Source organism: Coregonus lavaretus (genome assembly GCF_964263955.1).
Source record: "Coregonus lavaretus genome assembly, chromosome: 13".
In the NCBI taxonomy this organism is placed as follows: Eukaryota; Metazoa; Chordata; class Actinopteri; order Salmoniformes; family Salmonidae; genus Coregonus; species Coregonus lavaretus.
In genome coordinates this window covers 27,682,232-27,926,739 of record NC_140000.1, presented here as the reverse complement: position 1 = coordinate 27,926,739, position 244,508 = coordinate 27,682,232, and the positions used below count along the sequence as shown (strand labels likewise).

At 44.4% G+C, this 244,508-nt stretch overlaps 4 protein-coding genes across 5 annotated transcripts; 1 reads left to right on the top strand and 3 right to left on the bottom strand.

Moving 5' to 3' along the window:
- Positions 1 to 40,429: 40,429 nt before the first annotated feature.
- Positions 40,430 to 74,897, bottom strand: LOC311140650 (mitogen-activated protein kinase kinase kinase 5-like). Of its 2 annotated transcripts, none has more exons than XM_084175795.1 (28): positions 74,435 to 74,897; positions 74,110 to 74,249; positions 72,317 to 72,504; positions 71,840 to 72,008; positions 69,746 to 69,852; positions 69,252 to 69,422; positions 68,696 to 68,808; positions 68,123 to 68,282; positions 60,415 to 60,565; positions 59,896 to 60,000; positions 59,469 to 59,521; positions 58,606 to 58,701; positions 57,910 to 57,994; positions 57,110 to 57,243; positions 56,324 to 56,451; positions 47,678 to 47,814; positions 47,245 to 47,350; positions 46,914 to 47,071; positions 46,490 to 46,682; positions 45,801 to 45,972; positions 45,315 to 45,486; positions 44,546 to 44,731; positions 43,962 to 44,067; positions 42,991 to 43,234; positions 42,562 to 42,674; positions 41,680 to 41,777; positions 41,317 to 41,393; positions 40,430 to 41,028 (listed from the first exon to the last, which is right to left on the bottom strand). In XM_084175795.1, the coding sequence occupies exons 1-28, from the start codon at positions 74,769 to 74,771 to the stop codon at positions 40,920 to 40,922; spliced, it is 4,008 nt and encodes a 1,335-aa protein (XP_084031921.1). In that variant the 5' UTR covers positions 74,772 to 74,897; the 3' UTR covers positions 40,430 to 40,919. The 2 variants fall into 2 exon arrangements, with proteins under 2 accessions (XP_084031921.1, XP_084031922.1); XM_084175796.1 differs by having other exon boundaries at positions 44,546 to 44,728.
- Positions 74,898 to 109,745: 34,848 nt separating this feature from the next.
- LOC311140862 (smad nuclear-interacting protein 1-like) lies at positions 109,746 to 117,060 on the bottom strand. Its single transcript, XM_084176135.1, has 4 exons — positions 116,761 to 117,060; positions 112,242 to 112,365; positions 111,470 to 112,086; positions 109,746 to 111,014 (listed from the first exon to the last, which is right to left on the bottom strand). The coding sequence occupies exons 1-4, from the start codon at positions 116,919 to 116,921 to the stop codon at positions 110,762 to 110,764; spliced, it is 1,155 nt and encodes a 384-aa protein (XP_084032261.1). The 5' UTR covers positions 116,922 to 117,060; the 3' UTR covers positions 109,746 to 110,761.
- A 365-nt stretch (positions 117,061 to 117,425) lies between these two features.
- On the top strand, positions 117,426 to 126,773 carry LOC311140008 (axonemal dynein light intermediate polypeptide 1; the record flags this gene model as incomplete). Its single annotated transcript, XM_084174982.1, has 6 exons — positions 117,426 to 117,506; positions 117,772 to 117,908; positions 118,053 to 118,222; positions 118,465 to 118,643; positions 119,161 to 119,325; positions 126,717 to 126,773. The coding sequence occupies 6 exons, from the start codon at positions 117,426 to 117,428 to the stop codon at positions 126,771 to 126,773; spliced, it is 789 nt and encodes a 262-aa protein (XP_084031108.1).
- Positions 126,774 to 126,832: 59 nt separating this feature from the next.
- On the bottom strand, positions 126,833 to 156,486 carry LOC311139871 (nucleolar GTP-binding protein 2-like). The gene is made up of 16 exons (XM_084174861.1): positions 156,260 to 156,486; positions 155,539 to 155,629; positions 155,177 to 155,271; positions 154,718 to 154,857; positions 147,961 to 148,145; positions 146,299 to 146,365; positions 144,696 to 144,854; positions 139,280 to 139,393; positions 138,384 to 138,512; positions 134,106 to 134,210; positions 133,188 to 133,346; positions 129,928 to 130,035; positions 128,989 to 129,491; positions 128,365 to 128,441; positions 127,712 to 127,794; positions 126,833 to 127,532 (listed from the first exon to the last, which is right to left on the bottom strand). Exons 1-16 carry the CDS (start codon positions 156,321 to 156,323, stop codon positions 127,389 to 127,391), a joined length of 2,223 nt encoding a protein of 740 aa, XP_084030987.1. The 5' UTR covers positions 156,324 to 156,486; the 3' UTR covers positions 126,833 to 127,388.
- Positions 156,487 to 244,508: the final 88,022 nt, after the last annotated feature.

The window sequence follows — 244,508 nt, the reverse complement described above, 5'->3', positions numbered from 1 at the left end:
CATGACTGACCCACCGCCAAACTGGTCATGCTGGAGGATGTTGCAGGCAGCAGAACGTTCTCCACGGCGTCTCCAGACTCTGTCACGTCTGTCACGTGCTCAGTGTGAACCTGCTTTCATCTGTGAAGAGCACAGGGCGCCAGTGGCGAATTTGCCAATCTTGGTGTTCTCTGGCAAATGCCAAACGTCCTGCACGGTGTTGGGCTGTAAGCACAACCCCCACCTGTGGACGTCGGGCCCTCATACCACCCTCATGGAGTCTGTTTCTGACCGTTTGAGCAGACACATGCACATTTGTGACCTGCTGGATGTCATTTTGCAGGGTTCTGGCAGTGCTCCTCCTCCTCCTCCTTGCACAAAGGCGGAGGTAGCAGTCCTGCTGCTGGGTTGTTGCCCTCCTACGGCCTCCTCCACGTCTCCAGATGTACTAGCCTGTCTCCTGGTAGCGCCTCCATGCTCTGGACACTACGCTGACAGACACAGCAAACCTTCTTGCCACAGCTCGCATTGATGTGCCATCCTGGATGAGCTGCACTACCTGAGCCACTTGTGTGGGTTGTAGACTCCGTCTCATGCTACCACTAGAGTGAAAGCACCGCCAGCATTCAAAAGTGACCAAAACATCAGCCAGGAAGCATAGGAACTGAGAAGTGGTCCGTGGTCACCACCTGCAAAACCAGTCCTTTATTGGGGGTGTCTTGCTAATTGCCTATAATTTCCACCTGTTGTCTATTCCATTTGCACAACAGCATGTGAAATGTATTGTCAATCAGTGTTGCTTCCTAAGTGGACAGTTTGATTTCACAGAAGTGTGATTGACTTGGAGTTACATTGTGTTGTTTAAGTGTTCCCTTTATTTTTTTGAGCAGTGTATTTTTGTTCAGTATATTTTGGCACACTTATTGTCCAGCTATTGACCATGAAATAAGTATAACCTAAAGTATAATTCACTCTCCCCAAGTGTTTAACTTGTATTATCTCTGGCCAGGGGCGCAACTTTGGTTTTAGAAGTGGGGTGGGGGGGGCATAATTATTATTAGTATTATTATTTTAAATCCAGTCAGATAAACACTCCAAACAGCCGACCTGACCGCTTGGAGACGTCCACATGGTCCTAAAGCACACTGTAGCCTCGTTTTGTATCACATTCCAATGATAAAACTTGGGGGGACAAAAATGCAATTTCTGAAAGTTGTCTCTGGCAGAAATGAAAATGAGACTGCTGACTAAATTCAGTTGTTACTTTATGTTGGCATTTCCAAAAGTCAGGCCAGGGTTTTGCCTTATGATTAATGCCTTAGTCTTAGTCTGCACAATTTCAAAACAACATCAACACACCACAGTGACCACACTCTCTGGGACTACACGTTTGTAGAAGTTTGTGAAAGCCCCCACCAGTTCAAGGCCATAATCAATGGAAACTGACCTTAGAAAATGCAACATAGTACCATGTGAGAATGATATTCTCTGAACACGTATTGTTCAAAACTTAAGCCCTATCCCTTCTGAGTGTGCATCTCAGGTAGGCCTAGACTGACCCTAGTCCCTAGGAATTAGGTCACCAACATGCACAACCTTTCACCCCTAAATCTCTTGACCTTTGACTCAGGAGTGGGATGTGCACTCACTTTTATTCGGATTGTCATCACAGTGTGTAAAAGATGCTGATTCAGTCGACCGTTCCAGTCTGAGGGATTAGAAATTAGCTGGGGATTTGGACAGTGAGGGCACATGCAGTGAAAACAAGAGGGTGCACAATGGCACAATTATTGGCACATGGTTTGGCAAGACACAATAGTTGGCATGAACATGTTTCTCCTTTATAGTAAAATAATGGAACATTTCAACAAATTATATGATAAAGTTATCCTGCATACATTGCTACGACATATAATGTTCTTTGTAGAGAGAAAACTCTACTCGGTGTTCTTGTGTATGAATCTGACCTTTTTGTTTTGCTGTGATGGATCTGATTTATATCAGGACTTGTTAAACAAGCCATGTTCCACCCAAGATAAGAGTTTTTACTGCAATGATTGTGCTCACAGAAACACCATGCCAATCTGTGCCAAAAGTATAACAAAATGAAGCCTCTTCACAATTCTTTAGTATGTTCTACTACAGTATTCCAATAATATATATTATGCAGTCTAATGGGCCTTATAAGGTAATTTAGAAAACGCCAACTGCATACCAAATAGAAGCAGAGCAGAAATCCGTGTTTAGATTTCTTAATTTCATTAGTTCATCATGCACTGAAAAAGATACAAAATGTACAAGCTTCTCCATTATGGATCTCTCCACTCGTTCCAACTGAAGCACGCTATCCCCCACCTGTGGATCTCAAGGAGCATCTGCCAAGGAGGGGGCTGCGATGGGGGGTAATCGGCACGCTTGAGAGGGACCCCCCCAAAGAAAAAAGACCCAGTGGGGCTCCTTTGTGCAGCTGTTCAGCCGTTTTAGCACAAACCCCCAAGAGCCACCTGTCACTGCAACTAGAAAGGAGAGAGGTGGGGGAGGGGGGTGTCTGTGTGTGTGCTGGGGAACAGGGGGATTGTGTGTGTGTGCGCGTGTGTGCACATGCATGATTGTTAGTTTGCATATTTGACACCTAATATTTTGAAGAGGGGAATTCAAATGAAAAGAGAGGAAACAGAGATATTCAGTTGGACTTGGCTTGGGATGAATCCAGAAACCTATTCAACAATCTTTCATTCGTTTTATGATTTGGTCCCAGTAGTATACCAATGAGCCTTTTATAAAGACAGGAGATGAAAAGGAGCAAAAAAAGCATTGTCTGTGGAGTTCTTTGCCACATACGAAATGAAGATAAAATGAAGACTAATGTGAAGTAAAAAACGTCTAATAAGATCGAGGGAAGAGCATGACGTTTCATTTTCAGGAGATGAAGAGGCAATTAAGAATTAATATCCTCCTGCCTTGCAGTCAGGCAAAGATTCATGTACAGTGGAGAGCAATAAGCTTATAAACATTTGAGATTATTATTTAAAAAAGGTGGAAATACTTTACATTTGGTGTTATCAATCTGATATAACATAAGAGCTCATGTTACATAGACTGGGTTGGATATGCTCATAGCTCAATGTTGCATAGTGCAATAACCTAACAACCGTGTTGGCAAAACAGGTTGACTTCGTACGTTCTCTTTCTGAATACTAGAATGTGCTATTGTGAGTGATGCAAACTGGAATCCTAGAACACCTTTCAGCATCACTTCCCTGCATGCAGGATTTGGAGTGATTTGGGGGTTTGGAGCAATGGTTTAAAAGGATTATTCACTACCTCCTGTCACGATCGTCTGACGGAGGAGACCAATGCGCAGCGTTGTGAGTGAACATGATGACTTTATTTATCAAAGCGACCACGAAAAAACAACAAAAGACGATACGTGAAGTTCTCTATGACACCGACTGAACATAGCACAAGGAAACAAAAACCCACCAACACAAGGAGAAAACACACAGAATATATATGGCTCCCAATCAGCAAAAACACAAACAAATGAAACTCACCCAACCCAACCCCACCAAATGAAATACACCCTGGCTCTAACACACAGTCCCGGAGCCAGAGTGTGACAGTACCCCCCCCCAAAGGCGCGGACTCCGACCGCGCCTAACCCAAAAATGGGGAGGGCTGGGTGGGTGTTACTCCACGGAGGCGGCTCTGGCGCTGGTCGTGATCCCCACCCCACCATAGTCATTACCCACTTAATTAGCCTCCTACACATTACCACCCCCCAACTACACCCCACTGGGTTAAGGGGCGGCACCGGACTAAGGGGCAGCACCGGACTACGGGGCAGTACCGGACTAAGGGGCAGTACCGGACTAAGGGGCAGTACCAGGCTAAGGGACAGCACCAGGATAAGGGACAGCACCAGGATAAGGAGCAACACCGAGCTAAGGGGCAGCACCGGACTAAGGGGCAGCACCGGGCTAAGGGACAGTACCTGACTAGCTGGCGGATCCTGGCTGGCTGGCTCAGGCGGATCCTGGCTGGACGGCTCTGGCGGATCCTGGCTGGCGGAAGGCTCTGGCTGATCCTGTCTGGCAGAAGGCTCTGGCTGATCCTGTCTGGCAGAAGGCTCTGGCTGATCCTGTCTGGCAGAAGGCTCTGGCTGATCCTGTCTGGCAGAAGGCTCTGGCTGATCCTGTCTGGCAGAAGGCTCTGGCTGATCCTGTCTGGCAGAAGGCTCTGGCTGATCCTGTCTGGCAGAAGGCTCTGGCTGATCCTGTCTGGCAGAGAGCTCTAGCGGCTCCGGTCTGGCGGACGGCTCTGAAGGCTCATGGCAGACGGGCGGCTTTGCAGGCTCAGTACCGACGGGCAGTTCCTGCGGCGCTTGGCAGACGGACAGTTCAGACGGCGTTGGGCAGACGGGCAGTTCAGGCGCCGTTGGGCAGACGGGCAGTTCAGACGGCGTTGGGCAGACGGACAGTTCAGGCCCCGTTGGGCAGACGGACAGTTCAGACGGCGTTGGGCAGACGGCAGACTCTGGCCGTCTGAGACGCACCGTAGGCCTGATGCGTGGTGCCGGAACTGGAGGTACCGGGCTGAGGACACGCATCTCAGGGCTAGTGCGGGAAGCAGCAACAGGGCATGCTTGGCCCTGGGGACGCACATAAGGGCTAGTGTGGAGAGCCGGAACAGGGCATGCTGGACCCTGGGGACTCACATTAAGCCTAGTGCGGAGAGAAGCAACAGGCCGGGCTGGGCTGGCGACGCGCACCGTCTCCCTGGTGCGGGTGGCCGGAACAGGCCGGGCCGGGCTGGCGAAGCGCACCGTATCCCTGGTGCGTGGAGCAGGAACAGGCCGGGCTGGGCTGGCGACGCGCACCGTATCCCTGGTGCGAGTGGCCGGAACAGGCCGGGCCGGGCTGGCGAAGCGCACCGTATCCCTGGTGCGTGGAGTAGGAACAGGCCGGGCTGGGCTGGCGACGCGCACCGTATCCCTGGTGCGAGTGGCCGGAACAGGCCGGGCCGGGCTGGCGAAGCGCACCGTATCCCTGGTGCGTGGAGTAGGAACAGGCCGGGCTGAGCTGGCGACGCGCACCGTATCCCTGGTGCGAGTGGCCGGAACAGGCCGGGCCGGGCTGGCGTAGCACACCGTGGACCTGGTGCTTGGAGTAGGAACAGGCCGGTCCGTACCGGGAACACACACCACTGGCCTCAACCGAGGATCAGGAACGGGCCGGACCGGACTGGCAACACACATCAGTCTTTCACGCCGTGCCACAAACACTTCCCTTCCTCTACTCGCCAATGGCTCCCGTACTCCGTTAGCCTTCTCTCCTTTTCTCCCTGTGGCAGCCTCCTGCTGCCCAGCCGCCCAAGCCATGTGCCCCCCCCAAAAAATTTATTGGGGTTGCCTCTCGTCCCTCCGACGAAAAACCTGCTGCCGCCGATGCTCCTCTCTCGCCAGGGCCTTGATCTTCCCCCAAGGTCCCTTGCCCCCGAGCATGTCCTCCCAGGACCACGATTTGCCCACCTGGGCCATCGCCAGCCTCTCGATCTCCTTACCCGGCGCCTCCACCCATGTCCAGTCTCTTTGCTCCTGGACACGCTGCTTGGTCTTCTTATGGTGGGTTTTTCTGTCACGATCGTCTGACGGAGGAGACCAATGCGCAGCGTTGTGAGTGAACATGATGACTTTATTTATCAAAGCGACCACGAAAAAACAACAAAAGACGATACGTGAAGTTCTCTATGACACCGACTGAACATAGCACAAGGAAACAAAAACCCACCAACACAAGGAGAAAACACACAGAATATATATGGCTCCCAATCAGCAAAAACACAAACAAATGAAACTCACCCAACCCAACCCCACCAAATGAAATACACCCTGGCTCTAACACACAGTCCCGGAGCCAGAGTGTGACACCTCCTTAGAGCTCCTTGCTTTGGCTTTGTCATTGTAATCCCAATTATTCTACCAATCTAGCAACTTTGCTGTTCTCGCACAGAACAGTAAAGAGCAACTTGCCATGGGCAATTTAATGAGGAACAATGCTTTTCTCAATTAGCCCTCTCCGTGATAAACTACTCTTCATACTTTGGACTGCGTTGTAACTACCCATGGCGAAACAGGGATGAAATGGCACGTGAATAATTCGATCAACAATACAAAAGCACTCCTTGCTTCTTTCATCCTGTTTATTCAACTTGAGAAACCATTTAACATCCTTGAATGTTTCACATGGACTGTAGCTGAACAAATGCAAACTTTTCAAAATTAAATCAAATTGTATTTGTCAAATGCTTCGTAAACAACAGGTGTAGACTAACAGTGAAATGGTTAATTATGGGCCCTTCCCAACAATGCAGAGAAGAATACAAGAGAATTAGTATGGAAAAAATGAGAAGATTAAAGGATCAGTGAAGTTTAGCACACAGAACAACATTGTGTTTATGCCATTTGAAATGTGTCAATCTTTGCACAGGAAGCAAAATAAATCTGGTCCCAGATCTGTTTGTGCTGTATAACCAACTCTTATGGTTGTTATCAAGGCTTAATATTTTGGAGAAATCTTTTGAAAAACACAAATTTGCTATAGCCTGAAGTGCCAGTGAACGTATTGCAACTGAATTATCTTGGTAGAGCCACTGCACACCCAGTGCATGATGCACAGTTCTCAATATGGGTATGACTGTTTCTCTTTGTGCTGAAGTAATGGTTGGTGATAAGGCCACACAATGGAGTCAGTGACACCTGTTATAGAGTTGGCCTCCAAAAATATATCAACAACAAGTGAATACAGAGTTGTCCTGTGCAAGATGATAAAACCGACACATTCCCAGCTGTGTGTGAAAAGCCAGATTCTTCTCTGAGGAAGAAACTTTTGATTAATTGGCACAAGTACAAATTATGACACCATCCCAAATCTATTAAGTGTCTTCCTTCAATGGCAATGCCCGAAGTCTCATTTCTCTTGGGGTAAAGAAGGCAAAACACTGTTTGAGAAGTTCCAACTACTGAACAGCGAAGCCACCTGATTGTTCCAGAACACCTATAAAACAAGAAACACAAGTAGGCCTATGAAAGAAGCTTTGAACAATGAATTAAAGCTAAATTACATTGTTGAATTACATTGAGTTCACTCAATTACATTGAGTTGACTCACCTTATTTTGGTGGATCACCCTCAATGTACTTTTAAAGGCAGTCTCATGCATGTTCCATTCTATACATCAGTATACTTCTGGCGTGCTCTCTCTTTATTTGCCTGAGCTGACAGCGTGATAAGAAAATGAAAGGGCCAGAAGAAAGCACACGTTTGGTGGAGTCAGGAGGCCTATGTTCTTTTAGAAAGCATTATCATGAGGTGGTAATGAGCCATTGGAAACAAGGCAGGGGCAGAGAGGAGAAAATGGCCTGGCATGGAGGGCTTCCATTAGCTATCTGCATGTAAAGGGATACACAGAATACGCACAGAGGTTCAACAGAGCGTAGCGCAGTGTTGCAATGTCTTTTTCGTCACAAGTTTTGAGAAGCATCTATGCAAACTGGTGAGACACACGAGAACCTTTACAACCCTTCGATGAGGTTGTATTCGGACAAACACGCAAAAGACAACAGCTGGAAGGAGATTATTTCCCCTTTCATCACACTTTTCACCTGCGTATTACATTGTTTTACTATTTTCCTAAATAAATATCAAAAAGGTCTGCAAATGTATTTATCTGGTTATTTACAGTTGTGGCATAATATATTATTACTGTTCTGAATTAGTCACTTTGTGGTCCTCTGTAGCTCAATTGGTAGAGCATGGCGCTTGTAACGCCAGGGTAGTGGGTTCGATCCCCAGGACCACCCATACGTAAAAATGTATGCACACATGACTGTAAGTCGCTTTGGATAAAAGTGTCTGCTAAATGGCTTATTATTATTAAACTTGTACTGCTTTGTACATGAGCTATTTAGATGAAGTTAATGTTTTGGGGGTCTAGCCTCATTGTTTACAGATGGACAGCCATTCTCACCGATGTACCATAGCGGGAAAGTCCTCATTGAAAGGCCACTACACAACACAAGGTTAGGTAAATGTCTTGAGGGTCTAGCCTCCAAAGAATATGACAAACTAAAACAACAAGGATGAAGTGACTGTCATTATGGTAGTCTTTATTGTGATTTGTAAAGTGTGAATAAGAAAAACAGCTAAACCAAGTATGTAGCTCACAACATGATATATAAACAGTCATCAACCAGAGGAAGAGAACATATGTGCCCACATGTTTTCCAAACCACATTCACTGTAGGGTGCCACGCGGGACAGCAGCATCCTGGAAATACACTTGACTAGCTGGTGTGAGGAAGTAGTCCTTGAGGTTGTTGCGCACGTCTATAGCAACTCTGGTTGCCCTGTATGCTGACATGTTTCTTGGGTCCAGGAAGCTGGTGTCCCCTTGTACCAGCTGTCTCCACTCTCCTGGAAGCAGGTCCCCAGTGGGTGTGGAGTGGTCAACAAGCATGGGGTGAATGTACCGTGTTGATGACTGTGTTGTCAGTGTCTGTAGTGCAAAGGTAATTATGGAGTGCCACGCAGGCCTTCACAATGGTCTCAGCTTTCTCTGGGGCAACCTCAAGGGATCCTCCATCTTGCAGCACGGATCCCAAAGCAGTTCTCTGAAAATGAGTGGTGGTAGTTGTAGATCTTCTTGGCGTTAAAGGCCAGAAGAACCTTTGAATAAAATAAGCATTTCCATTAGTATTGAACAGGAACATGAAGGCTATCAAATGTGTACTGTAACAACTGTGTAGCCTATGCTTTGGACATGTCAAGGGGTGCTGAAGGTGGGTGTGGTGCATGAATCAAGCGCAGGACGCAGAAGTTCAGTCCAAAAGACTTTAGTGCAATATTCACGTAGAAAATAAGCACCATAAGCCCGAAGGCGAAATAACGGCGCACACAGGCGTCAAACAAACGGCGCACTAACATGTGCGAAAAACCTCTCCAAAACACTGGAGGGAAGTACGTAGCTCCAACACAAAACAGAAGAGCAATCACACACAAAGACAAACACACACAACGAGAACTAAATAGGACACTAACGAGGACTAACAAGACACAGGTGTACAACATCAAGACAAAACCAAACGAACATGAAACATAGATCGGTGGCAGCTAGTACTCCGGGGACGACGACCGCCGAAGCCTGCCCGAACCAGGAGGAGGAGCAGCCTCGGCCGAAACCGTGACAGTACCCCCCCCCTTGACGCGCGGCTCCAGCCGTGCGCCGACCCCGGCCTCGGGGACGACCAGGAGGACGCGGAGCAGGGCGCGCGGGATGGTCCCGGTGGAACTCCGACAGGAGAGATGGGTCTAGGATGTCCCTCCGCGGCACCCAGCACCGCTCCTCCGGGCCGTACCCCTCCCACTCCACGAGATACTGGAGACAAGATGGACCGAACGGTGTACGCCGGAGCCCCCTCGATGTCCAGTGGGGGCGGAGGAGTCTCCCCTATCTCATTGTCCTGGAGTGGACCAGCTACCACCGGCCTGAGAAGAGACACATGGAACGAGGGGTTAATATTCTTATACTCAACAGGTAGATGTAACCTATAACACACCTCGTTCAATCTTCTCAGGACTTTAAAGGGCCCCACAAACCGCCGACCCAGCTTCCGGCAGGGCAGGCGGAGGGGTAGGTTTCTGGTAGAGAGCCAGACTCGATCTCCGGGTGCGTACACCGGCCCCTCACTGCGGTGGAGATCGGCGCTCGCCTTGTGACGAAGGACGGCCCGCTGCAGGTGGACGTGGGCAGCGTTCCACGTCTCTTCCGAGCGCCTCATCCAATCATCCACCGCAGGAGCCTCGATCTGGCTCTGCTGCCAAGGTGCCAGAACCGGCTGGTAACCTAACACACATAGGAAGGGGGTTAGGTTGGTAGAGGAGTGGCGGAGAGAGTTCTGGGCCATCTCGGCCCAGGGAATGTACCGTACCCACTCCTCCGGCCGGCCCTGGCAATACGACCTCAGAAACCTACCCACATCCTGGTTGACACGTTCTACCTGCCCGTTACTCTCCGGGTGGTACCCTGAGGTAAGGCTAACCGAGACCCCCAAACGCTCCATAAACGCTCTCCAAACACGGGAGGTAAACTGGGGGCCTCGATCAGACACTATATCCTCGGGTACCCCGTAATGCCGGAAGACGTGGGTAAATAAGGCCTCCGCGGTCTGTAGGGCAGTAGGAAGACATGACATAGGGAGAAGACGACAGGCCTTAGAGAACCGGTCCACAACGACCAGGATGGTGGTATTCCCCTGAGAGAGGGGAAGGTCTGTCACAAAATCCACCGAGAGGTGGGACCATGGTCGTTGTGGAACGGGCAGGGGTTGTAACTTACCCCTGGGCAGATGTCGGGGCGCCTTACACTGGGCGCACACCGAGCAGGAGGAGACATAAACCCTCACATCCCTAGCCAAAGTGGGCCACCAGTATTTAGTGCTAAGGCAATGCACTGTCCGGCCAATACCCGGATGTCCAGAGGAGGGTGACGTGTGAGCCCAGTAAATGAGTCGATCCCGAATCTCGAGCGGAACGTACTTCCGACCCTCAGGACACTGTGGAGGGCTGGGGTCGGTACGCAACGCTCGCTCGATTTCGGCATCGACCTCCCACACCACCGGTGCCACAAGGCAAGACTCCGGTAGTATGGGAGTAGGCTCAACGGACCTCTCCTCCGTGTCATACCGCCGGGACAGCGCATCTGCCTTACCATTCTGGGACCCAGGTGTCAGGGCGTGCTGTAGGTGCAATGGTGGAATCAAACGCAGGACTCAGAACGATATTCCAATCACTTGTATTACTGCCCATACATAGGCAAAAAGGACAACTAGGCCCGAAGGCGAAAATTACGCACAACGGCGAAAAGAAACAGCGCACAAACAGGTGCGACAAAATGTAACCGCGCACAAACAGGTGCGACAAAATGTAACCGCGCACAAACAGGTGCGATAATACTCCAGCGCAGTGGAGAGGAGCTCAACCGAGCAATACACACAACTGACGGAAAAATAATTACACACAACACTAGACAAACACAACGAGAAACTTATAGGACACTAATTACGCCAAATACAGAAACAGGTGTGGAAACAAACAGACAAAAGCAAACGAACATGAAACATACAGCGGTGGCAGCTAGAATTCCGGAGACGACGAACGCCGAAACCTGCCCGAACAAGGGAGAGAGGCAGCCTCGGCCGAAACCGTGACAGTACCCCCCCCTTGACGCGCGGCTCCAGACGTGCGCCGACTCCGGCCTCGGGGACGACCAGGAGGACGCGGAGCAGGGCGCGTCGGATGCCCCCGATGGAATTCCGTCAGGAGCGACGGGTCCAAAACGTCTCTCCTCGGCACCCAGCACCGCTCCTCCGGACCGTACCCCTCCCACTCCACTAGATACTGGAGACCCCCCATCCGACGTCTCGAATCCAAGATGGATCTCACGGAGTACGCCGGTGCCCCCTCGATGTCCAACGGGGGCGGAGGAGTCTCCAAGATCTCATTTTCTTGGAGTGGGCCCGCTACCACCGGCCTGAGAAGGGACACATGGAACGAGGGGTTAATACACTTATACTCCACAGGTAGCTGTAATCTATAACATACCTCGTTCAACCTTCTCAGGACTTTAAATGGCCCTACAAACCGCCGACCCAGTTTCCGACAGGGCAGGCGGAGGGGCAGGTTTCTGGTAGAGAGCCAGAATCGATCACCAGGTGCGTACACCGGTGCCTCACTGCGGTGGAGATCAGCGCTCGCCTTCTGACGTCGGAGGGCCCGCTGCAGGTGGACGTGTGCAGCGTTCCAAGTCTCCTCCGAGCGCCGCGCCCACTCATCCACCGCAGGAGCCTCGATCTGGCTCTGCTGCCAGGGTGCCAGAACCGGCTGGTAACCTAACACACATTGAAATGGAGTTAGGTTAGTGGAGGAATGGCGTAGGGAATTCTGGGCCATCTCGGCCCAGGGAACGTACCTTGACCACTCCTCCGGCCGGTCCTGGCAGTATGTTCTGAGAAACCTACCCACATCCTGGTTTACGCGTTCCACCTGCCCATTACTCTCCGGGTGGTAACCCGAGGTGAGGCTCACCGAGACCCCCAACCGCTCCATAAACGCTCTCCAGACTCTGGAGGTGAATTGGGGACCCCGATCAGCCACAATGTCCTCGGGTACCCCGTAGTGCCGGAACACATGGGTAAACAGTGCCTCGGCAGTTTGTAGGGCAGTAGGAAGACCCGGCATGGGGAGCAAACGACAGGCCTTAGAGAACCGGTCCACAACGACCAGGATGGTAGTATTCCCTTGGGAGAGGGGAAGGTCTGTTATAAAGTCCACTGAGAGGTGGGACCATGGTCGTTGTGGAACGGGCAGGGGTAGCAACTTACCCCTAGGTAGATGTCTAGGCGCCTTACACTGGGCGCACACCGAGCAGGAGGAAACATAAACCCTCACATCCCTTGCCAACGTGGGCCACCAGTACTTGGCACTAAGACAGTGCACTGTCCGGCCGATACCCGGATGTCCAGAGGAGGGTGACGTGTGAGCCCAATAGATCAATCGATCCCGAACCTCGAGCGGAACGTACTTCCGACCCTCCGGGCACTGTGGTGGACTAGGGTCGGTGCGTAACGCCCGCTCGAGTTCAGCATCGACCTCCCACACTACCGGTGCCACCAGACACGACTCAGGCAGTATGGGAGTGGGCTCCACGGACCTCTCCTCCGTGTCATACCGCCGAGACAGCGCATCTGCCTTGCCATTCTGTGACCCAGGGATGTACGTGATCTTAAAAGTAAACCTGGTCAAGAACATACTCCATCTTGCCTGGCGAGGGTTCAGCCTCCTCGCCGCCCGGATGTACTCCAGGTTACGGTGGTCCGTCAAAATGAGGAAAGGGTGTTGAGCCCCCTCAAGCCAGTGCCTCCACACCTTTAGAGCCTGTACCACGGCTAACAGCTCCCTGTCCCCTACGTCATAGTTCCGCTCCGCCGGACTGAGCTTCTTAGAATAAAAAGCACAGGGGCGGAGTTTAGGTGGCGCGCCAGACCGTTGTGAAAGCACGGCTCCTAAACCGGCCTCCGACGCGTCCACCTCTACCTGGAACGGCAAAGAGGGATCCGGATGCGCCAGCACCGGGGCCGAGGTAAACAGGTCCTTCAGCCTCCCAAACGCCCTGTCCGCCTCGGCCGACCACTGCAGACGCACCGGACCCCCCTTCAACAGAGACGTGATGGGAGCTGCCACCTGTCCAAAACCCCGGATAAACCTCCTGTAGTAATTTGCAAACCCCAAAAACTGCTGCACCTCCTTCACAGTGGTTGGTGTTTGCCAATTACGCACGGCCGACACCCGGTCTACCTCCATCTTCACCCCTGACGCAGACAACTGATAACCCAAAAAGGAGACTGACTCCTGGAAAAACAGACACTTCTCTGCCTTCACATACAGGTCGTGCTCCACCAGCCTCCGCAACACTCTACGCACCAGGGCCACATGCTCGACACGGGTAGGTGAGTACACGAGAATGTCATCAATGTACACCACCACCCCCTGCCCCTGCATGTCCCTGAAGATCTCATCCACAAATGATTGGAAAACTGACGGAGCGTTCATCAACCCGTATGGCATGACCAGATACTCGTAATGGCCCGAGGTGGTACTAAAGGCTGTTTTCCATTCATCACCCTCCCTGATGCGCACCAAGTTGTACGCGCTCCTGAGATCTAATTTCGTGAAGAAACGCGCCCCATGCAACGACTCAGTCATGGTCGCAATCAGCGGGAGTGGATAACTATACTTCACCGTAATCTGATTGAGACCACGGTAATCGATGCACAGGCGCAAACCACCATCCTTTTTCTTCACAAAAAAGAAACTCGAGGACGCAGGGGAAGTGGAAGGCCGTATGTATCCTTGTCTCAGCGATTCGTCTATGTAAATCTCCATAGCTTTCTTCTCCTCCTGAGACAGAGGATACACATGGCTCCGTGGGAGCGCAGCTCCTGCCTGGAGGTCTATCGCACAATCTCCCTGCCTATGGGGTGGCAACCGCGTCGCCCTCGCCTTACTAAACGCAATAGCCAAATCCCCATACTCAGGTGGAACGTGCAATGCGGGCACCTGGTTTGGACTCTCCACCGAGGTAGCCCCTACGGAAACGCCCAAACATCTACCCACACACTGAGCAGACCACTCCATCAGAGCCCTCTCCTGCCACGAAATAGCTGGGTTATGGGTACTCAACCAGGGCATGCCCAGCACCACCGGATACGCAGGAGAGTCAATCAGGAACAGCTGAATCATCTCCTGATGATCCCCCTGCGCACACATCCTAAGTGGCGCCGTGACCTCCCTGATTAAGCCCGTACCCAACGGACGACTATCTAGGGCGTGAACGGGAAAAGGAACATCAACAGGAATGAGGGGAATCCCTAACGCTAAACAAAACTTTTTATCAATAAAATTCCCAGCCGCGCCTGAATCTACCAGCGCCTTATGCTGGGAATGAGGTGCTACCTGTGGAAAACGTACAGGCATACAAAAATGGGCAACAGTGAGCTCTGGGTGAGTGGGGCGCCTACTCACCTGGAGGGAATCCCCAGTGCGGGACCTGTCGTCATCTCCCCTAGGAGGCCATCCCCAGCACCTAGCCGCGGTGTGTCCTCCCCGACCACAGTTGGTGCAGTGGATGGACCCCCTAGCCTGCCGACTCCTCCTCTCTCTAGCGCCAGCGCCCCCGAGCTCCATAGGACACGGCTCGGAGGCGCTGGAGGGTGAAATGGACGGACCCTCCGCAGGACGTCCGCGGGTAGCCAGTAGGTTATCCAGCCTGATGGACATGTCGACCAGCTGGTCGAAAGAGAGGCTGGTGTCCCTACAAGCCAGCTCCCGACGGACGTCCTCTCGTAGGCTACATCTGTATAGATCGATGAGGGCCCGATCATTCCACCCTGCATCTGCCGCTAGAGTACGGAATTCGAGCGCGAATTCCTGGGCACTTCTCCTCCCCTGCCGGAGGAAGACCAGACGCTCCCCCGCCGCTTTCCCCTCCGGGGGATGGTCAAACACCGCCCTGAAGCGGCGGGAGAACTCGTTGTAAGTAATCGTCGTGGCGTCGATCTTCCTCCACTCCGCGTTGGCCCACTCCAACGCTTTTTCCGGCCAGGCAGGAGATCAGGGCGGACACGCTCTCATGCCCTGAAGGTGCCGGGTGCACTGTGGCCAGGTATAGCTCCACCTGGAGTAGGAATCCCTGACACCCAGCTGCGGTTCCGTCGTAGGCCCTCGGGAGAGATAGTCGGACTCCTCGAGGTTCCGGCGCTGGAATGGGCGGGCTGGCCGATGGTGCTGGCAGGGCGGGAGGCGGTGGAGGCGTACCCCAGCCTCGGAGGGTGGAAATCACCTCCTGCAGGGTGGTCCCCATCTGCAGGAGCTGATCTTGTTGGTCCCGAACCTGGGCCTCCAGTCTCGTCTGGGCTGCTTCGGCTCCTGCTGATTCCATAGATGGTGTGTAATTCTGTCAGGGCGTGCTGTAGGTGCAATGGTGGAATCAAACGCAGGACTCAGAACGATATTCCAATCACTTGTATTACTGCCCATACATAGGCAAAAAGGACAACTAGGCCCGAAGGCGAAAATTACGCACAACGGTGAAAAGAAACAGCGCACAAACAGGTGCGACAAAATGTAACCGCGCACAAACAGGTGCGACAAAATGTAACCGCGCACAAACAGGTGCGATAATACTCCAGCGCAGTGGAGAGGAGCTCAACCGAGCAATACACACAACTGACGGAAAAATAATTACACACAACACTAGACAAACACAACGAGAAACTTATAGGACACTAATTACGCCAAAACAGAAACAGGTGTGGAAACAAACAGACAAAAGCAAACGAACATGAAACATACAGCGGTGGCAGCTAGAATTCCGGAGACGACGAACGCCGAAACCTGCCCGAACAAGGGAGAGAGGCAGCCTCGGCCGAAACCGTGACACCAGGGATGTACGTGATTTTAAATACGAACCTGGTGAGAAACATACTCCATCGATCCTGGCGAGGGTTCAGTCTCCTCGCTGCCCGGATGTACTCCAGGTTCCGATGGTCAGTCAAAATAAGGAAAGGGTGTTGAGCCCCCTCAAGCCAATGCCTTCACACCTTAAGGGCTTGAACTACAGCTAACAGCTCCCTGTCCCCAACGTCATAGTTACGCTCCGCCGGGCTGAGCTTTTTTGAGTAAAAAGCACAGGGGCGGAGTTTAGGTGGCGTGCCGGACCGTTGAGAGAGAACGGCCCCTATACCAGCCTCAGACGCGTCTACCTCAACCTGAAAGGGTAATGCGGGATCCGGATGTGCCAGCACCGGAGCCGACGTAAACAGGTCCTTCAGTCTCCTAAAGGCCCTGTCCGCATCAGCTGACCACTGCAGGCGCACCGGACCCCCTTTCAGAAGGGACGTGATGGGAGCTGCCACCTGTCCAAAACCCCGGATAAACCTCCGGTAGTAATTCGCAAAGCCCAAGAACTGCTGCACCTCCTTTACAGTGGTTGGAGTTTGCCAATTACGCACAGCGGACACACGATCCACCTCCATTCTCACCCCTGACGCGGACAACCGATAACCCAAAAAGGAGACCGACTCCTGGAAGAACAGACATTTCTCTGCCTTGACATATAGGTCGTGCTCCAACAGCCTCCTCAATACACGACGCACCAGGGTTATATGCTCGGCTCGGGTAGACGAGTACACCAGAATGTCATCAATGTACACGACCACCCCTTGTTCCTGCATATCCCGGAAAATGTCATCTACGAAGGATTGGAAGACTGATGGAGCATTCATCAACCCATATGGCATGACGAGATATTCGAAATGACCTGACGTGGTACTAAACGCTGTCTTCCATTCGTCGCCCTCCCTAATGCGCACCAAGTTATACGCGCTCCTGAGATCCAATTTTGTGAAAAACCGCGCTCCATGCAATGACTCTGTCATGGTCGCAATCAGAGGGAGTGGATAACTGTATTTCACAGTAATCTGATTGAGACCACGGTAATCAATGCACGGGCGCAACCCTCCATCTTTCTTCTTCACAAAAAAGAAACTCGAGGAGGCGGGAGAAGTGGAGGGCCGAATGTATCCCTGTCTCAAAGATTCGGCTATGTAAGTCTCCATAGCTTTTCTCTCCTCTTGAGACAAAGGATACACGTGGCTCCGTGGGAGCGCTGCTCCTGCCTGGAGATCAATCGCACAATCCCCCTGTCTATGAGGAGGCAACTGCGTCGCCCTAGTTTTACTAAACACGAGAGCTAAATCCCCATATTCAGGCGGAAGGTGCAGTGCGGGCACTTGGTTTGGACTTTCCACCGAAGTCGCCCCCACGGAAACACCCAGACATCGCCCCTCGCACTGAGCAGACCACCCATCGAGAGCCCTCTGTTGCCACGAAATAGCAGGGTTATGGGTGCTTAACCAGGGAATTCCCAGCACCACTGGGTACGCAGGAGAGTCGATCAGATACAGCTGTATAGTCTCTTCATGACCCCCCTGCGCACACATCCTAAGTGGTGCTGTGATCTCCCTAATCAACCCCGACCCCAACGGGCGGCTATCTAAGGCATGAATGGGAAAAGGTTTGTCAACAGGTAGGAGAGGGATCCCTAAATCTAAACAAAACTTCCGATCAACAAAATTCCCAGCTGCGCCTGAATCTACTAGCGCCTTATGCTGGGAATGAGGTGCAAACTGTGGAAAACACACAGGTATACAAAAGTGCGCAACAGAAAGCTCTGGGTAAGTGGGACGTCTACTCACCTGGGAGGCCCCCCCAGTGCGTGGCCTGTTGTCTTCTCCCCCGGAGAACCCTCCCCAGCACCTGGCCGCAGTGTGCCCTCCACGACCGCACTTGGTGCAGGAGACAGGCCCCCTCGGGCTCCTCCTCCTCCTTTCTCTAGCGCCGGCACCCCCGAGCTCCATAGGGCTCGGCTCGGAGGTGCCGGAGGGCGGAATGGACGGACCCCCCTCGGGACGTCCACGGGTGGCCAGCAGGGTGTCCAGATGGATGGACATATCGACCAACTAGTCGAAGGTGAGATGGGTATCCCTGCAGGCCAACTCACGTTGAACGTCCTCCCGTAGGCTACATCGAAAATGGTCGATGAGGGCCCGTTCATTCCACCCTGCGTCCGCCGCTAGAGTCCGGAATTCTAGAGCAAACGCCTGTGCGCTCCTCCTCCCCTGTCTCAGGTGGACGTGACGCTCCCCCGCCGCTTTGCCTTCAGGTGGATGGTCGAACACGGCCTTGAAGCGGCGGGAGAACTCGGCGTAGGAGATGGTGTTGGCGTCCATCTTCCTCCACTCGGCGGTAGCCCACTCCAACGCCTTGCCCGTGAGACAGGAGATGAGGGCGGAAACGCTCTCGTGTCCCGAGGGCACCGGGTGTACAGTGGCCAGGTAGAGCTCCACCTGCAAGAGGAACCCCTGACACCCGGCAGCTGTTCCGTCATACGCCCTCGGGAGCGAGAGCCGAATCCCCCTGGGTTCCGGACCTGGGACTGGTGGACCGGCCGATGGGGTTGGCAGGGTAGGTGGAGGTGTGGGTACCCCGCTGGCCTCCCATCGGTGCAGGGTGTTGATGACGTCCTGTAGAGCGGTCCCCAGTTGTCGTATCTGGTCATCTTGGCCGCGAACATGCTCCTCGAGCGACTCAGGCGTAACTGCAGATCCTGCTGATTCCATTTTGGTGTGTGATTCTGTCAAGGGGTGCTGAAGGTGGGTGTGGTGCATGAATCAAGCGCAGGACGCAGAAGTTCAGTCCAAAAGACTTTAGTGCAATATTCACGTAGAAAATAAGCACCATAAGCGCACCATAAGCCCGAAGGCGAAATAACGGCGCACACAGGCGTCAAACAAACGGCGCACTAACATGTGCGAAAAACCTCTCCAAAACACTGGAGGGAAGTACGTAGCTCCAACACAAAACAGAAGAGCAATCACACACAAAGACAAACACACACAACGAGAACTAAATAGGACACTAACGAGGACTAACAAGACACAGGTGTACAACATCAAGACAAAACCAAACGAACATGAAACATAGATCGGTGGCAGCTAGTACTCCGGGGACGACGACCGCCGAAGCCTGCCCGAACCAGGAGGAGGAGCAGCCTCGGCCGAAACCGTGACAGGACATAGGCCTTTATCCTCTTACTGGGATGCCAGATCACTTTTATGTGAGGCATATAATTACAACATCTATAATGGTATAATTTTCACATCATACTGTATGTATAGTCACATGTATTTAGCGTATCTTACCTGGATATGGTCGCATTAGGTTTACCATCAGAGGGAACGCTTCGTCTCCCACGAAGACATATGGGCTCAGTGTTCGGGTTCCCCGGCAAGCACTCTGGCCTTGGTAGTGGCAGCTGGCCGAACTTGCTCCCGACTATGCGCCCACGTCGATCATGGTGAAGCCCATTTTGCCATGGAGGAATAAGCAACAAAATCCTCCTTTAGGACATGCCATATGGCGTATCACGGCACACTTCTGTGACGATGGCACAAACTGTTGAGATTCCTAGCTTATAACTTACAGCAATACTTTGCTGTGTGCTGACAATCGGCAAAAGTCGAAGGGTCAGAGACGGCCTTCCTGCAGCAATTACGGGCAAGCTGTGAGTTCTCTCGCATACGCGATGTGAGGGGCAAGGCCCTGAAGCAAGTTGTCAAATCTGGCAACAGACATCCGAAAGTATTGAAAATGTCTTTCCTCGTCAATGCTTTGTATAGGTTGGACAAGAGCCGTGTATTCTCCATCGTTCCCTCTTGTAGGGTTCAGGTTTTTTTATTCTCCTCCTGAGTAGTAAGAGCAGTTCAAGCTCTTGCTGTTCAAACTTTAGCAGTTGCAATTCATAGAGAGACATGTTTGCTTCTGTGGCAAAAAAGTTGTGTCGTAAAGAATAGAACACCAGAGTAGCCTAGCTAGCTAGTATTTGTAAACAGGCATATAACACCAGGTCCGGAAGTTCAAATGTCGTTGCTAGCTAGAGTCAAAAAGAGTGCTTTGGCCCCTCTTGCTTGGTAAGCTAGTCTGGCTCCCCAAGCCCCCTAGTGGATATACACTACACAAGGCCGACTTCTTCTCTGGGTGTAATGCAATGAAAAGAGTCCGCTGCCCCCAAAAAACAACATAAACCATGTAGCCGCCTTTAGACTTCATTGCATTGCACACACTTCACTGCACACAGGAAGAGGGGTCCCACCCTCCCCACTTCACTGCACACAGGAAGAGGGGTCCCACCCTCCCGTCCCACCCTCCCCTCTCTCATCCCTCGCTTATTCACTCACTGCTCAAGAAAGGGCTTGATTTGAGAGGTGCAGCTGCACTCTCTTCACCCAAACACACACGAGAGAGGGAGAGGCCCTCAAACTCAGACACATTCATAATCACTAATAGCAACAAGTACACAAGCAAGCAGGCCAGTAAGCAAGCAGAAACACACATTTGCTCATTAAATTGCTACTGATTGCTTTGAGTGGTGCAGGCCTGAGACCCAGCAGTTCATTAAGGAAATTGGGGAATAAGGGGGTAAATAAATGGCATTGTGATTTTGAAACTATCACTAAGGAAACAAATGAACAACAAACAAACAATAACCTCCCGAGTGGCACAGTGGTCTAAGGCACTGCATCGGATAAGAGTGTCTGCTAAATGACAAAAATAAATAAATAGAATGGACAATAGAAAAGCAGAGGAAATACAGATGATAGCAGACAGATCACAGGTCTTGCCATGAAATTATGAGAGCCTTTGCAGGGAGACTGAAAAACGACTGATACCACATAGAATGAAAGAAAGCCACACAAGATAACTTATCTACAGACAGATAACACTTGAAACTCGCCTGATTATTTCTTTGTACAGTTCCCTTTTGAGCATTATACTCTTTGAACATATTGGCTATGGTTGTCCTTGATGGGTAAAGATATAGGCCACAAGCACGATTGGGTAGGTTACTTTCTAAATGTAATCTGTTACAGTTACTAGTTACCTGTCCAAAATTGTAATCAGTATCGGAACTTTTGGATTACGCAAACTCAATAACTTAATCTTTCTTTCAGTTACATTTGGATTACCTAGAAGAAGACAAAAAGGTTCCAACAAACGCATTTGGTGTGTCATCATAGTCGTCTCTGACTTGTGGTCAGACTCGCTCAGGTGGAACAAACTTCAACTTGCCCCTTTTTTCAATGCTGAATTGAATGTCATTGAGAAAAGAGAAAGGTGTCATAATGTATTTTTTCACAAACATCCTTTCTGAATTTAAAAGTAATCCAAAAAGTAATTCTAATTTTTCAAAAGAATCTATAGTCCGATTACAATATTTTTTACTGGTGGTAAAAAATAGTCAGATTAAATGTAACTGATTACATGTAATCAATTACTTCCCAACCCTGGCCGGAAGATTGTTAAAAAAATGCTGCCATTTTGTAAAAAAAAAAAAATCTGAGAGCTGTGTGTGTGTGTGTGTGTGTGTGTGTGTGTGTGTGTGTGTGTGTGTGTGTGTGTGTGTGTGACTGAGGTCATCTGTGGCCCCTTAATGAAATAACAATAGCAGGAATGTCCAGAATGTCCCAGGAGAGAGTACGTCCAGCTAGCTCGTATAGTCTACTGAACTTGCTATCTCTGCCTGTTGCCAATGCTTTCTGAGCTGCGTGGGTAGAGTAGCATCAGGGACGCTTGGTCAAGATGGTAGTTAGCTGTCGGCCTATATGCTGGATTTCATGGTGTCAGAATTTCTTTTCATGCTAACCTGAAAAGCATCAATTGCATAATTGCTGCTATACAAAACTATTGGTCAGAAATAAGTGTTTTGTTTAATAATTGTTTATTATGTGTTATAACCTGTAATACAAACCTGAAATTACTTACTAGCAACAGACACTGGTGTTTGAACAATGCCTTTGAAAATGATAAGTATAATTCCACAATAGCAGCACATTGAGCATGTTTAGACCTGACAGTTACATGCGAGCTGAGTCATCCGAACACATGAGTTTGCTTTTAAATGACAGGTCTGGACGTGCAAAAGACCCATTTTGTCCTGATATTGTTCAGATCTGGCTGCCCACCTCTGGAAGTGTTCCGGAACAATTAAGTGCAACGTGTCTCCAGTAATGTTTACTTTTATATGTTGTGAGAGGATAGCCAAAAAATCCTAGAATTCACATTCTATACTATGTGTAAGAGCATATAGTCACAGGGCTCCATACTAACATTTTCAGTTGGTGACAGGGCTAGCTTTCAGTAGCACAGGAAGTTGGCAAGCTGGCCCAGTGGAATGCGGAAGTACTGCGTGTATAGATGGCCCAGTGGAATCTGTCTGAAATACTTTAAGAAAATAGGAGATGCTAATCTGGTTAGCATCAGCCGTGACACCATTTAGAATGCTAACCATTTAATTTCAATTGGAGTCAATACCTTTTTCATAGGTCCACATGGGGAAGTAATGCTTTCAACGAAAATCACAGAATCGGGGTACGGGCCAATTTTTCCAATTGAAAGCAGTTCAGCCAAGCCTGAATTGAAGCAATATTGACACACCATAGTTACATTTTGGGGGGTATTATAACTGGATTATAACTCCCGTCAATGATATATATTCATGTCATAGTCACCAATATCATAGTCACCAGTCAACTCCAATACACTCAAAAGTTACTTCAACAAGTGGTCCTCTGTAGCTCAATTGGTAGAGCACGGCGCTTGTAACGCCAGGGTGGTGGGTTCGATCCCCGGGACCACCCATACGTAAAAATGTATGCACACATGACTGTAAGTTGCTTTGGATAAAAGCGTCTGCTAAATGGCATATTATTATTAACTTCAACCAGTGAATGCTAGCGAAGCTAATAGCACACCCTGCACAGGAAATTTATATTTTTATGGAGTATGCAGTCGCTTGGTAACGATATCGACCAAATTATGTTGTATCGGACATATCAAATAACATTCCCAGCTAATGAGAAAACAGTCATGAATGAGTAGGTGTGTCCAAACTTTTGACTGTTACTGTATGTAAGTCCTTCAAACGTGTTAACCCTTGCCGGCCTAGACGGCAACCTAGCTGCAGACCAGCTAGCTGTTGTGTTTTCAGACATAACTCAGGCCATTATCCCCACTTGTTTAACACACGGTAACCTGATCTAATTTGCATATTCATACTGAGTTCGCAGCAAACAGAATGTTCGGCACAAGTTTCCTAGAATTGTTTGCCAGAATTTTACAAGTTGCTGCAAATTTACTGCAACAGTTAGCCCAAAAACTAATTTGCATGTGAAAAAATTAGCTTGCCGTAAATTTGCTGCAAATTGGCTAAAGGTTTGCCACAACTGTTTGCCAGAAGCCAGTTTATTTTTGGTAAGGGTCTACCATACTAAGTAAATCATGTAAGTGGACAAAATTACTCCAGACCGCTTCACTACACATGGGCCTGCATGGCTCCACAGACTCAGTCCACCTTGCCTGCCCTCAGGGTCCTGTACCATACACCCTTTCTACCCCCTTCTTCCCTCCATCCTCCTTCTGCTTCAGCGCACTCTGTGTTTATATGACTGCATCGCTCCATTTCACCGGACTCCCCCCCCTTCACATGCACACAACCCCCCTCAGCAGCAGCTTAAAGAGCTTCCCTAGGTGCCTTCATTACCATGACAAACCCGAGAGAAAGGGAGAGAAAGAGGCAGAGAGAGGGAAAAGTAAATGAGAGAATGGCACCTCCTTCCCTTGACCTCTGGTTGCAGCTGAAAGTTTGGATTCTCCCTCCTCTTCTACTGGCCCTGACAGAGTATTCCTGAACCTCCATTTGTCAGCACATTTATGAATTGTTGTGTGCCAAGAAATGTAATTGCATGTACAAATCATTTTATTGGAGCGGGAGTAGATCTGTGCTTTTCATCAACAAGGATGACCAAGAGAGGGACAGATTCATGCTGTTAGGAAAGACAATTAAAAAAAAAAAAGGAATTAATTAATGTACATATTTTTCATCAAAAAAGAAAGAGACAAGGAAACGTGGTTTATAGACTGAGCTATTAGGTAGGAATGCTCACGTTTGCTTTGCTGTCTGCAGCCAACTGTTGGGCTAAGGTCACTGCTCTGTGAAAAAATGTATTAATTAGATGTCACATGGGCGGACAACTGTCAAAGTGTCACGCAGGCACAGCAGGTTGAGATAACTAAGGGGAAAGGTCAAAAGGTCAAGCCCTGGTGACTGTGACGCTCCATTTTCCATTACCATCACACACACACACACACACACACTCTATGGGTATATTTGGACAGCTGGCAGATGAACAGCTTTTCTTATGACAATGTCCGTTAAAGTAATGAATACTCTCTCATCACTGTCCATATATCATACTATTGCCACCAACATGGTCATTCAAAAGTCCCATTCCCTGTTAACTGGCCACCGCAAGACTCAGTCAACCAACTGAAATATAGGCCAAGGTCCATCACCCACAGGAGTAGTCAAAGTCTTATAATCAAAAGGGAATGATGACACTGTGAGGAGTGAGCTCACACACTGCCTGCCATGTGCTCTCGCTACACAGTTACAGCATACACACTGGGCTGTGTGTAGAACATGGTGTGCATATTAGGACAGCTTCCACCTTGGGATACGATCTCATTAGGAGTGAAAATAATGAGGACGATGTCCCTGACCTTGTGTGCACCAGAAAAACACAAGATCTCAGTAGAAGCAACACAGCATGTTAGTGAAAAATGTCTGTAGTTTGCAGTATGATTAGGCAGATGAGTTGGTTATTTACTAGCTGTGCCACTCAATATGACCCATTAGGGGTATCTACTCAAGAGGATGCAGTCATTCAAGTACAGAGTACAGAATACACTCTACTTTTATACTATCAGTCCAAACATGTTTACAAACAGTACACCATAATCATCGATTTTAGCTTAATCCCCCTGTGTCAGTCCCCAGTGGTTAGACCGGACCAGTGGGGTGTCTCAATGGCGATAGATAGGAGGAGGGTGAGCTCTAGAGAAGCAGTAATCCCCAGGGGAGGGGGAGGGACCCCAAGCACCATTACAATCCCCCTGACAGACAGAGATTCTCATTATTCACCTATCAATGGATTAGCCCCACCCTCCAGCCAGCACTGCAGAGGAGGCGGAGGGAAGAGGAGTGTTATAGCAATAGGTTATAAGCAATGAAAACAGAGCTAACCGTTGTCCTTAGTTCACCTTAGAAATGCAAACAGTACTGTCCTTGAACATCTTAATGGAATACATACTGTATCAAATATGTGAGCAAGAAGAACGCTGCAGGCCTAGTATTTAGTTTTCAGTAGATACAGACTGTCAATTGGGCCTGTCAAACAACCACTGGTGCGGTGTTGGCGGCTAAAATTAGTTTATAGAATGTTCTGTGACTCAGAGTAAATTAAAACCTTTGAAAAGGCCCCACTATCAACCAACCATCTTAAATTAAATTTCCTATCCGCTTTACTGTAAATTCATTTTCTGTCCCACATCAGATTGGACGCAATCATGTTACACAGAGAAACTCAACATATTACCAATACAATCCTACAGGAATTACTTCTGACGATAACAAACAGTTTTTATCACATTAGATGGACATGCTTAATACCACTGAGGTACAAAGCCTGTTACAGCAGCGACTCAAGGGGTTATTTTAACTTTGCATTCAATTATCCTATGAGGAATGACTTTGAGATGAGACAGTGCTGACTGTCATGGCATTATGCGATGGAACCATGGTAACACATCAGCCAAGACATAGAATGTGGAAGTGATCGCAAATCACAGGATCTACCTATCAATCTGTACCAAATGTACGTTTGGATGCCATGCTGACTTATACAGAGTTAAGTCCTATGATGCAAAATGACAGAGAGGCTGCTATTTAATCAAGATCATTCTAAGATGATAAGACACCTGCTCGTCGAACATCTCATTCCAAAATCATGGGCATTAATATGGAGTTGGTCCCCCCTTTGCTGCTATAACAGCCTCCACTCTTCTGGGAAGGCTTTCCACTAGATGTTGGAACATTGCTGGGGGGACTTTCTTCCATTCAACCACAAGAGCATTAGTGAGGTCGGGCACTGCTGTTAGGCCTGGCTCGCAGTCAGCGTTCCAATTCATCCCAAAGGTGTTCGATGGGGTTGAGAACAGGGCTCTGTGCAGGCCAGTCAAGTTCTTCCACACCGATCTCGACAAACCATTTCTGTATGGACCTCGCTTTGTGCACGGGGCATTGTCATTTTGAAACAGGAAAGGGCCATCCCCAAACTGTTGCCACAAAGTTGGAAGCACAGAATCGTCTAGATGTCATTGTATGCTGTAGCGTTAAGATTTCCCTTCACTGGAACTAAGGGCCCTAGCCCGAACCATGAAAAACAGCCCCAGACCATTATTCCTCCTCCACTATACTTTACAGTTGTCACTATGCATTCGAGCAGATAGCGTTCTCCTGGCATTCATCCGTCAGACTGCCAAATGGTGAAGCGAGATTAATCACTCCAGAGAACGTGTTTCCACTGCTCCAGAGTCCAATGGAAGCGAGCGTTACACCACTTCAGCGGCTGAGCCAATGTTTGTCTATGGAGATTGCATGGCTGTGTGCTCGATTTTATACACCTGTCAGCAACGGGTGTGGCTGAAATAGCTGAATCCACTAATTTGAAGCGTTGTATGTTAGGAATCCATCTAGTGTATGTTAGGAATCCAATGTGCTCACCATATACACTCAAACACCTTTGCCTGGATATATAAAAAGAAAGCAGACTGCTTGGTATGGCAACAACAAATATTCCAAGTCACAAGCCTCTTTGAGGATCAATGAGGCAACTGGTAGGCTCCAACGAAAGGAAAGAGATTCCAACCCTGGACTCTGACAACCTCTTCCTAGCTCTACAACTTGCCCCCACTGTGGCATAACTTGCCCCTCCAGGATTGGGCTCTTAATTCACCTCCTTATCATTTAGAAATGAGTTTTGATTTATTGCTAGTCCAATACGTCTGCCTGAATCCAACATGACCTTCAGCTGGCTCACTGCATTTGTGATGCACATTTGGATGTTTCGGTGCACTCATCCTGTTTGGGTTGAGCTGGCACATTGCTTCTGCCAGACAATCACGTTCACCATCCTGGCTGTTTTATGCTGGGGTGACACAATTAGTCTGGGAAACTGTGCAGTAATCCCAACATCCCTATAAGGACATGTACCATTTATGGAAAACAAGAGGTAAAACTTGCTGTATGTGATCGTTTATGGTGGCTAGAGATTGACTGTGAGATAGTGGTCTTTGTGCACAATGCTTGATCAGCTCCACCTCCTCTGCAACCCTTTTACTGTCCATCAAAGCCCAGGGATCATCTTCAAATGTATATGTGTGTGGAGTTGTGCTATGTCCCTCACAGCCAATGCTTCTTAGTCATAGTCTATGACCTAGCTACACTCTAACTAACCTCTAAGTAACCTGAGGTCACCCTCATAGGTTCTGTCACTCTCCACATCTCCTGCAGTCCGTAATCAATAGCAACCACTCACAGTTAATATCGGCAAAAGTATCATCCTACCTGACTTCCAAAGTAATATAAAGAAATATGTAGGATGTGACCTGCAGGACATTTTGCCACATCCAACATAAACAACTCCACCCGCAGGCCAATTAGGCGTTGGAAAGTATGTTTGTGACAGCCCTTTCACAGACTTTCCTTCACAATCAGATAATCCAACCATTCCACTACAGGAGTATCCCCAGCATCATTCAGGCTGGGATAACATTCCAGTTAGTCAATGGGTCTCTTTGGTATGCAAGATTCATCTGCTGACTGTGTATAGCGAACTGTAGAAATGAAAACGAATCACCCCACAGCCCCAATACCCTGCCTGTCATACAGAAAGGATATTACCCTTGTCGCTGCAGCATGCCCAGAATGACAAGTTAGCTGTGCAAGCTGGTCAGGCCCCAGAACTACAACCACCACTGGCTACTTTGTCTCCTCACCCTTTGAGGACGCACTCATGTCCTGGTCACTTCAAAGACTTTGAATCAACTTGCACACTTAATTTTAGTGGGGAAAAGAGTGCTGTACACTACTAGAGTAGCTGACTGTTGCATTACAGTTGCTTTCCTGTAACTTGGTTAAGCTGCTGTGTGCTTGTGTCATGAAAGGCTTATAATTATATTTTGTGGAATTGTCCATTGTTGATATGCTGTAAGTGTGTGAATGAGATTGAAACATGCACACATTGAAAAACGAGTTGGATTTGGCTATTCAAACACAACAGAGGCATGGCAGTGCCACCCATAGTCCTAGATATACCAAGAGATGCATGAAATATTTTTTAAGACAGAATAACACAATACAAAATGAACAAGGGCTACTTACATGCAGGCGAAGGTGTTGGAGTGTAATCACGATGGCAATATTGGATTCAGAATAAAATGTATTCACACCAACAGTCTTCATAGGCATGAGTGTTGTACACAATTCTGAAAAAATACAAAATTCATATTTACAGGTGATTTACCTGGCAGCCATATTGGACTTAATTGCAAGACTTGGGGCTAAAGATACAAAATCCTTTAAGGAACCTTTGACCCAAAACATTTAATTTCGATGTCTGAGGCCACTTGTTTTCCTTAGAGCCGATTACAAAGCCACGACAACATAAGAAAAAGTGTAACTGTATGCATTTTTGTCAGGCAGGACCATACAGCAATGAATGAGAGAGAGCACATTTGACTTGGAAAGTTGTCTATTGAACAGCTACCAAAAAGTGGAGTTCATCATAAATATTCATAGTTGATATTTCCACTATTGTATCTGTGTGTTTACAGATCTATATTTCCAAGATGCATGAAAATATCCTAATGCAGTTTGTTTGTGTATGTAGGGCATACAGCTGACTACCTGTATTCAAAATTTGAGCAATATCAGAGCTTGCAAAATTGGGTTGCATTATTCTGCTCTTTTGAGTTAAGGGGGTGTGTCACAATATTTATCAATTTAACCACTTTTGCAATAAAACATTTGTATACAACCATCCATTTCATATATGGGAGACCTTAGAGATACAGATGTTTTGTTGCGTGTTTTGTTATACCTCAGGTAGGGGTATCTCAACATTTTGGGGGCCTAAATGTGAACTAATTCCAGATAATCAAAGGAAATGTATGCCATTTCCTAAAGACACTACATTCTTCTTGATGCTGATCTTCCAAAGCTTTAGAAGAAAGGAGATTTTCTTGCCCTTCGTTTTTGTACCTGGTTTGGCTGCGGGTAGGCTGGGATCGGCAACGGCCTCAACCCTGGAACCACTGGGCTAGTCATAACCCTGGAACCGCTGTTCTAGTCATTTGGTTTGGGATCAGATTTCTTCTCCTGGTGAATATTTTTGAACTCAAGAACAAGGTTAGTGTAATTAACAGTTTCTTTAAAGCTCTCATTGATGGAAGAGAGGTATGATTCGACAGTCGGCCTGGCATCAGGAATCAGAAGCCCAGACATCTGAGACAGAGTGTCTATCACATTTTTCGCTATCACTTGCGTGAAGAGATTGACTACTCCTTGGCAGATTTTGGAGAGTGGCTTAGAACACCCTGAGCTGGCCTGTATGTGAACATGAAGCGGGTGTCAGACTCACAATGGGTCTGACAAAGGGAGAGCAGAAGGCCACGTCAGTATCTCCTGGTGGAAGCAGGAGGACTTGGAGCAATTGCTCTAGAAGGGACTTGAGAGACTGCTCTGTCAAGGCATAGACTACCTCCCAGTATCCCTCTGTTGAGAGCTCCCTCTGGATCTCACCTGTCTGCCTTCTGCTAGGCAGAGCATATTCAGACTTGGACCTGCAGGCCACTGAAGACAATGGGGTGCTGTTCTGCAGAAGGAAGCTGCAGATCTGCTCCACCAGGTGGTCTATGAATGGCCGGAGGATGGTCTGAAGGCTTCTCTCAGCTGAAGCTGCATCCTTCCCTGTAGCCAACATATTTGCCATGAGTTTGAATACTGCCGTGGTGGCCTTATCGAACGCCTCTGACTGGGAGACTGAGCTGGTTGTGCCACTTCCTTCCCTTTCCTCCAGTGCTTCAATGACCCTAAGGGTTCTATCCGTGAGTGAGGGGATTCCCTGAGTCTTACAGATGAGGAGGTGCTTTAGATAGCCTGGAGAAAGAGCTGAAAGCTGTCTCTACTCATTGTGTTGTCACAAAGTCTAACACTAGCTTTCTCTGGCTTAACGGTGAGGCTGCTACCTTCACTTTGAGAAGTGGCAATGGCCTTCATGGTACCATCAGAAGAGAAGATAGTAATGGTGTATGTTTGCTGGTCGTGTGGAATTATGGGCGTGGTGAAAGAGGTTGTACAAAAGAGGTTCTTCAACACTCTCCGAGCCCACTGTGTGATCAGACACACTTCTTGTCTCATCCAGACGTAATACAGGGGAGTTGTTCAGTGGTGCTCTGAAGTATTTCTCAACAGAGGCATCATTGTTGAACGCCTTTCCAACGCTGTAGAGCATGGAACCCAGACCACTGTTTGTGAGCAGGGAATGATCTGAATCCCTGCCTTTGTCTGAGGTCAACAGTGTTTTGATCACTTGCCTTTGTTGGAGGTGTTACTGTAGTTGCATCTCTATTGCATCTCTGCAGACTAGCAGCAGGTGCAACTACCTCCATTGAGTCAAAAGCTGAGGATTTAGGGGGACGGATGAACTTGTCCACCTTCACATTGCTATAAAATCTAGCAGCAGAGTGCAACCAGTCCTTGGGGAACTCAGGCCCAGTCTAGGGGTCAAAACATATTGAGCTCTTGGAAGGAATGAAAGTGGTCTCTGAGATCACAGCCTCACTCTGGTCTGCACTGACAGGTGAACGGACAGACTTCTTGAGCCTGCGCAGGCTGACTCCTCCCCATGCTGTATGGCCAGTGACGATGGTGCAGCTGACAGAGTATCACTCTCGTCACTAATAAAGAAATCAGAGTCTGTAGAAGAACTAAAGAGAATCTCGCTTACTGCTCTTACAGCTTTAGCCTGGAAGTTACAGTGATGCAAAAGCATAGGGAGACTACAAGAGGACCCAATTATATCACTAATAGGGATATCGCCAGAGTCCGTCTCCAATCTTACAGAGTATCAAGAAGGTGTACCAGAGGAGAAATGAATCCTCCATGTGGGACAACAAACTGTTCAGAAATATACTGACCTCAATGGAGGTTTCAGATTTTGTCGCTCCCAAAGATTCCTGTGTTGTATTCTCTGATAAGTAAGAGAGGACCATAGTACTAATAACCTTTTTGGTTCTCGTGTCTATATGGGCTTGGTATGCCTCCTGGGCATTGGCAGACAGGGAATGAGAACTCTTGCTGAGTTTCTCACAAGGGGCCCAATGCCTTTACCTGGGTCTCTGAAAGTTTCTCATTCTCCCTGGATGGAAGTATATAATTGATAGGAACAATGGCAATGGCAGCAAGGTTCAAGTCATCTTGAAGCTCCTCAGGTGTGGCTGTGGCTGTGTCTTCTTGAATTGGAAAAGGCATCTCTAAGTCCAAGTCTTTATCTACACTCAACATTTCCAACGCTTCTGCCGTCAGTCCTGGGAAACTAATGACAACGTTTGTAGGCTGTCATGGGGCACTGATCTTTTATTTATTTTATTTTTATTTAACCTTATTTAACTAGGCAAGTCAGTTAAGAACAAATTCTTATTTACAATGACAGCCTACTTAGATCTTGGTGGTGAGTAAGGCTTGTTGAGGATCAGACAAGGACCTCACTGACAGCACTAATGGCCCTGGTCAAGTCCTCCATTGATGCCTGTTGTGCAGCATGTTGGTCAACTTGTTTTCCTGTCTTACTTACCACATTCGCCTTACTGTGCCTTAAGGTGAAAATTATCACCATGAGACGGAGAAACTTGTTAAGCCGTGAAACTTGAATTGGCTTGCTTTCAGGCTGTCTCCTGTCCTGCTTTGACCATGGGACTATGTCCAGGGAGCTGGACAGTGCCTACTGCCACTAGCTGAGCAGCTATCTGGGCATTAGCCGTTGGGAGTTCTAGCCATGTTGCGCTAAGCCCACTAAGGTTGGCCAGGGTCTGCTGTCCGACATAAAAGCATTGATCTGCTTCACCACAAGTTTGACCACAGCTATGAGCTGTCTGATCTCCCGAAGCAGATCTGCTTCAGCTTGGAGAAGTGTTGTACTCACTATCCTGTCGTCTATATACTCACCGCCCTGTCCTCCACTCCTGCTCCGTGGCTTGACGACTCATTGCGAGCTCACAGAACAGGGCTCCGGAGGAAAACTAGACTCCCTGCCGACCTGTCATCATTTCACTCTCTCCTCTCTACATTTTCTTCCTCTGATTCTGCTGCTAAAGCCACTTTCTACCACTCTAAATTTCAAGCCTCTGCCTCTAACCCTAGGAAGCTCTTTGCCACCTTCTCCTCCCTGCTGAATCCTCCTCCTCCTCCCCCTCCCTCCTCCCTCTCTGTGGATAACTTTGTCAACCATTTTGAAAAGAAGGTTGACGACATCCGATCCTCATTTATTAAGTCAAATAACACCGCTGGTCCTGCTCACACTGCCCTACCCTATGCTTTGACTTCTTTCTCCCCTCTCTCTCCAGATGAAATCTTGCGACTTGTGACGGCCGGCCGCCCAACAACCTGCCCGCTTGACCCTATCCCCTCCTCTCTTCTCCAGACCATTTCCGGAGACCTTCTCCCTTACCTCACCTCGCTCATCAACTCATCCTTGACCACTGGCTATGTCCCTTCCATCTTCAAGAGAGCGAGAGTTGCACCCCTTCTCAAAAAACCTACACTCGATCCCTCCGATGTCAACAACTACAGACCAGTATCCCTTCTTTCTTTTCTCTCCAAAATTCTTGAGCGTGCCGTCTTTAGCCAACTCTCTTGCTATCTCTCTCAGAATGACCTTCTTGATCCAAACCAGTCAGGTTTCAAGACTGGTCATTCAACTGAGACTGCTCTTCTCTGTGTCACAGAGGATCTCCGCACTGCTAAAGATAACTCTCTCTCCTCTGCTCTCATCCTTCTAGACCTATCTGCTGCCTTTGATACTGTGAACCATCAGATCCTCCTCTCCACCCTCTCCAAGTTGGGCATCTCCGGCGCGGCTCACTCTTGGATTGCGTCCTACCTCACAGGACGCTCCTACCAGGTGGCGTGTCTCCGCACCACGTGCTCTCACCACTGGTGTCCCCCAGGGCTCAGTTCTAGGCCCTCTCCTATTCTCTCTATACACCAAGTCACTTGGCTCTGTCATATCCTCACATGGTCTCTCCTATCATTTCTACACAGACGACACACAATTAATCTTCTCCTTTCCCCATTCTGATAACCAGGTGGCGAATCGCATCTCTGTATGTTTGGCAGACATATCAGTGTGGATGATGGATCACCACTTCAAGCTGAACCTCGGCAAGACGGAGCTGCTCTTCCTCCCAGGGAAGGACTGCCCGCTCCATGATCTCGCCATCACGGTTGACAACTCTGTTGTGTCCTCCTCCCAGAGTGCAAAGAACCTTGGCGTGACCCTGGACAACACCCTGTCGTTCTCCGCTAACATCAAAGCGGTGACCCGATCCTGTAGGTTCATGCTCTACAACATTCGCAGAGTACGACCCTACCTTACACAGGAAGCGGCACAGGTCCTAATCCAGGCACTTGTCATCTCCCGTCTGTAAAATTTAAATGTAGTCCTCAGTGACTTCGAAAACCTTGTTCAATGGGTCGGTCAAAGCTGTGACGCAAATTGCTTTGCTCTCTGAGTTTCCAAAATCCTAATTGTGAGCCTGGTCTTCTTCTGTAAGTGGTCTGCAACAGACATTCAAAATCAATATCTTATTGTTATTGAATAGGTAGTTTAGACAGCACAAAGCTCACTACCACTTCCACACTCAATTCCCCCAGGGGGCAGCAGGAACTTTGTCTAGATGCTGAGCCTGGTTGATAAGCACAGCAGGTGCTGCCAATTAGGATGATTGTCAGTCAGTGTCCCAGCTTGCAAGCATTGAGGCTGCTGGTTCGTTTGGTGGCCATGAGGCCTTTCGTTTTGATTTTGAATCTTTAGTTTAAGCATACCTGTTTGTAGTTTTCTATGTTGGATATACTTGTTTCCATCACCATCTGAACATAATAGTCCACTTGGACTGGCCAACCAAGAGGTCAAGAGAGACAGAGCTGGCCCTGGACCAAGGTAAGGTTGCTGTCTCCCTGGGCACATGTACATTCAACATCTATTCACATACGCAGATATTTCACATAGATGCACATCTTACAGACCAGTTAACTAGTCCTAAGACCCTAGACATAACGAGTGCAGCAAAATCAGTAGGCTAGTTAATGTTTTTTGTAACAATATGCATACTTGTCAATAGAGTCCTCTGTTCAACCCAACCTGATGTTGGACCAGTTTATAAATTCAAAACAATTTACTTCTATCTATATATTTTAGTTAGGAAAAGAGAACAGTTGAACTAACCCAGAATTGAGGTTATTGAGTGCTGAACGGAGGAATGCTCTATCCTCTGTTAGGTATGGTGATGGGAAAGAGGATGAGGATGGAAGATCCTTCACATGGGAAGCCGTACAACAATCCATAATCAGGACATCTTTGGACTTTGGCTCCTCAAGCCTCTACTTAGAATTTGTATTCTGAGCTCCCATTGAGATACAATAGGACACTGCAAATGCAAGGGACACTATCTGTATAGAGAGCATGATTTATAGCTCTTACAGTGGTCATTGTCAGTCATTGACTGAGAACACTTTGTTTACTCAAAAAATGATATGTTGGTTTGTATTAGTAATATGGTTTTTCACCTGACTCAAAACTTGATGTGAACCCTAGCAATGAGTAACAAGTAGTGGGCGGATCCATAGTTCTCTTCAGAGACACTATTGACCTGGACCTATCAGAGAACAGAGGCACACATTTTACTTGTGCAATAACAACTTCTCAAATATACTCCTATACTCCTTATCTACAGAACACTATTGGGTGACATTGTACAAAAACTCAGTGCTTATTGGGTTTGAGAATAGCCTCATTAGATGTGTTTGCTGAAAGCAAGAACTATTGGAATCCAACATACTTAGTATTAGTTTTCCTCAGTCACCTGTAGCACCAAAACAGTAAAAGCTATCAATACCAAAACAACTTTAAAACATGAATAATGACACTCGAACTGTTGTTTGAAAAAAACGCACACCCCCAAGCACACATCAAAATCCACAAAGAAATGAATTGACCATAAAATCAACATTTTGCAATGGCCATTTCAGTCTCCAGGCTTGAAACCCATTGAAAAACTGTGGTTTGAATTGATGAGGGCATTCCATAAGTGCAGGCAAAGCATAACAGGGAGCTGGAAATATTCTGTATGGAGGAATGGTCTAAGATCCCTTCCAATGTGTTCTCCAATCTCATAAAACATTATAGAAAAAGGCTCAGTGCAGTTATCCTCACAAGGTGAGGTATTGAAAGCTATTGAAAACAGGGGTGCTAATAATTTTGACGCCAATCTTTTTGAGACAAATAATGTTACTTGTTAGAAAAATCTCTGATTAATTGTATTAGTATAAAATAATAAAAATGTCCAATTTGTAGAGCATACAATATAGCTCATTATTTGTATTATTAATTTCAAGTGTTTTTTGCTCATTTTATCAAGGGTGCCAAATATTCTGGACCTGATTGTACATATTTAGACATTGGGTCATATAATTGTTGTCCCACAAGCGCTCTGTGCAACAATCCCTGCGCCTTGTTTTCCAGTAATGATGAGTAATTCTATGTTCTTACTTAATTTCATGAGTAAGACTTAGGCTATCATGGGGTTTGCCACCTAATTGGGAGGGAAGCCTAGGGTTAGATGTTGACATCTGAATAACCTGGGGAACCCCAAGTTGTGCGCGGCGCACAATCCTAAACAATTCAGCACTATGGACTGTGACGTGACCATTTATCACTGATTCAGCGCCGTGGACAGTTCGGCCAAGAAGGCCCGCCTGTTTATTGACACTGCTTCCAGTTCCCATTCCCCTTCCACCTAAACTTAGGTTGTAAAATGGTGACACGCATCTCTGCGTGGCTGGCAGATATCTCAGATTGGATTTTGGCCCATCACCTCACGCTCAACCTCGTCAAGGCGGAGCTGCTCTTCCTCCCGGGGGAAGGCCTGCCCGCTCAAAGACCTCTCCATCACGGTTGCCAACTCCACAGTGTCGCCCTCCCAGAGTGCAAAGAACCGTGGTGTGACCCTGGACAACCTTCCCAAGTTCTCCCATGTCACCCCGCTCCTCCGCACACTCCACCAGCTGCCAATCGAAGCTCGCATCCACTACAAGACCATGGTGCTTGCCTACGGAGCAGCAAGAAGAACTGCCCCTCCCTACCTTCAGGCTATGCTCAAACCCTACACCCCAACCCGAGCACTCTGTTCTGCCACCTCAGGTCTCTTGGCCCTCCCACCCCTACGGGAGGGCAGCTCCCGCTCAGCCCAGTCCAAGCTCTTCTCGGTCCTGGCACCCCGATGGTGGAACCAGCTTCCCCCTGAAGCTAGGACAGCAGAGTCCCTGCCCATCTTCCAAAAGCACCTATAACCCTACCTCTTCAAAGAGAATCTTTAAATAATCACCCTCCTCACCTCAACCCCCCCAATGCTTGCATAATTACTTAATAGAGGAAAAATGTACCTACTATGCCTGTGATATGTGGTTGTCCCACTTAGCTATCTTAAGATGAACTGTAAGTCGCTCTGGATAAGAGCATCTGCTAAATGACTAAAATGTAAATGTACTATTTTTTTATTGTGAACTAATTTCTCTGGATGTATTTAATCATGTACCCATGTGCTACATGCAATAGCAATAGGGTAAAACACTCATAGAGAAGACTAGAAAGAAGAGGAAATAAACATTTATCTAAATCAAAAACAGACAATGTGGGTATTATTCAGACATTAAAGTGAACCAAGCCCAATCCCTAAATGATTTAATATCCCTTATGACGCAGTACTTGCGTAGACTTATACTTCACTAGCCCTCTAATATTTCCATCACTTATTGTAGTTATGAAAATAATTGACTTCATTGTCCCATCTCACCAATTGCATATAGGACCATAGAGAATACTGGGGAATAATGACACAACTAAATGGATGAAACACATACGCCTGTGCGCTCTCTCTCTCTCTCCGTGCACGCACGCACGCACGCACACACACGCACACACGCACACACACACACACACACACACACACAGTGTGTAGCCGTACGGCCTGGGATAGCAGGAAGGCCCAAACACTTGTCTCCAAGGTGATGTCAACAGTATGAAAACAGATGAGGAAGCATGTGTGGAATTTTACAGTATGGGCACCACTGCATCACTTCTTCCACCAGACTGTGTGTGTGGACGTGTTTAATTATACTTGTGGGGACCAGAAGTAACCAACTGGGGACATTTTGTTAGTCCCCACAAGGTCAAATGCTATTTCTAGGGGGTGTAGGGTTAAGGTTAGAATTAGGATTAGAATTAGGATCAGGAGCTAGGGTTAGGTTTAGGTTTAAGGTTAGGTTTTCAGGTTAAGGTTAGTGTTAGGATTATGGTTAGGGTACCGGTTAGGTTAAGGGTTAAGGAAAATAGAATTTTGAGGCAGCCTGCCACAGTGCTGACTGTCATGGCATTGTGTGATGGAACCATGGTAACACATCAGCCAAGACATAGGATGTGGAAGTGATCACACATCACAGGAGCTACCTATCAATCTACACTGAACAAATATATAAACGCAACATGTAAAGTGTTTGTCCCATGTTTCCTGAGCTGAAATAAAAGATCACAGAAATTGTCCATATGCACAAAAAACGTATTTCGCTCAAATTTTGCGCACAAATTTGTTTACATCCCTGTTAATGAACATTTCTCCTTTGCCAAGATAATCCATCCACCTGAATGTGCAGTTTTGTCACACAACACAATGCCACAGATGTCTCAAGTTGAGGGAGCGTGCAATTGGCATGCTGACTGCAGGAATGTCCACCAGAGCTGTTGCCAGCTAATTTAATGTTCATTTCTCTACCATAAGCTGCCTCAAACATAATTTTAGAGAATTTGGAAGTCCAACCGGCCTCACAACCGCAGACCACGTGTAACCACACCAGCCCAGGACCTCCACATCCGGCTTCTTCACCTGCAGGATCGTCTGAGACCAGCCACACGGACAGCTGATGAAACTGTGGGTTTAAAAATAAATGGGATACTGTCATTAACGGGGTTCTTCAATGATTATGCGTAACAGTTGTTTGATGCGAATTTTATGTCTAGCTGTTTAGTTACGAGGGGACATTATCGCGTTACATCATCTGATTCAGGAAAGGATTTTCTGAATGACAGTCAAGTGATAAAGAGCTCCTGTTATACCGCCTGCGATTGAACAATAGCCGAAATGCCAGGAATTAATGTTCTCGAGGAAGGACAAAACATTTGTGTCCATGTTAAGGCGGTCAAGATAATTAGCCTACTTCGTGGACAACAAGATTACGGTCAGTGTACGTTTTGATCGTTTGTTTTCCGAGTTAAAATGGAGCAATAAGGAATGTGAAAACGGCTAATTGTTTTTTTTTTAAAAATAAAATAAAAATAATAATAATGACTTGACATTTCGAATTTCACATGCGAGTGGTGTTAAATGTGGAATGCCTGTCATTGGTCAAGTGCACAGCTAACACTTCATGTCTTTTCAAAGTAGGCGTTCCCCCTTCCAACTCCATTCTATGAATCTATGATCTATTAATTAATCTCTTCAACTACACAGAACTGCCTGATTAGCCTGATATGGTGCCGTGGGTGTGTCCAGATTACACCTGTGCAAATCTGTTTGTCCAGCAATGGAATTAAACATCCAACCATGCCTCAAGTGTTGTGCTGAAGGTCCACCACAAACCGGAAGGGTTGTGTGGTCCGGTCCAGAAACAACCCCTACCCCCTAGAGACTTGTGGAGATCTGGGCAAAGAGTGTTGGGCCAGTAACCGAAAGGTTGCTGGTTTGAATCCCTGAGCCGATTAGGTGAAAAATCTGTAGATGTGGCTTTGAACAAGGAATTTAACCCTAATTGTGCCTGTAAGTCGCTCTGGATAGGTGTGTTTGCTAAATGACAAAAATTTACAAATGTAAATTTGAGAGGATTGGACAGGTGCAAGCAATATGGCCAAAATTCCACCAAGCCAATCAGAGGGTAAAGGTGGAGCTTTCACCATGCCACCACCCATCAATCCCTCTCAGATCTCCACAAGTGTCTAGACTCTGGAGGGAAGGGGCTAGGGGTTGTTTCTGGACAGGCCAAGGGTATTATGGTAGCTCCGTCATTGTCTAAATTTTTTTATATATCTGTCAAATACTTGCTTCCTCTGTCCTCGGGAGAATCTCAATTGCATTTCCTTGATTCGTCACATCCTCTGTCCTCGTCTCCTTCCCTCACCCCCCCCCCCCCCCCCAATGGGTTTTGAGGAGGCGAGAGGACGTGAGGATGCAATTGAGATTTTCCCTTGTTTCCTCCATTCCTCACCTCCCTTTCAAAGCACATAAGGGGAGATGAGTGAAGGTTCCTCCCTCGGGCTCCAATGCACTTTCAAAGAGAGGCAAGGAGTGGAGGAAACAAGGACAGAGGAAGCAAGCGTTTGACGGCTAGTTTTTCCAGACTCTGGCGCACGCACATACACAATGCTTGAAGAGTTTACTGATTATATAGATTTCATTATTATTATTAACGATTTTCTTGACAGAACCCATTGTATTATTTTATTATATCGTATTAAAAAAAGATAGAAGCTGTTTATCTTTTCCATTCTTCAGGAATGTTTTGCATGGCTATAAATTATAGAGAAGTTGACTAAAGCACAAACAGACCTGGCTACTAGGCATGACAAAGGAACATGCAGTGTCCATGTTTCTTGTGACATGTAGATGTTTTGTTGTTGCTAGGTGGCGTGGTGGTCTCATTATGCCTACCTAGACATTTATTCCTGTAACTACACATGTGAAACTGCAAGAAAATCATATTTAAACCTATATTACATTTTGTACAAGACACACATTGGCCCCTTTATTTGTAGAAAGACCCATATACACATATTACAGACACCACCAGTATGTACACCACTATTCCCACTTATTTGAATGACCAGTCACCAGTGCACATTCTCGCAATTTTTTTTATATTTATCATCAATAACATACCTTTTCTTCAAGTCTTGCTAAGATCTCAGATAGAGTGAACAGTAAAGAGGTACAATAGAAAGTAGTTATTTTGTTTTATTCTACACACCAAACTAACAATGGAATATAAAGTATCATGGAGTGTCTGTTGAGGTAAAAACATCACAGCTGTTGGCCCTAAATACACCCCCCCTCCCCTCCCCTCCCACTTCCATATGCAGTGCGGATATCAGGGAATTGTCAATGGTTTGGAACCCCATTTCAGCCAATCAGATGGCAGATTCCTCCGAACCGGTTTTATAAATACAGTTATTCACAATAAGAAATTACAGAAAAACACATCCTTTCCATCTATACTTCTGTAACCATTTCAGTTTCAATATAAACACTTTGGGGAAATACTAAGGTAGGTTCACTTTTTATGCCATGATTATCTTGTTCTCAGAAAACTACACACACCTGCATCTGAACTATTAGATACATTCACAGACTCAGTAAATCTGTAGCATGTTGTGCTTATAGGACCAGCCTATTAGTGGAACATGTGACATGATGGGGCCACGACCCATCAGAGAATGGTGTCCTCGCTCTCTTCAGAGTGTATACTGAGCTGAGATTTGAACTGTGACTTCCTCTGTGTTGTGATGGCCGCCCAGACACGACACAGCATCCCTCCTCTGTGGAGGAGAAACAGGAACAGTTACAGTAAAAAAACAACCATTACAGTACAGACCGTTTGTGTGTGTGTGTCCATGTGTGTGTGTCACATCCATACACCCTCAGACTGCACAGAACAGTGGTCACATCCACATGTATACACATTGACACATATCATCTCAGCGATTTACAGTACAATAACATAACCATCCAAACAGAAAACAGTGGGTTTTCCTCACTAGCGCAGATCAGTTGTTTCCTGTTTCTGCTTTAAGGATGTGTGAACATGATTGGAGGAGGCAGTTCACCTTATGGCACAGTACATCAAGTCATCCCTGCAGGCCATGGTGAGGAGACAGTCCAAGGTGAACTCGTGAGAGAGTAACTAGAAATAAAAGCACACAGTGTGAATTCTACTTACACAACATCAGTGAGAACAAGCCTCTAGCAAACACTGACAAACTGAAATACCTTATAAAGAGAATTTAGTCATAATGGATTACTTTTTTATATATTTTCCGTGGTATAGACTTTTGTGACTAAGGCTTACTCTTTTCACCAGTTAGATGGTTCATTCCAATCACGTAGTTACCTATCAATCAATAGTCACCCCATATTTTGGTAACCAATCCCACATCATTAAATCACAAAGTATTTTAGAAGTTCCTTACCTTGTCTATGGTGTCCTGATCTACTGGGATAGCCTTCAGCCAGAAAACCAAGGATTTGACTTCTGGGTTAGAACTTATCTGCAGGGACAACTCTGTATCTACAGGAGGATGAGAAGACAAGTTGGTATGGTCTGGTCACCAGTTTGCGCAATCATGCTACTAAGCTGAACATTCTGAGTATTTCAAATGCAGATTTTCAGTAATGGTTAAGGTGTTAGACTGACAGTCACAGGGACTGAGGTTGAGTCCCAGTCGGGGCTATTCGCAACAGTATACTTTAACATGGTTAAAGGAAGTAAACCTGACAGATGCAAAGCAAAAGCGTTAATTAGGGTCTTATAAACAAAAACAGTCCACCATTTTCCTATGCCAGTTTCTAATCATTATTATGACTGACACATCTGGTTCGAAGTCTCGAATCTCACCAGCAATGAGCTACACGCCTTAAACTCAAACCAGTAGAGCAGAAATCCACTGCCTGAGGGTGAGGTGTGGAGAGATTTAGAAACACAGGGTGTGAATCACAAGGCCTATAGAGCTACTGATTAATACCAAGTGTCTCAATGGCATTACATCTCTCCATTTTAGGAATATTACAGTAGGCAGGCTGTAACCTGTGGGGCCACTGTCATACCACAAGCTTCAACCTCAAGTGTCTACATGCATACACAAACACTCAACTCTTTTGTTGATATTCATAATTGTTTTGGCACTGAGTGTTCGGTCTTGCTACATGCTAAGGTGTGGCAGAGTGACACAGATTTTAGCTCACTAAGGTACTTCACCAGAACGTATAATGGTAACCAACACACCTGCCCTAAATGTGCAGACATTAGCAACAGTCAGACTGCTTTGGGAGGGAGTAGGAGGTGAAAACATTACCTGTGGGTTCTGATGTTTTCCTGGTAGTGTCGATCTGATCCTGTCTCCTCTGGACAGAGTTTCTCAGTAGCTCCTGGTATTCCCTCTCTTTCTCACTCAGCTGGGTCAGCAGTCTGAAACACACACTTAGTCATTATGGACCAGGTCTGAAGTAACAGTACATTTCACTATTTACACATATCATTTCACTGCCCATATTGTAACTGGTTGCAATGTAATCCTTGGTGGTGTGCTGGCATCGTTCACTGAATCTGTAGGAATTGCCTTCTTTTCTTTCCATTTTAAAGCCCATTATACTAGAGGTGAAATAAAAGGAAACCCCACATCAAATGTGGAATAAATAATAAAATGGCTATACAAATGCATTTTTGTCATACCAATAAAGCATTTGGAAATGTAATATAAACAGCTAAGTAAATGGTACTGAACCTGCGAGTCTCTAGCCGTAGATCTCTCAGTTTGTGACTGAGGGGACAGTTAGTGTTGTACTGGAGGCCATTGGGCAAGCAAGGGCTTTCTGGAACCTCCTCTATGGTCTCTGTGTCAGCTGGCGCCACCACCTGGTCATCTGACAAAACTGCAGGCAGAGTCTCTGCTAGCTCACTGGGCTGCTGCTCTCTCTCTGGGCTACTCTCCTCCTTCTCAAAGGAAGACTGCAGCTGGAGCTTGAGCTCTGAAAGTCATTGAGGTGTGTGTGAGCAGGAGTGTGTGTGTGGTGTGTGGGGATTTGGGAGGTGGTGAGATTCTTATATACAGTATTATTTTTAATTATTATAATTTTTTGTACTTTTACCCCTTTTTCTCCCCAATTTTTGTGATATCCAATTGGTAGTTACAGTCTTGTCCCATCGCTGCAACTCCCCTACGGACTTTGGTGAGGCGAAGGTTGAGAGCCATGCGTCCTCCGAAACACGACCCTGCCAAGCCGCACTGCTTCTTGACACACTGCTCGCTTAACCCGGAAGCCAGCCGCACCAATGTGTCGGAGGAAACACCGTCCAACTGGCGACCGAAGTCAGCTTACAGGTGCCCGGCCCGCCACAAGGAGTCGCTAGATCGCGATGGGACAAGGAAATCCCGGCCGGCCAAACCCTCCCCTAACCCGGACGACGCTGGGCCAATTGTGCGCCACCTCATGGGTCTCCCGGTCATGGCTGGCTGTGACACAGCCTGGGATCGAACCCAGGGCTGTAGTGACTCCTCAAGCACTGCAATGCAGTGCCTTAGACTGCTGTGCCACTCGGGAGGCAGAGGTAGTGAGGTTTTTGAATGGCGAGGATGAACTCAATTCCAAATTCCAGTCATATCATGAAATTGAACTGTTGTTCTATAAGGAATTTCCATGTCCAATTTAACTGATAGAAGTTGATAGAATTGGGCCCGACTCTGCTGGTTCTTACCTGGTAACAGTACAGTGATGGCGTCCTGCACGGCCTGCCTTAGCAGATTATCCAGAGCAAACATCCAGTGAGGTTTCACCTGCTGCTGCCTCAACACTTTTTTCACCTGCACACACGAGGGAGTGAGAAGAACGGGTTAGCACAACAGTATTGGGTGTGATGCAGAGCCTGTGGTCGAGTGGTAAAACTCCTGGCATACATTATTTTTTTATTTTTCATACGACTCCCAATGTTCAATCCCACGTCCACCCTTCCCACTGTTTCTCCATCCTTGCCTTGTGATCACTAACTATCTCATACCTGGGGAACCATGTGTGTGAAATATATGGCCAATCAATGACAGTACGTCATCTTTCACGTGCCAGGGAGAAATGGAAACTGGCAGGGCTACTGCCCTCAAGGACTGGCGTTGCAACTCCTGGGTAATGTTCATTATGTACCAAATGAAAAAGAACAGGGAGGGACTTCCTGGACTAGTCCAATAAGATGCACAATTTTTTAATTGCAAGATGTTTTATAATGTTTTCCGTTGCGTGCCCGAATGAACACAAACAACCCTGATCTCCAGTGACCTAGGGACCTACCGCGTCCTGGAAGCTGAAGAGCACTGCTTGTAGGTTGTTGAGGGGTACTGCAGTAGCAAGCAGTGTGGAGCGCAACTTCACCAGGCCCTTGGTCAGGTGCCTTCTGTCTGGAGAGCGGATGTTCTCCCGCAGGCAGCCAATCAGCTCAGAGATATGCTCTGAGGTCACGGACGCAACGTCTGTCTGCTTAGAGGCAAGGAGAGAGGAAACATTATAAAAGGATTATAGGCAAAGAAACCTACAAATGTCAAATGTAGACAAACACTCATTCTTTCACACCTAATGTACAGCAGACACCTAATAAGGGTATACTCAGTCTATGTGCCTTGTGGTCCTTTGTAGCTCAGTTGGTAGAGCATTGGCGCTTGTAACGCCAGGGTAGTGGGTTTGCTTTCCCGGGACCACCCATACGTAAAATGTATGCGCGCATGACTAAGTCTGCTTAATGGCATATATTATTATTATTATTATTATTTTACCATACATTGTCTTTAATTGCTCTGGATATATGCATGCTCCGATCGGTTGAGTGCATGCCCTCATAACAATCCTAAGCCATTGCATTTATCAGGAGTTGACTGCTTCTCAATAAGGGATAGATACTTCTCTGGGCCATATTCAAAAAGTGTCAAAGAGTAGAAGTACTGATCTAAGATCAGGTCCATCCTGTCTTATTTATTATGATCTAAAAGGCAAAACTGAGCCTCGAACAGCACTCCTACTCTGACACTCTTGATACATACAGCCCAAGATCTCTCTCTCTCTCTACCTGAGGTAATGTATTCTGGATGTTGTGCACCACATCGGTGATGTACTCAGTGAGGATCCTGTGCAGTGTGGCCCTCCTCTCGCTGTCCTTCCTCAGTAGGAACAGGCCCAGGTTCTCTCCTGACGTGGCTGGACTAGCCGTCATGTCCACAGTACTGGGCTCCTCTGACACCCTGGCCACCACAAGGGGGAGACAGAGAGACACCAATGTCACCGAGATAAAACATTCTGCCATACAAATATGGTCTTGGCAATATATAGCATGGGCTCTATCTCAATTGCTTGAAAATTTGACCTCTCCTCTACTCCTCCCTTCTATCTGCAGTGATTGGAAAATAAGACAATATGGTGGAAGCTGGATTTCTCTGACAATTTAGGTTATCTATTGCATTACATTTACAGTAAGGCAATGATCTACAATGAAGTTGTTTCACAAATCTGATGTAATTACATTGGGAACCAGAGGGTATAGGATGTTTTGACTCACGGCAGGACGCGTCTGGTGCTGGGTGGGCTCTCTGTAATGTAATTTCCTCTGAGGGGGGAGATAGTCCTCCGGAGGTCCCAGGAGCACGACAGGTCCATCCTGTCAGTGTCTCTGTCTGTATCTGTCACACGTATAGACACTGGGACAGACATACTCCGCTGGTAGATGTCACCTACAGGACACAAAGCAGGGCAGAGTCATTAGCACAGTAATGGTGACGGAAATGGCGATGATCATAGCGTTTCTGAATTAGGAAGACAATACACAGACAAGGGCAATAACCATTAATATTTCTGACAATTATGAAAATAATGAATAATAAGTCTGGCGATTGAAACTATAATGATGATTCTTTTTTTCCCTTTTTAAAAGGAGATCGAAATTCAGATCCCGTTTTGTATTTTATTTGTATTTTTAAAAGAAGCAGAGACGGATAGACAGATAGACAAATAGACAGATAGACATAGTAGACGGCACAGATAGGAGTGGCCAAGAAAGGGCGTGCGTTACCATCGTCGGGGGGTATGTGGTCCGGAGTAGGCAGTGCTACCACAAGACCAGACTCTGGCACAGATGATGATTGATGATGATAATGATGACTATAAAAATGATGATGACGATAACTATGATGATAATGGTGATTTAAATTAACATTATCTATAACTATAACATTGATGATGATGATTCACCAGCATCTGTAGGCAGTGTGTCAGGCTGGGGCTTGGCCTTCCTCCGGGAGGTGGACTTGAGGAAGGAGTCCTTGAGCAGCTCAGAGGCCGTGGCTCTGTTGTCTGGGTCCGGGGTGAAGCAGCTCATGATGCAGCCTTTGGCCTCACCTGACATACACTCCGGCACCTCCGGGTGGATCTTGAACATACCAACCTAGAGGGAGACGGGAACAGAGTACATACACTTCAGGGTTGTGTTCAGTAGGGCATGCAACGTAAAAAACGTTTTGCAAAGGAAACTGAGTTTCTTATTGGACAAGTTCAGGTAGACCCTATCTGTTTCAGTCGGTCTTCAGTTTGATATTCAGAGGTACTTACAAGGTATAGGCTACAATGTAATAACATACTAATTACCAAACCTTTTGGTTTCTAAGAGAAAGATTACCTTGAACATGGCTGCCTGTGGGCTGCCCAGCTCGTGGAAGGGTGGTTTCCCCGTGGCCATCTCTATGATGGTACAGCCCAAGGACCAGATGTCTGCAGGCTTCCCATAACCCCGCGGGCCCTGGTCGATGATCTCTGGAGCCATGTACTGCAGGGTCCCTACAACACCACAGAGACATTTAGACACCTGCCTACACAAACATGTAGGCAACACATGTAAATAATATTCATACCAACAAAGTCAAATACAATGTTCATATGCAAAAAGAATGGCCACATACCCAACCACACTCATACAAAAGCTTCAAACAAACACACGCACACCCACAAACCTGTAAAGGTCTCTGTGCAGGGGTTGATTCCAGCCAGTCGTTTCGAGGTGCCAAAGTCAGAGATCTTCAGAACACCACTGTAGGTGTTAATCAGCACGTTGTCACCCTGTGAGGAAATGACTAGTTTCTTACACTGGATACACTTTCTACACAAAAAACATGGTAACACATTAGTAGTTGAGTAAGCAACATACACCAGGGTCATGCTCAGTAGGGCACAACGTAGCAAAACAATTTGAAATGGAAAACAAAAAGGAGTGTTTCTTAAGTCCAGGAAGTCCCTCCCTGTTTCACTCCGTTTTCTGCCATTTGGTCCCTAATGAACACGACCCAGCTCTGACAGTGTGAATAAAAATCTGCTGTAGTATTGGTACTTTTTTGAACATTTATTTAGCAACAACAACAATAAATGGTATCCTTGCGGACACTTCACCTTGATGTCTCTGTGGACTATCTGGTTGTCATGGAGATACTTAAGCCCTTCCAGGATCTGCTTGGTGTAGAAAATGATGGTGGCCTCATTGTCTTTCAGGGGTCCCCATTTGGAACGCAGGAGAGAGGACAAGCTTCCTACATGGGAGAGATGACATTGGAATGGGTTACGGTTAGATATGCAAGGGATTCAATTTAGGATTTGCAACACCTCTGGGCCTCATTTCCCAGTTGCAATGTAACTTAAGCATTACGATGACGTACCAGATGCATCGTTATACAGTGGGGAGAACAAGTATTTGATACACTGCCGATTTTGCAGGTTTTCCTACTTACAAAGCATGTAGAGGTCTGGAATTTTTATCATAGGTACACTTCAACTGTGAGAGACAGAATCTAAAACAAAAATCCAGAAATTCACATTGTATGATTTTTAAATAATTAATTAGCATTTTATTGCATGACATAAGTATTTGATACATCAGAAAAGCAGAACTTAATATTTGGTACAGAAACCTTTGTTTGCAATTACAGAGATCATACGTTTCCTGTAGGTCTTGACCAGGTTTGCACACACTGCAGCAGGGATTTTGGCCCACTCCTCCATACAGACCTTCTCCAGATCCTTCAGGTTTCGGGGCTGTCGCTGGGCAATATGGACTTTCAGCTCCCTCCAAAGATTTTCTATTGGGTTCAGGTCTGGAGACTGGCTAGGCCACTCCAGGACCTTGAGATGCTTCTTACGGAGCCACTCCTTAGTTGCCCTGGCTGTGTGTTTCGGGTCATTGTCATGCTGGAAGACCCAGCCACGACCCATCTTCAATGCTCTTACTGAGGGAAGGAGGTTGTTGGCCAAGATCTCGCGATACATGGCCCCATCCATCCTCCCCTCAATACGGTGCAGTCGTCCTGTCCCCTTTGCAGAAAAGCATCCCCAAAGAATGATGTTTCCACCTCCATGCTTCACGGTTGGGATGGTGTTCTTGGGGTTGTACTCATCCTTCTTCTTCCTCCTCCAAACACTGCGAGTGGAGTTTAGACCAAAAAGCTATATTTTTGTCTCATCAGACCACATGACCTTCTCCCATTCCTCCTCTGGATCATCCAGATGGTCATTGGCAAACTTCAGACGAGCCTGGACATGTGCTGTCTTGAGCAGGGGGACCTTGCGTGCGCTGCAGGATTTTTATTCATGACGGCGTAGTGTGTTACTAATGGTTTTCTTTGAGACTGTGGTCCCAGCTCTCTTCAGGTCATTGACCAGGTCCTGCCGTGTAGTTCTGGGCTGATCCCTCACCTTCCTCATGATCATTGATGCCCCACGAGGTGAGATCTTGCATGGAGCCCCAGACCGAGGGTGATTGACTGTCATCTTGAACTTCTTCCATTTTCTAATAATTGCGCCAACAGTTGTTGCCTTCTCACCAAGCTGCTTGCCTATTGTCCTGTAGCCCATCCCAGCCTTGTGCAGGTCTACAATTTTATCCCTGATGTCCTTACACAGCTCTCTGGTCTTGGCCATTGTGGAGAGGTTGGAGTCTGTTTGATTGAGTGTGTGGACAGATGTCTTTTATACAGGTAACGAGTTCAAACAGGTGCAGTTAATACAGGTAATGAGTGGAGAACAGGAGGGCTTCTTAAAGAAAAACTAACAGGTCTGTGAGAGTCGGAATTCTTACTGGTTGGTAGGTGATCAAATACTTATGTCATGCAATAAAATGCAAATTAATTACTTAAAAATCATACAATGTGATTTCCTGGATTTTTGTTTTAGATTCCGTCTCTCACAGTTGAAGTGTACCTATGATAAAAAATTACAGACCTCTACATGCTTTGTAAGTAGGAAAACCTGCAAAATCGGCAGTGTATCAAATACTTGTTCTCCCCACTGTACATCATGAAACACTTTGAAGCAAAAATGACAGACAATATCCTAGTCGCAAAATAGAACTCAATTGATTTAACATGACATTGATTTCAATATGATTGAAATAGCCTATGTAGGCTATGTATATTTTAATGCAGTCATCTCGGTTTTCATTCGATGCATAATTTTATTCTTCACTTGTTTGTAACAATTGCAAATACTTTGGCAACTTTGTATTTGTAGTCAACTTGGTTCTGAAGATATCGGCAGTCCCAGTCAGACAGATAGCATAACCATCTTGATTCTATGTTTAGCAAAGATCTTCTGTGAATAAAGTGACACGAAAGGGCAAAAAAGCATCGAACGATGCACTTTGGCTGCTCTACGAGTGGTCTGGATCACTAGATGTGCCACATTACTAACGAAGGCTCTGGGAAACACCTCGGCTACTAAAGATACAAGGTAAGAAGGTTCTAACGATGATCTTAGCGCTACGAAGGCTCTGGGAAACAAGGCCCAGGATATTCACAATGATAAAATGTCTGAATTATTTTCACATTTTTTAACACTGGTATATCAGTGACTTCATTGCATTGTGAAATCCCTTTTTCTCAATTGCTGAGATAGTGGAAACACCCACACTTCCTGTGTGATATCCTGCCTGTAGCTATTGCACTGAATTAGACACACACACACACTGTCACGCCCTGACCTGGAGAGACTTATTATTTGGGTAATTTGGTCAGGGTGTGAAAATCTGTTTTGTAGTTCTATGTTTGACCAGGTGTGATTCCCAATCAGAGGCAGCTGTTGCTCATTGTCTCTGATTGGGGATCATACTTAGGCAGCCAGTTTGCCTGCCTGGGTTGTGGGATCTTGTTTGTGTTTCGGTGTGTTTGGCTTGTTAGTGTATAGCCTTCCGACGTCACGTTTTGTTGCCGTTTGTTGTTTTGTCAGTGTTTATCCTGTTTAATAAACATGTTCGCATACCACGCTGCACCTTGGTCTGACCCGTCTCTCAATGTTCGTGACACACAAACACCAAAAGACCTCCAGACACAGACTTAGTAGAAACTAAAATACGATCATTTCGTAACGTTCCGGTGGTTTTCACTAACCCTTCACAAGAGCATGTAGCTGAAATTGTAGGGTGTGATTTGTGCCATCCTTTTTATAATGATAACATGTGAATGCTATCCCCTCCTTTTTATTATCACTTATGTGATTGCTCCATACTGAGTCAGTGATGCTTCCCAACATGGGTGTAATGACAACGCCTCTTCCCCCTCAGGAGGCTGAAAATATTTGTCTTCTCTCTGCTACTGCACTGCAAGCGGTAACGGAGAACCAAGTCTGGGACCAAAAGGCTCCTGAACAGCTTCTACACCCAAGCCATAGGACTGCTGAACAGTTACTCAAATGGCTACCCGGACTATTTATAGTGCATTCGGAAAGTATTCAGACCCCTTGACGTTTTCCACATTTTGTTATGTTACAGCCTTATTCTAAAATTGATTAAATCGATTTTTCGTTATAAATCTACACACAATACCCCATAATGACAAAGCAAAAACAGGTTTTAGAAATGTTAGCAAATGTATTACAAATAAAAACGGAAATATTATATTTACATAAGTATTCAGACCCTTTACTCAGTACTTTGTTGAAGCACCTTTGGCAGCAATTACAGCCTCGAGTCTTCTTGGATACGTATGACGCTACAAGCTTGGCACACCTGTATTTGGGGAGTTTCTCCCATTCTTCTCTGCAGATCCTCTCAAGCTCTGGCAGGTTGGATGGGGAGCGTCGCTGCACAGCTATTTTCAGGTCTCTCCAGAGATGTTCAATCGGGTTCAAGTCCGGGCTCTTGCTGGGCCACTCAAGGATATTCAGAGACTTGTCCCGAAGCCACTCCTGCATTGTCTTGGCTGTGAGCTTAGGGTCGTTGTCCTGTTGGAAGGTGAAGCTTCACCCCAGTCTAAGGTCCTGAGTGCTCTGGAGCAGGTTTTCATCAAGGATCTCTCTGTACTTTGCTCCGTTCATCTTTCCCTCGATCCTGACTATTCTCCCAGTCCCTGCCGCTGAAAAACAGACGTGACGCTTGGCATTCAGGGCAAAGAGATCATTCTTGGTTTCATCAGACCAGAGAATCTTGTTTCTCATGGTCAGAGTCCTTTAGGTGCCTTTTGGCAAACTCCAAGCGGGCTGTCATGTGCATTTTACTGAGGAGTGGCTTCCGTCTGTCACACCCTGGCTCTGGGACTCATTATGTTGAGCCAGGGTGTGTGCATTCTATGTGTTCATGTTCTATGTTGGGTGTCTAGGTTGTCGATGTCTATGTTTGTATTGAGTGACTCCCAATCGGAGGTAACGAGTGTCAGCTGTCGGCTCGTTATCTCTGATTGGGAGCCATATTTAAACTGTGCGTCTTCACCTTGTGTTTGTGGGTTTTTGTTCCGTGACGGTATGTTTAACCGTGGACTTCACGAATCGTGTTTTGTTTATATTTAGGAACTTTAATTAAATAAAGTCATGTTTATTTCACACGCTGCGCCTTGGTCTACTACTCCTTACCCAGACGATCGTGACAGAAAAACCCACCATACCAGGACCAAGCAGCGTGTCCAGGAACAGGCAACCTGGACGTGGGAGCAGCGTCGGAGGGTCGAGAGGCAACCCCAAGAAATTTTTAGGGGGGGGCACACGGCATGGACGACGGAGGCAAAGATGGGGCGAATCCAGGAGGCCACCAGGCCAGGGGTACACCGCCCTGTACGTCCTGTGCGGATGCCTCACACAGAGTGTGTCAGGGTAGGCATTCAGCCAGGACGGGTGGTGGCCGCTGTTCACTCCAGGCCTCCTATCCGTCTCCACAGCCCGGTCCGGCCTGTTCCTGCCACCCGCACCAAGTCTACGGTGCGCGTCGCCAGCCCGGTCCGGCCTGTTCCTGCCACCCGCACCAAGTCTACGGTGCGCGTCGCCAGCCCGACCCGGCCTGTTCCTGCCACTCGCACCAAACCTACGGTGCGCGTCGCCAGCCCGGTCCGGCCTGTTCCTGCCACCCGCACCAAGTCTACGGTGCGCGTCGCCAGCCCGACCCGGCCTGTTCCTGCCACTCGCACCAAACCTACGGTGCGCGTCGCCAGCCCGGTCCGGCTTGTTCCTGCCACCCGCACCAAGTCTACGGTGCGCGTCGCCAGCCCGACCCGGCCTGTTCCTGCCACTCGCACCAAACCTACGGTGCGCGTCGCCAGCCCGGTCCGGCCTGTTCCTGCCACCCGCACCAAGTCTATGGTGCGCGTCGCCAGCCCGACCCGGCCTGTTCCTGCCACTCGCACCAAACCTACGGTGCGCGTCGCCAGCCCGACCCGGCCTGTTCCTGCCACTCGCACCAAACCTACGGTGCGCGTCGCCAGCCCGGTCCGGCCTGTTCCTGCCACTCGCACTAAGCCAGGGGTGCGAGAAGTCAGCCTGGTAAGGCCCGTTCCTCCTCCACGCACAAAGCCAGGGGTGCGAGTCGTCAGCCTGGTAAGGCCCGTTCCTCCTCCACGCACCAAGCCTACGGGGTGCGTCGTCAGCCCTGTCCGGCTCGTTCCTGCTCTCCGCACCAAGTCTGTGGTGCGCGTCGCCAGCCCATTCCGGTCCATTCCTGTTCCACGCACCAAGCCAGGGGCGCGTGTCGTCAGCCTGGTAAGGCCCGTTCCTCCTCCACGCACCAGGCCAGGGGTGCGAGTCGACAGACTGGACCAGGGGCGCATTGGGGGGTGTATTGTAGGGTGGTGGTCAAGGCCGGAGCCAGAACCGCCACCGAGGAGGTATGCCCGCCCAGCCCTCCCCTGTTTGGGGTTTTTGAGGCGCGGTCGCAGTCCGCGCCTTTAGGGGGGGGTACTGTCACACCCTGGCTCTGGGACTCATTATGTTGAGCCAGGGTGTGTGCATTCTATGTGTTCATGTTCTATGTTGGGTGTCTAGGTTGTCGATGTCTATGTTTGTATTGAGTGACTCCCAATCGGAGGTAACGAGTGTCAGCTGTCGGCTCGTTATCTCTGATTGGGAGCCATATTTAAACTGTGCGTCTTCACCTTGTGTTTGTGGGTTTTTGTTCCGTGACGGTATGTTTAACCGTGGACTTCACGAATCGTGTTTTGTTTATATTTAGGAACTTTAATTAAATAAAGTCATGTTTATTTCACACGCTGCGCCTTGGTCTACTACTCCTTACCCAGACGATCGTGACACCGTCTGGCCACTCTACCATAAAGGCCTGATTGGTGGAGTGCTGCAGAGATGGTTGTCCTCCTGGAAGGTTCTCCCATCTCCACAGAGGAACTCTGGAGCTCTGCCAGAGTGACCATCGGGTTCTTGGTCGCCTTCCTGACCAAGGTCCTTCTCCCCCAATTGCTCAGTTTGCCCGGGCGGCCAGCTCTAGGAAGAGTCTTGGTGGTTCCAAACTTCTTCCATTTAAGAATTATGGAGGCCACGGTGTTCTTGGGGACCTTCAATGCTGCAGACATTTTTTGCCTTCCCCAGATCTGTGCCTCAACACAATCCTGTCTCGGAGCTCTACGGACAATTCCTTCGACTTCATGGCTTGGTTTTTGCTCTGACATGCACTGTCAACTGTGGGACCTTATCTAGACAGGTGTGTGCCTTTCCAAATCATGTCCAATCAACTGACTTTACCACAGGTGGACTCCAATCCAGTTGTAGAAACATCTCAAGGATGATCAATGGAAACAGGATGCACCTGAGATCAATTTCGAGTGTCATAGCAAAGGGTCTGAATACCTATGTAAATAAGGTATTTCCGTTTTTATTTGTAATACATGTGCACAAAACAAAACATGTTTTCGCCTTTTCATTATGGGGTAGTGTGTGTAGATTGAGAATTATTTATTTTTTAAATCAATTTTAGAATAAGGCTGTAGCGTAACAAAATGTGGAAAAGTCAAGGGGTCTGAATACTTTCCGAATGCATTTTTTTGTACTGACATTCTTGCACTGGCTCTATGCACACTCACTGGACTCTACCCACAAACTCACGCATACTACACTGACACTCACACACACACACACACACACACACATATTGACGCCACACACACACACACACACGCTGCTGCTACTCTGTTTATTATCTATCCTGATTGCCTAGTCACTTTTATCCCTACCTACATGTACATATTACCTCAACTACCTCGTACCCCTGCACATTGGCTCAGTACTGGTACTTCTTGTATATAGCCTCGTTATTGTTATTTGTGTTACAATTTCCTTTTTTTGGCCATTTCCTTTTATTTTTTACTCTGCATTGTTAGGAAAAGGCTTGTACATTTCACATTTACATTTTAGTCATTTAGCAGACGCTCTTATCCTGAGCGACTTACAGTTAGTGAGTGCATACATTATTTTTTTATTTTTCATACTGGCCCCCCGTGGGAATTGAACCCACAACCCTGGCGTTGCAAACGCCATGCTCTACCAACTGAGCTACATCCCTGCCGGCCATTCCCTCCCCTACCCTGGACGACGCTGGGCTAATTGTGTGCCGCCCCATGGGTCTCCCGGTCTCGGCCGGCTACGACAGAGCCTGGATTCCAACCAGGATCTCTAGAGGCACAGCTAGCACTGCAATGCAGTGCCTTAGACCACTGCGCCACTCGGGAGGTTGTAAGTAAGCATTTCACAGTAAAGTCTACACCTATTGTATTTGGCACGTGACAAATAACATTTGATTTGAATGACAGTTTCATATTTAGGGGAGCAGAGAAAGATGAGCAATACTGAAAGTATTGATGAGAGAATGAGTGAATACAGTACCAGAGTGTGTGAGTGGTGGAGAGAGAATGAGTGAATACAGTACCAGAGTGTGTGAGTGGTGGAGAGAGAATGAGTGAATACAGTACCAGAGTGTGTGAGTGGTGGAGAGAGAATGAGTGAATACAGTACCAGAGTGTGTGAGTGGTGGAGAGAGAATGAGTGAATACAGTATCAGAGTGTGTGAGTGGTGAAGAGAGAATGAGTGAATACAGTACCAGAGTGTGTGAGTGGTGGAGAGAGAATGAGTGAATACAGTACCAGAGTGTGTGAGTGGTGGAGAGAGAATGAGTGAATACAGTACCAGAGTGTGTGAGTGGTGGAGAGAGAATGAGTGAATACAGTACCAGAGTGTGTGAGTGGTGGAGAGAGAATGAGTGAATACAGTACCAGAGTGTGTGAGTGGTGGAGAGAGAATGAGTGAATACAGTACCAGAGTGTGTGAGTGGTGGAGAGAGAATGAGTGAATACAGTACCAGAGTGTGTGAGTGGTGGAGAGAGAATGAGTGAATACAGTACCAGAGTGTGTGAGTGGTGGAGAGAGAATGAGTGAATACAGTACCAGAGTGTGTGAGTGGTGGAGAGAGAATGAGTGAATACAGTACCAGAGTGTGTGAGTGGTGGAGAGAGAATGAAAGAAGGCGAATGAGTAGTAGAGAGACACACAAACTGAGAACTGAATACTGAAACCCTTAGTTATATGGCAGTTTAAAAGTTAATACAGGGCAGTATAAGATTTGCAAAACTTCCGTTCGTGAGAGAATGAATGAATACTGTACATACTGAGTGAAGGAGTGATAGAGAGAAAGACTGAAAGACAGACAAATCATTTGTAGTAGAGAAAGTTGAAATTTGAACACTGAATAAACTGGTTCTGTGTGACCTGGTTTATGGGACAATAGAAACAGAATGAGATTTAATCTAGAATATATTTGAAATAGATTATATTTCTATGCTCTGTACCTCCAGGAACCTCCTCCATAAAGATCTTGATGAAGCCGTCCTGACTCAGAGAGCCCAGGTACTGAACGATGTTCCTGTGCTTCAGCCTCTTGTGCAGAGCCATCTCCTCATGCAGAGGCTGGGAGTAACTGAGATTCACAGAGATGGTGAGAAAACCAACCAGATTAGCATAGCATTACCAAATGGGACAGTGTACATCTGCCGTTATAACAACATTGCTACAAAACATAAATGATGTTAGCGCTAGCTGTGCTGTCATTGAAAAACAACATAAAAGTTACACACTCTAATCTTGCAGTTGTGCTGACATTGACATGGTGTAGCTGTGACCATACTGTATGAATTTGATGAGAGCTTTACAAGCACCCGTCATATGCTGCTTTGGTCTATGTGGCCATTAGTTCCATAGAGGAACTAAGTACTAACATTTCCTCGTAAACAAGGAATGGAAAAATCAAAATAGACATCCATCTCTTCAGGGAGTAGATTCCAGTGTAGAGCTATGGGGACACTGGACACATTTTTTTCCTCCACAGAGAACCATTACACATTTGGCATGCTGAGGAAAACATCTGTGCATTCATCACTTATCGTTTCACTCACAATTGTATAATATATTATACGTATTAGGCTAAAATAATAATTCGGATTTACGGTATAATGTGCGAAGAAATGTAGCCTGGTCACAGATCTGTTTGTGCTGTCGTGTCAACAACTATGGTCATTGTTTGACAATACAGCAAAAACAGATCTGGGACCAGTCAAAAACAAATGTGTTTTCCATACGTGCTGTCTTTCTCTGGGATCTCCTTAATGGCGATGCGGACTTGGTTGCTCAGGTCCCTCCCAGCATACACCACGCCATAGGTTCCTTTACCCAGAACCACCTTCTCTCCATTTTCGCTGGTCTCATAGATAAACTGCAGGAGATAAGGGAGAAGGTTTCATTCAACAGGAAGGTAGGTGTGAAACTAAATGTGTGTGTGTGTGTCATTGAAAATGTGTTTTAGAGAGTGTGTGGGTTAGAAATATTGCAAGGAATGTCACAAGCAACCACAACAGAAAAGGTTGAGTGAGAGCGCAAAGCGATGGAACAATGTTCATTTAGAGACCTTCTGCTGCTCTGAACTAAAGTGAACTGAAATACTATTTGAAGTTATTTCAAATAGTATTTGAACCCAGGTCTGCTGGAATGAGTCCAATGTTCTGTGAATACCAGGAACTTAACACACACAAAAATAAGGGGTCGGGAATACGGTAAACATAGCACTACTTGGCAACGGTTAAGGGAAACATTTCACCTTTTGACCCCATCATGACAGGGCTTGTTTGTGTACTGGTAGGGTAGAAGGGGGGTCAAAAATAGAAAAGCAGCCTCGAGAGGGAGGATTCTAGGATTCTACGGCCCTCTCTCAATTTGTCTCTCCGCAATTCCTTGAATCCTTTCTCCTCACCTCCTTTTCAACCATATTGGAGGAGAAGGTCCAATGTCTCTCCCCTCGAACCCTGCTTTCCAATGCGTTTTCAGAAGGAGGCAAGAAGAGAGGAAATCGAAGAAAGATGAATTGAGAAAGAGCCTAGCTGACCTCCAGTAATCCTCCAGTGAGCTCGCTGGGGTACTCCACTGGGGCTTCTGCCTGGCTTAGGAGAGAGTTGACCAGCTCACAGAACCTGATGGAGCAATAGCACACACAAGAAACTAAATCATATAGAAAAACTGTTCAAATACATGTGAGTCATATATTCATGGACGTCACAGGAAAATCAGAGATAAATCTGCTGAAACACACACAATCAAATTCAGTACACAGCACTGTTATCAATCTTATAGGTCATGACGTATTAAAGGTGACCTTTTGATTGCCAGTTATTTGCCTTTCACTGATTCCGCAAATACTACTATGAAAACCACTTCCTATTTCCTTCCTTCTCAGAAAGTCTTGGAATTGACTGTATCCCAATACACAACACCTACCTAATAATGTACTGTATTAGCACACAATGTAAAATACACACACCTATTAATCCTCACAGAAAGGGGAGAGTGAAGCAGGCTCTATTTTCACTACGCCAGAGTAAAATAAACATTAACAGAGTTGTCATGTCAACACAATCCAATAATGTGATAATGGTTGAATGAACAGGCCCAATCTGTATGTTTTATGTGAAGAATGTGGGGAATGAATCAATGGTTGATATGGTTGGTTGTTACACCCCTTCCTGCTAGACAGCTGGGCTAAAGGGTGTGTGTGTGTGTGTATGTGCAAGTGTGTGTGACTCACCCTTTACAGTGCAGCTCGCTGGGAAAGCAGAGTTGGAAGTCATCTGAGTTCTCCAGGACATACAGGAAGCAGCTACGCTCGTCAAACTTTGAAACACTGAACAGGTCAAAAGGTTAAAGAGGGGGATTAGGAACTACACAACACTTCAAAGCTGACAGCGGCACCACAATGAAATAACAACAAGTATACTCAAAATACCAATGCAGGCAAACAAAGTTAAGGGAATATGAATAAAGACAAGAAAAGCCCATAATAACACATTCAATATGGGGCTCTCCAATTCAGAGAAGAACGTTTTCTTTCTATCTCGTGTAGTATACGTTTGAAGCCACCAGGTGATAGTGTTGCAAATATAAACTGAAAGGAAAGAAATCTACCTATTGCCCTGGAGGCAGTTCGGTAGGCAAAACAAGGGTAAAGTACACAGTAATATTGATCCACAGCCAAATAGACACTGACACACACACACACATCCAGTCACAGTCTTTGAAAACAGCACAGACAAAAACGCCCTGATGGCCAGTGGCCAAGTCCACCAGACAGTTAAAGTGTATAGACTCAGTAGACCTCAAGCTGCATTCAAATACTATTTGAAATCCTTTCAAATCCTTTAGCTGGGCTTGATTGAGCTTGCCTGGCACAATGGAACCAATAGAGTAGTCGCAAACCTGCAAACTCCGCCCATCTGGAAGTCCAGGCAGGCTAAAGCAAACGCTGAAATATTTCAAATATTATTTGAACTTAGGTCTGTTAGACTAGCCCTGGTAATGTGTATGGGCTGCAGGCCTGAACACGACACGCACCACAGGGCCTGGAACTTAGCCTAGAAATGTTAGCACACTCTGTACTGTCTGTTACCGTACCTCACTCCCCGGATTTGCGAGGCTGGGAAAGTCCACTGGGCTTTCTGGCCTTTCTATGGAAGGGAAGACATGGCAGACTGTTCAAAATGCTCACTCAACAGTCTAAACACACACAAAGTATGCACGCGCCTGCACACACACGCGGGCGCACACGTACCCTCATCAGGCGATGAGGCATATCTTCTTTCACCTCACCGACGTGGTGCTGTTATGAAAACACTCCACGCCTATTCTGGTTAAATACACCATTCTGTCTCACACCATTCCTGTATAACCACTTTCAATGTCTTGATAGGTTGAAAACTGTAGACCTGTACAGTATAACTCAGTAGTTAAATATCTAGGGGGTCTGTTTAGCTGGTCCCAGATCTGCTTGTGCTGTATAGCCAACTCTTATGGTCATTGTCATGCCAAACATGGTCTGTACCTTTAGGGGTGTGATGTGGTTGAGCTGAACCGTGCAGCTGTCATCCTCCTCACTCACACACACTATGGTGGGCTGGAACACTTTGGTCGGCTCCAGGATCAGAACCTGAGGAACGGCAATGGTTAATGGTGATAACAGTTCTTGGCATTAAAAGGTTACTTTTCCAAATACTTTTGCTGCAGAAAGGTACTGTACATTGTTAATGTGACAAACTCTCCCGGCAGGGTGACGCCAAGTGCCAACTTCATTAGCAATTATCTAACCATGTAATGTAAAATAGGCCCCTGACGGTGGAGTTAAATCCATGTTAAAGCAAATGTTTTTTACTGCACTGCATTTGAATGCCCAGAACTGTTATATACTAGACAGAGAGAATCTATTGAGGTCTCACAAAGCAATGTGGGTTTGAGGAACTGGGAGTACTGGGAGTGGTGGAGTCTGACAGAGTGTCTTAGCAACATGCTGCTATGCTCTAACTAAATAAAGCTGAATGTACTGGGAGCTGTGGTGAGGTCTTACTGGGCAGCGGTCAGTGGAAACAGTGGGCTTGCAGGCTTGCAGCATCAGCTCCATCCAGAAGTCCACAGTCTCCTGTTTAGCAGGTTTCACCTCTGGGGGCTTGGTGAACTGACGGTACAAGATGAACGTCTCCATGATCGAGCCCACATACCTCAAAAGAAAGATGCAAATAAGTATTTGAATATCAAAATAAAAGTTCAAAACATTGACCTTAAAGAGGCCATACCAAACTTTTGCTTAGGGGAAAGGGGTCCTCTAAATGGACAGTATATTTAACATTAAAGGTCCTGCTTCCGTGACTTCCGTCTCGCTTCCGCATTGTCTCCGTGCTGCTGTGCTGTTTGTTGCTACTTGGCTACCTGCCAAACTATTCACGTTTTACTTTTAATAAACGTTTAATCAATCTCTGTGTTCAACAAATTTACCAACTTTTTAGTTTTGTCCTCACTCATCTTTTTTTCGTTAAACTTTTTCACCCCGGACGTTTATCCCGAGACAGAAGAGTCATTTTCCTGTGCGTTTTAGCTGCCAACTTTACGTTATTTTCCTTTTTTCCATCGCAACTTTTTTCCCTTATTCAACTTTTTCACTCCGGACGCTTTATCTGGACATGGTTCATCAACATCTTCAACAGCCGAAGCTAAGTAGTAACATTAACATGATGTCTTCTAATTGCAGTCGCTGTACTCATAATATACAGGAGAACGATCGCCTTACGGCGAGAATAGCTGTGCTACAAGCCCAGCTTCAGACGCAATCGTTAGGCAAGGGTAATCTCAGTGTAGGAAAGGAAGAAACAGCGTCTGTGCCACCAGTAAGTACAGACAGTAACGTTAGTATAAATCCCCCCGCACAGTCCCCGCAGCCGGACAACTTTCTCATGGCTTCTGGAGGGAAATACTGTTGGAATGCTCAACCGGTGTCGCTCATTCAGCCGACAGAAACCTTCAACCGGTTTTCCCCATTATGTAGCGAGTCGGAGTCTGAGTCTGAGTCTTCTCTAGTCTCTACTCCTCCCGTTACGGGGTCTGAGACGCCGAAGGCTCCCACCATTAGCTCTGACAAATTGAAAACCCTAGTCATTGGCGACTCCATTACCCGCAGTATTAGACTTAAAACGAATCACCCAGCGATCATACACTGTTTACCAGGGGGCAGGGCTACCGACGTTAAGGCTAATCTAAAGATGGTGCTGGCTAAAGCTAAAACTGGCGAGTGTAGAGAGTATAGAGATATTGTTATCCACGTCGGCACCAACGATGTTAGGATGAAACAGTCAGAGGTCACCAAGTGCAACATAGCTTCAGCGTGTAAATCAGCTAGAAAGATGTGTCGGCATCGAGTAATTGTCTCTGGCCCCCTCCCAGTTAGGGGAAGTGACGAGCTCTACAGCAGAGTCTCAGCACTTAATCGCTGGTTGAAAACTGTTTTCTGCCCCTCCCAAAATATAACATTTGTGGATAATTGGCCCTCTTTCTGGGACTCACCCACAAACAGGACCAAGCCTGACCTGCTGAGGAGTGACGGACTCCATCCTAGCTGGAGGGGTGCTCTCCTCTTATCTACCAACATAGATAGGGCTCTAACTCCTCTAGCCCCACAGTGAAATAGGGTGCAGGCCAGGCAGCAGGCTGTTAGCCAACCTGCCAGCTTAGTGGAGTCTGCCAATAGCACAGTCAGTGTAGTCAGCTCAGCCATACCCATTGAGACTGTGTCTGTGCCTCGACCTAGGTTGGGCAAAACTAAACATGGCGGTGTTCACCCTAGCAATCTTATTAGGATAAAGACCTCCTCCATTCCTGCCATTATTGAAAGAGATCGTGATACCTCACATCTCAAAATAGGGTTACTTAATGTTAGATCCCTCACTTCAAAGGCAGTCATAGTCAATGAACTAATCACTGATCATAATCTTGATGTGATTGGCCTGACTGAAACATGGCTTAAGCCTGATGAATTTGCTGTGTTAAATGAGGCCTCACCTCCTGGTTACACTAGTGACCATATTCCCCGTGCATCCCGCAAAGGCGGAGGTGTTGCTAACATTTACGATAGCAAATTTCAATTTACAAAAAAAAAAATGGCGTTTTCATCTTTTGAGCTTCTAGTCATGAAATCTATGCAGCCTACTCAATCACTTTTTATAGCTACTGTTTACAGGCCTCCTGGGCCATATACAGCGTTCCTCTCTGAGTTTCCTGAATTCCTATCAGACCTTGTAGTCATAGCAGATCATATTCTAATTTTTGGTGATTTTAATATTCACATGGAGAAGTCCACAGACCCACTCCAAAAGTATTTCGGAGCCATTATCGACTCAGTGGGTTTTGTCCAACATGTCTCTGGACCTACTCACTGCCACAGTCATACTCTGGACCTAGTTTTGTCCCATGGAATAAATGTTGTAGATCTTAATGTTTTTCCACAAAATCCTGGACTATCGGACCACCATTTTATTACATTTGCAATCGCAACAAATAATCTGCTCAGACCCCAACCAAGGAGCATCAAAAGTCGTGCTATAAATTCTCAAACAACACAAAAATTAATTGATGCCCTTCCAGACTCCTTCTGCCTACCCAAGGACGTCAGAGGACAAAAATCAGTTAACCACTTAACTGAGGAACTCAATTTAACCTTGCGCAATACCCTAGATGCAGTTGCACCCCTAAAAACGAAAAACATTTGTCATAAGAAACTAGCTCCCTGGTATACAGAAAATACCCGAGCTTTGAAGCAAGCTTCCAGGAAATTGGAACGGAAATGGCGCCACACCAAACTGGAAGTCTTCCGACTAGCTTGGAAAGACAGTACCGTGCAGTACCGAAGAGCCCTCACTGCTGCTCGATCATCCTACTTTTCCAACTTAATCGAGGAAAATAAGAACAATCCAAAATTTCTTTTTGATACTGTTGCAAAGCTAACTAAAAAGCAGCATTCCCCAAGAGAGGATGGCTTTCACTTCAGCAGTGATAAATTCATGAACTTCTTTGAGGAAAAGATCATGACCATTAGAAAGCAAATTACGGACTCCTCTTTGAATCTGCGTATTCCTCCAAGGCTTAGCTGTCCTGGATCTGCACAGCTCTGCGAGGGCCTGGGATCGGGAGAGACACTTAAGTGTTTTAGTACTATATCTCTTGACACAATGATGAAAATAATCATGGCCTCTAAACCTTCAAGCTGCATACTGGATCCTATTCCTACTAAACTGCTGAAGGAGCTGCTTCCTGTGCTTGGCCCTCCTATGTTGAACATAATAAACAGCTCTCTATCCACCGGATGTGTACCAAACTCACTAAAAGTGGCAGTGATAAAGCCTCTCTTGAAAAAGCCAAACCTTGACCCGGAAAATATAAAAAACTATCGGCCTATATCGAATCTTCCATTCCTCTCAAAAATTTTAGAAAAAGCTGTTGCGCAGCAACTCACTGCCTTTCTGAAGACAAACAATGTATACGAAATGCTTCAGTCTGGTTTTAGACCCCATCATAGCACTGAGACTGCACTTGTGAAGGTGGTAAATGACCTTTTAATGGCGTCAGACCGAGGCTCTGCATCTGTCCTCGTGCTACTAGACCTTAGTGCTGCCTTTGACACCATCGATCACCACATTCTTTTGGAGAGACTGGAAACCCAAATTGGTCTACACGGACAAGTTCTGGCCTGGTTTAGATCCTACCTGTCGGAAAGATATCAGTTTGTCTCTGTGAATGGTCTGTCCTCCGACAAATCAACTGTACATTTCGGTGTTCCTCAAGTTTCCGTTTTAGGACCACTATTGTTTTCACTATATATTTTACCTCTTGGGGATGTTATTCGAAAACATAATGTTAACTTTCACTGCTATGCGGATGACACACAGCTGTACATTTCAATGAAACATGGTGAAGCCCCAAAATTGCCCTCGCTAGAAGCCTGTGTTTCAGACATAAGGAAGTGGATGGCTGAAAACTTTTTACTTTTAAACTCGGACAAAACAGAGATGCTTGTTCTAGGTCCCAAGAAACAAAGAGATCTTCTGTTAAATCTGACAATTCATCTTGATGGTTGTAAAGTCGTCTCAAATACAACTGTGAAGGACCTCGGCGTTACTCTTGACCCTGATCTCTCTTTTGACGAACATATCAAGACTGTTTCAAGGACAGCTTTTTTCCATCTACGTAACATTGCAAAAATCAGAAATTTTCTGTCCAAAAATGATGCAGAAAAATTAATCCATGCATTTGTTACTTCTAGGTTAGACTACTGCAATGCTCTATTTTCCGGCTACCCGGATAAAGCACTAAATAAACTTCAGTTAGTGCTAAATACGGCTGCTAGAATCCTGACTAGAACCAAGAAATTTGATCATATTACTCCAGTGCTAGCTTCCCTACACTGGCTTCCTGTTAAGGCAAGGGCTGATTTCAAGGTTTTACTGTTAACCTATAAAGCGTTACATGGGCTTGCTCCTACCTATCTTTCCGAGTTGGTCCTGCCGTACATACCAATACGTACGCTACAGTCACAAGACGCAGGCCTCCTAATTGTCCCTAGAATTTCTAAGCAAACAGCGGGAGGCAGGGCTTTCTCCTATAGATCTCCATTTTTATGGAACAGTCTGCCTACCCATGTGAGAGACGCAGACTCGGTCTCAACCTTGAAGTCTTTACTGAAGACTTATCTCTTCAGTAGGTCATATGATTGAGTGTAGTCTGGCCCAGGAGTGTGAAGGTGAACGGAAAGGCTGGAGCAACGAACAGCCCTTGCTGTCTCTGCCAGGCCGGTTCCCCTCTCCACTGGGGTTCTCTGCCTCTAACCCTGTTGCAGGGGCTGAGTCACTGGCTTGCTGGTGCTCTTTCATGCCGTCCCTGGGAGGGGTGCGTCACTTGAGTGGGTTGAGTTACTGACGTGATCTTCCTGTCTGGGTTGGCGCCCCCCCCTTGGTTTGTGCTGTGGTGGAGACCTCTGTGGGCTATACTCGGCCTTGTCTCAGGATTGTAAGTTGGTGGTTGGGGATATCCCTCTAGTGGTGCGGGGGCTGTGCTTTGGCGGAGTGGGTGGGGTTATATCCTTCCTGTTTGGCCCTGTCCGGGGGTTTCTTCGGATGGGGCCACAGTGTCTCCGGACCGCTCCTGTCTCAGCCTCCAGTATTTATGCTGCAGTAGTTTATGTGTCGGGGGGCTGGGGTTAGTTGGTTATACCTGGAGTACTTCTCCTGTCTTATCCAGTGTCCTGTGTGAATTTAAGTATGCTCTCTCTAATTCTCTCGTTCTCTCTTTCTCTCTGAGAACCTGAGCCCTAGGACCATACGTCAGGACTACCGGGCATGATGACACCTTGCTGTCCCCAGTCCGCCTGGCCTTGCTGCTATTCCAGTTTCAACTGTTCTGCCTGCGGCTACGAAACCCCTACCTGTCCCAGACCTGCTGTTTTCAACTCTTAATGATCGGCTATGAAAAGCCAACTGAGAGACCTGAGCCCTAGGACCATACGTCGGGACTACCGGCCGTGGTGACTCCTTGCTGTCCCCAGTCCGCCTGGCCTTGCTGCTATTCCAGTTTCAACTGTTCTGCCTGCGGTTATGGAACCCCTACCTGTCCCAGACCTGCTGTTTTCAACTCTTAATGATCGGCTATGAAAAGCCAACTGAGATTTATTCCTGATTATTATTTGACCATGCTTGTCACTTATGAACATTTTTGAACATCTTGGCATGGTTCTGTTATAATCTCCACCCGGCACAGCCGGAAGAGGACTGGCCACCCCTCATAGCCTGGTTCCTCTCTAGGTTTCTTCCTAGGTTTTCGCCTTTCTAGGGAGTTTTTCCTAGCCACCGTGCTTCTACACCTGCATTACTAGCTGTTTGGGGTTTTAGGCTGGGTTTCTGTACAGCACTTCGAGATATTAGCTGATGTAAGAAGGGCTATATAAAATAAAATTGATTGAAAATTGATTGATAGTCAAAATCAAGTTTTTCATCAAATGGATGAAACCAGATCAAAGTAGGATGACCAAAGTATGAAAATGGCTGTTGCTGGTACATTGATCAAGTCTGATCATAAAGTTACTGGTCCCCTCCCCGTGTCAAAAACTTGAATTCAGATGGCGGGATTATTTAGGAACGTGTGACATCACATAAAGCCCTCATTTTAATACACCAATGGTAACGTCTTATTCTCTTACCTAATTTAAATAAGTACCGCCTCGTAACCATCAGCACAGAAGGTGTGTTCGCAGAGGGGTGTGGTTTACATAGCTAGCTAGTCTACTGTTGCCAAAATTCGACTGCAGGGTGACATCAAATAACAGGTTTCTCCTATCAATCAATCAATCAAATGTATTTATAAAGCCCTTTTTACATCAGCAGATGTCACAAAGTGCTATACAGAAACCCAGCCTAAAACCCCAAACAGCAAGCAATGCAGATGTAGAAGCACGGTGGCTAGGAAAAACTCCCTAGAAAGGCAGAAACCTAGGAAGAAACCTAGAGAGGAACCAGGCTCTGAGGGGTGGCCAGTCCCCTTCTGGCTGTGCCGGGTGGAGATTATAACAGTACATGGCCATTAAGGCCAGATTTTTCTCCAAGATGTTCCAACCGTTCATAGATGGCCAGCAGGGTCAAATAATAATCACAGTGGTTGTAGAGGTTAGGGTCAGTACATCAGGAGTAAATGTCACTTGGCTTTTCATAGCCGGGCAATTAGAGGTTGAAATAGCAGGTGCGGTAGAGAGAGAGAGTTGAAAACTGCAGGTCTGGGACAAGGTAGCACGACCGGTGAACAGGTCAGGGTTCCATAGCCGCAGGCAGAAGAGTTGAAACTGGAACAGCAGCACGACCAGGTGTACTGGGGACAGCAAGGAGTCATCAGGCCAGGTAGTCCTGAGGCAAGGTCCTAGGACTCAGGTCCTCCGGGAGGGGAGGGAGAGAGGAAGACATTCATCTATGGCAAAGATACTTATAAGTTTCCCCTTTCATCTGTGTCTGGTGTTCGCTAGTTACTGGCTAGCTAGTTCTTCAGCCAGCATGGAACAAAAGGGGGGGAAGGGTCGTTCAAAACTCAGACACAGTTGTCACATCAACATATCTGTCAGTGCTGCTGCAAACTGCAACAGAAGAGACATGCCAAATGGGAGATCTTGACATCATTGATAGTCATGGTTTATGAACATGGTCTGGCAGTCAACTTAAATATTTTATGAGGCGTACCCAGACCTCACCCTGTCCAGTTTCAACTGAAATTGTCCAAGATGAACTAGCTAGCTAACTTCATGATCTCACTGCACAATGGCTCATTATGTCCAAGTTGTTTGACAAAAGTATTTCAAAGAACTGTCAGTCAAGGTGAGCTCCCCGCCCACTCAGCCTGTCTTTTCAGCCTTACTGATAGTTAGACATGAGAGAAAATTCTCAAATTCTGAGCATTTCTAAATCGGTAAAAATATAAAAGTATATTTTACATGGTAATCTAGATGCCTGTGCAGGCCCTTTAACAGGATATTTTGAAATGTGCCCTCTCATCCTGGTTTCTAATCAGATCAATCTCAAAAACAAGGTTCATATAAACATCAGTGTTAATGAAGAATCTGTTAGAATAAGCTCATATATTTCACATCAAGAATGCCTGCTACTGTTAGCCTAGTCCCAGATCTGTTTGTGCCGTCTTGAATGTTTGTAGTGACAATGACCATAGGATTTGACAAGATGAACTGTGACTCCTCTCACCACATGGGTGCATTGAGCCGGTAGAGTTTTTCTGAAGCCTCGATGACCTTCCTGTGTTCGTTGGCCAGGATGCTGGCTCCCAGGTAGAAGCCTACGTCCCAGTAGGTCTGCATCTTCTCCAAGCTGCCCTTCCTCCCCAGCAGGCTGCTCAGGGTCACGCCTGGATACACACAACAAACACACACACAGATGGGCGCAGACAGACACAGGTTAGATAGCGAGAATATTATTATATTTATATTTTCAGGCTAACAGTATGGCATCGAAATGTAACAAAAGAAAAAGAGACATGGCATGGCACAGAAGCCCAAATAGAATAACAGTGGCTTGTATTGATAAATAATGTAGGGGTGTAATTATTTAGTGTCCTTATGCAGGCTGTTAGTAATGATAATAGTGGTTGGCAGGGAGTACAACTACACCAACGATTAGCCCACACTCACTGCGGTTGATCACAGGCATAGATAAAAACATAAGGCAATTGTAGTTTATTTAAGCAATTAAACAAACACAGCAGTTCCCTTTGACAGGCCACTGATTCAGGGCAGTGGAGTGTCGGTGAGAACAAGGTACCTATTTTGCGCAGCTCGATGGAGGTGTCAAATTTGTGGCCGGCAGCCATCAAGAGGACAACGTTGTTGATGCCGGAGTGAAGGGTTGGCTCTGTCTCGAAGGCTTTGCCGTACCTGGGGGAGAATCCATGAATGGAGATTAAAATGGATTAATTAATTAATACGTATCGCTGCCTAGTCAATGAGCTGACCTAAGCAATGATTTGTTTAATAACAGTGTATCATATAGTATCAGGTGTGTCAGTTGTCATAAGCCTGACACCAGGTGTCATGACTGTTTATGCCATCTGCTATGTCTTTATTCTAACAGTATTATGTAGCCTTTATGACAGAGGATTCAAGTAAATTGTAACTGAAAGGATGGAGGGAACTCAAAGGGATAACATAACATAGACTGATGTAGAGCCCTAGTAAGGAGGACTTGACTGGAGTGAGTGAAGGGATGCTGTGCGTACGGTGTGCATTTTAGGACGACTGACATGTCCGAGTGCCTTTTGCACCAACTCCTTGTGACTCTAAGGCTGTACTAATATGGACACCGGATTGGTGTGTCTCACCAGTAGCAGGCCTGGTCTCGACTGCGATGGTCTTTAAAGCCAGAGCTCATGAACATGTCTTTGTAGATACGGCCACAGAGGCAGTGCACGTCCGACGCCACCCTGCCACCTGACTCCACAATGGGCAGAATCACTTCCAGGGCCTTGGCACGGTCACCTGGACGATTCCTCCTGGAGGTCAAAGATTAGGAAACATTATGACAGATGGAATCCTGAGAATGAACAGCCTGTGTTGTGCTGCAAGTTAAAGTGTTGTGTGACAACTAGTACAATTCTTGAAGAAAATCTGTGTGCTTGCTTCAGCTGTCTAAAATAATAAAGATAGGGAAAAACAGTAGTGTGCTTTCAGCAAGCCCACTAATTAAGTGTTAAAATGGGGGTTGCTTTAACCCATTTAGTGTTGTATACACATTATTTCCTTCTATGATATAATGTGAAAGACTATTGGTCAAACAGAATATGTGCGCAATACACAAGTTGAGCAACAATGGTACCTGTTTAAAGCAAAAATGTAGTGAAATTTGATATTCTGCTGGGCTGCCACCAAGCACATGGGCAAGTTGTTCAGGGTCTCTACCAGTTTGATAATGGCATCGTAGTCCTGAAGTCAGAAAGAGGACTGGATTACAGAAAACCCTTCATCAACATTATAATAACATCTCTGATTTCAATGCATTATAAATTAGGCATGGCTGCACACACCTTTAACATTTTTTAATAGACATTCCCTCAAATTGATTTAATTTAACCCCTGCAGTACTTGTAATACATGCATGTAGGGTTGGGCGATGTCAACCTTTGTTCTATCGTGATTAAGTAGCCATTAAAAATTGTGATATAAAATTAATAACTCCCCTATTGGCCAACCCAAATATATATATATTTATTTTTTAAGTTTTTTATTTTTTATTAAGAATAATAAATTACATTCTAAAAAGGGTTATGGGTTATAAAAAGGGTTATGGGTTGTACGCAACTCTGCTGTCCCCAGAACTGGATAATTATTCAATGATTTGCATTTTTGCCTAATCTTCCTCTCTTATTAGGCCTAGGCTTCTATACATTGTAAGTAGGTTCTATACATTGCTAATAATAGGCTATTGAAATAGGCCTACTCTACACATTATTTATTTCATAAGCTTTGCTCAGCTGTAAGTTTCCTTTTGACTTCTCATTAGATTTTTCCATCAGAATATTGTTTGCTCAATTTCACTTCTTCTTGCCTGTAATATTTGCCATTGAAAATAAATCTGTTATAGAAAATCACCTATACACTGACTTTCACAATTGTTCCCATTTGAAAGCTGTAACTTTAGGACATTCAAACACTTTATTAGGATGGCCTACTTGGGAAATATTCTTTATAACTTTAACTTGTCTTAATGCTTTTGATAGGCTATTTTAATTAGTAGGATTTGGCCTTTGGCCATTTGGTTCGCAACGGCAAGTAGGAGGGATGAATCATTTACTTTAGACTAAGCTTTGCTCAACTGTAAGGTTTTTCAAACTACTCATTCTATTTCTCTATCTTGCTATTGTTTGTTCTACCTCTCATTATTACCTTAGGCCTATCTTGTTTTAAGGTTCTTCAAAAACAACTGTCTGAGAACTCCGTTAAATATATGTATTGTTTGATCATGAAGTAGTGCGGCGAGAGGAGGTGAGAGAAAGCCAGCATGCATAAAAATGAACTCATATTCTTATCAAATGGAGAGAAAATATTAAATTAGGCTTTTAAAATAATTAGACAATGGATTGTCCGCTATTTAAAAAATGTATAGGCTTCGGCTATATGTCCAGATCATCCGACATTGAGAGAGAAAAATATATATGTTTTCTGACAGGACATTTTGCGCTGCTTTGGTGAAAATCTTAGCTCTGTCTACATTGTTCTTTTGCATTCTGTAAATTGTTTATAACATATTTATTGAAATAGGCCACTTGGCATGGCCCTGCTGTGGGCTGCCCGGTCAGCTCTTACTGCGTAGTGCCAATCAAGTTGAAATAGGCTATACATTGTCCATCACATCACGATGTCATCACCATCGACGATGGCTGTCAATCACCTTCGATATCCGATACTATAGTAATATCTAAGTGAACTGCAGAGTTGGGCCAATTTTCACAACAATTAAAAGTATGAGGCACGAGGCTAAACTTCTCAGCTGTTTTGGTCCCGCAGCTATTACATTGCAGCAGTTACTCTGTATGAGTTAACTGTCTTGCATCACGCTTATCTGCAATATGTGTGATTCATTCTGCTGCATGTGGAAACGTCATATCGCCAATTCTCCGTTTAAAACAGGCACCACAGAAGCATTCCACAGTCATAAAAGTGAGCCCATGCTAAAAAGTCTACTGCCCAAACACAACAGCCAGCATAACATAAACAAGGGCAGTCTTGACCCTGGCAAACACAGTACCACTGAGCCCTGGGTTGTGTTCATTAGGCACCAAATGGTAGGGACTACCTGGACTTGTCCGATAAGATGCACTCGTTTTCATTTTCCATTACACAACACTTTGCTACAGTGTAACCTAATGAACATGACCCATGTCCCTTGTCTCCCTCCCATAGCTAAGCCCACCTGGACGTCCCGGTACGACAGCAGTAGGTTCATGATGATGTCTGGGCTGAGCAGCTCCACCGTGTCCAGGCGCTTCTGGATGCGGCCCAGCTCCTGACTCAACTCCTGGCCACTGAAGCGCTCCCGGGCTGTGCGGATCTCATGCCGGATGGACTCCCGGAAGTACTCACTAATTAAAAAGAGTCAGTTGTACCCTTAAGCAAGGCACTTAACCCCTGAAACTGCTCTTGATCCAGGGGCATATATTGTATATTGCACAAATCACTGATAATAGCTCATGTCTAACTGAAAGACATTTGCAGTTGGGCAGTCTAGGCATTTCCAAGCTTAACCTTGTAGTTTATTTGCTGCTATTTCTCCCACCCAACCAAGCTACCGAACCAAGCAATTTGGTAGAGTAAAACTAAGTGAAAGACACAATGAGGGAGTCATAATGGAATAATTAGACATGCAGCGTGGGTAGCATGACATGCTGACCTGGCGTGAACGTGCACATTGTCCAGCAGTTGGATGAGCCTCTCTACCAGTGGGGTGAGGAGGGGTTCCAGTTGGAAGCTTGGTTGCATCAGTTCTTTGATGCCGCTTAAGAGCGTTGCGTCGCAGGCAAACACCTTGCCCTGTGGCAACACTACATATGGGATGAACGTGTAGCTCCCACACTGCTCCTGAGGGAAGAGACACACATATGGGTATTAACATACAAGCTCTCACAAACAAGTGTTACTTACACTACCGTTCAAACGTTTGGGGTCACTTAGAAATGTCCTTGTTTTCAAAAGAAAAGCTATTTTTTTGTCCATTAAAATAACATCAAATTGATCAGAAATACTGTGGACATTGTTAATGTTGTAAATGGCTATTGTAGCTGGAAACGGCAGATTTTTTATGGAATATCTACATAGGCGTACAGAGGCCCATTATCAGCAACCAACAGTCCTGTGTTCTAATGGCACGTTGTGTTTGCTAATCCAAGTTTATCATTTTAAAAGGCTAACTGATCATTAGAAAACCCTTTTTCAATTATGTTAGCACAGCTGAAAAATGTTGTGCTGATTAAAGCAGCAATAAAACTGGCCTTCTTGAGACTAGTATCTGGAGCATCAGCAATTGTGGGTTCGATTACAGGCTCAAAATGGCCAGAAACAAATAACTTTCTTCTGAAACTCGTCGGTCTATTCTTGTTCTGAGAAATGAAGGCTATTCCATGCGAGAAATTGCCAAGAAACTGAAGATCTCGTACAACGCTGTGTACTACTCCCTTCACAGAACAGCCCATCTTAATCTTTAATTTTTATTGGGCAGTCTGAGATATGGCTTTTTCTTTGCAACTCTGTCTAGAAGGTCAGCATCCCGGAGTCGCCTTTTCACTGTTGACGTTGAGACTGGTGTTTTGCGGGTACTATTTAATGAAGCTGCCAGTTGAGGACATGTGAGGCGTCTGTTTCTTGAACTAGACACTAATGTATTTGACTTCTTGCTCAGTTGTGCACCGGTGCCTCCCACTCCTCTTTCTATTCTGGTTAGAGACAGTTTGCACTGTTCTGTGAAGGGAGTAGTACACAGCGTTGTACGAGATCTTCAGTTTCTTGGCAATTCTCGATTGGAATAGCCTTCATTTCTCAGAACAAGAATAGACTGACGAGTTTCAGAAGAAAGTTATTTGTTTCTGGCCATTTTGAGCCTGTAATCGAATGGTAGTGTATACGCAGCATACATAAACATATTATGACCAAACCCAAGCACATTATTAGCAAACAGAAACATACAATATTAACTTTGGTACCACTGTATTAACATTTGTTAAAATATTGTGAAATGTTTTTGCTTAATCACATCTCTGCAAAAGCTTTATAAATACAAATGAGGTTATGAGCACTGCTTAATAACGGCTCTGCTCTAAACACACATACCTACTAAACACACAGATCCACATGATAGGCCTAAAGAAATCCATTGACCTATAAACCCATAAAAGACTGCAATTCAACCTTTGTTCAACAATACAGAGAAAACAGCCCTAGGATCAACTCATATCAGAGAAATCAGGTCTAAAAATATAACACAAATACTTATTTAAAAAAGTACAGCAGTAGTTATTGGCAATATTATGCAAATGGTGGTGGGATTGTTGTGGCAATGGAGGGGACATCTTTATACCCTAAAATGAGTTTACAACCCAATTTTCCCCCAAAGTGAGCTGGCAAAGGGTCCACTTGGTCCCTTCATCAATAATATAATAATTGTAAGCTCTCATGATGCCCTGGGTGTACCTTGAGTGCTTGCAGGTCACTGTCCTGCTTGTAACAATATAGGATGATGTTATTGGTCATGCTGAAGCTCTCTCTCATGCCCAGGTGATAGAAGAGGGACTGCTGGCAGCAAGTGTCACTCATTTCCACCACTGCCACATCTGTCAAAAGAAAAGGCTCAAATTGTGTGTCGAAATTCGAAAACACCCATGCAGCGCAGGTACGCACTTAAAATAACTGTGTGTGCAGAACACACACACTAACTTTTTGGCCAACAACAATTTAGAAGAATAAGGTAGTGTGTTGTGGCCAATGCCTTGCTGACAGTCGACATGACTATACTTGCCTGCATTGTAGAAGATATCAAGAATGTCAGTAGTACCAAGCAATATCCTCTCGAAAGGAATGGTTTTGAACACCGCGTGTGTGTCCGCGCAGGCTTCTTTCAGACACTTCAGTGACAAGTTCTCTTCTGTCTGTGGCAGGGATGCATCTTCAATAACAATGTATGCAACAGCCACAGCCCTAGTCCGGCTCCGGGGTGAAATAATGTGCTTATTTGAGGTGCTGAGTTCAATAGCCAAAGGGTCCTGCCATAAACTTCCAGCTGATACCCAAACAGGATCCTTTCTCTTGACCTCGTGCAGGCGTAGGCTCATACGCCTGCGTTCTGTGGTATACATTTCCCCAAATATTCAAGAACGCATATTCCAGTGTTAAATACTTTTCATCGTCAGTGCAGCTCTGGAACTGTAAATTCCCCAAGTGCGTCTCGTCTCGCCCCAGTCTCCAGTTACATTCCGCGAACTGTTGCCTACACGCCTTTAACCCCTCCCATATTACCGGCTGCAATTCGCGATTTCGTTTTGCAAGGCCCGGTACCCCGGGTCAGCGCAGTATGTACATTTTAGACCATTCCATTGGCCCTTAACTGAAACCTCTACTCACCAAGGGCACCGGGCCATGCAAAACGAACTCGCCCAATGTCTAACCCAGATGAACTGTTGGATTTACAGAGGCTCTTCTACGACCTCTGCAGTCTACGCAGTGGCATCATAGCTAATGTTACGAACCCGCTTGTAGTCCATAACAAAGAGGGAGACAACGCGGAGATAAAGAAATACCAAACATATTTATTATATAAAGTAAACTATATCCAAGTAACTATGGTGTGTAGTCAGTAGTGTCAGTGAGTGGATGCGTGCATAGATGGTGATACTGAAGGGTGTTGAGAGGTGCAGCCCCAAAACGCCACAACCAAAAACAACAGTGTGTCTGAGTGGAGAGAGTCTCCTAGATATATGGGGGAAAGGTGTATTTATCCCGGGACACACCCGAGCCCAGGTGTGTCCAATTCACTGACGACCCTCCCAGCTCCTCCCACTGAGATCCTATTAAGGAAAACAAGAGCAGAGAGAAAGAAAAGGATAGACAGAGTGGGAGGGTCTTCGCACAAATCTCATGCTATTCTACACATTTTGCTAAGAGGCTGATAGAAAATGATGCTGTTTTAAAGCTAATTTCCTGTAATTCTACACATTTTGCCATGGGGCAGAGGAAGATGTGCAGTTTTATAAATAAAATAAAATACAATTGTATTTGTTACATGCGCCGAATACAACAGGTGTAGACCTTAGAGTGAAATGCTTACTTACAAGCCCTTAACCAACAATGCAGTTTTAAGAAAATAAGTGTTAAGTAAAAAAAATTGATAAGTAAAAAAATAAACATAAAAAATAATTAAAGAGCAGCAGTAAAATAACAGTAGGGAGGCTATATACAGGGTGTACCGGTACAGAGTCAATGTGCGGGGGCACAGGTTAGTTTAGGTAATTAAGGTAATATGTAAATGTAGGTAAAGTTAAAGTGACTATGCATAGATAATAAACAGAGAGTGGGGGGGGGGGGGGGGGGGACAATGCAAGTAGTCCTGGTAGCCATTTGATTAGCTGTTCAGTAGTCTTATGGCTTGGGGGTAGAAGCTGTTAAGAAGCCTTTTGGACCTAGACTTGGCGCTCCAGTACCTCTTGCCGGTGGTAGCAGAGAGAACAGTCTATGACTAGGGTGGCTGGAGTCTTTGACAATTTTTAGGGCCTTCCTCTGACACCGCCTGGTATAGAGGTCCTGGATGGCAGGAAGCTTGGCCCCAGTGATGTACTGGGCCGTACGCACTACCCTCTGTAGTGCCTTGCGGTCAGAGGCCGAGCAGTTGCCATACCAGGCAGTGATGCAACCAGTCAGGATGCTCTCGATGGTGCAGCTGTAGAACTTTTTGAGGACCTGAGGACCCATGCCAAATCTTTTCAGTCTCCTGAGTGGGAATAGGCTTTGTAGTGCCCTCTTCACGACTGTCTTGGTGTGTTTGGACCATGATAGTTTGTTGGTGATGTGGACACCAAGGAACTTAAAGCTCTCAACCTGCTCCACTACAGCCCTGTTGATGAGAATGGGGGTGTGCTCGATCCTCTTCTTTTTCCTGTAGTCCACAATCATTTCCTTTGTCTTGATGACGTTGAGGGAGAGGTTGTTATCCTTGCACCACATGGCCAGGTCTCTGACCTCCTCCCTATAGGCTGTCTCATCGTTGTCGGTGATCAAGCCGACCACTGCTGTGTCATCGGCAAACTTAATGATGGTGTTGGAGTCGTGCCTGGCCATCCAGTTATGGGTGAACAGGGAGTACAGGAGGGGACTGAGCACGCACCCCTGAGGGGCCCCCGTGTTGAGGATCAGCGTGGCAGATGTGTTGTTACCTACCCTTACCACCTGGGGGCGGCCCGTCAGGAAGTCCAGGATCCAATTGCAGAGGGAGGTGTTTAGTCCCAGGGTCCTTAGCTTAGTGATGAGCTTTGAGGGCACTATGGTGTTGAACACTGAGCTGTAGTCAATGAATAGAATTCTCACGTAGGTGTTGCTTTTGTCCAGGTGGGAAAGGGCAGTGTGGTTGCAACATCATCTGTGGATCTGTTGGGGCGGTATGCAAATTGGACTGGGTCTAGGGTTTCTGAGATAATGGTGTTGATGTGAGCCATGACCAGCCTTTCAAAGCACTTCATGGCTACAGATGTTAGTGCTACGGGTCGGTAGTCATTTAGGCAGGTTACCTTAGTGTTCTTGGGCACAGGGACTATGGTGGTCTGCTTGAAACATGTTGCTATTACAGACTCAGTCAGGGAGAGGTTGAAAATGTCAGTGAAGACACTTGCCAGTTGGTCAGCGCATGCTCGGAGTACACGTCCTGGTAATCCGTCTGGCCCTGCGGCCTTGTGAATGTTGACCTGTTTAAAGGTCTTACTCACATCGGCTACGGAGAGCGTGATCACACAGTCATCCGTAACAGCAAATGCTCTCATGCATGCTTCAGTGTTGTTTGCCTCGAAGCGAGCATAGAAGTAATTTAGCTCGTCTGGTAGGCTCATGTCACTGGGCAGCTCGCGGCTGTGCTTCCCTTTGTAGTCTGTAATAGTTTGCAAGCCCTGCCACATCCAACGAGCGTCGGAGCCGGTGTAGTACGATTCAATCTTAGTACTATATTGACGCTTTGCCTGTTTGATGGTTCGTCGGAGGGCATAGTGGGATTTCTTATAAGAGTCTGGGTTAGTCCCGCTCCTTGAAAGCGGCAGCTCTACTCTTTAGCTCAGTGCGGATGTTGCCTATAGCTATTCTACACATGTTAATCTACACATTTTTCCCATGAGGCTGAGAGAACAAAATTCAGTTTATGTTCCAAAAACATAAAATCTGACTAACCCAGTGCACTGCTTGCTATGAATTCTATCTGATGATGTTTGCATGTTTAGTTAAAATGACAAATAATGTCCCGTTTGGAACACTGACAAGTAAAGAGCAGTAAAAATGTGTTTTGCTCAATCTGATTGGGTGGGCCTGGCTCCCCAGTGGGTGGGGACAAACCAAGTCTTGAACCAAGTCTCTGGCCTTGGGAAGGAACATTTTAAAGGTCCGCTTCTTGGCATCTGTGAGGAAGCTGACTCAGTAGCTCTCGTCACGAACTTGCATGATTTAATTCCCCTTATAAATTGTTTAGCGCGTTTATGTTCCCCATATATGTAGTAATTAATTTATCCTAAATGTACTCTACCGGTCAAAAGTACAACTACTCATTCAAGAGTTTTTCTTTATTTTTACTATTTTCTACATTGTAGAATAATAGTGAAGACATCAAAACTGGTGGTCCTCTGTAGCTCAATTGGTAGAGCATGGCGCTTGTAACGCCAGGGTAGTGGGTTCGATCCCCGGGACCACCCATACGTAAAAATGTATACACGCATGACTGTAAGTCGCTTTGGATAAAAGCGTCTGCTAAATGGCATATTATTAAAACTAAGAAATAACCCAAAAAAGTGTTAAACAAATCAAAATATATTTTAGATTTTAGATTCTTCAAATAGCTACCCTTTGCCTTTGTCAGATGAACCGATGTGGATGTGGTGGAGGAGTCAGGCGCAGGACACAGAGGCTTCGTCCAACAGACTTTACTAGTCAAAAGTGCAAAAAATACAATACACGGCCTCGAAACAAACAGAGGCGAGTGAATACGTAAACCATGCGTAAACACTAAACAAACAAACAGAGCGTCAACACGCAGCTCCGAAATACAGGCAGACAACAACACACAATCTAACCAATACAAAACAGGGAACTTATAAGACACGTAATCAGAACACAAACAGACACAGGTGTACAAGACAGACCAAAGCAATCACACCACGAAACATTCAACGGTGGCAGCTAGTACTCCGGGGACGGCGAACGCCGAAGCCTGCCCGAACCAGGAGGAGGAGCAGTCTCGGCCGAAACCGTGACAGCCTTGATGACAGCTTTGCACACTCTTGGAATTATCTCAACCAGCTTCACCTGGAATTCTTTTCCAACAGTCTTGAAGGAGTTCCCACATATGCTGAGCACTTGTTGGCTGCTTTTCCTTCACTCTGCGGTCTGACTCATCCCAAACCATCTCAAAATGGTTGAGGTCGGGGGATTGTGGAGGCCAAGTCCTCTGATGCAGCACTCCATCACTCTCCTTCTTGGTAAAATAACCCTTACACAGCCTGGAGGTGTGTTGGATCATTGTCCTGTTGAAAAACAAATGATAGTCCCACTAAGCCCAAACCAGATGGGATGGCATATCGCTGCAGAATGCTGTGGTAGCCATGCTGGTTAAGTGTGCTTTGAATTCTAAATAAATCACAGACAGTGTCACCAGCAAAGCACCCCCACACCATAACACCTCCTCCTCCATGCTTTACAGTGGGAAATACACATGCAGAGATCATCCGTTCACCCACACCGCGTCACACAAAGACACGGCGGTTGGAACCAAAAATCTCCAATTTGGACTCCAGGCCAAAGGACACATTTCCACCGGTTTAACATCCATTGCTTGTGTTTCTTGGCCCAAGCAAGTCTCTTCTTCTTATTGGTGTCCTTTAGTAGTGGTTTCTTTGCAGCAATTCGACCATGAAGGCCTGATTCACACAGTCTCCTCTGAACAGTTGATGTTGAGATGTGTCTGTTACTTGAACTCTGTGAAGCATTTATTTGGGCTGCAATTTCTGAGGCTGGTAACTCTAATGGACTTATCCTCTGCAGTAGAGGTAACTCTGGGTCATCCATTCCTGTGGCGGTCCTCATGAGAGCCAGTTTCATCATAGCGCTTGATGGATTTTGCGACTGCACTTGAAGAAACTTTCAAAGTTCTTGACATTTTCCGTATTGACTGACCTTCATGTCTTAAAGTAATGATGGACTGTCATTTCTCTTCGCTTATTTGAGCTGTTCTTGCCATAATATGGACTTGGTCTTTTACCAAATAGGGCTATCTTCTGTATACACCCCTACCTTGTCACAACACAACTGATTGGCTCAAACGCATTAAGAAGGAAAGAAATTACACAAATGAACTTTTAAGAAGGCACACCTGTTAATTGAAATGCATTCCAGGTGATTACCTCATGAAGCTGGTTGAGAGAATGCCAAGAGTGTGCAAAGCTGTCATCAAGGCAAAGGGTGTGTCAAGGGTTCTGATGCGACGGTGTGGTGGAATCAAGTGCAGGACACAGGAGCTCAGTCAAACTTGACTTTACTGGCAAAGCACAAAAATACACGGGTAAACTAACCCGGAGATAAACAATACGCAACAGTGCGTAAAAAACAAAACCCGACTACGCACGAACACCAGTGCGACGGTAAACTAGCGTCTGTCCAAAACAGTCGAACCCCAACAGACAGGAAAACAATTACACACAACACATGACGTCCTCCGTAGCTCAGCTGGTAGAGCACGGCGCTTGTAACGCCAGGGTAGTGGGTTCGATCCCCGGGACCACCCATATGTAAAAATGTATGCGCACATGACTGTAAGTCGCTTTGGATAAAAGCGTCTGCTAAATGGCATATTATTATTATTATTATTATGACAGAAACAACGAGAACTTATAGGACACATAATCAACACTAAACAAGAACAGGGGCCTGTTGCACAAAACTAGGATAAGGGATTAAGCCAGGATATCTTGGTGATCCTCGCTCAATTGATCCGTAACCCGGTTGCACTAAAGATGGATAGGGGGCAGGAGGATATGTTATGGTATAAATTACCATGGAGATTTATTCTGTGGAGCTAGCCTGCTCCAGACCAGGCTAAATTCCAGGATCTATTTAATCTCATCCCTACTGTCAGTCAGCAGTCACCACAAATGGAAACCAATAGTTATTTCACTGCTCACTATACATTGTTATCACATATAACTAGACCCACTGTCATTATTTAAACGTTTGTGATCATTAATTTCAATGATTTTGGATAAAAAATGATTTTTAGATGATGTTGCTATCATTAGATAATTTACAGTTTCCCATAGACTATAAGGCTATATATAAAATGATAGAATATTAGGGCCACAGAGGGGAAAAAAACACAAGTCATAATATTGTAACCAGTTGTTTTAAAGGAGGACAGTTGTTAAAATGACAGATGTGGGGCATTTCGTGAAATTGTACTTCAGTATGGTTTCATAAACAAAGACATGCTGATGTGCCAGAATATGAAGTATCACATTGTCATAAGTATCAAAACTGTAAAAACAATATGTAGCTTTTCTGCAGAAAGAACCAGCCTCATAAATTTATGACTTTATCCTTTTTCTTCAGTGTGGCCCTAGTACTCTGTCATATAAACAAATACACATTCCATATGAATATAAAAACACAATGTGTAACATTATGTTCCTTTATTGAATAAGGACAAAACAAAGCAGGTAAACCATCAGCTCCTTTCGAAACTGAAGTCACAGTGACTCTACAAGATGGAAAGCACAGAATCCAAGCATATTATACAAAATGATACATACACATTCAAAGGTCTGTATATAACACACCCTGCATGTCTGCACACTAAAATAAATGCAGGACAAATCCATACACATCAACTGAACAGACAAATGAATGGATGCAGTAGCCTCCCTGCAGCCTTGTATTACACACAGTATACCGCACAAACATCATAAGAGGCCAAATTCGTAAAAAAACGAACCCAAAAAACCCCAAATTCCTCTGCCACCGCAGGACATATTTAACCAAAATTGAAAGCACACATACTAACTAAAATAATTCAACACATATTGGTCCCTCAGCAGCCGACCACTGTCGTCATCAGGGAAGATTGCCGGATTGTCCCAGTCCATGGCTGGTGGCACTCTGGGGGCCCTCTCCTTCCTCAGGCAGGCCACATTGTGGAGGACAGCACAAGCCACAGTAATATCACATGCCCTAACAGGGCTGACCCTTAATTTGTGAAGGCAGTGAAAGCGTGCCTTCAGGAGGCCAAAGGTCATTTCAACTCTGGCCCTGGTCCTGGCATGGGCATGGTTGTAGGCCTGCTGTGCTTCCTGGGGGTCTGTGAAAGGTGTCAGGAGAAAAGGCTGGCAGCCATACCCCCTGTCTCCCAGCAACACACCAGAGAATTCACCTGTCAACACAAAATCTCATCATTACTACCTCATAAACACAGTGATATTCTTGACACAGCCATGATGGTTATAAATAGGGGTTGTGTGGCTTACCTTGTGATAGGCACTGATAGATTTCAGAGGCCCGAAAGATTCTGGAGTCATGGACTGAGCCAGGCCATTTTGCCACAACATTGCTGATCACACAGTCAGCATTGCAGACCATCTGAAATCATAAGATGAGGAATATTACACCAATCAATGCACATCACTGGCAATGCAGAGTGTTCGTCAATGGACAATATCAAAAAGTTATGTTCACCTGAACATTAATGCTGTGAAAGGATTTCCTATTCACAAAATCGGCCTCATGGGCACCTGAGGGGGCTTTTATCCTTATGTGTGTGCAGTCCACTGCACCAATGACATTGGGGAAACCTGTCACACAAAGTAATGAGTATCCTACTATGTGTTAACAGTTGTCCTGTAATTTGTAGATCCTCTTACCTGCAATCCTATAGAACTCCTCTTTGATGTCACAGAGTCTTCTGTGGCCAGGGAAGGAGATGAAGACATCTGCTAATGCTTTGATAGCCAGACACACACTCCTTATTGTGCGGCAAATTGTGGCCTTGTTCAGCTGTTCTGCATCCCCCACTGAGTACAGGAAGGCTCCACTAGCAAAAAAGCGCAAGGCCACACAAACCATTTGCTCCACACTCAGTGCATGGCTCCGTGCAGTGCGGTGCTTAATCCTGGGACCCAGTAGTCTGCATAGATACCTGATGCCATCTGCAGAAAACCTGTATCTTTCATATAGATGGTCATCAGGGAAGGCCAGTGGGTCCAACCGGTCCCTGAAGACCCTTTCTCGCCTGAAGGCTCTCCTCAGCACAAGTGCTTCTTCATCCACCACATCTCGCACGAATGGGCATGCCATTGTCAGAGCAGAAAGGAACACACAATTTTGGGCCTTCATATAGGCTAGTGGCCACACCTGGTGCTGGGGGGGTGGGCAAAAGAGGGCGATGCCTTATAACGATGACTTGGTTGTACTGATTGCTGGGAAAATAAAAAAAACCTTAGAAAGATGCCACCGTCCTGTGTGCTCACAATAAGAGCTCATATGTCATGGCTCACTTGACTTTACGAGAATATACCTAATTTTTATTTTGAGCTGTGTCATCTTCTTGGAGCTGGGGGAGGAAAGAAAAATAATGATTAATACATTTGTGTTACAGTTAGCATACAGTGTACATTGAAGGCATATCTCACCTCCCTCTCAAGTTTTTTTATTTCAAGGTCCAGTTTCCTAATTGTCCTCTTTTTTATTTCGGACTCCAGTGCAAGATTTTCCATCTTTTTCTTCTTGTACTGAATGTCTATGTCTGCCAGTTCTATTTGGCGCCGGAGGTGGTTGCCATACAACTTTCTGATAGCTTGTGAGCTCTGTGAACACAATACAATTAGCGCAGCTGGAATTTGGCAGGATGTGGTGTCCTTTTATTAATACGCACTATGTTGCCAGGCTGGTTTTCCCACTGTATAGCATCTGGGTCCTGTAAAAGAAATTAGATTTTTTGATTTTGATGAGGACTCCTCACCATTGTAGAGTAAATAGTACTTTCACAGTCTTAACATGATACCTCATGCCTTCTGGAATCCAGAGAGATGGTCTCCTCCTCATCATCGTCTCCATCATGTGCTGTTGCTGCTGCACTGGGGCCTTCACCCTATCACATTTAATCGGATTCATATTGAAGCTAGTAGACAAGACATGCCAGGCCTACAGTATGCCTTTGATGGAGTACTCACTGGATCAGCATCGTCTGGTGCTTGTGCTGGTGGCTCTAACAGGAACACAGTGCTGCCAGACACTGCAAGGCAATAGGTAAACCAAAGTCAGACAGTCCAAATTGATTCAATATGAATGTGGTTGTATCCCATGTAGAGATGGAAGGACATACCTTGAATGAAGCGGGTGGCATCTTGGGAGGAACCTATGCTCGTCTCTTTCCCCCCAGGGATCCCCTCTAAGACGGGCCTGCCTTTATTTAGCTCCAAGGCCATGTCCTCTGCTGGGGTAAGGTCAGCCTTTGGTGACCCACCACCCGTGCCTTGTCTGTGGGTATTCTTTTTCACTGCTAAAACAGTACAGACAATGTGTGAGCAGGCACCTTCTGGGTACAATATATGCTTGTGCTTTGTTAAATATTAGTCAGGGACCATACCATTCTGCAGAATGTTCTTGTATTTGATTTTGACCTGCTGCCATGTCCGTTTTGGCCCGTTCATGTTTAATCTACACACACACACACACACACACACACACATTTAATGGAGTCACACTGCAAAAAATTACTTGGTATTTTTGTCTTGTTTTCAGTAAAAATATCAAAAAATTTATCATAGCTTTATACAGTGTGATGGAGTTACTTTACACAATTTCACTCATATCTGCAGTGCATTTCAATTAAAAATTTAACCGTTTCATAATTACAGTACAACTGCATTTTTGGAGATGTGAATTAAATATTTGAATTGTAATTGTGATGTTTCAGCGGAGCGGTGAGTGTGTAATTGTGCACTACTTACGCATTCAGGCGGTCTGCAATACTTTGCCACGCTTTTTCTCTTTGCTTTATCACTGTGGCGGTGTTGCCTTTCTTCTTAATTATATCTTTTACCTCCTCGTATGCCTCCATGAGGATTTGTGCTTCCGACGGGGAAAAGTACGCGGCTCTAGTTGCCATGGTAAATCAGTTAATCTGTGATCTGTGGCGGGGTCTATTTGAGTGAGCCGTGAGCGCGCACCTATCCAGGATTGGTTTCACCTGGCTTAATGAATCCGTGTCTGCTCATCCTGGCTTGGTCTTTGTGCAACCAATTAAGCCTGGACGCACATGTTTTGGCTTCATTGAGCTCAGCTGAGTCATTTATCCCGGATGTCTTAATTCTACTTTTGTGCAACAGGCCCCAGGTCTACTAAACAGACCAAACCAATCAAACAACGAAACAAAGAACGGTGGCAGCTAGTACTCCGGAAACGACGACCGCCGAAGCCTGCCCGAACAAGGAGGAGGAGCAGCCTCGGCCGAAACCGTGACAGTACTCCCCCCCCTTGACGCGTGGCTCCAGCCGTGCGCCGACCCCGGCCTCGAGGACGACCAGGAGGACGCGGAGCAGGGCGCGTGGGATGACCACGATGGAACTCAGTCAGAAGAGACGGGTCTAAGATGTCCCTCCTCGGCACCCAGCACCGCTCCTCCGGGCCGTACCCCTCCCACTCCACAAGATATTGGAGACCCCCCATCCGACGTCTCGAATCCAAGATGGATCGCACGGTGTACGCCGGTGCCCCCTCGATGTCTAATGGGGGCGGAGGAGTCTCTCTGATCTCATCTTCCTGGAGTGGACCAGCTACCACCGGCCTGAGAAGAGACACATGGAACGAGGGGTTAATATTCTTATACTCAATAGGCATTTGTAATCTGTAACACACCTCGTTCAATCTTCTCAGGACTTTAAACGGCCCCACAAACCTCCGACCCAGCTTCCGGCAGGGCAGGCGGAGGGGCAGGTTTCTGGTAGAGAGCCAGACTCGATCACCAGGTGCGTACACCGGCCCCTCACTGCGGTGGAGATCGGCGCTCGCCTTTTGACGACGGATGGCCCGCTGCAGATGGACGTGTGCAGCGTTCCACGTCTCCTCCGAGCGCCGCACCCACTCATCCACCGCAGGAGCCTCGATCTGGCTCTGCTGCCAAGGTGCCAGAACCGGCTGGTAACCTAACACACATTGGAAAGGGGTTAGGTTAGTTGAGGAGTGGCGTAGGGAATTCTGGGCCATTTCTGCCCAAGGAACATACCGTGCCCACTCCTCCGGCCGGTCCTGGCAGTATGATCTAAGAAACCTACCCACATCCTGGTTCACGCGTTCCACCTGCCCATTACTCTCAGGATGGTAACCCGAGGTAAGGCTCACAGAGACCCCCAAACGCTCCATAAATGCTCTCCAGACTCTGGAGGTGAACTGGGGACCTCGATCAGACACAATATCCTCGGGTACCCCGTAGTGCCGGAAAACGTGGGTGAATAGCGCTTCGGCGGTCTGTAGGGCAGTAGGAAGGCCCGGCATAGGGAGCAAACGACAGGCCTTAGAGAACCGATCCACAACGACCAGTATAGTGGTATTCCCCTGCGAAGGGGGAAGGTCAGTGATGAAGTCCACCGAGAGGTGAGACCATGGTCGTTGTGGAACGGGCAGGGGTTGTAACTTACCCCTAGGCAGATGTCTAGGCGCCTTACACTGGGCGCACACCGAGCAGGAGGAGACATAAACCCTCACATCCCTGGCTAACGTGGGCCACCAGTACTTAGCACTAAGACAGTGCACTGTCCGGCCAATACCAGGATGTCCAGAGGAGGGTGACGTGTGAGCCCAATAAATGAGTCGATCCCGAACCTCGAGCGGAACGTACGTCCGACCCACAGGACACTGTGGAGGGCTAGGGTCAGTACGCAACGCCCGCTCGATTTCAGAATCGACCTCCCACACAACCGGTGCCACTAGACAAGACTCCGGTAGTATGGAAGTGGGCTCAACGGACCTCTCCTCTGTATCATACCGCCGGGACAGGGCGTCTGCCTTACCGTTCTGGGACCCAGGGATGTACGTGATTTTAAATACGAACCTGGCTAGAAACATGTTCCACCGAGCCTGGCGAGGGTTCAGTCTCCTAGCTGCCCGGATGTACTCCAGGTTCCGATGGTCAGTCAAAATGAGGAAAGGGTGTTGAGCCCCCTTAAGCCAATGCCTCTACACCTTTAGGGCCTGTACCACTGCTAACAGCTCCCTGTCCCCTACGTCATAATTTCGCTCCGCCGGGCTGAGCTTTTTAGAGTAAAAAGCACAGGGGCGGAGTTTAGGTGGCGTGCCGGACCGTTGAGATAGAACAGCCCCTATACCGGCCTCAGACGCGTCCACCTCTACCTGAAATGGTAAGGCGGGATCCGGATGCGCCAGCACCGGAGCCGAAGTAAACAGACCCTTCAGTTTCTCAAAAGCCCTGTCCGCCTCAGCTGACCACTGACCCCCTTTCAGAAGGGACGTGATGGGAGCTGCTACCTGTCCAAAACCCCGGATAAACAGTGGTTGGGGTTTGCCAATTACGCACGGCTGACACACGGTCCACCTCCATCTTCACCCCTGACGCGGACAACCGATAACCCAAAAAGGAGACCGACTCCTGGAAAAACAGACATTTCTCTGCCTTGACATACAGGTCGTGCTCCAACAGCCTCCTCAACACTCGACGCACCAGGGCTACATGCTCGGCTCGGGTAGGAGAGTACACCAGAATGTCATTAATGTACACGACCACACCTTGCCCCTGCATGTCCCGGAAGATCTCATCCACGAATGATTGGAAAACCGAAGGAGCGTTCATCAACCCATATGGCATGACGAGATACTCGTAATGATCCGAGGTGGTACTAAAGGCTGTTTTCCATTCATCGCCCTCCCTAATGCGCACCAAGTTATACGCGCTCCTGAGATCCAGTTTTGTGAAGAAACGCGCTCCGTGCAATGACTCCGTCATAGTCGCAATCAGAGGGAGAGGATAACTGTATTTCACAGTAATCTGATTGAGACCACGGTAATCAATGCACGGGCGCAACCCTCCATCCTTTTTCTTCACAAAAAAGAAGCTTGAGGACGCAGGGGAAGTGGAGGGCCGTATGTATCCTTGTCTCAAAGATTCGGCTATGTAAGTCTCCATAGCCCTTTTCTCCTCTTGAGACAACGGATACACGTGGCTCCGCGGGAGCGCCGCTCCTGCCTGGAGGTCTATCGCACAATCTGTGGGGAGGCAACTGTGTCGCCCTCGATTTACTGAACACAAGTGCCAAATCCCCATATTCAGGGGGAATGTGCATTGCGGGCACTTGGTTTGGACTTTCCACCGAGGTCGCCCCCACGGAAACACCCAGACATCGCCCCTCACACTGAGCAGACCACTCCTTGAGAGCCTTCTGTTGCCACGAAATGGAAGGGTTATGGGTACTTAACCAGGGAATTCCCAGCACCACCGGGTACGCAGGAGAGTCGATCAGATATAGCTGAATATTCTCCTCATGACCCCCCTGCGTACACATCTTAAGTGGTGCTGTGACCTCCCTAATCATCCCCGAACCCAACGGGCGGCAGTCTAATGCATGAACGGGAAATGGAGCGTCAACCGGAAGGAGGGGAATCCCTAAATCTAAACAAAATTTCCGATCAATAAAATTCCCAGCTGCGCCTGAATCTACTAGCGCCTTATGCTGGGAATGAGGTGCAACCTGTGGAAAACTTACAGGTATACAAAAATATACAACAGAAAGCTCTGGGTAAGTGGGGCATCTACTCACCTGGAATGGCCCCCCAGTGCGTGGCCTGTTGTCCCCTCCCAATGGAGACCCTCCCCAGCACCTGGCCGCAGTGTGCCCTCCACGGCCACAAGTGGTGCAGGGGACAGCCTCCCGCGGGCTCCTTCTCCTCCTCTCCCTAGCACCAGCACCTCCGAGCTCCATAGGGCTCGGCTCGGAGGTGCTGGAGGATGGAATGGACGGACCCCACTCGGAACGTCCACGGGTGGCCAGCAGGGTGTCCAGACGGATGGACATGTCGACCAGCTGGTCGAACGTAAGGGTGGTGTCCCTGCAAGCCAACTCACGTTGGACGTCCTCCCGTAAACTACAACGAAAGTGATCGATGAGGGCCCGTTCATTCCACCCTGCATCTGCCGCTAGAGTCCGGAACTCCAGTGCGAACTCCTGGGCGCTCCTCCTCCCCTGTCGGAGGTAGAATAGACGCTCCCCCGCCGCTTTCCCCTCAGGGGGATGGTCGAACACGGCCCTGAAGCGACGGGAGAACTCCGCATAGGAGATGGTGGTGGCGTCTATCCTCCTCCATTCGGCGTTGGCCCATTCCAACGCCTTGCCGGTGAGACAGGAGATGAGGGCGGAAACGCTCTCGTGTCCCGAGGGCACCGGGTGTACAGTGGCCAGGTAGAGCTCCACCTGCAGGAGGAACCCCTGACACCTGGAAGCTGTGCCGTCATACGCCCTCGGGAGCGAGAGCCGAATCCCACTGGGTTCCGGAACATGGACGGCCGGACTGACCGATGGTGGTGGTGAGGTAGGTGGAGGTGTGGGTAACCCTCTGGACTCCCATCGGTGCAAGGTGTTAATGACGTCCTGCAGAGCGGTCCCCATTCGCTGGATCTGATCATCCTGGCTGCGGACGCGCTCCTCCAACGACTCAGGCGCTGCTGTCGCTCCTGCTGATTCCATAGATGGTGTGTAATTCTGTCAAGGGTTCTGATGCGACGGTGTGGTGGAATCAAGTGCAGGACACAGGAGCTCAGTCAAACTTGACTTTACTGGCAAAGCACAAAAATACACGGGTAAACTAACCCGGAGACAAACAATACGCAACAGTGCGTAAAATACAAAACCTGACTACGCACGAACACCAGTGCGACGGTAAACTAGCGTCTGTCCAAAACAGTCGAACACCAACAGACAGGAAAACAATTACACACAACACATGACAGAAACAACGAGAACTTATAGGACACATAATCAACACTAAACAAGAACAGGTGTACTAAACTGACCAAACCAATCAAACAACGAAACAAAGAACGGTGGCAGCTAGTACTCCGGAGACGACGACCGCCGAAGCCTGCCCGAACAAGGAGGAGGAGCAGCCTCGGCCGAAACCGTGACAGGGTGGCTATTTGAAGAATCTCAAATATAAAATATATTTTGATTTGTTTAATACTTTTTTGGTTACTACATGATTCCATACTGTATGTGTTATTTCATAGTTCTGATGTCTTCACTATTATTCTACAATGTAGAAAATAGTAAAAATAAAGAAAAACCCTTGAATGAGTAGGTGTTCTAAAACTTTTGACTGGTAGTGTAGAGTGAGGGAAAAAAGTATTTGATCCCCTGCTGATTTTGTACGTTTGCCCACTGACAAAGAAATGATCAGTCTATAATTTTAATGGTATGTTTATTTGAACAGTGAGAGACAGAATAAAAATAAAAAAATCCAGAAAAACGCATGTCAAAAATGTTATAAATTGATTTGCATTTTTATGAGGGAAATAAGTATTTGACCCCTCTGCAAAACATGACTTAGTACTTGTTGGCAAAACCCTTGTTGGCAATCACAGAGGTCAGACGTTTCTTGTAGTTGGCCACCAGGTTTGCACACATCTCAGGAGGGATTTTGTCCCACTCCTCTTTGCAGATATTCTCCAAGTCATTAAGGTTTCGAGGCTGACGTTTGGCAACTCGAACCTTCAGCTCCCTCCACAGATGTTCTAAGGCATTAAGGTCTGGAGACTGGCTAGGCCACTCCAGGACCTTAATGTGCTTCTTCTTGAGCCACTCCTTTGTTGCCTTGGCCGTGTGTTTTGGGTCATTGTCATGCTGGAATACCCATCCACGACCCATTTTCAATGCCCTGGCTGAGGGAAGGAGGTTCTCACCCAAGATTTGACGGTACATGGCCCCGTCCATCATCCCTTTGATGCGGTGAAGTTGTCCTGTCCCCTTAGCAGAAAAACACCCCCAAAGCATAATGTTTCCACCTCCATGTTTGACGGTGGGGATGGTGTTCTTGGGGTCATAGGCAGCATTCCTCCTCCTCCAAACACGGCGAGTTGAGTTGATGCCAAAGAGCTCAATTTTGGTCTCATCTGACCACAACACTTTCACCCAGTTCTCCTCTGAATCATTCAGATGTTCATTGGCAAACTTCAGACGGGCATGTACAGTGGGGAGAACAAGTATTTGATACACTGCCGATTTTGCAGGTTTTCCTACTTACAAAGCATGTAGAGGTCTGTAATTTTTATCATAGGTACACTTCAACTGTGAGAGACGGAATCTAAAACAAAAATCCAGAAAATCACATTGTATGATTTTTAAGTAATTAATTTGCATTTTATTGCATGACATAAGTATTTGATACATCAGAAAAGCAGAACTTAATATTTGGTACAGAAACCTTTGTTTGCAATTACAGAGATCATATGTTTCCTGTAGGTCTTGACCAGGTTTGCACACACTGCAGCAGGGATTTTGGCCCACTCCTCCATTCAGACCTTCTCCAGATCCTTCAGGTTTCGGGGCTGTCGCTGGGCAATACGGACTTTCAGCTCCCTCCAAATATTTTCTATTGGGTTCAGGTCTGGAGACTGGCTAGGCCACTCCAGGACCTTGAGATGCTTCTTACGGAGCCACTCCTTAGTTGCCCTGGCTGTGTGTTTCGGGTCGTTGTCATGCTGGAAGACCCAGCCACGACCCATCTTCAATGCTCTTACTGAGGGAAGGAGGTTGTTGGCCAAGATCTCGCGATACATGGCCCCATCCATCCTCCCCTCAATACGGTGCAGTCGTCCTGTCCCCTTTGCAGAAAAAAATCCCCAAAGAATGATGTTTCCACCTTCATGCTTCACGGTTGGGATGGTGTTCTTGGGTTTGTACTCATCCTTCTTCTTCCTCCAAACACGGCGAGTGGAGTTTAGACCAAAAAGCTATATTTTTGTCTCATCAGACCACATGACCTTCTCCCATTCCTCCTCTGGATCATCCAGATGGTCATTTGCAAACTTCAGACGGGTCTGGACATGCGCTGGCTTGAGCAGGGGGACCTTGCGTGCGCTGCAGGATTTTAATCCATGATGGCGTAGTGTGTTACTAATGGTTTTCTTTGAGACTGTGGTCCCAGCTCTCTTCGGTCATTGGCCAGGTCCTGCCGTGTAGTTCTGGGCTGATCCCTCACCTTCCTCATGATTATTGATGCCCCATGAGGTGAGATCTTGCATGGAGCCCCAGACTGAGGGTGATTGACCGTCATCTTGAACTTCTTCAATTTTCTAATAATTGCGCCAACAGTTGTTGCCTTCTCACCAAGCTGCTTGCCTATTGTCCTGTAGCCCATCCCAGCCTTGTGCAGGTCTACAATTGTATCCCTGATGTCCTTACACAGCTCTCTGGTCTTGGCCATTGTGGAGAGGTTGGAGTCTGTTTGATTGAGTGTGTGGACAGGTGTCTTTTATAATGGTAATGAGTTCAAACAGGTGCAGTTAATACAGGTAATGAGTGGAGAACAGGATGGCTTCTTAAAGAAAAACTAACAAGTCTGTGAGAGCCGGAATTCTTACTGGTTGGTAGGTGATCAAATACTTATGTCATGCAATAAAATGTAAATTAATTACTTAAAAATCATACAATGTGATTTTCTGGATTTTTGTTTTAGATTCCGTCTCTCACAGTTGAAGTGTACCTATGATAAAAATTATAGACCTCTACATGCTTTGTAAGTAGGAAAACCTGCAAAATCGGCAGTGTATCAAATACTTGTTCTCCCCACTTTCTTGAGCAGGGGGACATTGCGGGCGCTGTAGGATTTCAGTCCTTCACGGCGTAGTGTGTTACCAATTGTTTTCTTGGTGACTATGGTCCCAGCTGCTTTGAGATCATTGACAAGATCCTCCCGTGTAGTTCTGGGCTGATTCCTCACCGTTCTCATGATCATTGCAACTCCACAAGGTGAGATCTTGCATGGAGCCCCAGGCCGAGGGAGATTGACAGTTATTTTGTGTTTCTTCCATTTGCGAATAATCGCACCAACTTTTGTCACCTTCTCACCAAGCTACTTGGCGATGGTCTTGTAGCACATTCCAGCCTTGTGTAGGTCTACAATCTTGTCCCTGACATCCTTGGAGAGCTCTTAGGTCTTGGCCATGGTGGAGAGTTTGGAATCTGATTGATTAATTGCTTCTGTGGACAGGTGTCTTTTATACAGGTAACAAACTGAGATTAGGAGCACTCCCTTTAAGAGTGTGCTCCTAATCTCAGCTCGTTACCTGTATAAAAGACACCTGGGAGCCAGATTGAGAGGGGGTCAAATACTTATTTCCCTCATTAAAATGCAAATCAATTTATAACATTTTTGACATGCGTTTTTCTGGATTTTGTTGTTGTTATTCTGTCTCTCACTGATCAAATAAACCAACCATTAAAATTAAAGAATGATAATTTCTTTGTCAGTGGGCAAACGTACAAAATCAGCAGGGGAACAAATACTTTTTTCCCTCACTGTATATACTGTATATCCTCTTTTGCCAGTATCATGGGTATTTATTGTGCTCTAGGCTAATTATGTTTCAAGGAAATGTTTGGTCGAGTTGCATTGTGACGCATTTCAGTTTCATATTTAAATGCAGTAATTTACCATCTTGCAATCCTCCAAGAGGATGTAATGTTCAGGTGCATATGAACACTTGCTACACTGATGAGAAAGAAGTTTGTTTATTTCCATATTGTAATGTGTCCTGTGTTTGTAGTTTGCGTGTCTCAGAGCTCCATGTCTTGTCTGTAATGTCTGTGCGTAATGGGAGCGCGCGTGAGTGCGCAGCTCCATAAGTAATACTTTTGCCACCTATTGGCCTGCAGAACTATTGTTATGAAACATGTATTCATTAAACTGGTAGCGGGGAACTTCAGACAAGTCTTGAGGCTTGTGGGCCTCTTGAGCAAAACAACCGACATGTACTTGAGAGACTCAGTGTGTAGCCCAAACTTTTCGGATGCTACAGACAGAGGAGTCCTGTGAAGCTTGTGGGGGTCATAAAGCAAAACGGAGAACACCATCATGTTTGTGAGAGTCACATTTTTCCATAATAGTTTGTAGGCCAAACCATTCGGACACTTCTTCTTCTTCACCGCTCTAGCGCTGCCACCTTTCACCACAGATGCGGAAGGGCGATATCGGCGGAGGCGGTGGATTGAGACGCAGCCCATGCAGAAATATATCTGTTTAAGCTAGATATCTAGTTTTAACAGAAGGATTTTGATGGGGATTTGTTTATTATGTTAATTAGATTTAAGTCATACCACAGATTCTCAATTGGATTGAGGTCTGGGCTTTGACTAGGCCATTCCAAGACATTTAAATGTTTCCCCTTAAACCACTCAAGTGTGGCTTTAGCAGTATGCTTAGGGCCATTGTCCTGCTGGACCTCCGTCCCAGTCTCAAATCTCTGGAAGACTGAAACAGGTTTCCCTCAAGAATTTCCCTGTATTTAGCACCATCCATCATTCCTTCAATTCTGACCAGTTTCCCAGTCCCTGCCGATGAAAAACATCCCCACAGTATGATACTGCCACCACCATTCTTCACTGTGGGGATGGTGTTCTCGGGGTGATTAGAGGTGTTGGGTTTGCGCCAGACATAGCGTTTTCCTTGATGGCCACAAAGCTTAATTTTAGTCTCATCTGACCAGAGTACCTTCTTCCATGTTTGGGGAGTCTCCCACATGCCTTTTGGCGAACACCAAACGTGTTTGCTTATTTTTTTCTTTAAGCAATGGCATTTTTCTGGCCACTCTTCCGTAAAGCTCAGCTCAGCACCAATTTTGACTATTTTGTGTAAGTCCATTACATGAAATCCAAATAAAAATCAATTTAACTTACAGGTTGTAATGCAACAAAATAGGAAAAACGCTAAGGGGGATGAATACTTTTGCAAGGCACTGTACCTTCATGAATGTAGGTCCCTTATAGTCTTCTTCCCAAGAGATAAATAATACATGTTTTTCTTATGTCTCGTATTTACAGACAAAACTACAGCTGAGGCTTACTGTGAAGCTAGCTAGCTATCTGCCCAGTCATCTGTGCAGAAATCCACATGACCCCATGTTATCATACCTGGAGTGCACACAAACTGTAGCTCAGTTGCCATGCTCACTTTGAATTACACAGATGCAGTGCTAATCTGGCAGTTCTATATCGTGGAGCTCCGCCCCATAGGGGAGCTCTGCTCCTATTGGTTTACCCACTGCCCTAAGGCAGCATCAGCCTGAGACAAAATTATGCACACACCTGCAGCCAATAGGAGTACAGGTGTCCCTATAAGAGGGGATGCCTCCCCTCAATCAGCCTCCCTTTATCTTCAGCGACTGGACTAGACTGAAGAAGCCAAGAAGAGACGAAGAGAAGACTCAGGACGAAGAAAACGCCGTCGATTTTCCAGTCATCGACGTCATCCTAAAATGAGCACACCAGGAGATTTTCCACCCCCAAAAGCTATTTTCAGAGCTCAATGCAGATGCTCCTCCATGGCGGCCGGCGACTCCCACGACTTATGTTTCGTGTGTCTTGGGTCCCAGCATGCCAAAGAGGGTGTCTGCAGTCCCCCTAACTGCACCTCCTGCGCCCTCCTTTCTACAAAGGAGAGGAAGCAGCGTTGGGCGTTTTTTAGGGAGGATATCCCCCTAGAGGATGTGTTGTCAATACTAGCCTCTGCTTCAGAGGCGTCGTCTGATGGCGCAGACTCAGGGGATGATAGGGACTATGAGGAAGAGGCTGACATTCCTATGGAACAGTCAGACCCCGTCCCTCATACATTCAAGCCCCCCTTTCCTTTGGTTAGCGAGAGGGCTTGTAGTTCCTATGGCGATGACGACACGGGCTCTGAGAAATCAGAAGCCCTGTCCTTCGCCGCAGCGTCTCTGAGGACGGACTTTCCGGGTCTCATTGAGAGAGCTGCCAGACGGCTGGAGATACCGCTGCCCCCTGTTCCCTCTGCACCGGAGGTTGATTTAATGGAGGGCGGCCCATATTCCAGGCCAAGAAGAGCGGCAGAGCCACTGGCTCCTGCCATGCCTTCTTTGGCTAAATACGTCGAGGGCTCATGGGAGGCACCTTTAGCGGCGCGTTCGCCGGTTAAATCGTACCTCCCATTCACTAGAGTGGAGGGAAGGTTCCAGGCCCAAGTCAAGGGAATCCCCAGGTTAGAGAGCGCCATGGCGGCGTATCTCGTTCCGGGTTCGAGTCCCTGGCTCTCTTCCAGAAAAGCCACGTTGCCATCTCAGAAGGACCGTCTCACAGCACAGCTGTTAGAGAAGTCCTTCAATTTGGGAGCCCAAGCTGTAGCAGCAGCTAACAACATTGCCCTCTTGGCAGCCGCTCTGTCCCGTTTAACCACGGGTAAGACAGAGCTGGAGCCAGAGGAGGTGGAGGAGGCATTCAGGATTTCTGGCGCCATCCTACACCTAACACAGGCATCGGCCGTCTGCTCGGGGAGGTCCATGGCCACCTCGGTGGTCGCGGAGCGACACCTCTGGTTGTCGCTGACAACCATGAAGGAAGCAGACAGGACGTCCCTTTTGAACGCCCCCCTCTCTGACGACGGGCTCTTTGGAGTCGCCGTCAAAGAGGCGACTGAGAGGTTTTCGAAGCTGGACGAAGAAAAGAAGCAGTTGGCCAGACACCTGCCATTGGCAAGGAGGTTAGGCCCTGCACCGTCACCATTCACTTCCGCCCCCCAGAGTAGACAAGGGTCTACGGTGAGGCGGCGTATCCGGCGCCAATCGCCGGCCGCAGGAAGCAGGGGAGCGGGCCCAGCCCCCCCAGCAGCCACGGTGGCCACGTTGCAGCCGGCGAGGGAGGTGGTGAGGACGCCGACTTGGGCTCCTAAGGGAGGCCACAAGAGGAGGCGCACATGACGGGATGCGGGGGAGCGAATGGAGGACACGTCGTCTTCGAACGTGACCACTGTTCCCCCCCACCCTTCGGTTGAAGGGATGGGTGATGATGGTATTGCTTTTGTTGATGTGTTTAATAAAGAGTTGGCTCCACCTGACTTTGTCAAAAAAGAGCCCCTTTTCCATAATACGTCCGAGAGCGTTCAAATCTCACCCTCTCTACCCTACCACTCTAAGCGCCGTTCAGCCCACCAAGGGTGCGTTGCTGGACAGGCATTCAGAGTAGGTACACATAACACTTCAGGTATAAGAAGTGCTTCACATAGCAGACAGCAGTCTCGGTCAAACTCTGACATGATGACGCAGTCGCTATTTGGGGATGGCGCACTATCGCAGACTAAGGTCTCGGTTAGTGCGATTCAGACCCATGCTGCGTTCACGGAGGGCCCGATTACCACGGTCACGAAGGTGCCCAGTGTATCGGCGCCCCCGCTTCTTTCTGAATGCGCCAATGCTCACCACACTGAGTGTAGTTCAGCCCACCAGAGGTGCAGAGCTGAACGCACACAGGAGGTGAAAGGAGGAAAGAGACCAAGACGCCGTCTTGGTTTATCTCAAAGAGACCTCATTTTACAGACTCCTAGGAGTATTGTAGTGAGTGGCTCTAATAGCGGATTGCAGTCACCTACGATGACGTAATCGCTTGCTGGGGATGGTGCCCTGTCGCAGGCTGTGGTCTCGGTCAGTGCAATTCAGACCCGCGCTGCTTTCACAGAGGGCAGGAATACGACGGTTACGGGTTTAACTGACGTCTCTGCCCCTCCTTCTGGTTCAGAACGCACTAATGTTTCCTCTCCCTTTCATGGGAGGCCCGCCTTGGGCTGTTCCACCACCTCAGTGTTGGGGAACAGCGGCGGCAAGGGCCATAGAGGAATACAGGTCCTTCCTACTGAATGTACCACAGCTTCGTGCTCGGCCGCTTTCTCTGTATTGCTGGCAGTGGCAGCGAAGCTGCACCCTCTCACGCTGGCTACAACAGATGTTGCAGAAGGGTTATGCTCTCCAATTCCATCGGACTCCACCCCCATTCAGGGGAGTAGTGGAGACGGTGATGAAAACGCCCGAAAAAGTGGCCGCTCTGGTTTCAGAGATCACTGAACTTTTGGCAAAGGAGGCGGTCACAGTGGTTCCCCAGGAGCAAAGGAACAAGGGGCTATATTCGCCCTACTTCCTGGTGCCCAAAAAGACGGGGGGGATGAGGCCGATATTGGATTTACGCATTCTCAAGAAGAGTGTAACCAAACGGCCCTTTCGAATGCTAACGACAAAACGTCTGCTGGAATGACGGCGCTGTCGATCATGTCACTCTTGGGTCTCATGTCGTCAGCCCACTCTGTGGTTCCGCTGGGACTCCTGCACATGCGCAGGATGCAGCGATGGTTATTGGAGAAACCTGCGCGTTCTCACGCACGGAGTCCCGATAGGCAAAGTGTCCTCTTACATCCCAGTGTTCACAGATGCGTCTCTGACTGGATGGGGAGGGACATGTCAGACCCAAGCGATAGGAGGTGTGTGGCCTCTTTCGAGTCGCCACATCAACCTCTTGGAGTTGGAAATGGTTCGACTGGTTTTGACCCACTTCGCGTCTACCCTTTGGGGTCGCGATGTGTTGGTCTGGTCAGACAACCGGACCACAGTAGCCCACATAAATCGCCAGGGAGGAGTCAGGTCTCCTGCTCTCCATCGGGCGGCAGAGGAATTGTGGCTGTGGGCTCACGAGCACCTTCGCTCGTTGAGAGCAGCACACATTCCGGGCTACTTGAACGTAGGAGCAGACCTCATGTCAAGAGGGGGTCCTTGAGACGACGAGTGGTGTCTGCATCCGGACATTGTTCTCCAAATTCGGGAACAGTTTGGGAGAGCCGAGTTGGATCTATTCGCGTCACGTGTGAACGTGCAATGTCCCCTATGGTTCTCTCTGAGGGAACAGGAAGAACCGCCACTAGGAAGAGATGCCTTTGCGCACCACCCGTGGCCGAGAGTTCTTCTGTATGCATTCCCTCCGCTGTCCTGCATTCTCCCACTGTTAGCCAGGGTGAGGTCAGGAGGGCTGTCAGTGATACTGGTAGCCCCCGATCGCCCAGGGGCTCCTTGGTTTGCGGAGATGAGTCAGATGTTGATTGCGCCACCTTGGCCAATTCCACATCGACGGGACGCGTTGTCTCAGGCGGGGGGCACGATAGGGCAGTTGCCCATAATCGGCCAACCACTGAAGGCCTGGCTGCTGAGAGGGACAGGCTAGAGCGCTGTGGGTTATCTGATGCGGTGATCAGGACCATACAGGGTTCATGTGCCAGTTCCACTTCTAAGATGTATGCCAGTAGATGGAACGTGTTTTCACAATGGTGTGTCACACAAGGTGTAGACCCCATGAGCTGTCAGGTTGAGAGTATTCTCTCTTTCCTACAGCTTATGTTTGACGAGCAGAGATCGCCCCACACCATTAAGGTGTTTGCAGCGGCGATTTCAGCTTGTCACGAGGGGTTTGGCAGAGACAATGTATTTAGCCACCCTCTAGTGAAACGTTTCCTATTAGGAACGCGGCGGCTTAGGCCAACACCTAGAGCCACGCTTCCTCAGTGGGATTTGGCTTTGGTACTCAAAGCGCTATGTAAGTCGCCGTTCGAGCCATTGAATCAAATACCCCTCAAGATGCTGTCTTTGAAGACAGCACTGTTGCTCGCTTTGACTACGGCTAAGCGTGTTAGTGATTTGTGTGCTCTTTCGACGAGACCCGACTGCCTGGCCATTAATGGCGATCTGAGCAGAGCGGTGTTACGTCCTAACCCGGCATTTGTGCCGAAGGTTATTAGGAGTTCATATAGATCACAGACCGTGGAGCTATGGGCTTTTTCTCCTCCTCCTCATAGAGAGAGGAGTGAGGAAATGCTCCATCGCCTGTGCCCAGTACGCGCCTTGGCGTGTTACGTTGAGCGCACAGCAGCGATTAGGTCATCGTCTCAGCTGTTTGTTTGTCATGGTGCTGCTGCACTAGGTAGACCACTTTTGAAACAGCGTCTGTCTCATTGGCTCTGTGAGGGCATTGAGACAGCTTATGAGGCAGCGGGGCGACAATTGCCTCAGGGTATCAGAGCTCACTCCACTCGTGGAGTAGCAGCTTCTACTGTCCTTTTCAGAGGAACAGGGGTAGAGGATATATGTAGAGCGGCGTCATGGTCAACACCGTCTCCATTTATCCGTTTCTATCTCTTGGATATGCCTTCTAACTCTTTGGCTCAGTCTGTACTCAGCGTGGCTGAAGGGAGACTTTGAGCTAGGAGGAGAGGAATGCAGGACTGTGGAGACAGGTTCTCTATCAGGTCCGCTTCTGATAGAAGGACATATTTTTGGCATGACTCCTGACTGACAGGTTCAGTACAGTAGAGGGCATGTATTGATCTGCCCACCAGTGATTCACTGGAGTGAGGCGGGATGATGAGGGATAATAGGAGTAACCTGGGTCACGAAACTATTAGACCAGTCATGACAATTTGACGGAATGTGACGTCATCTATCTGCTTGTTCAGATTAGTATGAATCATGTTTTGGGATCTGCCCACTAATCTCTGGGGTTCCATTGATTGAGTGAGGCGGTCTACCGTGTACACAATGTAGAGTGACACTTTGTGTCATTCCATTAGTGGTAGGTAGTATTGTAACAGGATATTGAGGTACCATCTATCTGCTAGTACAGATTAGTATGGCCTGTATTTTGGTGATCTGCCCACTAGTCATTGGTGTTTCCATTGGACTAGGTGGGGCGGGTTTTTAACCGATGACGCAGTATATTGTGACACTTGTAGGGTGACAGTGGTTACAGTACTGCGGGAATTGGTTGCAGCCATTGCTAGGCCTGACCTTTTCATTTTGATGGGAAGTGTTGGGCTCGGCAGGGAGTACATTTTGGAGCGCTACGCTCCGCCTTAAACCAATAGGAGCAGAGCTCCCCTATGGGGCGGAGCTCCACGATATAGAACGATTAGTTACCGGAGTGTAACTCCAGTTCTATGAGTGGAGCGGAGCCCCATAGGGGAGCTCTGCTCCTAGTGGTTTACCCTCTGCCCTAAGGCAGCATCAGCCTGAGACAAAATGATGCACACACCTGCAGCCAATAGGAGTACAGGTGTCCCTATAAGAGGGGATGCCTCCCCTCAATCAGCCACCCGAGATATTTATCTTCAGCGAGACTAGAGAGGGTCGGCAGGGTCTTAAGTCCTATGGGGCTCCGCTTCACTCATAGAACTGGAGTTACACTCCGGTAACTAATTGTTCTATATCGTGGAGCTCCGCCCCATTGGGGAGCTCTGCTCCTAGTGGTTTAAGGCGGAGCGTAGCGCTCCAAAATGTACTCCCTGCCGAGCCTAACACTTCCCATTAAAAAATGAAAAGGTCAGGCCTAGCAATGGCTGCAACCAATTCCCGCAGTACTGCAACTAAGAACCCATACGGGCGTCACAATATACTGCGTCATCGGTTGAAGACCCGCCCCACCTAGTTCAATGGCAATGCCAATGACTAGTGGGCAGATCACCAGAATAAAAGCCATACTAGTCTGTACTAGCAGATAGATGTGCCTCAATATCCTGTGAAAACACTACCGACCACTAATGGAATGACACAAAGTGTCACTCTACATTGTGTACACGGTAGACCGCCTCACTCACTCAATGGAATCCCAGAGATTAGTGGGCAGGAACAAAACATGGGTCATACTAAACTGAACAAGCAGATAGATGACCTCACATTCTGTCAAATCAATACATGCCTCTACTGTACTGAACCTGTCAGTCAGGAGTCATGCCACAAGATATGCTTTCCTATCCAAAGCGGACCTGATGGAAACCTGTGTCCATAGTCCTGCTTTTTCCTCTCTTTCTAGCTCAAGATCTCCCTTCAGCTATGCTGAGTACAAATCGAGCCAAAGAGATAGAAAGCCTATCTATCAAAAAACATGTCTTCCTAACCAAAGCGGACCTGATGGAAACCTGTGTCCACAGTCCTGCTTTTACTCTCTTTCTTGCTCAAGATCTCCCTTCAGCCACGCTGAGTACAGATCGAGCCAAAGAGTTAGAAGACATATCTAAGAGATAGAAACTGATAAATGGAGACGGCGTCGACCATGATGCTGCTCTACAAATATCCTCTACCCCTGTTCCTCTGAAAAGGGCAGTAGAAGCTGCTACTCCACGAGTGCAGTGAGCTCTGATACCCTGAGGCAGTTGTCGCCCCGCTGCCTCATAAGCTGTCTCAATGCCTTCACAAAGCCAATGAGACAATCGCTGTTTTGACACAAACAGCTGAGGCGATGACCTAATCGCTGCTGTGCGCTCAACGTAACACGCCAAAGCGCGCACTGGGCACAAGCAATTAAGCTTTTCCTCACTCCTCTCCCTATGAGGAGGGGGAGAAAAAGCCCACAACTCCACGGTCTGTGATCTATATGAACTGCTAATAACCTTCGGCACAAACGCCGGGTTAGGACGTAACACCGCTCTGCTCAGATCGCCATTAGTGGCAAGGCAGTCGGGTCTCGTCGACAGAGCACATAAATCACTGACACGCTTACCGGTAGTCAAAGCGAGCAACAGTGCCGTCTTTATAGACAGCATCTTGAGGGGTATTTGATTCAATGGCTCGAACGGCGACTTACATAGCGCTTCGAGTACCAAAGCCAAATCCCACTGGGGCAGCGTGGCTCTAGGCATTGGCCTAAGCCGCCGCGTTCCCAATAAGAAACGTTTCACTAGAGGGTGGCTGAACACATTCGTTCCGCCAAACCCCTCATGACCAGCTGAAATCGCCGCTGCAAACACTCTAATGGTGGCGGGCGATTTCTGCTTATCAAACATAAACTGCAGGAAAGAGAGCACACTCTCAACCTGACAGTTCATGGGGTCCACACCTTGTGTGTCACACCATCGTGAAAAAACGTTCCATCTGCTGGTATACATCCTAGAAGTGGAACTGGCTCGTGCACCCTGTATGGTTCTGATCACTGCATCAGATAACCCACGGCGCCTCAACCTGTCCCATTCAGGAACCAAGCCTTCAGTGGTTGGCCGATTATGGGCAACTGCCCTATCGAGCCTCCCGCCTGGGTCAACGCGTCCCGTCGATGTGGAATTGTCCAAGGTGGCGCAATCAACATCTGAATCATCTCCGCAAACCACGGAGCCCCTGGTCGATCGGGGGCTATCAATACTATTGACAGCCCTCCTGATCTCACCCTGGCTAACAGTGGGAGAATGCAAGACAGCGGAGGGAATGCATACAGAAGAACTTTCGGCCACGGGTAGTGCGTGAATGCGTCTCTTCCCAGTGGTGGTTCGTCCTGTTCCCTCAGGGAGAACCAAAGGGGACATTGCGCGTTCACACGTGACGCGAATAGATCCAACTCGGCTCTCCCGAACTGTTCCCAAATTTGGAGAACAATGTCCGGATGCAGACACCACTCGTCGTCTCGAGGACCCCCTCTTGACATGAGGTCTGCGCCTACGTTCAAGTAGCCCGGAATGTGTGCTGCTCTCAACGAGCGAAGGTGCTTGTGAGCCCACAGCCACAATTCCTCTGCCGCCCAGTGGAGAACAGGAGACCTGACTCCTCCCTGGCGATTTATGTGAGCTACTGTGGTCCGGTTGTCTGACCAGACCAGCACATCGCGACCCCGAAGGGTAGACACGAAGTGGGTCAGAACCCCCCGTCTTTTTGGGCACTAGGAAATAAGGCGAATATAGCCCCTTGTTCCTTTGCTCCCAGGGAACTACTGTGACCACCTCCTTCGCCAAAAGTTCCGTAATCTCTGACATCAGAGCGGCCACTTTGTCTGGCGTTTTCATCACCGTCTCCACCACTCCCCTGAACGGGGGTGGGGTTAGATGGAATTGGAGGGCATAACCCTTCTGCAACGTCTGTTCTAGCCAGCGTGAGAGGGTACAGCTTCGCTGCCACTGCCAGCAACGCAGAGAAAGCGGGAGCGCGCGAAGCTGTGGTGCATTCAGTAGGAAGGACCTGTATTCCTCTATGGCCCTCGCCGCCGCTATTCCCCAGCACTGGGTTGGTGGAATAGCCCAGGGCGGGCCCCCCTCGAAAGGGAGAGGAAAAATCAGCACGTTCTGAGAGAATCGGAGGCCTTGATACGTCAGTTACGTCTGTAACTCTAGTATTCCGGCCCTCCGTGAACGTAGCACGGGTTTGAGCTACACTGGCTAAGGTATTAACCTGAGACAAAGCAGACACAGCCTTCCCCGGATAGCAATTGCGTCATCATGTCATTGTCTGACCGAGACTGCTGCTTGCCATGAGAGCCGTCCACTACAGTACTCATGAGAGTCTGGAAAGTGTGGTCTCTAACCACAAGGTGGCACCACAATACCTATTTTTCACTAGCCTCATGAGATTGCTCAACTGCACACTCTAGGTGTGGTGAACTATACTCAGAGTAGTGGGTATCATTACGTTCTGCATTAACCGGGGGCGCCAATACATTGGTTACACCTGTAACTCTAGTATTTCGGCCCTCCGTGAACGTCGCACGGGTCTGAACTGCGCTGACTGAGGCATTAGCCTGAGGCAAAGCGTCATTCCCAGCTAGCGGCTGCGTCTTCATGTCATACTTAGACTGAGACAGCTGCCTGCTATGTGAGACCTTTACTACAGTGCTCCTAAGAGTCTGTAGTGTAAGGTCTTTATTTAGTGAGCTAAGGCTACGCCTTGCTGCCCTTTTCTCCTTCCTCTCCTGTGTGTGTTCAACTACGCATCATCGGTGGGTTGAACTACACTCAGGATGGTGGGAGAAAATCATGGGGCGTGAAGTACTCTGAACGTTTTTCAACGTGTCATGGAATAGGGGCTCTTTTGTGACAATGTCAGTGGGAGCCAACTCTTTATTCAAACATGAACAATCATTTCCCTCCACGCCCTGAACAATGGGGTGGGGGGGAACAGTGGGCTCTGTTGCGTCCAGCGCCGAGCCGTCATCCGTTCTCTCCCCCTCGTCCCGTCATTGGCGCCGTCTCTTTTGGCTGACCTTCTGGTGCTGCCAGGACGGTTTCAAGACGACCTCCCTCGCCGGCGGAATCGTCGTAGCCACTGTCGTCGCTGGGGGGGCCGAGCCCGCTCGCCTGCTGTCAGTGGTCGACGCCTGTCGCCTGGCCCGTCGCCTGGCCCGTCGCCTCCCTGTAGACCTACTGGGGGCGTTAGAGGGTGGTGGGTTAGTTGGCGCCTGGCTAGACCTCCCTGCCAATGGCAGGTGTCTAGCCAGGTGCTTCTTATCCTCCTCAAGTTTGGCGAAACGCTCTTTTTTCTCCTTCACGGCGACCCCGAAAAGGCCTTCGCTAGAGAGGGGAGCGTTTAACAGCGAGGCTCTGTCTGTCTCCTTCATGGCCGTCATGGACAGCCAGAGGTGACGTTCCATGACCACCGAAGTGGCCATGGACCGGCCTGCGCATATCGCCGATGCCTGTGTCAGGTGGAGAATAGCGCCAGAAATCCTGGACGCCTCTTCCACCTCCTCGCTGGTCAACTCAGACCTTCCCGTCGTTAGACGAGATAGGGAGGCCGCGAGGAGAGCAATATTATTTGCTGCCGACACAGCTTGGGCTCCCAGCGTGAAAGACTTCTCAGCCAGCTGTGCTGTGAGTTTGTCCTTCTGCGCCGGCAAGGTGGCTTTCTTGGAGGCCGCCCAGAGACTCGAACCCGGCACTAGATACGCCGCCATGGCGCTCTCGAGCCTAGGGATTCCCTTAGCAGCCCACTCATTTCCAGCCACTCTCGTGAATGGGGAGTACACCCTGGCCGGCGAACGCGCCGCCAGGGGTGCTTCCCACGAGCCCTTGGCATACTTTCCAAGAGAAGGCATAGCAGGAGCCATTGGCTCAGCTGCCTTTCTTGGTCTAGAGTAAGGGCCGCCCTCCATCATATCAACCTCCCCGGGGGGGGAAGAGGGGGCATCTCTATCTCTAGTCGCCTAGCGGCTCTCTCAATGAGTCCAGGGAAGTCTGAACGCAAAGAAGCCGCTGCGAAGGACAGGGCTACTGATGTGTCAGAGCCCGTGTCGTCTTCGCACAAGGAGCCATAAGACCTCTCACTCCCCAAAGGGAAGGGGGTCTTGAAGGTCTGCGTCAGAGGGTCGGATTGTTCCATTGGAACATCCATCTCTGCGTCTCTCTCCTTGTCATCCTCTGAGTCCGCGCTGTCCGACGACGCCTCTGAAGCAGAGGCGAGAAGAGACAGCACATCCTCCAAAGGGATATCCTCCCTAAAAAACGCTCAGTGCTGCTTCCTCTCCTTCCTAGGAAGGAGGGCGCAGGAGGCGCAGTTAGGGGGATTGCCGGTCCCGTCCTTGGCATGCTGCGGCCCCAAACACACGAAACAAAGGTCGTGGGGGTCCGTAGACGCCATGGAGGTGCATCGGCACTGAGCCCTGAAAAGGGCTTTTGGGGGTGGAAAATCTCCTGGGGTGCTCATTTAGAAGACGTCGATGGCTGGCTCATCGACGGTGAGTTCTTCACGAGTCTTCGTCTCTTCTTGGCTTCTTCAGTCTAGTCCAGTCGCTGAAGATAAAGGGAGGCTGATTGAGGGGAGGCATCCCCTCTTATAGGGACACCTGTACTCCTATTGGCTGCAGGTGTGTGCATAATTTTGTCTCAGGCTGATGCTGCCTTAGGGCAGAGGGTAAACCACTAGGAGCAGAGCTCCCCTATGGGGCGGAGCTCCACGATATAGAACTAATCGGTTTAGACACTGCCATGCTTCACTGTGGGGATGGTGTTCTCGGGGTGATGAGAGGTGTTGCTTATATTTTTCTTTAAGCAATGGCTTTTTTCTGGCCATTCTTCCGTAAAGCCCAGCTCTGTGGAGTGTACAGCTTAAAGTGGTCCTATGGACAGATACTCCAATCTCCGCTGTGGAGCTTTGCAGCTCCTTCAGGGTTATCTTTGGTCTCTTTGTTGCCTCTCTGATTAATGCTCCTCCTTGCCTGGTCCGTGGGTTTTGGTGGGCGGCCCTCTCTTGGCAGGTTTGTTGTGGTGCCATATTCTTTCAATTTTTCAATAATGGATTTAATGGTGCACCTTGGGATGTTCAAAGTTTCGGATATGTTTTTATAACCCAACCCTGATGTGTACTTCTCCACATCTTTGTCCCTGACCTGTTTGGAGAGCTCATTGGTCTTCATGGTGCCGCTTGCTTGGTGGTGCCCCTTGCTTAGTGGTGTTGCAGACTCTGGGGCCTTTCAGAACAGGTGTATATATACTGAGATCATGTGACACTTAGATTGCACACAGGTGGACTTTATTTAACTAATTATGTGACTTCTGAAGGTAATTGTTGCACCATATCTTATTTAGGCTTCATAGCAAAGGGGGTGAATACATATGCACACACCACTTTTCCATTATAAATTTTTTAGCATTTTTTTAAACAAGTTATTTTTTTCATTTCACTTCACCAATTTGGACTATTTTGTGTATGTCCATTACATTAAATCCAAATAAAAATCCATTTAAATTACAGGTTGTAATGAAACCAAATAGGAAAAACGCTAAGGGGGATGAATACTTTTGCAAGGCACTGTACCTGTTTCACCTGTGAGCTGGAGTTAGGTTCTAGCTCTGGTATGTGAGCTGTGTGGGGAGGCTGTCCATAGCCTGGTATACCCCAACCTGCTATAGTTGGTTTGGCAGGGTAGGCCTGATTAAGGCTTAAGTTTTCGATTTAGGTTAAAATCTGTATTTTGAGTCTGTTATTGTAGATTATGTAAATATTCATTCATTGGATATCGTCATTCACCGGGAACCACCTTTCACTGTTAATAAACTGGACACTATTTTGCACCTGAACATGCTGCCTCCTGCTACTTACTGTCCATATGGCTGCTTCAACATCCGGTCTCTACGACAGCATCAGAGAGAAAATTGAGCATTCTTCAAGCTAATTTCCTGCAATTCTACACATTTTGTCATGGGGCAGAGAGACTTTTTGTTGTTGCAGCTTTTAAGCTAATATCCTGCAATTCTACACATTTTCCTATGAGGCAGAGAGAACAAAATTCAGTTTATGTTCCAAAAACATTTTAAGGGGAATACAAGAAGTATTGAGTTGAACATGTTTTAATTGATGGAGTACTATGGATACCAATATCGCTGTGAGCCTCCAAGCAATTCTGTGTGGACCTAATAAATTTTTTTGGGGAAAGAATATTGTGAAACACTATCATTCCACTATTATTGTGGATCTTAATAACATACATCGTAGATTAAAGGCGCTAGGCCATATGTAATATTTTTTCATTGTTATTTCTGAAAATGTTCTTAAGATCTACAGTAACAGTGGAATGATAGTGTTTCACAATATTCTTTCCCCAAAAAAGTGTATTAGGTCCACACAGAATTGCATTTAATGGTAGAGCCTTCTTATTGGTCAACAAAAGACGACCATCTCGTTGTCAAATTGACTGAGTTTCCTTTAGCTTCAATAGACAGGTTAGCTGACGTCACTTAAACGATGCGCACGCTTAGAAGGGGCAGAAGGCTGTGTGTTATTATGGTTCTGGATGGCCAGATAGCTAGCAACAATGACAAGAAACTGCCATGTGGTGAATCCTAAGTGGCTCCTCTGACCTTGTTCTTAATACCATGTCTTATTTGTAGGTGTTTTGACTGATGTCACAACTATGCTAATATGGCAAATAATGTGCTAGCTAGCTAACCAACAACTAACGATGTATTTGAGAAACAAGTAATAATAATAATAATAATATGCCATTTAGCAGACGCTTTTATCCAAAGCGACTTACATTGTGCAACTTTGTGTTTTCAATAAACATTGGAGATGGAATATGTTGACAAATGCTGTCAAATCTACGCCAATCCCATGTTTTGCCCCATAGTTGCACACTTATCGGGTTTGTTGCTAAACAACCCACCCCTTCTATAGCCCCAAAGTAAGATTCCACAGCAACAAATTCTAAATTGGCTACAAAAAAATAGGTTAGGGTTTAATTTAAGGTTAGGCATAAGGTTAGCATTGCAGTTGTTAGGGTTAGGTTTAAAATCAAATGTTAATTAGAGAAATTGTAGAAATGGGCGGGGTTTATGACTTTGTAGTTATAGAAACGAGTGACGACCAATTGACTGGGGCCAGCAAATCTAGTTGTCAAATTGACTGGGGCTGAGCGATTTCTACGTTTGAGGTTTGCTGGCCCCAGTCAATTTGACAAGAGATTTGCTGGCCCCAGTCAATTTGACAAGAGACTGGGGCCAGCAATAAGGCTGCACCATTAGAATGCAGTTGTGTGCACCCCCAATAACATTTTTGGGGGGAAATATTGTGAAACACTATCACAGGACATTTAAGAAATTACAATGCAAAAATATTACATCTAGCTCCTTTAATATTATTACATTATATTGCATTACACCCTATAAACTTATTTGACATATACCTTGGCTAAAATTTGTTTAATTTGTTGTGGTTAGTAATATTCATGTGGTTTTCTTTTAAATGCAATTCTTTATTTTTTTGATCTGGCAGTACCTGCAGTACCTCCGTAGACCCCACTTTGAGAACCGCCAGGGGAACTCAACTCTTACCCTGCGAGGTCCACAGCCTGCTGGTTTTCTGTTCTACCTGATAATTAATTGCACACACCTGGTGTCCCAGGTCTAAATCAGTCCCTGATTAGAGGGGAACAATGAAAAAATGCAGCGTAACTGGCTTCGAGGTCCAGAGTTGAGTTTGAGGGGACTACTCGATACTATTTCTGATGATATGACAGAAATGTATGAGAAAACAATAACTCCCACAAAGCAGCACGCCATAGGACTGCAGGCGAGGCTAATAAAACTGAAATAACTGTGGTTATCTGAGTTTTGGGTACATTAGTTTGTAGTGCTTGCACACTTACATCTGGTTTATCACTGTATGGTTAAGATGGTTTACTGTATGGTTAAGATGGTTTACTGTATGGATAAGATGGTTTACTGTATGGTTAAGATGGTTTACTTGAACATACAGTAAACCATCAAAGGAATGGCAGATTTAAACCTGAACTATGAACAAATATCAACAAAACTAATAGTCTTTCACAACTTTTATGTACAATACAAAACATCTAAAAAGGAACTACAATGTAGATGGTGTTCGAAAAAGTAAAAAACAAAATTGTCTTTATAGAGGGAATAGTCATGCTTTGCTGTACAGTGTGGTATGATCTTACTCCAAAAACCTCCATAGCCTACAGTCAACTCGGTGGTAAAGACTGGGTAAACGTGAATACACTGCGATACACTTTTTTCCTACATCACAAGCACACATTTAAAGCAGATACATATACACATATGCTTTGTTTACTCCTTGTTGCAACTTGCAACGCTCAAACCCAAATACAGTACACTATATGATGAATCCAGCGTTCACATTCAATACATCCAGTGTATTTACAGTGAAGGTCTGGACATAGGCTAGCCTTCAGCAATATACTTACTTTGTATTCAACATTCTATTCCAAAAATATAATAACAAAATCATTTTTTGTAAAGTAACTTATTTCTGGCATTGAGCACTTGTGTTGAACGTAAGCAGTCAGATATAGGGGGAAATATCAACCACACTACTGATCTTACGCTAATGTCCTGAGAATAGAGAGTATTGAGACTGGTTACTGCAGGTTAAAGCAGGTTTTTATGATCGCCAAATAGAGACCACACAGACTTCTCCTATCACTTTTTTTATTTGTTCTGTTAACCCCGAAAGCTGCTTAACCCAACACGCCATCTGTTCAGTTCATTGTTCCATTCGTGTTTTTAAGGAGATGATGGCCAACAGGTGGTAGGCATTAGTGAGAACATTATTTTCCCACAATACACTTGATGGGATAATCCATGGCCTTGTTAGAATACTTTAAAAAATGCAAATGTCCTTCCTTGTTTCCCTGAGGTAAGCACATATTTATAAGTGACTGAATAGGTTCAACTAAATAACATCATATTACTTTCAACAATCCAACCAATTAAGATATGTGATTACTTCAAAGGAAAGTAGGACGGAAGGACGCATAAATCAACTATTCGAAAAGGCTCCGAGGTCCTGTATTCACTCGTCCATGCCCTCGTCGTCTTCCTCCGCCCTGGCGTCCACCTCGGCTGTGTCGGAGAACTCGTGCAGCAGGACGTACTCGCGGCTGCTGAAGCCAAACTTGAGCACGTCCTTCTCCTTGAGCTCGTAGTAGCGCTGCGCCTCGATGCGCTGGTTGTTCAGGTAGGTGCCATTGCCCGAGCCTAGGTCAATGATGTAGGGCTTCACCCGCCGCCCACCAGTTCCGTCCGAACGCGTGAACTCCACCAGCCTGGAAATCAGCAGACACAGAAAGAACTACATTACCCAGAGGTTGAAAGTGTCCCAACTCAGAACTACATAACCAAGAGCAGGGCTGTCCAACCCTGTTCCTGGAGAGCTACCGTCCTGGAGGTTATCGCTCCAACCCTAATCATCTGATTCTAGTAATTAGCTGGTTGATAAGCTGAATAAGGTTAGTTACAACTGGGGTTGAAACAAAAACCTACAGGTGGGTAGCTCTCCAGGAACAGGGTTGGAGAGCCCTGACCTAGAGATTGAAATCACAAACAACTACATTAACCAGACGTTAAAAGTGTCAGACTTCAACAAAATGTTGTGAAATTATGTAAGTGGGAAAAAGGCATAATTTCAAAACATACACAGCTGATTTGCAAAGGCTTAGCAGCTAAACTAATGGCATCCCGAGGGCCTGATTTGAGCATCCAAGTGATTGTCAGATCTCACCTGTACTGGAACACTGCGTGCTGTTTGGAGCAGGAGGGGTGGTCGATTGGGATGTCAGCAATCTTCCTCTGCCGCCCCATCAGGTAGGCACTCTGCCTGTGGACGTACATGACCGGGAGCTGCTCATCGTTCTTGAAGGGGTACAGTCGCCACCTGCGCTTGGGGATGCGAGCCTCTGGGGGCTCGTTGTACTTGATCACTTCCCCCCTGAATGTGTTGGTATCTTCCGTGAGCGCTCCAGACAGTTCAAAGTTGGGCTTCTCTTTATCGACTGGGGGGCTGACTTCGCCCTCGCCCCCCTCTTGGGTACCTTGTCCAAAAGCTTGTCGCTCGTCGTCGTTCTCCTCAAACCGGTGCCGGTTGTCCCGTCGTCGATTGTCGTGCTGCTGTCTCTCGGCCTGCTGCTCCTGGAAAGAGCGGGAGTCCCTGTCTCTGGGCCTGCCCCCACCTCCACCCCTCTCCCTCTCTCCTCGTTCTCGCTCCCTGGGTCTGTCAGACTCTCTGGGTCCGTCAGCCTGCTCCCACCTGCTTCGCCGCACTGGTGGCTCCGAGGGCTCTGGCTTATCGTTGCGGTCACGCCTTCTCCGGTCATCGGCACCTCTGTGGTCATCCTGCTCCTGTAGGGGAGACAGTGGGACAGGAGAGTCAAGCACAGGGTCAAAATTAGTTGGTAAAGTGTTATCATTTACGGAATACATTTGCTGCATTAAAAGTTGTACATGTATGCATTTCCCCAATTGTTACATTTACTCATAAGTAATGACAGAATCACCCGCTTTATTTTGACTTCGGCACCATGGGTAGGGCTTCGGCTCCTGCCGGTGTTTTTGGGCGATCTGTCTCGTCTTCCCAACGCCCTTCTACCTGGCGAATGACCTTTTGTCCTTGGTGGCGATCTAGTCAATCAAATCAACAAGGAAAGGCTTTAAAACCAATAGTTTAGTAATTTAACACCAAGGCTAACTAGCTACTACGGACAGCTCCTACTGGATTCTTCTCTGAGCGACATCTGACAAATCATTTGTAATGCAGGGCTCGACATACAGGATGGCCACTGGCCTAGGGAGATTTTGGAAACCCTTCGGGCCAGTCAATCATCCACGTCAGTGCCCTGCTTAGGCCAGTGAAAATAATATTGTAATAATGCTATTTTCAATCTAGGATATATAATTGTTGAAAAACAGACAAATTCCCAAAGCTGTTACTTCGTTATGAACATGATTTATTACACGCACCGCACACATAGCTTTTGAGAGGAATATAATCTGTCGGGCAGCAAAAGCATGCAGCTCTCAACTGGTTGTCGCGTAGAGCAGCTCACAGAAGAAAGACAGCGGTAGGGAAGACGTTTCAACTTATGATAACTACCAGTAAAAGCTAAGGCAACAATGGGTATGCAAACCAGGTATTTAAAACGTTTGGTCCGAAGTCTTGGTTAAATCTTTGCGATGCGCAATTCAGTCATCATGCTCTGTTTGAATTAACATTTCTAAAGGCTTTCCTAAAAAAACCTTCCCAATTAAATTAGGACTGCTAAGTAGACCTACCTGGCAGAATGATATGCATCAATTGGGTCAGCATTTGTTTTGCAAACTCTGGCATCACATTTAGGCTACACTGTACGGTACAGAAACACCGCTAGCCAAACAACTGGCTCTTGCTAGGTGTGCATTTGAATTGAAGGGCAACTACACCCTCCCCCAACATGTATTTTTTTCCAGACCTCAAAAGTAGTCTCCTGATGTGGTTTAACCTCTTAAGGATCGGACCCTTTTTTTCAATTTTCGCCTAAAATGACATACCCAAATCTAACTGCCTGTAGCTCAGGACCTGAAACAAGGATATGCATATTCTTGATACCATTTGAAAGGAAACACTTTGAAGTTTGTTGTAATGTGAAATTAATGTAGGAGAATATAACACATTAGATCTGATAAAAGATAATACAAACAAAAAAACATGCGTTTTCTATTTTTTTTTTTGTTCCATCATTGAAATGCAAGAGAAAGGCCAGAATATAATATTGCAATTTAGGCAACATTTAGATTTTGGCCACTAGATGGCAGCAGCGTGTGCGCAAAGTTTCAGATTGATCCAATGAAGCATTGCAATACTGGACTATTTTGTATCAAGTCTGCGCAAATGTGCCGAATTGGTCAATTGATACATTTTCAAGTACATAACTATAGAGAACATACAAAAATGATATGGTAATACAAAATGTCAGTTTACACACTCCCAGGAATGTCATACATGATGGATCATTAGCTTATACACTAACTTTCACACATCTAGATGGCCGGGCAGGGTGGGTGTGGAGACAGAGACAGCAGGGGTTCAAACTGTAGAACCCAGTTCCTACATTTGAATATAAAAACAGATTTTATCAAACAAAACCGGATGACTGTGTGATATCGCTCTTCGTGGCCGATGTGAGCAAAATGTTTAAAACAGATTAACAAGCACAAGGCCTGAATACCAGGGCGCATTCCCAAAGCATGCACAGACCAGCTGGCAGTGTCTTCACAGACATTTTCAATATCTCCTTGTCCCAGTCTGTAACCCCAACATGTTTCAAGCGGACTACCATTGTCCCTGCTCCCAAGAGCTCCAAGGTAGCCTGCCTAAATGACTATCACCCTGTAGCAATCACATTTGTAATTATGAAGTGCTTTGAAATGCTGGTCATGACACACATCATCCCACACACCCTAGACCCACTCCAATTCGCATACCGCCGCAACATATCCACAGGTGACGCAATCTCAATTGCACTTCACACTGCCCTCTCCCACCTGGACAAGAGGGGAAATAACTATGCGAGAATGCTTTTCATAGACTACAGCTCAGCGTTCAACACCATAGTCCCTTCCAAGCTCATCAAGCTAGGGGACCCAGGGACTGAACCCCTACCTTTACAACTGGATCCCCAGGTGGTGAGGGTAGGCAACAACACCTCCGCCATGCTGACCCTCAACACGGAGGACCCCTAAGGGGTGTGTGCTTAGTCCCCTCCTGTACTGCCTGTTTACCCATGCAGCTGCGTGGCCGCTCACGTCTGCAACATCATCATCAAGTTTGCTTGAGGAAAACAACCTCAACGTCAGTGAGACCAAGGAGCAGATTGTGGACTATCGGAGAAAAAGGGGAGAGCATGCCCCCATCTACATTGACGAGGCTGTAGTTCCTTGGTGTTCGCATCACTAAGGACTTAACATGGTCCACACACACCCCCCAGTCGTGAAGAGGGCACGGCAGCACCTCTTCCCCCTCAGGAGGCTGAAAGGATTTGGCATGGGCCCTCGGATTCTCAAAAAGTTATACAGCTGCACAATCAAGAGCATCTTGATAGGCTGAATCACCGCTTGGTATGGCAAATGCACCGCCCTTGACCGCAAAGCACTTCAGAGGGTGGTGCGGACAGCCCAGTACATCACTGTCAGAGGAAAGCCCCAAAAATTGCCAAAGACTCCAGCCACCCAAGCCATAGACTATTCACTCTGCTACCGTCCGGAGCATCGGCTCTCAGACCAACAGGCTCTGAGACAGCTTCTACCCCCAAGCCATAAGACTGCTAAATAGGGAGTTAATGGTACCAGAACTATCTGCATTGACTATCTTGCACTGACCCTACACACACTCACTAGACTACATATACACACTCACTCATATACACTACACTGACACACCCACATATGCACACACACACACCGACAACACAAACACACATACACATTACACACACACGGACACACTTTTACACTCATCATTTGCTGCTGCTACTCTGTTCTTTATTTTACTCTTATAATTATCTATCCTGATAGCCTAGTGACTTTACCCTGCCTTCATGTGCATATCTACCTCATTTAGCTCGTACCTATGCACATTGACCTGGTACTCGCTGTATATACTGTCAAATCAAATCACGTCACATGCGCAGAATACAACAGGTGTAGACCTTACCGTGAAATGTTTCCTTACAAGCCCTTAACCAACAATGTAGTTAAGAAATTATTTACTAAATAAACTAAAGTAAAAATTTTTTTTTAAATACAATAAAATCAAATAACAATAATGAGGCTATATACAGGGGTCAATGTGTGGGGTACAGGTTACTGTAGCTCCATTCTTGTGGGCGGCAGGTAGCTTAGTGGTTAAGAGTGTTGTGCCAGTAACCGAATGGTCGCTGGTTCTAATCCCCGAGGCGACTAGGTGAAAAATCTGTCAATGTGCCCTTGAGCAAGGCACTTAACCCTAATTGCTCCTGTAAATCGCTCTGGATAAGAGCGTCTGCTAAATGACTAAAATGTATTCCTTGTTACTATTTTGCATCATTTGGAAGGGCTCATAAGCAAGCATTTGACGGTAAAGTCTCCAGTTGTATTCTGCGCATGTGACAAATAAAATGTTATTTGAATTCTAGCTAGCTATCACTTTCCAGTCAACTAACAAATAAGACTTAGCTAGCTAATTGAGGTAAAACTAAGCGACATTCTGCCTTCTCCCTACAGTTTTCAGTCATTTACTTTGCCCACGACTACCTCATGTGAACTACAATCCTGACACCATTTTAATGTTTAGAAACGTCAACAATCATCGCTTGCCATATGTCATTCGAAACATATGCCACTTATCTATCATCATCGAGAAATAAAAGAATACACTTACTCTAACAGTTTTGCAGATCCATTCAGCTATGGGTGCCTCCATCAGATGAAACTACACTTCAGCTACACTTCCCGAGTTACGCTTACACACAGGTGTTGGAATGGAGCATGTTAGCTAGATAGCTAATTAGTACAGGTGGTCGGTCGCCTCTTGTCTTCCGTCAACAAGCGCTGTAACAGAGATATTTCCGTGTGGGAACACTAACCTTATCTCTATCAAGGCGTGTATCAATTTAACCTTTTGTTTTTTTAAATTATATGCTACGAAATATAAGGTCCTTATGCTTCCAAAGCACCGAAGCGTAATCTAAACATTAACGCGTGTTAATGTTCAGATTGCGCGTCGGTACTCTTAACAAAACTCCCACGTACAGAAGACGCCTTCTTCCAATGACTTATGTGTAATGTAATGGAACAGTCATGATCAATGGCTAATTGAGGACTGACGTTAACGTTACACGACTAAAGCATAACAATAAAGCCTACTAGCTAGCTAGCTAAATCGTTAGCTTAGTGGCTAGCTAGTTGCTATTATTGATATTGTGTAACATCATGGCCTTGCAACCCTGCTGTGTAATTTGTGCTCGCTAGCTACAATACCATACACCCATGAAATCAGGCTACCTGCTCGTTCGTCTCCTCTGCGGCGGTGGGCTGCCGTTGGACCCCGAACTCGAGCGGCGTGATCTCTGTGGCCTAGCAGGGCTGAGTTTCTCATGTTTGATTTTCGGTTTTGACTCCCGCACCGGGGATTCCACTCTTTTATGCCGTCTCTCTTTATCCATTATGAAACTTAACCAATATTTGTAAATCGACTAAATCAAGTTCATAGCGAATAAATATGTATAAAAAGTGAACAACAAACTCCACTGAAAACGCTGAGAAAGTTTTCTATTGTGCTCAAGAAAACGTGTTTCCGCTTCCGGCAGAACGCTGGAAATATTTTTCACCGTGACCATGGACTACTTCACTTAGTTCCGCTGTAATATTGCATACCTATTCTATCATCTTTTTAATAAGGTCATGCACCTACAAAATGTTATAATTAAATTAAATGTATGTACTTAATTTTTGTTCCCCATTTCATAGCATCAAAGGTTTGAAACAACTCTGAATCATGCCTTCGAGCAGCTCGGAGAGGTTAGTGAGTAGTGCATGGAATTAAGTTGCCATGGTAAAAATAAACAGTTAAGTCTTCAATTCACATTTCAACAACACATACATTCCTTGAGACATTACTTGCTACAACAAACCACGTTTTTTATGTGTAGTGTAATTAAAGTATCACAATGATTCCTCCAGCTGATTCTCTGCTGAAATATGACAACCCAGTCTTGGTGAGCAGAAACACAGAAAAGAAGTCACCAAAGGTACGATAATGTTAACAAAATACTTTTTGAATGCTGGCTGCTAACGTTAGTTACAGTAGCTATAGGTAGCTAAATGTATCCATCTAGTGGTATCTAACATACATTACGTGCACTGTCATTACTTTGAAATCAATGTCATGCCAATGTTCCTGCAATGTTCCTAGTGAGCTGTGAGAGGTCAAACAATTGTCTTTGCTTTTTTCAACATCAAATTGGCTGAAGATGGATGTTCTTCTAATCTAAATGATGTGTACTGCAAATTCAGGCACGGCCTCTGAAAGTGGCCCCACCACAGCCTGCCATGACTGGCCCTGTGCCACCTCCACCCAAACCCAAGATCCCCTCAGCCGATGCCAACAAACAGCAAACCGAGGAGATCCTCAATGCCATACTACCACCCAGGTATGACATGACACGCTCACATCTTCACTAATAAACACCCTTCTCCCTATTTCTTCCCCTTAGGGAAATTAACCAATATTCCCGGTTTTGCAAAACCTGAAATCTGGCAACCCTGGGTTAATCTGAGTTCTACCACTGTTACAGGGAATGGATGGAGACCAACCAGCTGTGGGTGCAGCAGGTGTCCAGCACGCCGTGTACCCGCATGGATGTGGTACACCTACAGGAGCAGCTGGATCTGAAGCTGCAGCAAAGACAGGCCAGGGAGACAGGCATCTGCCCAGTCCGCAGGGAGCTCTACTCCCAGTGCTTCGGTAAGGAGAGAGGGGAAGGAAATATGAGATGCAAGGATGGTAGTAATAGTAGAAAAGTGTGTTGGATGCAAATCCTAAAGCCGGGCCAGTTTCCAGGAGGAACTAGATTAGGCTAGCCTAAACCTGGTCCTGAACTAAAAAGCTATTTCACTGGGTTTAATCTGTGTCCGGGAAACTGGCCCTAAAGAATGTTGTATTGTGAGTTTCTGTGTTTAAAACTCTATCCCATTGATTGTCTGTAGATGAGTTGATCAGACAGGTAACCATCAACTGTGCTGAGAGAGGACTGCTGTTGTTGCGTGTGCGAGACGAAATCCGTATGACCATTGCTGCTTACCAGACACTGTACGAGAGCAGTGTGGCCTTTGGCATGAGAAAAGCCCTGCAGGCCGAGCAGGGCAAATCTGACATGGAGAAGAGAGTAAGGAAATGGGACACAAACAAACATGACACTTTTCAAAAAAAAAAGAGCATTTTCCGACCTTTGCATCATTGTAGATTAACCTCTACATTCAGAATGCTTGACCTGTCTGCAGTGTCACTGGGAAACTTTTCAAGCGACCAAGCTAGTGTAGACCAGCAGAGGGCACCATCTTTCTAACCCTCTTGGCTGCATTTACACAGGCAGCCCAATTCTGTTATTTTTTTACCACTAATTGGTCTTTTGACCAATCACATAATCTTTTCACAGATCTTTTTCAGAGTTGATCTGATTGGTCAAAAGACCAATTAGTGAAAAGAAAGATCAGAATTAGGCTGCCTGTCTAAGCCCAGCCCATGACGTCAGAGAACACTCAGCTTTTACCACTTCATCTCACAGATAAAGCTAAAGATAGTGAATGAGGAGAAACAATCCAAGTGAATGGACTGCTGCACCATTGAATGATTAAAAACCTTTATTACCCGAAAGTGAATTTTATTTGCATCTACTTGTGTAGATCTCCGATTTGCAGAACGAGAAGCGGGACCTGGAGAGACAGGTTAACGAGCAGAAGGCCAAGTGTGAGGCCATCGAGAAGAGGGAGACTGAGAGACGGCAGGTGGAGGAGAAAAAACACACAGAGGAGATTCAGTTCCTGAAGAGGACCAACCAGCAGCTCAAGGTAAATGCGCTCAGTCATCATCACTGTGCGAACTTGCCAACTCCTATGGGCATTGTCGCGCCAAATAACTTATAGAAACTCTTTCAAATTAAATCAATCAATTGATGTCATTTGAAATATACTTAACAAAACTATAAACGCAACATCAAAAGTGTTGATCCCATGTTTCATGAGCTGAAATAAATTATCCCAGACATTTTCCACACGCACAAAAAGCGTATTTCTCTCAAATGTTGTGCACAAATTTGTTTACATCCCTGTTAGTGAGCATTTCTCCTTTGCCAAGATAATCCATCCAGCTGACAGGTGTGGCATATCAAGAAGTTGAATAAGTAGCATGATCATTGCACAGGTGCAACTTGTACTGGGGACAATAAAAGACCACTCTAAAATGTGCAGTTTTGTCACAACACAATGCCACAGATGTCAAAACGTTTGAGGGAGCGTGCAATTGGCATGCTGACTACAAGAATGTCCACCAGAGCTGTTGCCAGAGAATTGAATATTAATTTCTCTACCATAAGCCAACTCCGTCATTTTAGAGAATTTGGCAGTAAGTCCAACCGGCTCAACAACAGACCACGTGTAACCACGCCAGCCTAGGACCTCCACATCCGGCTGGGCTTCTTCACCTGCGGGATCTTCTGAAACCAGCCCAACCGGACAGCTGATGACACTGTGGGTTTGCACAAGCAAATCATTTCTGCACAAACTGTCAGCTTCTCTGCGTGCTCGTTGTCCTCACAAGGGTCTTGACCTGACTGCAGTTCGGCGTCGTAACGGACTTCAGTGGACAAATGCTCACCTTTGATGGCCACTGGCACGCTGGAGAAGGGTGCGCTTCACAGATTAATCCCCGTTTCAACTGTACCAGGCCGATGGCAAACAGCGTGTATGGCATTGTGTGGGCGAGTGATTTGCTGATGTCAACGTTGTGAATAGAGTGCCTCATGGTGGCGGTGGGATTATGGTATGGGCAGGCATAAGATACGGACAACAAACACAATTGCATTTTATTGATGGCAATTTGAATGCACAGAGATAACGTGACGTGATCCTGAGGCCCATTGTCGTGGCATTCATCCGCCGCTATCACCTCACATTTCAGCATGATAATGCACGGCCCCATGTCACAAGGATCTGTACACTATTCCTGGAAGCTGAAAATGTCCCATTTCTTCCATGGCCTGCATACTCACCAGACATGTCACCCATTGAGCATGTTTGGGATGCTCTGGATCGTCATGTACGACAGCGTGTTCCAGTTCATGTCAATATCCAGCAACTTCACCCAGCCATTGAAGAGGAGTGGGACAACATTCCACAGGCCACAATCAACAGCCTGATCAACTCTATGCGAAGGAGATGTGTCGTGCTGCATAAGGCAAATGGTGGTCACACCAGATACTGACTGGTTTTCTGATCCACGCCCCTACCTTTAAAAAAAAAAAGGTAACTGTGACCAACAGATGCATATCTGTTTTCCCAGTCATGTGAAATCCATAGCGTAGGGCCAAATTAATGTCAATTGACTGATTTCCTTATATGAACTGTAACTCAGTAAAATCTTTGAAATTGTTGCATGTTGCATTTATACTTTGTTCAGTATACAGTACCAGTCAAAAGTTTGGACACAAACTCATTCAAGGTTTTTATTTTTTAAAACTATTTTCTACATTGTAGAATAATAGTGATGACATCAACTATGAAATAACACATATGGAATCATGTAGTAACCAAAGAAGTGTTAAACAAATCAAAATATTTTATATTTGAGATTCTTCAAATAGCCACACTTTGCCTTGATGACAGCTTTGCACACTCTTGGCATTCTCTCAACCAGCTTCACCTGGAATGCTTTTCCAAAGGTCTTGAAAGAGTTCCCACATATGCTTAGCACTTGTAGGCTGCCTTTCCTTCACTCCGCCATCCGACTCATCCCAAACCATCTCAATTGGGTTGAGGTCGGGGGATTGTGGAGGCCAGGTCATCTGATGCAGCACTCCATCACGCTCCTTCTTGGTAAAATAGGCCTTACACAGCCTGGAGGTGTGTTGGGTCATTGTCCTGTTGAAAAATAAATGATAGTTCCACTAAGCCCAAACCAGATGGGATGCCGTATCGCTGCAGAACACATGCGGAGATCATCTGTTCACCCACACCCCGTCTCACAAAGACAAGGCGGTTGGAACCAAAAATCTCAAATTTGGACTCCAGACCAAAAGACACATTTCCACCGGTCTAATGTCCATTGCTTGTGATTCTTAGCCCAAGCAGGTCTCTTCTTCGTATTGGTGTCCTTTAGTAGTGGTTTCTTTGCAGCAATTCGACCATGAATCCTTCCTAAGTTTGAGTTATTCACTGCACTAGCACACTCCGCCAACCCTGATGTTCTAGCAGTGTCTGAATTCTGGCTTAGGAAGGCCACCAAAAATGCAGAGATTTCCATCCCCAACTACAACATTTTCCGTCTCGATAGAACTGCCAAAGGGGGTGGGGTTGCAATCTACTGTAGAGATAGCCTGCAGAGCTCTATCGTACTATCCAGGTCTGTGCCCAAACAGTTTGAGCTTCTACTGCTAAAAATCCACCTTTCCAGAAATAAGTCTCTCACTGTTGCCGCTTGCTACAGACCCCCCTCAGCCCCGAGCTGTGCCCTGGACACCATATGTGAACTGATTGCCCCCCCATCTATCCTCAGAGTTCGTACTGCTTGGTGACCTAAACTGGGATATGCTTAACACCCCAGCCAACCTACAATCTAAACTAGATGCCCTCAATCTCACACAAATGATCAACGAACCTACCAGGTACAACCCTAAATCTGTAAACATGGGCACCCTCATAGATATCATCCTGACAAATTTACCCTCTAAATACACCTCCGCTGTCTTCAACCAGGATCTCAGCGATCACTGCCTTATTGCCTGCGTCCGTAATGGGTCCGCAATCAAACAACCACCCCTCATCACTGTCAAACGCTCCCTAAAACACTTTAGCGAGCAGGCCTTTCTAATTGACCTGGCCCGGGTATCCTGGATGGATATTGACCTCATTCCGTCAGTAGAGGATGCCTGGTTGTTCTTTAAAAGTGCTTTCCTCTCAATCTTAAATAAGCATGCCCCATTCAAAAAACTCAGAACTAAGAACAGATGTAGCCCCTGGTTCTCCTCAGACTTGACTGCCCTTGACCAGCACAAAAACATCCTGTGGCGTACTGCATTAGCATCGAACAGCCCCCGCGATATGCAACTTTTCAGGGAAGTCAGGAACCAATATACACAATCAGTTAGGAAACCAAAGGCTAGCTTTTTCAAACAGAAATTTGCATCCTGTAGCACTAACTCCAAAAAGTTTTGGGACACTGTAAAGTCCATGGAAAATAAGAGCACCTCCTCCCAACTGCACTGAGGCTAGGAAACACTGTCACCACCGATAAATCTACGATAATCGAGAATTTCAACAAGCATTTTGCTACGGCTGGCCATGCTTTCCACCTGGATACCACTACCCCGGACACCAGCTCTGCACCCTCCGCTGCAACTTGCCCATGCCCCCCCGCTTCTCCTTCACACATATTCAGACAGCTGATGTTCTGAAAGAGCTAAAAAATCTGGACCCCTACAAATCAGCTGGGCTAGACAATTTGGACCCTTTCTTTCTAAAATTAGCCGCCGAAATTGTCGCAACCCCTATTACTAGCCTGTTGAACCTCTTTCGTAACGTCTGAGATCCCCAGAGATTGGAAAGCTGCCGCGGTCATCCCCCTCTTCAAAGAGGGTGACACTCTAGATCCTAACTGTTATAGACCTATATCCATCCTGACCTGCCTTTCGAAAGTATTTGAAAGCCAAGTTAACAAACAGATCACCGACCATTTCGAATCCCACCGTACCTTCTCCGCTATGCAATCCGGTTTCCGAGCTGGTCATGGGTGCACATCAGCCAAGGTCCTAAACGAAATTATAAACGCGATTGATAAAAGACAGTACTGCGCAGCCGTCTTCATCGACCTGGCCCAGGCTTTCGACTCTGTCAACCACCGCATTCTTATTGGCAGACTAAATAGCCTTGGTTTCTCAAATGACTGCCTCGCCTGATTCACCAACTACTTCTCAGATAGAGTTCAATGTGTCAAATCGGAGGGCCTGTTGTCTGGACCTCTGTCCGTCTCTATGGGCGTGCCACAGGGTTCAATTCTCGGGCCGACTCTATTCTCTGTGTATATCAATGATGTCGCTCTTGCTGCTGGTGACGCTCGGATCCACCTCTATGCGGACGACACCATTTTGTATACATCTGGCCCTTCATTGGACACTGTGTTAACAAACCTCCAAATGAGCTTCAATGCCATACAACACTCCTTCCGTAGCCTCCAACTGCTCTTAAACACTAGTAAAACTAAATGCATGCTCTTCAACCGAACGCTGCTTGCACCCGCACACCCAACTAGAATCACTACTCTCGGCGGGTCTGACCTAGAGTATGTGGACAACTACAAATACCTAGGTGTCTGGTTAGACTGTAAACTCTCCTTCCACACTCACATTAAGCATCTCCAATCCAAAGTTAAATCTAGAATCGGCTTCCTATTTCGCAACAAAGCCTCCTTCACTCATGCTGCCAAACATGTCCTCGTAAAACTGACTATCCTACCGATCCTTGACTTCGGCGATGTCATTTACAAAATAGCCTCCAACACCCTACTCAGCAAATTGGATGTAGTCTATCACAGTGCCATCCGTTTTGTCACCAAAGCCCCATATACTACCCACCATTGTGACCTGTACGCTCTTGTTGGCTGGCCCTCACTACATATTCGTCGCCAAACCCACTGGCTCCAGGTCATCTATAAATCACTGCTAGGCAAATCCCCGCCTTATCTTAGCTCATTGGTCACCATAGCAACACCCACCCGTAGTCTGCGCTCCAGCAGGTATATCTCACTGGTCATCCCCAAAGCCAAGACCTCCTTTGGCCGCCATTCCTTCCAGTTCTCTGCTGCCAATGACTGGAACGAACTGCAAAAATCTCTGAAGCTGGAGACTCCCTCACTAACTTTAAACATCAGTTGTCAGAGCAGCTTACCGATCACTGCACCTGTACACAGCCTTTCTGAAATTAGCCCACCCAACTACCTCATCCCCATATTGTTATTTATTTTGCTAATTTGCACCCCAGTATCTCTATTTGCACATCATCTTTTGCACATCTATCATTCCAGTATTATACGAAATTGTAACTATTTTGCACTATGGCCTATTTATTGCCTTACCTCCATAATTTACTACATTCGCACACACTGTATATATATTTTCTGTTGTATTTTTGACATTGTTTCATTTTACCCCATATGTAACTCTGTTGTTGTTTTTAATCGCACTGCTTTGCTTTATCTTGGCCAGGTCGCAGTTGTAAATGAGAACTTGTTCTCAACTGGCTTACCTGGTTAAATAAAGGTGAAAAAATAAAATTAAAATGAAGGCCTGATTCACACAGTACCCTCTGAACAGATGATGTTGAGATGTGTCTGTTACTTGAACTCTGTGAAGCATTTATTTGGGCTGCAATTTCTGAGGCTGGTAACTAATGAACTTATCCTCTGCAGCAGAGGTATCTCTGGGCCTTCCATTCCTGTGGCAGTCCTCATGAGAGCCAGTTTCATCATAGCGCTTGATGGTTTTTGCGACTGCACTTGAAGAAACTTTCAAAGTCCTTGAAATGTTCCGTATTGATTGACCTTAATGTCTTAAAGTAATGATGGACTGTCGTTTCTCTTTGCTTATTTGAGCTGTTCTTGCCATAATATGGACTTGGTCTTTTACCAAATAGGGTTATCTTCTGTATAACCCCCCCCCCCCTACCTTGTCACAACACAACTGATTGCCTCAAACGCATTAAGACGGAAATAAATTCCACAAATGAACTTTTAAGAAGGCACACCTGTTAATTGAAATGAACTCCAGGTGACTACCTCATGAAGCTCATTGAGAGAATGCCAAGAGTGTGCAAAGCTGTCAAGGCAAAGGGTGGCTATTTGAAGAATCTCAAATATAACATTGATTTGTTTAACACTTTTGGTTACTACATGAATCCATATTTGTTATTTCATAGTTATGTCTTCACTATTATTCTACAATGTAAAAATAAAGAAAACCCCTTGAATGAGTAGGTGTGTCCAAACTTTTGACTGGTAGTGTACATGTATATTATTCAAAATATGCAGCCAACAGCTGTACAGATATTGCTGGAAAACTTCTCTGCAGATTCCATTTTGTCATCATAATTACACTTATCCCACATTTCCGCTTTATAAATACACTATATGACCAAAAGTATGTAGACACCTGCTCATTCCAAAAATCATGGCCATTAATATGGAGTAGGTCCCCCCTTTGCTGCTATAACAGCCTCCACTCTTCTTTTCCACTAGCTGTTGGAACATCGCTGCAGGGACTTGCTTCCATTCAGCCACGAGCATTAGTGAGGTCAGATACTGATGTTGGGCGATTAGGCCTGGCTCGCAGTCAGCGTTCCAATTAATCCCAAAGGTGTTTGATGGGGTTGAGGTCAGGGCTCTGTGCGGGCCAGTCAAGTTCTTCCCCACTGATCTCGACAAACCATTTCTGTATGGACCTCACTTTGTGCACGGGGGCATTGTCATGCTGAAACAGGAAAGGGCCTTCCCCAAACTGTTGCCACAAAGTTGGAAGCACAGAATCGTCTAGAATGTCATTGTATGCTGTAGTGTTAAGGTTTCCCTTCACTGGAACGGGCCGAGCCCGAACCATGAAAAACAGCCCCAGACCATTATTCCTCCTCCACCAATCTACAGTTGGCACTATGCATTCGGGCAGGTAGCGTTCTCCTGGCATTCGCCAAACCCAGATTAATCTGTTGGTGAAATGTGATTCATCACTCCAGAGAACACGTTTCCACTGCTCGAGAGTCCAATGGTGGTAAGCTTTACACCACCCCAGCCGACGCTTGGCTGCTTGGCCATGGAAAACCCATTTCATGAAGCTCCCAACGAACAGTTCTTGTGCTGAAGTTGCTTCCAGAAGCAGTTTGGAACTACATGCGTCAGCACTCGGCGGTCTCGTTCTGTGAGCTTGTGTGGCCTACCACTTTGCGGCTGAGCCGTTGTTGCTCCTAGAAGTTTCTACTTAACAATAACAGCACTTAGTTGACCGGGGCAGCTCTAGCAGGGCAGGAATTTGATGAACTGACTTCTTGGAAAGGTGGCATCCTATGACGGTGCCACATTGAAAGTCACTGAGCTCTTCAGTAAGGGCATTCTACTGCCAATGTGTTGTTTTTGGAGATTGCATGGCATATATAGTGTATATTTGATAGATATTTTTAACATTTAAATTTCTTATCCTTTACAGGCCCAGCTGGAGGGGATCATTGCCCCAAAAAAAGTGACCACTTCATTCCACAAGTGATCTGTAAGCGGCAGATTTCAGATGGTCCGACACAGCATTATATAATAAAAGTCTACTTCAAAGATAAAGCCTTGCGTTTCTATAGCAGAACAAAACAACTCAAATCATTTCTGTTCATATTATTTTTTATGGTATGACATTGTAGATTTGAAGATGTTTTTTTCAAAAGTGCAGTACATAACCTGGGTGCCAATGAGTTTCTGCTCTCTTGCCAACTCATGGAATTGTCATGCCAAATTTGACAGTTCCATAAGGAGTTAGCAAAAGAACGAAAACAGACTGGCACCCAGGCTTTGCACTGCGAAGTGAAAGGATGACACTCAGCCTTTCACTTCGCAGTGAAGCTCCATATAAGTTTAAGTAATAGTTTGACGCAACAGTGATTGTGTCACTTCGTTGAAGGTCACTCAGGATCAGGTTAATGCATCAAGTGATTCACTTGATTAAGAGATTAATAAGAACCTAATGCACTCAATGCCCCCTCACCCAAATCACTTTCCATCAAGATACCAAGGGTAGGTACCAAGACACCTTCAAACAATTAATTACAATGACAGGGTCATTAAAATAAGGACTTATTAGAAAATGTCCCAGTTTGGTCTCTTGGACCCCAGACTAGCGCTTCAATCTCTTGGCTTTCTTGCCCTCACTGGGCGCCGTAGGAATCTTTCTGTTCTTGTTCTTGTTCTTGACATTGTGTGTTTTGTAATAGCGTGTTCCAACTTTCTTCACCTTCTGAGCACGATCCGCTGCTCTCCTCTGCAGAGAGAGAGGGAGATAAAGAAGACAAATGAGTGAGATTGAAGCCTGAGGAAGAACAGTGCCTTCCTTCATTCCATTAACATTAGCGGTAGGTGAGCGGCCATCCATCGGAGGCATCCAGTCTAGATAGATGGGTCTGTTTGACGTCAAACAGCGGGTAAGGGAACACGCAGTACCTGCTTGGATGTTAGACTTCTGTGTGGACGCGTTGGCTCCTCCGCCTCCTCGATTTTCCTCTTCTTGCCGACCTGTGTTACGGCTGAGGAACAAATGGTTGGCCAGTAAGTGGATGACCCATAGGCATGGAATTACTAAATCAGTTAATAGGACATTCCCATTCTATTTTTATGGTATGATTGCTTGTTTGGTTTCAGTTTGACAGTGGTCTTTGGCCAAATATCTACTCCAATGATATATTTTATCTGCTGCTACCCATGAAGACTTGTAAAGTCTGTGTATTTTGTGTAAAGGAAGGTGCCCTTTCATTTTAGATGGAATACATTTACCGGGGTTAAAGCAACAACAAAAAAAACATGACTGAAACTTAAGTCGATCTCAGATTGATTGTCTGCAGAGCCAAGTTAACCTCCCCTTTCATGTAAAAAAAAAAAGTAATGACCATCATGCTTTTAGGAAAAGAAGATCATTTTGTACATGTATTAAACTGCAAGTTTTACCAATTCCAGTCCTTTTCAATTGGAAATATAACAAAAAAGAATCCATACGACAGAAATCCATCACAGTGACAGAACTTTAACCCCTGCATTTGAGATGTCAGGTTGGCCATAAGCACACCAAGGAAAATCACAAGTTGAAATGAAGTTGTTACCTTTAGGTTGTGGTTTATTCGCCGCCTGCTTCACTTTCATGTCTGTGAGCACTTTGTCAGAGAGTGCCTTCGGAATCCTGTAAAAAAAAAAAAAAGTAGAAAGAGACGTCACATATCATCTCATTACTTCCTACACATCCAGACAGTCCCGTTGGAATTCACTGAGCCGACAATGGAAAGCAAATTGGCCGCAGACGACTCTTATTTGACATTGTTGAGCGAGGGATTGAGCTAAAGTTCACCAGCGAGAGAGACGGTGGGTGAGTGTGCGAAACAACGTGACATAAATGGTGATGAAAACCCCATCGATCAGACAGAACGGTATGAGCAGCTGCCAATCCCCAGTTGCCTGGACAGTGGAAAACGTGGCATGTTTCACCTCAAAGGACCCAGTCACCCTTCATCTCTCTCTCTAGGACTTCATCTCAAATGGCACCCTATTTCCTACATAGAGCACTACTTTTGGTGCACTATATAGGGAATAGGGTGCCATTTGGGCCAGATCTATGCCCGTCTTTTGGACAAGCTCTGGGGTTGATGTGCTTTATCATTTTATAAGCCCACATCTTCAAAACAAGACTGAAATGATAAGTGGTGGGGAGAACTGAGAAGAATAAGACAAACCGGATGGCGGAGAAGCGCTTGAGTCTGGCCCGGTCCAGGAACTGCTTGTACTTTGCAATCTTCCCATCCAGCTCGCGGATCGTCTCACGTGAACTCTTTTTTTCCTCCACCTTGGCAGGCTGACCGGCTGGGGTGGTGGCGGAGGCCTCAGCGTCTCCAGCTGCTGTCTCCCCATCCCCCTGCTCTTCATTTTCCTCTTCCTCATCTTCGCTATCCTTCTCCACGTCCGAGCCGGACAGGTCCGAGAAAACTAGGTTGTCGTTCTCCACGGGCGCCAGGTCATCGTCGTTGAACTCGGGCGCCACATTGATCTTACCGAAGTTCTGCCGGACGTTGGAGAGGATCTTCTGCACCTGCTCATGTTTGTGTTTCTGCTGCTGCTGGGCCTCCTGCTCGGCCGACACTGCAGCCACCACCTCCTCGCTCTGCTCCTCTGTTGCTGCTCCTTCCTGTACACGCTCTGTACCTTCTGGTGCCCCCTCCACTGGGAGTTTCTCCTTGCCCTGAAAACACACCAGTCAGTACAGCTTTCATAATCATGGCTAGGTTCCGATTCTTCTGAAGTGCGCACTAGCACATTCATTTGCATGGATTTAAAAACAATGCCATCTTGTTGCTCACCTGAGAGGACCATAACGGAAATAAGACTTTGGGTTTTAGCCTCAATCATTTTAATGTATGCATTGTTGTCCCCGGCTTGAGCAGCTTTATATCTATTTTTACTTATCAAATAAAAACAACTTGAGCAAAGTCAGTCAATGTGACCATACAAGCATGCACTCTTGCCCAATCTTGGCAATGCATGTGATGATATTTTACATTTAGCCAGAGGGTGGCAGACTATAACCAGAGCATGTGCTAACATTACTGTTGGGAATGTCTTTTTGTTTTGGTATGCGAGACAGAGGGTTTTATTGCAGCCGTTTGTCCACCTCTCACCTCATGCTCTCCCTCACAACCAGGGGGTTTTACGAAGAAGGGGATGCGTCCTCTCTGCCAGTCGTTCAGCACCATCTTGGAGACACAGGGAAGGTCTGGCTCACCCCCCTGCCACAGATAATGCATTAGGGAAACATGAGAATAAAATAAAGTAGGAATAAATGGAGGGTCCTTATATACAGTTGAAGTCGGAAGTTTACACACACTTAGGTTGGAGTCATTAAAACTTGTTTTTCAACCACTCCACACATTTCTTGTTAACTAACTATAGTTTTGGCAAGTTGGTTAGGACATCTACTTTGTGCATGCAACAATTGTTTACAGACAGATTATTTCACTTATAATTCACTGTATCACAATTCCAGTGGGTCTGAAGTTTACATACACTAAGTTGACTGTGCCTTTAAACAGCTTGGAAAATTCCAGAAAATGATGTCATGGCTTTAGAAGCTTCTGATAGGCTAATTGACATCATTTGTCAATTGGAGATGTACCTGTGGATGTACACTGCTCAAAAAAATAAAGGAACACTTAAACAACACATCCTAGATCTGAATGAATGAAATAATCTTATTAAATACTTTTTTCTTTACATAGTTGAATGTGCTGACAACAAAATCACACAAAAATTATCAATGGAAATCAAATTTATCAACCCATGGAGGTCTGGATTTGGAGTCACCCTCAAAATTTAAGTGGAAAACCACACTACAGGCTGATCCAACTTTGATGTAATTTCCTTAAAACAAGTCAAAATGAGGCTCAGTAGTGTGTGTGGCCTCCACGTGCCTGTATGACCTCCCTACAATGCCTGGGCATGCTCCTGATGAGGTGGCGGATGGTCTCCTGAGGGATCTCCTCCTAGACCTGGACTAAAGCATCTGCCAACTCCTGGACAGTCTGTGGTGCAACGTGGCATTGGTGGATGGAGCGAGACATGATGTCCCAGATGTGCTCAATTGGATTCAGGTCTGGGGAACGGGCGGGCCAGTCCATAGCATCAATGCCTTCCTCTTGCAGGAACTGCTGACACACTCCAGCCACATGAGGTCTAGCATTGTCTTGCATTAGGAGGAACCCAGAGCCAACCGCACCAGCAGATGGTCTCACAAGGGGTCTGAGGATCTCATCTCGGTACCTAATGGCAGTCAGGCTACCTCTGGCGAGCACATGGAGGGCTGTGCGGCCCCCCAAAGAAATGCCACCCCACACCATGACTGACCCACCGCCAAACCGGAAGATGTTGCAGGCAGCAGAACGTTCTCCACGGCGTCTCCAGACTCTGTCACGTCTGTCACATGTGCTCAGTGTGAACCTGCTTTCATCTGTGAAGAGCACAGGGTGCCAGTGGCGAATTTGCCAATCTTGGTGTTCTCTGGCAAATGCCAAACGTCCTGCACGGTGTTGGGCTGTAAGCACAACCCCCACCTGTGGATGTCGGGCCCTCATACCACCCTCATGGAGTCTGTTTCTGACCGTTTGAGCAGACACATGCACATTTGTGGCCTGCTGGAGGTCATTTTGCAGGGCTCTGGCAGTGCTCCTCCTGCTCCTCCTTGCACAAAGGCGGAGGAAGCGGTCCTGCTGCTGGGTTGTTGCCCTCCTATGGCCTCCTCCACATCTCCTGATGTACTGGCCTGTCTCCTGGTAGCGCCTCCATGCTCTGGACACTACGCTGACAGACACAGCAAACCTTCTTGCCACAGCTCGCATTGATGTGCCATCCTGGATGAGCTGCACTACCTGAGCCACTTGTGTGGGTTGTAGACTCCGTCTCATGCTACCACTAGAGTGAAAGCACCGCCAGCATTCAAAAGTGACCAAAACATCAGCCATATCGACATAACCTGAAAGGCCGCTCAGCAAGGAAGAAGCCACTGTTCCATAATGACCATCGTTATGTTTGGAGGAAAAAGGGGGTACCTTGCAAGCCGAACAACACCATCCCAACCATGAAGCACGGGGGTGGCAGCATCATGCTGTGGGGGTGCTTTGCTGCAGGAGGGACTGGTGCACTTCACAAAATAGATGACATCATGAGGAAGGAAAATTATGTGGATATATTGAAGCAACATCTCAAGACATCAGTCCGGAAGTTAAAGCTTGGTCACAAATGGGTCTTCCAAATGGACAATGACCCCAAGCATACTTCCAAAGTTGTGGCAAAATGGCTTAAGGACAACAAAGTCAAGGTATTGGAGTGGCCATCACAAAGCCCTGACCTCAACCCTATAGAACATTTGTGGGCAGGACTGAAAAAGCGTGTGCGAGCAAGGAGGCTGACTTAGTTACACCAGCTCTGTCAGGAGGAATGGGCCAAAATTCACTCTTATTAAATTCAACTTATTGTGGGAAGCTTGTGGAAGGCTACCTGAAACGTTTGACCTAAGTTAAACAATTTAAAGGCAATGCTACCAAATACTAATTGTGTGTATGTAAACTTCTGATCCACTTGGAATGTGATGAAATAAATAAAAGCTGAAAGAAATCATTCTCTCCACTACTATTCTGACATTTCACATTCTTAAAAAAAGTGGTGATCCTAACAGACCTAAGACAGGGAATTTTTACTAGGATTAAATGCCAGGAATTGTGAAAAACTGAGTTTAAATGTATTTGGCTAAGGTGTATGTAAACTTCCGATTTCAACTGTAGACCTTATGTGCTACTTGGCATGATGGGTTCCAAATAAGCATTAGGGTCAAGTGTAGAATTTCAAACTGATCAAGAAATGTCACATACAAAAACATAGACTATGTTTACGGAAGATCATTTTTTACCACTGACCTACAGCTTGTCAAATACACAGATAAAGCCTGAAGATAACATACACCTTTCAGGACTAAAGTATATTGTGACATTCAAATTCCATTGACCACAAACAGTTATAAAGCTAATTCAGACAGATGAAAGATGAGGTCAGAAATGAAGACAAGCAGCCCAGACAATGTAGCCTGGTGGTCTCAGATCTGTGCCGTCTTGCCAATCCCTAAGGCCATTAGAATGCCTAACAACAACCATAGGAGTTGGCTATGAAGCACAAACAGATCTGGGGCGACCAACAGGCTACAGACAATGACCCTGGACTGTGACTTCAGCCCCCATTGATACACTCCAGGGTTATGTTAATTAAGTACCAAACGAGAGAAAACTGACTGAAAACAGTGAGGGACTATCTGAGCTTGTCCAATATCAAACACTTTGTTTTCCGTAAAGAAATTGCTACAGTGTGCACTAATTAATATGACCCAGGCCCTGACCTTGAGGAGTTTGCCCATGCGCATTGCCAGTTTCTCCAGGAAGTCCTCTGGGGAGCTCCAGGTGGGGATGCGGTACGTCTTCTGGATGTACTCTGGTTTGGCCCGCTCTAGCACCGCCGGAATGTGCTCCTCCGGGTTACGGATCTTCTCCACTTGCACCTGAGAAACAGGACAGGACACGTCAGGGAAACAGCAGTGAGGCATACAATTGTTAGGTTAGAAATGGTACAGGTTTAGACATGGAAGTATAAAAATAATGAGTGAGAAAGTTAGACACATATACCACCAAGACATGCTAACCTCTCATCATTACAATGACATGGGAGGGGGGTATGATATTTTTGCATCTAACTTTCTCACTTATCATTATTCACTATTCATTCAGGACTATCTGTAATCATGGTAGCATCCACATTAATGTACAAGTGTTTAGAAACATTCTATTCACCATGAAAGTGACTCCAAAATGCTACAATACATTATTTACCATTCATTTCTATTGGGCACAAAATAATCTGAAACGCACCTAAAACAAACAGCAAATGCATCCAACAGGTTTGTAGTCACAAGCTTGATGAAATCATTGCATGCTATGAATATGGGGCCAAATACTACACTTTTGACTACTTTAATACACAAGTGTATTTGTCCCAATATTTTTGGTCACCTAAAATGGGGGGACCATATACAAAAACTAATTTCCAAACAGTTCACCCAACATGGATGAAAATACCCTCAAATTAAAGCTGACCGTCTGCACTTTAACCATTTCAAGTGCTGGAGTACAGAGCCAAAACAATTTTCCACTGTCCCAATACTTTGAGCTCACTGTATAACCCTGACTGCTCAAATGTTTTTATAATGGTTTACTACAAACAAAAAAATATATATTATTGATGGGAAAGAATAATAACATACCACTCCTTTCAACACGATGTCGCTCTCGCTGTCTTCAGAGGGGTAAACAACGCCGGGGCAGTCGATGAGGAAGATACGTCGCATCAGGGTGATGTACTGCCACACCTGGAAGAAGAGACCGGGCCCAAGATCAGCTAAGTCACAGGGTCTAAAGATTTTATACTCAGAGCTTATTCACAAGAATTCACCGGTTTGGGACAATAACATTTAATTTGATAATGTAGCAGAAATGAAGACCCTACTGCATCAACATAAACAAAACAGATGATCTTAAAGAGGACACGCCATTCAGAGCGCACCCCAGTAACACTAAAACGATGTACAACATGTCGTTATAAAGGGATACTGCTAGTTTGAGCTTTGTCTACTTACCCAGAGTCAGACGAACTCAAATCTAATTGTATGTCACATACAAGCCCTTAACCAAAACTAAAAAAGTTAGAAACTTGCTAAATAAACTAAAGGAAAAATATAAAACACAACATGCAACAATTTCAAAGATTTTACTGAGTTGCAATTCATAAGGAAATCAGTCAATTGAAATAAATAAATTAGGCCCTAATTTATGGATTTCACATGACTGGGAAAGGGTGCAGCCTTGGGAGCCAGGCCCTGCCAATCAGAATGACTTTTTCCCCACAAAAGGGCTTTATTACAGACAGAAATACTCCTCAGCACACCCGCAGACGATCCCGCAGGTGAACAAGCCGGATGTGGAGGTCCTGGGATGGCGTGGTCTGCGGTTGTGAAGCCAGTAGGACGTACTGCCAACTATAAAACAATGGAGGTGGCTTATGGTAGAGAAATGAACATTCCATTTTCTGGCAACAGCTCTCTTGGACATTCCTGCAGTCAGCATGCCAATTGCACACTCCCTCAAAACCTGACATCTGTGGTGTTGTGTGACAAAACTGCACATTTTAGAGTGGCCTTTTATTGTCCCCAGCACAAGCTGCACCTGTGTAATGATCATGATGTTTAATCAGCTTATTGATATGCCACACCTGTCAGGTGGATGGATTATCTTGGCAAAGGAGAAATGCTCACTAACAGGGATGTAAACAAATTTCTGCTAAAAATGAGAGAAATAAGCTTTGTGTGTATGAAACATTTCTGGGATCTTTTATTTCAGCTCATGAAACATGGGACCAACATTTTACATGTTGCATTTAAATTTTTGTTCAGTATAGTAACATAATAAAATCCCAATAATGAGGCTATATGCAAGGGGTACCAGTACCACGTCAATGTGCAGGGGTACGGGTTAGTCGAGGTAATATGTACATGTAGTAAGGGGTAAAGTGACTATGCATAGATAAAGAGGATAGCAGCAGCATATGTGAAGGAATGTGAAGGAGTGTCAGTGTAGTGTGTGTGAGTGTGTGGTTAGAGTCAAGTGAGTGTACACCAAGCCTGTGCAAGAGACTCAGTGCATATACATAAAATAAGGGGTCAATGCAAAATAGTATGGGTAGGCTTTTGATTAACTGTTCAGCAGTCTTATGGCTTGGGGGTAGAAGCTGTTAAGGAGCCTTTTGATCCCAGACTTGGCGCTCCGGTACCACTTGCCGTGCGGTAGCAGAGAGAACAGTCTATGACCTGGGTGGCTGGAGTCCGATAATGTTTATGGCCGCCTGGTATAGAGGTCCTGGATGGCAGGGAACTCGGCCCAGTGGTGTACTTGGCCGTACCCACTACCCTTTGTAGCGCCTTGCATTCGGATGCCGAGCAGTTGCCATACCAAGCGGTGATGCAACCAGTCAGGATGCTCTCGACGGTGCAGCTGTATAACTTTTTGAGGATCTGAGGTCCCATGCCAAATCTTTTCAGGCTCCTGAGGGGAAATAGGCGCTGTCATGCCCTCTTCACGACTGTGTTAGTGTGTTTGGACCATGATAGGTCCTTAGTGATGTGGACACCAAGGAACTTTAAGCTCTCGATCCGCTCCACTACAGCCCCGTCGATACGAATGGGGGTGTGCTCAGCCCTTCTTTTCCTGTAGTCCACAATCAGCTCCTTTGTCATGCGCACGTTGGAGGGAAAGGTTCTTGTCCTGGCACCACACTCCTTCCTAGGCTGTCTCATCGTCGTCTGTGATCAGGACTAGGGCTGTGGCAGTCACAAAATGTTGTCAGCCGGTGATTGTCAAGCAAATAACTGCCAGTCTCACGGTAATTGACTGTTAATTAACATTTAGCAGCTCTTGGCTTCCACACATAGCCTACAAGCCATTTTAAAAAGTCTAATAAATCCATGTAATATAGCCTACACCTTCACAATACATCCATTATTTATTTTAGACAGGTCTAAAGAAACATGATTTGAAGAAAATGTAGTCTATTTCAGACTGAATAGCATACTCTGAGTTGTCCATATGTTAGGTCCTGATCTGGCTATGCCATATGGCTGTGGGCTACACTCATTTAGCAGACAAGATTTGCTTAGAATTCCATGGCATTATTTTATAGTATGAGGAATACAATTTAACATAGCTGAATAAAATAGAAAGGATATTTTCTCTAAACGATTTGAGGGAGTGCGCCCATGCGGCTATTCTGTGTTGTGCGGTTAACAAAGAAACAAGTACTCATATCTGGTTAATTTAGAGATATTTATGTAACTTTAGTTGTGATACAAACGTTGGGCTTTATGTTTTGATTTTCAATACATTCTAAGGCTGCATGATGCGACTAATGATGATTTGAAAAAAGTTGCATGAAAGGCATGAGCTCTGCTCAATTTTTTGTGCAGGCTGTACACACTTCATCAGTCTCTCATTCACAATTTGACAAGCACTTGATAATGCCTAGAATCATAAGAAACTAGATTCTATCCACTTCCTCATTCTCTGACCCGGTGTCGTAGAGATTTAGAGATCGCAATGTTGTATCGGTCTCAATCAGTGAAATGAACTAGATATTTTTTATCAATGCTAGTTAAGGATACTATAGTTATCACGTTTCACATTTAATTTATTACAAAAATGTAAGACGTGTTTTTATATTAATTATGGTGCCACTCTGCACACACAAGCTTGTTAGCTAGCTAGCTAGATCTGGTCCAATGTTAGTTAAGCCAAATCTCTGAAATTCAAAGACATTAAAAGTTCCTTCATATAAGCCACTCCTCAATAGGTATAATTCTGTAGGCCTAATTCAGATAATGCATGTCATAAGAACAAGATGCCCAGCACTCTCCTCACCCACAAAATTTCAGTGGCATCGCGCACCCTACACTACACTTCTCTGTCCAATGCATGTACATAGCTTGCCTGCTCCATAGCAAGTGGCTCTATCCATTGGTGAAGTAATTTAATCGAGGTTGAGGTAAATGAAAAAAATTGATTTCAGAGGTTTAAAAAGGAGCAGAAAGGAATGATATAAAAACGGTTAGTTTTTTTTCTTCTCTCGAACCGGTTCAGAACTTTATTTTGCTGGTCGGAACGGAACGAAAAACATTATGGACAAAACTATTTGAAAATAATAATTTCAGTTCCAACTCCTGGTCATAAGGTCTATCAAGGTCAGAAGGTCTATTCCCCTTCGTTTGAGAGAAGCTGGCTACTGTATTGAGAATCACATAGCTTCTTTCCCCCTGCCTGAAAACCAATACTCATATCCCCAACCGGAAAGAGAGAGAGCGAGACAGGAAGGCCAGCCCAATGCTGAGCAACCTTGTGTTTGGCCACAGACACTAGCAGCCTCTGGAGAGAGCCACCTCGCATTGGGCGATAAACTCTTGCTGGTTAGGCGCCGATCTGATATATCCACCACCCCCCCCCCCCCAAAAAAAAACATCTCTCTTTTGCGCGCTCACAGCTCTGGCAACAGACGGCCAACTCCGATAGTATCTCCCTCAGTGGGATTTCCAGACCTCCAGATCCACCATTTGGTTCCAAACAGGATAAACCGATCCAGAGAGAGGAAATTAAGGAAGAGGGTTATTGTTTTTCTTGCTTTTTGGCCACGTCTCTGCCAGGTATTCAGACGTATATAGTCGAGACGGAGGGTTTAAATACATATACTTCAGCGCATCGTTGGGAAGTTACTTAGGGTATGAGTAGCACATTAATACACTAACAGTGCTGCCTGCAACATCCCATGTTGTGCTCTCTCTTAGCAATCAAGGGAATTGCGTGAGATTGTCCCCCCTGCATTGGCCATCATTGAGATAACATGGACGTATGTAAATTGCTCATCATGACACCCAGGTATCAATATGGGCTTATGTTCAAGTGTTTTTATTTTGAAGGTATTTTTGAGGGGAATGATAACATACCTTGGTCTCCCCGGCGAGGGGTGCCACGTTGCAGACCTTCTTGGAGCGTAGCGTGTTGATGACAGAGCTCTTTCCCACGTTGGGGTAGCCTATGAACCCGACGCTGATCTGCTTCTTGTCTGTGTGGAGCTGAAGAGACAAAACAAGTTAAAATAGCAGTTTCCAGAACAATAGTCTATACTTAGCCTGTCTTCAATTCCGGACAGCAACAACTCTAGACCGTACTTTGACGGAGGCCAATACTAATAAAACATGTGACCATGTAATCTAAAAAAGCTTGTTTTCACCGGAGAAAAATAGCTACTGGAAGCAGATAAGTCTACACCATGGATCAAAAATCTGTCAAAACCAAGAGGTAGGTATAAATATTAGTCTCTCCACTTTGTCCCGAAAGGTAAATTCTAACAGCGATTTTTAAAAACCGTTTCTTCGCTTCATTATCTCTCCAACATGTCTGTGAGCCGAGGCCAACAACTTAAACCTATTTGGAGTGGGGCGAAAGCCTAAAGAACCTCGGTTCACACACTTCATGCAAGGCTCTTTAATGTCCAGCTCGATCATGGCAACATTGGTATGTTTTCTACTCAACACGGTTATCTTAAACCCAACAGAGAAAGTGTCAGCGAGATTCCTTTCGTCTTTGTTAACTAAGCCTGTGCTCTCCTCTGAGCATCCAAGGCCCTGTTTTATGGCCAGTGCGTACCAAAAACAGCTCGGCAGCAGATGTGAGGATCCTGTGCGGAGCTGTAAGCTCATAAGGGTGGTTAGAGTAGGGTGCCAGGACAAAAGTGGGCCATTTGTACCTACCTCTGTCCCTTAGGGACCTACTTTTAACCAAATGGGGAAATTAGTTCGGGCTGTGTGGAGTGGGGGACTCGTGAGAATGCTGTGCCTACCTTGCCAAACTGCCTGAGGAGTTGGATGAGGGAGCCCTTGCCGAACGAGTTGGTGAGGCTGGCATGGAAGGCCAGGGTGGGGTACTCCGCGGAGAGCACGGCTACCCAGCGTCTCTGATTCGAAGACAACAAAACAGACAGACTTAAGTCAGACAGACATGGACTCTATGTGAAATGTTAGTTAGTTTGCACAGCACGTGTGTCAGTAGAAAGGAAAGTGTGTAGATCGTAGCCTGCAAACTAGGCGAATGTCAAACCATCAAATATCGTGCAAGTATGCACAATTCAGTTGGCCATTGAAAAATACATGTCAAGAAATGTATCATTACTCTAGGGTAGGGCAGCATCTTCTCTGATGCTGATGGAGTAAATAATATACTTCTGAGCGGGAAAAAAGGGGTGGTTACCCAAAATTAGCACTGAAGAATAAGCCCATTTAACAACACAGGCACAAACAATGTGTCATTTCAATTTAAGTCTGACATTCATTCATAATGTGTGCTGAACAGTGCATCTGTAGTGTATTCTACTGGCACTAGAGCAAAATCCTGCAGCACATCATAAAAACAGTTGGCGCGCACACCATCCTTCCTGTTTTGGTGACCCCTGAATCCACACACGTTATTTGAGGCCACAGGCTATCCTTTGTCAAAGTAGAGCAATTTGTGGAGAACTACTCACATAAAAAAACTCCTGAGAACATCAACTCACTCCAGAAAACAATTGACATAGAAGGCAATGCCAGTCTTTTGATCGTGTATTAGTCTTTCGAGCACATATTCACAGTTTTGGGGCTTTTCACACTACTGAGCCAAACTAAACTGGACTGAGCTGGCTTGGTTTCGCATCCGCCATAGTTGCTGGAACCATGTTGAAATAGACAATGTGAAAAGAAAGCCAGCTCAGTACAGTTTGGGCCGGCACAATAGCGTGAACAGGGTACATGTGTAGGCTTGGCCAGAGGTGTGGACTCGAGTCACATGACTTGGACTCGAGTCTGACTCAAACCACAAATTTGATGACTTGAGACACGACTTGATAGAAAATCAAACTTGAAACTTGACTTCGACTTGGAGCCTTAAGACTCGACTTAGACTTGAAATGATCTGGGCAGGTTTTGTAACGTTTTGTCACTACTCTCCACGCAGCCAGAGACAGCATCGCATTTGCAAAATAAACTGGTTGGCTAGTGAAACGCACACCCGGCCCTCTGATTGGACCAGCAAATTGTCAATCAACACAGGTCGGGTGAGCTACAGTAGGGCAGTGGTTTTGGGGATATAGCCTACCGATTGTATTTTATATTTATATATTTACCTTCTTCGATCTGGTCACTAACATAGGCCTACGGAATTACACCAAATTATTGTAATTACTGTATTCGTTTTGAAAATGCATTGCATGTGCGCGCGTGCGTGTGTGGGGGGCATCAAGCAACAATTAGTAGCATAGCTGGTCTTTTGGTACAGTGGGGGAAAAAAGTATTTAGTCAGCCACCAATTGTGCAATTTCTCCAACTTAAAAAGATGAGGCCTGTAATTTTCATCATAGGTACACATCAACTATGACAGACAAAATGAGAAAAAATCCAGAAAATCACATTGTAGGATTTTTAATGAATTTATTTGCAAATTATGGTGGAAAATAAGTATTTGGTCACCTACATACAAGCAAGATTTCTGGCTCTCACAGACCTGTAACTTCTTCTTTAAGAGGCTCCTCTGTCCTCCACTCGTTACCTGTATTAATGGCACATGTTTGAACTTGTTATCAGTATAAAAGACACCTGTCCACAACCTCAAACAGTCCCACTCCAAACTCTACTATGGCCAAGACCAAAGAGCTGTCAAAGGACACCAGAAACAAAATGGTAGACCTGCAGCAGGCTGGGAAGACTGAATCTGCAATAGGTAAGCAGCTTGGTTTGAAGAAATCAACTGTGGGAGCAATTATTAGGAAATGGAAGACATACAAGACCACTGATAATCTCCCTCGATCTGGGGCTCCACGCAAGATCTCACCCCGTGGGGACAAAATGATCACAAGAACGGTGAGCAAAAATCCCAGAACCACACAGGGGGGACCTAGTGAATGACCTGCAGAGAGCTGGGACCAAAGTAATAAAGCCTACCATCAGTAACACACTACGCCGCCAGGGACTCAAATCCTGCAGTGCCAGACGTGTCCCCCTGCTTAAGCCAGTACATGTCCAGGCCCGTCTGAAGTTTGCTAGAGTGCATTTGGATGATCCAGAAGAGGATTGGGAGAATGTCATATGGTCAGATGAAACCAAAATATAACTTTTTGGTAAAAACTCAACTCGTCGTGTTTGGAGGACAAAGAATGCTGAGTTGCATCCAAAGAACACCATACCTACTGTGAAGCATGGGGGTGGAAACATCATGCTTTGGGGCTGTTTTTCTGCAAAGGGACCAGGACGACTGATCCGTGTAAAGGAAAGAATGAATGAATGGGGCCATGTATCGTGAGATTTTGAGTGAAAACCTCCTTCCATCAGCAAGGGCATTGAAGATGAAACGTGGCTGGGTCTTTCAGCATGACAATGATCTCAAACACACCGCCCGGGCAACGAAGGTGTGGCTTCGTAAGAAGCATTTCAAGGTCCTGGAGTGGCCTAGCCAGTCTCCAGATCTCAACCCCATAGAAAATCTTTGGAGGGAGTTGAAAGTCTGTTGCCCGAGGAGATCTGCATGCAGCAACAGTGTGTGAAAACCTTGTGAAAACTTACAGAAAACATTTGACCTGTGTCATTGCCAACAAAGGGTATATAACAAAGTATTGAGAAACTTTTGTTATTGACCAAATACTTATTTTCCACCATAATTCGCAAATAAATTCATTAAAAATCCTACAATGTGATTTTCTGGATATCTTTTTCTCATTTTGTCTGTCATAGTTGACGTGTACCTATGATGGAAATTACAGGCTTCTCTCATCTTTTTAAGTGAGAGAACTTGCACAATTGGTGGCTGACTAAATACTTTTTTCCCCCCACTGTAGATCTTTTTTTACTTGACTTGCTCAGAATGCACGACTTGGACTCGACCCGTTCTACTTGGGACTCTACTTGAGACTCGAACCTTGTGACTTGAGACTTGCTTGTGACTCGAATAATAGTGACTTGGTCTCACCTCTGGGCTCGGCCATAATTTATGTGCTCTGTCACCTGGAGCTGTATGGCGAGGAAAACTGATGCTATCTATATGGATGTATGATCTGTGGTAACTTGTATCTGTACAGGGTGAACTCTGAATTACTATATGCAAAGGGATTTTGTCTTCTCAGGAATTCTGTCTTCCTTACAATGGTCTCATACCCCACACAAGCCTTTAAATGCTGTGACACCCTGTAGAGATTGGGCCTTGGTGATCAGGTTACTGTAAACCTGGTATCGTTTGATTGGTCAATGGTAGTTGTTTTTACGTTACAGATGGTATCAATGGAATCAAGGTATGTTGTTCTCTCTCTCATCCTGTATCCAGTCCATGGAGGAAGGTTGTATGATCAATTCTCATTTCCTAGGCTTCTAGGTCTCCAGCCTATTAAGGCATCTCTTTGTTCATTATTTTTCTTGAAAGTTAACCTTAAGATCGATATGCTTGGAATAATGCCTTGTAATGCTCGTAACTTCATCGTTATGCCTTGTATGTGAATCCATTCATTTTACAAAGTAATTAAATACACTTCTATTTAGAATTCCATTCTCAGACATTTCTTGATTGCCTATTACTGTAACTCAACTGTAGTCTCTTGCATATTGCCATCTCTCTTTTGGAGTCAGATACATTTTAATAAGCTAATTGTTTTGTCTTATGAGACGCAAGAGACACTTTACAAAAATATAAAATGCAACAATTTCAAATATTTTACTGAGTTACAGTTCATATAAGGAAATCAGTCAATTGAAATACATTCATTAGGCCCTAATCTATGGATTTCACATGACTGGGAATACAGATATGCATCTGTCGGTCACAGATACCTTAAAAAAAGTAAGGGCGTGGATCAGAAAACCATTCAGTATTGGTGTGACCACCATTTACCTCATGCAGCGCAACATCTCCTTCGCATTGAGTTGTTCAGGCTGTTGATTGTGGCCTGTGGAATGTTGTCCCACTCCTCTTCAATGGCTGTGCGAAGTTGCTGGATATTGGCGGGAACATGCTGTCATACACGTAGATCCAGAGCATCCCAAACATGCTAAATGGGTGACATGTCTGGTGAGTATGCAGGCCATGGAAGAAATGGGAAATTTTCAGCTTCCAGGAATTGTGTACAGATCCTTGCGACATTGGGCCGTGCATTATCATGCAGAAACATGAGGTGATGGCGGCGGATGAATGCCACGACAATGGGCCTCAGGATCTCATCACGGTATCTCTGTGCATTCAAATTGCCATCAATAAAATGCAATTGTGTTCGTTGTCCATAGCTTATGCATGCCCATACCATAACCCCACCGCTACCATGAGGCACTCTGTTCACAACGTTGACATCAGCAAACCGCTCGCCCACACGACGCCATACACGCCGTCTGCCTGGTACAGTTGAAACTGGGATTCATCCCTGAAGAGCACACTTCTCCAGCGTGCCAGTGGCCTTTGAAGGTGAGCACTTCCCACTGAAGTCAGTTACAACGCCGAACAGCAGTCAGGTCAAGACCCTGGTGAGGATGACGAGCACGCAGAGGAGCTTCCCGAGACGGTTTCTGACAGTTTGTGCAGAAAATCTTTGGTTGTGCAAACGAAGTTTCATCAGCTGTCTGGGTGTCTCAGACGATTACGCAGGTGAAAAAGACACATGTGGAGGTCCTGGGCTGGCGTGGTTACACGTGGTCTGCAGTTGTGAGGCCGGTTGGCCTTACAGCCAAAATCTCTAAAATAATGTTGAGGCGGCTTATGGTAGAGAAATGAACATTCAATGCTCTGGTGGACATTCCTGCAGTCAGCATGCCAATTGCTCAAAACTTGAGACATCTGTGGCATTGTGTTGTGTGACAAACCTGCACATTTAAGAGTGGCCTTTAACAGTGTGCAGGCCTTCTTGTTCTTTACTGGTCTTGTATTGTCCCCAGCACAAGGTGCACCTGTGTAATGATCATGCTGTTTAACCAGCTTCTTGATATGCCACACCTGTCAGGTGGATGGATTATCTTGGCAAAGGAGAAATGCTCATTAACAGGGATGTAAACAAATTTGTGCACAAAATGTGAGAGAAATAAGCTTTTTGTGAGTATGGAACATTTCTGGGATCTTTTATTTCAGCTCATGAAACATGGAACCAAAACTTTACATGTTGCATTTATATTTTTGTTCAGTGTAATACGCATATACGATAATTATTACCCCACTACACATGTGCGTTGGTCTCAGGATAACGTAAAGGGGTCTCTTACCGTGACCCAGGTGGGGATGAGGTCGCACTTATTGAGTACGAAGATCAGGTGCTTCCAGGGCTTCTCCTTCCTCATGTAGGTCTCGATGCTCTGCGAGCGCGTACCCATGGGGTCTCGGGCATCCAGCACCTGTATGATCACGTCGGACGAGTCTATCACCTGTGAGTTAAGGAGGGAGATTGAGAGAGGAAGGCAGAGTCAGGGTATAGGCTTAACCAGGAGTGAAAGAGTTCTTAGTTGATCTAAACTCATCTCAAATCACTATACTTCAGGGATGCAAACTGGCGAGGGCCCAAATAGGAGACACATTTTTCACACGGGAACATGCGGAAAGTCTGTAAACTGCATGAAAATGTGCCTATTAGTAGTTTAAAAACAGCCTGCGACATGGTTTATAAAATTATATAACATGAGTGCCAATTCGCGGTAGAAAGTGGTTTGGGTTAGAAACTTGCGGTTTTCAGTGATGTAAAGGCGCAAGCATGACTGTCACTGTGGTCCGCTTTTCCTCTATGGCAGTGACACTCGGAGGCTGCATGACAGCAAAGCCTAGTCAGACTGGCCTGCTTGTTCTTACAGGCGAAATGAAAAAGATGCGTATCCACTTCGCTCGCACTGCAAGTCGCACCAATAATTAAACAAATGTAACAGAAACCCCATCACTGCTTGCACACCCCTGCTCGCCATCATGGCTAAATAACATTTGAAAATGTATAGAGATGCACAGAAAGAACGGACAGAGAGAAACAGCTAAGTAGGCTAATGGCTGGCTGCTCACAGCTGTCACACATATTATTAGATGAAGCATTCTGTTATGACATATTGGACATCACGCTCTGAACGCTGATATTCTATTTGTAGGAAGCGTAGGGATGCATTCTGTCATTAATTTCGATATGAGAAACATACACCATTATTCATTGGTGGGTGATAATCTTAGCTTGCCAGTTTATATGCTAACGTAGCTGGCAAGCTAACGTTAAAAACTTTGTGTATAATCATTTGCGCTATTGAAACATACATGCAACTATATAATGTGCATCTTATCAACTAGTACCGCAGCATTACTTCAAAACAGGTTGCTTAACTTGAGTTGCATTCCAAATTTCCCAGTCAGCAACAAAGTGAGTGATGAGAAGGTAATTATATAGAAGCCGCCAGAGAAGGTAACATTAGTGAACACACAGTGGGAGAATCTCAATTGCATACTCATCGCGTCCTCACCTCCTTCCCAAAACCCATTGGATGAGGTCCCTCCCCTCTGACCTTCTACTCTAAATGGGTTTTGAGATGGAGGCGAGGAGAGAGGACGCGAGGAGTATACAATTGAGATCCTTCCATGGAGAAGATCGGTTCACTCCCTTCTTTAATAGCTCAATGGGTGATACACTCTGCGTACTTTGTCAGGCCCCTCCAAAAAAAGTTATTTACGGATCTACAAGATTCCTGTGGATGACATAATTTGAGATCAAAATGGCGAATATCACAGAAAAGTGGCAAGTTTGCATCCCTGATACCGGCACCATATGCAGTATCTATTAGGAAATATCAAGGTGAACTAAAATAAACATTCCTATATCAATCAAATGGAAAGATCCTGTACCTTGTAGAGTTCTCCCCAGATCCTCTTGGACTGGCCCTTCTTGAAGATCTCCTCACGAGCTTCCTCTCTGTGTGTAGATAAATAACATACAGTTCAACAGGTGCCACATCCTAACAATAACCACAGACTGGAACTGCTCATGTGGTCCAACATACAGTCAAAAGCTAGGCTATATTATCAAAACAAAGAAAATGAGTATCAATCATGGAATTGGGGTAGTAGTAAACTTAAAATGGCAATCTTGCGACTTGTGACGGCCGGCCGCCCAACAACCTGCCCGATTGACCCTATCCCCTCCTCTCTTCTCCAGACCTTCTCCCTTACCTCACCTCGCTCATCAACTCATCCTTGACTGCTGGCTATGTCCCTTCAGTCTTCAAGAGAGCGAGAGTTGCACCCCTTCTCAAAAAACCAACACTCGATCCCTCTGATGTCAACAACTACAGACCAGTATCCCTTCTTTCTTTTCTAGGCCCTCTCCTATTCTCTCTATACACCAAGTCACTTGGCTCTGTCATATCCTCACATGGCCTCTCCTATCATTGCTACGCAGGCGACACACAACTAATCTACTCCTTTCCCCCTTCTGATAACCAGGTGGCGAATCACATCTCTGCATGTCTGGCAGACATATCAGTGTGGATGACGGATCGCCACCTCAAGCTGAACCTCGGCAAGACGGAGCTGCTCTTCCTCCCGGGGAAGGACTGCCCGTTCCATGATCTCGCCATCACGGTTGACAACTCTGTTGTGTCCTCCTCCCAGAGTGCGAAGAGCCTTAGCGTGACCCTGGACAACACCCTGTCGGTCTCCGCTAACATCAAGGCGGTGACCCGATCCTGTAGGTTCATGCTCTACAACATTTGGAGAGTACGACCCTGCCTTACACAGGAAGCGGCACAGGTCCTAATCCAGGCACTTGTCATCTCCCATCTGGATTACTGCAACTCGCTGTTGGCTGGGCTCCGTGCCTGTGCCATTAAACCCCTACAACTCATCCAGAATGCCGCAGCCCGTCTGGTGTTCAACCTTCCCAAGTTCTCTCACGTCACCCCGCTCCTCCGCACACTCCACTGGCTTCCAGTTGAAGCTCGCATCTGCTACAAGACCATGGTGCTTGCCTACGGAGCTGTGAAGGGAACGGCACCCAAACGAGGGCATTGCGTTCATCCACCTCTGGCCTGCTGGCCCCCCTACCTCTGCGGAAGCACAGTTCCCGCTCAGCCCAGTCAAAACTGTTCGCTGCTCTGGCACCCCAATGGTGGAACAAGCTCCCTCACGACGCCAGGACAGCGGAGTCACTCACCACCTTCCGGAGAGACACTTGAAACCCCACCTCTTTAAGGAATACCTGGGATAGGATAAAGTAATCCTTCTACCCACCCCCCCCCAAAAAAAAAACATATTGTAAAGTGGTTATCCCACTGGCTATAAAGGTGAATGCACCAATTCGCAAGTCGCTCTGGATAAGAGCGTCTGCTAAATGACGTAAATGTAAATGTTAGTAGTTAATGGTAGACTTTGAATACCTGAAAAAGCACAGTGCGGTTTGAAGGCATTGTCACTGTCAGTCAAAGTGACATCAGTGACAGTAGTTAGTGACAGACTTCACAGTGCCAAAGTGACATTAGGGTGAGTGACCCCAGGAGCTACTGCACTCACCTGACCCCGTCGTCCTCTGTGACCAGGTCGCGGTCCTTCTCAGCGCTGTAGGTCTGTGCCGAGACCTCGGCCTGCTCCGCCAGGTCCTTCATGTCTCCCACCATCAAGTTGGGTCGTTTACGCTGCGCCTTGGGCCCGAACGTAGTCTCAAAGCCTTCTGTGTCCAGGATGTGCACCTTAGAGTTCTGCAGAAGACGGTGGCCAAGGGGAGGAGATGGGGAGATATAATGATTGTCAAAATTATTGTTTGACAGAGGCTGCACTGGTTAGATAACAGGAGGATAAATCTATTTGAGAGGCCATTCTATGACAGTTGCTTCCAAAGGAGAGAAGCAGCAGGAGGGAGACAGACGGGGAAGACTTTACGATAGATGTGATTCAGTCTGTGCTGTGCTCTCTTATTATGGTCTCCTCCAATGGGTGTCTGATCTCTATAACCATAAATGTCCTCAAAATTTAAAAATGTCTGCAAGTTGTTCTGCTGCCTTAGACAAACCACAACCCAGAGGGCTGGAGGAGAGCAGCGCTGTGCACGCCCATCAGATTTACCGCCGCCTGTGTTGTATAACAGAGTGAGGCTTTGTAACGCTGCGTGCAAAGCAAAATAAATGCTTCCGCTAAAGCAAAAGTTAATTTCTCTCTCATTGCGAAGAAACAAGCAGAATAAAAACCCAACGGCTTGGAGGGGTTACAGTTGGAACAGTAGTGGAGAGAATGAACAGTGATGTAGAATTCCATGTGTGTTCCGTGTGAGGTATATATTACGTTATAATTAGTTGGTGCAAACTGCAAAGCTTTATGCAATGGAGCTGGTGGCCGTGTTCCAGGGGTTCCACCAATAAACAATTCTGGAGAACAAACACAGCACCCCAAGTATGCAGTGAAACTGTCAATAAACTGCATTGTCTGAGCCAGATCTGATTAGGAGTTAAATTACCCTCTAACGCAGCTGTAAAAGGCAGCCTTAGTCCTATAGCAACACGGAGAGATCGAGAAAACAAACAGTTTACGGATCTTGTCAAAAGCAATGATGTTTAAGATTTCAGCTTCACCTTGACCATCCGCCAGTATGTTTTGGAGGTTGTTCTTTCTAAAACCATGTGTCTATCACCTCCCGTTTCATTCTTCCACCCCGTCTGGTCTCGTTTTGCAGTTTTCTAAAGCTAAGCCTGGCATTTGAAATTCAAATCTAACAGTAAATGACCATTTTTTATCCTTGAGGGGGAAAAAGAAAAGCAAAATGTGTTACCGACTGAAGACAGAACCTATGGTGAAAACATCACCATGAAATAGAATAAGACACCTGACAAAGACCTTGGCGAGAACATTCAGTGAAGATCAGGAACAGATCAGAAGAGAGAGAACCAAAATTGACATCCAATAAATAAATAAAAATGCAACATATCTGGACTTGCTCACATTGCCTTGGCATGGGGCTCAATTCCCTAAATGGCGTAAGACATGAAATGGCAAGAGGAAGGAGGAGTGAGGAAAGGAGGGAGAGTAAAATAGGAAAAGACCATTCATCTCCAACAGCTTTGAGCGTCTTGAAAGTCTTGCACGCATATGGAGCTATTTAGAGGGAAAAGAACACTGAAACTCAGTCAACAACATGAAGAACCGGACAGAAGTGTTGTTTGGAGCTGGGCGATATGGTCATATTGTGATACATTTTACCATGTTGCTCGATAACAATAAATACAAGGACATACACTGCACATTGGTGGCAGGGCTCTAGACAACTATCCAGTGCCAAGTAAGACAACAGAGATGGTAGCCTATGATTAAAAAAGTAAGCTATTATTTCATCTAACATATCCAGGGAACGCATGATTGATATTTTTATGTGCAACCTGTCAAAATAGGATCCAGAATTATCCGATGTATTTTAGGCTCTTCAGAGAATTTGCCAAGATCTTTGTGCTATAGGATATATATATATATATATATATATATATATATATATATATATATATATATATATATATATATATATTATTCACATCCTGTGGAAGTGGGAACTCAAAACATTTAGCTAGATTGCTAAATCTAAATATGATATTGCTATATAGCCATGTAGGATAATTGATTAATCCATCAGTAAAATGTGGGCTAATGTCCTACAAATACTTTCCAGCGCTAGGTGTAACTAAAACAACAGTAGATGCTTTGAAAGCTGTAATTTCCCTGCAACAGCATTTTGATCAATGGTCATATGCTTGTGCTTCTCAGAATGCATCTCTCGCTCCACCGTGCGCACAGTTAGCAGAGGGCGTGAGTGTGGCTCGCTCACACAGCAGCCGGCCGCGAAAAAGGGACAGGCAGATACTTTCATAGCATGAATCAACATAATGCATAGGCTATTACGGTTGAGAAAATAATGGTTTTAGAACAATCTACAGGAACGTCGTGTAGCAAAATCACCGGGGGCAGGTGCAAAGTTGGCCGCTGCATCGAACTCTCTCTTGCGAAACAACTCGATACAGGCAGGTTGGTTCATGGTGAAGCGGAGCAAAACGAGTGGGAATAGGCCGGTTGGAGAGGAAGATACCACCTGACCTGCCAACCCTTGCATATTTCACCTCACAAATATAGCCTGGTTAAACCGGACTGAACGCTCAGTCTGGTGTAACCAAGCTCTAAGAAATAGGTTACCTGAGATACACAGAGTAATGATTTTACAATAAGTTAACTACTGACTTTCAGCATGTTTAAAGAGAAGGGACCTCAACTTGTACTGCACTGACTCAGATGACCAATGATTGGTTAAAAATAAATGATAATAAGATGGTTGGAGCTGTATTGTTAGATTTCAGTGAAGCCTTTAATTTTATTCATCACAAATTGCTATTGAAATAAACTAACTTGCTATGGCTTTACATCACCAGCCATCACATGGTTGCAGAGTTATTTATCCAATAGAACCTAGTGTTCTTCAATGGAAGCTTCTAACATCAGATACACTATATATACAAAAGTATGTGGACACCCCTTCAAATTAGTGGATTTGGCTATTTCAGCCACACCCGTTGCTGACAGGTGTATAAAATCGAGCACACAGCCATGCAATCTCCATAGAAAACATTGGCAGTAGAATGGCCTTACTGAAAAGCTCATTGACTTTCAACGTGGCACCGTCATAGGATGCACCTTTCAAACAAGTCAATTAGTCACATTTCTGCACTGCTAGAGCTGCCCCGGTCAACTGTAAGTGCTGTTATTGTGAAGTAGAAACGTCTAGGAGCAACGGCAGCCGCGAAGTGGTAGGCCACACAAGATCACAGAACAGGACCGCCAAGTGCTGAAGCACGTAAAAATGGTCTGTCCTCGGTTGCAACACTTACTACCGAGTTCCAAACTGCCTCTGGAAGTAACGTCAGCACAAGAACTGTTCGTTGGGAGCTTCATGAAATGGGTTTCCATGGCCGAGCAGCCACACACAAGCCTAAGATCACCATCCGCAATGCCAAGCGTCAGCTGGAGTGGTGTAAAACTCGCCACCATTGGACTCCGCCATACCAATGGGTATGGCGGATGCCAGGAGAATGCTACCTGCCCGAATTCATCTAGTGGAAAGCCTTCCCAGATGAGTGGAGGCTGTTATAGCAGCAAAGGAGGGACCAACTCCATATTCATGTCCGTGATTTTGGAATGAGCTGTTCGACAAGCAGGTGTCCACATACTTTTGGTCATGTAGTGTATGTGCAGTGCGGTGTCCCTCAGGGCAGTTGCCTTGGGCCGTTACTCATCTATTTTTACAAATGATTTGCCACGAAGCTATAATGACTATGTATGCGGATGAGTCGACACGCTACATTTCAGCAACCAAAGCCAGAGAGCTCACTGAAATTCTAAGTAAGGAGTTAGTCAGCATCAGAATGGGTGATTCATAATAAAATGGTCTTAAAAACATAAAAACTAAAAGCATTGTATTTGGTTCAAAACATTGTCTAAGACCTAAACCTCAACTGGAGTTGTACATAAAGGTGTGCCCATTAAGCAAGTTGAGGAAGCTAAACTCCTAGGTATAACATTGGAAGGTCAATTATCATGGTCAAGTCATATTGAGAAAGTTGTTGTGAAGATGGGGAGGGTTGTGTCTGTTATAAAAATATGTTCTGCGTTTTTGACACAAATCAACTGTACTAGTTGTTCCGGCTCTGGTCTTGTCCCATCTTGATTACTGTCCGGTAATATGGTCAAGTGCAGCAGAGAAAGACCTAGCAAAGCTGCAGCTGGCTCAAAACAGAGCAGCATGCCTTGCCTTTAACTGCACATACAGAACTAACATCGACAATATGCATGCCAGTCTTTCTTGGTTAAGAGTTGACGAGCGATTAACTGCTTCTCATCTACAATAAATATTACTGTGATGAAAATCCCAGATTGTCTATATAATCAAGTAACATTCAGCTCAGACCCCCATACATACCCCACAAGACATGCCAACAGGGGTTTCTTCACAGTCAAAGACCAAAAACGAATTCACTGCAACGCACAGTTTTATACAGAGCCATCATCGCATGGAACGCCCATCTCCAATTACTCAAGCAAAACTACCTTTAAAAACAGATTAAAAAGCAACTCATGGAACGGCGGAGACTGTGAGAGCCACATTTTTTTGTAGATGTATTGTTTGTATAATTGTTTTGATATTGTTTGTATATCGGTGTATCTAAAATTGTGTGACTTTCATTTTCTATCAGTGTTTAGTTACTGTTTTGAGTTTTTTTGTGGACCCCAGGAAGAGTAGCTGTTTCTTCTGCAAAAGCTAATAGGGATCAACACTCCCTGTAGTCAGAAACATCACCACCACAAATATGAAAGCACACAGTGGGGAGAGTGCCGTCTGCTAAGCATCAAGTAGCCAACTCCACCCCAGTGTTGAGTCACTTGGTGTCCTAATTTGACCAGGGTCATATTCATTAAGCACCAAACAGAAGAAAATACTAAAACTTCTGAACCATTTTTAGTTTTGTCGCAAAACATCTTGATACAGTAGGCTAATGTTGCACGGTCAACCGAAACGTTGGTACTTTTTCGATACCAAAACATGAAAAACAGTTTGATACTAGAATTTGTTACTTTCGGTAATTGTGTCAAATGTGTCTCAAGTCATATACGGATTGAGAGGATCGAGTCTGTCTAGTAATGTATCTGAATCTTTTCAAGGGGGGCAATAGTAAGCTAGCCAGGCTACATGAGCTTGTGCATGCAGCAGACACAGCGCAAGCCACTTTTGAGAAGCAAGCAAGAGGAGAGAGAAAATGCCGACAGCATGGCTTCTTGAAACAAAAACATCATACCTCCACGCCCGCAGCATGTTGACGAAACTTTCTCAAGAAGCAAACTATGGGAATACTTTGCGTACAGAGCAGATGAGGGCCAGCCAACCGAAACAACTAAGCAAAAGGTGCTACAAAGCAGTGCAAGGGAGGTTTAGTTCCAAAACGACAAACTATTTTACACACATTTGCATTGTAACGTTATTCTACTAGCAACTAAATTTGAATGATTTTTGAGTGACAATGACAAACATATATTCAGCATGACATTCATGTGAGCATTATAATCTGATTACAACCGAAAAGTAATTTGAAATGCACTCATAACTTAGCTATGAAAGCAATATATTTAGACTACTTCGTGTTTGTCTGGGCTTGCTAGCATCAGCCAGCAGCCCTGGGCGGAGCATTTCACCCAGGGAGTTAAAATGCACTCTGGGAATCGTAGTATGCTATGTAAAATCCATTGTATTTCTATGTTGTGTACTGCGTAGACCAGGGGTATTCAACTCTTACCATTCGAGGTCCGGAGCATGCTGGTTTTCTGTTCTACCTGAAAATGTATTATACCCACCTGGTGTCCCAGGTTTAAATCAGTGCCTGATTAGAGGGGAACAATTTTAAAAAGCAGTGGAACTGGCTTTGAAGTCCAGGGTTGAGTTTGAGGGGTGTAGACTATTGCAGTATAGAAGCTTCAGACATGTTGTTTTGGAACTAAACTATTAAATTATTTAGCTGTAATGAAAAATGAATCATAGGTCTAATGAAAGTCATTTTACCCAAAATTATGGCCATAGATGATCAAATTAACCCTGATACTATATGTATCAAATTACATTTTAGAAGAGATATTCTTCTGTTATTTAATTCTTAAGTCAATAAAAATGTGATAACATATTGAATTTGGCCTTTACTACTATAGTCCATTGAAATGCATTGAATAACACATTCATAAAATGGCAAAAAAGACAGTCAAATGTTTTATAATAAAGACTAAGGTTTTGAAGTGTGTCATATCTAGGATAATAATAATAAGCCATTTAGCAGACGCTTTTATCCAAAGCGACTTACAGTCATGCGTGCATACATATATATATTTTTTTGTGTATCCCGGGTATCGAACCCACTACCTTGGCGTTACAAGCGCCGTGCTCTACCAGCTGAGCTACAGAGGACCATAAGAAATCTCACATACATACATACACACACATTTAACCCCCCAACTCTAGGGGGTTATTAATATGGTGTTTTATTTTTTGAAAGAAATTGAATATATTATTTTAGATGTTGTACAAGTTATCAACATATTGTTCAATGTTTAAAAAAATAAAGGCCAGTGGTTATTCTGTCACTTTTTTTGCAACGGTATTGTTTCAGTATCGTGATACTAAACCTGGTATCGATGTCAAAATGCTGGTATCGTGACAACACTACAGTGCGCCCAAATTAATGCGACCCTGTTTGTTACTCACATGTGCCTTGACTCTGTCATGCAGGAGGGACATGGGCAGCCTGCTCTGTTTCATCACCACGCGGTATGGGTCCTTCTTCACTGCACCCATCTCATCCTGGAACTTCTGTAGGGACGACTGCTTGATGACCCGAGTGTTTGCTGAGACGGAGGAGACCAGAGGGGAAGAATTAACCAGTGTGTGTGTGTGTGTGTGAGTTGAGGCTGCCATCTTATCTCTCCGTACACATATATTTAAAAAGGCATAAAAACAGATGTATTCTTACAAATCAAGGGTTTGCCAGTCATTATTGACAAGAACTTCACTATTCTGTACACATTTTCAACTTGCTCAGAGCCAATCAATTGTTAGACAAATTGCCATTATACCCGTCTAATCAATAATAAACAACACAGACCCAAAACCATTTGTGGGTTAACCTGTGACAGTGTGGCAATTGCAGTTAACAGCACTACTCACCAAACCATTTGATGTTGGGCTCCACTCTGGCCTGTGTCCCATCAGCCACAGTGGACTGGTATGACAAACGCTTGATCACCTGGCCTCTGTTGTTGCTAATGGCAGAGGAAATAGTCAGTGGTCACGAAAGCAGGTGCATGGCAATGATATTACAGTCAAATATATTACAACACAATCATTTACATTTTTAAAAAGGAATGAAGAGGAGCTAAATGTAGAATACCAGGAACTGGTGTGTTTTATCTGGGTAAAGTGTCAACTGAACAACCCCTGACCTGAGAGTTACACTAGCATTAAAGGAAATAGTTAATATGCAAGTCACAGGGGAAGTGTCACAAATGTTTTTTCTCTCCATCATTTACCATCTCTGCTTCTGTCTGTACATATTCAGACGCCTGACAGTTGCTCGGTCCCTCATGCTGTTGCCTGAACCTGCAGGAGTCTTGGGTCGGTCTGGAAAAGGTAGAGTCGTAAGGTTATGGTGATATAGCAATTTCATGTCACACAGTGTTAGAGATTATAGGTGTGTGGTGGTACTTTGGGTTAATTAATTGTCAGTGTAAGAACAATATTGGAAATCCATATAAAGTGTAGTTATTACCCTATTTAAATAACCACTGTTACAGATGCAAGCAAAAATAGGTTGGACGTTTTACAATCTGAATTCTTTAACTTATGTTTTAGTCATAAATATGGCTAGGACATCTGATGATTTTTCTGTTTGCTATCATACATACAAATAGACAAGACATATAGTGATGACATTCTGCCTATTTCAGGAAGAGGAAAATATGTTCTCAATGTTGTTATTGAAGTTACGTTGTGTTTTAGGCATAACGTTAGACAGAATGTGTAGCTAAATTAGCTAGTTACTGTAGCGAACTAATGATGTCAGTGCCAAACATATTGTATACTTTTCCATTTGTAGCTAACACGAATGTCACATATGGACCAAATGTTTTTGTATAGTTAGCTACCTAGGTAGGTCTGTCTGTTTCATCTTTTCAGAGAGAAAGTCTATCGGGTTAGCTAACTAACATTTGCTGTAAACAAACAGTACATGGCGCATGGACTGTAATTTACCAGGATTACTGCTGGCCGTCGAGGTGTTTATCGTGCTTTTCCCCTTGAACCGTGGCTTCACCATCTTGGCAGGTTATCTGACACACACGTAGACGATGAACAGTAAACGAAAACACTCAAAATGTCAAGTTATATCTTCAACTTCTTCTATGTACCCGATCCACGTGTTCTAACCCAGAGTAACACGTTCCGGAAGGACGTCATCAGAGAGCGACTATACATGTACCAAAATGCTGATCTGTGTATAATGACGAAACGCAATAGGTTTATGCCACGTTCAAAACAACTGGGAACTCGGAAATCTCCGACTTCTGACTTCAACATATTCAAAACAACTGGAAACTCGAAAAAAAAACGAGCTCCGACTGGGGAAACGGTCATCCAACTCAGAATTTGAAATCAGTAACTCAGCCTCTTTCTAGAGTTCCGATTTTACGACCTGAAGATCACTGACATCATGATTTGACCTCGTATTTTCCGAGTTCCCATGACCATGTGATGCTCAAGTAAGGGTCAGTGCTTTCCGGGATCATTGGGACTTCCCTACCCTTACCTTAACCATAACCCATAACCATATTGTTCCACTAATAAAGGACTATTAAAAGTGCAGTGCACTACTTTTGTGAAAAATTATATTCAATTCAAGCACCCCTACTTACAGCGGCCCTAGCCCATTGAAACATTTAGCTTTACACATAAGAGTCATTGGACTAAGGCGTATTCTGAAGGTGGAGGTTTTGTTAAGATCCCCGACGCTCGGTCTGAACTTTAACATGCATTGATTGCAGTATGTTTCTTTCATATCAGCAATAAATACATTGATACACACCTTTATAGTGTTAGGGTTACTGTTCCCACACAGCCATATATCCATGTTACAGCATGTGCTTACAGAAGACAGAGGGACCACCTGTGCTAATTAGTTATCTAGCATGCTCCACCTGTGTGTAATGGAGGAAGGCCGCCAGAAAGGTGTTGTCAGTGACCACGTTAACATGCACACCAATATCCCGTTATTATTCGGGATACTCAAGTATTCTGTGTTTGAGTTGACACATACTGTATAAACCTCATATCTCGTTTCCAATAACCCGAAAAAGCTTGTATCCCGGTTATGAAAAACCTAGATAAGATGCCTGGGCTATGCTGATCTAAAACGTGATACTGTGGCATGTAAACATCTTATCTCATTTACTGTTGTTTTTGCGGTCTGTGCAGGCTCTGTTTCACATATGATGGATGTTGTGTGATGATGTTTTCATCTGATTGTCAAACAAATCACCTCAAAAAGCAGGCTACCTGCGCAGTTCGATCCACCATAATAATTTAGCCTACTATAATTAATTTACTATAATCTTCTACTGGCTACTTTCCCCCCTAATTTAGACACGTTTCTGCTTATAATGTCCAACGTTTGATAGGCTATTATAATTTCCGACATTTGGTAGGCCATTTGTTTGTCAACTATAGTTTGATACATGCAGCTTCTCTTCTGTCATATAAACGCAACATTCAAAATTTGAGAGAAATAAGCTTTTTGTGTGCATGGAACATTTCTGGGATTTTTTATTTCAGCTCATGAAACATGGGACCAACACTTTAAATGTTTCATTGAGTTAAGCGGGATATGAGCTACTATCCGGAATACTGTGCGCATGTAAAGTTGATCATTGAAAAATATTGTCTGCTGCAACTGTGATAAAGCCGGTTAAAACAGTGCATAGTAAGTGTATATTTAGCATCTGTGAAATTATTTGATGTGACATGAAAGTAAAGCGCTTTATGTTTCTAGAACCTTATAGCCATTAAGAATCGATTCACGTTTAGATTGAGTATTTGGCTGTTTTGGCTGCCAGATCCAGTTACCTCTGAAAATAATATATAATTTAACAACCTTGGATCTTAAGGAGAAACGGTAGGCTCCTTAAGAGTAGACTGACATCTTGGGCTAGGTCCTATGCAGTTTTGTCAGAAAATCGTTTAGCTGGTGGTCTCAGGTCTGCTGCTTATTTTGCATTTCCTAACGGGCGCTGTTCAGCCAAGCAAAATACTAACAATGTAAACCACGTACCAAAACGAACAATAAAATACATTTTCTGAGAAAGCAGTTTATATGTAGATCCTATTTATCTAGTAGCTTGTACTGGTGATACTTGCTACTAAATGCTATAATTCTGCACATTGCTGCTTTTTCCAGAAGAGGGTGCAACACAGTTGTATTGGTTTGCTTGCCTGGGTCATAGAGGATTATGCACAGAAGTGTGCATTAAGCCTTTTACTGTCAATCCTATACATCTATTCCTATTGCAACTGTTCTGTCAGGTTATAAATTAGGATTATAATTAGCCTTCCTATTTTAGTTTTACAGTTGCACTTTATTTAACTACATAACATTTATTTTACACCCAACCCATGTGTGCAGTTTATAGGCCTACACAACTATTTATATAGGCCTAACTACCAACTTTGGACTCTTTGTCATACAGCCTACCTGTGTTTTTGCAGTTTTTTCCATTCTGCATTCCTAACTGAAAACACTGTCATTTTGATTACTTGTCCACTAATGTATTAAAAAGTTTGCCTAAATGCATCTGTTTCAGCTCAAATGCAAATGTTGGTTAGATTACATTGTTATTCTGCAACAATCTGTGCTCATAGTAGACAAGTTGATGAAAATGTGGTCTTAAAGGTATTTTTGTGTGTGACGGTACAGCCCTGGCAAATATAATAAACGTGTTTAGCCTACAGTATATAGGCTAATACACTTGAAACCTGTGCAGAGAGCTTGTGGAATGCGTAGATAATGGATTCAAAGGCCTTGCACGTTGCCAATCAGAAACAGGCATACCCAGCTTAATAATGGTCCTCTATATCCATTTTATATGAGGTTTAAAGGAATTTAAAAGTGTTTTACCTTGGCCGTGAATTTAGAGGTATTTTACCCTGTCGGAAGAGACTTGTAAGGTACCATTTTAACAGCCTACTTAGTATTTTTACTTTCATCATCAAGGTATATGACGCAAGAACATAAATTGCACTCAATTCAACACTTTACAGAAGTAAAAGATAAGATTGTGTAGAGTTGGCTACAGTGGTAGTACTACACTATATGGCACAGTGCCATGCCGTAGCACTAATTTGCCCAGCCTCTGAAGGTGGGTCTGCCAGTGTTCAACTCCAGTAAGCTCGCAATAGCAGCAGGAGAAAAGTTCTGACCAGACCAAGGAATGTTCTCTGTTCATTTTCATACAGATGAAATTGGAGCTGACGGCATCAGCAATGCATTTTCCCCTCAAAATTGATTGAAATGTCAAGCAAAGACTGGGGTCTTGTTAGGACAAACAAAGAGACAACAGACAAATGCTCCTAAATTATTTTCAGGTTTTATACCTTTTGCCCTTTTGAGCTCATCTGTCTTTTTAACATTAGAGCTGTTGTCAGAGAAAAATAAGCATATCAAACAATGTCATACCTTTTTGCTTCAATACCACTTCAGGTTTTCCTAACCATTTAGATTAGTGGGAGTGCAATTTCAGATCATTTCTGAGTATTACTCAGGTCATGTCATACGTCACAGCTAATACCCAATTCCTGTTTCTCTTTGTTAACTTCTTAAGGATCGGACCCTTTTTTTCAATTTTCGCTTAAAACGACATACCCAAGTCTAACTGCCTGTAGCTCAGGACCTGAAGCAAGGATATGCATATTCTTGATGCCATTTAATATAATATAATATGACATTTAGCAGACGCTTTTATCCAAAGCTACTTACAGTCATGCGTGCATACATTTTTGTGTATGGGTGGTCCCGGGGATCGAACCCACTACCTTGGCGTTACAAGCGCCATGCTCTACCAGCTGAGCTACAGAGGACCAACATTTGAAAGGAAACACTTTGAAGGTTGTGGAAATGTGAAATGCATGTAGGAGAATATAACACATTAGATCTGGTAAAAGATAATACAAACAAAAAAACATGTGTTTTCTATGTATTTTTCTGTTCCATCATCTTTGAAAGGCCACAACATAATATTGCAGTTTAGGCGCAATGTCGGCCACTAGATGGCAGCAGTATGTGTGCAAAGTTTCAAATTGATCCAGTGAAGCATTGCAATACTGGACTATTATGCATCAACTCTGCCCAAATGTGCCGAATTGGTCAATTGATACATTTTCAAGTACGTAACTATAGAGAACATACAAAAAATGATATGGTAATACATAAAAAATGTAAGTTTACATACTCCCAGGAATGTCATACATGATGGATAATTAGCTTATACACTAACTTTCACACATCTAGATGACCGGACGGGGTGGGTGAGGAGCCAGAGACAGCAGGGGTTCAAACTGTAGAACCCAGTTCCTACATTTGAATATAAAAATTGATTTTATCAAACAAAACTATGCTACATTTTATCTCTGGGACCCTCAGGATGACAAATCAGAGCAAGATTACTGAATGTCAGTACATTATTTACCTTCAGAGGTGAATGTATCAAACCAGTTGCCATGATAAGATTTTTGTTGTTGTGCACTCCCCTCAAACAACAGCATGGTATTTTTTCACTGTAATAGCTACTGTAAATTGGACAGTGCAGTTAGATTAATAAGAATGTAAGCTTTCTGCCCATATAAGACATGTCTATGTTCTGGAAATTTTGCTGTTACTTACAACAGTCATGCTAATCACATTAGCTCACATTAGCTTAACCGTCACGTATACGGGACATCGATCCCGTAGAGGTTAACATTTTGTTCTTTGAGCAATAAAGTGTTGTAAATTAATGTTGCAAAGTGTAACCAGTCACCACCACCACCACCACCATATGGAACCAGCCATCTACAACATACGGAAAACGTTTTATGACTCAGACATTTGTTTTGGTTATAAGTGGAAGACACACTATACTGTCTAACAGAAGCAGAACTTCTGTTCAATCGAGTACAGGTTTAACCAAATGAACAACAAAGACAGAATGCAATATGGAATTTTATTGAATAGAGGGGTATGGCCTCGTCTTACGACAGGTGCTGTAAAGCTGGCATCGAACCCCCCCCCCCCCCCCTGGGAAAAGGTGTTCCAATGACAGGCCTTAAGGTTATCATGCTGCTGGTGGTGGGGAGGTGGATGGTGACAGAACATGGGTAAGTTGACATATACAGTGCATTCGGAAAGTATTCAGACCCCTTGACTTTTTACGTTACAGCCTTATTCTAAAATTGATTAAATGTATTTTTTTTTCTCATCAATCTACACACAATACCCCATAATGACAAAGCAAAAACAGGTTTTTAGACATTTTTGCAAATGTATTAAAAATAAAAGTATTCAGACCCTTTGCTATGAGACTCGAAATTGAGCTCAGGTCCATCCTGTTTCCATTGATCATCTTTGAGATGTTTCGACAACTTGATTGGAGTCCACCTGTGGTAAATTCAATTGATTGGACATGATTTGGAAAGGCACAGGACTGTTTTGCTAGCACAGACTGGAACATGTTCCGGGATTCTTCAGACAGCATTGAGGAGTACACCACATCAGTCACTGGCTTCATCAATAAGTGCATCGATGATGTCGTCCCCACAGTGACCGTACGTACATACCCCAACCAGAAGCCATGGATTACAGGAAACATCCGCACTGAGCTAAAGGGTAGAGCTGCCGCTTTCAAGGAACGGGACTCTAACCCGGACGCTTATAAGAAATCCCGCTATGACCTCCGACGAACCATCAAACAGGCAAAGAGTCAATACAGGTCTAAGATTGAATCATACTACACTGGCTCTGACGCTCGTCGGATGTGGCAGGGCTTGAAAACTATTACAGACTACAAAGGGAAGCACAGCCGCGAGCTGCCCAGTGACACAAGCCTACCAGACGAGCTAAACCACTTCTATGCTCGCTTCGAGGCAAGCAACACTGAAGCATGCATGAGAGCACCAGCTGTTCCGGACGACTATGTGATCACGCTCTCCGTAGCCGATGTGAGTAAGACTTTTAAGCAGGTCAACATTCACAAGGCCGCAGGGCCAGACGGATTACCAGGACGTGTACTCCGAGCATGTGCTGACCAACTGGCAAGTGTCTTCACTGACATTTTCAACATGTCCCTGACTGAGTCTGTAATATCAACATGTTTCAAGCAGACCACCATAGTCCCCGTGCCCAAGAACTCTAAGATAACCTGCCTAAATGACTACCGACCCGTAGCACTGACGTCTGTAGCCATGAAGTGCTTTGAAAGACTGGTCATGGCTCACATCAACAGCATAATCCCAGAAACCCTAGACCCACTCCAATTTGCATACCGCCCCAACAGATCCACAGATGATGCAATCTCTATCGCACTCCACACTGCCCTTTCCCACCTGGACAAGAGGAACACCTACGTGAGAATGCTATTCATTGACTACAGCTCAGCATTCAACACCATAGTGCCCTCTAAGCTCATCACTAAGCTAAGGATCCTGGGACTAAACACCTCCCTCTGCAACTGGATCCTGGACTTCCTGACGGGCCGCCCCCAGGTGGTAAGGGTAGGTAACAACACATCTGCCACACTGATCCTCAACACGGGGGCCCCTCAGGGGTGCGTGCTCAGTCCCCTCCTGTACTCTCTGTTCACCCATGACTGCATGGCCAGGCACGACTCCAACACCATCATTAAGTTTGCCGACGACACAACAGTGGTAGGCCTGATCACCGACAACGATGAGACAGCCTATAGGGAGGAGGTCAGAGATCTGGCCGTGTGGTGCCAGGACAACAACCTCTCCCTCAACGTGACCAAGACAAAGGAGATGATTGTGGACTACAGGAAAAAAAAGAGGACTGAGCACGCCCCCATTCTCATCGACGGGGCTGTAGTGGAACAGGTTGAGAGCTTCAAGTTCCTTGGTGTCCACATCACCAACGAACTATCATGGTCCAAACACACCAAGACAGTCGTGAAGAGGGCACGACAAAGCCTATTCCCCCTCAGGAGACTAAAAAGATTTGGCATGGGTCCTCAGATCCTCAAAAAATTCTACAGCTGCACCATCGAGAGCATCCTGACTGGTTGCATCACCGCCTGGTATGGCAACTGCTTGGCCTCTGACCGCAAGGCACTACAGAGGGTAGTGCGTACGGCCCAGTACATCACTGGGGCAAAGCTCCCTGCCATCCAGGACCTCTATACCAGGCGGTGTCAAAATTGTCAAAGACTCCAGCCACCCTAGTCATAGACTGTTCTCTCTGCTACCGCACGGCAAGCGGTACCGGAGTGCCAAGTCTAGGTCCAAAAGACTTCTCAACAGCTTCTACCCCCAAGCCATAAGACTCCTGAACAGCTAATCATGGCTACCCGGACTATTTGCACTGCCCCCCCACCCCATCCTTTTTACGCTGCTGCTACTCTGTTAAGTATTTATGCATAGTCACTTTAACTCTACCCACATGTACATATTACCTCAACTACCTCAACTAGCCGGTGCCCCCGCACATTGACTATGCAACGGTACCCCCCTGTATATATAGCCTCCCTACTGTCACTTTATTTTACTGTATATATAGCCTCCCTACTGTCACTTTATTTTACTTCTGCTCTTTTTTTCTCAACACTTTTTTGTTGTTGTTTTATTCTTACTTTTTTGTTTAAAATAAATGCACTGTTGGTTAAGGGCTGTAAGTAAGCATTTCACTGTAATGTCTGCACCTGTTGTATTCGGCGCATGTGACCAATACAATTTGATTTGATTTGATTTGATTCTATATAAGGTCCCACAGTTGACACTGCATTTCAGAACAAAAACCAAGCCATGAGGTCGAAGGAATTGTCCGTAGAGCTCCGAGACAGGATTGTGTCGAGGCACAAATCTGGGGAAGGGTACCAAAACATTTCTGCAGCATTGACTGTCCCCAAGAACACAGTAGCCTCCATCATTCTTAAATGGAAGAAGTTTGGAACCACCAAGACTCTTCCTAGAGCTGGCCGCCCGGCCAAACTGAGCAATCGGGGGAGAAGGGCCTTGGTCAGGGAGGTGACCAAGAACCCGATGGTCACTCTGACAGAGCTCCAGAGTTCCTTTGTGGAGATGGGAGAACCTTCCAGAAGGACAACCATCTCTGCAGCACTCCACCAATCAGGCCTTTTTGGTAGAGTGGCCAGACGGAAGCCACTGCCTATAGGCTATAAGGTAAATAGGTGAATTACATTCCGCACATGGCTAATAGGAAGAGGAGAAGAAGCAAGACGCTATGCTGATGATGATACGTTTGAATAGGAAACAAAGTGAATTATGTTACACTTACTTGATTAATTTAAACGAGCATTCAGACCAGCCTTCCTGATTGAACTTTCGTAAACTACATACTATGTCACTTTGTATCATAGGGGATCACACAGTAGATGCAATATTTTACCTTTTCAGTAGGTTGATGTAAAGCAAACAGAGTACATCCCAAATGGCACCCTATTGCCTATTTAGTGCTCTACTTTTAACCAGGCCCCATAGGGCTCTGGTCAAAAGTAGTGGACTATATAGGGAGTAATGTGCCATTTAGGACGTAGTCAAAGTGATCCTGTTGATGTTTGCCGTGTGAGATGGGTCTATATTCTCCTCCACTTGTGTGGTAAGGTTATTTATGTCCTACTCTTCAGGCAGGTTTACAAAAGCATGTATTAGTGCTCCCAGACTCTGGAGCTTCTAAGCCATGTCTTGGAGGGGGAGTGAGGTCACAGCGCTCTCGTGCAGACAGAGCAAGCAGCGGCAGACACAGCTAAATTACACCACTGCAATAAATTGCAGATTTAACGAGCAACCTTGTATTAAAATACAGGATTCTGCGTGTATTCGTTTTTATAGAACTATATAACAAAGTGGACTAGTGTGAGAAATATTTGACAGATCACTTGCAGAGTGCTTCTCTTCCCTTTCTTCTTCTTGGGTCCTCTTCTGGAGCTTCATGGGAAGGAGAGCTTGTTTATTTCGTTTCTGCCTCTACCCAGGGGCCAACGAGCGAGGTCATGGCATCCCTCTTGCAGGTTGGTATTCACTCAATCAAGTTCTTGGATGCATGCGGACCTCCTCCGTGGAGTGTGTTCGTGACTGACATCACAGAAGTAGGACGTGAGATCCAGAAAACACAATTTCCCTGCAGAGCTATCAGAGCTGACCATATGTTTTATAATAAACACAACACTGGACCTCATATTGTTCTAAGAGTCAAGGCGTCTCATATAAGACTGTATTGTTAGGTAACACTTTAAGTTACACCTGTGGATACTGTAAGCGTTGTCGTTAGGCTACCATTGCTTTGCTTTGAGATTGCATAGTAATGGAGTTGAGTGATCATTCAGTTACAGTTGAAGTCGGAAGTTTACATACACCTTAGCCAAATACATTTAAACTCAGTTTTTCACAATTCCTGACATTTAATCCTAGTAAAAATTCCCTGTTTTAGGTCAGTTAGGATCACCACTTTATTTTAAGAATGTGAAATGTCAGAATAATAGTAGAGAAGGATTTATTTCAGCTTTTATTTCTTTCATCACATTCCCAGTGAGTCAGAAGTTTACATACACTCAATTAGTATTTGGTAGCATTGCCTTTAAATTGTTTAACTTGGGTCAAACGCTTTGGGTAGCCTTCCACAAGCTTCCCACAATAAGTTGAATGAATTTTGGCCCATTCTTCCTGACAGAGCTGGTGTAACTGAGTCAGGTTTGTAGGACTCCTTGCTCGCACACGCTTTTTCAGTCCTGCCCAAAACATTTCTATAAGATTGAGGTCAGGGCTTTGTGATGGCCACTCCAATACCTTGACTTTGTTGTCCTTAAGCCATTTTGCCACAACTTTGGAAGTATGCTTGGGGTCATTGTCCATTTGGAAGACCCATTTGCGACCAAGCTTTAACTTCCTGACTGATGTCTTGAGATGTTGCTTCAATATATCCACATGATTTTCCTTCCTCATGATGCCATCTATTTTGTGAAGTGCACCAGTCCCTCCTGCAGCAAAGCACCCCCACCGAATGACGCTGCCATCCCCGTGCTTCACGGTTGGGATGGTGTTCTTCGGCTTGCAAGCTATCCCCTTTTTCCTCCAAACATAACGATGGTCATTATGGCCAAACAGTTATATTTTTGTTTCATCAGACCAGAGGACATTTCTCCAAAAAGTACGATCTTTGTCCCCATGTGCAGTTGCAAACCGTAGTCTGGCTTTTTTATGGCGGTTTTGGAGCAGTGGCTTCTTCCTTGCTGAGCGGCCTTTCAGTTTATGTCGATATAGGACTCGTTTTACTGTGGATATAGATACTTTTGTACCTGTTTCCTCCAGCATCTTCACAAGGTCCTTTGCTGCTGTTTTGGGATTGATTTGCACTTTTCGCACTAAAGTACGTTCATCTCTAGGAGACAGAACGCGTCTCCTTCCTGAGCAGTACGACGGCTGCGTGTTCCCATGGTGTTTATACTTGCGTACTATTGTTTGTACAGATTAACGTGGTACATTCAGGCGTTTGGAAATTGTTCCCAAGGATGAATCAGACTTGTGGAGGTCTATCTTTTTTTTCTGAGGTCTTGGCTAATTTCTTTTGATTTTCCCATGATGTGAAGCAAAGAGGCACTGAGTTTGAAGGTAGGCCTTGAAATACATCCACAGGTACACCTCCAATTGACTCAAATGATGTCAACTAGCCTATCAGAAGCTTCTAAAGCCATGACATTTTCTGGAAGTTTCCAAAACTGTTTAAAGGCACAGTCAACTTATTGTATGTAAACTTCTGACCCACTGGAATTGTGATACAGTGAATTATAAGTGAAATAATCTTTATAATAATAAAGTTTTAATGGATAAACGAGTTTTAAATAACACTGCAGGGCCTCTGATGTTGCTACACTTAGGCTACCATATAGAACAAGGTTCAGAGACTGCAGAGGTGGTGTCTTCAAGCTAATTTTACATTGAAGTATATGAGGGTTCAGAAAGGCTGGTGCAGTTTAATGATTGAGAACCAATTCCCCTTGATGGCTTACCTGTACCTGGTAAGACAGATGATATAAGACAGAGAACCCTGAGATGTTCTATTGCTGTTCTATAGCTGTTGATGGAATGCAGGTCAAAATCAGGTTAGTGTTGTTACCATTCAGTGAGGGGATTAAGTATTCATCACAGGAACATGTAGAGTGTGGCCTCGGTCTTCATTTTGTCGAAGCAAAACAAATCACATAACTTCTTCAGAATCTGTAACTGGGGACAGATTTTGGCCTACAGGAAAATGTAATTCCAAAACACATACGCAGGCGTTAAAAGCCCCCCCTTCTGTACAGCGAAGCCCTGAAAAATCTCAAAAGGCCACAGCAGCATCAAATTAAAGCTGGTATAAAACAGCAGTGCTTGAAAAGCACAATGATTTGTCATAAACAATGCAATTAGGCGATTACTCCCTTGCTATTGTTTGGCTGGGCACTAATACGCTGTGGCAGGAATTATAAACATTTTCTTTTCGTTGAAAACATTTGTTCTCCCTATCCGCTAGCTAGACAAATGCCAGATGCAGAGGATGCAATGGGGCTAAAAGGTACAGATGCCTTTTTAAAATCGACGGCATGCAGCGAAAGGGGATAATCAAAACAGGCTAGGCCTGGTGAGTTATTCCACTTCGGCTCGCCGTGGCGTCGCATTGAAGTAAGCTCCTAATTGACTGTGTATGTACGTTTGTAGATAATATCTCAGTGTGGTTAATTAGAAGGGTCTCGAAGCAGCTCTGCTTTGAGTCAAAATGGGATAGGTGGCCCTGGTGAGGGAGTACAGCCTTCGACCGGCCTGACTAAACAAAAATAGATTAATTGCTGATGGTCTAAGCTCTCTCTCTCTCTCACTCTGATCGCTGTGCTGTGGAGACCCTGTTGTGGAAAACCTGCTCTCATGACAAGGGGGTTTCAGAGCTTTGAGCCATTTCACTTCTGTTTTGAGCCATTTTATCAAAATAACCCAGAGGTTTGCCACTACATTCGAATGGGATCCCCCATCGATGGAGAGAAGGTGTGGATGCAGTTGTGGTTGGGAAACACAGTGAAACGAGATTCAATCTTCTTTGGGTGGGAGTATGTTCAGCAGAGCCAAACCCAATTGTTAAGGCGGTTCCAACATCCCCACTTTATGTGTCATTATATAGCATTTGAAGATGTTATCCTCTTGACGGCTTGTGGTTTTTGCTATGAGGCAGCGGCTATCGCAGCTCCTCGATCTCCATCTATCCACACTCTGCTAACAGGCCAAAGCAGCTACCCAGCAGCACTGTCTGCAGATCACTCATACCCGCCTACACCTCATTAAATATGTGGACAGACTATTGCCAGTTTAATGTGGGATTAGACCAGTTTGGAGTTCACGGTAGGAGATCGAACGAGAGAAAGATGGAAAGACAGGAACAAAACGGTGAATCACTAAAACTAATGAAAACAATGTTGGAAAAACCCAGCTGGGATGGAATTACGGCACGTCTTTTTTTTCTTCTTTAAGGGATATTTTATTAATGTGTTTTATCCTCTGTTTATTTTTGCCCCACTTCCCCAAAACCTTCCACTTGTTTAGTTCTCTAGCTTGCCGAGGCCACGATTTTCACACCACATAAATCATGGCATTATATGCTGGCAGGGGCTGTGGGATGAGTTCTGTGCGCCCACTCTTTTAATTAATGGTGTTTATCGGGCCTAATCTACGGCATGTAAACCACCGTTTGGGCTATATGTCTCCATCAATAGATTTAGGCTGAGTGTATGTAGTACACTAGCTGAACCTTTGCCTAGATTGTATGTAGGATCCAATCAGTTTCACCATTGTTTGACTTCATATCAGTTCATTCCAGGCTACCGATTTACAGTCATTCAGTGACTTTTCCTCTGCATTGGAATCTTATTGGGAGAAACCCACTGGGCAACAACTGGTTGAATCAACATTGTTCCACATCATACCAACCAAAACCTTTAATGTGACGACGTTGAATCAATGGGGAAAACTGATTGGATTTGCAAAAAGTAATCAACATAAGGGAATTTCATCTTTTTTTTCACCCAACTTTTAACCTAAATCCAATGAAAGGGTGACAGTTCATTGAACTGACGTCTGTGCCCAGTGGGAAATGATGTAGGCCTCACAGTAGAGAGGAAAACCCGGCATCGTACTGGCTCATCGAGAGCCACAATATAAAAATGAATGGGCGCTAGTTCGCCACCTACAGTGGGGAAAAAAAGTATTTAGTCAGCCACCAATTGTGCAAGTTCTCCCACTTAAAAAGATGAGAGAGGCCTGTAATTTTCATCATAGGTACACGTCAACTATGACAGTCAAAATGAGAAAAAATATCTAGAAAATCACATTGTAGGATTTTTTATGATTTTATTTGCAAATTATGGTGGAAAATAAGTATTTGGTCAATAACAAAAAAGTTTCTCAATACTTTGTTATATACCCTTTGTTGGCAATGACACAGGTCAAACGTTTTCTGTAAGTCTTCACAAGGTTTTCACACACTGTTGCTGGTATTTTGGCCCATTCCTCCATGCAGATCTCCTTTAGAGCAGTGATGTTTTGGGGCTGTCGCTGGGCAACACAGACTTTCAACTCCCTCCAAAGATTTTCTATGGGGTTGAGATCTGGAGACTGGCTAGGCCACTCCAGGACCTTGAAATGCTTCTTACGAAGCCACACCTTCGTTGCCCGGGCGGTGTGTGTGGGATCATTGTCATGCTGAAAGACCCAGCCACGTTTTATCTTCAATGCCCTTGCTGATGGAAGGAGGTTTTCACTCAAAATCTCACGATACATGGCCCCATTCATTCTTTCCTTTACACGGATCAGTCGTCCTGGTCCCTTTGCAGAAAAACAGCCCCAAAGCATGATGTTTCCACCCCCATGCTTCACAGTAGGTATGGTGTTCTTTTGGATGCAACTCAGCATTCTTTGTCCTCCAAACACGACGAGTTGAGTTTTTACCAAAAAGTTATATTTTGGTTTCATCTGACCATATGACATTCTCCCAATCCTCTTCTGGATCATCCAAATGCACTCTAGCAAACTTCAGACGGGCCTGGACATGTACTGGCTTAAGCAGGGGGACACGTCTGGCACTGCAGGATTTGAGTCCCTGGCGGCGTAGTGTGTTACTGATGGTAGGCTTTGTTACTTTGGTCCCAGCTCTCTGCAGGTCATTCACTAGGTCCCCCCGTGTGGTTCTGGGATTTTTGCTCACCGTTCTTGAGATCTTGTGTGGAGCCCCAGATCGAGGGAGATTATCAGTGGTCTTGTATGTCTTCCATTTCCTAATAATTGCTCCCACAGTTGATTTCTTCAAACCAAGCTGCTTACCTATTGCAGATTCAGTCTTCCCAGCCTGGTGCAGGTCTACAATTTTGTTTCTGGTGTCCTTTGACAGCTCTTTTGTCTTGGCCATAGTGGAGTTTGGAGTGTGACTGTTTGAGGTTGTGGACAGGTGTCTTTTATACTGATAACAAGTTCAAACGTGTGCCATTAATACAGGTAACGAGTGGAGGACAGAGGAGCCTCTTAAAGAAGAAGTTTGCAAATAAATTCATAAAAAATCCTACAATGTGATTTTCTGGATTTTTTCCCCTCAATTTGTCTGTCATAGTTGACGTGTACCTATGATGAAAATTACAGGCCTCATCTTTTTAAGTGGGAGAACTTGCACAATTGGTGGCTGACTAAATACTTTTTCCCCCCACTGTACATACTCTCTCTTTGCCACAAATCACAAGTGAGCATCATAGTTAGTGGAAATTCGTGCAAGGCCACTGAGAATAAAACAGCCTCTGCCCTCAAAACGTTGGAATACAGGCAGCTTTGAGCGGAGACAATAAAACTGTCACCTCTGATGTAAGTGGAAATAAGAAATTCTCTTCGCAATCCCCAGTCGATTCTGATGGTGACAACATTGAGGCAGTGTTTGAATGTGTTATATAGCGAGTCAAGGGGTTTACAAGTCATTTTCTACATTGAAAGGCATTTATTAGTTAGCCTGAAATAGTTTTCCACTTTTGTTTAGTGTTTTATCTGATCAGATAGTGATCTCCAATGAAACATTTGGGAGCAATTACAGGCAAAGCACAACAAGTCTAAATAACTATACTTTCAAGGGTCTTTTGATGGAACAATTTCAAGGACTACAAAATCTGTAAAACTGGGTGCATGACTGAACTAACAGAGGGAGACTTGTGTCTTGGAGCGACCAAGGCAACAGGACATCAAGAAAACTGCTCTCCCACAGCCCTTTAGGTCCAAAAAGGTTCAAAGCTTGCTCTCCTTTTTTATTCTACACAGCTCGTTTCTTTATGTGACTGAAAACACACATTTGTTTCTTATGGGCCTAGTATTTCAAATAAAACACACCAAGGAAGGCAATTATGTGAGCTATCCCAGAGTGTTTAAAGTAACACTAAAATTATTACCTTCTGATAAGACAAATATGTGCAGCCGAGGGTTTCTCGGAAACCCAACGCTAATCTGAAGTGAAACGCGAAAACGATTCCCCGCCCGCAATCTCAGTTACCCGTGCCATTTGTTCTCTGCCAGAGCACTTGCTCAGAGAACCTGGCAGATGTAGGTCTGTCTATAGTCGGTCCAAAACAAACACACTCGGACGCTCCTCACTCTCCAAAGTCCAACGATGAGCTGTCATGGAGTTCAGGCCTCTCCTTCGCACCACGTCTGTGCATCTGCGGTGTTCGTGCAAACATACAGAGCTTGGAATGCGGGCTATAGTTTGAGTGTCAGTAACTGGTTTGCGGTCAGGCTGTGATGTAAAACTGGAGGGGAAGGCTAAAAATAAATTTTGCACGGTAAATTTAAAGAGGGCTTTATGCCATGCGTGCTCCTCTGCCAATAATTCTCTCCAGTTGAATCGAAACAGTGTTGTGTTCCCCAGTGGGCACCTCCACCCCTCTCTCCTTCTCCTCTTGTTTTTCAGTGGCGGGCGCTACCCGCTGTGCCACCTTGTCTCCACTGTTTATCTAGTGCCCTTTGCATTAGATAGAGACAACAGAGGAGACCATTGTGCCCGGGGTTCGTGGCACCCTAAAACTGTGAGGGGGGAACCACTGAGGTCATGCAGTGAGATGTATCTACAGTACAGGTGATTACAACGACTCTCTGCCCTCTCCAAAGAGCCATGGTCCAGTGTGGATCAAAGAGAACCCAGAAACCACTACCTCTCACTTCGCTTGCCAGGAGAGAGGGCCTGGGGAGGAAGGGAAAGGGTCTGGGACTCTGAGCAGATTTCCATCTTGAACTTTGTGAGAACAGTGATACGTCTGTGATCCTAAAAACCAAACTTTGTTTATCTTGTGCCTTTTACCCAGTAAAACAAATGGTTGGCTGGTAACCTCAATCTTTGAGGTAAAATATTAAGTGAGACCAATGGGTAAAGCAATACCTCTCCTGCTCAAGGACATTTGCAGAACTTTCTATGCGATAAGGATACCTTTCAGTTACTACCCACTGGGCACAAACTGCGTCAATCAACGTTGTTTCAACATAATTTGTCAATGTATTGTGACGTGGAATCTATGTGGAAAATACATCGGAGGGTAAACATTTTACCACAGGATTATGTCATCATGGTAACCAATTTTCTATGGGATAATGATGACAGAAGCCTGTGAGTTTGTATTTTTGTATTCTGTAGTCACACATTGAGTTTTGTGGTTACAAGTACGATTCGCAAATGTGTAATTTAATTTCGCAAGCTTGTATCATGTTGTGTGAAAACTGTAACAACGGTCGCAAACTTGTAACTTAACATTTAAATACATTCAATTAGATTTATTGTCCATTTACAACTATAAATATTCTGCTGTAAATCAAAAATACACCTGCAGATTTTGAATCTGTGCACGTTCAGAGTTCTATCACTTTACTAAAAGATTCGTAAGCTTGTTGAAAGTTTTGTAAGTTTGTAGAAAGAGTTTTGCAAGTAAAAACGTGGTTTGAGCAGCTCTAGGGGCAGGACCTTTTACTCCTGACCATTCAGCCAAAAACACAGCTGCCTATTGCTGCAACTATTGGCTAGATTTTTTCATCAATCAAATCTCAGGAAGCAGAGGAGAAGAGAAGTAATTCCTACAAAGTAATGCTATTAATGTTACTCCTCGGCCTGAAGTACTAGAATAAAACTATCATCTTTTTTATATGTGTACATACATTTTTGGTGAAAAGGCATGACAGTAGTTTGTTTATCGTGAAATATAAATGGTACATTTCAGATTAACTCCATTGACATCAGCTAACGTTAGCTAGCTAGCTGGCTGGCTTCTGACATTCATCCTAGCTTTACTATCAATTGGCTAGCTTCATCAGGGAGGTTTAGATGCGAGGCGAAAACAAATATAATATTTGCTTGTTAACCATCTGATTGATAAAGTTGATATGAATGCCATTACTTGTATTTGTTTATTTGGATCCCCATTAGCTTTTGCAGAAGCAGCAGCTACTCTTCCTGGGGTCCACAAAAAAACACAATACAAGTAACACAAAACAAGTAACAAACCACTGATAAAATACGATATACAAACAATACAAAAAAAATTATACAAACAATACAACAACAAAAATGATGTGTTAGTGTGTCTGTGTATGTCCCCTCACAGTCCCCAACGTTCAATGAGTTGTTGTGTAATCCGTTTTTAAAGGTAATTTTGCAGGAGATGGAAGGGAGTTCCATGTGATCATGCCTCTGTATAATACTGTGCGTAGCCGTGTATTCTTTTTGGACTGTGAAGAGACCCCTGGTAGCATGTCTTGTGGGGTTTGTATGGGTGTCTGAGCTGAATGTTATTTTATTATGCAGACAATCTGGAATTTTCATCACAGTAATATTTCCCATAACTCGAAAATAAGCACTTAATCGCTCGTCAATCCTCAACCAAGCAAGACTGGCATGCACGTTGTTGATGTTAGTTCTGTATGTGCAGTTAAGGGCAAGGCATGCTGCTCTGTTTTGAGCCAGCTGCAGCTTTGCTAGGTCTTTCTTTGCTGCACTTGACCATATTACCAGACAGTAATCAAGATGGGACAAGACCAGAGCCTGAACAACTAGTACAGTTAATTTTTGTGTAGAAAATGCAGAACATATTTTTATAACATACATAACCCTCCCCATCTTCACAACAACTTTGTCAATATGACTTGACCATGATAATTGACCATCCAATGTTATACCTAGGAGTTTAGCTTCCTCAACTTGCTTAATGGTCACACCTTTATGCAGAACTCCAGTTGAGGTTTAGGTCTTAGAGAATGGTTTGAACCAAATACAATGCTTTTAGTTTTAGATGTAAACTGAACCAAAATATAAAGGCAACATGTAAAGTGTTGGTCCTATGTTTCATGAGCTGAAATAAAAGATCCCAGAAATTTTCCATACACACAAAAAGCTTATTTCTCTCAAATGTTGTGCACAAATGTGTTTACATCCCTGTTAGTGAACATTTCTCTGTTGCCAAGATAATCCATCCACCTGACAAGTGTGGCATATCAAGAAGCTGATTAAACAGTATGATCATTACACAGGTGCACCTTGTGCTGGGGACAATGAAAGGCCACTCGAAAATGTGCAGTTCTGTCACACAACACAATGCCACATATGTCTCAGGTTTTGAGGGAGCGTGCAATTGGCATGCTGACTGCAGGAATGTCCACCAGAGCTGTTGCCAGAGACTTTAATGTTCATTTCTCTACCATAAGCCGCCTCCAACTTTGTTTTGGAGAATTTAGCAGTACGTCCAACCTGCTTCACAACTGCAGACCATGTGTAACCATGTCAGCCCAGGACCTCCACATTCGGCTTCTTCACCTGTGGGATCGTCTGAGACCAGCCACCCGGACAGCTGATGAAACTGTGGGTTTGCACAACCAAAGAATTTCTGCACAAACTGTCAGAAATCGTCTCAGGGAAGCTCATGTGCGTGCTGATCGTCCTCACCAGGGTCTTGACCTGACTGCAGTTCTGCGTCGTAACTGACTTCAGTGAGCAACAGCTATTGTTTAAATTCAGCACAGGATTCATCAAAAAATAGACAATACATAAGCTTTGGTTGATTTCAAATGGAATATACAAGTTAATAATAAATCTCAACCAAAAATCAAAGTTAAAGAATATGATTAAATCAAATCAAACTGTATTTAAAGTGCATTTAAAGGTTTTGATTTGATTTAGTCCTATTCTTTAACTTAGATTTTTGGTTGAAATGGAGACATGAATCCAACATATCAATTATTAATTTGTAGACAAACTGGAATTAAAGCTAGACTCAGTGGCACAGGTGGAGCTATCCAAGCAGAAGAAACATCTCCTTCAAATGTTAATATTTGGTTGGGTTGACAACCAAACACCATTCAGTATCACTTTTGCAATAAGGTAAATAGCCTATTAACTTGTCGACAAATTAACAAATGATATGTTGGATTCACGTCTCCATCTCAACCAAAAATAAAAGTTAAAGAAATAAAAGAACAAGATTAAGCCAGTGGCTCAGATTGAACTATCCAAGCAGTAGATACATCTCCTTTTAAATGTTGATATTTGGTTCCATTGTCAAACAAAAGTAATATTGAATTGTGTTTGGAAGACAGTAAATAGCGTAATGTTAAGGCTATTTTATAAAGTAATGTAACAGTATTTATTCAAATTACTGTAGTAACATCCATGGCCACATTTTGAGGTTACTGTATACAATAAATGCATTATTTTGTAATCATAGAAAGCGTTCATGTTCGGGTTTGCAGGTTTGTGGAAATCTTCACAATTGCTATAATAATCTGCAATGAATCTCAAATAGCCTTGATCACTTGCACCATGTACTTTATTGTAAACTCAACTGCAATCCAGGTCATTTGGTTGTGCTATTAGATGAAGCACAGTGATAACACATTAAGTTGTTGTATAAATACACAAAATATCTGACATTGTATTCCCATTTGAAGTTTGTTGTGCTTTTAAAAGGTTGAAAGCATAGTGATAACACATTGGGAATTAAACAAACTTGTGACTGTCTTTTTGAGTGGGTGGAAATAGGTTGGAATCTCATTGATCAATGTATCTACCAAATATTTCCCAATTCTCCATGTTGAAATGAAGTGGGACTAGGACTGGCCTCGGTAAGCCAGAGATTTGTTCTGTAACAATGTGGGAGAGGATGTCAGGTGAAGAGGTTCTACATGGAAACGAAAAGGGTTCTACCTGGAACCAAACTGGTTCTACCTGGAATCAAAAAGGGTTATCTTATGGGGACAGCCGAATAACCCTTTTAGGTTCTAGGTAGCACCTTTTTTTCTAAGAGAGAAGATAGCAATGCAGAAGTGAAGCCTTAAACAAAACAATTAAATATTGCAATTAGAGTTGACGTAGAGATAAATAATTATGATTTTAACAAACAATCACCCTGATTAAAAAAGTTACTAAAGAAAGTTGTGTGAATGTAATAACATTCTATTCTAACAGTATCATGGTTCCTCATACTTTGCATGGATAAAAGTGCCTGAGTGTATAAAAACGCAATGAAAAGGGGGGGGGGGGGGGGAAAGAATTGACAAATTCTGAAAATCACAGAGGGACATAACAAGAGAGAGTGAAATGTTGAACCGTTTTGTTCCTGAATTCCTATCTGTGGGCCAGTAGTGTATGTGGCTTGGCGGATACACTACCCCTCTTTCTATCCCCTGACAAACATACCCAAATATATGCTCAGAGCCCAAGAGAAGACAGGATACCTTTGGTATTCAATCACATGGTGGCTAGTGCAAATGGATGACCAAGTTCATAGTCTTTACATAGGGGGGGGGGGGGGGGGGGAAGAAGAAGAAGAGAGAGAGAGACAGAGACAGAGACAGAGACAGAGACAGAGAGAGAGAGAGAGAGAGAGAGAGAGAGAGAGAGAGAGAGAGAGAGAGAGAGAGAGAGAGAGCCTGAGGTCTGAAAAGAATTCCCCACATATGGTGCGGCGGTCATACTCTATACATGACGGGGAAAATCTATTTTGTGTGTCATACAGGGGTCGTATCAAACTACATACTGCATGTGTATCATATTGGTGCTTTTATAATGTAGGTTGCTGTTTCACTTCAATATAATGGAGAATGGCTTGAGTTTTGCATCCTTTTGACCTGAGCTCCATTTCAACCAGAATTGCTAGCAGAAGTACCCCATGAGAGGTCTTTAATCTCTGTGCCCGTATACACAAGTCTCACAGTAGAATTGCTGATATAGGATCAGTTTTGCCTTTTAGATCATAATCAATAACATCATATGGACAGCCGGGACCTGATCCTTGGTCAGCACTCCCACTCTGAAACGCTTTTTGAATTCGGCTTGAGGACAATGCCCGATAGAAACCTTTTAGAGATCACAGTGAATAGGGAAATTTGATTGGACAATTCTGCAACAGGCCTGTAATGACTCAAGCGAGATCAGCCTGGGAAGATTGCGGGCACACATCCAGGAAATGTTCATTAAACACAAATCTCATCAGACCGTTCTGACCTCCGGCGTTTCTTAGCTTCTGTTTTCATCAAGCTCATGAGACTATGTTGGTGTTCATCCAGACAACTTATGACGACCTCCTAGGTGGCCAGGTGAAGCTATTGTATCTGTCTCACTTTAAATATTTGCGGAAGTGAACGCTTACAGCGCCTTTAAGTGCTTGTCTGGAAGGGACAAATGGAAGGAATCAGTTTCTTTCTAGGTATCGTGATATAACCTTTTGGGTGCTTACAAGATGGGGACCATCGCAACTATGTGTCCCGGGGGAGCAACAACAGAGTATCACTATGGTGCAAGTGTTACCTTTAAAGGACAGAGATAGAGACAGTGACACCCCTGGCAGCCGTGTGTGTTTCTTTGTGTCTGTGTGTTTCCACCCAACCTCTTCCAGACACAGGTCTCCATATCTAACCTGCAACGACCAGAGAATATAAAAAACGGCTCTGGTTTAACGGCACCCTTCTACGTTGCTTCAAGACATGTTTACCTAAGGTCTGTCACGGTCCCCGCAAACCACAATGCTTCTGGCTTCTTTTAATGACCCCGGCAAAGGTGGTCATAAAATGGAAATCATCCCCCTTGTCCTGCTCTCCTTTGTGGAGTGCATTTCCTTGTTTCTTCTCTAACGCTACTGGGGTGCCTGTTCTCCCCTCTCCTTCCATATATCTCCCCTCTACTTCCAGCTGATCAAATAACCAGATTTATAGTAGAGGTTGTTATTCCACCCCCCCCACCCCCACACAGACTTTGACCTCTCTATGTCTATTTTCTCCCTTTTCGTTTTGGCCAGATGTGTATAATGTGGAATGAGCACAGATTGCTTTGTCAGGGAAAGGCTGGGAACCAAATACAGCATGGAATTGTGGAATGGCAGTCTATCAATAATCAGTATTCAGTGTGCACATACTGGAGTGTGAAGACTAAGGACACACACAGACACCGGTTGTGGAATGTTAATCTCTGTTGAAACATCTTGCTGTCACATAGAGAGGAACAGAGCTTTTAAGGAGCTTTATGTACGTAAAATGCTGACTGAGGCAATGCTGACAAAGTAGTCTAGGGGGAAGCGCGAGAGTATAGAGATGTGGGCTGCTGCTGCTTTCCAGGCCTGATGGGGATCTCTCTCTCTGTCTCTCTCTCTCGGTATGTGCGATGAAACAGAAGCATCGCTGTAAATTAAGTTTCACTTTGCCAAGATGGAATTCACATCACCCCTGGCTAGCGCTAGCTGTGGAGCGGCTGCTAAAGCTTGATGCTATCCGGCCTAGTCAGGGACGCCACAGCTTCTCCCCAGCCTCCTCTCTTCTTTACAGACCACGGTGGGAGAGGGAGGGGTGACTTGTAATATAAAACATCATAAACAATCTCTTGGCATGCTTCAGCTAGAGCTCAAAGTGTGTCCACAAATATGCAAAGAACAATGATTTATATGATTTACATACCTTTGAATTGGAACCAGGATCCAAAAAGTATTTCTGGCAGAGTGACAGAGGTTGGGAGTGCTGTAACAAGACAGAGGAGTATGATTGACATGCCATGGCACATATTACTGTATATGCCTATGTGGCATTTTGCACTCCATAGAGAGAGATTATGGACTAAAATGAATCAATAGTCGAAGACAAATCAAATGCATTTTCTGTAACAATTATTTAAAGTTGTGTAACTATTACAGTGATGCCGAGTCTGACCTTGATGCTTAAAAAGCAATTACAAAGAGGCATGTAGAGTATGAGTCAGAAGTTGCTCCCTCCGGCCCCCTACCTTGTGCTATATGGACCCGGGGAAAGATCTGAGATATTGGCTTCTACGGGGGAGTGGGAAAAAGACCCAACATGGGTGCCGTTTCCCAGAGGAACTAAACCTTAGTCGGGAAGAATGTGCAGGACCAGGGAGAGCCACCATGGTGCGGATCAGAACCTTCATTCCCGGGGCCATTGTGTAGGGATTATTAGTTTCTAGATGATTCTCCTCCTTCTCTCTTCTCTCTCTTTCTCTCTCCTCGTCTTTGTACCCCTTGTCTGCTGGCTCGGCTTCCCCGAGGTGGGAAATGATCCAGTGTTCAAGAAAACCACATCATATAGCCACATGACTCAGCACCTATAGGTTTAGTGACTGGGAGCTTGCTAATGTCAGAGACAGAGTTCTATACATTTGCCATTTCTTTGTGTTTTTCTTATTCAATCTTGTTCTGAGGGCAGCTCTGCCAGGAGGGCAGAAACAAATGTGATTGGTTAAGTTTAGGCAAGATTGGTTAAAGATGTCCTCCAGCAATATTTTTTACTTTTACTGTTGAAAAGCGATATCCCAAGTATAAATACAGTAAAGTAAACACACTAAATAGTGTTTTGCAAACATCAAGGAGTTCAGTAGGGCATTCATGGAGTTGGTCTGATGGAATCCTTGATGTCATCGGTCTCCCCCCTTGCTTGAGGAATATTAGAGGAGCAACAGAGAAAAATAGAGATCTTGTGCTATGTTATGACTAACCTGAACCACCTATTGAGATGTGCCTTTTGTTAAGTAAATCAGGTGTTAAATGAGGTGAAAAGAAGACTGGAGTGCCACTTAACATTTATGCAAGTAATCCTAATTGGTTAGGGATTGGGTTAAATTTAAGCAAGATGTGATTGGTTACGTTTAGGGTAAGGTGTTGGGGTGGGATTCGAATCAGCGACCTTGTGTATGGCAACCTGCTTGTTACCGTTATACACAATCCATAGCACATTCATATTCTGTAGTCATACATATGAAGTGCTACCAAATCATCTTGTCTAAACAGCACAATCTTAATAATAATAATAATAATAAATAATAATATGCCATTTAGCAGATGCTTTTATCCAAAGCGACTTACAGTCGTGTGCATACATTTTTACGTATCCTCATCTTATTACTTTCATTACCACGTTTCTAGTCCGTGCAAAAAAACAGGTAACATTTTACTAAAAGCCTGTGAGTATAATGCTTTATAAACTTGTTATAAGCATTTACTGTATGAGCCTTTAAAACAACCCTTTGTCCTTCTCCTTTAATGGTTTCTCTCTGACCTGACTGACTCGAGGTCTAGCTCTGGCGCTGTAGTACTGGTATCCTTGGCCAACCACAACACTCCCTTCGTGGTGGACCCGAGGTCCTGTAAATTAGAACCAAGGTTCCCCCAAGCTCCCTTTTGATAAATGGGTCGTGGCGGCTAATGGTGTTTTGCAACCGGGCAGGCATGTGCAGAGCGTTTGGCATCACCACGACTGTCTTGCTGTGCTGGACCCCATAAATGTAGTTTCGCAGGGTTTTTGGTGTTACGGAGGTCGTTCAGCCCTGGTTCTCTGCCTTTCTGTCTGGAGAAGAAGGAGAACAAGAGAGAGGGGGAAGAGAAGAGAGGCAGAGGGACGCCCTGCTTCACCCTCAGCTGTGTTTATCAGACCTGGGTTCAAGTACTATTTGAAATCTTTCAAATACTTTTGAGCGTTTGCTTTGGTCTGCTTGGAGTACCAGGTGGGTGTGGTCTGCACCTTTGGGACAGGCAAGCAGGCAAGCACAATCAAGCACAGCTGAAGTATTTAATATGATTTCAAATAGTATTTAAACCCAGGTCTGGTGCTTATTCTACAGAACTTTGTGACGGAACCATATTGCGTTGAACCTCACCCAAGCCCAGGGCCTGGTAGCCTATTCATGGGCTCTTTCATGCCTCACCTACTTTCTCAAATATTCCATAATTTTTGCACCATTAACTTTGGTGGTGGAGGTGGATGCAAGCTCCCTTAGATCACTCTTTCCAGTAGCTCAATCTTGGACACGTTTAAACGTTTCTGCTTCCCTGTCATGTGCTTGAGGGGCAAAAAGCAAGATCAGCAAGATATGGTAGATGATGTCAATTTGGAGGTAGATTTCGATATCAGGACATACAGTGCATTCGGAAAGTAGTCAGACCCCTTGACTTTTTCCACATATTGTTACGTTACAGCCTTATTCTTAAATGGATTCAAATAAGTTGTTTCCCTCATCAATCTACACACAATACCCCATAATGACAAAGCAAAAACAAGGTTTTTAGATATTTTAGCAAATGTATTAATAATAAAAAACAGATACCTTATTTACATAAGTATTCAGACCCTTTGCTATGAGACTCAAAATTGAGCTCAGGTGCATCCTGTTTCCATTGATCATCCTTGAGATGTTTCTACAACTTGAATGGAGTCCACCCGTGGTAAATTCAATTGATTGGACATGATTTGGACACACCTGTCTATATAAAGGTCCCACAGTTGACAGTGCATGTCAGAGCAAAAACCAAGCCATGAGGTCGAAGGAATTGCCCGTAGAACTCCAAGACAGGATTGTGTCGAGGCACAGATCTGGGGAAGGGTACCAAAACAATTCTGGAGCATTGAAGATCCCCAAGAACACAGTGGCCTCCATAATTCTTAAATGGAAGAAGTTCGGAACCACCAAGACTCTTCCTAGAGCTGGCCGCCCGGCCATGCTGAGCAATTGGGGGAGAAGGGCCTTGGTCAGGGAGGTGACCAAGAACCCAATGGTCACTCTGACAGAGCTCCAGAGTTCCTTTGTGGAAATGGGAGAACCTTCCAGAAGGACAACCATCTCTGTAGCACCTCACCAATCAGGCCTTTATGGTAGAGTGGCCAAACTGAAGCCACTCCTCAGTAAAAGGCACATGGTAGCCCGCTTAAAGTTTGCCAATAGGCATCTAAAGGACTCTCAGACTGATGAAACCAAGATTGAACTCTTTGGCCTGAATGCCAAGCGTCACGTCTGGAAGAAACCTGGTACCATACCTACGGTGAAGCATGGTGGTGGCAGCATCATGCTGTGGGGATGTTTTTCAGCGGCAGGGACTGGGAGACTATTCAGGATCGAGGGAAAGATGAACGGAGGAAAGTACTTCAGTTAGTGCTAAACATGGCTGCTAGAATCTTGACTAGAACCAACAAATGTGATCATATTACTCCAGTGCTAGCCTCTGGCTTCCTGTTAAGGCTAGGGCTGATTTCAAGGTTTTACTGCTAACCTACAAAGCATTACATTGGCTTGCTCCTACCCATCTCTCCGATTTTGTCCTTCCGTACATACCTACACGTACGCTATGGTCACAAGACATAGGCCTCCTTATTGTCCCTAGAATTTCTAAGAAAACAGCTGGAGGCAGGGCTTTCTCCTACAGAGCTTAATTTTTAAGGAATGGTCTGCCTATCCACGTGAGAGATGCAGACTCCGTCTTGATCTTTAAGTCTTTACTGAAGACTCATCTCTTCAGTAGGTCCTATGATTGAGTGCAGTCTGGGCCAGGGGTGCGAAGGTGAACGGCAAGGCACTGGAGCGACAAACCGCCCTTGCTGTCTCTGCCTGGCCGGCTCCCCTCTCTCCACTGGGATTCTCTGCCTCTGACCCTATTATGGGGGCTGAGTCACTGGCTTACTAGTGCTCTTCCATGTCGTCCCTAGGAGGGGTGCGTCACTAGAGTGGGTTGAGTCACAGATGTGATCTTCCTGTCCGGTTTTGCTCCTCCTTAGGCTCGTGGGGTGGAGGAGATCTTTGTGGGCTATACTCAGCCTTGTCTCAGGGTAGTAAGTTGGTGGTCTGTTGATATCCCTCTAGTGGTGTGGGGGCTGTGCTTTGGCAAAGTGGGTGGGGTTATATCCTGCCTGGTTGGCCCTGTCCGGGGTATCGTCGCACGGGGCCACAGTGTCGTCCCCCCCCCCCCCCGCTGTCTCGCCTCCAGTATCTATGCTGCAATAGTCTATGTGTCGGTGGCTAGGGTCAGTCTGTTATATCTGTAGTAATTCTCCTGTCTTATCTGGTGTACTGTGTGAATTTAAGTATGCTCCCTCTAATTCTCTCTCTTTCCCTCTCTCTCTCCATCTCTCCCTCCCTTCCCGGAGGACCTGAGCCCTAGGACCATGCCTCAGGACTACCTGGCCCGATGACTCCTGGCTGTCCCCAGTCCACCTGGTCGTGCAGCTGCTCCAGTTTCAACTGTTCTGCCTGTGGCTATTGAACCCTGACCTGTTCACCGGACGTGCTACCTTGTCCCGGACCTGCTGTTTTTGACACACTCTCTCTCGCTCTCTCATCTGTGCTGTCTCGACCTCTGAATGCTTGGCTATGAAAAGCCAACTGACATTTACTCCTGAGGCACTCACCTGTTGCACCCTCTACAACCACTGTGATTATTATTTGACCCTGCTGGTCATCTATGAATGTTTGAACATCTTGAAGAACAATTTGGCCTTAATGGCCATGTACTCTTATAATCTCCACCCGGCACAGCCAGAAGAGGACTGGCCAACCCTCAGAGCCTGGTTCCTCTCTAGGTTTCTTCCTAGGTTCCTGCCTTTCTAGGGAGTTTTTCCTAGCCACCATGCCTCGACATCGCTTGCTGTTTGGTGTTTTAGGCTGGGTTTCTGTATAGCACTTTGTGACATCTGCTGATGTAAAAAGGGCTTTATAAATACATTTGATTGATTGATACAGAGAGATCCTTGATGAAAACCTGCTCCAGAGCGCTCAGGACCTCAGACTGGGGCGAAGGTTCATCTTCCAACAGGACAACGACCCTAAGCACACAGCCAAAACAATGCAGGAGTGGCTTCGGGACAAGTCTCTGAATGTCCTTGAGTGGCCCAGCCAGAGCCTGGAATTGAACCTGATCTAACATCTCTGGAAAGAACTGAAAATAGCTGTGCAGCGACGCTCCCCATCCAACCTGACAGAGCTTGAGAGGATCTGCAGAGAAGAATGGGAGAAACTCCCCAAATACAGGTGTGCCAAGCTTGTAGCATCATACCCAAGAAGACTCGAGGCTGTAATCGCTGCCAAAGGTGCTTCAACAAAGTACTGAGTAAAGGGTCTGAATACTTATGTAAATGTGATATTTCCTTAATTTTTTGCAAACATTTCTCAAAGCCTGTTTTTGCTTTGTCATTATGGGGTATTGTGTGTAGATTGATGAGGGGAAAAAACCTATTTAATCCATTTTAGAATAAGGCTGTCACGTAAGAAAGTGTGGAAAAAGTCAATGGGTCTGAATACTTTCCGAATGCACTGTATATTATATGGCATTCATCTCGATATAGCTGCCAGTCAGTTCTTCCTGGTGGCTTGCTTGGGTATGGGCTAAAACTGAATTGGAGAAGAAATCTCTTCATCATATTGTAGTGATTGGCCCAACAGTCTGCGGTCAATTGCCTGCTGTAAGAAACATTTTCTTATTTCCATTTTGAGTCTATCTACGACTCCCACAAAATTATGAGGAAAACATTTGACATCAACAAAGCGATCTACCCACAGCAAAATAACATCTCAATTCAAATTCTTTTGAATTCAGTTTTTTTCAATTTTCCGCAACCATTCAATGTTTTCTTGTAATGCCTGTTATTCATTGGAAATACTTATGACTGTTACCTGACTCAACATAACACATGATCAATTACAGCATAAAAAAATAAAAAAAATAAAAGGTCAGATGTAGCCTGTGAGCTTGTGTTTGTTGGTGTGTGTGTGTGTGTGTGTGATTCAATTATAGTGATTCAATGATACAGAGAGAACGAGAGAGACACAGAAAGAGAGAGAAAGAGAGAGAGCGAGAAAGAGAGAGACACTCACCTCACAGTTGAACCACATCTGGAATGGATCAGCTGGGAGGGCCGAACACTGAAAAATTAAGAAGCACTTTAAACACAGCAAAATATTTAAATTGAGCGGGCAGATAGGATGTGTGAACTACACCTCCTTGCACTACAGGAATGCAGCATTGGAGTGTGTCTGGAACATACATCCCTCACTCTTCCCTTCTCCCTCTCTTTCCTCCTCCTCGATGGCTTGGTTTGTGTGTCTTGCTAGGTAGGCTGCTGGGTGTTCCATATATTTTCTTTAGGTTTCACCGTTCATCTGCCAATACAGCTTAGCCCTGTGAAAACCCATTTCTCTTCAATTGGCCAACATATATTTGTAATAAATTCCATAATAGTGAAGGTCAATACATTTACAATTTAGTAATTCAGCAGACGCTCTTATCCAGAGCGACTTACAGTCAGTGAGTGCATACATTTTCATACTGGTCCCCCGTGGGAATCGAACCCACAACCCTGGCGTTGCAAGCGCCATGCACACGCACACACACACAGATCAGTGGTGTGGCGGTCGGTGCCATTTAAGATATTTTTTTATGAGCACGGCCTTAATTCTATTAAAGCATAATGGATGACTGTCATTCATATTCCATTCACTCAGCTCAATGTAACATCGCTAGGTTTAGGCTACTACATGATACTCAAATGTTCCCTATACCCATCATGAGGTTGCTACAACCTAGCCTATGAATCAAAGTTTACAACGTAGGTGCACAGGTCAAGATAAATTTGAGTAAGGTGACAGACAGTGAAACATTCAATATCGCCTTGCACACTCTTGCCTGCATCTATCTGATCTAGGGTATAATCATTAGTCCAACAGCTGCAAACGAGAGTTTCTGTTGGACAAATTCAGGTATGTTTATCCCCGTTTCGTTCCATTTGCTTCCGTTTCTTAAAAGTTTTTCAACAGAATCGGCGTAATGAATACACCCCTGATCACACGCAAACACTGTTCACTTTCATAGCAGCCACATACAAACAGCATGATCACTTTGCTCATTGTATAATTCCTTCTTGCATCTACGCGCTCTCCTCCTCTCACCTTTTCCTTTCACTTGTGGACTTCAGTGTACAACAAATCAGCTGTCTGTAACCAGGCGAAAAAACCTTTCCAAGCCAAACCTTCATATCATAAACGCTTACCGCTACACACAGCCTACATCGTTGTCACCATATTAGCTAATGTCATTGTCAACATACTGTAGCTACTAGAACAAACGCGTTAGTAAACCCGCTACAATCATGCAGTACAGTCAGCAAGCAGTTTAGCAGTTACACCGGCGGGCCCCGGTGGCAATAAATTAATAAAACCAAAAGCTTACCTTGACTTGGAAGAGTTCCAGTGTTGGATAGACATAGCCAGCTAGCTAACATAGCATCCCTCTCGGTTTGAGCCGGGTGTTTGAGTAGGCTACACTAGCTAGCTGCATTCGCTAGCTAAGTGAGAACTCTTTCTCTCTTGCTTCTCCTTCATTTTTAAAGAAATTAATTTGTTCAAAACTGTTCAACTATTGTCTTTCTCTCTCTTTGAGTCAACTACTCACCACATTTTATGCACTGCAATGCTAGCTATCTTTAGCTTATGCTTTCAGTACTAGATTCATTCTCTGATCCTTTGATTGGGTGGACAACATGTCAGTTCATGCTGCAAGAGCTCTGATAGTTTGGAGGAAGTCCGCTGGAAGTTGTTATAATTACTGTGTAAGTCTATGGAAGGGGGTGAGAACCATGAGCCTCCTAGGTATTGTATTGAAGTCAATGTACCCAGAGGAGGATGGAAATTAGCTGTCCTCCGGCTACACCATGGTGCTACCCTACAGAGTGCTGTTGAGGCTACTGTAGACCTTCATTGCAAAACAGTGTGTTTTAATCAATTATTTGGTGACATTAATATATGTAATATAGTTTTATCCAAACTTTTTAAATGTTTCACAATTTTTATTTTAATGAAATTCACTGAGGAGGCGCCAATGATACAGATGTAGGATCCTAATTTGAGCCAGTTTGCTACAGCAGGAAAATAATCTTGCAGCAACAGGAAATGTGAAATATAATTATTGGACATTTTTGTAGGGGGTCGATACCTTTTTCATTATGACAAATCAAGTCTGAAATTTCAAAGTGGAAATTACAAACTTTAGAAGCATTTAGAAAACTCAAATACATTAAAATGTTTCATTTTTAATTATCATTAACAAAAGAGTCATCAAATTAAGATCCTACATCTGTACGGGCCAAACTGTCTCAGTTCTCTCCACCTCATATCTCTCACACACACTCAACCGTGCACACACACACAAATACGCACACAGGCCTATCAATTTACTTGTTTCCAGACTAGGAATTTAGGGGTCCACTGGGATCCATATAATGGCCATCTATAGCAATAATGCGTAATAAATCTCACTTTATAGCTGTCAATTAGTTTATGGGTCCAAAGAGGAAGGGCCTTTGATGCTAGAAGTCAAAGTGGACATTAAGGAGTTTACAAACATGACCCGAGCCAGACCACCCAACAGATACCATCATTTAGATGCAACAGAAAACACAGAGCCAACACTTTCTTTGGGCTGTATCTTAATGAAAGAATGCATTTGCAGTCTATCAAAACCACATAAATAACAGTGGATTAAATATCGTCGTCTTTAGAAACAAAAAATTGCTGTAATTGAGACAGCTGGTATGAATTTGGAGGAGAGGGAGCAAGAGCACAGCCTTAGTTGTTTGTGTTCAAATCTAGTTTTTTCTGTGACATGACTGTTGCTGGTTCCCAGTCTTCTTCGTTTACTGCATTGGGTTCAAATGCTATTTGAAATAATTTGTATTACTTTATTTGTGCCTGGTTGAGCTTGCCTGGCATAATGGAGCCAATAGAATAGTCCCAAAATGGCAAGCCCCGCCCATCTGGCACTTCAGGCAGATGAAAGCAAATGCTCAAAGTATTTGAAAGATTTCAAATAGTGTTTGAATCCATGTCTGCTGTATTGGCTAATTGGCTGGATGGAGCTTGTCTTCTCCCCTCCATGACACAGAGTGCATTAAAATGCCCTCTATAGTCCTCAGCTGCAAATTAAAGGGATTTATCTGTGCATGAGAATTCTAATCTCTGGGAAAATACGCCCTCTCCAGCGGAAACATTTCGTTGGTTATTATTTGATGCAAATCTTTCCATTCTGGACTGCATTTTCAACTGCCATAGTTTGATTGTATTGCTGAGCCATGCATTGCTGAACTCTTCTTGACTTGGTATGGATTGGTTTATTCTGTAGGCCTACATTGCGGTTGTAATGATCACATTTAAATGTTCACATTTAAGTTCATACTCAATGTCTGCTGAATTTATTGTGATTTTATTACACAAGTGATATCCTACACACCGTTAGTGTATGTCAGTATGATGTCAGTATAATGGTGAGAAAAAGAGCTTATCACAACTTTTGATCCCCTTTTGATCTGTTGGTAAGATCCAGTAACTGCCAAAAATTATGAGAAAGGTGAAATGTCAGAATAAGACAAAAACGGCAACATAAAGTTCAGAGAAACCGCTCTTTGCTCTGAGGTTTGATTGGGGCAAGTCATTGACATCATCACTGTCTTTGAAGACTTTCCTCTTTTTAAATATTTAATCTCAACAGAGACTGTCTCTCACTGGAGCACTCCGAGATTAACTCAATGTTTGGGCTGTGTGCAACTTGCCAGGAGCTCAACTGACACTTACACTCCCAGTGGTAATTTACTTTGGTGTGTGTGTGTGAGTGGGCATGTGTGCACACAGACTATTCATGACCATCAGTGTGTACATGAGTAATAGAAGAGGGTTAAAGGCTTCAATATTATCAAACCCTCTTGATGAATACTGTGGTTTCACGTTTATTGTTCTAACAGTGTCATCCAAAACAGCAGTTATAGTTTCTATTGCATAACAAAAACAATCAATGGCCAAATACAACTTCTGTGCTGTCTTTCCCTTAGAACTCAAATCAGATGGACAGTTTGAGTCTCTGTATATTGATACTGGCCTGCCTTTAGTTTCAACAAGATGTTTACAATATGACATATGTGTACATCACTCTTGCCTGGAGTGTGAACATCAACATTTGTGATCACTACTGATTTTTAGATGGTAAGAAGCCATATTTCTTGTCACATACTGTGCAGCACTACTGGGACTGGGAGGGTAGATTTGACTCATGATGTTTATCACACAGTGACAGACTAATCACAAGCACATTCACGTTTCCAATACATGGTCTCTCTCGTGTTTGATTTCTGCAGATGTGATACTTCTCTCGTAAACCGCAGCCTCCACCAAAGGACACACATGTATGTTCAAAGGGTTTGTCTTTGCAACATGGGTGATTTACTGTATTTTAGAACACACACGCTCGCACGCAGCTATGCAACCAATGCAAGCACACACCTACTGTATGTATTTAAACACATGCACTCACGAACGCACACACACACACCTATGCATTCAAATACACGCATGCACACACACACACACACACGTCACACAAACACACAAACCTGAAGATACATAGTACAAAGGATAACATGCAAAGGAGGGAAATTCCATCATTCCATCGTTCTCTTTGATGGCAACATTTCGCATATAAGAAATAAACGACCCAGTTACCTGATACACAGTCTTGCACACTACTTTTCTTTTATCTGTAGTTGTCTAGTTTATCTTGATTTGCTGTAGAGCATAAATAACTATTGCATATGCTGGGTAACACAAGCATAAAATGAATCACTGCTCTCACTCTTAACATATCCAGTTCAGCTCCAGATGGAACTTTCTTGGTCTATCTTGGTCTGAATGTGCAATGACACACTGGTTGGAGAGGGAATGATGTGAATGTCAGAGTGCCTAGTGTAAATAGTTTAAAGGCACGGGTCGCCAAACATTCACTTTAAACCAGAAATAGAGAGTTAGGCCACCAGGGACGGACGGCAGCAGTCTGTTTGACACCTACATGGCAGAGAGGGTGCGAGACCGTGAGTGAAAAACTCCACATAGTGAGATATGATCCAAATAAAAGACAGAAATTCTCACTTGTAAAACTCTTCCTTCTGTGTGGAAACACAGCCCCAGCCCTAGGTACACTCTCTTTGTTGAACTGCTGGTGAGGAAATAGCTCCTCTGGATACCACCTTGGCCCATGGCATGGATCTTTGTGTGGAGAAGTGGATCTACGTTAACAACGTGGGACAAAAATAGGGCCAACTATGTAAATGGTGATTTGTGGCAATATACAGTAAGAAATAAATATTGTCAAATCAAGTGAATACAACTGTTGACTGTTATGGTGAAACCTTTATGGAATTATAAAATACTTATGGTAAACATACTTATGGAATTCTGGTATTTCTAGTAACAATACAATGTAACTACTGGTACATACTTACCTGGATTGAGGTACTTACAACCACTGTACCTTTATAGTTACTGGAATAGATCTGGTGTAATATAACTATTGTCTTTGGATATTAATCTTAACTTAATTATTGCATAAAATAATTTCCATAACACCCATAGAGATTCCAGTCAGGTTGGACCCATCTCCTTCAGGTTCAGGGCCTGTATTCATAAAGCGTCTCAAGGTTGGAGTGCTGATATAGGATCAGGTTCCTCGTCTACTCATTATAATCTAAAAGGCTGATCCTAGATCCTACTCTGAGACACTTTGTGAATATAGGCCCTGATCTTAGTAGCCTACCTGTGACTCAGCCCCGTGTCAGTGCTGCTCTTTAACAGGTTACATTGGAAAACCTTCTTCTTCTTCACTAACACTAAACGTGTTGAAAGATATATTTATTGAAGTAAGACTGTGAGAGTTGTTTCAGATGGTTTCAATTCATCAGCCAGATCGGACATCTGTTCCTGGCTCTCAGACGAGAGAGAGAAAAAAAATAGGCTAAACATGCAACAAAAAAAAGTGTTTATTTTGGATAACTTTTTCAATGGCCTCTCCAAGCCTAACAAGTTGTCAAGTATGTCCAACAGGCAGGTAGGCTACATTACTGTATATAGGGCTGCCTGTGACTTCTACAAAGGTGGGATCACCGATTATTAAGATTAAACAATGTTTTGCATTTCAAGGCGTTTCAGAAGATTGTGGAGAAGAGCGATTAGAGAATATAAGCATTTGTTTTTATATAAATGTTTGTTTAATATAAAAACTATAAACGTTTTTTCCTCCAAATTAAATGGAGGTGGGTTTCGATGTGACCAGGTTGTCTGCATTATTACTTTGCATTAGCTTGTGAAGCAAACACAGGTCTTCAGGTTACTCGGGTAGTTTGTTGAACCATCTCCATTACACTTCGTCCGCCATTTACTTGATTATTCCGCTGTCAGAACCATTAACGCGTCACCTGCAGTGGTGTAGAGGAGGGTAAATGCACATAAATAAACTCTATACACCGTGAATGGAGACCAGCGCTTACCCACCTATTTTTTGCATCACTGATTACATGAGTATAGTTCACCAAACCGAACAACCTCATTGATGTGCTACACAGGTCTTTAATTAATTTGAATCACATAATGGTCATATCTTATGGTGACTGAAAGACAGACCTATTGCTTTTGTCATAGAATGTAACCAGACAAGAAAGAAAACCTGGGCACAATTTGGCTTTTGCTATTGCCCCAATTATCTGCTTGTCCATGAAATAATTGACAGCCCTTTTCAAATTCCACTATTATTCATTCCTGAGCCATTCATTATCGACCAGGGGAGTACGGGGGACATTTTTTCAATGATTGTCTGGTTTCCCTTTTCCCAAAAACCCTGTTCCAATTTTCCTTGAAGCCTGAAATATAAATGAAAATTCATCCAAATGAACATTTTCCAAAAGGTAAAAGGTGATATGGATATTACACTTAATAGAAATGTGAAGTAGACAGTGAAAAATGTTGATTGACCGGGATGCATCCCATATTCAATTTTTACATCCCATATCAGCTGTCTGGCAGTTATTTCTTGAGAAGATCAATGTCGTTGGCACAGGGTTGGAGATATATTGCGCTGGAAATGAGAAACAGCAAACAGTTGTAAATTTTCATCATCATGGGTGACCCTTCACTGCACTTTAATTAACCTTGTCCGAAGAGACAAAAGATGTCTGGGGCTTCTTTCTCTCATATTGGACCAGTTTTTGCTTTCATTGTTTTTAGTTCAGATTTAGAAATTATGATCATAAATGCCCCGTGAATTGGAAGCAGTCATCTCAAACAGTCTGCAAACAGTCTGTATATGATTTGACTACCATGGTATCTGATTTCAAAATCCATTCATGGTGCAGACTCTGCTCTTAAGAAAATTATGACAATTATAACTTTTGAAGGTCTTGAGGCCTATACGTAAAGCTTATTAAAGAGCAGTTATACTATAAAGAGCAGTGTGCAGGTTTCTTTTTTTTTCTCATCTTGTTCAACTGTTGCCATGCACCTGCAAAAGAGATAGCTCAGATGTGCGAGTGCCTTTTGAAGTTTGATACCTGAGTGTTGAAAGGTGAACTTCAGGAAACTGTTTGGGGAGAAACATGGGGCAGCAGGTAGCCTAGTGGTTAAGAGTGTTGGGCCAGTAACTGGTTCGAATCTCCAAGCTGACTAGGTGAAAAATCAGTTGATGTGCCCTTGAACAAGGCACTTAACCCCAATTGCTTTGGATTAGTGTGTTTGCTAAATGACTAAAATATATATTTTAAAAAAACATTTTAGCTTCGAAGATCACCAACATCATCCTCTTTAAGGGGGTACTCTGATGGTATTCCTGCCAAAAACTAAATAAGCCCAAGGCCCCTGCCATGGTTGATTTTCTATTACAATGCACAACAAGCTAAGTACTGCAGCTTAAGAGGGCTCCAGTCCCCTTCTGTAGTCACTTACTGTGTGGGATACAAACTAAATTTGGGACATTTGGTACATTTCTGTGTACCCAGACTATTTTCTTAGGGTCTTCCTTGAGAAAGGGGGTCGCTTAAGGATACATCTCAGTGGGGAAGTCATGAAGTTCAGAATCTTCTATTGGCTCTGAATTACTGCACTCCTTTGACATCCCTAGAGCAGTAGAGCAGTCCAAGTTTTCTTCCTCAATGTGGTGTGTACTGGGGTGATTCTACCCATGAGTTTTCCCTAGCAGAGGTAGTTCTAAATGCAGTCAGTATCAAATTGAACCTCAAGAAATTCCTACTTTATCCTTCATTTGGACCCCATTAGCTGACACCTTAGTGACCAATAGTCTTCATGGAGTCTTCCAACTCCTGTTCTCTATCAGATATCACAGACATAAAGAAAGTTACATTATATGTCATTTGAGAGGCAGGATTACTATTGGGCAGGATTAGGCAGGATTGCGATTATGGTGAACAATCTTTAATTGAGACTGTGGATATCCTTATAAAAGGTATTTTATCTGAAATGTTTGGATATAGGCAAAGGTGTTCACTGACCTAAACATTCCCCAATACTTTCTGATGCTGGTCAGTTAAGGACAAATCGTAATTTGAGATCTGCATGCCTAACTCAAATTGTCATGCAAATATCACATTTTCACATAAGGCGTACAGAATCTGACCTTCATTCTGAGAATTGCAGAATAACATCATGAGTGATAGTCACTGAAATCTGTTTGGTTGAGATCTTTTACAAATTGACACTCCGGGTGATATCGTCATAGTTTCACAAGTTTGTTCAATGACTAGTTGTGTTTTTTGGGGAAACGCGTTTCGTAGCCAGCTGTCCAGCTGTTGAAGACGTGCATTTGCTAGTTTTACATTGTGTGATCTATCAGGAATGGTTGAGTCTCAGAGCAGGTGTTGTCATTAGATGGCTTTTGATATCTGGCTAAGATCTTGCCATTGTTTGATTGTGCAGACATCAAGGCTTTGATAGTGAATGGCCACATTCTATACCTATGTGCATGAGCTACTAATGAGTTATTGAGTGTCAACAGCTTTTTAATGATTTGATGATAAGTGGAAATGTGAGAAACATGCTCCGCAGCTGACTTCAAAGCACTGCATGCCTTCAGAGTTCATCTTTGAGAACAATAAACAGCGTTAATAGCTGTGAAATAACATAGCTCATTGTCCGCGTGCTACAGAATGGTAAACTCTGGCTGGACCCTCTCTGGACTGCAATTAGTCAACATCTGGTGAAGTTATGCTACCATTTAACACAGAACGAACAAGTGTCACACTCTTCTTTGAAAGGAATCACGTGGTGACATTATTGTCAACATAACAGTCTGCTCAGATAGACATGTGCTTTTTTACATTCAGAGACCAGCATAACAACAAGTGTACTATATAATGCACTGTATTGTGAGTTTAAATGGATAGTTTACCCACATTTCTAAATGGCAGTCTATGGACAAGGTCATTTGGGTGAACTACCACCTTTAAGCAATTTGAAGAGGATTATAATTTTATGGCAGCCAATTCAATCGGTTTACCAGGTGGATTCTCACATTTCTTCAAACACCTGGTAAGGCATGTTTACTTTCAAAAATACAAATAAATTGTATGATTGTTATGAAGTCAGAAGGATCAAAGAAACAAGATATGGTGAAGTTATCTTGGATAGAGTACGTGCAGATTCTTCAAATGTCAAAATATTTAGAAACGTCGGTATTACTTGAAGATACTCTGGGAGAGACAACCAAACAAGGACCATAAATGGAAGAAAAGCTGATTTTAATAAGATTTCCTTCGTAATATGGTGTTTTGATTGCGTAACGGAATGTCTCCTTTCATGTCTGTCACAATCAAAGATCACTTTTGAATCCAGTGTTTCTCATCTAAAGCGTTGGCAGCTGAGGGTGTCTTCTCACATATCAGAAACCAAATCTGACATCTGAGTTCTGGCCTCAATGTTCCCAAACCTACGGTTCAAACCCAATCAGAACATCTCTCCCAGAAATGCCTCCCCAAAAACCCATGGCGAGCATCAAACCTGTGGCTTTTGGTTGCCATTCAAGCTAACAGACAGTTGGGAGCTTATACAATTTCAGAAAGTCACGCGAAGCAATCTAATGTCCTTGCTCTGACATCGCCGGGGCCGGGCCGTTGGGGATTTCAAACCAAATCATATTTTCAAACCAAATCTGTTTCCCCCTCCCTTCTCGTTTTTGTCCCTCTTCTGTTTTTGTCCCGCCTCTGCTTCTAAGTTCGTCTGTGTTTATCTCTAGTCAAAACAATGTTTTGTAAGTATTAAAAGGTAGACTCAGCGTTATGCCTTTGCCATTAGCAGCACCGCAGATATTATTTTTTTTTTTTTTTACACCTTTATTTAACCAGGTAAGCCAGTTGAGAACAAGTTCTCATTTACAACTGGCCAAGATAAAGCAAATGTGACACTCTGGCTCCATGGACTTTGATATTTGAGCCAGGGTTGTTCATTTTCATTTGTTTGGGTGTATTTCTATGTTGGGGTGTCTAGGTTGTTGATTTTCTATGTTTGGGTATTGTGCTTGATTAGTCATATGACTCCCAATCGGAGGTAACGAGTGTCAGCTGTCGGCTCGTTATCTCTGATTGGGAGCCATATTTATACTGTGTGGTTTCTCCTTGGTTTTGTGGGTTTTTGTTCCATGTTTCTGTCAGTGTTACAGAGGACTTCACTATCGTCATTTGTTGTTTTTCGTGGTTGCTTTATTAAATAAAGTCATCATGTTCACTCCACGCGCTGCGTATTGGTCCGCTTCTTCAGACGATCGTGACAGCAAAGCAGTGCGATAAAAACAATAACAGAGTTACATATGGGGTAAAACAAAACATAAAGTCAAAAATACAACAGAAAATATATATACAGTGTGTGCAAATGTAGCAAGTTATGGAGGTAAGGCAATAAATAGGCTATAGTGCAAAATAATTACAATTAGTATTAACACTGGAATGATAGATGTGCAAGAGATGATGTGCAAATAGAGATACTGGGGTGCAAATTAGCAAAATAAATAACAATATGGGGATGAGGTAGTTGGGTGGGCTAATTTCAGATGGGCTGTGTACAGGTGCAGTGATCGGTAAGGTGCTCTGACAACTGATGCTTAAAGTTAGTGCGGGAGATAAGAGTCTCCAGCTTCAGAGATTTTTGCAATTCGTTCTAGTCATTGTCAGCAGAGAACTGGAAGGAATGGCGGCCAAAGGAAGTGTTGGCTTTGGGGATGACGAGTGAGATATACCTGCTGGAGCTCATACTACGGGTGGGTGTTGCTATGGTGACCAATGAGCTAAGATAAGGCAGGGATTTGCCTAGCAGTGATTTATAGATGGCCTGGAGCCAGTGGGTTTGGCGACGAATATGTAGTGAGGACCAGCCAACAAGAGTGTACAGTTCACAGTGGTGGGTAGTATATGGGGCTTTGGTGACAAAACGGATGGCACTGTGATAGACTACATCCAATTTGCTGAGTAGGGTGTTGGAGGCTATTTTGTAAATGACATCGCCAAGTCAAGGATCGGTAGGATAGTCAGTTTTACGAGGGCATGTTTGGCAGCATGAGTGAAGGAGGCTTTGTTGCGAAATAGGAAGCCGATTCTAGATTTAACTTTGGATTGGAGATTCTTAATGTGAGTCTGGAAGGAGAGTTTACAGTCTAACCAGACACCTAGGTATTTGTAGTTGTCCACATACTCTAGGTCAGACCCGTCGAGAGTAGTGATTCTAGTCGGGTGGGCGGGTGCCAGCAGCGTTCGATTGAAGAGCATGCATTTAGTTTTACTAGTGTTTAAGAGCAGTTGGAGGCTACTGAAGGAGTGTTGTATGGCATTGAAGCTCGTTTGGAGGTTTGTTAACACAGTGTCCAATGAAGGGCCAGATGTATACAAAATGGTGTCGTCTGCGTAGAGGTGGATCTGAGAGTCACCAGCAGCAAGAGCGACATCATTGATATACATAGAGAAAAGAGTCAGCCCAAGAATTGAACCCTGTGGCACCCCCATAGAGACTGCCATAGGTCCAGACAACAGGCCCTCCGATTTGACACATTGAACTCTATCTGAGAAGTAGTTGGTGAACCAGGCGAGGCAGTCATTTGAGAAACCAAGGCTATTTAGTCTGCAAATAAGAATGCGGTGGTTGACAGAGTCGAAAGCCTTGGCCAGGTCGATGAAGACGGCTGCACAGTACTGTCTATTATCGATCGCGGTTATAATATCGTTTAGGACCTTGAGCGTGGCTGAAGTGCACCCATGACCAGCTTGGAAACCGGATTGCATAGCGGAGAAGGTACGGTGGGATTCGAAATGGTCGGTGATCTGTTTGTTAACTTGGCTTTCAAAAACTTTTGAAAGGCAGGGCAGGATGGATATGGGTCTGTAACAGTTTGGATCTAGAGTGTCACCCCCTTTGAAGAGGGGGATGACCGCGGCAGCTTTCCAATCTCTGGGGATCTCAGACATTACGAAAGAGAGGTTGAACATGCTAGTAATAGGGGTTGCGACAATTTCGGCTGCTAGTTTTAGAAAGAAAGGGTCCAGATTGTCTAGCCCAGATGATTTGTAGGGGTCCAGATTTTGCAGCTCTTTCAGAACATCAGCTGTCTGGATTTGTGTGAAGGAGAAGCGGGGGGGGGGGGCATGGGCAAGTTGCAGCGGAGGGTGCAGAGCTGGTGGCTGGGGTAGTGGTAGCCAGGTGGAAAGCATGGCCAGCCGTAGCAAAATGCTTGTTGAAATTCTCGATTATCTTAGATTTATCGGTGGTGATAGTGTTTCCTAGTCTCAGTGCAGTGGGCAGCTGGGAGGAGGTGCTCTTATTCTCCATGGACTTTACAGTGTCCCAAAACTTTTTGGAGTTAGTGCTACAGGATGCACATTTCTGTTTGAAAATGCTAGCCTTTGCTTTCCTAACTGCTTGTGTATATTGGTTCCTAACTTCCCTGAAAAGGAGCTATTTAGCTATTTGATGCTAATGCAGTACCCCACAGGGTGTTTTTGTGCTGGTCAAGGCCAGTCAAGTCTGAGGAGAACCAGGGGCTATATCTGTTCTTAGTTCTGTATTTTTTGAATGGGGCATGTTTATTTAACATTGAGAGGAAATTACTTTAAGAACAACCAGGCATCCTCTACTGACGGAATGAGATCGATATCCATCCAGGATACCTGGGCCAGGTCAATTAGGAAGGCCTGCTCGCTAAAGTGTTTTAGGGAGCGTTTGATATTGCAATGAGCGTGATGCAAAACCTTGCTCTCACACAGTCCAGAGTATCTGCGCATGTGCATGGGTTCGGGGTCACGCTGCTACAACGTGGTAGCTACAGGACCGAAACAGCGGAGAGGTTTAGCCTCGCTCTTAGTTGTAGGAATTGACCTGTTGTTGTTACTGCTGTTTACTTTGTGTATCTACGTCATCTTGCTGAGTCTACCTTTAAGAATTGTCCAAATTACCACAGCAGCAGGTGTCTTTTAGGGATGGAACTGTCTTTTAAATAGCCTGAACAAAATCACTGACCATTTACCTAGAATCTCCATGAAGGTGCTGAGATAACTACCCTTGGTTATATTCCTCAAATGTCTCAGAGGTCATGTAGGCTACTGTACATCCTGAGTATTGACACAATGGGGATATAGTGTAGTAGTGTGTGACAGCCATAAGATTAGCCTAGTCGCTATGACTGAGGGATCAAGAGTTCAGGGAGTTGACATTTTCCTTGCCTCCCTGTACTGTTATAAGTGCTTGGTTTTTGATTGGCTAGACTTGCTATTATTTGCAGTTGTTTACAGGGTATTTGTTGTGTGGTTTCATAATTAAATTGAGTTGAAGAATGATGGTAAACGCAGCAACAACTCTGACCTTTAGTTTGCCCAATCATTTCTTCCTGGATGGATGCCATGGTATTTAAGAGGGGAGAAGATGAGCAATGTGCTACCTTGGAGTTTTCCGTAATAACACAATTACCCATGGCTTTATTGAGGAACATTATCGAAACAGAATACCACGAAATACCCAATTTTCTATTAACGTATCAATCTTTTAAAAAAATATTATAGTGAAGGACCACACATCATACCTGCCTTAATGTAAGTTCAGTGTATGATCTTTCATTTAAAATGTAAACAACTACAGTATGTGCATTCAAAACCAGATAACGCTCACACAAGGACATGGTATGGTTATTTCAGAGCCAAAGAGATTGTGAGCAATATATATGGCTCTGTGCTACTAATGTTTCTGCAAAATGCACAAATAATCATGTCTAATTATCTCAATTTCTCTAAGTAACTGCAGACAGGCGTCTTCTGCTCTTAATGCATCATGTATAGTCTGTAGACTACAGCCATGCTATCTAAAGCCAATATCATCCAACAAACCCATGCATACATTTTAGGCTGTGTATGTGAGAAAACTGTAATTTGCAATATGTGTGAAAGATGTCAGGGAGGCTCATCAAGATAAAACATAGACAGACACTGCACACACAGTATTTCAATAAATATAGATAGAGTGGTAACAACCGGCACTTCATTTGAAAGAGTAGCCTTGTACAGTGTAAGAACCAAATCATTACAAATCTGTGAACAAAGTGAATGGAAAGCGTGATGAAAACATAATGTTCTTGAAACCATGGGAACATGACCCATAAAATTAACATGTAGAGTTAATTTGGTAGCTACGCCTAAGATGAGACGACAATAAAAATATAATTGAACAAACTCACCAAGAATGTAAATTACAAGACCAGGAGATCAGCCTAAATACAGTGATTTGACAGGATCATCATGAACACCTGCAGTGTTCAATCATGCAACATTCCCGCAAACAGGTGTCAGAAAACTAATTGTTATTATAGTCACTTCTTATTTTAAATTAATTCTCTCAGGTCTGCTTTAGTCAAGGGACATTAGCTGTGTCGGAAGCAGTAAGTTCAGGACTTTTATTTTTACCAATTCATATCTATTGTACATTTGTTCCATAAGCAGCTCTCAAAATGTTGAATTGGAGCATGGACACAAACAAAATATATATGGCAAAAATAACAAATGACCAGCCATAACTAATATGTCATTTTAGTGACATATAGGTAATATGTCAACACAAGTGACATACTGTATAACTAATACAGTTGAAGTCGGATGTTTACATACACACTTAGATTGGAGTCATTAAAACTCAATTTTCAACCACTCCACAAATTTCACCAGAAGAAGATTAATGTTTTGGAATGGCCCAGCCAGAGCCCAGACCTGAATCCAATTGAACATCTCTGGGGTGATCTGAAGAGGGCTGTGCACAGGAGATGTCCTCGCAATCTGACAGATTTGGAGCGTTTTTGCAAAGAAGAGTGGCCAAATATTGCCACGTCAAGATGTGCCATGCTAATAGACTCCTACCCAAAAAGACTGAGTGCTGTAATAAAATCAAAAGGTGCTTCAACAAAGTATTAGTTTAAGGGTGTGCACACTTATGCAACCAGGTTATTGTAAGGTTTTTATTTTTCATTTTTCCCCCTCGAAGATTTCAGTTTGTTTTTCAATTGAATTGTTCACATTATAGGTCACATTAACAGTGGAAAAAGTTCTGACATGATTTATCTTTGTCTCATTCTTTTACATCACAAAAACCTGGCATTTTAACAGGGGTGTGTAGACTTTTTATATCCAATGTATATCGACATAACCTGAAAGGCTGCTCAGCAGGTAAGAAGCCACTGCTCCAAAACCGCCATAAAAAAGCCAGACTACGGTTTGCAACTTTTTTGAGAAATGTCCTCTGGTCTGATGAAACAAAAATATAACTGTTTGGCCATAATGACCATCGTTATGTTTGGAGGAAAAAGGGGGTCTCTTGCAAGCTGAAGAACACCATCCCAACCGTGAAGCACGGGGGTGGCAGCATCATGCTGTGGGGGTGCTTTGCTGCAGGAGGGACTGGTGCACTTCACAAAAGAGATGGCATCATGAGGAAGGAAAATTATGTGGATATATTGAAGCAACATCTCAAGACATCAGTCAGGAAGTTAAAGCTTGGTCACAAATGGGTCTTCCAAATGGACAATGACCCCAAGCATACTTCCAAAGTTGTGGCAAAATGGCTTAAGGACAACAAAGTCAAGGTATTGGAGTGGCCATCACAAAGCCTTGACCTCAATCTTAAAGAAAATTTGTGGGCAGAACTGAAAAAGCGTGTGCGAGCAAGGAGGCCTACAAACCTGACTCAGTTACACCAGCTCTGTCAGGAGGAATGGGCCAAAATTCACCCAAATTATTGTGGGAAGCTTGTGGAAGGCTACCCGAAACGTTTGACCCAAGTTAAACAATTTAAAGGCAATGCTACCAAATACTAATTGAGTGTATGTAAACTTCTGACCCACTGGGAATGTGATGAAAGAAATAAAAGCTGAAATAAATAATTATCTCTACTATTATTCTGACATTTCACATTCTTAAAATAAAGTGGTGATCCTAACTTACCTAAGACAGGGAATTTTTTACTGGGAATACATGTCAGGAATTGTGAAAAACAGAGTTTAAATGTATTTGGCTAAGGTGTATGTAAACTTCCGACTTCAACTGTAAATAAGCAGTGCGTGAGTTTCAAGTTTGGGGAAGATAATTGTCACCATAAAAATGCACCTTTATAATAAAAGCATTACATGCATAATTGCATTTGCGGTCACTTTTGATAATGGTGTTTTCCGCTAATGGAACATTTGTGCTTATAGCCTCCTGCCATGTGCGCATTGCTGCGCTTATAATGTGAAGATGTTTATCAACATTTTAAGCTAAACGTTCTTGTCACATCTCCTCCCGTTGCTCCCTTCCGGCGCTCTGATTCGTCGGTCTACTGAGCACCCCATCTCGGCAACACCGGAATGGAAACCCAACGCACCCTAATCACCTCCAGCGCACCTGCACCTCATCTCATCACCACCCCTAAATAGCCCTGGACTGTTCAGTGTTGTGTTGTGTGTGTGATTGTTCGTGTCATGTCGTGTACTCGCTCTTTGTTGTTCTCTTGCTCAGTGTTAAGTAAACCTTTACATTGTTGATTCCTGCGTCTGCGTCCTGCCTCTTCGTATCTTCAGTACTCATCACAGTTCTGATCTGTTGCTAGTAGTTGTATTAATTTGGGATCTATCGCATCCCACAAAAGTAAATGTGGACAGTTCTTCCAATATCTTCAATATGCACCTCGGAATTGGATAAGGACGCGAGCAGTTGCGTCCCCGATGTCTCTGTCTTCACCTGTAGCCTGTGAGAAAGACCCGATCACGTGATGGAGAGCCTTGTGAGTGAGAGTCACTTCGGATTGCGCCACACACTCATGGAAAGGGCACAACGCAGCACTCCGGGCCGCAAAAGACATGGATTTTTTTAGGGTGCATTACAGCCACAAAGGGGATGCCGCCGTGAAAATCGAGGCATTATCAAGTGCTTGTCAAATTGTGAATGAGAGACTATTGGAGTGTGTACAGCCTGCACAAAGAACAAAGCAGAGCTAATGCCTTTCAAGCAACTTTTTTCAAAACATCATTAGTCTCATCATGCAGCCTTACAATGTATCAAATTTTTAAACATATAGCCTGTTTGTAGAACAACTAAAGTTACATTAATAACTCTAAATTAAGGATATGGGAGTACCTATTTCTTTGTTAACCGCGCACTCCCTCAAATCGTTTGGAGAAAATATTTCTATTTTATTCAACACTGTTCAATTGTATTCTTCATACTATAAAATAATATAAAAAAATGCCACGGAATTATAAGCAAATCTTGTCTGCTAAATGAACTAGTGTAGCCCACAGCCATTTGGCATAGCCACATCAGGACCTAACATAAGGACAACTAAGAGTATGCTTTTTGTTTCTTCTGAAATAGACTACATTTTCTTCATATCATGCTTCTTTAGACCTGTCTAAAATAAATAATGGATTTATTGTGAAGGTGTAGGCTATATTACATGGATTTATTATACTTTTTTAAATGGCTTGTAGGCTGTGTGGAAGCCAGGAGATGCTAAATGTGTTTATGTTAATTAACGGTCAATTACCGTGAGACCGACAGTTATTTGCTTGACCATCACCGGCTGACGAAATTTAGTGACCGCCATAGCCCTAGATCCTAGTCAACTTTTCTAGTAGTCAGTATCCCGCAGAACCGATGTTCTCCAAATAGTTATTGCCTTTATAACATTTATAACTGTTTATTCCCTCAACTAGTTTTTAATTAATGTACTGGCATTGAAATTGAAATAGAATTTACCCTGGCAAGCGACATCTCTCCACTATGTGCCCTGATCTCATATATTGACTGTCTACCATCTCCCTACTCTGATTCCCTCCAAGAGAGAAACACTGCTTGTGGTTTTATGTTCACATAATATCTCTTTGGCCAGACAAGGAGACCCTTGGCGCTCCCCCAAGGGTGTAGTTCATGTCATGTGTCTCTAAGCCATTTCATTATTACGGGATCCACGGCAAACTCAGGTATTAAAAGAAGACTGACTGAAAAAAATGAAGAAATTCGATGGAGGAAGAGATTGTGTAAAGGGGGGGGGGGGGAAATAACATAGCACATGTGCAAATGTTATCACATCAGCATCGCTTTCAGATCTTATTAGATAATTAGATAAAAATGAGAAGGGATTTGAAATAGCCCATGTCAACCACATAACGCAGACATAAATGCTTTTGATACTACAAAAATAACCTATTAGTTTTCCACTCTCATACTGTATTATGTTCCCTGTCATCAAGACAGGCAGGAACAAGACATTGTTCTATAAACATATTTTGATTGGCTATGATACATGGATAGTGCTGCAATGATTAAATTATGGACTACTTAACGTTTCCAAAGTGCAGTAATTACAACGGTGTGGTCTGCCAGCTTCAAACTAAAGTCGTTGAAAATGTGGGTTGCAAACAACAGCGTATCAGTCACTGGGAAATAACTTTTTAACTGCCCTCCATTTTAGAAAATAAAAGGCCAATGGATTGATTACAGGTGGCTATTACTTATGTGACAAGTATAAAATAGTAAGTGTACTAGGTTAACACTGCATAGCAGTAACTCAATGACCTGTAACAACCGCATCATGGATTCTACGGCCCAAATAATGATGGTTTAACAACCCTGTCAAACTAGTAAGTTTGATAGCTTGCATCCTCAATGTTTCAAAAAGTCCTCAAATTGCTTCAGCTCAGGGACCCAGAAGCTATGCGAGGAGACACCAGAGTTAATATATTATCCATAAATGTGTAAATGAACCTGCTGTCCAAACAACTGTAAGCCAACTGTGGATAATTATTTCACTCTCAGTATAGGATTTTGAGAAGTTGACAATAGCTTCGTGAAGATAGTCTTCCATGGCTAAATTTTAATGGCCCGCCGAGATACATAAAGGGCGAGTGATTCATTAAAGTTGCAAATATTAAGATGTCAATTGTACGATACATCTGTTAAAAAACAAAGCACTTTACAACGTTCACTCTCTCTCCCTTCTCCCTCGCCCCGCATGGTGCATGGATTCGACAACGGCCAGCCCATGCTCCTCTCCTCTGACCAACATTATGTTTTGCCTGAGCAGAATTCTCATCCCACACAGATGTTCTGGAACTGGCCTGGGTGTTAATCACAGGTAATGTCCTCCATGGTGTAAAGGAGCCCTGACCCTCTTTTCAATCTTTCCCAATCTCCCTCCCCTCTCTCCCTCCCTTCTCTGGAGCAATGGCTCTTGTGTTTTCATCATTGGAAGGCTAATGAGTTCATCAACACTTACTGCACAGAGCACAGACAGGAGCCCTCAAGCAACGATGCTGACTGTGCTAAACATTTGGCTGGGCACTTGACTTCACAATAAAAAAAAACTGCGTACTTCACAATTACTTTTTTTTGCGTCAACTATTGAAACATGTATCTGGGATGAATTGTCTGGTATACTATTTTTCTGTATTGTTGCCTTCCAAACTGAGAACATCCTGGTAAGGAAACTTAGTCTGCATATATTTACCTTAGTGTGAACAACAGCCTCATGTGAAAATAGTCACATTTGAACCATTGTAGTTATATATCACCCAAGCTGACATACAGTTGAAGTCGGAAAATTACATACACCTTAGCTAAATACATTTAAACTCTGTTTTTCACAATTCCTGGCATTTAATCCTAGTAAAAATTCCCTGTCTTAGGTCAGTTAGGATCACCACTTTATTTTAAGAATGTGAAATGTCAGAATAATAGTTGAGAGAATGATTTATTTCAGCTTTTATTTCTTTCATCACATTCCCAGTGGGTCAGAAGTTTACATACACTCAATTAGTATTTGGTAGCATTGCCTTTAAATTGTTTAACTTGGGTCAAACATCTCGGGTAGCCGTCCACAAGCTTCCCACAATAAATTGGGTGAATTTTGGCCCATTCTTCCTGACAGAGCTGGTGTAACTGAGTCAGGTTTGTAGGCCTCCTTGCTCGCACACGCTTTTTCAGTTCTGCCCACACATTTTCTATAGGATTGAGGTCAGGGCTTTGTGATGGCCACTCCAATACCTTGACTTTGTTGTCCTTAAGCCATTTTGCCACAACTTTAGAAGTATGCTTGGGGTCATTGTCCATTTGGAAGACCCATGTGACCAAGCTTTAACTTCCTGACTGATGTCTTGAGATGTTGCTTCAATATATCCACATTATTTTCCTTCCTCATGATGCCATCTATTTTGTGAAGTGCACCAGTCCCTCCTGCAGCAAAGCACCCCCACAGCATGATGCTGCCACCCCCTTGCTTCACGGTTGGGATGGTGTTCTTCGGGTTTGCAAGAGCACCCCCTTTTTCCTCCAAAACATAACGATGGTCATTATGGCCAAACAGTTCTATTTTTGTTTCATCAGACCAGAGGACATTTCTCCAAAAAGTAGGATCTTTGTTCCCATGTGCAGTTGCAAACCGTAGTCTGGCTTTTTTATGGCGGTTTTGGAACAGTGGCTTCTTCCTTGCTGAGCGGCCTTTCAGGTTATGTCGATATAGGACTCGTTTTACTGTGGATATAGATACTTTTGTACCTGTTTCCTCCAGCATCTTCACAAGGTCCTTTGCTGTTGTTCTGGGATTGATTTGCACTTTTCGCACCAAAGTAAGTTCATCTCTAGGAGACAGAACGCGTCTCCTTCCTGAGTGGTATGACGGCTGCGTGGTCCCATGGTGTTTATACTTGCATACTATTGTTTGTACAGATGAACGTGGTACATTCAGGCGTTTGGAAATTGCTCCCAAGGATGAACCAGCCTTATAGTGGTTGAAAAAACGAGTTTTAATGACTCCAACCTAAGTGTATGTAAACTTCTGACTTTAACTGTATGCCAGTTAGGCTCTACACCCCTTGTAAAGCGGATTAATGTGCTTAATTTTAAGAAGTTATTTGGCCACTTTAGTTGTGATACAAACCTTATTAAAAACATATAGGCCTATCGGCTAGGCTACATGAGGTGTGCGACTATGATTAGAAAAAGTCGCAAAAAAAAGGCATTGTTTCTTATACTGGGCATCATTCACAAGCGATAATATATAATTCACAAGTGATAGACTAATATTCACCCGTCAGACTATTCTTGATTTAATCTTATCTTTACATACAGTGAGGGAAAAAAGTATTTAATCCCCTGCTGATTTTGTACGTTTGCCCACTGACAAAGAAATGATCAGTCAAAAAAACAAAAAAATCCAGAAACACGCATGTCAAAAATTGTATAAATTGATTTGCATTTTAAATGAGGGAAATAAGTATTTGACCCCCCCTCAATCAGAAAGATTTCTGGTTCCCAGGTGTCTTTTATACAGGTAACGAGCAGAGATTAGGAGCACACTCTTAAAGGGAGTGCTCCTAATCTCAGCTTGTTACCTGTATAAAAGACACCTGTCCACAGAAGCAATCAATCAATCAGATTCCAAACTCTCCACCATGGCCAAGACCAAAGAGCTCTCCAAGGATGTCAGGGACAAGATTGTAGATCTACAAGACCATCGCCAAGCAGCTTGGTGAGAAGGTGACAACAGCTGGTGCGATTATTCGCAAATGGAAGAAACACAGAAGAACTGTCAATCTCCCTCGGCCTGGGGCTCCATGCATGATCTCACCTCGTGGAGTTGCAATGATCATGAGAATGGTGAGAAATCAGCTCAGAACTACACGGGAGGATCTTGTCAATGATCTCAAGGCAACTGGGACCATAGTCACCAAGAAAACAATTGGTAACACACTATGCCGTGAAGAACTGAAATCCTGCAGTGCCCGCAAGGTCCCCCTGCTCAAGAAAGCACATATACAGGCCGGTCTGAAGTTTGCCAACGAACATCTGAATGATTCAGAGGAGAACTGGGTTAAAGTGTTGTGGTCAGATGAGACCAAAATCGAGCTCTTTGGCATCAACTCAACTCGCCGTGTTTGGAAGAGGAGGAATGCTGCCTATGACCCCAAGAACACCATCCCCACCGTCAAACATTGAGGTGGAAACATTATGCTTTAGGGGTGTTTTTCTGCTAAGGGGACAGGACAAATTCACTGCATCAAAGAGACGATGGACGGCGCCATGTACCGTCAAATCTTGGGTGAGAACCTCCTTCCCTCAGCCAGGGCATTGAAAATGGGTTGTGGATGGGTATTCCAGCATGACAATGACCCAAAACACACAGCCAAGGCAACAAAGGAGTGGCTCAAGAAGAAGCACATTAAGGTCCTGGAGTGGCCTAGCCAGTCTCCAGACCTTAATCCCATAGAAAATCTGTGGAGGGAGCTGAAAGTTCGAGTTGCCAAACGTCAGGCTCGAAACCTTAATCACTTGGAGAAGATCTGCAAAGAGGAGTGGTGTCACGCTCGTCGGGAACAGAGGAGGACCAAGGCGCAGCGTTGCAGGCAAACATACTCTTTATTTAGCGATATTATGACAAAATAAACAAAACGATAACGTGACAGTTCACGGTCTAACACAAACCAACTAGAAACAAGATCCCACAACTAATGTGGGAAAACAGCCTCTATAAGTATGGCTCCCAATCAGAGACAACCAGCCACAGCTGACACTCGTTGCCTCTGATTGGGAACCACTCTGGCCAACACAGAAATACAATACCTAGAGCTACACACCCTGGCTCAACATAACAGTGTCCCCAGAGCCAGAACGTGACAAGTGGGACAAAATCCCTCCTGAGATGTGTGCAAACCTGGTGGCCAACTACAAGAAATGTCTGACCTCTGTGATTGCCAACAAGGGTTTTGCCACCAAGTACTAAGTCATGTTTTGCAGAGGGGTCAAATACTTATTTTCCTCATTAAAATGCAAATCAATTTATAACATTTTTGACATGCGTTTTTCTGGATTTTTTTGTTGTTCTTCTGTCTCTCACTGTTCAAATAAACCTACCATTAAAATTATAGACTGATCATGTCTTTGTCAGTGGGCAAACGTACAAAATCAGCAGGGGATCAAATACTTTTTTCCCTCACTGCATACTAAATAATATACAGTATCAGTCAAAAGCTTGGACACAACTAATCATTCAAGGGTTTTTCTTTATTTTTAATATTTTCTACATTGGTTTGGGATGAGTTGGAACGCAGAGTGGAGGAAAAGCAGCCAACAAGTGCTCAGCATATGTTGGAACTCCTTCAAGACTGTTGGAAAAGCATTCCAGGTGACTACCTCATGAAGCTGGTTGAGAGAATGCCAAGAGTGTGCAACGCTGTCATCAAGGCAAAGGGTGGCTACTTTAAAGAATCTCATATGAAATATATTTTTATTTGTTTAACACTTTCTTGGTTACTATATGATTCCATATGTGTTATTTCATAGTTTTGATGTCTTCACAATTATTCTACAATGTAGAAAATAGTACAAATAAAGAAAAACCCTGGAATGAGTAGGTGTGTCCAAACTTTTGACTGGTACTGTATATGTGACATTTGTTTTGATTTAGAATGGACCATTATCATGCACCTGTATCGAAACAGGGGCAGCGGGAAAAAATACATGTCGTCTATGCACTTAAATAGCGAATGGAGGACGCTTTTCCCCATGATTTATTTTCATGCTAGCCAGGTAGGCTATACTCCTGTTTTAAATATAAGCAATGTGCTTAATATTAGGAAAGTTGAGAAATAAATATAGTAGGCCTAGCCTATAGAAAGCTGATTGGATCCTCCTCTTTTTATTAGCGGCCATCACTCTGTTTTCTCCCGCAATTGCATAGCCTATAGAAATGTTGCGCAACATGAGCTCATGGGCTCTCATGAAGTGTTTGATTGGAGTTTCGACAACAGAGTGCTGAGTACCAGGCAGTTAGCAAGTTTGGTAGGCTACTAATGACCAGCAGCAGCATCAGAGCTTGGAGAAGCCTAATTACCGTGACTAAACGGTCATGTGGAATTTGACTGACTTCATGACTTGTGACCGCTGGTGTGGCAGTAATACGGTCACCGCAACAGCCCTACTAGGATCTCTGTGCAGGGGGTCTTGCTTAAATGAGTCAAAAGGTCTTACCAAATCTCTTGATGAAAAGGTTAAATCAATCATTCTAAAATGTACAGTGGGGAAAAAAGTATTTAGTCAGCCACCAATTGTGCAAGTTCTCCCACTTAAAAAGATGAGAGAGGCCTGTAATTTTCATCATAGGTACACGTCAACTATGACAGACAAAATGAGAAAAAAAAATCCAGAAAATCACATTGTAGGATTTTTTATGAATTTATTTGCAAATTATGGTGGAAAATAAGTATTTGGTCAATAACAAAAGTTTCTCAATACTTTGTTATATACCCTTTGTTGGCAATGACACAGGTCAAACGTTTTCTGTAAGTCTTCACAAGGTTTTCACACACTGTTGCTGGTATTTTGGCCCATTCCTCCATGCAGATCTCCTCTAGAGCAGTGATGTTTTGGGGCTGTCGCTGGGCAACACAGACTTTCAACTCCCTCCAAAGATTTTCTATGGGGTTGAGATCAGGAGACTGGCTAGGCCACTCCAGGACCTTGAAATGCTTCTTACGAAGCCACTCCTTCATTGCCCGGGCGGTGTGTTTGGGATCATTGTCATGCTGAAAGACCCAGCCACGTTTCATCTTCAATGCCCTTGCTGATGGAAGGAGGTTTTCACTCAAAATCTCACGATACATGGCCCCATTCATTCGTTCCTTTACACGGATCAGTCGTCCTGGTCCCTTTGCAGAAAAACAGCCCCAAAGCATGATGTTTCCACCCCCATACTTCACAGTAGGTATGGTGTTCTTTGGATGCAACTCAGCATTCTTTGTCCTCCAAACACGACGAGTTGAGTTTTTACCAAAAAGTTCTATTTTGGTTTCATCTGACCATATGACATTCTCCCAATCCTCTTCTGGATCATCCAAATGCACTCTAGCAAACTTCAGACAGCCCTGGACATGTACTGGCTTAAGCAGGCGGACACGTCTTGCACTGCAGGATTTGAGTCCCTGGCGGCGTAGTGTGTTACTGATGGTAGGCTTTGTTACTTTGGTCCCAGCTCTCTGCAGGTCATTCACTAGGTCCCCCCGTGTGGTTCTGGGATTTTTGCTCACCGTTCTTGTGATCATTTTGACCCTACGGGGTGAGATCTTGTGTGGAGCCCCAGATCGAGGGAGATTATCAGTGGTCTTGTATGTCTTCCATTTCCTAATAATTGCTCCCACAGTTGATTTCTTCAAACCAAGCTGCTTACCTATTGCAGATTCAGTCTTCCCAGCCTGGTGCAGGTCTACAATTTTGTTTCTGGTGTCCTTTGTCAGCTCTTTGGTCTTGGCCATAGTTGAGTTTGGAGTGTGACTGTTTGAGGTTGTGGACAGGTGTCTTTTATACTGATAACAAGTTCAAACAGATGCCATTAATACAGGTAACGAGTGGAGGACAGAGGAGCCTCTTAAAGAAGAAGTTACAAGTCTGTGAGAGCCAGAAATCTTGCTTGTTTGTAGGTGACCAAATACTTATTTTCCCCTATAATTTGCAAATAAATTCATAAAAAATCCTACAATGTGATTTTCTGAAAAAAAAATTCTCAATTTGTCTTTCATAGTTGACGTGTACCTATGATGAAAAAACAGGCCTCTCTCATCTTTTTAAGTGGGAGAACTTGCACAAATAGTGGCTGACTAAATACTTTTTTCCCCCACTGTATCTCATGTGTTGCAAATGTCAAGGGTTGTATCACTATTACTCTGTATCTGCCATTCCCTTGGGCTACCAATGATATTTCCACAGTATCTGTGACAAAGGCAGGTGTATACGGTGTCCATATTAGGACATAGTAACAGATTCATAGAAGTTGTCCTAATATGGACACTGTGCTCATGGAATAAACCTTCAGTTAAAACAATCATTTAAAAATGAATTTAAGGGTACATTTTGTCTTTCACTGTTTCTGCTTTACTCTCTTTTTTCTCCCTCTGGCATTCAGATTTCCATGCCACATTGGTTTAGTCCTATAAATATTTATCAGACCAGAGCTGTTTTCCGACATACCTGACAAGCGTTAAGATTCCCAGTCTGATCCTCTGAAAAGCCCTCTCTCAGACATCTCCTGTGTGGTGAAGAGTTGGAAGTCCAACTAACCTGGGCCTGTGTTGACATTGCACAGACACTACAACCTGGTCCAATGTGCTTAACTCATCTACTTTTTGGGTTCATTGTCAGTGGCGTGTCCAGAAACTGTTTTATGGAGTGGCCAACATGGGGCACAGACCCAGTTTAGGGGGGGCCATAACATTTTGAACCTTAATTGATGCAAGGTGGATTTTTTCAATATACAGTGATTATGATGGTTCAACGCATTTAATGCTTCAGCTTAGGTTTGGTACATTTCCTTTTTCAAATAAATCAATTCCAAAAGCCTTGTTACAGTGTTCGCATTCAACCTGTGGTCCTCTATAGCTCAGCTGGTGGAGCACGGCGCTTGTAACGCTAAGGTAGTGGGTTTGATCCCCGGGACCACCCATACACAAAAAAAAAATTATGCACGCATGACTGTAAGTCGCTTTGGATAAAAGCGTCTGCTAAATGGCATATTATTATTATTATTAAAACCTCAGGATTGTATATAAGGGTATTAGCATACAGCAGTAAATTCATTTGAAAGTGCCATCCTGAGTGTAAATTATACCGTGACATTCGGGGGGTCTCTATTTATTTTACGGGACCTCCAATCATTTTTTTAGGGCCTTTATAGTAAAGACATGTAATTTAACTGTCAAAATGTATTACCTTTAAATGTGTCATGAACACAACCAGTCATAATGTTTTCATCTGATTGTCAAACTAATCACTTCAAAAAGTAGGTTAAAGTTGTACTATGCAGAAATCGTTCCGCCATTTCGCCTAATTTCAGTGTATGTGACAAAATGAGATAGTACAGCGTAGAGAATCATTGCACCATCTAAACCGCTGTGAAATATATTTTCCATAACCAAAATTATTGTATTTTCAGCTATGTGAACTGGTGTACAAAACCGAAAGTAAAAGATGCCGAAACAAAACTTAAGAACGGGAATCATAGAAATAGTGCACATAGAACAGATCTACCGCTTCTTAGACTTTCTTTCAAGTAGAATGATAGATCTTTAACTCACATTTCTATGTGAATTTGGTTGGGTCACCCCAAAAGTTACATATTGCCCCTTTAAGTAGGTTCCCAGCGCACATTAATCTACTCCAAATTAAGTCCAGAATCCAAACAGTGCACTGTCCACCCGCCATTTGAATGTAAGTGGTGTGTATTCATGGATGCCAAGGGAAGCCAGGCTTCCCCAAAACAATTTATAATAAAACAAATTACAAAGTATAAAATATTTCTCATTCGTGTCTATCCGTGTTTCATAACTTTTCAACAATTTGCAAGAGGTTGAGCTGAGTTGGCCAATCAGATTTCAGGGGGTGCAGTGGCCACTGCTCATTGTCTCTTCTTCACGTTTGCATTGTTAAAGCAAACTCGTCATTTGAGTCACTTCAAATCAAATCAAATGTTATTTGTCACATGCGCCGAATACAACAGGTGTAGACCTTACCCTGAAATGCTTACTTACAAGCCCTTAACCAACAATGCAGTTCAAGAAATAGAGTTTTCCAAATAAACTAAAGTAAAAAATTAAATAAAAAGTAATACAATAAAATAACAATAACAAGGCTATATACAGGGGGTACCGGTACCGAGTCAATGTGAGGGGGTACAGGTTAGTCGAGGTAATTTGTACATGTAGGTAGGGGTAAAGTGACTATGCATAGATAATAAACAGCGAGTAGCAGCAGTGTAAAAACAAAGGGGAGGGGTGGTCAATGTAAATAGTCCGGGTGGCCATTTGATTCATTGTTCAGCAGTCTTATGGCTTGGGGGTAGAAACTGTTAAGGAGCCTTTTGGACCTAGACTTGGCGCTCCGGTACCGCTTTCCGTGCGGTAGCAGAGAGAACAGTCTATGACTTGGGTGACTGGAGTCTTTGACACCGCCTAGTATATAGGTTCTTGTGATGGCTTTGGTACTGACATAGGTGACATGCAAATGAGGTATAGTTCCTTGCATCCTTATAGGATGGTTCAAATTATCTATGTTGGGGAAAATAAAACACCTGACAACCTCCGATATTCGGATAGGCCTCTATTGGATGTCATAAGCACCATAACGTTTTAGTAGGATCTTGAGGAGTCATGGCGAGACATACAACAAAATAAACAAATCCATAAAACATATTCTTGGAAACCTTTACTGCACTGCTTTTCTGGAGGGTATCTGAAAATGAAACGGGATTTAGAAGTATGAGACCATCTTGGAATCTCGGCTGCGGCCAACTTGTTAGTTCACCAGCTCTATTCGTGTCTGTTTATGATCAATGAGGTCTTGCTGTTATGGTTGTCTGAGCCTTCATCAAAAAAAAATATGTTCCACCAACTAATATAGATCATCCGCTTGTGCCTCTGCCAAGCACTACTGCAGGTTTATGGTACTGGTTTTCAAGGCCGGCTTCACCTTAGGATGCCTTTGCCCTCACGATGGAGGCACTGGTGCAGTGAAATGAGGACAAACACTAACACTGCACTGCATTCCCAGTGCTTCATACCATGTGAGGTCATTCATCTTCCTCCTTTACTAAACATGTGAATGTGTCAGAAAAGAGAGTCATGACCAACGATCTTACAAACAAATTAATTCACTTAGAGGCTGATGTTGTGAATGTAACAACACAGTTTAAGGAAAGAACCTCAACCACAATCCTTAATGTGAATTGTCACGTCAGAACCACAAAAACCTGCAGTAGTGCTCGGCTTCTATAATGCAGACCTACACTATATTTAGCCAGACTACACCATCTACTTAGCTGAGGTCAAGGGGATGTTGCATACAGTGTCCAACCCACTTAAACATCTGGGCCCTATGGACATCTGCTCTGGTCAGGTTCTATGCCTTGTATGTTCGCTAACCTTTTATACCTTCTGGCTCCCACACTTGTTCCAATATCATGGATTATGTCTTTGCTGCACTGTACTGTCTTTCACCTGGTCTGGGCTGTAACCTTGGCCTTTGAATCCGAAAATACAACTTAAGCTTTAACTCAATTAAAATGATGTAAATTCGAATTGCTGAAAGGTATTTAGAACCCTTTGTATGGGGAAGATTGAATTTGTACCTAATTGCTTTGAGGTTTTTCAGTTTATACCATGGCATTGTTGAATACTTGTTTCTGATTGGCTTGAAGGGCATTCTAGAGCGTGCATTATTTCCCTATAACGCACAGTATATTTTCACTGTAGAATTTAATGGCTATAGTTAATTCTTACATGTTCTGTTTGAGCTGCTTTTGAAAGCAAAAGTCCAAATGAAAACATTATTGGCATTGTTGATTTCGATTGTCATAATAGCAAGCTAGGACTGATGGTTTGGTTAGCGAAATTAGCATGTATGTCTGTAGCTATCTAGTAAACTTGCTAGCAACTTTAGTGGATGTTGAACACATTTCTACCAGCAAATGAACACATTTCTTGCGGCAATGTGTCAAATTATAGCCATGGTATAAAAGGGATAATCAACTCGGGGCTCTATGCATTCTCTGGTAATAATGCACCTCTGTGGAAGGTCATGTCGATCATTATTTTACATAGAATGCATAGCCCCTTGTTGATTATCCCCTTGCATGTCTTGTCTGTCTCTTGTATACTGTCACTCTTCTCCTTAACATCACAATAACACAAAGATTACCTTTTCCCATGCTGGGGATTTTATGAGACAAAGAGCCCTCAGGTGATGAGTGTGAGAGATAGATCACATGCTTTTCGGCAGAGAAGAGGGTGGCGTTTGCCAAAACCTATTGAACTGAATTGATTACCTGTGAGAGACTGTAGATCTCTGTAGAAGGTGTCATACCTATTTAGCGTCTCTGGCACAATTCTGTCTGTGGGTGGTATAGGATAGTCCGCTTCCTACATCCTTATGACGAAACTACTGGCACAGATGCATGAAATTAAGGTGATATTCTGCCTGTTCTTATGAGGACCAATATGGCAAACACATGTTGGCAGCTGCAAATGTTCTGGGCACATTGTTTCCAATGTGATCAATCGTTAGTTTGAAGCAGTGGGAAGAGTTTCAAAGGAAAGCTTCCCATAACATTCTTGTGTTCCACATACATCTATTCAGATGACAGGATAGCTTTTATTTGAGTGTTCTCGATAGAAATGAATAAATTGGCTTGATATTACTGTTTGGGCTTGTGTTCATTGCAGGTGGTTACAGAGTGATTCCTCACGAAACCCATAAACAAAAGACCATGATTTGGGGGATTTTCACAAAATGTAATCCGTAGAATAGTCCTTTGGAGGAATGATTGTTGACATATTTGACATTTGTATCTAAAAGCATAATTGAGAAATAATTTAGCAAAGTTGGCATATTTATGAAATTTTGGCCTTAACCAGGCCTCCTTTAAGACTCCATGTTTAATCTGTAGATGCTACAAAGCAAAAATGTGTATCATATGAAGCTTTACCACTTGCTCTGTAATATGAGTGGTATTTTGATTTCAAATAAAACAATTTTTACTTTAAATTATAAATATTGAAAAATATAAAACATGAATATTGAAAATATAAAATGTTTGATTTGGCAAATGTTTCTATATATTGTTAAATATAATATACTCTATGGTAAGGTTGAAAATCATACCGTCTGTACTTCAAGATACCCCGGTATACGGTATATACAGTATACAGTGAGGGAAAAAAGTATTTGATCCCCTGCTGATTTTGTATGTTTGCCCACTGACAAATAAATTATCAGTCTATAATTTTTATGGTAGGTTTATTTGAACAGTGAGAGACAGAATAACAACAAAAATCCAGAAAAACGCCTCCTTCCCTCAGCCAGGGCATTGAAAATAGGTCGTGGATGGGTATTCCAGCATGACAATGACCCAAAACACACGGCCAAGGTAACAAAGGAGTGGCTCAAGAAGAAGCACATTAAGGTCCTGGAGTGGCCTAGCCAGTCTCCAGACCTTAATCCCATAGAAAATATGTGGAGGGAGCTGAAGGATCGAGTTGCCAAACGTCAGCCTCGAAACCTTAATGACTTGGAGAAGATCTGTAAAGAGGAGTGGGACAAAATCCCTCCTGAGATGTGTGCAAACCTGGTGGCCAACTACAAGAAACGTCTGACCTCTGTGATTGCCAACAAGCGTTTTGCCACCAAGTACTAAGTCATGTTTTGCAGAGGGGTCAAATAATTATTTTCCTCATTAAAATGCAAATCAATTTATAACATTTTTGACATGCGTTTTTCTGGATTTTTTTGTTGTTATTCTGTCTCTCACTGTTCAAATAAACCTACCATTAAAATTATAGACTGATCATGTCTTTGTCAGTGGGCAAACGTACAAAATCAGCAGGGGATCAAATACTTTTTTCCCCTCACTGTACAGGCCAAGCCTACTCTAAGGGCAGAGCAACGTTCCAGAGTGGGATCTCTGCTTGTTTTAAAGTTACGGCCCATTTTATACAGAGGAATTGGCATAGTAAGAAATGTAACCAATCACAGCCCTCCTTTTACTTCTATCATTGCACATCCTGCAAATCACCAGCAGAGGGCGACCATTTTGAATGCCAGCAGTAACATAATGACAGGTTGTATGTTTGGAAAATAATTATCTGGGATATTTTGTACGTTACACATTTTCAGGGAGAATTGGAGCATAGAGATCAATGTATGCCATCTAAATAGCTGAATATGACATATCACAAAAGAATGTGATCATATGTGAATTAGTCACCTTTTGATGGAAGTCATGTAACTTTATACTTGAGATCATGCTAATGTCTTTGGTAAAAACCATAGCGTAATCCCGGCAAGTCTGAGAAACTGATTCATTTGTGGGAAGTGTGGATTGCAGATTAAATACATATGGGTTGAGTCAACATAATACTATTTGTTGATGTCATGCCAAAGGTGTGCACTATATACCATCCATCATAAAGGCTTGGACGTGGGGAAGAGGAAGAGATCCATCAACACTAACTCCCTTGAATCATCACCCTCCAACTCTCTCCAGCATTACTAAGTGAAACTTGCCTGTGACCAGATTTTTGTCTGCGTAGCTCTATGAATTAGGTAATGGACCGAAGTGTTCCTGTTTAGGGGGAGGGGGTATGGGAAGAAAAAAAAAGATTAACTTTTCTGCAAATGCTGCAGACCTCGGTTGATCTACTAACGCCACTGTAGACAATGTGCATGCCCCCGGGGGATTAGGGTGTCTGCATCACACCCTGTTTGGGCCACTATGCCATTCAGGACAATGTCAGCCCATTCAGGGCTGCAGAAACAGTCAAGGGGGGGCTGGAAGACAGGGCCTGTACTCACAAAGAGTCTCAAGTGCTGATATAGCATCAGTTTTAGCTTTTAGATCAAAATGAATAATATTATATGGACAGGGGGGACCTGATCCTAGATCAGTACTCTTACCCTGAGACACTTTTTGAATATGAGCCCTCGGCCCTGGTCACAGAATCAACGGCAAGCAGTCTTCCACACAGAATGGAAGATGTCCTCTCTATATTCGATTATAGCAGGGTACACTGTGTCAGCACAGACACAATTATTCCTCTCTGTGTCAGATTCAGACATCAAAGCTTTCTGAGCCTGTTGTTTCAAAATAGTAGAGACTGAATTCCATAATTGTATTATTTTTGCAAATCCATAATTATACGACTTCAATTATGTATAATATTCTGGCAAAGTAGTCATGCTGAGATGGCTGCAGAAAAAAAGAACATGACAAAATATAGACCAGCTGATTCCTTTTTCATCAGTCACACAACGTTTGTTTTGTCTTTTTTAAGCTCCCCAACATTGTACATGGTGTCCTTCACTCCTTTCTATTCACTTATAGCCCTGCACCTCCTTTCATTCTTTTCATGACCAAATATGATATTGGGCTGTGGAAGGAAGGGAGGGAAGGAAGGAAGGAAGGAAGGAAGGAAGGAAGGAAGGAAGGAAGGAAGGAAGGAAGGAAAGCAACTTTAGGACTCGATAAGATTATGAGGAAGAAGAAAAATACAAACTAATTATGCGGGTACTCGTGAAGATAAACAGACAGCCTAGGAGTCGAGAAGGGGAAAAAGAAACCAATGATACTGTAGCCAAACTGGTCTAGTGCTCGGCTCTAATAAAAAGGCATTTTATGGACTCACTGGAGAGCCATTCAGAGATTCAATTAGATGGATATCTCAATCATTTTTTTGCCTAAAACACCAGTAGTCTGGCTCCCTTTCTATCTCTAGGTAAATCAGATATGCAGGAAATGCATTGGCATCTCTGACTCACAGACACAAACACTGTGCACCTGTCCAAGTGGACCCGTCTGCTTCAATACACCTAGGCAGGGATTCAATCTGAGGTGCGCTATAGAGCAGCGCACTATAACATACTTTTAAAGGTAATTTATGCTTCAGCAGGAATGCACAGTGTGAATGAAACTCTGCCCTAGTCACAAAGGTCACTGTAGAATTGTTGTTTACTGATCAATGTCGAGATTTGTTTAATCAAATCTATCTAGTCATGTATAAACAAATCCATCACTGAAACCCAATTGATTATATGCTCATTAGTTCATTGCTCAAGCAAACATGTTTTTTCCCAATCCACACAATAGCCAGCATCTGCCCTGCACAATCACACCTTTCTTTAAAATAGCAAGCGGTGTAAATAGGCTGTACTGTGAGAACGAGAACCTTCTCTCCTACAAAGCCCATGGCAATGCCAGTGTACAGTGCAGAGGTTAAGCCATCCATTAGTGTCTAAACCTGCCAGATTAGCACTGCATCGGTGTAATTCAAAGTGAGCATGGCAACTGAGCTACAGTTTGTGTGCACTCCAGATATGATAACATGGGGTCATGTGGATTTCTGCACAGATGACTGGGCAGATAGCTAGCTAGCTTCACAGTAAGCCTTAGCTGTAGTTTTGTCTGTAAATACGAGACATAAGCAAAACATTTATTACTGACAAAAGAATGTTGATCTCTTGGGAAGAATATAAGGGACCTACATTCATGAAGGTACAGTGCCTTGCAAAAGTATTCATCCCCCTTGGCGTTTTTCCTATTTTGTTGCATTACAACCTGTAAGTTAAATGGATTTTTATTTGGATTTCATGTAATGGACATACACAAAATAGTCCAAATTGGTGCTGAGCTGAGCTTTATGGAAGAGTGGCCAGAAAAAAGCCATTGCTTAAAGAAAAATATAAGCAAACACGTTTGGTGTTCGCAAAAAGGCATGTGGGAGACTCCCCAAACATATGGAAGAATGTACTCTGGTCAGATGAGACTAAAATTGAGCTTTGTGGCCATCAAGGAAAACGCTATGTCTGGCGCAAACCAAACACCTCTCATCACCTCGAGAACACCATCCCCACAGTGAAGCATGGTGGTGGCAGCATCATGCTGTGGGGATGTTTTCAATCGGCAGGAACTGGGAAACTGGTCAGAATTGAAGATATGATGGATGGCGCTAAATACAGGGAAATTCTTGAGGGAAACCTGTTTCAGTCTTCCAGAGATTTGAGACTGGGACAGAGGTTCACCTTCCAGCAGGGCAATGGCCCTAAGCATACTGCTAAAGCAACACTTGAGTGGTTTAAGGGGAAACATTTAAATGTCTTGGAATGGCCTAGTCAAAGCCCAGACCTCAATCCAATTGAGAATCTGTGGTATGACTTAAAGATTGATGTACACCAGCGGAACCCATCCAACTTGAAGGAGCTGGAGCAGTTTTGCCTTGAAGAATGGGCAAAACTCCCAGTGGCTAGATGTGCCAAGCTTATAGAGACATACCCCAAGAGACTTGCAGCTGTAACTGCTGCAAAAGGTGGCTCTACAAAGTATTGACTTTGGGGGGGTGAATAGTTATGCACGTTCAAGTTCTGTTTTTCTGTATTATTTGTTGTTTGTTTCACAATAAAACATATTTTGCATCTTGAAAGTGGTAGGCATGTTGTGTAAATCAAATGATACAAACCCCCAAAAAATCAATTTTAATTCCAGGTTGTAAGGCAACAAAATAGTAAAAATGCCAAGGGGGGTGAATACTTTCGCAAGTCACTGTACATTTAACACTTTGCCAGCCAAATGCAGAAAAACATCACACATGTGGGTAAACCTGTCAAACTCATGTGCCACGTTGGAGGGTACAGTGTAGGCTAAGGTACTATGGCAAAATGGTAGCAGCTCTGAAGGAGTTAAATAATGTATCCAGTCAAGCATACACTCATGTGGATGGATGAGCTACTAGGATATTAAACAGGGTTGGCAAGAAGTGCGAGCTAGAATTAGACTTTTGAAGAGACGTGCATGTTTGCATTACTTATGCTTTAGAATGGTCCCCATTCTCAATAAATTGCCTAGTGCATTGTCTACGATTTTTATCCAAGCTGTCTTTGTCGCAGTTTGATATGTTTCCCAGCCAACACAAACCCTCTAAGCTCCAGCAGCAGTAGGTGTGATGTCACCTACCGTGGGGAGTTGATAGCCCAGTTTGTGTCTGATTGAATGAGAGCTGTGTGTTCATTGCATGCGGTAGTGGAAAAGCACATAACTCATTTCAGAGGGCCTTGAGCAAATTTAAAGTGTCTGCAAGTGTAGTAAGTGTGCCTGACTGAGATAAAAGACTCCACTAAACTGATTAGAAATTTTGGAAGATACCATTTAAGTAAATACTTTATCCAAAAACACTTTTCCCCCCACCCAATTAAAAACCTCACAAGTTCTTCCCAATTATCTTGACTTCCATCTAAATTGTTAACTGCTGAATACAATTGCAGCCAACATAAACTTCAGATGTTCTAACTTATTGAGCAACGTCTCATTCCCAGCTAGTCCCATCTATTCTTTTTAAAGTGCTCATGATCAAGCAAGGCTTTGTCCATGCCCAAAAGGTTAAAGTATTTATGTTAGTACAATAGTCTGAGAACGGCTGTTCTTATATTGTGCATGCTAGGAACTAGGCATGTTTTTGCTATTACGAGGGTGAACAACAGGGATTGTGCTTTATTTCATTTCATTATTTTCTTTCTCTCTTTTTGGCAACTTAAGTTGATATTATTTTCCTTTGTGTGTGATGGATTTGAAGCACACTGATATATTTTATTTTGACATTCACGTCCCGCTGTTCCGAACAGTCCGATTTTGGAGTCATAAACCTATCATTAGACATCATTAATCCCCAGGCCCCTCCTTAAAATAGCCCTGCTGCACTCTACCCTGGAGGTATTACGACGACCTTAACTACCGTTGGCTGATAGACTATGACAGAAATTATGACCTTAATAAAGTCTATTTTGTAATATTTGCATGCGTAAAAATCTTATATCTGACACCAAAAAGACTGTCTGACTAGGCTTTAGGGCTCCCTCAGGACGTCTCTTGGCAGGCGGAGCGATATGTGGCACTCCAACTTCGAGACGGATTGCTTTGGATGTGCGTATGATTAAACGACCATTACGGTCGTTAACAGTGACTTAGAAAGTGCTTAGGGATCTCCGGTCAAACTGGCCCCATCACACATGGTTTGTGCTACTTGTTATTTGCTCTCTTTTTCTGTTATAATGTGAAAATAACAGTGTTAACTGTCGAAAGTGGTAACATTCCTTCTGATGCTCCAACTGAGATTTTAAACATAGGGCTTATAGAGCCTCTGCGGTCACCAAATGTAGTGTTCAAGCAAAACACTGTGGTCACATCAAGAATCTATAGACATCCGGGTTGGTGGGTTCAAATGATGGCATTAACTTTTTCTAATATTTGACATGTTACAATTTCACATAGAAGGTGCCAAATTATAGTAAAATGAAAAGTTGGCTTTGAATATGTCTGAATAAACAATATGAAGCTGATTAAGATGGTTATTTCTTATTAGTGCTCTGCTATACAGTGTCAATATGTATGCTTTTGTACATAATAGATTCACCTATTACAAAAACAGGCAAACTAAAATCAAAGGACTTGTGAATAAGGTCCAAAAAGCCATAGGCATTCCATTTAGGACCAAATGTATGTAAATTGAAGAATCTTTAAATTTTTCTCCCAAGGCTCCTAATAATGCCCCCAACTTGTGCCTCGGAATGTGTACAGAGTTCTCGTTTTCCAAATTGAGACGTTTAATAGAACAACTGTAAAGAAAGTACAACAATAAAGCTAGGCTATGACGCTGTAAAACAGAACATGAGGGTGCCCCATGCTGTCTATTACATTAGAGAAGTTACAGGCAACTGAAGTTGAGTACCAAGCCAAAACAAAAGCAATAACAAAAGCACACTTAAATCTGATCTGTCAACAAGTAAATCCATGGACATGCAATCATAAAAAGGGTTATAAACCAAACAAATTGCCCAGCATGTTGTGAAGACACACTACTGTAACTCATATCTAGTCCATGAATTAAACAGACTTGCATCATCTTCAACTAGTGTCTGCATCCAAAACATATAAGTCACGACTCTGAACAAATGTGTGGCAGACAGTACATACAATCAATCTACTTCATGGCCGATCATTGGGCGTCACCACAATGCATATTGTCCCTACCACATGATAATCCCCCTTGTAACTAAAGCTCAGCTCATTATGGTTTATATACTGAGGGAAGGAAGACAAGCCAAGCAGAGGCCTGATGATAAACATGCATAGATGCTCCCTCAAACTCAAACCACATGTCGCAAATCACAAATAAGCAAAGCTCACTCTGAATATTAGATTGCGCTCACCGTTTTTGATATTTCAAACTGATTGCCCCAAATGTATTTGCAACTGTACTTTCTATATCATTGACCTGTTGCAATACTACCATGTGCCTCTCCATCTACTTTTGTGTTTACCCTCTTCAAATGATGTGCAGGACACATTAATAAAGCGATGGCTAGTGGGGAAGATGACTGTATTAAAGTTGTCCTTGGGGAGAGTGTTGCTGTTACTTTATAAAGCTGCAATATATAACTTTTTGGGCGACCGACCAAATTCGCATAGAAATGTGCATTATAGATCTGTCATTCTCATTGAAAGCAAGTCTAAGAAGCGGTAGATCTGTTCTATGTGCACTGTTTCTAGGCTTCCTGTTCTTAAGTTTAGTTTTTGTGTCTTTTACTTTTGGTTTTGTACACCAGCTTCAAATAGCTGAAATTACAATATTTTTGGTTATTGAAAATATATTTCACAGCAGTTTAGATGGTACAATGATTCTCTACACTATTGCTTGTTTTGTCACATTGACTGAAATTAGGTGAACTATTAGAATTCAAGCAACCAGGAAATAGCGGAGCGATTTCTGCATAATGCACCTTTAATGTTTTGCGCAAGGCCTCTTTTATTGGTTATAAAGCAATTATTCTGTTTGGCATCAGTTCAGCTTTTGAACTCCAGTCTTCTCTCAGACAACATGAAGGGTCACTACTATCTGGCAGCAACTGTGAATACCATTAATATGCAAACTCATGCTGTAGGAAAACCATATGTTCCTCAACATAATAATGGCCACTGTTGCATTGGATTAAACACCTGGGGGGTGGTTTCAGTAATAACAGGGCGGCAGGTAGCTTAGTGGTTAAGAGCGTTGTGCCAGTAACAGAAAGGTCGCTGGTTCTAATCCCCGAGCCGACTAGGTGAAAAATCTGTCGATGTGCCCTTGAGCAAGGCACTTAACCCTAATTGCTTCTGTAAGTCACTCTGGATAAGAGCGTCTGCTAAATGAGGTAAATGTAAAATAACAGATTAATAATTTCCTAATAACTGAAAAGAACAGCCTGGTCCACTGAGTAAAACTAGAGGAGAAAATGACACTTTCTTCAGATCTGCAAGAGTCATTACCGTGTGCAGTTCTTATACAAAACGGTATTAAAAGAAGATTCCTCTTTTCGAACTGAGACCGTTTTTCAAGCACTGTTGTATGAGTTGGAATTGCCTCATAAGAAGTTAAATCACCTCTGTTCGCTTCTTCAAAGACTGCTCCCCTTATTGGGATCTCTCCAGGCTTTATTACTGAATTTTCAGGGATAAAAGTCAGTCTATTCAACAGCATTTATTTATTTATTTCAAACTTTTACCCTCACTTGTCAATGTGGGCAGTATGAAAAATGTATGCACTCACTAACTGTAAGTCGCTCTGGATAAGAGCGTCTGCTAAATGACTAAAATGTAAATGTAATGATGATGACATGTACTAGTAGTATCCTGCAAAGTTTTAGCAAATTGAAATATTAGGAAAATACAATAAAGGGTCTTTGAAAGTCTGAATTAGAGATATATCTTACAGTTATTTTAATCGCTTTGGTGCAGTTTTCACAAGTATATAGTACATTTTCAAAACTCAAAACAGATAATCAAAAAGGCAGTTGTTTCAAAACTCTTAGCGCATTTTCAATTGATTAAGTACAACACACAAAATCATACAGTCACTTTTTAGCCAAACTTGCACATTGCAATACATGTTTCACATTGCAATACATGTTCATATAAAGTAATTGCCTTTCACAATGCAATGCTCACATTACTTTTGATATGATCCTCTTCTATTTTATTAAAATGCATTTTATTATTACTTAATCCAACTGCTCTTATTGATGATCACTTAAACATTTGGTAAACCTATATATTTTACACGTAAACTTGTTTGTCTACTACAGATTTTGAGAACTACAGTCGTGGTCAAAAGTTGAGAATGACACAAATATTAATTTTCACAAAGTCTGCTGCCTCAGTTTTTATGATGCCAATTTGCATATACTCCAGAATGTTATGAAGAGTGATCAGATTAATTGCAATTAATTGCAAAATGTTGTCATGAAAATGTACTTAATCCCCCCAAAAAACATTTCCACTGCATTTCAGCCCTGCCACAAAAGGACCAGCTGACATCATGTCAGTGATTCTCTCGTTAACACAGGTGAGAGTGTTGACAAGGCTGGAGATCACTCTGTCATGCTGATTGAGTTAGAATAACAGACTGGAAGCTTTAAAAGGAAGGTGAAATCATTGTTCTTCCTCTGTTAACTATGGTTACCGTGCAAGGAAACACGTGCCGTCATCATTGCTTTACACAAAAAGGGCTTCACAGGCAAGGATATTGCTGCTAGTAAGATTGCACCTAAATCAACCATTTATCAGATCATCAAGAACTTCAAGGAAAAAGGTTCAATTGTTGTGAAGAAGGCTTCAGGGCGCCCAAGAAAGTCCAGCAAGCGCCAGGACTGTCTCCTAAAGTTGATTCAGCTGCGGGATCAGGGCACCACCAGTGCAGAGCTTGCTCAGGAATGGCAGCAGGCAGGTGTGAGTGCATCTGCACGCACAGTGAGGCGAAGACTTTTGGAGGATGGCCTGGTGTCAAGAAGGGCAGCGAGGAAGCCACTTCTCTCTATGAAAAACATCAGGGACAGACTGATATTCTGCAAAAGGTACAGGGATTGGACTGCTGAGGACTGGGGTAAAGTAATTTTGTCTGATGAATCCCCTTTCCGATTGTTTGGGGTATCCGGAAAAAAGCTTGTCCGGAGAAGACAAGGTGAGCGCTACCATCAGTCCTGTGCCATGCCAACAGTAAAGCATCCTGAGACCATGCATGTGTGGGGTTGCTTCTCAGCCAAGGGAATGGGCTCACTCACAATTTTGCCTAAGAACACAGCCATGAATAAAGAATGGTACCAACACATCCTCCGAGAGCAACTTCTCCCAACCATCCAAGAACAGTTTGGTGACGAACAATACCTTTTCCAGCATGATGGAGCACCTTGCCATAAGGCAAAAGTGATAACTAAGTGGCTCGGGGAACAAAACATTGACATTTTGGGTCCATGGCCAGGAAACTCCCCAGACCTTAATCCCATTGAGAACTTGTGGTCAATCCTCAAGAGGGGGGTGGACAAACAAAACCCACAAATTCTGACAAACTCCAAGCATTGATTATGCAAGAATGGGCTGCCATCAATCATGATGTGGCCCAGAAGTTAATTGACAGCATGCCAGGTCAACACTGCAAATATTGACTCTTTGCATAAACTTAATGTCATTGTCAATAAAAGCCTTTGACACTTATGGAATGCTTGTATACCATAGTAAGATCTGACAAAAATATCTAAAAACACTGAAGCAGCAAACTTTGTGAAGACCAATACTTGTGTCATTCAAAACTTTTGACCACGACTGTACATAATGAAAATGTATACCTGTAAAGTAGACACAGATTAGCACATTTCACAACAGGTGCAGCTAAATGCTTTTGTTTCTTGCTCCTACAGTGCAGTAATACAATATCAATACAATATGCAAATAATCCAGAAAGTCCAAAACAAGACTAAAATTGCATTGGCTAATACAGTACTGTAATACCGTAATATATATGCAATTTACAGAGCAGACACTTTTATCCAAAGTGACAACAATCCACACATTTTGGTATGTGACCCCAGTGGGAATCAAACCCCCAACTCTGGTGTTGCTAGTGCCATGCTCTTATGAACTGAGCCACGTACAGGACCACTACGATACATAAGTACAATACAATACTGTAAATTACAATACACGATTCTATATCCAATTGTTTGCTCTTTGGGGTTTTAGGCTCGGTTTCTGTATAAACACTGTGACAACTGCTGATGTAAAAAGGGCTTTATAAATACATTTGATTGATTGATTGATTACAATACAGGTGGGAAATGTATGATTGCCATCCCCATGAGCGTACCACCCTCCTTCAGGCCATAGATGAGGCATAAAATGATTTCATTCCAGACCTATGTTAGGCTTGGATGCGCCATGCCAAAAGGTTTTTCGCCAGGTGCATGAACAATGAGGACATTTACTGCAATTTCGATGAGAACCTATGGCCAAACGCTAAAGACAGGCTTGATGCAAACTAGTGCCTGATAATTATTACGCTTCTTTCATTTGATGATAATGTGAAAGATGTCTTCAATGATCACACATTTGATAGAAATTATGGAAATGTGATGTTCAGTCAATTTTTATGGGTAGTGCAAGTGTATTGCCTAATGTGCAATTTTGAAACATAATTTAAATTTTTTGCTATTGGATTAACTGGTTGTTAAAATAGCTACATTGAGAAGATATCATTATGTTGTGTTTTGGTGATTAAACCAATGTACTCATTATATTTCACAGTAAACATATTTTGGATCAATGGTTGTGTGGTGAAAGATGTCTACAAACAAAATGAAAGCACAATGAAAGGTTTTGAATGTAAGACTGGCTGTGTTACAAATTTGACATTTTGTACTTAGAGTTTTAAAAATTCACCACAATAGTACCAAAGCGATTTATAAACTGCAAGTTGTCTCACATATTGTGGTTTGAGTCCCAACGAAAAGCTAGAGGAGACTGGGAACCTCTCTCCCAAAATTCACAGTTTACAAGGATCACTGCTCTGAAGAATCTCCAGTAATTGCTGTTTATGGCCCCCTGTTGGATTATGAGGAAATGGAAACTGTTTTGAGATTGATGATAATTTAACATACACTGAGTGTACAAAACATTAAGAATACCTGCTCTTTCCATGACATAGACTGACCAGGTGTATCCAGGTGAATGCTATGATCCCTTATTGATCTCACTTGTTAAATTTACTTCAATCATTGTAGATGAAGGGGAGGAGAAAGGTTAAAGAAGGATTTTTAAGCCTTGAGACAATTGAGACATGGATTGTGTGTGTGCCTTTCAGAGGGTGAATGGGCAATTCAAAAGATTGAAGTGCCTTTGAACAGGGTATGGTAGTAGGTGCCAGGCGCATCGGTTTGTGTCAAGAACTGCAACGCTGCTGGGTTATTCACACTCAACAGTTTCCCGTATCAAGAATGGTCCACCACCCAAAGGACATCCAGCCAACTTGACACAACTGTGGGAAGCATTGGAGTCAACATGGGGGGCAACTCAATATTTGGAAGGTGTTCTTTATGTTTTCTGTATATAGTCAGTGCAGAAGCTTACTAAGCTTGTCATTTCTCTCTTTATTCTATTGGCACAAATACTCTGGTTGATTTGATGGGTATCTAAACAATTTTGGTATCTAAACATTCTGCAACACTTAAGTAAGAGAAACAAGTGTGCTAACTGTTATTCATCACTGGGAAAGGGAAAGAGAGAGGGAGAACGAGAGAGATTGATGGAACTATGTGTTTGTTATTACTAAACAACACTTTAAGCATGATCATTCCATGTCATGCAAGATTGGTTTATATGAGGCCAGAGCTGGTGTAAATAATACATCATCTCTTTTAGGTTGATTGGTGGACCAAAACTCATTAGAAAACTTTCCTGCTCCTTATTAGTGAACGGCACGCACTCTCGACCTTGCCCCTCTGCAAAATGGAGTGCTGGTAGGAAGGAGATGTGTGGGGAGCGTTAAGAGATACATGACCGAAGTACACCATATTTAGTTTAAAAGGGCCCAGGGTTTATGGGGTAAATATAATATTTGCATATTTTCTGTCGAAATTGTGTTTATTTTGCTCTCCGACTTGATTCATTATTGTTCATGGCAATAAGTGCAACATTTCGGGAATTCAGTGGCTTATACAACAACTTGCCTACACAGCATAGCCTACATTCAATAATGCCCCTTCTGTCACAGTTCTATAACCTTATGCAAAACAGATGGTTTTAAGTAAATTATTGAACATTAGAAAAGGTAGTACTTTTATACCATATAATAAAGGGCAGATAATTTGAATAGTCGATCAATTGAGACAAATGAACTAACCTTGCTCTTCATGCCCATGTAGCAGTTGCTTCCATCCCTCTCCTTGCCTTTGTTTCTACCTAAAGACAAGGCCAGTTTATTTAAAATAATGATTGGCAATCAATATTACTTTAGCAAAACTGGACACTTCAAAACAATCAAACATACTTCGATTTATAAAAGACAACATTTGTTTGGCATTTCTGCCTTGTTCGCAAATGGCGCCAAAACGTCCAGTTATCGGGCTCTTCTTTTGCACACCTGGCGGCAAGCACCTGTCAAAGAGAGTTGCGTCAATTAGTGTTATCAGCTACTGCAAATAAAATGACAGATGCACAGCCACCATGGACGATATATTTTGGCTACTATCCTAGATAATAAAGGAAAGGTAACACTCTCGGTAAGTGACAACTTTTGTATCCTGTATAGCCTATAGGCTATGAGTAGAAAACGTTGCCCCTCAAAGTCATACAGTATGTCTAGTAGGATGATACGATAGGATGGTAATGGCATAGCTTACCTAGTAACCAAACGTTTTACCTCAAGTCAATACTATACATGATGGCCGACAGGTAAGGGTATTTTTTTCGTGCTTCATTACAACACAGATTAGAACTAATTATATTTACCAAGACTTGTTGATATAAACAAACAGCACACTCCAACTGTGTTCCACCTCTGGTTTTTCGTCTCGCAGTCTGTGTGCGTTTGAGGGGTGGGGCCAACTTAACTTCATGAATGCCGAGACTGCTGCACTAGATGGGGTTGGATGCAAATACCCCAGGATTGTTAGTGACTTGTCTGAGTTGGAAGGTTTCCGACGCTTAAAAGTGGATTTATGTGGAAATTGCATTAAGAGAGTGACTTACTAGCAAGAGCCTTCTTATAAATACCTGCGCTGACTGAAATAAATATCAAAAGATATTCAAACATTTTTCAGTGGATTGCATTTGAAAGATTAGTTTCTCATTTTATTTTAAATGAGTTGCAGATTTTTGAATTGCCATAAATAATGCTCCCGGAGAGTCCAAATGTCTGTTGGCAACATAAATTGCCAACTGATAAAATACAACATAGTGAATGATTTGTCTCTCTATAATGATAGCATTTTTCTATCTCTTTACCATCTCATGTGGAGGTGTCATGTAGGAGGAGTTCTTTGAAACCAAACAAGTTACGAATCTTCCCTTATAAAAAAGGAAATTGAGACCCGACAACTCACTAGATCGCACCATAAGAGGTTCGCAATGAACAGGTAGGTGGAATATTCCAAGCTGTTATTCTTCTGTGGATTATGTATGACTGGAAACTGATCATGAATTTTGGAATAGTTTAGATCTCTGTAATTCTCGTTTTAGTAAAATGGGAAATAAAGTATATCAACATATAAATTACTTATTTATTAGGCTAGCCTATTAGCTTACTATGGCTTAATTATATTTTAATTAATTATGAATAATAGGCATACCTCTAATACACAACCCTAATTTAATTGTCAAAATGAAAGTATTTTTGAAGTATTATTATCATTATGTTTTTTCATTATGGCAATCATTTTAGTATTCAACTTTTTAAATGTCAGTGACATTGAATTTGATCTTGTTTTATTTTGTGAAATGCAACACTATGGAATTTGCTGTTATTATGCAGAACCAGGTCAGTGTCAGGAAAAAGTGTGTTTGTCTGAACAATATATTACTGTCATTAACACTAAAAAATGCATGTCGGAAGAAGACTCATCTCATTTTCAGTAACCCATGATATTTAATACAACATATTTATCTCTCTTTTTCTGGAAAAAAATCTGAAATTTGAGACATCCTAAATGCCTCCATTTGTATCCATTAGGGGTGCCCTGATTGTATCAAGGCATGCTTTTGGTTCGGCTGGTCGATTTTCAAGCATATTTAGGGAACAGAGTGCGCAGAAATTGAGCATTTATTTTGGCACTCCACATGTGGCAGCAGCAATTTGGCAGTTAATTAAAACAGCACTGGCTCCATTTATCTCTCCCTCTCTCCTTCTCGCTCACTCTCCTTCTTGCTCTGTCGTTCCCTCTCTCTCTTTCTTTCTCTCCGTCTTTCTGTCTCTGACTTTATCTGTCTGTCTCTGTCTGCTTCTCCACCAGTCTTAAATAAACACTGACCTCTTGAGTTCCGCTTAGGGCTGTGGCTGTCACAATTTCGTCAGCAGGTGATTGTCAAGCAAATAACTGTAGGTCTCACGGTAATTGACGGTTATTTAACATAAACACATTTAGCATCTCCTGGCTTCCACACATAGCCTACAAGCCTAATAAATATTGTAATATAACCTACACCTTCACAATAAATCCATGATTTATTTTAGACAGGTCTAAAGAAGCATGATATGAAGAAAATGTAGTCTATTTCAGAAGAAAATAATCGCATACTCTGAGTTGTCCTGATGTGGCTATGCCATATGGCTGTGGGCTACACTAGTTCATTTAGCAGACAAGATTTGCTTATAATTCTGTGGCATTATTTTATATTATTTTATAGTATGAAGAATACAATTAAACAATAAATATTTTCTCCAAACGATTTGAGGGAGTGCGCACATGCGGCTATTCTGTGTTGAGTGGTTAACAAAGAAATAGGTACTCCTATATGCTTAATTTAGAGTTATTAATGTAACTTTAGTTGTTCTACAAATGTTCGGCTATATGTTTTGATTTTTAATACATTGTAAGGCTGCATGATGAGACTAATGATGTTTTGAAAAAAGTTGCTTGAAAGGCATTAGCTCTGCTTTGTTCTTTGTGCAGGCTGTACACACTCCAATAGTCTCTCATTCACAATTTGACAAGCATTTCACTGCGGCATCCCCTTTGTGGCCGTAATGCACCCTAAAAAATCCATGCCTTTTGCTGCCCGGAGTGCTGCGTTGTGCCCTTCTCCCTGAGTGTGCTGCATAATCCGACTCGCCTCTCACTCACATGGCTCTCCGTCACATGATCGGGTCTTTCTCACAGGCTACAAGTGAAGACAGACACATCGAGGACGCAACTGCGCGCGTCCTTATCCAATTCCGAGGTGCATATTGAAGATACTGGAAGAACTGTCCACATTTACTTTTCGTCAGCCAACAAGATGAGTAGGCCTAACGAACAGCAAAAGCACTAGTTTATGTCAATCTCCCCCATAGTACAAAAGTTGACCTATTCTGTGCAATAAATAAATATTCCAAACATGTTGTGGGATGCGATAGATCCCAAATTAATACAACCACTAGCATCAAAAAAACTTTTTTATGCAATGTGGCTGATGCAACAGATCAGAACGTTTAGCTTAAAATGTTGATAAACTATTAGGCTATTTCTTCACATTATAAGCGCAGAAATGCGCACATGGTAGTAGGCTATAAGCGCAAATGTTCCATTAGCGGAAAACACCATTATCAAAAGTGACTGCAAATGCAATTATACATGTAATGCTTTTATTATAAAGGTGCATTTTCATGGTGAAAATGATCTTCCCCTAACTTGAAACTAGCCTCTACACCCCTTGTAAAGCGAATGAATGTGCTTAATTTTAAGAAGTTATTTGGCCACATAGTTGTGATACAAACCTTATTAAAACATATAGGGCTATGGGCTAGGCTACATGAGGTGTGCGACAGATTAGAAAAAGTCGCAAAAAAAAGGCTTTGTTTCTTATGCTGGGCATCATTCACAAGTGATAATATAGAATTCACAATTGATAGGCTAATATTGTCACCCATCAGACTATTCTTGATTTAATCTTTAAATATACTAAATAATATGTGACATTTGTTTTGATTTAGAATGGACCATTATCATGCACCTGTATCGAAACATGGGCAGCGGGAAAAAAAATCCATGTCATCTATGCACTTAAATAGTGAATGGAGGACACTTTTCCCCGTGGTTTATTTTCATGCCAGCCAGGTAGGCTATACTCCTGTTGTAAATATAAGCAATGTGCTTAATATTAGGAAAGTTGAGAAATAAATATAGTAGGCCTAGCTTATAGAAAGCTGATGGGATCTACTACAAAACCATGGTGCTTGCCTACGAAGCTGTGAGGGGAACGGCACCTCCTTACCTTTAGGCTCTGATCAGACCCTACACACAAACGAGGGCACTACGTTCATCCACCTCTGGCCTGCTAGCCCCCCTACCTCTACGGAAGCACAGTTCCCGCTCAGCCCAGTCAAAGCTATTCGCTGCTCTGGCACCCCAATGGTGGAACAAGCTCCCCCACGACGCCAGGACAGCAGAGTCACTGACCACCTTCCGGAGACACTTGAAACCCTATCTCTTTAAGGAATAACTGGAATAGTTTAATAGTAATCCTTCTACCCCCCCCCCCCCCCCCCCCCTTTACTACCACTGTATTTTGTCTAAACTAACACCTGACTTAATTCACCTGCTAGAACTGACTTGTTGAAAGAAATGTAGTTGTCCCTGATTGCACTGACTTTGCTCACAGCTGCTTGTTTGAAGAAGTGTACTTACTGTGATCAAGATGTGGTTGTCCCACTGGCTATCCTAAGTTGAATGCACCAATTTGTAAGTCGCTCTGGATAAGAGCGTCTGCTAAATGACTTAAATGTAATCCTTGCCTTTTTATTAGCGGCCATCACGGTTTTCTCCCGCAATTGCATAGCCTATAGAAATGTTGCGCCACCTGACCTCAAGTGTTTGACTAGATTTTCGAATACATTTGCATGGATGTCAGAGTGATTTACAGGGACAATAGAGTGCTGAGTATCAGACAGTTAGCAAGTTTGGTAGGCTGCTAATGACCAGCAGCATCAGAGTTTGGAGAAGGCTAATTGGAATGTGGAATTTGACTGCCTTCGTGACTTGTGACCGCTGGTGTGGCAGTTATACGGTCACCGCAACAGCCCTAGTTCCGCTTCAAAAAGAGATTGGGAGACAGACAATTGGAGAGAGATGCTGAAGTGGACTGGGGCAGGTGGAGATCTCCAATAGATTTTCCTTTTCCTTCAGAAGACCAATGTAGGCAGCTGTAAGTCAGCATGGTGTGCTAGCATGTGCAGAATGCAGACACACAGCATGGCTAACCCTGACTGCTGGCACCCCATAGACTCCAGCTCCAGGGGTGCGTTTGAAAGAGCAGGGTGGTGCTGGTAACACAGAGGAATTCTCCTCCTTGTAGAACCCAGTGGGAGAGACCAGACCAGGAGGTGGAGGAGGAAGGAAGGAAGGAGAGAGATGTATTGTAGTCTACATCTGTAGCACATTTTACCCAGCTTTCCCTGCACAGGAAGTGATTACCCAAATGGGCTGTGGCGGCTCCTGAAGCATTCCAGTGGCAGAGCCAGGTGTTTTTCGGCACACACAGATGCCCTGCATGGTGCTGCTACTACCTGCTCCTTTAGATTAGAGAGTGCTAATGGTGCTGAGCAGCCTATGGGGCCTAGAACATGAAGGAGAGTGACTACTGATAACACCTTCCTACCACCTATTTCCTTACTGTTATTGCCTCTCTCCCTCTCTCTACCTTTCTCTCTACCCTCCTCACTCACTCACTCACGCTCTCAATTAAATAAAATTCAAAGGGCTTTATTGGCATGGGAAACATATGTTTATATTGCCAAAGCAAGTGAAATAGATAAACAAAAGTGAAATAAACAATCAAAAATGAACAGTAAACATTACACTCACAAGTTTCAAAGGAATAGAGACATTGCAAATGTAATATTATGGCTATATACAGTGTTGTAATGATGTGCAAATAGTTAAAGTACAAAAGGGAAAATAAATCAACATAAATATGGGTTGTATTTACAATGGTGTTTGTTCTTCACTGGTTGCCCCTTTCTTGTGGCAACAGGTCACAAAGCTTGCTGCTGTGATGGCACACTGTGGTATTTCACCCAATAGATATGGGAGTTTATCAAAATTGGATTAGTTTTTTAATTCTTTGTGGGTCTGTGTAATCTGAGGGAAATATGTGTCTCTAATATGGTCATACATTTGACAAGTGCAGCTCAGTGTCCACCTCATTTTATGGGCAGTGTGCATGGAGTTCAGGGATTCTGCCACTTTACTCTCTGTTTAGGGCCAAATAGCATTCTAGTTTGCTCTGCTTTTTGGTAAATTCTTTCCAATGTGTCAAGTAATTATAATTATTTATTTTTCATGATTCAGTTGGGTTTAATTGTGTTGCTGTCCTGGGGCTCTGTGTGGTCTGTTTGTTTGTGAACAGAGCCCCTGGACCAGCTTGCTTAGGGGACTCTTCTCTACCACTAGATATCCTGGTTCGAGTCCAGGCTCTGTTGCAGCTGGCCGCGACTGGGAGACCCATGGGGCGGCGCACAATTGGCCCAGCGTCGTCCAGGTTAGGGGAGGGTTTGACCAGCAGGGATGTTATTGTCCCATCGCGCACTAGCGACTCCTGTGGCGGGCCGGGCGCAGTGCACGCTGACTCGGTCGCCAGGTGGACGGCGTTTCCTCCGACACATTGGTGCGGCAGGTAGCTTAGTGGTTAAGAGCGTTGTGCCAGTAACCGAAAGGTCGCTGGTTCTAATCCCCGAGCCCACTAGGTGAAAAATCTGTTGATGTGCCCTTGAGCAAGGCACTTAACCCTAGTTGCTCCTGTAAGTCGCTCTGGATAAGAGCGTCTGCTAAATGACCAATTATTTTATTTTTATTATTACATTAATCTCTCTGTAGGTGATGGCTTTGTTATGGAAGGTTTGGGAATCACTTCCTTTTAGGTGGTTGTAGAATTTAATGGCTCTTTCTGGATTTTGATAATTAGCGGTTATTGGCCTAATTCTACTCTGCATGCATTATTTTGTGTTTTATGTTGTACACGGAGGATGTTTCTGGAGAATTTTGCATGCAGAATCTCATTTTGTGAATTCTTGGTTGGTGAGCGGACCCCAGACCTCACAAACATAAAGGGCAATGGGTTCTATAAGGATTTTTTGCCAGATCCTTATTGGGATGTCGAATTTTATGTTCCTTTTGATGGTGTAGAAGGCCCTTCTTGCCTTGTCTCTCAGATCATTCACAGCTTTGTGGAAGTTACCTGTGGTGCTGATGTTTAGGCCGAGGTAGGTATATATTTTTTTGTGTGCTCTAGGGCGACGGTCCTCTGTAGCTAAATTGGTAGAGCATGGCGCTTGTAACGCCAGGGTAGTGGGTTCGATCCCCGGGACCACACATACATAAAAATGTATGCACACATGACTGTAAGTCGCTTTGGATAAAAGCGTCTGCTAAATGGCTTATTATTATTATTAGATTGAATTTGTATTTGTGGTCCTGGCAACTGGACCTTTTTTGGAACACCATTATTTTTGTCTTACTGAGATTTACTGTCAGGGGCCAGGTCTGACAGAATCTGTGCAGAAGATCTAGGTGCTGCTGTAGGCCCTCTTTGGTTGGGGACAGAAGCACCAGATCATCAGCAAACAGTAAACTCTCTTCTCTCTCTCTACCCCCCTCTGTTTATGCTGGGTTGTTGTCTCGTGGCAGCTGGCCATCGTGTTTGTCTCCCCTACCATCGACCTGTGGGCGTGTTTGGCTAACGCGACGAGTGCTTACAGCTCAGAGGCAGAGATGGGAGTATAAGAAAATAAAAGTAAATCAAACATTGATGTATTGTATGCCAGGGTGAAAGTGCACAAAACATCCCTGTTTCTTCGCTGCCTGCAGTTGTTGAACCAAATAATCTGGTTCTGAATCCTAAGAAAAAGGCTGTTAAAAGCCCTTACACTGGTGGTCTAAGGCACTGCATTGCAGTGCTAGCTGTGCCACTAGATATCCTGGTTCGAGTCCAGGCTCTGTTGCAGCTGGCCGCGACTGGGAGACCCATGGGGCGGCGCACAATTGGCCCAGCGTCGTCCAGGTTAGGGGAGGGTTTGACCAGCAGGGATGTTATTGTCCCATCGCGCACTAGCGACTCCTGTGGCGGGCCGGGCGCAGTGCACGCTGACTCGGTCGCCAGGTGGACGGCGTTTCCTCCGACACATTGGTGCGGCTGGCTTCCGGGTTAAGCGGGCATTGTGTCAAGAAGCAGTGCGGCTCGGTTGGGTTGTGTTTCGGAGGACGCACGGCTCTCGAACCTTTGCCTCTCCCGTGTCCGTACGGGAGTTGCAGCGATGGGACAAGACTGTAACTACCAATTGGATACCACAAAATTGGGGAGAAAAAGGGGGTAAAATTCCCTAATTTCAGTTTGTGACAAAACAAGCAAGTATGGTGTAGATAATCATTGTACCATCTAAACATCTGTGAAATATATATTTTCCATAACCAAAAATATTGTATTTTTAGGTATGTGAAGCTGGTGTACAAAACCGAAAGTAAAAGATGCAAAAATGAAACTTAAGAACGGGAAGCATGGAAATGGCGCACATAGAACAGATCCACCGCTTCTTAGACTTGCTTTCAATGAGAATGATCGCTATAACTCATATTTCTATGTGAATTTGGTTGGGTGGCCTAAAAAGTTACATATTGCAGTTTTAAAATGGCAAAATACGATAGAGAGCTAAAGACAGCTTGTTGAAATATTGCTGGATTTAGTTGCAGTTTAGGGAGATATATTTTTTTTTACATAGAAGTTGAAAGTGGAGATGGCTGATTTGCCTTAATGATTCTACAGTATAAGCAGTGCTTGATTTGGGCAGGAGCTCACTGCACCTGTTATAGAACAATATTATTAGCTCAAAAGTACTGCTGAGTTCCTGCACCTAATTCAGTCCAAGTCATGCACTGAGTATAAGTACGTGTCTGATTTTTAGGACAGAAAATGTTCTGGGAGTCACAATCAGAACATTGGTTTTGGCTAACCATAATAAACAGGACTATTTGAATGCACTTTTGGTCTCTTGAATGTTGTTTAATTAACTTAATTTACATTAGGGTATGCAGACAGTCCTGATTTTTGATTGGCTAAATGCAATTAGAGTATGATATAGTGTCACTCTATTATTGCTTTACTGAGCTCACATTTTATTGTACCACTCCTACCACATCAGCCAGTGAATTAGGCCTAGGCCTCTGTGAGATCTAAATTATGTTATTTTGACAGGTACATCGGTAGGCTAGGTTTCTGACTCTGAGCGCTGTGTAGTGGCACTTTCTCAGTTTCAACAAATTCCCAGAGCGGGAGCTCCCTTTCACTGGAGCCTGCCTGATTTAATAATTGATACATCAAAAGGACTTACAAAGAGGGGCAATTGAATCTCCTGACTATTTGATGAGGTGATTCAGTTCCATTCAGGTGAATGGAGCCGGCAGTGAAGAAGGGGACACAGTGCTCGTGTCTGTTTTAATGGATGAGGGAAAAGAGACAGAGAACATAGAAAACTGTCAAGAAGTGCCACAGTGGCCCCAGAGTAGCTCAGTGAGATGTTCCTCATATCCAGAGGACAGGTCAGCTGTCATGTGGAAGGATGACACTTATGTTGTGAGTTTTGTGCCCATCAAGGTCTTGATCTGTCTTACCTTCTTATCACTAGACATATTTTCAACAATTTTTTCTTTCTTCATCATATGTCTCTCGCTCTCACTCAATGCACTCTCTTTATATCTCTCTCTCCTCTCTTTTAAATTCATCTGGATTCTTTGCACAGCCACTTGAGTTTAGGGTCAGATTTGGATGCTGAACTGCTTGGCGGGTTGTGGCAGTAATATAAGAAGAGCATGGTAAGATCTAGCTGGGATTCGTTCAGGTTTGATTCAAGCTTTCTTTAGGGACGCTATAGTGCATTGTAGGGACATTATAGGGCCTTTTGGAATGTTAATGGTTGATTGCACTTCCTGATTTGCCCTCGTTTTAGATTTGGTTCATTAAGAAATGCTAGTGGCCATGACTGAATTAAAACGTGAGTTGGTTTTCGAGGTGTAGTTTGATGTGCATGTCTCGTTTGTTCGCAGGTGGGAAGAGATAGCTAAATTATTTTGCCAATTAGCTTGAGAGGATCTGCAGAGAAGAATGGGAGAAACTCCCCAAATACAGGTGTATGGTGTGTAGATTGATGAGGATTATACAGTGAGGGGAAAAAAGTATTTGATCCCCTGCTGATTTTGTACGTTTGCCCACTGACAAAGAAATGATCAGTCTATAATTTTAATGGTAGGTTTATTTGAACAGTGAGAGACAGAATAACAACCAAAAAATCCAGAAAAACGCATGTAAAAAATGTTATATTGATTTGCATTTTAATGAGGGAAATAAGTATTTGACCCCTCTGCAAAACATGACTTAGTACTTGGTGGCAAAACCCTTGTTGGCAATCACAGAGGTCAGACATTTCTTGTAGTTGGCCACCAGGTTTGCACACATCTCAGGAGGGATTTTGTCCCACTCTTCTTTGCAGATCTTCTCCAAGTCATTAAGGTTTCGAGGCTGACGTTTGGCAACTCGAACCTTCAGCTCCCTCCACAGATTTTCTATGGGATTAAGGTCTGGAGACTGGCTAGGCCACTCCAGGACCTTAATGTGCTTCTTCTTGAGCCACTCCTTTGTTGCCTTGGCCGTGTGTTTTGGGTCATTTTCATGCTGGAATACCCATCCACAACCTATTTTCAATGCCCTGGCTGAGGGAAGGAGGTTCTCACCCAAGATCGGCACTTTGATGCGGTGAAGTTGTCCTGTCCCCTTAGCAGAAAAACACCCCCAAAGCATAATGTTTCCACCTCCATGTTTGACGGTGGGGATGGTGTTCTTAGGGTCATAGGCAGCATTCCTCCTCCTTCAAACACGGCGAGTTGAGTTGATGCCAAAGAGCTCGATTTTGGTCTCATCTGACCACAACACTTTCACCAAGTTCTCCTCTGAATCATTCAGATGTTCACTGGCAAACTTCAGACGGGCCTGTATATGTGCTTTCTTGAGCAGGGGGACCTTGCGGGCGCTGCAGGATTTCAGTACCTTCACGGCATAGTGTGTTACCAATTGTTTTCTTAGTGACTAAGGTCCCAGCTGCCTTGAGATCATTGACAAAATCCTCCCGTGTAGTTCTGGGATGATTCCTCACCGTTCTCATGATCATTGCAACTCCACGAGGTGAGATCTTGCATGGAGCCGCAGGCCGAGGGAGATTGACAGTTATTTTGTGTTTCTTCCATTTGCGAATAATCGCACCAACTGTTGTCACCTTCTCACCAAGCTGCTTGGCGACGGTCTTGTAGCCCATTCCAGCCTTGTGTAGGTCTACAATCTTGTCCCTGACATCCTTGGAGAGCTCTTTGGTCTTGGCCATGGTGGAGAGTTTGGAATCTGATTGATTGCTTCTGTGGACAGGTGTCTTTTATACAGGTAACGAGCTGAGATTAGGAGCACACTCTTAAAGGGAGTGCTCCAAATCTCAGCTTGTTACATGTATAAAAGACACCTGGGAGCCAGAAATCTTTCTGATTGAGAGGGGTTCAAATACTTATTTCCCTCATTAAAATGTAAATCAATTTATAACATTTTTGACATGCGTTTTTCTCTGGATTTTTTTGTTGTTATTCTGTCTCTCACTGTTCAAATAAACCTACCATTAAAATTATAGACTGATCATTTCTTTGTCAGTGGGCAAATGTACAAAATCAGCAGGGGATCAAATACTTTTTTCCCTCACTGTATGTATGTATGTATGTGTATATATACAGTGGGGAGAACAAGTATTTGATACACTGCCGATTTTGCAGGTTTTCCTACTTACAAAGCATGTAGAGGTCTGTCATTTTTATCTTAGGTACACTTCAACTGTGAGAGATGAAATCTAAAACAAAAATCCAGAAAATCACATTGTATAATTTTTAAATAATTAATTTGCATTTTATTGCATGACATAAGTATTTGATCACCTACCAACCAGTAAGAATTCCGGCTCTCACAGACCTGTTAGTTTTTCTTTAAGAAGCCCTCCTGTTCTCCACTCATTACCTATATTAACTGCACCTGTTTGAACTCGTTACCTGTATAAAATAAAAGACACCTGTCCACACACTCAATCAAACAGACTCCAACCTCTCCACAATGGCCAAGACCAGAGAGCTGTGTAAGGACATCAGGGACAAAATTGTAGACCTGCACAAGGCTGGGACAGGCTACAGGACAATAGGCAAGCAGCTTGGTGAGGAGGCAACAACTGTTGGCGCAATTATCAGAAAATGGAAGAAGTTCAAGATGACGGTCAATCACACTCAGTCTGGGGCACCACGCAAGATCTCACCTTGTGGGGCATCAATGATCATGAGGAAGGTGAGGGATCAGCCCAGAACTACACGGCAGGACCTGGTCAATGACCTGAAGAGAGCTGGGACCACAGTCTCAAAGAAAACCATTAGTAACACACTACGCCGTCATGGATTAAAATCCTGCAGCGCACGCAATGTCCCCCTGCTCAAGCCAGCGCATGTCCAGGCTCGTCTGAAGTTTGCCAATGACCATTTGAATGATCTAGAGGAGGAATGGGAGAAGGTCATGTGGTCTGATGAGACAAAAATAGAGCTTTTTGGTCTAAACTACACTCGCCGTGTTTGGAGGAAGAAGAAGGATGAGTACAACCCCAAGAACACCATCCCAACCGTGAAGCATGGAGGTGGAAACATCATTCTTTGGGGATGGTTTTCTGCAAAGGGGACAGGACGACTGCACCGTATTGAGGGGAGGATGGATGGAGCCATGTATCGCGAGATCTTGGCCAACAACCTCCTTCCCACAGTAAGAGCATTGAAGATGGGTCATGGCTGGGTCTTCCAGCATGACAACGACCTGAAAAACACAGCCAGGGCAACTAAGGAGTGGCTCCGTAAGAAGCATCTCAAGGTCCTGGAGTGGCCTAGCCAGTCTCCAGACCTGAACCCAAAAGAAAATCTTTGGAGGGAGCTGAAAGTCCGTATTGCCCAGTGACAGCCCCGAAACCTGAAGGATCTGGAGAAGGTCTGTATGGAGGAGTGGGCCAAAATCCTTGCTGCAGTGTGTGCAAACCTGGTCAAGACCTACAGGAAACGTATGATCTCTGTAATTGCAAACAAAGGTTTCTGTACCAAATATTAAGTTCTGCTTTTATGATGTATCAAATACTTATGTCATGCAATAAAATGCAAATTACTTACTTAAAAATCACACAATGTGATTTTCTGGATTTTTGTTTTTAGATTCCATCTCACACAGTTGAAGTATACCTATGATAAGAATTACAGACCTCTACATGCTTTGTAAGTAGGAAAACCTGCAAAATTGGCAGTGTATCAAATACTTGTTCTCCCCACTGTGTGTGTGTATATATATATATATATATTTTAATCCATTTTAGAATAAGGCTGTAACGTAACAAAATGTGGAAAAAGTAAAGGGGTCTGAATATTTTCCGAAAGCACTGTACATTGTGTAATTTACCTGATGGTCCCTAACTAGCCCCATAGGGATATCCAAAGTAAACCCAAATTGACCACAGTCATTACGATCGGGTCGCATGCAGTTGCACTCCGAATTGATGAATACTTGTGTGCTGCCAGCTGTCGACATGTGACCAGGATTGAAACAAATCCAACTTTAATTTACATTGTGATGCAGTCACGGCCACAAGTAAAAAAAAAAAAAAAACTATGTTTTGGTCGAGACTGACTATGACCAAAGTTATCCTATTTACACTTTGTAGTACATTTTGACGGTATAATAAATGTTTCTGACTCATTTCGATGCCACATTGAGTTGTTTTTTAGGGGCAGTTGCTCTTTAAGAACTCACCCAAATGTCTTTGTAGGCCTACTCTGTATGATTCACAAGCCACAATAAGGACAACAGCCAAATATGGCCCTGTTTTGCTGTTTCACCCTTGGGGTAGGACACCCTGTTTGCACTGTTCCAGACAAGCTATGCCTTATGTATTCTGTATGCAAGAGCTGTAAATATAGTTTGACAGTATCTGAGAAGATCTCAGCACCAATGTTACACGGCTGTTCATTCCAAGTGTTTGTAGAAGGACTATTATGTGTTTTTTCATTATTTTATGTTAAGAATGGAGCAAACATATTTTTCAAATCAAGTCTCTTCTCCAAAGGCAACTGTAAGTGTAGCAAGCAACCAAAAACTATTTGTGGTATTTTGTTTCATTGTGCCATAGCTGCTAATAATTTGAATGAATCTGCATCGATTTCAAAGCTTGGAAATGACTGAGGTCCATTTAAATCTGGAATTAAAGTGCATTATCTTATGCTTTGATTTCAGGTCAAACGACAAATGGACGCTGATTGCCCTAAACAAGTATTTTACTTATCAGATGTAATACTGTGTACTTTGGAAATGTTTCAATACATTTTCCCTCAAAGTAGTTTAAAAACGGAGGAATCAAGTTACTGTCTTTGAATTCCATTACTTATCATTGGTTCACAGTTGGTTGACATGGTTGGAATTGATATAATTTCCGTTCTTGTTATAAAATCTTGTATCTGTTTCAGTCTTGGCCAAGAAGTGGATTTTCTCTTGACATGCTAACTTAATGGCTTGGTGTTTTAGAGCTTATGTCTCATTGTTTCTCTCTCCCCATCACACACACACCCCTTCCCAACTCCCCTTTTCCTCTCTCTTTGTGTGTGTCTGTGTCTCTTTCTCTCTCTCCAGCAGGTCCTGGCACAGACAGATGCGTTGTCACGCGTAGGAGTCAAGAACCTTTCTCCAGCTTTTTTTAGCAGCCCCACTCCTCCCCCTCCCCTCACGCCTCCTCAGAGCATCTTTAATAAGACACATGCTCCTGGGCTCGGGCGCTCACTCACACCAAACGCTCCTTGGCGATCCCCCAACAGGCTGCCTGCTCCCCTGCTAGCCCCACCGAGTCTTCATGGGTTGAACCAACAG

What these genes read in the sequence shown, in the direction of transcription:
- LOC311140650 (XM_084175795.1), bottom strand. Translation starts at nt 74,771, where the DNA reads ATGTATACCACAGAACGCAGGCGTATGAGCCTACGCCTGCACGAGGTC. An exon ending in TAGTCCACAGAGACATCAAG is followed by an intron (nt 47,351 to 47,677) that starts GTGAAGTGTCCG and finishes ATTTCCTCACAG; the next exon opens with GGTGACAACGTGCTGATTAA. An exon ending in TTGATGTACTGTGCCATAAG is followed by an intron (nt 41,029 to 41,316) that starts GTGAACTGCCTC and finishes TCTCCTCCACAG; the next exon opens with AGGAGGGATGCTGTGTCGTG.
- LOC311140862 (XM_084176135.1), bottom strand. Translation starts at nt 116,921, where the DNA reads ATGGATAAAGAGAGACGGCATAAAAGAGTGGAATCCCCGGTGCGGGAG. An exon ending in CAGAGGAGACGAACGAGCAG is followed by an intron (nt 112,366 to 116,760) that starts GTAGCCTGATTT and finishes TTGATTGACTAG; the next exon opens with ATCGCCACCAAGGACAAAAG. An exon ending in CACGCAGTGTTCCAGTACAG is followed by an intron (nt 111,015 to 111,469) that starts GTGAGATCTGAC and finishes GCTGATTTCCAG; the next exon opens with GCTGGTGGAGTTCACGCGTT.
- LOC311139871 (XM_084174861.1), bottom strand. Translation starts at nt 156,323, where the DNA reads ATGGTGAAGCCACGGTTCAAGGGGAAAAGCACGATAAACACCTCGACG. An exon ending in TACAGACAGAAGCAGAGATG is followed by an intron (nt 155,272 to 155,538) that starts GTAAATGATGGA and finishes CTCTGCCATTAG; the next exon opens with CAACAACAGAGGCCAGGTGA. An exon ending in ATGACAGAGTCAAGGCACAT is followed by an intron (nt 148,146 to 154,717) that starts GTGAGTAACAAA and finishes CGTCTTCTGCAG; the next exon opens with AACTCTAAGGTGCACATCCT.